A 262,265-nucleotide genomic window follows, 5' to 3' on the forward strand; every position below is an offset into this window, starting at 1 on the left:
AATAGAAGGACCCGCCACATCCTGGAGGGTGTCCAGGGGGTAGTATTCTCCTGAGACTCCATAGGGAGCTCACTACCCGACAGGTGCTGCCGCAACTAAGGACCCCCCAAGATACTAGACTAGAGAAAGACCACCCCCAAGCTGCCCAGCACATAGAGGGAGGGAACCCCAGTGAGGACTTACCACTAACCAGAGGCTGCAAGGAGTCAGCCATCTGCCGATGCTGTTGTGTACCGTACTCCACAGTGCCAAGGACCGCCCCCACAAACTCTGACCCTCTGTAGAAAGGACAGGGTCGCCATGGGCTACCAGAGAGTGGTCTCTCAGGACTGCCCCAGCCAGTTCACATAGCCTGTGCAGACATCTGGTTACAGGATAAATGGTGGCTGAGCATGGCATGCTTCCAATACACAGTAAATGTACTGTGGTGGGGCAGCAGTCAGTTAAAACCTTTTTAATGTATGCTGTGCGGATTGAAACATAAAACAACCATATAGTGGTAGTCTACCTTCATATAGGTTTTCATTGTAGTGCCTTTCATGGTAGTGCAAAGCACAGTGTGGAACGCAGTAGAGTCAATGTGCATCACCATCTTATTTTAGTTGATGTCATTACTAAGACAATATCTTGAAACTTGTCAGTGTGTGTGAAGACACGGCGGTGATTTTCTGTCGGTTAAGACTGTAGAGGCCTTTGTTTTTGTTGTGGCTTCTAAAGAGACTTAACCATGCATTCTTGTGTGCCACCTTCAAGCATTAAATTAATTACCTCCCCCGCCTCATTTCTTGTGACTGAAGATTACTACCTGCAGCACATTCCACATCATACACCGAGTCTGTTTTTTTAAGATAAAACAAAGGATATAGTGTCTGGCTCTTTTTACAAAGATGGAGAGCGCGGTCTGTGCACTGCCTAACAAAGAAACACAAAGCACGCTCTGTGCTAGCAGGGTGCAATCTAATCCATATTTAGTTGAAGCATGAGTGTTGGCAAAACCCACTTGGCCTTCTCAGTGCATCTGATCCATCTTGATTATATCCCATGATGCATTGCGCTCGGCTGCCTGTAACAATGGCCAGTGGATTTGCCAGCAGTCCTGCTGTTCTTCACATCAGTGCTGAATGGCAGGATTAGGAAGGGAATGTTTTCGGATGGTAGCCGGGACAGTAAGAGGATTTGATTGGGTCTCTTCAGGGATGAGGGTTATCTGCCGCTGTCTCTGCAAGACATGTGAGAAAGGAGGATTTCTCATCAGTTGCCAAATAAATCCTATTTAGACTCAGAAATATCTGTTCAGTGTTTCAAACCACTGAATTCTTTTAAATACTATGTCCCATTGAAACAAAAATCCTAAACTTACTGGGAAAAAAAGACATTTAGTACAGGTGCACTGGGGTTAAAGCAGCCATTTCTAGTCTTACATAGTAACATAGATAGTTTGAAAAAAGCCATCTAATTCAACCAATAAGAAAAACATAAATAGAAAACTTTCATATACAGTCAGGTCCATAAATATTGGGACGTCGACACAATTCTAACATTTTTGGCTCTATACACCACCACAGTGGATTTGAAATGAAACAAACAAGATGTGCTTTAACTGCAGACTGTCAGCTTTGATTTGAGGGTATTTACATCCAAATCAGGTGAACGGTGTAGGAATTACAACAGTTTGCATATGTGCCTCCCACTTGTTAAGGGACCAAAAGTAATGGGACAGAATAAAAATCATAAATCAAACTTTCACTTTTTAATACTTGGTTGCAAATCCTTTGCAGTCAATTACAGCCTGAAGTCTGGAATGCATAGACATCACCAGACGCTGGGTTTCATCCCTGGTGATGCTCTGCCAGGCCTCTACTGCAACTGTCTTCAGTTCCTGCTTGTTCTTGGGGCATTTTCCCTTCAGTTTTGTCTTCAGCAAGTGAAATGCATGCTCAATCCATTGTGGTGGTGTATAAAGCCAAAAATGTTAGAGTTGTGTCGATGTCCCAATATTTATGGACCTGACTGTACACAATCCTAATACAAAAGTTGATGGAGAGGAAGGCACAAAAACTTACAATAAGCATGATCCAATTTGCTCCAGCGGGAGACAAATATTTATCTTATTTTCTTCATCAATATTATTCAGCAGCTTGCCACCTAATACCTAAAACCTAATCAGTATACCTAAATCCTAAACGTTTTATTCAGATTTGGGTGGAGAATGGAACAGACAGCAATAATAAAGAGGGGTTTAATCTGTGTCCCTGCTGGAGAGATTTGTCCTTTCTCTTTGTCACAGGGACAGAAAGTGATGAGAAATCCAAAATATTACAGTTGTCACCAGAACAGCAGACCTTGTCTTCCTATTTGGATACCTGTTTCAGCAACAACTGTTTAATAGATTCACTTACACTTCCTGTTGTGGCTCTAGGACCTTTGGATCAGGAATAAAAGGGAAATTTTCCCAATGGACACACACCATGAAAAAGTATGGCCTAATTTAAAATAACATGCCGCGCTTCCATCTACAGTCTTACCATCATAGTCATTCTGTGATTAAAAACTTATAAACCTCTATGCATAGTCTGGCTGAAAAAAAAGACAAAAGTCCATCCAGTTCAACCATTAAAAAAATAAATAAATACAAAAAGTTATAATCCTGGTTCAGTAAAACCTACAGGTCTTGTCATTTCCACAGCCTATGACTTGACTGTGAAAAGAGAAGCTGGAAGCAATCAGATATTCACTGGATCAACTTATTCGGTTATATTTTGTGCATTTAGAGATGCTTCCTGCTCTTTTTTTTTTTAGACAATCTACTGTGCTGGACAGAATCTGTTCTTGAGGGAGTCTTTTCCACATTATCATAGCTCTTACTGTGAAGAAGCCCTTCCATATGTTACATTGTTACTCTGGCTGACAAAAGTCCATCCAGTTCAACCATAGAAATAAAAAAGTTATACTCCTAGATTGTAAGCTCCAAGGAGCAGGGCCCTCAAATCCCCCTTGTATTGAACTGTATTGTTGCTGCATTGTCTCCCTTTATATTGTAAAGCACTGAGCAAACTGCTGGTGCTATATAAATCCTGTATAATAATAATCCTATACCCAAAGTTGATCCAGAGGAAGGCAAAACAACCCAGCAAAGCATGATCCAATTTGCTCCTGCAGGTGAAAAATTCCTTCCTGATCCCCCGAGAGGCAATCGGATATTCCCTGGAGCAACTTTACCTATAAATGTTAGTATCCAGTTATATTCTGTGTATCCAAGAAACAATCCAGGCCTTTTTTAAAGCAATCCACTGAGCTGGCTAGAACCAACTCTTGAGGGAGTCTATTCCACATTTTCACAGCTCTCACTGTGAAGAAACCTTTCCATGTTTGGAGATTAAATTTATTTTCCTCCAAACGTAAAGAGTGCCCCCTTGTCCTCAGTGTAGAGTTATTCACCCTGAGGTCATCACAGAGTTCACTATATGAACCACTTATGTGTTTATACATATTGATCATATCCCCCCTTACACCGTGTCCCAAATTATTATGCAAATTATATTTTTCTCATTTACCTAAATAATTGATGTAAATAACAGTCAGCATAATTCTCATGTTATCAACTATTAAGAGTACAATTCAAATTTTATTGAACAAACCTCCTAATGATAACAGGATTTTTGTTAAACATAAAAAACTTACAATGCACTGTTCCAAATTATTACGCACAGTAAGTTTCAAAACACTTTATAGGTTGTAAAGAACTGAAAATTGTCATTTGTTGTGTTTGCAGCATATTTACTGAAATCAAAAGCTATTTCAATCAAACTTTTAACAACATTTTAACTTTTTAAACATTTTAACAGGTCACGTTACATTGTAACATAGGACCCCTTATTTGATAGCAGCTTCACAAGTCTTGCATCCATTGAACTTGTGAGGTTTTGAACAGTTTCTGCTTGAATTTGTTTCCAAGATGTCAGAATAGCCTCCCAGAGCTGCTGTTTGGATGTAAACTGCCTCCCACCCTCATAGATCTTTTGCTTGAGGATGCTCCAAAGGTTCTCAATAGGATTGAGGTCAGGGGAGGATGGAGGCCACACCATGACTTTCTCTCCTTTTATCCCCATAGCAGCCATTGATGCAGAGGTATTCTTTGCAGCATGAGATGGTGCATTGTCATGCATGAAGATGATTTTATTACGGAAAGCATAGTTCTTCCTTCTGTACCAGGGAAGAAAGTGGTCAGTCAGAAACTCCACATACTTTGCAGAGGTCATCTTTACACCTTCGGGGACCCTAAAGGGGCCGACCAGCTCTGTTCCCATGATTCTGGCCCAAAACATGACTCCATCACCGCCTTGCTGACATCGCAGCCTTGTTGGAACAGGGTGGCCGTCCACCAACCATCCACTACTCCATCCATCTGGACCATCCAGGGTTGCACGGCACTCATCAGTGAACAGGACTGTTTGAAAATTAGTCTTCGTGTATTTTTCTGCCCAATGCAGCCATTTCTGCTTGTGAGCATTGGTTAGTGGTGGCTGAATAGAAGGTTTATGCACAGTTGCAAGGCTCTGGAGGACTCTACACCTTGATGTCCGTGGGACTCCAGAGGCACCAGCAGCTTCAAATATCTGTTTGCTGCTATGTAATGGTATTTTAGCAGCTGCTCTCTTGATCCGATGCATGGATCTGGCAGAAATCTTCCTCAATGTGCCTTTATCTGCACGAACCCGTCTGTGCTCTGAATCAGCCACAAATCACGCTTAAGCTTTCGCGAAATATGTAATGTTTTCATACCTCGTCCAAGGCATTGAACTATTTCACTCTTTTCGGCAGCAGAGAGATCCTTTTTCTTCCCCATATTGCTTGAAAATGTTGTTCTGCTTAATAATGTGGAACACCCTCCTTTAGTAGCTTATCCTTAAATTGGGCTCACCTGCCAATCTAATTATCACAGGTGTCCGAGATTGTTTTCAGTGATCAAAAGAGCCCTGAGACACAATGCCATCCATGAGTTAAACTGAAAAACAAAATATTTAATCTTTGTGACACTTAAATAGAATTTGCATAATAATTTGGAACACGGTGTAATCTCCTCTTCTCAAGAGAGAATAAATTCAGTTCCTCTAATCTTTCCTCATAGCTGAGCTCCTCTTATCAGTTTGGTTGCCCTTCTCTGTACTTTCTTCAGTTCCCCAATGTTCTTTTTGTGAATTGGTGCCCAAAACTGAACTGCATATTCCAGATGAGGTTTTACTAATGATTTGTACAGGGGTAATATGATATCTCTCTCTCTGGAGTCTATACCTCTTTTAATACAAGAGAGGATTTTGCTCGCTTTAGAAACTGCAGCTTGGCATTGCATGACATTATTAAGCTTGTGATCTACCAGAACTCCCAGATCCTTCTCCACCATTGATTCCCTCAGTTGTTCCCCCCTAGTATGTATGATGCATGCATTTTCTTAGCCCCCAAGTGTATAACCTTACATTTATCAACATTAAACCTCATTTGCCACATAGTTGCCCAATTAAACAGTGCATTGAGGTCGGCTTGTAAATTGGAGACATCCTGTAAGGACGTTATTCTACTGCACAGCTTGGTGTCATCTGCAAAGACTGGAATGGTTATTGTCTTCAGCAAACTGTTTGTGGGCTTTCTTGTGCATCATCTTTAGAAGAGGCTTCCTTCTGAGACGACATCCATGCAGACCAATTTGACGCAGTGTGCGATGTATGGTCTGAGCACTGACAGGCTGACCCCCCCCCACCCCTTCAACCTCTGCAGCAATGCTGGCAGCACTCATATGTCTATTTCCCAAAGACAGCCACTGGATATGACGCTGAGCATGTGCACTCAACTTCTTTGGTCCACCATGGTGAGGCCTGTTCTGAGTGGAACGTGTCCTGCTAAACTGCTGTATGGTCTTGGCCACCGTGCGGCAGCTCAGTTTCAGGGTCCTGGCAATCTTCATATAGCCTAGGCCATCTTTATGTAGAGCAACAATTCTTTTTTTCAGATCCTCAGAGTTCTCTGCCATGAGGTGCCATGGTGAACTTCCAGTGACCAGTATGAGAGCGATAACACCAAATTTAACACATCTGCTCCCCATTCACACCAGAGACCTTGTAACACTAACGAGTCACATGACACCAGGGAGGGAAAATGTCTAACTGGGCCCAATTTGGACATTTTCACTTAGGGGTGTACTCACTTTTGTTGCCAGCGGTTTAGACATTAATGGCTTTGTGTTGAGTTGTTTTGAGGGGACAGCAAATTTACACTGTTATACAAGCTGTACACTCACTACTTTACATTGTAGCAAAGTGTCATTTCTTCAGTGCGGTCACATGAAAAGATATAATAAAATATTTACAAAAATGTGAGGGGCGTACTCACTTCTGTGAGATACTGTATATATATTTGCACACCTACCTATGTAGGTGTGTCGAAAAATTACTCAAAAACACGTCAAACTAAATGCAGCACTCAACCCATTGGGGACAAGGGACCCCAACTCATAAATACACCATGACTCCTTTTTACTTAACTCCCTAATCATATTGTCCCCTCTCCAATGTTTTTAGAGTTTACTATGTTTTAGTTATAAGTGAACACAGTGAGTGATCAGTCATTGTGTTCATTCAGGAAAGGAAGGGCTGGCAAATGTGACATATTTACTGAACTCTTCCCCCAATTTTCATCCAGAAGGATCATATTGTGTGCTTGAAGCTGCTGGTGGGAAGGAGAGGGGGAAGCCAGCAGCACTGCAGGGCTGGGGGCACACAGGGGGCATCAGGGTGAAATGTTTGGGAGGGTGAAGGGGGGAGGGGGCAGTTACTGTATGGCTTTCTGCAGCAGCTGAAAGCCAGCTGGAGAGAGAGAAAAAGAAGGCAGCTCTCATTTGCTGAAGAGAGCCATACCTATATGAAATGCACCCTATAAATTAGCCCCTATAAAATAAACTATAGTGACAAAATAATTTAATAGCAATCATGCTATGAGAGGGATCATGATGGTGTAAACAGTCAGCAATTGATTTTGCTATACACTCATCTTCATTTTGTCCCTTAACCTCCCTGGCGGTATTCCCGAGTGTAGCTTGGGGTTAATTATCAGTGCCAAAAGCGGTAACCCAGAGCTACACTCAGGATTACCCTGCAGCGTTGCTCTGGGATTCCCTCTTGCACTTACCTTGTCCTGCGCTCCCGCAATGTGTCCCCTGCAGCGTCCCCTGCCATCTCCTCCGGCTGATGCCGGCATCTGTCTTCCAGGTTCCCGTCCCTGCGAGTGTCGGGACGTACGGGGGACGGAACCGGCAGGAAATTAAAAAATTGTAAAAGTGACATTTCACTAATACACAAAAATCACATAGTAAAACATTACTGTACCAAAGCATTTCACATACATTTTGTTCCTACTGCTTTGTCCTGTGCCCTGCCGGCATTTTTACCGTTCTTTCTGCCTTGAAACTGAGAAACGTCCATGGCGTCCAAAAAGCGTCCCTTTATGTCAAAAGTGGTTTTAGACCAGCTAGAGAACAGCGATAGTAAATTAGAACTACTTGCAGAATTGAGTGATGATCTCCTAGATTGTAAGCTCGAAAGAGTAGGGCCCTCTAACCCCTCGTGTGCTGTTTGTTGTTGCTGTACTGTTTCATGTATTGTCTACTATTGTCCCCTCTATTGTACAGCGCTGAGCAAACCCTTTGGCGCTATATAAACTCGATGTAATAATAATAATAATGATTCATGGGGAAATTTGTCATCAGACACTGAAAATGATTTTGCGACTTTGCTCAGTGATGTGCGAACTTGGCGCTATATTTCAAATTTCAGTTTTTTTGGTTTGATTATATTATTGAATTAAATGTATTATTATTTTTTATGATTATTTATTATATTATAATTTATGATTTCGTGTTTCAAATTTTACCATACCCGGGACTCTTGTTTGGACCGATTTCAGTGAGTTATTCCTAAAAATTACGGGCCTACAATAAAAAAACTACATATTTCCATGCAAAAAAAATGTACCGCTTTCAGCACAGAAATATGGACATAATCATACCACTAGGGAGGTTAAGTGGATTTGATTAGGGCTTGCCTTTTCCCTTTTTTTTTTTTTTTTTAAAATAACAAAAGGCCAAAGCTAAAAATGTACCTTTACAGCTTATTGATACACTGCTTCATTCTAACTGGAATGAAATTACATTAAAAACAATTGTCTCATGCATATCTGCATGTTTTAGGTAATAGCAGAGGCATCCCTAGGGTTGGTGTCACCCGTTGCGGTAACACTTGGTGACACCCCCTCCGACGATCCCCACAGAATGGATCGGATCTGCGGATTGAGCATAATGGATCGGACTCCAATCCATTATTCTCAATCCGCAGATCCGATCCATCCTGCGGGGATCGTCGACTTTCTTTACAACTTACCTTTTCTTGCAGCGGGTCTGGTGTCACCCAGTATAGGTTGCATGCCGACAATCCCCGCAGGATGCGGGGATCACCGGCATGCAACCTATACGGGGTGACACCGGACCCGCTCTAAGAAAAGGTAAGTTGTAAAGAAAGCCGACGATCCCCGCAGGATGGATCGGATCCATCCTGTGGGGATCGTCGGTTTGCTTTACAACTTACCTTTTCGTGGGGCGGGTCTGGTGTCACCCCATGCGATCGGTGTCACCCGGTGCAGGCCGCACTCCTTTCATCTGCCTCGGGACACCACTGGGTAATAGCATAGTAAAGAGATAAATAATTGTCCTACAAAGATATTTAAAAATGGCTCTGATTTGATGGTACTCCTAGAAAGGATTCTAAATAACCGAATCATAGTGATGTTTCAAAGTAATTGTTTTTTGTAATTAATACTGCATAGCACACTTCTTCAATCTTTTACTTACTCAGCCAGCCTGTTTAAAGTGGAGCTAAACTTACCTTTCCTTCAACTGTACCCCTTCTGCTGGGTGCTGGTCTTCAGACATCTTTATTGGCTGGCGTGGGATGACATCACACAGGGACCATGCCGGTGAAGTATGATAAGCTGCATATGCGCAGTCTAGTTTACGCCACAGAAGACAGCGAGCAGGCAGGTAGGTGTATTTTATTGCATAAGAGACAGTCCCTTATACAATGAAGAGCATGTCTGCTTGCAGTTTTTCACACTGGGACTTTAAATGGAGAAAAGTAGTCACTCATTGTGTGCACCACACTGAACATGGACCAAGGAAAGCAAAGGAGAGAGCTGTCCAAGTAGATCAGAAAGAAGATTATAAACCAGCATGTCAAAGGTAAAGTCTAAAAGAACATCTCTAAGCAGCTTCATGTCCCCGTGACTAGTTCCCAACCTCCTTGGATGTGAACACAAGAGGAAAATGGACCAAGACTTAACAAAAGGGCAGCGTTTATGGTAGACAAAGAGTTAGGAAAAACTTCCAAAGAGATGTAAGAGTTGATTTACTAAAACTGGAGAGTGCAGCTGTGCATGGTAGCCAATCAGCTTCTAACTTCAGCTTGTTCAATTAAGCTTTCACACAAAAATAGGAAACTAAAAAAAACCTGGAAATAGATTGGTTTTTATGCAGAGCTGCACCAGATTTTGTACTCTTCAATTTCAGTAGATCAACCCCATAAGCTGAACTCTGAGGTCATGGTACATCAAAGTCTGAAAGCCCCATGTTTCTTTCTTTCCGTGACAGTGGGTTCTCAGGAAGAACACCTAGGCTGACTCCACCGCTGAAAGAAAAACGTAAAAAAGCCAGACTGGAATTTGCTAAAATGCATACTGACAAGCTGCAATGCTTCTAAAAGAATTTCCTTTGGATAAGTGAGACAAAACAGGAGCGTTCAGGCACGTCACATCAGCTGTATGGTCACAGATGAACAAATAAAACTTTAAAAGGAAAGAACATTATACATACTGTGAAACATGGAGGAGACTTAGTTATGTTTTGGGGCTGTGTTGTTGTTTTAGGTACATAGTATTGTGTATACATGTAGGGTAAAATGAAATATCAAGGAATTATGCAGCGAATTGTAATGCCCAGTGTCAGGAAGCTCTGTCTCAGTCACAGGTTATGGGTTCTCTAACAGGATAATGACCAAAAACACAATGAATAGCAAAGAACTATGGACTTGGACTATTCTAAAGTGATGCTTTTTGAGTCCTGATTTTAGGTCCTATTGAACATCTATGGAAAGCACTGAAACATGCAGTCTGGAGAAGGAGCCTTCAGACCTGAGACAGCTGGAACAGTCTGATTAATAATGCAGGCCATAGGCCGATTTTTCGTCCGAAAGATTAATCGGCCAATTTTCGCACTGTTAGTGGGTTAATTCATCGGCCGGTTTTCGGGTTTTTTGTACTTTTGGATTATCGGTCATATTCGAAAATTTGTGGAAAACGACCAATTTTTGCGGCAATGATGGCCAAATTGTACGAACGTTTTTACGAAAAAAATATGCGCATGAGCCGTGACCTGAAAAATGACATCATTTCCTCTTATATGGCAGGATTTTTATGACTTGGTCGGCCGATTTTTGTAATAATTGGTGGTTACGTCGGTTTAACGAACGACCGATGACGAAAAAATGCCCGGTTTTCGAGCCGTCTATGGCCTGCTTTAGAAGACTGAGCCAAACTACCTGTTGGCCGGTGCAGAATTCTAAATGAGAGGTACAAAAAAAAATAAATCACTTTTTTTTTTCGCAGAGATTTCCTCTAAAGGTTGTTTAACACAAATATTAGGTAAAAGGTTCCATCATTTGTCTATGCCAGTGGTCGGCAAGCCGCGGCTCGCGAGCCACATGCGGCTCTTTACACGCTTTAATGCGGCTCTTGTGTGCCGGGCGCCAGGGACTCTGCAGCGTGATCCAAAAAAAAAACAGCCAGGGCAGCGCGCTCAAATGCAATAATTGGCCAGTCTCGCTGCCACTCACATCCTGATAGCCAGTGATTGGCTGTCAGGATGTGTGTAGGCGGGGCAGCGTGACGAACGTGAGAGGAGCTAGGCTCCTCTCACAGTCCGCCCTGAAGACCGGAACGGCGTGGGAACACGGCGAGAGGAACGCACGGAGCAAAGGTAAGTGAATTGACACGGGGGACTTGGCTTACTACTTGCTACTTACTTACTACTACTACTACATGAGGGATGAATTACTATGGGGGATGAATTACTATAGGGGGGATGAATTACTATGGGGGATGAATTACTATAGGGGGGATGAATTACTATGGGGGATGAATTACTATATGGGGGATGAATTACTATGTGGGGGATGAATTACTATGGGGGATGAATTACTATATGGGGGATGAATTACTATGGGGGATGAATTACTATGGGGGATGAATTACTATATGGAGGATGAATTACTATATGGGGGATGAATTACTATGGGGGATGAATTACTATATGGGGGATGAATTACTATGGGGGATGAATTACTATAAAAACTTATTGAAACTAAAAACAGTGTACCATCCTATGTATTTTCAGTTTTAAAAATGTGGCTCTCAAAATAAATTTCAATCGTGGTTTTGGCGAGATTTGGCTCAGTTGAAAAAAAAGGTTGCCCACCACTGGTCTATGCCGTTTGTTTTATTATTTAAAATATTCTGTTGCACAAAAAAGTCTGTTTTTTAATAGATATGGAATAAACAATGATGGATGTCAATTACTGAAACTGTAAGTTTACCATAATTTCAGAGAAAATTGTAGGTTTTTACTTATTCCTGGAAGGGTACCAAGACGTTTGTCAACATCTGCATGTGTTAAAATGGCTCTTTCAGTGCAAGTCACGGTCCTCCACCTTGTGTAGTTCAGTTGCTCAGTGATACAATGTAACCTCTCCACTTCAAATGTTTTCTCATCCAGAGATCAAATGCTGTGTTTTGTATGTTGTTTATGTTCATTGTACTCCAGCAGATAATCTCATCAAGGGCTTGTAGTGCAGGCTAGAGATAACAAAGTTTAGAACATGACTATCCAGGCTACAAAACATAAACCAGACCTGTCTCAAGTGGTTTCTCATTGTTTAATGGAACAAAGAATAATGCAGATGTGTACCCATGGAATATTTGTGTGATATGAAGCTGCACACATTTATAATTACAAAAAATGCTTATCTGATTTTGCTAAATGCTATAAATTGTGACATTGAAAATGTATTTCTTTTTTTAGGCAGTGCAACTATTTTTTGTCAAATACCTTTGTGTATAGTGTGTCCTACTTTAATTGTTTTCATGTTCTTTAAAAATAACTTTATTGATGTGAATCATCATTGTCCTCCTTAAATGGACCCCAGGCGGGAAAAGGGGGCTGCTTCAGTTATGAAATCCATTTATCTAGAGCAATGGTCTCCAAACTGGGACCCGGGGGCCAGTTGTGGCCCTTTGCTTGCTTTTATTTGTCCACTTTATTCTATCCACTGACACCAACAATTGGTTATGTGTTCTCCTATTGACACAAACAATTGGGCATATGTCCTCCCAATGACATCGGTGAAGGGGCACAATTTCTCCAAATGACACCAATTAGGCACAATTCCTCCCACTGACACCAACAATTGGGCATATGTCCTCCTACTGCCATCAATGTACGGGCACTGTTCCTACCACTGATGCCAAGGACGGGGCATTGTTTACTTCCACTGACACCAGGACAATTTCTATTCCCACTGAAGCTTGAGAAATGCTTCTAGCATAAAATAGTGTCCATGGACACATAGGATAACACTATTAGCTTCTACAAGCAGAAAGCAAAGGCTCATAATAGCTTAAAAAAATGCTAGTGTGCATGGTGCCTTACAGCTTTGTGCACCATCAGTTTTCACCATTTCATAAAACGGCACAAATTTTAAATGTACAAATATTTATTAACTCAGTCCAGTTTTAGCTTTTATATTTAGTAGGACTTTAGCAGGAATTGTGTAAGTTTTGCTATGTTTGTGTTCGCAAATAAAGATTTTAGTGTATTTTTTAGCAAAATTAATGTTTTAGAAACATGTGTGCAGCTATTACAGGGCCTAAAAAAATCAGTAGCACCTTCTTATTTTACAGGTATTATCCTTTCAGAAAATATATGGTTTGGGGGGTCTTTTACAAACTCTGGAAGCTGTAAGTGATAACCTCAGATTTTTTAGAGAAAATTGTTTCTATTTAAAGTGTTGCGTACCTTCCGTATTTTTTCTTAAAAATAACAAACATGTCTATACTTAGCTGCTCTGTGCGGTGGTTTTGCACAGAGCAGCTTAGATCCTCTTCTTCTCGGGTCCCTTACCAGCACACCTGGCCCCTCCCTCCTGTCAGGAGCCTCCATAGCAAACAGCTTGCTATGGGGGCATCCGATCAGGTGTCCATTCACACACACAGTCACGGCTTGGCCCCACCCCTCACTCTCCTGATTGGCTCACTGGCTGTGATTGCTTCCTCAGCCAATCAGGAGTGAGAGTTCCCAGAGAACCGAGGCTCTCCTGGACATCACTGTATCAAGAGGGGGCTCAGGTAAGTGTTGTTAGGGAGGGCTGGGGGCTGCTGAAGACAGAAGGTTTTTTACCTTCAATGCATGAAGGTAAAAAACCTTGAGACTTTAGAACCACTTTAAAAGTGAAGCGCAGGGCCTGGCAGCGAAAAAGGGTTAAAAGCTAATTATACAGGTGAAACTCGAAAAATCTGAAAATCGTGCAAAAGTTCTTTTATTTCAGTAATGCAACTTAAAAGGTGAAACTAATATATGAGATAGACTCATTACATGCAAAGCAAGATAGTTCAAGCCGTGATTTATCATAATTGTGATGATTATGGCTTACAGCTCATGAAAACCCCAAATCCACAATCTCAGAAAATTAGAATATTGTGATAAGGTGCAATATTCTAGGCTCAAAGTGTCCCACTCTAATCAGCTAATTAAGCCATAACACCTGCAAAGGGTTCCTGAGCCTTTAAATGGTCTCTGTCTGGTTCAGTAGGAATCACAATCATGGGAAAGGCTGCTGACCTGACAGTTGTGCAGAAAACCATCACTGACACCCTCCAAAAGGAGGGAAAGCCTCAAAAGGTAATTGCAAAAGAAGTTGGATGTTTCCAAAGTGCTGTATCAAAGCACATTAATAGAAAGTTATGTGTAAGGGAAAAGTGTGGAAGAAAAAGGTGCACAAACAGCAGGGATGACCGCAGCCTGGAGAGGATTGTCAGGAAAAGGCCATTCAAAAGTGTTGGGGACTTTCACAAGGAGTGGACTGAGGCTGGAGTCAGTGCATCAAGAGCCACCACACACAGACGGATCCTGGACATGGGCTTCAAATGTCGTATTCCTCTTGTCACGCTGTTCCTGAACAACAAACAATGTCAGAAGCGTCTTACCTGGGCTAAAGAAAAACAGACCTGGTCTGTTGCTCAGTGGTCCAACGTCCTCTTTTCTGATGAGAGCAACTTTTGCATCTCATTTGGAAACCAAGGACCCAGAGTATGGAGGAAGAATGGAGAGGCACACACTGCAAGATGCTTGAAGTCCAGTGTGACGTTTCCACAGTCTGTTTTGATTTGGGGAGCCATGTCATCTGCTGGTGTTGGTCCACTGTGCTTCATTAAGTCCAGGGTCAATGCAGCCGTCTACCAGGAGATTTTGGAGCACTTCATGCTTCCTTCCGCAGACGAGCTTTATGGGGATGCTGACTTCATTTTCCAGCAGGACTTGGCACCTGCCCACACTGCTAAAAGCACCAAAACCTGGTCCAATGACCATGGGATTACTGTGCTTGATTGGCCAGCAAACTCGCCTGACCTGAACCCCATAGAGAATCTTTGGGGCATTGCCAAGAGAAAGATGAGAGACATGAGACCGAACAATGCAGAAGAGCTGAAGGCCACTATTGAAGCATCCTGGTCTTCCATAACACCTCAGCAGTGCCACAGGCTGATAGCTTCCATGCCACGCCGCATTGAGTAATTGGTGCAAAAGGGGCCCAAACCAAGTACTGAGTACATATGCATGCTTACACTTTTCAGAGGTCCGATATTGTTCTATGTACAATCCTTGTTTTATTGATTGCATATAATATTCTAATTTTCTGAGATTGTGGATTTGGGGTTTTCATGAGCTGTAAGCCATAATCATCACAATTATGACAAATCATGGCTTGAACTATCTTGCTTTGCATGTAATGAGTCTATCTCATATATTAGTTTAACCTTTTAAGTTGCATTATTGAAATAAAAGAACTTTTGCACGATATTCAAATTTTTCGAGTTTGACCTGTAAATTGGGGTGGTTTCTATTTTTGTGTAGCTTGCTTGTGGTCATGGACAAGGTAGCAGCTTTGCCCCAAGTTTCCTAACCCTTCAATTGACATTGATAGAGATGGCAATAGGCACAGAGAAGCAGCCTCATTTACACTGTGTGCACTGGCATGACCCCATCAAACATGAAGGAGTTGATTATAAATAGGTTATTCACTTTGGATGGGAAGTTGCCCCAGAGCTTAATGAATGTGATGAAGTTTTACCAAATCATGTGCAAGAAAAAAAAACCAAAAGAAAAAAAAATAGCATTTTGAACAGCCAGTTTGCCTTTAATAAATCAACTCATCTACAAATGCATTCTGCTTTGTTAAGGAATAGGCAGATCCACATCTTCGGCCGAGTGCAGTATTTCTTTACCTGAAGGCTGTGGTTGACCCCTGGAAATCCAGGAGGCCATAGGCTCTTGCCTAGGCTGCTTTGCTGATAATCCAAAGCTAATTCAGCTCCCCAATTGTTTTATGGAAATTTGCATTATCTGAAAGATCCAAGTGCACAGTAAAGATTGTCATAAACAGAAACTGAGCAATGCTGGTCTTTAGTTCAACTCCATTTACATTTTGGCTCTTACCACTAGAGTCCTGCTGCCCAGCACACAGCCCACCAGTGCTCCATGTGCAGCCCATTGTGTCTTGCACTGGGCCAGCCACTAGAGTGGTGGCAGAGCCTGACGTTTCAGGCACTAGCATTTCAAAAGCAGCATCATGCAGATGCCACGGTCGCATCCCAGCTGATTCTTGTATAGCCCTAGTCAAATGGTTGTCAGGAGGTCATGTGACTCTGTGATGTTAGTACTGAGGCTATTAGTCCTGCCCTGCTAAACAAAAGTGAACTGAAAAAAAGAAAAGGAAATATAAATATATAAATACAATAATGTGAGTTAATCTAAGTTAGTTTTTTATTTTGTTAATCTTTTCTATCTTTTAACAAGTATTGTTATTGAATTTAAAGCTGTACTCAGAGCACAGAGCCTTTGATTTAAATATATTACTGCTGTAAGCTTTATGGATCTTTCCACAACATGCATAAAAGTACATGTCAAGTACTATACTTGATGGCCTTTTCTATTTACCAAGTTCACCACTGCTGCTCTAGACCAGAGGTCTCCAAACTTTGTAAACAAAGGGCCAGTTTACTGTGCTTTAGACTTTAGGAGGGCCGGACTGTGGAAAATGTCCTGGCATTAATGGGAGCAAACTATGTCCCATCTTTGTTATAAGGGAAATTATTAGTGCCCCATCCTAGTGTGCCAGCATTGATGTCAGTGAAAGGAATAGAGCCCCATCATTGGTGTCAGTGGGAGGAATAGTGCCTCATGGTTGGTGTCAGCAAGAGGAATAGTGTCCTATCGATGGTGTCAGTAAGAGGAATAGTGCCCCATCATTGGTATCAGTGGGAGTATTAGTGCCCCATCATTGGTATCAGTGGGAGTAATAGTGCCCCATCATTGGTATCAGTGGGAGGAATAGTGCCCCATCATTGGTATCAGTGGGAGTAATAGTGCCCCATCATTGGTATCAGTGGGAGGAGTAGTGCCCCATCATTGGTATCAGTGGGAGGAGTAGTGCCCCATCATTGGTATCAGAGGGAGGAGTAGTGTCCCATCATTGGTATCAGTGGGAGGAATAGTGCCCCATCATTGGTATCAGTGGGAGGAATAGTGCCGCATTATTGGTGTCAGTGCAAACATTATTGACCCATTGCTGGTGTCAATGGGAGGAATCGTGCCTCAAGGGCAGGACAAAGTCAAACAAAGGGCCATAGTTTGTACACCACTGCTCTGGAGTGTTGGTTAAAGGCCCTAAACCAATGCTATTCTGACACATTTAACTTTTTCCAGCAGACTCACAGAGGCTTGTCAGTATTATCTGAGCATTGGCGTCATTATAAACGTCCTGACTGACAGCAGACTTATTCAGTTATAGAATGTTGTAGTGTGTCAGGGTACACAGATGATTCACATTAGTCCCTTTCCCTGCAGGTATCTACAAGTGGATATTATTATCACTGATATATTGGTATAAATGACCAGTTTTTGTTGACAGGGAATTAACCAAACAACATCTTTATTGATTGTGGGAAAGAGAACCCTTGGAAATCTCCCACATATTGGCATGGGTGAACATATAAAAATGGCTTATTACTGGTAATGGTACCTGGGATCACAGAACTGCACAGCAAGATTGGTAGCCACTTAGTCATCATTGGCGTATATTGTTCCATTAAAATCCTTAATGTTAATAATTAAAGCTTTTGAGTGATTACAACATGTCTTCCCACCATTTGTTATATTTGGATATACAGTAGCTGAAGTGCTTACAACAGTTGGGACCTGTGGTGTGGACCATGTAAAGAAGCACATCAATTACAGGGATAAAAAACTGTGCCAAATTGTAACCAAGAATTTCATTGGCTGGATTACTATGAGTGACAGATTGGAATATTCATTTCCAGTGCATAATTTAGCCCTGCTACTCCCAGTCTGCATAACAAACAGTCAGTAGTAAGAACACAAGGCGCCAAAGATGACAGCAGTCTGGGTCTTCCTGTAATTTTGGTTGGTTTGCACTCTTGTCCAAACCACACAAACCTCTTTCCAAAGTACTTTATAATTATATTCCCCTTCAGGAGGTTGGCCATTCTTCATAGAGAATATGACAACTTGATTAAGTGTAGAGAAGTGTTTTTTTTTTTTTTTTTGAAAATCACAGGATTGAGCTGGAGGATAGATCAACTAACACAAAGGACTCAACTTCTCTTTAAAGTGAAATCTCAGCCCAACTTTTTTTACATTTTTTAAAAAATTTTTTAAATTTAAATGGAAGGTCCTCTGTACTGTTGAAGAGAAAAAAATCTTAGATAGGATAGAGACTATGATAAAAATCTAAAAGAGGTTCTAACCCTCCCCACTCTACTACAAATGTGTTCTCATCATTGTGTTCCTATGGGAGAGCGTTAATCATAATTTCTATATTGTCAACCAGGTAAAGTAAAGGCGCCCCAGTGGGGAAAAATACAACAATAAGACACCTGGAATTCTGTTTTAAAGCCCAACTTTCACCATGACTATATTTTTCATTCTTGACATGATGTCCATAGCTCTTTTCATGTTGGGATGGCTCTTGCACAGTGAATTGTCCTCAATGATGCAATGAGCAGCACCTAACATAGTGGTTAAGGGCCCTTTCACATTAACATTCCGATCAAGTTCTCCTGTTTGTTTTTCAGGTGGACCTGATCAGAACCTCCATTCTCCTCTATGTCCATTTTCACCCACCTACATCCAATCTGATCTGCTCCGCTAAATACGTTCCTCTTCCGTCCAGTGGATTGGATGGCAGACGGGTGTAAAGGGACAGGTAGTCCGTTTACATCCAACCGCCCATAGAGAGTAGGCAGTGTTCATAAATGGAGCAGACACAGACCTATCATCCGCCCGCTCTGCTGGGATAAACCTGAGTACAAGATGTACTGCAGGGGTCAGTACCAGTGCTTTTTGGGTTTTTGTATTCCTCCTATGGAGCAAAAAACAAAACAAATAATCCCAATTTTTGGGATTTTGGCTGTAAGACATGCTAGCTTTTTTTTTTTGAGGAGATGACGAAGACAATTTAATTCAGACAAGATTAACAAATCTTTCTCACTTAAACTGAGAGACCAAGTGAACCTCAGCATGCATGGAATGGTGCAGTCAGTTTATAACTAGAGTTTCTATCGTGTCAGTTTCTGTAGATTTTGTCAGGCATAGGTGTCCATATTTGCTTCTCCTGAATTCTGTTTTATTACAGGTAAGTGGATACAAGAGAAAGGACTCAGAAAATGACGATCCATGTACCGTACATTTTCAGGTGCATCAAGTTGTGATTTTGTAGGTTTTTATTCAGTTAGTTAAAAAGAAACTGCAGGCCAACACACATGCAGAATTTATAAAAATCACTCTAGCTCAGGGGTCCACAAACTTTTTAAACAGGGGGCCAGTTCATGGACCTTCACACTGTTGGGGGGGGCGGACTACAGTTTGAAAAAAATATTGACAAATTCCTATGCACACCGCACATATCTTATTTGTAGTGCAAAACAACAGGAAAAAAACCCAACAATACTTAAAATGCACTGTACTCTGTAACACACTGGACACCAGAATGCATTGTACACTGTAATGCACCAGACACCGCAATGTACTGTACACTATAACACACTGAACACCGCAATGTACTGTACACTGACACAGTGGACAGCACAATGCCCTGTACTCTAACGTACTGGGCACCGCCGTGCACTGTACACTGTAATGCACTGGACACTAAAATGCACTGTACTCTAATGCACTTGGCACTGCCATGCACTGTACAACACAATGCACTGTACACTATAACGCACTTGGCACCGCCATGCACTGTACACTGTACTGTACTGGACACTGCAATGCACTGTACTCTGATACACTGAACACCGCCATGCGCTATATACTAACACACTGGACACCACAATGCATGGATAGTGTACAGTACATTGCAGTGTCCAGTGTAACACTGGATATCGCAATGTACTGTACCTGGTGCGCTCTCAACCTCTTCTGTTGCTCCTCTGGCTGCAGCAGGTGAAATCCAGGGCTTCCAGGCTGCCACTCACTGGGTCCTCGTGGCCAAGCATCAAGCGGGCAGCCTAGCTATTTGCCAGATGTTTTTATTTTTTCAGTGGGTCAGATAAATGTCTTTGGTGGGCCGTATCTGGCCTGCAAGCCATAGTTTGAGGACCCCTGCTCTAGCTCAACTCTCCGATGATACACAGATCATCCATAACATTATGACCACCACCTTATATTGAGTAGGTCCCCCAAAACAGCCCTTTCCCGTCAAGGCATCAAGGCTAGACCTCTGACCACTGAAGGTGGTATCTGGCACCATGCAGATTGTACTGAAAGTTGTGAGGTGGGGCCTACATAGATTAGACTTGTTTTTCCTGCACATCCCACAGATTCTCAATTGGACCAAGAACTGAAGAATTTGGAGGCCAAGTCAACACCACAAACTCATTGTTGTATTCCTCAAACCATTCTTGAACCATTTTTGCAGTGTGGCACGGCGCGTTAACATCTACGTACCTGCCATCAGGGAATATTGTTTCCATACAGGAGAGTGTACTCGTCCAGCAACAATGTTCAAGTAACATCCAGATGAATGGTAGGACCAAGGTTTCCCAGCAGAACATTGCCCAAAGCATAACACTGCTTCTGCTGGCTTGCCATCTTCTCATACTACATCCAGGTGCCATCTATTGCCCAGGTAAGTGATGAAGACACACCTGGCCAGCCACATGATGTAATAAGATCCGCAATTCATCAGACCAGGCTGCCTTCTTTCTTTGCTCTGTGGTTCAGTTCCTATGCTTATGTGCCCATTGAAGGAGCCATTGACAACAGAGATGGGTCAGCATGGTCAGCCTAACTAATCTGTAAGCTCCTTGAGGGCAGGGACTGATCTGAATGTGCAATATATATCTGTAAAACACTGCGTAAACTGAGGCCGCTAAATAAGTACCTGTAATAAATAATACACAGTCCCATACACAACCCACTGTGGTGTCTATTTTTTTTCTGCTTTCAACACACCAACTTCATGGACAACTTGTTTATTTGTTACCTATTATATCCCCCCCACGTTCAGATATCATTTTATTGAAATAATCAGTGTAATGCACTTAACCTGTCAGTGGTCATAAAGGTATGGTTAGTTGGTATAAATTAAAAAACCAGTGCTAAGTATGTGTATATATATATATATATATATATATTAATCTTGAATAAAACCAAATATGCAAACATAATACATTTTTGCGAAAAATAGCAAAGTTGTGCAAACTTATTTATGTAAAAACCTCAATGCAGTGCAATGCAAATTCCAAGGTTTCTTTTTCCTCTTCCGCCATTAAAATGTGTCCATTCCCTCCACTCAGGTCTCATATTACACTCAGCTCTCCTTTCTATGCTGTGCAGTGTGAGACTTCAGATCCCTGCCCCTTGCCTGCTACAGCTGAGAAATAGCCTTTGATCTGTGTGATTTAGAAGACTATAAAGAAGAGAATGCTACCGGTAAACGGGTACAACTTACGTGGGAGGATTTGTTTAATCTCTGTGTATCACTTGAAGCCAGTCACATCAGTGGGTATATGTAAGCGTTTACAACTATTAACTACTACATGTTCCCACCAAGCAAGAAAAGGTGAAGTAGGTATAGTTCACAGCTGAATTGCTGATTTCACTAAATGTCACACACCTAAAACATATGATCTAGCACTACACTTTAATGCTGTAGTATGGTAAATAATGAAAGGACTGTTCCGTAAAATGATGAGATTGATTTTATTTATGCATACAGTCCTGTGAAAAATTAAGTACACTTCCAGGAAAATGTAGATTTTTTTTTTAAAGTATTGGGAAAGGGTAAATGATGAGATTGATTTTATTTATGCATACAGTCCTGTCCAAAATTAAGTACACTTCCTGGAAAATGTAGATTTTTTTTTTAAAGTATTGGGAAAGGGTAAATATTAGCTTTTTATGTAGAAAATGCCTATAGATGAAGATGATACCTTAACTAATGACATCAAATCCACATGGTGTATTCAGTCTAATATTCTAGATAAACAAAAATGTAGATTTGTTACTTAGTAGTACACCTACTTTTAGGCCCCTTTCATAGGGGGCGGATCTGCTTTGCAGGGCAGGGGACCTGTCCGCTGATCCCCTGCTAAGCTGAGCAGATACATAGCACACATGAAAATAGCTCGCTCTGCTCTATGGCTGATCCATTTACCCCCAAATGCCTTGCAATCTGACCGTCTAGAAAGAAGTGAATGGATCCCTGTCTGTTATTTTAGTGAACCAGATCAGATTGGAGGTAGGTGGGTGTAAGCGGGCACAAGTCGTTTACACACACTGTTCTATATAAATACATGGACCATCCAATCAGGTCCACCAAAAAAAACTGACAGGAAGACATGATTCCTCCTCCCGCGTCCACCAGTTTAGCAGCCAGCTCCTCCCAGGGTCATAGTAAGACACAAGCAGAGACCCTCCATAGTGCAACCAGTAATTTTATTGGTAATAGGTATAAAAAGTAGATTTCCACTCACAAAACGATGAATCTTCCAGCCTCCTACCACATGCTATGGGTGTACTCACATGCATGGTGGACGCTGGAGGAGGAAGATATTTTCTAGAGAGTGATCCATACTGATAGGATCGTGTGATCCTGAAAGCGTGCTGGCCCCTTGGGGTCTAAGGAAGGAGGTGAGGGGGCATTTTGGCTGTTAAGGATTGTCACGTGTGAATCACCAACACTGCACATAATTTTGCATGAAGAGTAGAGTGTGAAGTTCATCATTAAGCACAGCATCATCAGTATTATTATTATTTACTTTGGACTTTTCTTGTATTTGAACTATTGTTCATTCCTTTGTGCACTTTTTTGTGTGGCACCGTTTATTATTAGTATATATGTTATTATAGTATATATTACTTTATTTTCACGTTTTTGCACGAGATATTCCCCATGAGGGAATACATGCATGACACTGTATATGTATTGAGTATCTTGGATTTATTTTGGGGATTGAGTATATATTGTATTACGGTTCTATTAGATACTAATTAGCTCTGCACTCATAATTTTTGCACTGTTTATTCACTTATTTTGGGTATAAGCTTAAGTGTCAGCAGCTTATGGTTATAGGGTAGGGGTCCTTGTGAGCGCAGGAGGTTTTTTGTAATTATCTAGATTTTAAATAACTGTCGTAGCCAAGGCAGCTCAAGAGAACAGTCCAATGTTAACAGATGTTTCCAAGAGCCCCAAAAGTTAATTGCGGATTCTGAATGAACCTCTTGCAACTGTTGGTGTCAAAGTGCATGCATCTATAACCAGAAACAAATTGCATAAATTTAACATGCATGGGGGTGTTCCAGGAAAAAGCCTTTGCCATCCAAAAAGAATATTGCAGCAAAATTTGAGTTTGCCATTGAACATACAGAATAAGACCAGGCATTCTGAAACAATGTGCTGTGAACTGATGAATCAAATACAGAAGTTGTTTGGTCACCGAAACCATAGATACAGTCAGGTCCATAAATAATGGGACATCAACACAATTCTAACATTTTTGGCTCTATACACCACCACAATGGATTTGAAATGAAACAAACAAGATGTGCTTTAACTGCAGACTGGCAGCTTTAATTTGAGGGTATTTACATGCAAATCAGGTGAACGGTGTAGGAATTACAACAGTTTGCATATGTGCCTCCCACTTGTTAAGGGACGAAAAGTAATGGGACAATTGGCTTCTCAGCTGTTCCATGGCCAGATGTGTGTTATTCCCTCATTATCCCAATTACAATGAGCAGATAAAAGGTCCAGAGTTCATTTCAAGTGTGCTATTTGCATTTGGAATCTGTTGCTGTCAACTCTCAAGATGAGATCCAAAGAGCTGTCACTATCAGTGAAGCAAGCCATCATTAGGCTGAAAAAACAAAACAAACCCATCAGAGAGATAGCAAAAACATTAGGCGTGGCCAAAACAACTGTTTGGAACATCCTTAAAAAGAAGGAACGCACCGGTGAGCTCAGCAACACCAAAAGACCCGGAAGACCACGGAAAACAACTGTGATGGATGAGCGAAGAATTCTTTCCCTGGTGAAGAAAACACCCTTCACAACAGTTGGCCAGATCAAGAACACTCTCCAGGAGGTAGGTGTATGTGTGTCAAAGTCAACAATCAAGAGAAGACTTCACCAGAGTGAATACAGAGGGTTCACCACAAGATGGAAACCATTGGTGAGCCTCAAAAACAGGAAGGCCAGATTAGAGTTTGCCAAACGACATCTAAAAAAGCCTTCACAGTTCTGGAACAACATCCTATGGACAGATGAGACCAAGATCAACTTGTACCAGAGTGATGGGAAGAGAAGAGTATGGAGAAGGAAAGGAACTGCTCATGATCCTAAGCATACCACCTCATCAGTGAAGCATGGTGGTGTTAGTGTCATGGCGTGGGCATGTATGGCTGCCAATGGAACTGCTTCTCTTGTATTTATTGATGATGTGACTGCTGACAAAAGCAGCAGGATGAATTCTGAAGTGTTTCGGGCAATATTATCTGCTCATATTCAGCCAAATACTTCAGAACTCATTGGACGAAGCTTCACAGTGCAGATGGACAATGACCCAAAGCATACTGCAAAAGCAACCAAAGAGTTTTTTAAGGGAAAGAAGTGGAATATTATGCAATGACCAAGTCCATCACCTGACCTGAATCCAATTGAGCATGCATTTCAGTTGCTGAAGACAAACCTGAAGGGAAAATGCCCCAAGAACAAGCAGGAACTGAAGACAGTTGCAGTAGAGGCCTGGCAGAGCATCACCAGGGATGAAACTCAACATCTGGTGATGTCTATGCATTCCACACTTCAGGCTGTAATTGACTGCAAAGGATTTGCAACCAAGTATTAAAAAGTGAAAGTTTGATTTATGATTATTATTCTGTCCCATTACTTTTGGTCTCTTAACAAGTGGGAGGCACATATGCAAACTGTTGTAATTCCTACACCGATAACCTGATTTGGATGTAAATACCCTCAAATTAAAGCTGACAGTTTGCAGTTAAAGCACATCTTGTTCGTTTCATTTCAAAGCCATTGTGGTGGTGTATAGAGCCAAAAATGTTAGAATTGTGTCCATGTTCCAATATTTATGGACCTGACTGTATGTTTGGTGCAAGGGGAAGACAACATTTTAGAAGAACCTCATAACAACTGTGAAGCATTGTAGTGGAAATGTTATTGGAGTTGCCCTGTTTCAGGACCTGCGCTGCTTACAGTCGAGTCCAGAATGAAGTCTATGTCATATTTGCTTTGTTGTGTCTTTGTACATATACCAAACCATTTATAAATAAAATCTGATAAAAACCCAATGAATTCTATATCATATCAAAGTGTGCTTAATGAGAATGTGAAGAAATCTTTCTGAAAGCTGATGTTGAACCAGAAATGTATCTTTCAGCACCATAATAATTTGAAGCACACTAAGCATATCCACCAAACAATGACTCAGAAAGAAGAAAGTTATGGACTGTCCTAGTCAAAGCTCTGATTTTAATCCCAATGACCTGTTGTGGGGGGAATTGAAATGGGCAGTTTGTATAAAGAAATCAACAAACCTCTTACAGGTTAAAAAAAAAAAAAATTTGACATCTCTGCAATGTTTGACTGCTCCTTCAAGCAGAGACTAGTGGGCGGGTTTTTAAAAAGTGAGGGGCAATACTAGCTTCTGAGGTCAAAGGTATACTTCCTTTTCCACAGCACACTATTACATCTATTAATATTTTTGCCAAATATGATTCTTTGGATTTTAATCACAGATCACCTTTATCTGTAGCTGCTGTTTGGAAAAAAAAAAACAAAAAAAAAAAATAGGTCTTCATTCAATTATGCCTATTTTCCCCTCCCTGTAATGAGCATTCTGGTCTACTGTTATCTAAACCAGCAAGCAGAAGAGGCAGTGGACCGGGCTGCAGTGAATTGACCCATTCATGGGCCGGGTGTGCACATGATACGATCAGATCCAGGATTCTTCACAGACAGCGCTATGACATGCTCTGTAATTTACTATGATGAGTGAAACCACCAGCGCTTCATCTCTACATTGCTGACAAGCTGCACGGAAGGGCAGACCATGGAAATAAACCAGCTCCTTACATAGTACAACCACCAAAACCCAGCAGGTCACACACAGTTCAGAAGATCTCTACAGTACAATTATATAGAGAAAATAGTCTGGATGAAGTATTTACTTCCACAAAGAAGCTATTTTTGCATAGTTATTACCACCTAGTAATGAATAAGATAATATCATGGCTCAGCAGTTAGTGTTGTTACCTTGTAGTAGTAAGGTTTTGGATTTGACTACTAGCTGGACACGATAGATGGATTTGCTTCAACACAATACTGGTTTACTGGCCTAAACAGGGCTTGAGTTCAGGTCATTGCCTACCTACCTATGCCACTTTACTATGCGCTGCTAAAACCACCAGTCTTTGGGACCAGGTTTCTTTATACTCTGCTCAAACAAATAAAGGAACACTTTTTAACTACTTGCCAAACGCAGATAGCTGAATGACGGCTACACTGCGGCCGGCCAGTTCATATGATGTCCTCCCAGAACGCGCTCTCCCGGCGACCTCCGTGATCGCTGTGTCCTACGGACACAGCTGATCACGTGATGCGGTAAAAGGCCAATCACAGTGGCCTTTTACCACGTGATCAGCCGTGTCCAAAGACACGCTGATCACCAGGAAATGCAATTGCTGGTTCTCAGCTGCACTTTCCTCATGCTGTCAAGAGTGTGAGGAAAGTACTGCCGAGAACCGGCAGTTGTCAGAGCAGGGATCGGCACTGATGATTAGTGCCCTGATGATCGGTGCCCAGTTGTGCCACCCACCAGTTCCACCCACCTGTGCCCAGCAGTGCACCCAGCAGTGCCACCCACCTGTGCCCAGAAGTGCCACCTACCTGTGCCCACCAGTGCCACCCACCTGTGCCCACCAGTGCAGCCCAGCAGTGCCACCAGTCAGTGCCCAGCGGTTGTGCCAGTCAGTGCCCAGCAGTTGCGCCAGTCAATGCCTAGTGGTGCCGCCAGTCAGTGCCCAGCAGTGATGCCAGTCAGTGCCACCTATCAGTGCTGCCTATCTGTGTCACCTCATTAGTGCTGCCTATCAGTGCCCATCAGTGCCGCCTAATCAACACACATCAGTGGAGAAAAATTACCTGTTTGAAAAATTTTATAATAGAAACAAAGAAACTTTTTTTTTTTCAAATTTTTTGCACTTTTTTTGTTTATAGCGCAAAAATTAAAGTGCCCAGAGGCGATTATATACCACCAAATGAAAGCTCTATTTGTGAGAAAAAAATGATAAAAATTTCATATGGGTACAATCTTGCATGACCGCGCAATTGTCAAAGTGCGCCAGCGCTGAAAGTTGAAAATTGTGAGCGATCCCATTGTCCAAGAGGGTCCAATAAGAGGTCTGGAGAATATCCTCGAACGGTATGAGTATCGTTTGAATACTATATCTACATCGGGTCCCAGATGGTCACCAGTACCTCATGCGTATAAATGATATACGTCCGGTGAGTGCAAGCACACCCTATATTACCTTTCACGGAAGTCACGAGCACCTGATTATCTGATGGAAGTTGAATAGGATAGATCGCTAATCTCCTATCTGAATCACTGACGCACTTTATGGACTTATGTCATTTGTATTTATGTGATATACTGCATTGTCACGATAATATATAAATTTTGTCTTTTTTAAGACATTATCACAGTCACACATCAGCGCACCAACTTGCACCTATTGTCACATTCACATAATTTTTTTTTTTTATGATTTTTGTTATATTCATCTAAGTGCTGCATTTTTATATGAAATATATACTAGAGATGGTTTGCACCTCAATGGAAGGGGGTCTGCTGTGCTGGGGGAGAGGTTTATGGGACGGTTGGAGGAGTACTTAAACTAGGATCGAGGGGGGAGAGAGAATTTCGATTATAACGGGGTAGACAGATCAGACAGGGGTCAGTCTTTATTGGTGGGTGGAATGGGGAAAGATGGGAGGAGGGCTATGGCAGATGATAAGAAGGTTCCCATGTTACAAACAACCATTGGAATCGGTACCATTTGTATGAAAATAAAAATATGCAAAATACGTATGCACAAGGTGTCAATGGATTAAAGTGTTTGATCACCAATGCCAGAAGTCTGCCAAGCAAAATAGTTGAGTTGGTGTATGACGAGAACTGTCATTTAATTGGTATTGCTGAATCTTGCCTTCATTCTTCACATGACTGGGCCTTTAATATTCCTTGCTATGTTCTCTTTCGGAGAGACAGGTTAAAAAGGTGGTGGTGTGTCTCTATGTGAGAGTGATTTCAGAGCGAGTGTAAAAGAGGACTTAGTTGATGGAGAGTGTGATGAGGATGAAGCATTATGGGTGGAACAGCACACGGGGATGCCTACTGCAAAAGTAATCATTGGAGTTTGTTATAGGCCTCCCAGTGTTAATGAGGAGGTGGAGACTCAGCTCCCTGGACAGATAGAAAGGGCTGCAAGGGCTGGGACAGTGATAATAATGGGAGATTTTAACTACCCGGAAATTGACTGGAGTAATGGCACTGCAGGAACAGTTAAAGGGCAAATATTTATAAACCTACTACAGACCAATCTTATGGTACAGTTCGAAGAAGCCTCAACTAGGAATGATGCTCTGCTGGACCTGGTAATTTCAAACCATGCAGAGCTTATTACAAATGTCTATATAAAAACAACTGGGTAGCAGTGACCATAGCACAATTCCATTTATTGTTAGCTATAAACATTAAACACATATAGGAAAAATAAAAATGCTCAACTTTAAGAGAGCTAGTTTTCTTCAAAAAGACTGTATGTGAACACACTGCAAAATATATTCCCTTGGGCAACAAGTTTAAAAGGCTAAAAATCGAACCTATGTGGCTTGCGGCAAAAGTTAAAAAAAGCTATAGATAATAAAAGAAAGAGCTTTTATTACATATAAAAATGAAGGAGCGCTATCATCATTTAAACATTTCAAAGAATATAACAGAATAATCAAAAAGGAAATAAAGGCCGCAAAAACTGAAAAAGTACAACAGATTGCAAAAGGGGTCAGGACAAACCCCCAAAAATTATTCAAATATATTAATAGTAAACAGGTTAGGCCGAGCAGGTAGGCCCTTTACAAAATAATCTAGAGTGGGTGACTGGGGACAAAGAAAAGGCAAATGTATTAAATACCTTCTTCAGCTCTGTGTATAGAAAGGAGCATGGGGGAGCTCTTGTCCATAATGTACATGGTATTGACACAGCTCCAGATGATCCACATTGGATATTGATATGATCCAGAATTATTTAGCCAGAATAAAGGTGAATAAAGCACCTGGACCGGATGGCATATACCCACAAGTCCTTAAAAATTGAGCGCTGTCATTTCAAAACCATTGCTTCTCATTTTTAGGGACTCTTTAATGACTGGCATAGTACCACTGGATTAGCGTAAGGCCAATGTGGTGCCTATATTTAAAAAGGGGTCAAAATCTTTACCAAGTAATTATAGATGTTAGTTTAACTTCTATAGTTGGGAAGATACTGGAGAGTTTAATAAAAGACCACATAGATGAGTTCTTGCTGGAAAAAAAAGTTTTAAACAACATACAGCATGGATTCATGTTAAACAAAAGTCAAACAAATCTGATTTTTTATGAGAAGGTAAGCAAAAGGTTGGACAGAGGGGTGGAGGTGGACGCGGTATACTTGGATTTTGCAAAAGCGTTTGACACAGTTCCCCACACATGGCTAATGTGTAAGGTAAAGTCTACAGGCTTGGAAAAATCTGTATGTAAATGGATAGAAAACTGGCTAAAAGATCGTATTCAGAAAGTATTGGTTAATGATTCATACTCTGAATGGTCTAGGGTTGTCAGTGGTGTACCCCAAAGTTCAGTGTTGGGACCCTTACTTTTTAATATATTTATAAACAATATAGGGTCTGGGATTAAAAATCCCATTTCAGTCTTTGCTGATGACACCAAGCTGTGCAGTGGAATAACATCCTTACAGGATGTCTCCAACTTACAAGCTGACCTCAATGCACTGTGTAATTGGGCAACTATGTGGCAAATGAGGTTTAATGTTGATAAACGTAAGGTTATGCACTTGGGGGCTAAGAATATGCATTCATCATACATACTAGGGGGAGTACAACTGGAGGAATCAATAGTGAAGGATCTGGGGGTTCTGGTAGATCACAAGCTTAATAATGGCATGCAATGCCAAGCTGCGGTCTCTAAAGTGAGCAAAATCCTCTCTTGTATTAAAAGAGGTATAGACTCCAGAGAGAGAGAGATAATTTTACCCCTGTACAAATCATTAGTAAGACCTCATCTGGAATATGCAGTTCAGTTTGGGCATCAATTCACAAAAAGAACATTGGGGAACTGGAGAAAGTACAGAGAAGGGCAACTAAACTGATAAGAGGCATGGAGGAGCTCAGCTATGAGGAAAAATTAGAGGAACTGAATTTATTCTCTCTTGAGAAGAGGACATTAAGGGAGAATATGAGCAACATGTATAAATACATCACCTTGAGGTCATCACAGAGGACAAGGGGCACTCTTTACTTGTGGAGAAAAGAAATTTAATCTCCAAATACGGAAAGGTTTCTTCACAGTAAGAGCTATGAAAATGTGGAATAGACTTCCTCAAGAGTTAGTTCTGGCCAGCTCAGTGGATTGATTTTAAAAAAAGGCCTGGATTCTTTCTTGGATACACAGAATATAACTGGATACTAACATTTAGAAGTAAATTTGATCCAGGGAATATCCGATTGCTTCTCGGGGATCAGGAAGGAATTTTTTCCCCCTGCAGGTACAAATTGGGTCATGCTTTGCTGGGTTTTTTTGCCTTCCTCTGAATTAACGGTCGGTGTAGGATTATATATATATATTATTTTTTTATGGTTGAACTGGATGGACTTTTTTCAGCCAGACTAACTATGTAACTACAGTATATATAAAAAGTCTACACACCCCTGTTAAAATGTCAGGTTTCTGTGATGTAAAAAATGAGATAAAGAAATTTCAGAACTTTTTCTACATTTAATGTGAACTATAAACTGTACAACTCAGTTGAACAACAAACTGAAATCTTTTAGGTGGAGGGAAGTAAAAATAAAAAACTAAAATAATATGGTTGCGTAAGTGTGCACACCCTTAAACTAATACTTTGTTGAATCACCTGATTTTATTCCAGGACTCAGTCTTTTTGGGTATCAGTATGGCACATCTTGACTTGGCAATATTTGCCCACTCTTCCTTGCAAAAACACTCCAAATCTGTCAGATTGCGAGGGCATCTCCTGTGCGCAGCCCTCTTCAGATCACCCTACAGATTTTCAAAGGGATTCAGGTCTGGGCTCTGGCTGGGCTACTCCAAAACTTGAATCTTCTTCTGATAAAGCCATTCCTTTGTTGGATTGAATGTTTGTTTTGGTTTGTTGTCATGCTGGAAGATGAAGTTCCTCTTCATGTCCAGCTTTCTAGCAGAAGCCTGAAGGTTTTGTGCCAATATTGACTGGTATTTGGAACTGTTCATAATTCCCTCTACCTTGACTAAGGCCCCAGTTCTAGCTGAAGAAAAACAGCCCCAAAGCATGATACTGCCACCACCATGCTTCACTGTGGGTATGGTGTTGTTTTGGTGGTGTGCAGTGTTGGTTTTGCATCAAACATATCTTTTGGAATTATGGCCAAAAGTTCAACCTTGGTTTCATCAGAACAGAACACATTTTCCCACATACTTTTGAGAGACTTGAGATGTGTTTTTGCAAAAATGTAGCCAGGCCTGGATGATTTTCTTCATAGGAAAAGACTTTCTTCCGTCTTGCCACTCTACCCCATAGCCCAGACATATGAAGAATATGGGAGACTTTTGTCACATACCACACAGCCAGTACTTGCCAGATATTCCTGCAGCTCCTTTAGTGTTGCTGTAGGCCTCTTGGCAGCCTCCCAGAACAGTTTTCTTCTCGTCTTTTCATCAATTCTGGAGGGACGTCCAGTGCTTGGCAATGTCACTGTTGCACCATATTTTCTCCACTTGATGACAACTTTCTTCACTGTGTTCCATGGTATATCTAATGCCTTGGAAATTCTTTTGTACCCTTCTCCTGACTGATACCTTTTAAAAATGAGATCCCTCTGATGCTTTGGAAGTTCTCTGTGGACCATGGTTTTTGCTGTAGGACACGATTAAGAAAATGTCAGGAAAGACCTACTAGAACAGCTGAACTTTATTTGGGGTTAATCAGAGACTTAAATGATGGCAGGTGTGTACTGACTCCCATTTAACATGATTTTGAATGCAATTGCTTAAGGGTGTGGACACTTATGTGCAACCACATTGTAGTTTTTTTATGTTTACTTCCCCCCTAAAATATTTCAGTTTGTTTTTCAATTGAATTGTACAGTTTATAGGTCACAATAAAGGTGGAAAGAGTTCTGAAATGATTTATCTTTGTCTCATATTTTTACATCACAGAAACCTGACATTTTAACAGGGCTGTGTAGACTTTTTATATGCACTGTATGTAACATGACCTCTGTTTTCAAATGCATAATGGGCTTAGGGATCTGGGGATGAAGACTACAGGGGGGCATTTCAGTAGAAGGCAGACAAACAGCAGTGCACTGATCTTCCCACTGAAAAGCTATGCAGGGGGCATGTGTAAAACAAGTCTGACCATTGGAATACAAAGCAAGCTGTACTCCCAAGTAGAATGCAAACAAGAAAACGGACAACACTGGGATGGATGTGCTTCCATGCCCTGGCATGGTCAGTGTGAAATAGGAAAGCAGGAGGATTGGCAGGATTACCAGGTACTTCAAACTCAGGAAGCAATACAAAAGAGAACAGTATACATTTCAATACACGTTCTTGATAGGTGTCTGTGTTAGCATGAATATGAAATGTTGGGGTAAAATGCACTTTAAGTCAGTTTGTGGAGAATCTCTCCCATTCTGTATGTCAGCTAAATAATCACATCTGGAGGACAATCTGCTGGGTGTCTGAAGTTGTATCCACCAGTCCCGAACTGCAGCAAACCTGTTTAGAGGGAAATATCTAGTCTACCATTGCTGAGTTTCTAAAAATGTTAACTGCTTGACTGTCAAGTAAAACATTAGTATTTTTTTTTCAGTCTATGACACTTTTTCCACAGTTGTTCTAAATCACATTTTTGTTAGCTGTTGAAGTGCTTCAAACCCAAGAACAAAAATGTATTACACTGCAGTTTACATGGCCTTGGATGCATTTTTTTTCTCTTTTTCCAGGCTAAAACATTTGCCGCAAGTACAGAAATACTTGTGGACCCTGATCAAACTCATGTTGTAACTTTCTGTGTACTGAAATTAAAAGTCAACCTCAATCAGCTATTTTCTATAACTAAACAACCCATCCTCCCTTTGTAATGCAGAAGGGGAAGGTGAAGACTAAAATTGGCCCAATTAGACAAGACTATTATGACGTGCCACGTTTATGCTGCCCATACGGAAGGCAGTTTTCTGCCAAGTGCAGCCACTTTTGATTATAAAAATGGTGGAATGAACCAATAACAGATTTTAAATGTACTTCTATAAAGGCAGGGCAGTAATAAGTTGACTGTATTCATTCTATAATATTTGTGAACAAAAGCCGGTAATGCTGCTAGGAAGTGGTCTGTATTGTCAGAACTACATTACTGTGGATCTGATAGTGAAAGCAGATATTGCAGGACAACTCAGGGATGTGTTTGCAGAATTCCCATGGTGTCACAGTTCTTTACCTTATGGAGTTACTCTCTTTGTTGGCCCAGAATGTTGTAGAATCTCATGCACTAGGGAGGTTTACAGCAGCATGACTGCTTTCATGATATGGCCCTTAATGTTAAATTTGATGAACTGGAAAGATGGATGCAAGTGATTTTTTTGCATAACACACTCATGTCTATTTTTCTTCTAGTTCAGCTTAGTGGGTTTACAATTATCTAGCTTGCTATACTTCAAGCCTCTCCTTGTCTAACCCACTACAATAATTTTGCGATATTGGTGAGTACTCATAAATGGACAGGATGTATCACTGTAAATATTGGTGCAGATCTCAACACAGTTGTCACCACTGTGTTCAGGAGACAAGTGTACAGTACTACCCAGGATCTATACAAGGAAACTGAAGGGACATAAAAACTAGGAAGAAGTGAAATAAAACAGTCATATTTTAACAAAAAATAAATTAATTCAATGTAACAATTACTGAAAAACTAAAAAACACAAGATTCCCTGGTAAAAGAAAGCACTTTTTTTAGTAATACTTACAAGAGTAATCACATTATAACTGTTGTCTCAGGAAGTCAAAATTTTGCATGTCAGCACAAGTTTATATGGGGTACTGGAAAACATTACCAGCAAGATATTTTTAAAATGAAGCTGACTGTTGCACTGCAAATTGTTACATGGCTTTATTCAGAGTCCATGAAAAAGGTTTCAAAGTCAGGATTCAGGTCTGAAACTAGGGCATCAACAAAGTCATCCACAGAGGGGCACTTCTGCAGCATGCCTGTGGGACAAACAGAAGCACAGTTAGCACAGTCCGAAATTCTAATCTGGACAGCACATCCAAAATTTTAGTCTATATTTCTATACAGTATACAAAAAAAGGAATAGAAGGGTTTTAAGCTGTTTTCATGAAGGATTCTCCCATGTCTCCTGTTAGTGTGCAGTATATAAAACCTGCACAGATCAGAGCGATTGGCCCTGATGAGCACATTATAATTCTCTGTCCTGACCAACTGCTCACAAAAAACAGGAGAGTCTAAGTCCATCCCACTGTGTTATTTAAACAGACTGTTACTTTTACTTTAAATGCTGGAGAATTCTGCCCCCAAAAATGAATAATGCATGAGAATGTATACATTTCCTCTCAGATTACTCAGACGTTTTGTACTTCAACACCAAATACGAAGCACACATTGCTCATTCAGTGGTGCATATGCCTTGGTAGATGACTCTTACCATCGTTCACTATGCCCCTACAACACGTCATTCCACCAGCAGTGTCCATAACTCTTAATGTACGTGTGGCCCTTTCCTCATTTTCTGTACAGGATTCTGTTGCAGCTATCATCTCAACAATGTATGCAGTAGTGTCTCTAGCAACCTCCCTCCTTCCCATATCCATGCCACATGCTCTAGCAGCCCCTCCACCCCATTTGCACTACATACTTCAGTGTTTCTGTATGTGTGACAGGCGCAATGGCTAGGATGGACATTCCAGTGCAAACATGGACAAATTCATGTATCTGTCACAAACAGAAAAATGAATTGGGTGCAAGCATCAACGCTTTTGGTGCTGCTCCCCGATTGAATTATAAAGGGTGTCTACGACACCTTTATGATATCTGCCAACTGAGTTTAAAATATTGTTTTGTAACTTTTCTCCTTGTGTTATCATTGTGAGATTTCCTTTTTCAAAATGACTCATACATTCACTTTTCCTCTTCTTAGCACCATGTTCTTATTACCAAATTAATGAATGTGCTGTATATACTGTATAAAGTATTAAACAAATGTCTAAATATATCTATTTAATATAATGATCAAATATGCATTTCTAGAATTTCATATCCTTTTTTATATATTTTAGTTATATCCAAAGGCATGTATTTCTGTTTGAGGAAATTTAAGTTTAAATTGCAAGCGTTATCAAATTGTAAGCAAGCAAGCTGAGCATTTTTTGAACACATATTTGAAAAATTGTTGTGCCCCAACTTTAAACAACAGAGGAGTCCCTGGACCCTCTGGTGACTTTTATTATTAAAAATATACATTTTTAACTAATTTGTCCTGGGAAGTTATGAAGAGCCCTGACCCTTTAATGTCCCCGGGATGAAGTGTTTAAAGTGATTTAAAGGTTGTAATTTTTTTTAAAAATAACAAACATGTCATACTTACCTGCTCTGTGCAATGGTTTTGCACAGAGTAGCCCCAATCCTATTCTTTTTGGGTGCCCCGCCAACGGTCCTGATTGCTTCCCCCTTAATGAGTGCACCCAATAGCAAGCCTCTTGCTATGGGGGCACTCAAGCAGGCATACTCCTGAGCCATGCTCCTGTGAATGCACCTTATCCATTCACACACAGAGTGTGGCTTGGCCCTGCCCCCCGCTCTCTCTTCATTAGCTTACTGGCTGTGACTGCAGCAGCAGGAGCCAGTCAGGAGAGAAACAGTCAGGAGAGCTGCTGCTCTCATGCACATCGCTGGATCGAGATATGGCTCAGGCAAGTATTGGGGGGGGGGGGGGGGGGGGCCTGAACCCAGAAGGGTTTTCACCTTAATGCATAGAGTGTACTAACCTACAAAAAAAACAAAAAACTCTGCCTTTAGAACCACTTTAAACATCTTTTTTTACAAGCTGAAGTTAGAAGCCAATTGGCTACCATGTACAGCTGAACCAGAATTTACACTCTCCAGTTTTAGTAAATCAACCCCATGTCCTCTGGCATTTAATCTTTCCCCAATACATTCTCTAGCAGTTCTGCCCGTACCATTTACATTATATTTTCTGCAACTTTTTGTTCATCGTTCTCAATAGCTCCTCTTGCTTTTCTCACCCAATTTTTCACAAAAGAGTCCATACACACAGATGCCCACCTTGACCTTTCTTCATGAAAATTTGTTGTCTCAGCATCCCCATGATTTGTACAGTATCTCAACCCTGAAACCCCAGCCTGCTCACTGCTTTTTTTGTTCTGATGTCTCGGTTATTATGCACTCCCCCATTCTCCACAATACAAACCATTCCGTTTGTGTTCAAACACTGCCCACCGACTGCTAGAATGGAGAGAAACTCCCAAGCAGATATTGAATGCCACCTGATATTTCATAAGTAAGCAGGTGCTATACTCTGTCAAGTCTTACCCTTACGCCTTTGTCTGAGGCCTGCCATGGCAGTTGCAACTTGACTCCCACATCTGGACAAAGGATATGAACAGCTGTTCTCCCAGGTGGAAAAAATAATTCATAAATCACCATTTCTGCCAATCAGCTCCTTATCTTCACACTCTCAGACCCTGACCATTTACTAGTCTGTAATATGTATCCTTTCCCAGTTGAACACAATCATTTGCCACTTGTTTCTTATTTATTCCTCAGCAACACTTGCTTAGCCTCCCACCATCCCCTATCCACGATCAACTTCCATTCAACTCCCAACCTCCTTCCCAAGGCCAAGCCAGAATCACCATCTTCTATGTCCCCCAGCCACAATCCTACTTTATTAATTCTTCAAAAAATTGCCCATGATCACATCATGCTGCACCTCTTTTATCCTCTGCCCATGATCAATTCCCATTGCCTTCTTTCTCTCCCCCACCACTGTCCATGACCATCTCCTCTCTGCCACCTGTCTCCCGCTTTCTCAGGTTCTTGATTAGCCAACGCTGAGCCTCTTCATTCTTCCACCATTTTCTTTTTTGCTCTCTTCCCCCAGTACAAGCTCAGCTCACACTCTACTTCCTCTTTCATTCCTTCCCAGTTCTTTCTCCCAAAGGTCCATGGTTAGTTTTTGCACCTCTCTGCCCACTGCTATGATCAACTTTGCATACCCTTACCCTGCTGACTCTGTTTTCTGGGTCCAGAACCATTCTTCATTCTGTCTTCCCTATCCCCCTCCAGCAATCCATATAAGCTGCTATTCTAGCTCCTCTTTCTTCCCTAATGGCTAGTTCACAGTAGGTGCAGTTCAGTGTGTTTTTGATCTGCATCAAAAACACATGCACAGTGTTTTCCATGTATTCCAATGGCCCTAGTTCACACCAGTGCAGTCATGCTTCTTTTTTTCCTATATGGAACACATCTGGAATGTAGCAGAACACATGGAAAAGCACCGAAACATACATGCACTGAATTGTGATGAAGAAAAAAAAGAATCAAAAACCGCATTAAAAAGCGTATGATCAAACGCATTTGGAATGCAGAAATTGTGGTGTGAACCAGCCCTCATAATCCATAATCAGCCCCTGCTCTTCTGACAGTGGTCTATGTTCAAGTCCCTCTTTACCCCCCATGATCAGTTTCCTCCCACACGACGGCAGATTTGACCAAACATTTTCTGCATGTGCAGTAATGCATGCTCGATGAGTAAGCACCTTTTGGTGTGAGTTAAGCCCAGAATCTGACTGTATTGTTGTATGCAGTGGCTTTGAAATACTGTATATAATTACACCTCTGATTCAGCAAGATGCTCCCATGATCTGTCTTTTTATTTGCAGTAATGCATACCTGTTTGTTCACTCAAAAGTCACTCAAAGGCCAAAAACTATTCAGGCTAAATGAACCGCTCATGGATGAACACACATTTGCTATGCCTTTTAAAAGCAAAATATTTGACGGTTTTATTAGGGAAACATCCACATGGCACTGGCTCAAAATATGTAAATGAAAGACCAGCACTGAAATAAATATATAGGTTGTCATCACTGATCCACTTATGAAAATGCTAGTTGCCTGACAAGTTTTGGTTCCAATACTTGAAATACTAACCTGAAAAAAAATATGCAAGGTGGGTCCAGGATAGGTTGGATTGAGGTCAAAACCCCTGATCTGCATCTTTGTTCTGTGTCAGTATCTTAAGCTGGCCATAGACCATTCGAATCTTGGCTGGTTCAGCAGGGACCGGTCAAATGACCCAAGTTGATCGATCAACTTGGGTACAACCAGCCTGTCAGGTTTACATTCCATTGTGGCTCACAGCTATTATAGCTGCTTGCAGTAGTCATTGTGGGGGTGCCGTCTCCGCCAGGAGACCACAATGGCTCTGTGGAAGGGATTCCCCATCAACACTGACCGTGGTTTCAGGAAAGAAAATCGCTCCGTCTATGGCTGGCTTCAGAAAGTACTAAAAACAATTGGCAAAATAATCAACTCAAAGTTTCATAAAGAATGGTCAGCAATCACAGCCTACATATGCTGAGTACAGGTACATACAGTATATGACAATCTGATGCGGTGACTTCCACCATAAAAGCACACCATGTACAGAACACCTAAAAAATTCTCATTACCTGCTTGCACGATTGGCTCATGGTTTTCTCAGAAATCTGTATAGATCTTGAGGTCAAATTTCAGGCACCTCCAGTGCAGTGCTTAGATTTGCTGCAGTAAGTCAGAGGTTTATAGACCAAGGGTTTCGCATATTTTCGTAGATGTCAAAATTCAGGTTTTCATTTTGTAACACTGGAACTAATTATTATAATGTAGTAGGCAGAACACTACATTCCAGTATGCCTCAGAATGTTACTGCAACCACCTATCTTGTGTACTACAGAATAGATGCTGGTAAGAATCTGCAATAAAAAATACGTGGCTGGCTGTCAGTGTTTTGTGGGAAATAATCACACGTTTAAGAACATACTCAGGCACTTCAAGAATGCATGTTTGTTTAGGGCAGTGTTTCTCAACTCCAGTCCTCATGGACCCCCAACAGGTCATGTTTTCAGGATTTCCCTCAGATGAAACAGCTGTGGTAATTACTAAGGCAGTGAAACTGATCAAATCACCTGTGCAAAATAATGGAAATCCTGAAAACATGACCTGTTGGGGTCCATGAGGACTGGAGTTGAGAAACACTGGTTTAGGGGAAGTTCCCTTTCTCCCTAGCCTGGGATCAAGGATGTCCTTCTCTCTTATCCACTGAAAAAAGCCTACATGCTTGACTGAACCAAATGTGCCTATATATGATTTTTTTTTCTTTACAGATGAATTGCGAACTGAAATCTAATGTTAATAGGCACCTTTAGAAAAACAGTTGTGTAGAGTCTGACAAGTCTATGGAAAGGCACAGAATTGCACAGAATACACACACATATAATGAAGCTCAGCATTAGCCAGCTCTGTACCCCATGCCAGAACCTGCTGTACTCCCCAGACTCCTCTGCTGCTTTGAAGTGGTTCTTTACTCAAGTGCTCCCCTTGCCAAAGCAAATATGACCCGGCTGTGGACTGACACACCTTGTGTACATCATGCAAAATAAAAATGCCTTCAACAATTCAGCTTGCCTCAGAATAATTCTAGGCAGTGCTTATTAGGAATACAAACCTTGCCCTACATCCTTGAATAAACACTGCTGGAGCCATTTGGCTTTTGTGAGCTCTCTTTATGGCAGGAACCTAGGGCTCCGACAGTTGAATCAGCAGCAAGCAGAGGAGCCGCAGGCAATCAGGAGCTGTTCAACGTATTGCTCCATCGCTGCTCAAATCGAAAATGAATGTCTTGTGCAAGTGTCAGCATGAAGATTCTATAGTTTAAAAATTAAACTACCAAGATGGAATAGAGTGGGATCACTATTGGAAGGAATGTCACAAGAATGTGTACTTCTCCTCTACATTCCAACAGAATAAAACTTGTTATAAGGCCATGTTATATTGTTTTCTATTTTACTACTTTATATAATAACTTCCACGTGGCGATCACTGTCAAACAGGAAGTCCTATTAGTTTATTAAAGCAGACCTAGACTGTTCTGGGGTCTCTATCTACACCTGTCCCCCTGAAGTTACAATGGGTGTAATCCATGGGCAGCACAGTGGCTTAGCGGTCAGCACTTCCACCTTGTAGCACTAGAATTGTCGGTTAAAATCCCAAAAATGGCACTGCCTGCATCACTCTTTGCCTGCATGGGTTTCCTCCGGGTACTCTGGTTTCCTCCCACACTCCAAAGACATGCTGGTAGATTAATTAGATCCTGTCTAAATTGGCCCGAGTATGTGTATGGATGTGAGTTAGGGGTCTTAGCTCCTTGAAGGCAGGGACTGATGAGAATATACAATATATATGTGTAAAGCGCTGTTGATGGCGCTATACAAGTACCTGTAATAAATAAACATACCAGTAATCAGAAGCAGGGATGGGTGGGGTAAGCCTATGATAATGTCAGTCTTGACAGGTACTCATGAAGCTAGATGAAGGGAGTAGGCCTATGGGCTCACAGGAAGTAATCTGTTCTATCTAAGCCCGGCACTACATTAATAATTTTTATTGTTCAACCAGCAGGGGGGAATCCTTCCTACTGAGTTATTGTATTCTGACAGTGAGGAGACTTCCCCGCCGTCAGAATACACTGTAGAGTGCTGCTGGCTATAGATGACTGCACTGATCAGGAAAAACCTAACAAGTTGGTTGCACAGAAGTCGATCAGCAGTTCAACTTCTGTATAACCACCCTGCCTATACATAGATTAAAATTTGACCAGCCCATGCTGAGCTGGTTGAATTTATCCATGTAGTCCCACCTTAAAATGGTTGTAAGCGCTCACATATACCCAGTGAAGTGACTGCTTCAGATGATACAGAGATGAAACAAATCCTCCTATATAAGTTGTACCTGTTTATCTGTGGCATCTTTTTCCTACATCCATTCAAAGTGCAGAATTTACACTGGATCTCCCAGCTCTGAAAAGCATGGAGGCAGAGAGCTGAAGTTACATCAGTAAGGATAGCTCTTAAAGCGGACTGGAGAGAAGGGACATCACCTCCCCCCCTTCACACAGCTCACAATGACAGAGCTGAGGCAGTCAATCACAGGCTGTGCCTTCTCTACACCATTTTTCTCTTGTTGTCAAGAACACTTGTCAGGATTGCCATCTCCAATGGGGAACCAAAACTGTAATTTGGGCAAAAATTAAATAGAATTAAAGACCACGGACTGCATTAAAAACCTGAAAGAGGTTCTAACTCCCACCTATTCTATTTAAAAATATGGGAACTGAAGTAGGGCTTTAGATACAAGCCTAAAATATGCATTTATATGCATAAATAACATTTTTACTTGCACCGATTGAAAAAACTGGAAATTGTATGGCACGTATGTGGCACAGTTTTTATATCTTTTAGATCTGTTGTATGTTATTTTTTTAATCACATCAGTTAACCACCTTAAGCCACTGATATAAATGACATAGCCTCTGCTGGCTTTATGAGACGTGTACATGGAGCAGATGTTCAGACAGACCAGTACAATGCTCAGCACCTGCTCAGACGCTGCCACAGGCGACATCAAAGGGAGCTGAAAAGGCACATGTGACTTACAGGTCACTATATGGGATCATTACAGGAAAATTCACTTCGTATACAAGAACCTTCCACGTATAGTTTGTTACAGAAGCATTTTATGGTAGCATTTTGAAAAAATTAATCTCTATATTAACATGCAAAAATTCAGTGAATAATGATGTACAAGTGTGTTTACTGCCTATCACCCAAGAAATGTTAATTAGCCGGTGACTACAGAATCGCTTGGTTCACAGCATAGTTTGGAAGCCAGGAGTCGCTGTAGAGGCCTCTCCCCAGCCCTGGGCCATTGTCAGACTCACCTTACCCACTTTGATGTTTCTGCCTCCTTAAAAGGAGAGCAATTTCATTTAAATGATGTCAATGACAATAAGTACTCCTTTCCTGACTTTTTGTAATGAGATGGTGATTTATGTGTTGGAGACATGTGAAAGAGCCTGAAAGTGTACTAAAAACACGTTGATTGTTCACTCTTAACATTTTCTACAGCGACCAAGAGCTGCAGGAGAAATTCATAGACAGCAATGCAGAACTTCAGCAAATCAGTACATACCATGAATTTACAGTAAAATGCAAGGTCTGCTAAATCCAGCTATACATGGATCGAAATTTGGCCAGTTCAGCAGGGACTGGCTGAATTTTGATCCGTGTGTGCACTGTAGCTGCACAAAACTATATCTGCTGATCGACTTCTGTACAACAGCCCTGATCGGCATAGTCTCCCAGCTGTCAGAATACAATAGTTCAAGTGGGGAGGATTCCCCCATCCACCGCAAATGTGTGAATGGGGAAATCAGGCCAGCTGGTTTAACGAAAAAATGGTACCATTTATGGGCTGCTTTTTATGGTCAGCCACTTCCCTCTTTAATAATCATCTAATGTTAGTAGTGATGATGTGCCTAAAGAAAAAATGTCTTCCACTCTATAGGCAAGGATGGCATCACATTCCTTCCGGCTGGAGCCTGGTGAGAACTGAGCTGATAAAATTTTGCGCAGACACTTTCTGGAGTGTCACCTGCTATGCATTCCCAGCAATCTTCCCAGGGGAATGGTGTTATGAGAGCCAGCAATGCAGAAGACAGAGGTAAGTCAAGTATAAATCAAACTTTTTTCTTTATATGTTTATGTTACAACTACAAACAGTAGGTGAAAAGGGAGAGAGGCCCTGGATATTAAAGGCAGACCTTGCATTATACTGCAAAGTCAGCTTTAAAGATACCCTTTTGCCAGACTATTTATTTCAACAAAAATCTTCCCATAGGATTATATGTAAATTTAAAGCTGAATTCCAGGAATTCAGCCACTTTGTAAAATGTGCATTACTATAAGTGAAGTCCAACAAAGTGCATGCTACCCCTGGTCGTATCTTTTTAAGTTACACTACTGTGCAAAAGTTATAAGCAGTTGTGAAAAAATGCTGTAAATGAAGAATGCTTTCAGAAATAGAAGTATTAATAGTTTATTTTCATTAATTAACAAAATGGAAATCAAACGAATAGAAGAGAAATCCAAATCAATATTTCCTGTGACCACCCTTTGCTTTACAATGGCATCAATTCTTCTAGGTACACTTGCACACAGGTTTGGAAGGAATTTGGCAGGTAGGTTGTTCCAAACATCCTGGAGAACTAACCACAGATCTTGATGTAGGCTGCCTCAAATCCTTCTGTCTCTTCATTGTATCCCAGACAGACTCCATGATGTTGAGATCAACTGTATGTTTTGGGTAATTGTCCTGTTGCAGAATAAATTTGGGGCCAATCACAAGCCTCCCTGATGATATGGCATGATGGGTATCTGCCTATATTTCTCAGCATTGAGGACACTAATGATCTTGAACAAATCTTAAAATTAAATTTGCAGACATGCAGCCCCAAATTTGCAAGGAACCTTTACTGTGCTTCACTGTTGCCTGAAGATACTCCTTATTGTACAGCTCTCCAGCCGTTCAACGAACAAACTGTTTCCTGCTACAGCCAAATATTTCAAATTTTGACTCATCAGTCCATCTGCTGCCATTTTTCTGCACCCCGGGTCCTATGTTTTCTTGCATAATTGAGTCGCTTAGCCACATTTCCACATCAGAGGTATGGCTTCTTGTTCACAATTCTTCCATGTAGACCACTCCTGGCCAGATTTCTCTGGACAGTAGAAGAGTGTACCTGGGTCCCTCTGGTTTCCATCAGTTCCGTGCTGAAGGTACTGCTGGACATCTTCCATTGTCGAAGGGAAGCATCACATGCCCTATTTCCTGCATTAAGTTTCCTTGGCCAATCACTGCATCTACGGTCGTCAACATTACCATTTTTCTGTGCTACTTCAAAAGAGCTTGAACACCACATCATGAAACCCCAGTCTTTTTTGAAACCTTTGCCTGGGAAAGACCTTGTTGATGCAGTATAACTACCTTGTGTCTTGTTGCTGTGCTCAGTCTTGCCATGGTGTATTACCTGTGATATCATGTCTTCCACAACCTCACCTTAGTAGTAGAATCTGGCTGTTCTTCACTCAGTTTTAGGCCTTCTACACAGCTGTTTCTCTTTCAACCTACATATGAAATTGATGATCATTAGCACCTGCTTGGTACAATTGACTAATCATACACCTGACTCTAATCCTACAAAATTCCTGTCATTTTGCAAGTGTACAAAGTGTGCAAGTGTTAAAATTGATCCTGGTTTGAAGCCAAAGGGTAATCACACCAATTACTGATTTTAGATATTTCTTCTGTTCACTCACTTTGAATTTTGTGAATTGACAAAAAATAAACAATTAAAATATATTTTTCTGAAAACATTCTTACTTTACAGCATTTCTTCACACCTGCCTAAAATGTTTGCACAGTACGGTATATTTTACAGTTTTATAGAGCTCTGGGGGGATAGCTATCACTACATGTATGGAGCTATGATCCTGGACCTTCTGTCTAGGCTTCTTCAGCTGCAGAGTCACATGCAGCCTCTGTGCTCACTCCTTTCCAGTCATAGAGAACTTTGTGTTTGTGAACTAATTCACAAAATACAAAGGCCTCTGTGAATGGGCAGCAGAGGGGAGGAGTGGGCAGATATGCAGTGTGTGAAAAGACAGCGTCTCATCTCAGAGCCCCAAAGTGTAGTGGTAGGTATCCTCCCGGAGCTCCATATAATTGTCAGATGTAAATAAAAGAGCATTCTGTGTTTGGCTGATACAGGAGCCAGATTGTGTGACAGGACCAGAGCGGTCTGAAAAGTATGTACATTTTTCTTATCTATGTTAGGTAACATAGGTGTTAGAATAGGGAGGGGACAATTTTAAGGCTAGTTAGGTATAAGCTGGAATCCCACTTAAAGGTTCAAGAAACCTTGAAAGAGGAGAGACATGCTGCTACAATGTCCTTTGTGAGAATACCATCTACCTGACTTCCCCTGGATTTAATATTTTCTAAAATACTGACACAAAGGCATGCACATTAGTCACAACGCACGCTCTGCATACTTGTCAAGGTTGAATCACTCAAAGCACTAAAGGCACAGAAGAGAATGACAGCCAGGGAACTAGCATTTTTAGAAGGCAAGGTCAGTTTTTTTTTCTTCTTAAAATAGTACATTTTCACAGTTTAAACATTTGATATGTTTTCTATTTTCTATTGTGAATAAAATGTGGGTTTATGAATTTGCAAATCATTGCATTGTTTTTATGTAGATTTTACACAGCATCCTAACTTTTTTTGGAATTGGGGATGCATATTACAAAAAAAGAACAAAAAACATGGGACCCTTGGATATCCAACTACTTTGGAGGAACTTTCAGCGATACACTATGGTCACTCTAACAATGACCAGTTGGACGTTCATTCTGTGCATGTGAGCCCACTCTGGCCCAACTCTAACCCTCTACCCCATCCAACACTCCTCTCTGTTCTTTATCTCTTTGCTTTCTTCTACTCTCCAAGATATTTTTTTTACAAAATCAAATTTCTGGATTTGCAGATGATACCCTTACAGACCATGTCTTATTATTGAGTGTCTTAATGATATATTAATGTTTATACCAGAAATGGGCAATAATTTCACCATTTTCTCTACCCCTTTAAGGGAGGTCAAGCCATATTAGTTACAGTCAGGTCCATAAATATTGGGACATCGACACAATTCTAACATTTTTGGCTCTATACACCACCACAATGGATTTGAAATGAAACGAACAAGATGTGCTTTAACTGCAGACTGTCAGCTTTAATTTGAGGGTATTTACATCCAAATCAGGTGAACGGTGTAGGAATTACAACAGTTTGCATATGTGCCTCCCACTTGTTAAGGAACCAAAAGTAATGGGACAGAATAATAATCATAAATCAAACTTTCACTTTTTAATACTTGGTTGCAAATCCTTTGCAGTCAATGACAGCCTGAAGTGTGGAACGCATAGACATCATCAGACGCTGGGTTTCATCCCTGGTGATGCTCTGCCAGGCCTCTACTGCAACTGTCTTCAGTTCCTGCTTGTTCTTGGGGCATTTTCCCTTCAGTTTTGTCTTCAGCAAGTGAAATGCATGCTCAATCGGATTCAGGTTAGGTGATTGACTTGGCCATTGCATAACATTCCACTTCTTTCTCTTAAAAAACTCTTTGGTTGCTTTTGCAGTATGCTTTGGGTCATTGTCCATCTGCACTGTGAAGCGGCGTCCAATGAGTTCTGAAGCATTTGGCTGAATATGAGCAGATAATATTGCCTGAAACACATCAGAATTCATCCTGCTGCTTTTGTCAGCAGTCACATCATCAATAAATACAAGAGAACCAAATCCATTGGCAGCCATACATACCCACGCCATGACACTACCACCACCATGCTTCACTGATAAGGTGGTATGCTTAGGATCATGAGCAGTTCCTTTCCTTCTAAATACTCTTCTCTTCCCATCACTCTGGTACAAGTTGATCTTGGTCTCATCTGTCCATAGGATGTTGTTCCAGAACTGTGAAGGCTTTTTTAGATGTCGTTTGGCAAACTCTAATCTGGCCTTCCTGTTTTTGAGGCTCACCAATGGTTTATATCTTGTGGTGAACCCTCTGTATTCACTCTGGTTAAGTCTTCTCTTGATTGTTGACTTTGACACACATACACCTACCTCCTGGAGAGTGTTCTTGATCTGACCAACTGTTGTGAAGGGTGTTTTCTTCATCAGGGAAAGAATTCTTCAGTCATCCACCACAGGTGTTTTCCATGGTCTTCCGATTCTTTTGGTGTTTCTGATCTCACCGGTGCGTTCCTTCTTTTTAAGAATGTTCCAAACAGTTGTTTTGGCCACGACTAATGTTTTTGCTATCTCTCTGATGGGTTTGTTTTGTTTTTTCAGCCTAATGATGGTTTGCTTCACTGATAGTGACAGCTCTTTGGATCTCATCTTGAGAGTTGACAGCAACAGATTCCAAATGCAAATAGCACACTTGAAATGAACTCTGGACCTTTTATCTGCTCATTGTAATTGGGATAGTGAGGGAATAACACACACCTGGCCATGGAACAGCTGAGAAGCCAATTGTCCCATTACTTTTGGTCCCCTAACAAGTGGGAGGCACATATGCAAACTGTTGTAATTCCTACACCGTTCACCTGATTTGGATGTAAATACCCTCAAATTAAAGCTGACAGTCTGCAGTTAAAGCACATTTTGTTCGTTTCATTTCAAATCCATTGTGGTGGTGTATAGAGCCAAAAATGTTAGAATTGTGTTGATGTCCCAATATTTATGGACCTGACTGTATATCGCAGATCCATTGAGTATACTCCATACTATTGCAGCTCTACTTAAAGAGATTGTATAGTCCTTAGAAAGTCTAATGCAGTAATTACCATTTGTCATGACCACCTATCGTACTTATAAATCTCACGTATGTCACTTGTCAAAATGTACATCCTGCAAGACTAAACAATTGTTAAGCATGAGTAACTAGACTCTATATTGCTTGTCCAATAAAAATGTATTGAAAAAGGGGACACCTGGGTCATGGTACCAGCTTATACAAAAGCAAAGATAAAGAAGCAGCATACTCAGTAACTGGTTAAATCAGCTGCTGAAAGTGCTTACAATCCCCCCCCCCCATAGTTTTATACCACTTTAAGAATAAATTATGGCTTAGAATTGTTCTTTCTATTCTGGTGTGCATGGCAATACCCAACTTGTGTTGTGCAATCACTGTTTACATATGCAATCTCCTAGATTGTAGGTTCCAAGGAGCAGGGCCCTCGAACCCCTCGTGTATTGAATCGTATTGTTACTGTACTTTCTCCCTTTATAATGTACAGCGCTGAGCAAACTGTTGGCGCTAAATAAATACTGTATAATAATATGCATCCTAGGTGAGCTTTTTTTATGTATGTCTGTGCACAAGGTCCTTTAAATTTTTCTTTTAATCAATTTTATAATTTTTTTAAAAACTATTTTTTTTTACTACACTGTGTTGCTATCACAAGAGGGCTTACAAGCCCCTATGTAAAAACATTTGCGGATGACAAGTCCTCTTTGTGAAGACATCAGGGGTCTATTAGACCGCTAATGTCTCCCCTGCACTTTTCCTAAAAATATCAAGTAGTGAAAGTACTCAATCTGTTGCTTTACCTGGCATAACCTGCTGTCATTTTACAGCTGTGAATCCAGAAGTGCTCAGGGTACTTCCAGGTTCACAGATCACAAATGTGATCACTCCACTAAACTCTCCACTGGGAATCCAGACAGTGTGTGTTGTGATCCTAGGCTCCCAGAAGGAGGGGGGAGAGCCTGGGACCCATTTAGATCGTACGCCCCTTGAGGGTTAGGGACTGATGTGAATGTACAATATATATGTAAAGTGCTCCGTAAATTGATGTCGCTATATAAGTACCTGAAATTAATTAATTAAATTTCCACCACCCAAAGAACTGATTATATTGCATTTCTATCCACTCTGATTACTTGTCACTCCTACAATAAAGCAAAGTGTACAGGGATACATTTAAAAACAACTACACAGCTGCTATTATTTAAACCCTTGCAAAGCCGTGACATGTGGAACACCCCATTGGCAGTGAAAGAGTTAGCATGTAAATGGGTGCTCTTAAACAAAGAATAAATATGCAGAATATATGAAGCCCAGATTTAGTTTTATTCAGACTCATGTATCATTAAAAAGTCAATGTGTTTCAGGGGTTCAAAGGGTCCCCCTTTCATCAGGGCTACAAATTACACATAAAAGATTGTTATCTGTATATTGTTTTGACAGGTGTGTATGAAAAATAGAATACAGAGTAGAAATACGCTGATATTTGTAAGCAATTTATGATTGAAAAATAAACATTTGAACCCCCTGAAATGTGTTTGCCTTTTTATTATGGATTGTGAATAAATGTAATCTGTACTTCACATGTTCTGCTTTAAGTGATTTCCTTTGTGCACACTTAGTCCTTAAGCGGACTTTAGGCCCCCACTCCTGGGAGAGCTGCTTAAGAGGTACTATTCCTTTTACACTGTTTACTGAATATACCCATAGCTATAGCACATCCAATGCCCCACACCCTCCTTCTACATATTGGGAAAAAAATGGCTAACATGTCATTGTATCATTTAGCTGTAGGAATCCATTACTTATCAGTCCCTTGACAATAGACAACAAGCCAAGAGCAGCTGGCAGGAGTTCTTCTTTAATCACACAACTCTGTGTGAGGGTTTCGAGTCCTTATAATTAACACAGCTGTGGAACACACCAAATATCTCACATAGGTCAACATATAGGAAAAACCGGTATAATCAATCACTTTATAGTGTATTCCATTTACACTTGTTTACACTGAACAGTTCAGCAACAACCAGAAGATGGGCTGAGGTCAGTTGCAGTAATCTCCACCAGCGCATAACTGGAATAGAGCCACATTCCCATTTGAAAATAAGGCTAAATATTTAAGACAAAAGGCTAAATATTTAGACGTGTCCCACCCACGCTCCAAACAGAAACCCTGCCAGGTCACTACAATGCTAAGCTCTTCATTTGTGCCATTATTCCCTTTGTCTCTCCCAAAGGCAGCTGATTAATTAAAATATCTATTGTTGAAAATAAGGAAGCTATGAAGAAAACATGAGGTTGAACATTATCAACACATGACCGCTTCAATCCCATCTTGTTACCCCAAGGTAGCATCACAATGCTTTAAATCACAAATTTTACTAATGTAGGCTATGCTCATTGGTAATCAAAATATTTCATGTGTACCAAATAAATCAAGTATGAGATGGTAAGAAATGTAGGTCTTCAAATATTCCATCTGGAAAACCAGAACAAACCAAGCCAAGTCTCCACCAAGGCCAAAATGTTATTCTAATGTCACTTGTATTTTAGATGTGTTGTTAATCACCTTGAAGAGGGGTTCTAGCTCTATGTCAGTCTCCTTGATCGTACCCACTTCTCCCCAGGTGGATGTCATTTGATGTCCTCAAGTTTAAGTAGTGATACTGGGATAATGCCTGCAGCTACTGGCATCATCCTGGTATCAGAAGTTTAAGCACTCAACGTTTTTTCCTGCAGTAGTGCTGCATAGCCACTCAATCAAGTCCACAGGTGGCGAAAAGGGGTCCCCACTTCTGCCTTTCCTAGACTCTCTCTTATCCCATCCCGGTGGCATCCTGTGCACTGCACAGAGAGAAAGGAACTGACATTGTTCCTCCTTCCCTGTGAGATCAGAAAACAAGAAGCAACAAGGATTTAGTCACTTCCTGGTTCAGTTTACTTGTTGACCAGCTGTTATTTGCTTGTACAGCTTCCTATCAAGCTGATCTTGGCTTGATCAGATGCTCTGGAGGCCAGAGGAGAGATCTGGGATCTAACAAATCCCAGAATTTTCCATAAAGAGGACCTTGCATGCTTATTGCCATCACAAAGGATGTTGTTCATCCCTTGTGATAGCAAAAAAGTTGATTAAAAAAAAACCAAAAAAAAACAGTATAGTTTAAAAAAAAAAAAAAATTTAAATTAAAGTGCCCCTGTCACCCTGTCTTCAGGCGCAAACATGAACACACAAGTCCTGCGCACATATGTAAATGGTGATTGCACCACACGTGAGGTATCGCTGCGAACATCAGACTGAGGGCAATAATTTTAGCTCCAGACATCCTGTGAAAATTAGATTTTTACATGTAAGAAGTGTCAAATTTGGCCTAGGAGTCAAGTGGTTAAAAAAAGGACCATGCCGAGATGCAAAACTATTCTCAAACTGGCTATAAACTGTTAAAATGTTGCCCAGTTCAAAGGAATCGGCTAAAAGTTAACCGTTTGGTAAGCCTGACAGCACTGTCCAGCTCAACAAACCTCAAATGAAGGTGGAAAATGATTGGTTGAACAGTGACTGCAGCCAAACAATTGCAGTCACTGGGTATTTTGGCAGTTGTGGATGCTAGTCGTCACACAAAACAATTGCCAGCAACGAAGATTCATCTATGCATGCTGTTTAACGCAGATGGGGAATCAAGTGATTTTTAACATTCAGCTCACTGGGCTGAGAAAGTGAAATCCAAATGTGTATGGCCAGCTTTACCTGTGATGGTAAAATAAATAAATAGTTTTATTCAATATAGGTTAATTTATTTACAGTGAAAGGAAATGACACCTATAAGCAGAATTAAAGCGTGACAGTATAGTGCCTCCCCAAACTAGTCATTACGCTTTTCAGGAGCTTTCACATACTGCTTACCAGCAGATCTCTGTTACAAGAACAAGTAGTTATACTGTATCTCTCAGCAGCAGTGGTTTTACATCTCTTTAGCCCTACAGTAGCCTTGTTTTTGGATGTACCATTTTTAAAAGAGAGGTACTGCCCCCCCATTTATACTTACCTAGGTGGATGCAGCATCTGTCCCCCGACGTCTAAGTGCGTGAACTCAGCGATCACATGACCACTGATCACTGAGTTCTCATAGCCACTCTGAGCAGAGAGCGGTGACTATCAGGCTGTGGAGGAGGAGGGAGCAGCTGGCTCAGGCTAAACCTCTTGCTGCTCCAGATTCTGGGGTAGATCCCCACTTTAAAGTCAGGAGCTTTCCCCAGCCTGGACCGGCTAAGTGACGTCAGTCGAATTCAGTCCACTGTCAGCTGAAAACGAGTCACAGGAGTGCAGAACGAACTGCACTTCTGTGATCCACAGGAGAAGTATAGCCGAAACAGCTTTGGCTGTACTTCTCCTTCATGGAAAATAATGATCCCTAAAGCTGTCAGCTTGTAGTAGGATATGAAGCCTGTTCCATATAGCATCCTGCTCTAGCAGGTTTCAGACAAAACAGCAGTCATTAGGCACCCAGCACTGAAACTCCCATTCTACTTCCATTGATTAGAGGAAATTGTTCTCACCTACTGTGTTGGAATTTGCAAAGTTGACCGCCTACTTATCCCTGCAGGTCACAATGTGAGAGAGGCCAGGTACACACAACCTATTATATAAGTTTACTGGTGATGTTTACCCTGGCTGACAATAACTTCCTCCCAGTGTCATCTTCTCAATGGTTTCTATGCACAAGTCTGTCTTCTTTAAGCTGACATCTTTGGTTTATGCCTCAAATGTGCCTTAGGGAATATAGCCCTTAATGCTTGTTGATCTTTGCCTTGCACTTGACACATTCAATCACATGTGTTTCAACAGAGCCCTTGAAACATTTACAGGAATTAGATTTATCAGTTCTCATGGCTCACAGATTTTCTGTGACACTTTGCATCCTTAGATTATACTCTTGTGCACCGTATTGTCTGATGTACATATAGCTGAGTGACAGTGCACTAGAAGGTTCACTTTTGACCTGCAAGCTATTGCAAGCACAAGCATATACCAAGCAGTGGGTAAGCTTGGGGTAGGCAATTGATGTCTCTCTGACTGATGAGGAACCACAACTCCCAGTATGTCCAGTCACAAAGCTCTTCAAACAAATCTTGCATTTCCTTGAACCAAATGAAGTGCTTTAAAGAGGATTTCTGGGAATCACCCATTCTTAAAGTAGTGTCAAACCCAAAACCAAAAATGTAATATGTTGCAGCTTACCAATCATTAGATGTGGTGGCTGCATTAGTCTTCATTTCTTTGACTTTTTTCCCTCCGTTTTCACCTGGTGATCTGGCCAGTAACACACCTCATGTATTAGTGAGACACTACTCTGGAGGAATGAGCAGAAGAGGCATACCAGACAGCAGTATTGTCTGGGGGGAATGGGAGTGTTAAATGCATTAACAGATTGGAATACAATAACAAATTGAAACCAAATGTCAGCTCACACTTTATAATAAGCTACAGCAAAGTTTTTTTTTCCTTTTGGGGTAAAGGTTTTACATAAATAAATAAAAGGTGATCGTTTTAATCACCCCTGTGAGTGGTAAATGGATTGTCTCACCAATGTAAGCTGATACATTCTGCTGAAGAGCTTGGCCTTCTGAAAAACAGCAGACTTGCTGGCTGAATTACTATATCAAAATAGAAGAAAGCAAGCCTAAAAAAAGGAAACTAATACAGCCATCAGATCGAAGGATTGGTAAGTTGTAATACAATATACACCCTCTGGCCACTTTATTAAGTATACCTTGCTAGTACCGAGTTGAACCCCCTTTTCCTTCAGAACTGCCTTAATTCTTCGTGGCATAGATTCAACAAGGTGTTGGAAATATTCCTCAGAGATTTTGGTCCATATTGACAAAATAGCATCACACAGTTGCTGCAGGCTTGTCGGCTGCACATCCATGATGTGAATCTGCCATTCCACTACATCCCAAAAGTGCTCTATTGGATTGAGATCTGGTGACAGTGGAGACCATTGGAGTACAGTGAACTCATTGTCATGTTCACGAAAACAGTTTGAGATTATTTGAGCTTTGTGATATTGTGCATTATCCTGCTGGAAGTAGCCATCCAAAGATAGGTATACTGTAGTCAAAGGGATGGACATTGTCAGCAACAATACTTTGAATAGAGCTACAAACATTCTGATAGGTAAAACATTTCACATATATTTCAACTGTGTTTATTTGCCTGACTGCAGTTCAGCGTTAAAGTGCATCTTCAATCTTTTTTATGTCCTCTTCTTTAGGTTTGTGTACCCACTGTGGGGATTCATCCTATTTGCCCTCGTGACTGAAAGTAAATGTGAGGAAAATTCCAAAATTTTAAGATTTCACTGGGACAGGAACAGCAGGGAAATAATTCAGTGAGGGCACTTGTTGTGGTGACAACTTTCTTAGAGGGCATCTCCTTCACTATGGAAAGATTTTCTCTTCTAAATTTGTTTACAGGATAAAAAGTAAAGGGAAACCTCCATCAGTACCACCTGATGGAGGTTTTAACCCTCACCTACTCTTTCTAAAATGAATAAAAAAAAGTTTACCTCTGGAAATACTTTAGATTGTCTGAAGGCTTGGGAATTACTTACACGGCTGTTAATTACAAGGAAGGGCAACTTATGGCTTTAGACTATCAGCTTAAGTCAGTGCAGCATTTGTTGTGTTTACCATTTGGAAACTAGGGTATTTTAAACTGTCAGTTAAGATTATGTCAGCACAGATGGATTATCGCTAGATGATTGTGGTTACGCCAATAAAAAGATCTCCAAAAATCATGGGTGTCACATCACATATTTGTATTTACTTTGGAACACGTCTTCTTAAGAATATATGTTATAAAAGCATGTGTTTCTTCTAGACTCAATATAAATGAAGATAAAAGATGGTTAGTGACATACAAACACCACAAACAGCAGGGACAGAGGCTGTGGATTCACAAGGCTGTATCTGTTGAAATAGGATAGTGAGGTCATGTGGCCTGATTATATAAAACAATTTCAAGTGTCACCATTTATTTTTAATAACTGGGTTAAATGCAGGTGCATTCTCTAGAATTATAACTTTTAACACTTGCACTTTGAAGCCTAATTCCAAATGGTAATAAAACCATTAAAACTACCCCCTCAAAAGAATAAAGGATCTAATTGTTATTTTTGTTAGAGAATTAAATAAAATGGAGAATTACATCCTATAATTTAAGGTCCACTGGTTTTTCATTTGGGAAAACCAGTCCCTCCCTGAAGCCTCTCTTTCTCAATGCTCTCCGACTGTACTTGTTGACACCCCTCTCGCTAGCATTACCATGTACAAGACAAGATTAGCAATCACTGCTGTTCCAGCACAGTATGTGATGACCTATGAAGGCTCGCTCAACATGGCAGCTCTGGAGAGAAAAGGAATGCAGTGGTATATAACACTCTATCTCTAGAAAAAATGAGCATTAGATCCTTTATCAGCTTTGGAAGGGGTGTGCAGGGGTAATATTTACTTCCTTCCTTGAGTTCAGCCTTTACAGATCGATAAAAGATGATGGTTAGAGGTTATTATCTATCAGGCATTAATTGCTCAAGGAACACCTGGAGCAACCCTAGCTAAGAAAGTCTACTCTAGATCTTCTGCTTCTTGGTACTAAACACCAATCTTCCTGCTACTAGCTGGAATGACTAATGAATCAGACTTGCGCCTTTCCCAAAGTTGAAAATGAATGGCTGAGCAGCTCAACTATTTTGTTTTGGGAGTGGGATGGGAGTCTCTGTCCCACTGCTAGAAAACAGTGCTGTATATTGTATGTAGCTGAGACTACATACAAGTAATAGATCACACTCAGCAAGAGCACCTGTTAGTGTGGCCAGCTTGGCACAAAATACACTATTTAAAGGGGCATTAAATGTGCAGTTAGGCTTTAAACTGGCCACACACACACACACATTTTTTCTGTTTGGCCTGCAAGCTCAACAGAAAAAAAACCCCAAAAAACACAGATTTCTCAATCTACACTACACCGCATGCTTGGACAAAATTTCCCATTGCCGCTCTTGTATTTTGACAGGCAGCCCCGCCAGCTAGTCAAATTTCTGCCCAGCTCTTTTGATTTCTCGTTTAAGGAATGTCATGTGGGAGGGAGCCCATTAGAGCCACGCACTGTGCGAATTTTGCACAGTTCATCAGGCCATGTATAGCCAGCTTTAGGTTTTATGTTGTGGAGAGCTAAGGGTAAGAGTGATTTAACAAAAGACACTGAAAACACTCAGTCCACACAAAAAAAAGCTGTTAAAAGCCCATGATACTGCAAGTACATTTTTGGCAGAGCAAAAGAAAAATTTCTGTACTTTCAGTCTTTAAAGGGATAAAACACATACAGCATATGTTATACTTTATTTGCCTTTACATATGACAGGGAGGAAAGCATGAGACTTTACTGGTAAAATGTGATTTTGTACTATTGGCACTTGAAGTTATTCAAGCATTTTGGAACAATTTTGGACTACACATCCTCTTATTTCTCGACATAGGAGCTGTGAGTATGGAGCCTGCCGGATGTGGATGTCTGCTTACTGAAGTTTGCCAACAAATGTAACTGACCCATGAATATATACTACATGTGTGTGAGAGTATTATATATATATATATATATATATATACATATATACATATATATACACACACACACCCACAATATATATATTCATGGGTCAGTTACAATAATACATTACATAATCTGTATAAAGAAAAAAAAAGGTATAAAATTAAAAAGGCAGCACTGGCCATTTACATCTTTGTGCAAAAATTATAGGTAACTGTATATAAAATATAAATAATTCAATTTTGCAATGCATCCAAAAATTGTTCAAATATCCACACCAAATTGAGAAACGTCCCCAATGACCAACATCTTGTGAGAAGAAAAATGACAAAAGTGTCCATATCTTCTTCAAACTGAACCAAATGTGCTCCACAGCGTGATCAGCTGAATTGCCAACTCACCAAACCAAAGCAGCCACAAAAGCATTTTAACCTCCCTGGCGGTATGATTATTTCAGATTTTTGGTGCTGAAAGTGGTACCATTATTTTGCGTGGAAATTTGGCGTTTTATATTGTAGGCCTGTAATTCTTAGGAATAAGAAATCTGTCCGAACAACAGTCTAGTAAACATCCCGGGTAGGATAAAACTTGAAACACGAAATCATAAATTATAATTTAATAAATAATCATAAAAAATAATAATATAATAATAATGAATGTAATTCAATAATATAATCAAACCAAAAACACTGAAATTTGAAATATAGTGCTAAGTTCGCACATCACTGAGCAAAGTCGCAAAATCATTTTCAGTGTCTTATAATGAATTTCCCCACAAATCATTATCACTCAATTCTGCAAGTGGTTCTAATTTACTATCGCTGTTCTCTAGCTGGTCTAAAACCGCTTTTGACCTAAAGGGACGCTTTTTGGACGCCATGGACTTTTCTCAGTTTCCAGGCAGAAATAACAGTAAAAATGCAGGCAGGGCACAGGACAAAGCCCTCGGGACAAAATGTATGTGAAATGGTTTGGTACAGTAATGTTTTACTATGTGATTTTAGTGATTTTTGTGAATGTCACTTTTTGTCATTTTCAAATTTCCTGCCGTTCTGTCCCCGTACGTCGTGACGCTCGCAGAGGACGGAACCCAGATGACAGATGCCGGCATCCGCTGGATTACATTGCCGGGGACACTGCAGGAGGGACATCGCGGGAGCGCAGGACAAGGTAAGTGACCGAGGGATCACCGTGAGCAGCGCCGCATGGTAAGCCCGAGTGTAGCTCGGGGTTACCGCTTGTGGTACTGAAACTTTACCCCGAGCCACACTCGGGAATACCGCCAGGGAGGTTAAATAAAATACTGCACTACATTATATTATCTTTGGGTCTTGGTATCCTATGGAGAAGAGAGAATTTCCTAGACACAGGACTTCATCCGTATGGCTTGTTGGCTGCTTTTGTGGCCACTTTGATTTGGTGAGTTGGCAATTCAGCTGATCACGCGTTGGAGCTCATTTGGTTAGTTTTGAAGAAAATATGGTCACTTTTGTCATTTTTCTTTTAACATATTGGTGAGTGGGAACTCTCTCAATTGGGTGTGTACATTTGAACAATTATTTTTGGATGTACTGCAATGTGGAATTATTTGTTTTAGATATAAAGTGACAGCCCTTATAGGAATGTGTGTGTTGGGAGTATTTCTCTGGACTATGTGCCCATATGAATGAAAGAAAATTCCAAGAAAAAGAATAAGTGTAGAACCTTTTACTTTAATGCTCAGACCAGAAAAATACAATGGGAACATTCCATTAAATGCCCCTTAAATGCGAGAGCTATGTAATAAGTAAGTGTATTCATACACAGAATAGTCTATGGGCGGATGTTTCATGCTGGGTGCCTATTGTAGCAACTTATGACTATTATAGGGAGCCTTGTTAAGAGTCTTTGCTTATTTATACCCTTTTATATATGATACAAAGTAAACGTTCTGTAACACCACAAGTACAGTATTTATCCACTCTGACAAATTCCCCTCAACAAAAGGGCTCTTTGTTACTATAAATGTACAGGAAACCTTTCTTCCAATGCAAGTAGAATGCTGTGATCACCCAAACAATGGAGATAACAAAAAATCAGCTGTACAGTTAAAGCCTAATCAGAACATTTTCATGTCTGTAGGTTATGTTTTTAAAGCCCTCCCCCCCCCCCCGGAGCATTCCAAACCCCTAATTATTTTTAAAAAGTTATATTGGTCTTCAGTCTGGTCACGTGATGTCATGGGGCCAACATAAGTGGGCTGGTCATGATTTAGCCCTATTCTGCAGCATTTTCCTGTAAAATGTGACTTGATAATGTACTCTCAGGGAGGAGGCCCTTGATGCCCTGAGCTCACAAGAAGTAGGCTGATTGATGTTTGGTGTCATTCAACCAGGTTGAGTACTGCTGCTTGATTGAAGATTGGTAAGTCTACAGAGAACAGTGCTAAAGAGAAGGTGTTTATTACAGCAAGAGCTGCTAGTTTAATTATCACAGGTTTACTTTATTTTGTTTTCAGCTGAAATAGTCCTTAGGAGGCTGTCTGAACCCCTACGAGCATGAGTCACAATGTGTATGTGTGTTTAGCTGATCAGCGTTAAGCATTTAAGTGGGAATATGTACTATTTAGCCAAAGAAAAAAAATACTCAAAGCAGGATCCCCAGTTTGCAATACAAGATCAGCCTTAATCACTCACCAGCATCTTGGATATCCTGGGCATTACCATAAAGGTGATTGTCATCCCTAGGTCCCAGTTCTGCTCAACTCCTGACATATCTGGCCTGGTTTTATGGAATGGAATCTTCCACCATGTTCTAAATTGTATATATGCTTTACAAGAAAGCAGCAATGACTAGGCATGCAAATGCTCTTTTCCAAAAAAGAGCTGACTTGTCATTACTGGTATATGTAACTTTTGTGGGGGGGGGGGGGTCCTCTTATGAATATACTGAGCATTTAATTAACTAGCAGTTGTTTTCTCATTACAATATGCACTTCTAACCCATTTCAAATTCTCATGTCTATTGCTGAATTCACCATAGTATACTATAGGTGAACACAATGTTACCTAAAACCTCTGTTGGGTGAGTGTTTGTAGCGACAACCCATTTACTGTGTAGTTGTAGGCAAATAAGTCAATGAAAAACATGGACAACACCCAAAATCAGCATGTTCAAAAGAACCATTTGATGTTGGGAGCGTCTAAGGAAGACCTTTCAGCACTGCCTATATCAACCAGTAAGATTCCGTCTTTAATATCCTGGCTGGCAGTGCATGCTGGGACTTGCTAAGGTTTAACAGCTGAAGAGCCTTCAAGTTGCCCATACAAACAAATGTCCAAATCCAAAGTTCCTAGGGAAAATCACAACAGGATGGAGCAGATGTCGGCAGAGATGTGCGGGAGAAGCAGCCAAAATAAAAGTGTCCTGGAATGTGAGTGTAAATTGATCAAAGGCTTCCTGCTCATCAGACTTGGCCTTACAAAAATATAGCTACACTAGTTCCTCAAGCTTCATCAAGACACTATGGTATAAATTCTCCACTAGAGAATCAATTTGCTCCAGGTCCTTAGTTAGAGACAGAATGACAGCATCTTAGAAGAACGAGTAGTCTGCTTGTTTACAAACCAGAAAACTGGAGCCCTACTGTACACATTAAAATAATTTCAAGTATTTACCAAACACATTTTCAATGTACAAGGCAGGCTGGATAAAAATCAATGATTTTTTAAAAAAAATCAAAAAAAAAAAAAAAAAAAAAATCGGATTTTTTTGATTTAACCATTAGCCGCCCGGCCAATGGCCGTTTGGCGACTTCGAAAGTGTTCCTGCATTCCGGGTGCACGCCATTTGGTGTGCTCCTGCACATGCGCAGTTTGCGCTAATGCAGAGCGGCGCAGCAGCGCGATCTGTCACCGGCCGTGCACCTCGGACACGGCCGATGACAGATCCGAGTACCGGCTCCCGTTGCTGGTACCATGTGACCTGCTGTGACCAATCACAGCAGGTCACATGACAGTTGTATACAATGGATGGCTTCATTCATGATGCCATCCATTGTATACTAGTGCCTAGCTGTGAATGGTCACAGCTAATCACATGCACATGTCATGTGATTAGCTGTGACCAAATCACAGCTAAGCAAAGCACAAAAAAAAAAAAAAAAAAAAGCTGAATGAATCGATTTCATTCAGGTAAATGCTTGCTTATAGCAAAGTAATTCTTTGCTATAAGCAAATTGTGTAAAAAAAAAAAAAAAAATACTGATCACTTCCCCAAAGTAGTACAATGTTACTATGTTAACATTGTACTACTTTGGTCATAGTAAAATATGAAAAAAAATCTTTAAAAAAATGTAATAAAAAATTAAATATAATAAAAAAATAAATTTTTTTTTTTTAAAAATATATATATTTTTTTTTTTCATACTGTCACCAGTCAGTGTCCCTGTTCACCGCCATGCCAGTTATATGATGACGCTGTACTGCACTGGTGACAATACGTAAAAAAAAAAATAGTGAAAATAATTTTTTTAATTTTCCAAAAAATTATGACAAAAAAATACAACTTCAAAAAACTCGCCATGCCTCTTATGAAGTACGTCGGACTGTCTACTCTGCAAAAAGGGATCATTTGGGGATATCTGTACTATTCTGACATTCTTGGACCTCAAGAAATTAGATTGGCTGTCAGTACTTCAGGATTGATCAATTTTCAGATCTATACCATAGTTTGTGAACTCTATAACTTTCCTACAAACTAAAAAATACATCCTAATTTGGGTTATTTTCACCAAAGACATGTAGCAGAATACATCTCAGCCTAAATTTATGAAGAACAATTATTTATTTGTAAACTTTTATAACAGAAACAAAGAAAAATGTGTTTTTTTTTCAAACTTTTTGGTCTTTTTTTGTTAATTTAGCAAAAAATAAAAACCCCAGTGGTGATTAAATACCACCAAAAGAAAGCTCTAGTTGTGTGAAGAAAATGATAAAATTTTAGTTTGGGTACAGTGTTGTATGACCGCGCAATTGTCATTCAAAGTGTGAGACCGCTGAAACCTGAAAAATGGCCTGGGCAGGAAGGTGTAAAATTGCACAGTGTTGAAACGGTTAAATCAGATTTTTTTTATTTAAATCGGATTTTTTTGATTTAAATCAGATTTTTTTGATTTAAATCAGATTTTTTTGATTTAAATCAGATTTTTTTGATTTAAATCAGATTTTTTTGATTTAAATCAGATTTTTTTTTTAAATAAAATGCTTTTTGAGGAAAATATATTACCATCCAAAGGTTATTCCATCATGAAATAAAGATTAGTTTTTTAATTATGTAGAATAAGGCCGTAGATGTTTAATTTTTTGGGTAAATAAATTCCATTAATCCATTCACAATGTCATGCTCTTCCAGAGGTTTTTGTAAGATTATTGGGCAGTTTCTCTGCCTACAAGATATTATCACAGATGCTTGGTTTACTTTTGCAGTTCTCAAAACTGAATTTGACTCAGCGGAGATCACATGCCTCTTCACAGCAAAAATGTTATAACATGAACAGAGTTAAGAAAAAGACCTTAATCCTAACTTCTACAAACCTATGAATACAGAATCAACCCCTTCAGTGCTAAGTTTCAAGAAGTTCAGTGAATAGAATAGAAACAATATTTTTCTGATTGTTTGGAGTGGAATAGATCTGCACAAGAAGAAAGTGAAACTAAGTGTGAGAAAGAAGGGGCTGACAGTCTAAGTTTCTTAAAATATATATATTTTGTTTAGCCAAATTAGTTAACAAACGTAGATGTTTGTTTAAACAAATAACATATGCTGTAATGTTGTTTCAGTTGAATAAATCTATTTAAATTGTTATTAAGGTAATGATTATTTTTCTCCTTCCTAAGTACAACAGAAAAGTTGTCCAAATATGAATGATTAACCTATTAAACTGGGGATAAAAAAACTAATATGAAAAGTTGTTATTCTAAAAATCTTCATCTACTTGCATATTAAAGTTATACCAGCAAGAATTAGTCTATGTAGAAAACTAGGATTTAAATCAAGCCTTACTGACTAGTGATTTAAATCGTGATTTAAATCAGTTTGATTTAAATCAAATCCACCCTGGTACAAGGGGCAAAGCATCATGTTAAATAGACCTACAGATCTGAGGCCAACAAGTCTATTACCTCGCTAATGCGAAATAGCTCTTGGCAGTCAGGGTGGCATTCACATGGTCTATGGAAGCCTTCAGGACCACTCAGCAGCTGGGTTAACCAAGGTGCAATACTCATAGATGTTCAGCTATGATTCAGATGACACAGTTTTGTTAAGTTTTCTTTTAGATTTTTAAAGGGAAAAATGGTTGGCCTCACAGGCTAGGCCACATACACACTGGCTGTTTGACACGTGTGTGCATTCCTGGCGTTTTTGGCCACCCAGATGCACAGGTGCAATCTCCAGTCCTGTTACAAGCAACCTGTCAACATCTATGACAGGATGAAATATTCGGTTCATGTTGTGCTATGAACCTGTGCCTTGGGGGTACCCGAAAATGCCAGGAATTGATGCATGTGGGCCAAACAGCCAATGTGCATGAAGCCTTATGCTTTATACCTTTGTGTACTAATGGAACTATGTCGAGCACTTGTAACAACTGTACTGGATAGTATATTTTATGGAGACAGTTTCTTGCATGGTTTTATTGATGCCAATTAAACAGGTATACGCTAACAAATATCTATACTAAAATTAAAATATATCTGAACTACTAAAGTGCATGTCCAGCCACAATCTTTTCTAGTGATTTGGGTAGAGCGAGCAAGGATTAAAACCTGGTTTAGTATTTTTTGCTATCTGGTGCTCTGTAAGAGTGATTTCACCTCCCTGTCCTGGGGACAACTGTTTTACTTGAAAAGAAGTGTGCCCCCAATTTGGGAGATTCATCCTATTTGTCCTGTTTACCATTAATATTGAAAGTGAAAGTAAAAGAAAACCCCAAGAGAAAAAGAAAGAAAACACCCCGGGATTCCATCACTTTGGAGAAATTTTCTCTCACTGTTTTGGTTACAGGACAGGAAGTAAAGGGAAATCTCCGCAACAGGACACAGATGGCAAAAAAAAAAGTGAAGGGGTTATATCCCCCCCCCTTTTTTTTTTGTAAGGCTATCTCCCCAACAGTACAAAAAATGGCCACTGCCCCAGTCTATAGCTGGCCTTCATGGCAAGGAGCACATGGAAGGGCGACACATGTCAAACAACAACAAAGAAAAATTCCCAGCTCTAACTAGCCAGCCAGCCTGCAAACAAACCGAATTAACCTAACAGTATGTGTTAAAAACAGGGGTTTAGTTAGCAGACATTTGCAAATACATGCGTAAGCTACAGAGCCTCGTCACGGCACCCCAGTATTCTGTAGTTCCTAACTCTACAAATTTTAAGAGCCCCCATAACAGAGACACATGTATTTAATGGAAAGATCAAGGGCAGGTGGAACTGACGGAGCCCACCCCTCAAAAAGGTACAGGAGCGCACTGGACACCCAGCATACAGCACAATGGCAACTAAGGTGTCCAGTACACCCCCTCGACCAACAAGCCTTTTTTGTTGTTTGACATGCGTTGCCCTTCCATGTGCTCCTTGCTGTGAAGGCCAACTATAGACTGGGGCAGTGATCATTTTTTGTTCTGTTGAATTGTTGGTCGAGGGGGCGCACTGGACACCTTAGCTGCTATTGTGCTACATGCTGGGTGTTCAGTGCACTCCTGTACCTTTAAGCAGGGATGGGCTCCCTCAGGTTCACCTGCCCTCAGTCTAGTCATTAAATACATGTGCCTCTAATATGGGGACTCTTAAAATTTGTAAAGTTAGGAACTACAGAATATTGGGGTGCCGAGACGAGGCTCTGTAGCTTACGTATGTATTTGCAAATGTGTGCTAACTAAACCCCTGATTTTAACGCATACTGGTAGACAGGTTAATTCAGTTTGTTTGCAGGCTGGCTAGCAAGTTACAGCTGAGAATTTTTTTTTTGTTATCTCTACAACACGTCAACTATGGCAAAAAATGTAAATCATAAAACTGGAATTTTCATTGTTTTTTTTATCAATTAAAAGTGTATACCTAAAATCAAACCTTTTTTTTATTCTGGGTAGACTTAAGGATTAGAAAGATCTGTTTTTATCCTTTCTTTTTTTTCATTATTAATATTGCTGTCTGTCTTTGTGAGAAGGATTCACTCCCACAATTAGCTCAGGTGGTCACCAAGACAGAAATCCAAAATGTTACAGTTGTCACTGAAACAGGATGTGAGTGGAAATCTTCCAAAATCGGACACCTGTTCTAGTGAAAGCTGTCCAAAATGGGATTTTTTTCACTTAAAGATTTCCGCTCACTTCCTGTTGTGATTCTAGAACAGGAAGTGAAGTATAATCTCTACAATGGCATAACCCCCCCCCCCCCCAAATAAATAAATAAAAAATGTATATATATATATATATATATATATATATATATATATATATATATATATATAAATAATATCATTTGTGCTCCCAAGTTATTTTGGTTTTCTTTTGTTTTTTTTACAGAAAGGGTTTATTTTTAGATATAATTTAAGATTGCTATCTTGTATAAATATATGCAATGACACAAGGATGTGCTCATAACATCTCCAGGCATAGAAAACACTAAGATGATGGTCCAGTTTCCCAGGTTCTGTACGTAGCTTCTTCTCTAATGAGAATCTACTGACAGGGCTTTGTTCACATAAAAAAGCCAACACTGCGAACATCTGAACTATTGATAACCATCACATCAGCAGCTGTTGTTTGCCAAACATACACCCTGGTCCAGTGAACAGACAATAAGACCAGAAGATCAAACGTCTCTTGTTTTCACTTTACCTTCTACCATGAGCATGGGCTCCTTTCCACCACCATGTGCCAGCATCTCCCTGCGATAGCGCTCTCCCATCACCCTGTGGACAAGACAGATCCTGTTACTGCCACCTGCATGCTCCATTCTCACAAGAAAATGCTGTGATAAGTCTCTTGTTTCCTGATCTGATACAGATTTAATGAAGTCTGCCTCCGTGACACAATGACAGCCTTCATTCTTGAGAGACCTCAGGAAGAGTTCCTGCCATGTCAGAAAAACTTGGTACTGAATGATGGTCACTGTACTGGGTCCCAAAATGTGCAGCTTCATTTACATACACCCAATAAAGGAACAAGCTAACATTTCTTCTGCTTTGTAGAGCTTTATACAGAATAATTCACAGAATTGAAGCTGGAGTTTAGGAATTTATTTAATCATTTTTATATCAGCATCAGGGATAGTGCTTACATGAATGGTGAGCGTCTTGTGTGCTGGTGACTGCTCTGTTCCTTAAAACCTTCTGTCCTCTGTCTCTTGGTTCCCCCTGCAGCTGTGATCTCCCAAGGCTGTGGGGGTTAATATGAGCAGCTTCAACTGTCACAGGCATTTGTCAAAACTGGCAAGTATGCCTGTCCTTTCCAACCCCTGCTCCATTCATAGAAACTGTACTATCAGTTCCCACAATGAATGGAGGAGGCAAACCTTTCATTCATTCTCCTGTATTCGATTACAGTGGGAACTGATAGCACAGTTTCTATGGAGTGGGCATAGTAAGACGAGTGCCTCTCAGAGGTGATGCAGCTTGTACCAACATCTGCAGCACTGGTAGATCACAGCTGTAGGGGTATCAGGAAGGGGGGGCAGAGAACAGAAGATTTCAAAGAACAGAGCAGCCATTAGCACATGGCAAACTCGGCTTTCATGTAAGCATCATCCCTGGTGCTGACTTAAAATAATGATTCAACTTCAGCTTTGAAACAATCCACTTAGGAATTTTGATACCTTTGTATTATTATCTACTTGTAACATCAAACACCCATTTATTTTCTCAGTTTCCATGTACTTCTTTCCCATTCCTCTTACTTTTACATGATTGCACATACATGAAATCTGTTGGCATAGAAAATACATCAATCAGCCATAACATTATGACCACCCACCTAGAATTGAATAGTTCCTCCTTTTGCCACAAAAACAGCCCTGACCAGTCGAGACATGGACTCCACTAGACCTCTGAAGGTATGCTATGGTATCAGGCACCAAGCCTTCAGTAGCAGAATACTGCTTCTGTCGGCTTGCCTTCTTCCCATACTGCATCCTGCTGCCATCTCTTTCTCAGGTAAGAAATGCACGCACACCCAGCCATCCACTTAATGTTAAAAAAATGTAATTAATCAGACCAGACCACTGACTTCCATTGCTCCATGGTTCAGTTCTGATGATCTTGTGCCCATTGTAGGCACTTTTGGTTGTGAACATGGGTCAGCATGGACAACCTGACTGGTCTGCGGCTACGTGGTCCCACACACAACAAAGTGCAATGCACTGTGTGTTGTGACACCTTTCTATCATCATCAACATTAACTTTCTACAGTAGCAGTTCTATTGGCTCAGACTACACAGGCCAGCCTTCACTCCCCATGTACATCAATGAGCCTTGGCTGCCCACGACCTTGTCATTGGTTCACTGGTTTTCCTTCTTTGGAACACTTTTGGTAGGTTCTGACCACTGCAGAATGGGAACATCCCATAAAGGGCAGTTTTGGAGTTTTTTCGACCCAGTCGTATAGTGATTACAATTAGGCCCTTGTCAAAGTCTTTATGCTTGCCCATTTTTTCAGCTTTAAACATATCAACTTCAGGGACAACATGTTCATCTGCTGTCTAATATCTCCCACCCACTTTCAGATGTCATTATTAATCAATGTTATTAACTTTACCTGTTATGGCTAGTCAGTGTAAATACAGATATCGTTTGAATAACAACTATAATTGAAGTTGTGCATAGTACAGCTCACAGCCACCTCAGGAGTCAAAAACATTCTTGCTTATCTATACAGTTCTCAGTTGTTGGCACTCTGCAGAAAGTACCGCTTCAAGTTGGCATTTAGTAAAGGAACTGGCTGCGAGTTCTCTGGCATGTAAAGATCTGTCCCACAATATACATCTAACTTCAACAGGGTAGTTGGTATAGGTGTTAGAATGGGGCTAGGAAAAGTTTTTGCTTAGTTAGTTCCATCCTGGAATTCCATTTTAAATATCAACTCCAGGCAAGTATAAAAAACACAAACTAATGCAGCTCTTTATTATTAAAAATTGACCGCATTCCCCCATCCACACATTTAAGGTAGACAGGGGAATCCTCCCTGCTGTGTCTTTGCATTCCGACAGCGGGAAGACTTTTCCACCATCAGCATACACTGATCAGCGCTGCAGGCTATAGTCTGCAGCACCGATCGAGCTGAAATTTTCCAACAGGCTGGTTGAACAGAAATCTATCAGATACCACAGTGTACATACATGGATCGAAACTGGGCCAGTCCCTGCTGAACTAGAGAAATTTTAATAAATGTATAGCCAGCTTAATACTGTAAGAGGGAGGGGCAGGAACTGACAGCCAATCAGGTGCCCTGCATCCAAATGTGCTGACAAAGATCATACCAATACCTCATCAATCTGCTGATGGTCTTTCACTGTTCAGTCAGCAGGTTGGGAGTGGATAGATAACACCATTATATTCCTCCACTGTAAATCTCAGGGATGAATGGACATTAGTACAAATCCTTTAGCAGGTTGGGTCTTTACTTAGCGATGTTTATGCTGTTACTCAGTTGTTTGAATGTAGTTGCATTTTGAGATATCTGGGCCTCTGATAAGTAAAGTACTTGAAAAAACCTGGCACGGTACCCAGCATGTTACTGAAATGACAGGTTATCCAGGATAACTGCAATGTGGTTACACAGGTGACCGATCCCCTAGATAACCTTCCCATCACAGAATGAAACAGTGTATATCCCTTACCGGTCAAATGGGTTTTTCATGAAGCACTGTCTCCACACCATGGATGCAACGGCCCGAGACATTAAATAGGAATAGTACTTGGCTCCATATCCAGCAAGATGACTAAATCTCAGATGCCAGGCCTGCCATAAGAAAAGCAGTAATTATATACATTATAAGAATGAACTACAGATAATCTAACAGGATCAAATATACTGTATAAAGACTGTGAAGAATCCCGTAAAAATGTTCCAACAATCACACTCATTTTGAAGCAAAACATATAATGACTGCATATTTTTCTTTCACTCTCACAACCTGCTTCCCTACTTATGGGCATCTAACAATACTTACTCAGTTCAGGCAGTGTACGATTTGCTTTTTTATGTTGCATTCCTGCATGCCACAGTGAATGTGTAACACCTACAGGTAGTTATTACATCTCAAAGAGATCACACTGCCTTGACAAAGCATTTACAGTATCTTTCTTTTGACCCAAAAGGTTGGCACTATGTTATTTAAGGTATCACATACTGGGACCAAAACAAGCATCAGCAAAAGCAGCAACATCGACTTTGTAAAATTTTGTGTTAAAGTGTTAACTGACAACCAGGTTGCTGCCATGCAAACCTGGGAAACAGATGCCTGAAGGTGAAAAGTCCAGGACCTTTTAGGCCACTTTCACAAGGGGCAGACCTGACAGCCAGCTGTCCTCTATGGGTGGTCGGATGGAAACGGACCACCTGTCTGTTTTCATCCAACTGCCTTCTGATCCGACAGACAGAAGAGGAACGGATCCCCATTCATCCCTTTTTGGCGGATCAGACCAGATGCATGTGGGTATAAACGGATACATGTATGTTTACACCGGCCACTCCCTAGAGAATAAAGGTTCTGATCGGGTCCGCCTAACAAATGGGCAGGCGGACCCGATTGAAACGTCCATGTGAAAGGGGCCCTAATAGCTTTAGAATAATAGGTTGCAATAGGAAAAGGAGGTGACTGACACCTCATGGTGTAAGCGTGAACAACAAAAGTCTGTCTAATCCATCATGAGATAGCAGTTGAGGTGGCTTCCTGACATTTGCATGGGCTCACCAACATTACAAAAAGTAAACCTGTTTTTAAAAATCAGACCATAGAGGAAAAGTACACTTACATAGCCAGAAGGACATCAATGAAGCACAATATGATTAAAATGAATTGGTTGGAACAATGGAAGAGAAGGCTGACATCATCATTAGGATGAAAAGTAGAGGTCATCTTAGTCAAAAAGGAAAGCCTCAGACAAAGTACCACCTTGTCCCTCCACAAAAGCAAAAAGAAAGGCTTGCCACCCTGAGGTGAAGGCAACCAAAAAGGCAATTTTTGTGAAAGAATTAAACTCCAGGAATGTGACAAAAACAACCATTGCAGTAGGATCCCCCCAATGCTCATTTAGTATAGGGATGCACAGATATGGAGAAATACCTTTCTTTGGGCTCTGGTAGGATCGCTCAATCCATGCAACTGGCTCCTTGCAGCCTCCTCTCTTAAGACACTTTGGTCACATGCCCACCCCCACCATGTGCAATGAAGGGTTAACAGCCTGCAAGTGAGGATTCCAACAGAAAAGAGCTCCAGGGAGAGAGGATGAGCGGTTGGAGATGGGTATTATGTCTGGTCAGCTACCCCTAGACTGACCCTTGAAGGAAGGGGGGGTGTTAAGGGGTACTGAGTTTATCTTTAATATCGGAAGTCCATGAATATTCTGAAAAACAGAAAGTACCAAATTCAGGTCCCACAGAGCCATCAGAGGACTGACCATAGGGTACACACGCAACACCCTTGAAAAAAGCAGAAGCTAGAGAATGAAAGCCTAATTGTCACTGAAAGTAGACCACTAAAAATAAAAAAAATCTGACCTTTTATAATGCTTAAATCAGTACTAACCTCTCAGTTTTAGTATACCACATTAAAATAAACAATCTCCAATAAACAATTTGGTAAAATTTATACTCCAGCACTTGCTGTTTAATCCTGCCGACTCCTGCTCTATAACTGTTGCTTCCCTGAAATTCTGATCTTCACAAGACAAGGTTAACAGCAGACAATGCAGTTTGGGGCCAGTTTGTTAGCTTGGAGAAGGTAGGAGCACCTTGCTATCCTAGGTTACAGGGCTGTGTGTTTCTATTGACACACACAGTGAAAGAAGACACAAATCCAGTCCCTGCAGGGACACTGCAAGACAAAGAAGCCATCCTGAAACTGAAAACCTGGAGCAGCGCTCATGACACCATCTTAAACTGGAACATTTAAAGGGACTCACGCTATGACATGTAAGGCTCCATTTTTTTTCTGCCCCTAGAAACAAATAGTATTATCCTATGTGTCCATGCACACTATTGTAGGTTAGAAGTGTTTTTCAAGCTTCAGCTTCTAGGAAAAAAAAAAAAAAAACACTTTTATTGCTTCTTTGGAAGAAGCAGAAAAAAAAAATGCTGAACACTCCTAAAACACTACTAAACTTTTTTCTAGACACAAAGAGCTCATAAGTGCAATTAGCCATTTAAAATTAGTCAATCATTTGAATTCAAATGCCTCCACTACCCTGGAACCTGATAGCTATGCCAACTTCTCCCAGCAAGAGTCAGTCTGACTCTGCTCTACGTGTAGTGTTCGTGGACTTCTGCAAGAGCTCTTGAGGAAAAAGTCAATGGATGCAATGGATAGAGTGGAGAGCAGGGGCGGACTGACCATTTGGAAACTCGGCACTGCTCGAGGGCCCGGGGTCAGTAGGGGGCCCCATGAGATGCCCCTGGTACCTTTTTCATAGGCTTTTTTGAGTTTGGGCAAGGACACAGGGGCCCCATGATCCCCTATTGCCCGGGGGCCCCATGAGTTGTCAGTCCACCCCTGGTGGAGAGAACAGACCAAAAAGAGTAAACAGAGTTAAAGTAGTGCCAAACAAGTATCCAAAAGTTCAATATCTTTTAATGATTAAATCAGTTAATGAGAGGAAGGTATAAAAATATCAGGGCCCCACAGAAGTACGTAGGAAATGCTGATGTGCTGTAAAGATGGGGACATGCAGGTAACGAATCTCTGATGTCCACAGAAGCCAGAAAGTTTCCCTGGTGTGAAGGAAGGTGATGGAAGACTTGGTGAATTCCAAGCAGAATTCATGGGCTAAAACAGAAGTGTCCAACCTGCAGCCATGAATGTGCTCTACACTTAGCGAACACATGGGGCTGAAGGAAAAATTCACCAATTCAACAAAATCCCAAAGTAAAATCTCCCACTCCTCAAATATATATGATTCATGTCATCAGTTTTTGGCAGCAACTATATTTGTGAGCAACTATTTTCAAGGAAGGGCACATGTAGGGCAAAATTAGAATCAAAATATCTGATGAGCACCTTGAGAATTCATTAAGAATTGCTACTACAGTGCATCCATCGAACCAGATACTGATTTGTTAGTTTATCAAAAACAGTGTCCAATATAGCACTAGTTTTATGTTGCCTTCTTTTACTTAAAAAAAAGAAAAAAAAAAGAAAGAAAAAGTGAAGTTTTACTGCTCTGACAGGTACATTATCTATATCAGTGATCATTAAAGTGTGATCTGCCTGACTTTTTCTGCTCATCAGCTATCCTTGTTAGTAAAGTATAACTGAGCATAAACAAATTGCCACGCTAAACCATCATTGTTGTCAAAATAAATACATAAATAAAGAAAACAGGAACATATAATCAAGTCCCAATAAAGAAATCGTGAAAAAAAAGTCCCAATATTCTGTTATTGTGTAATCACACTCTATTGTGCAGAAGATGCTGGACTTTCTTCACTAGTTCTCCCAACTTTGTACCTTCATCAACGGATCTCCCAACACACAGGTTCTTTTCTCGGGGGACTGTCCTGGATCCAGTCGTAGCCAATGAGATCAGAACAAGTGCCTGATCTGGGATGATTGGAGAATGCACATATCGGAGACATACAAGAAGGGGATAATCTGAAGGGATCCTTTACGCTCATTATGATTGTCCAGCATATTTTCCCTGCTTGAGAGTTATGCTGGATATACATCTTTAAGCAATTCATGCATTTGTGACTCTTATTACTTTAAGAATCCACATATTCCGGTAAGAGTCCTACTATTACTTGGTGGTGCACTTGGTTTATTTGAAGACACGCGGTGTTTGATTACACAATAACAGAATATTTGGACTTTATTCATGATTTCTTTATTGGGACTTGATTATATGTTGCCATTTTCATTATTTATGTATTTATTTTGACATCAGTGATGGTGTAATGTGGCAATTTATTTATGCTTATTTGTACACAATTGATCTGATTGTTTTTCCAGCAGCTTTATTATATTTCATTTTTCACTTTTTTGTGCAACTTTTTTGCCACTTTGGTAAAGCATAACTAAAGGCAAAACATTTCCTTTTTTTAGTTTTGTATAGAGTGGAGAGAGATTAGATCCCATATCAGTTTTTACTGCAATCCGTGCTCCCGTTAAGGAGATTCATCCTATTTGTTCCATTTACCATTATCATTGAAAGTGAAAGTAAAAGAAAATCCCAAATTTTGGGTTGTCCCCAGAAAAGTAACAGAGGGGAATACTTCCAATGGGGACATTAGTTCTGGTGACCTGGGGGTCCCCAAGGAATTCCCTTAATTTGCAAGGATTTCCTACCACTTCCTGTTTGGCTATGAGACAGGAAATCAAGGGAATTCTCTGCAATGGGACACATGGCGAAACTAAAAAAATCTGACAGGGGTTATAACCCTCCCTTGCTCTATCAAAAATGAAAAAAAGTTCTGCCTACAGTTCTACTTTAATGTATTTTATGTATGGCCCAAGACAACTCTTCCATTGCGGCTCTGGAAAGTCAAAAGGAAGGACACTCCTGGGCTAGAATGAAGATATTCAGAGCTCTGAGATCATAGATTTGGTGAACGCCCCCCTTGGGTTTGGGAACTGTGAACAGGATGGAGTAAAATCCTTGAAAACGTTCTCTAACAGGAACTGGACCTTGGTACCAAAGAACTGTGAATGCTTGATGGACATTTGCTAAAATGTGCAGTGACACAGGAAGGTTGGAGGCAAGAAACCTCGGAAGCGTTGAAACTCCAGTTTGTAGCCTTAGGCTAATATGTACTTGGGGGAGCAAACTGCTTGTCAGGGTTTTCCTAAACTCCATACAGGAAGGAGTTGAAAAAGCATTTGAAATGGGAAAGTCTTGGCAGTCTTAGGAGCATTATAGGACCCAAGACCGGAAAAAGCACTGGTAGTAGTAACGGACTGATCTTTTAGTTTTAGAGTGGTGCACACCAAAACGATAAGAATCAAAATGGTCTCTTAATCTGGGAATAATAGAAGTAGAACGGTTCAGGGACAACTCAGCAGTCAAAGGCTAAAGTGACTGTGAATCAGTGATTCAGCGGCTGATGGCTTAGAAGCCTCCAAGGCCACAGGTGAATCAAAAACTGAATCACAAAACAAGTCCTGCATGACTGGAGTTAAAAAGCTCAGTCAAAAAAAGCCCATACCTGCTTAGCATGTAAATTAAGGGAAGACAAGGAAGCAAAGACTGTTCATACCACAAAAGGTGATCTGCATTACAATCCTGATAAAATTACTCATATATTCAATCACGGATACATCCATCTTTATAATCTTAAAGAGCCAGCTTATAGTTAACCTACACTGCCTAAAAATCCATGCATATCTTTCTTCATGCTCAGAAAAATGCTGCCAACTAGAATTCTCCAATCACATTATTTATATTATAAAACCTTCCAACATAAATTTGCCCACATATATGTGAAATCTTTACAATAACTTCCTTTAGGGTCAACCCATATTCTTCATTTGATACATACAAAAAGGGAAGGATCATTCTAACTGCACCAACTTCAGTTCCATAGCCCTACAGAACTACAACCTTAAACTACTTCGCAAAAGCCTTACAAAATAGATTACTCCAGGTTTTACTGGCCCTAATCCACAAACACTAAGTGGGATTCCTGCCTTTTCACCAGTTACGAGAGAACACTTGCAGAACTATAGACCTTACTTATATTCTCCAAAATCAGAAGACTGTGTAGGCACTGAAAAGGCATTGACTGGCTTAGCTGGCTCTCTTATTTCCACACCACAGCATACTGATATTATAGTACCTCTCTCCTAAGGGCCGTTCAAGCCCTGTATGCCATACCCACCACTTCTGTGAAACTCCCACATGCCACTTCCTGTGCATTTCCACTTAAGGAACAAGTTTACCTTTTTGCTCCTAATTTTATTTGCGTTATGCATTGAGCCCTTTGCCACCACGCTCCACAATTATTTGGACATCAAAGGGATTTCCATCCACAATCACTACTTTAAACTAACTCCCATCAGGGTTGAAAAACTAACTCTCACCCAACCCCTGACTACCATCCCTACCGGAATACTCAGGAGAGATTAGACAACTCCTACGTAGTTAGACGATGCACCATATTTCCTGGATAGGCAGAAACACATCTGTTCAAATGACTACCTTACCTAAACTGTTCTCCTAGAAGCCTTTCCTGCTGGCAGCAGCGTTTTGGCAGAAAAAAAAAAAAACACTTGACGCTTGCAAAAGTGTGTAACGTGTTTAGGTGGGTCAAGCACTGGGGTGTTAATTCATTTCACTGAAATGAATTAATGCTTGAGCACTAAATGCGCCAAGCTCTTAGGCGTGTTTACAGGCATCAAGTATTTTTAATGCCGAAACACCGCTGCTCCTGGACACACTGGCAATAGGTTTTTTTTTATACCTCTAAAAGCCTTTGAGTTTGATTTACTAAAACTGGAGAGTGCAAAATCTGGGGCAGCTGTGTATAGTAACTAATCAGCTTCCAGTTTTGTTTTGTCAAAGCTTAACTAAATAAGCTGAAGTTAGCACATTGGCTGCCATGCACCAGATTTTGCACTCTCCTATTCTAGTAAATCAACCCCTATGTGTACATGAACACATAGGCTAACATACAGGGCTGTTTGGAGGCAGAAAAAAAACACCAGATGCCTCTAGGAGCTACTGAAAAAACTTCCAGTGTGCATGAGGCCTTACAAATTCCTTAACCTTTTCACGCCAAAGGAAAACTGGCCCAAAATAGTAAAAAAAAAAAAAGAAAAACCCTTTTTTTTAAATTTAGCTGTATATTTCTTGCTGCTACCATAACCAACCACCAAAGAACCCAAAATAATTTCTCCTGCTCCTGACGATCGCAATGCTGGCACAGAACCTTGATCTACGTATTTTTGCTTTTTTTTAATTTTAATTTTATTTATTTTTTTACACACACTTTTTTTTCTGTCTGAAAGGACAGAGAGACATACATTGTATCTGATCACAGCGATCAGGTGACCCGGAATTGGGAGTTCCGGGTCCTGATCCTTAGAATGGGACTCGGGGCTCTCAGTGACACCCCAGTCTTTGTGCTGGGAGTGTGCAGTGTGGTGTGCTCCCAGCAGAATGACAGGTACGCAAATTAGCAGCCCCACAGAAAAAATCCCAGTTCCTTGCCTCTAATTTGCGTGCGGTCTGTGTCAAGGGGTTAAACCACAAAGAAAGGGGAAGCTAAAATTCTCGGATTTCCTCAAATATTCGTACCCATCCCACCTGTGACCAGCAATGCCATACTTTTTCAATAAATGGTCAGAGATCACATGTCTGATGAAGTGCAGCTCCGAAACATTGCACTTTTTTGTAATGTGATCTTTCTTCAGTAAAAAATGTTTGGACTTATTTGAAGATCCGTGGTTAGCTGGCAAATATTTACACAGAGTAAGGCAATGTAAGAGGCAAGACCTTAGGTACTAATGAAAACTGGACAACTGGTAGCAGGTTATGGCTGGATGGCAGGAGGTGACCAAAGTTTTTAAATGACTCTTTGTAAGCAGGAGCAATATGGGGAAATGCTTCCCCGACACTGTATTTCAGTGCACAACAGTCTATCCAAGGGATGACGTCCCACAGCGTTAACCCATTACACAGAGGAAGCTGGCTTGAAGCCGGTGTATTTTAAAGGAGTCCTATGACCTATGTAATCGAGGTAGATCCTAGTGCTCAGCCCAACTGGTCTATTCACAAAGTAAGTCTTCAGAGACAGGCAAGCGCCTAAAGCCAATACTGTAGCTCTGGGCCTGGAAATCATTCCATCACCAAGTTCTACCAGTATGGAGTCTAGAAAATACCCAACGAGGAACCCAGTACCTGAAGGTCACTGTCAGGCTATTCTCACAATGTCAAAATCAGCAGGGCCTGGACAAGGCACTCCAAAATCAAGGCTGTGCTGAGGTTGGCTGCAATCAAGGAGACAAGCTCTAGCAAGGATTCAGAGAAGAGTTATGATTGAAAAAAAAAAAAAATAGGTTAGTCTTTTTACACAGCGGAGCTGAAGAAAAGACATTCATCCTCCTAGAACACTAGCACAAAAACCGAGGCATGCGGGAAATGGGATGGCCTACAGTTTTTGTTTGCCAGTGTATAGTCATTCTTTATAACCCGAAGGTTAAAGTATTCCTGTGTCCCTCAATGAAGGAGAAAGAAATACATTTAATTACAGCACATTCAAAGTTAAAAATCCTTTACAAGTAAAAAAAAAATAGACCTTTTAAAATCCTACGATTGTTCGCTAATTTACTAAATTATAGCATTTAGGACAGTGGTGTGAAAAACAAACACAAAAGAGTCATTTTCTGTAATATTCTAGATCATAAGCGCTCATGACATCCACACAAACTAGGACATGAGTTTTCCAAGGTAGAGAGAAAAAATGCACAACAAAGGCTAAAACATGTACACTTAAGAAATTGGTCTTGGCTGGAGGTTACATTACAGGTAAGACTGGATTGATGGAGTAAACTCTACACTATTACCTGTAACAGCAGAGTTGGAACCACCTCAGGAAATCTTCCTCAGACATTCCATCTATTTAATAAGTGCAGTTGTAGAGAATGGCCCAGAGGCTTCTGATAATGTGCCATCTGCAGGTCCTGTCACTGCCTGCCTTCAGTGCTCACAAGCTTAAAGCTAACCAGAATATGCAAGATGGCTCCTTTGACTCATCCTGACATCAATCTAGGATGATTACCTTGTCAAAAGAAATGCCACAGTTTTGCTTGTGAGAGTTTCACGTTAATTAAAAGTACGAGGAAAAAACTTTTTTTGTTATTATCAGAAACCTGAAAGAAGTCTTTGTTCGGTTTTGTTTATATCTACAATATCTTAGAAGGCACAGCAAAAACAGATTGGCGCCAGTAGATTTCTGCACAACTTATAAATATGCTGTGGTCGTCTAAAAAAAAAAAAGACCGTATATGCAATGGGGTGGATTTACTAAAACTGGAGAGAGCAAAATCCGGAGCAGCTCTGTATAGAACCAATCAGGTTCCAGGATTTTTTCAAAGTTTAATTGGACAAGCTGAAGTTAGAAGCTGATTGGCTACCATACACAGCTGTACCAGATTTTGTACTCTCCAGTGTTGGTAAATCAACCCCAATGTATTTACGATATAAAATAAAAAATGTGTCCTGGTGCATCCCATGATGTGCCTCCATCCCTACTCAAACATATCTAGAAACACATTAATTTGCCCTGCGACGTGGAGAAATAAGGTGCAACACACAAAGCCAATAAATAATATACCAATTTATTGTTAAATAAATACAATTATAACATAAAAAACAGGTACCATGCTGTCAAGCGGATTTGTAATCCATAATATATTTCATATCAGTTTTCAATATTCCAAAGATCAATACATGATTAAATTAAAAAATGCATCCTAGAATTGACGCGTTTCGTGAATCTGTTCACTTCATCAGGAGTAGATGCACATATAAATATATAAAAAGTAGAACATTATCATGTTTGAACTACATGATATGATTGATGATAGATACTAACATTCAAAAACCAAAGGCTACCCATGAGGGATCCACGAATTACAAATCAGCTAAAATTAATTACACATGATCATATTTCCAAAGGCGACTGCCAGAGATGTCTGACCCGGGAGCTGTTTACTATGTGCTGCTGCGCTATTAGCTGTAATCTAAGGTAAGGCATCATGATCGTAAATCATGCAAAAGCACAAGTCCGTTTTTGCATATATAGTATGGTTTGTGGGTAAAATAAAAATGTGCTGGATGCAAGAAGGGTACGGTAAATGAAGATAATACCAGAAATCCTACAGCTTCACCCATCAGTGTTGATTGATCTTGATTTAATACATAACATCAAGACAAACGCTTTTTTTTCTGACTGAAAGATCAATGCAGTTGCCAGCTCAATCTACCTGCAGTGATTTTTAGCAAATCTCACTTTTCCTGCTATATTTATCACATTTTTTGTCAGACGAGGTGTCAAAATGCTTTGGGAAGTATGAAATTGATCCTGATTAGGTGGGCAAAATGGATGACACAACAAAGCCAGGAACTCAGGTGAGAGGAGTTCACCACCAGTCTTAGCAAGGATAAAAAAGTCATTGGTAGACCCAGCTCACTATGCAATTACAGTACACCTAGAGGAGGAGGCTAAAAGCTTTGGCAGTGTCCATTCACCTGAAGGTATAAGCCTATAACCCAGGGTCTATGAATACTCAGCCTGTGTCCTGTACTGCATAAATTAAGATAATTAGTTTTGGGGTAGAGATTTTTTTTGGGGGTCAACAACGATGGACAGTATTAACCTTTGGCTTCTTATACCTTATCTTTTAGTGGCAACGTTTTCTACAACAGTTAGCATTTCCCTACTAAGCCATAGCAATGGTGTCTTGCAGCTGAATTCCACAATTCCCATTTCACAGTATTGAATATACTCTGCAGACATGGTGCACCACCACTTGGCTTTGTAATGACTGCAGATGCTGGACATACTGGGCATGTCACAACTATAAACTCCAATGAACCGCCATGCAAGCAGCCATCAAGAAGGTTGACCATTAAAGTAAACCTTTAAGCTACAGAAAAAAAAATCTGAGTATTAAGAAAAATTACACTACAAGAAGCATATATGCTTTCAGGAAAATTACCCATATGTTTCATGACCAAAAAGTATCCTTTAGCCACTTGCCAACCATGCTATAGCCGAATGACTGTGTCCAATGACATAGCAGAACATTGGTAAATGCAGTTGCCGGTTATCGGCTGCACCTTGTCAGAAGAGGGATCGGCACTGATGATCAGTGCCCAGCAGTGCCACCTATCAGTGCTGCCCCACCTGTGCCTAGTAGTGCCGCCCACAAGTGCCCAGCAGTGCCACCCCCCTGTGCCCAGCAGTGCCTAGTGCCACCCACCTGTTCCCAGCAGTGCCACCCACCAGTGCCACCCATCAGTGCTGCCCAGCAGTGACGCCAGTCAGTGCCCAGCAGTGCTGTCAGTCAATGCGACCCATCAGTACCGCCTATCAATGTCCATCATTGTTGCATATCAGTGCAGCCTCTCCGTGCTGCCTCATCAGTGCAACCTACAGTGCTGCCTATCAGTGCCCATCAGTGCTGCTTATCAGTACAGCCTCATCCATGAACATCAGTGAAGGAAAACAACTGTTTGCAAAATGTTATAACGGAAACAAAGAAAAACTTTTTTTCTTCAAAATTTTTGCTCTTTTTTTTGTTTATAGCGCAAAAAATAAAAAAAACACCCAACGGCAATTAAATACCACCAAAGGAAAGCTATATTTGTGTGAAAAAAATTATAAAAATGTCATGGGCACAATGTTGCATGACCGCACAATTGTCATTCAAAGTACAACAGCACTGAAAGCTGAAATTTGGCCTGGGTAGGCAAGTGGTTAAACATTAAAAGGGTCTTGTATCATGTAAAGTTCATATGAAATAGCACAACTGTTGCCTGTACTGTATTTGTATATTCATTTCTATGCCACGTTATTTGTGTATGGATAATACAAGAATTCAAAATGTTCTGAAACAGAGAACTGATACAACTTTTGGCTGTAGAAGCCTCTGTCAGCTCCCCTCCAAGCCTTCATGTGATGAATTTCACTTCCCATCTACAGCATAATTATTTTCATTACATGTCCGTAGGCTGTTTCTATAAGCAGGTAGAATTAATCTGGCACACTCCATTTCTATCTAGCCTGGATAATTATTTTATTCAGCCTTAAACAGAAATGCTTTACTAGTGCTAAAAACACACAGCGGCCATAAATGGTAACTAAAGTGTGTCCAGTTGTTGTCCAGGATTAATGTGGAAGTGCACATTGGTGCAGTGGCAAACAGTAGGGTCGTGTTTACTTGTGCAGTATTTGAGAAGTATGAAGTAATGTAAAAATGAGGTAATGAGCATCTTGCCATGAAGCACAGGCTGGTGCAGTAGTGGTGAGCAGGGTCATGTGGATTGCAGTGAGCAGGTCATACACAACAGGACGGTGATAGCAAGCAGGCAACAAAAATGGGATTAATAACTCCACTGCTCTGCTCTCCCAACCTATACAGCCACTAGTATGTTTTGCAAACCTATGTACATGCAAATTGTTTTACATTGTAATATCTACCCAGAATTTGTAATTTACAGTGTATTACTCATACTGTGGGATGTGAACCAGTGCTGATATATGCACATACACTGCGCATACTCTGGCTGGTACACAGCAGGACTAAACATCTAAATTACTGTACTTTTCGCTCCATAAGATGCACTTTTTTCCCCACAAAAAAGGGGGGAAAAAATGTCAGTGCGTCTTATGGAGCGAATATAGAGCGGCCGGTATTCCCACCGCCGCATCAGAATACCGGGCCGGCCGCTCGTGTCTTCTCTGCAGCAGGACCTTACCTGTTCCTCGATCCAGCGCTGAGAAGCCTTCCCGCGTCGGCATCTTTAGTGCGGGCCCTCGGCTTTGACAGCCGAGTGCGCATGCGCGAGAAGCGCTGCGCTTTGTGAATAGTACAGCGTCTTCTGGGACACGACAGGTCCCAGAAGACGCCGGACCAATCACAAAGCACAGCGCATGTGCAGTGGGCACCCAGTTGTCAGCCGGGTGCCCACACTAAAGGGCGGACAAGTCAGCGGAAGTGGGAGCGGGCACCTGTCAAATTCAGGTACCTGCTCCCCCTCCCTCCCCAAAGGTCCGCATTCTCTTAGTCATCCCCTGTACTGTCTGAAGTCTCTGGTCATCCCCTGTACTGTCTGCAGTCTCTGGTCATTTCCTGCACCGTGTCCGCAGTCACTGGTCATCCCCGGTACTGTCTGCAGTCTCTGGTCATCCCCTGCACTGTCTGCAGTCTCTGGTCATCCCCTGCACTGTCTGCAGTCTCTTGGTCATCCCCTGTACTGTCCGCAGTCTCTTGGTCATCCCCTGTACTGTCCGCAGTCTCTTGGTCATCCCCTGTACTGTCCGCAGTCTCTGGTCATCCCCTGTACTGTCCGCAGTCTCTGGTCATCCCCTGTACTGTCCGCAGTCTCTGGTCATCCCCTGTACTGTCCGCAGTCTCTGGTCATCCCCTGTACTATGTCTGCAGTCTCTTGGTCATTCCCTATACTGTCCGCAGTCTCTTGGTCATCTCCTGCACTGTGTCCGCAGTCTCTGGTCATCTCCTGTACTGTGTCCGCAGTCTCTGGTCATCTCCTGTACTGTGTCCGCAGTCTCTGGTCATCTCCTGTACTGTGTCCGCAGTCTCTGGTCATCTCCTGTACTGTGTCCGCAGTCTCTGGTCATCTCCTGTACTATGTCTGCAGTCTCTGGTCATTTCCTGTACTGTGTCTGTAGTCCATTGGTTCAGAATATTTTTTTTCTTGTTTTCTGCCTCTAAAACCTAGGTGAGTCTTATGGTCAGGTGCGTCTTATGGAGCGCAAAATATGGTAAATACCAACTGGCACAGGAATGAGAATATTCTGTGTATGTTGCATTCAGGAGCACATTAAAAGGAGAACTTTACCTTTGTGGACGCGTTTTTAGGGTGGAACATGTGACGTGTGACGATCGCAGCGTCAGACCCCAGCCCTTCTCACCAAAGGACTAGCCAATCTAAAACCGCGCTGTCACGTGCGTAACAATGCCACGCATAAAGATTTTCCAGCTAATGGACCACAATCTATGTACTTGCAGCTTGGGAGCGATTGTTACTGGGTGAGGTTAATTACGCAATTAACCCTTCACACTGCCGCCACCTCCTTTTTGTACAGAGAAAGAGGAAACTCGGCAATATCAGCAATAACACTATGATGTTGAATAATCGTCTGTATACCACTGTCACTGCAGGCAGAGTATACAGAGATTTAAACACACACAGAGCGCTCTTCAGAGACAGGGGTTCTTAGTTTGCATTAAAGAGCTTTAGAAACAGTTCAACACTTTCAGAATGTAAGATTTATTACCAAAAGGTTAAAAGGGTGCAATAAGAATATTTACAGAAAAAGATGTAGCCAATATATATATATATATATATATATATATATATAAATATAAATATACTAAGAGCAATAACACAGCAAAGAGATAACAGAAAGAAGTTTAGAGGGATAAAGTACTTGCCGTCAGCCTTGGTTTAAGCAGCTTTCAAGTGTCAGAGCAAAAGGGCCTTATCTCCCAAAGTTAGTTACGATGTTAAAAGGGAGCTTCTTCAACCTCAACTCAACTCAGCTTAGCTTCAAGCATAACATCCTTTTTCTAGGAACTCAGCAGGGTGTCTCCTTATAGCAGAGAACCAATCGCCTCATTTGGGGAGGGGGTTTGTAGGCAAGGAGCTCAGGCTATGACCAAATCCCTCACAAATTATACTATGGTAAATAACATTTCCTAGGTACATGTAACATTCTATCCACGTGTAGATTAATACGCAGAATCATCTGCTAAACGTCTAGATATGAAATATGACATACCTGCTGGGACGGTTAAGGAGATATCATTTTCTGCTCTCCTGTAACTGTCAGCTAGGGGGTGTAATATATCAGACAATTTGTATTAAAGTGACCGATCTGAATATATGCCTGGTTTTTATGTATGTTTTTCATAGTCCAAGATATGAAATCATAGGGGAGAATGGATCCTGAATGTGATGTCTGGCTTACGGTTTATCTGGAATGTCTTTGAAGCTCAGTGAGGACTTGGTTTATGGCTTTACAATCCCTTTCCAAGCAAGAGTCTCGCAGACATACGGGGGGCCAGGCTAAATTGGGCCAGGCTAATTGGGGTTTATAGCCATGAGCTCTCCCGCTGGGCCTTGATGCCTTTTTGAACTCAGCATCCAGGGACCATGCGTCACTCAACAGAGAAGGAGGGGGGATGAGGGAAGCTGATTTGGGAGTAGAAAATGATAGAGGATGGAGGCCTTTGCCAAAATGGAGGTTCGCATCCATCTCAATTGCTACAACATGTTCCTGCTCCGCAGCCGCCCGGTGCTCCGAGCCCTCTGTGTGACAGCAGTACGGGGAGAAGTTCCCTGTACCAGCTGTCACTTTTTGAAACGGGCACGGTTGTGCGGGGCTCCGCCCACACGGCTGTAACATTCATTCATTCACAGAGTTCAGTGAATAAATCAACTACAAGTGCCAACATCCTTTGCAGATGTCAGCTTGTAGTTCTCAATGAACTACCAGAGTGCTTTTGAGTGCTCTGGTAGTTCATTGATTCTTCCTGTTACTGTGAAAGTAAATGTACATCTTTTTACCTGCAAAAAATGTGCATTTATGTATTTATTTTTAAAGGTGAACTTATCTTTTAATTTAAACCAGAGGACCATAAGAAAAGCCTATTTGACCCATTACAACAGTGCTGCCTTATGAGATGTGTACATGATAGAGGGCTGTAGGATTAGTATCCCAGAACAATTTGGGCATTTCAACACATTCACTTTCCTACCGTTAGCAGTCAGCTTCTGAGGCCAGGATGAAAAGATGTCACCCTGCTGCCCAGCTATCAAGAATCTCATATAACCTTTAATATGTTCAGTTAAAAAGTTATTTTCAATCAGTTTAAACCTACAAATTTCATTGGAATAATATCTGGTGATTCGTGTGATTTTGTAAACCAGTAATGCCATAAATCCACCATGTAATGGAGAGGAACAAAGAGACACATTTGAAGTCAAGTCTGAGTAACAATGGCTCCCACAATAGATACAGCAAAGGAGTGAGCGTAGCCAGACAGCAAGTGTGCTGTTTGCAGCAGGATTACCATATATAAAAAGGTAAAAAAGCCTTAACAAAAAAAAAGAAAAAAAAAACTATTGAAGCCAATATATTCAGGACTGGTAAGCGCCAATATATTCAGTTTTTCTTAATTGGTTAGCTGTGCTTTAAATTTAGTGATAAAATGGGTGGCCTTTAAGCTACAAAACTTCATTTTTATGGAGGGGGAGGAATATATTAACTATTACACATTACATTACACACTATTATTGCTACACCATATGGTTCATTGCTGCTGTAACATCATTCCTTTCATCCAGAGATTCCATTTTATATGCCTCATAAATGAATAAAATTAGACTTGAAATACGGGTTACATCATGTAACAAAGCTTCAATATATGCAGAAAAAATAAATACCCAGAAGCAGCCAGAAAGGTGACACCCTATTCCATTACACTATGAAGGAGAGGATAGTACAGTCGGGTTTATGTGACAGCAATGAAACATCCCATGTTTTCCTGACAGTGTAATTACATGAGAAAATAGTGGCATGTCAATCAATATAATACTAGGCTGGGACCCAACACACTTTTTCATAAATGGGAATTAAGCGTGAAAGTAATGATAATTCCTGTAATAGTGAAGGCTGAATTTTATAGAGCCAACCACAAAAGTAGATTACGTCTGCTTAAATCACAGTTATCCACTTTACGTAAAGTGTTACAAAACCCACAACAGTAAAATCAGTCTGTATATGCAGTAAAGCATGCTTGTTATACTCACTGTGGAACCTAAGGGGTTAATCCTCTGCATTGTATAAAAACACTGTTTGATCCTGACTTCTCTGATCCTCCTCTTCTTTTAGTGCCCCCCCCCCTTTATCTCCTGATAAAACATATCGTGTGGAGTCACTCTGAATTGCTATATTGTGTATTGCTAGAGAGGTTTGTTTGTTTTTTATCTTGGGAGAGTGTATGTGATCAGCACAGGGCCAATCAGTACTGTCCAGACAGAGCTCAGGGGTAACTCTTTTTACAAGCTTTAACCAGTGCCTGGCTGGACACTGATAGAAGTCACAAGACTGGTCTAAATGCTGAGGAGAAAAAATATTTAGCAGTTTATATTTACTAAATTAATTGCACTTCCATGTTCTATGTACTGTGAGAGACCAGACAGAGTGAATGCAGGGTCCTGGGTCTAGTAACACTTTAAAAGAAAGCCCTTCATCTCTGGTGCAGTCAGTTGTCTGGGTGCCTTCCTCAGATAAGACAGGCTCTTCATTGATAACACCGAACCTCTTACACCTAGTTGTCCAGCTGTTTGAATGGGCATGTCGTGATGACGTCACTGCTGTGCATGCACATGGGAGTCATGAAAGTGGCACAGCGCTCTAAATGGATGGCACACTCAAGAGTGTGTCAATTCAGAGTGCATGTGCCAGTGTTGTCACTGGCTGCTAAAAATGCCCATTTAGGAGTTATTCACTGTATTCACACCTTATTATAGGCTTATCTATAGGTACAACTGAAAAAGCCGACTTTACTACTACTTTAAAGTGATTCTAAACTCTTATTTTTCTTAAAAGAAAAAATACCAAACATGTTATACTTGATCACACAGCAGCCTTGATCCTGCTCTTCTTGGGTTCCCTGCAGGCTCTCCTGGCCCTTCCATCGCTAGATCAAGATGGGGCATAGGTGAGTATTAGGGGGGGCTGGGGGGGGATGCTGCACAGAGAAGGTTTTGCACCTTCATGCATGAAGGTAAAAAACCTTGAGCCTTTAGAACCACTTTAAAGGATTAAGTATCCTTTTACACAAAACTCAGGCTTAATCTCTTTTCTTTTTAATGTTCTCCTGGAAAAAAAAAATCTCTTGCTGCAAAATTCACCTCCAGTCCAGAGCTAACACACCTCTTCTTCACCATATGATGTCCTCAGTCCCTCCAGGCTGCAGGATGCGCCTAACATCCTAACACAGTGCTCTGTATTCACACTAATGTAGAGAGTGCCACTGATGTTATCAGTCAACAATAACAGTAAAATGGGAAAGAAACTCCCACGCTGCCACTAGAACCCTAACCACACTAAACTGAAACCCTCAACAGAAAAAGCAGCTAGCACCCAACTATATAACAAAATAGTAAGAGGAGGGGGCTGCGCTAACTAAATGGAATCTAATTAAATAAGTGAAAAAAATGGACCCATGTGCAGATTTTCACCATACGGGTTCATATATATATATATATATATATATATATATATATATATATATATATATATATATATATATATATATATATATATATATATATATATTTTTTACTATTTCACTTATATTCCATTGACTCAATTTTTTTGTTTATGTTTAACTATTGTACAACCATAGCCCATCACTTTATCCATCACCTTCAGTTGAGGACGTGTTCTCTGTTTTTATGTTGTTTTATATATGACAGTGCACCTGTGTTGTTTGTGCGGTTTATGCTGTGGTTTCACATTTATTATTGATTTTTTGGGTATCCACCTTTTTTTCCCTCTCTCATTTTTTTCACTTATTTAGTTAGATTCCATTTGATTAGTGCAGCACCCCCTCCCATCAGGTCAATACTGCTCTCTGCATTATCCACAGAAGTTTGAAAGGGAAGAGGACCCAGTGGGGGATATTTACTAAAACCGGAGCATGCTAAATTTGGTGTAGCTGTCCACAGAAACCAATCAGAGTCCATGTTTTATTGTCAAAGCTTAACTGAACAAGATGTAGTTAGATGCCAATTGGCTCCCATGATCAGCTGCACCAGATTCTGAGTGCTCCAATTTTAGTAAATTTCGCCCAGGCATGTCATGTGACTGGCCAGAAGATATCAGAGGAAAAGATGAAATACTATGGGAGGACCTCAAGCATGGGGATGGGACTACTAAAGGGGGAGCACAAAGCCTGAGTTTTAATTCATTTAAAGGATAAGTTCACCTTTGGGAACATGTGATATGTTTCACCCATTTTTAGGGTGGGACAAATAACATGTTCCCACTGCAGCAGCCACTCCCTGACCCACTGTCTCTAGTGACAGCGATCTGGGGATCTTCTTCCCAAACTCTCTGTCACAATGTAAAAAAAGAAAAAGTGTCCATGAATGGCAGAATTCTGTGAATGGGAAGTACTGACAGCCTGTGTGGCTCGTCAGCTTGCAGCTCTCAATTAACCGCCACAGTGCTGTTGAGAGCTCTAGGTAGTTCATGGTTTCTTCCTGTCAGTGTGTAACTGCATACCCGTATGAGGTACAAGCAGACAGCTTACACTGCCATTCAGGAGTCTTGCACTGCACCCAAGATCTGCGGATCATGGGTGCAATGCTTTGCAGGCTCCAAGTAAAATAAATTAATCATTTTTTTTCTTACCTGCAAAAATATGTGCATTTATTATTATTTTTTTTTTTTGCAAAGGTGACCTTTAACTGTAGGTTATTCATTTATACAACTGCAGTCAAAACTTATGGCAGTTTAGACTAGAATGGCTAAGGGTTAAAACCTCTGTCAGGTTTATTTTGCTTCCCCATCGGATGAATTTTCCTTTCAATTATTGCGGTGTTGCTGGGACAGAAAATGGGAACACAAACAGCAATTAAGGAACTTTTTATTTGTAGAGTGGGGAAGGGTTGGAACCTCTTTCAGGTTTTTATTACCAGTTTCCCCGATTGGAGAATGCTCCTCACATCCAGTTGTGTCACCAGAGCAGAAAGTAAGCAGAAAGTGGTGATAAATCTCTCTACTGGTAATAGAGGCAACAATAGAAATCTGACAATTCAAAGTCTTCTTCCTCTATCCAATACAGGAAAGAACTTCAGATATTCTCTTTTCATCTGTCCCCCGCTGGCTTTAAGGGTGAGAACTCAGCGATCACATGACTGCTGATCGCCGAGTTCTCACCGCTGCCCAGAACACAGAGTGGTGACTGTCACTGCCGTCTGCTCTGCCACCCCCCCATACGCTCAGTATAGTGCTGGGCTGTGGTGGGGGAGGGAGCGGCTGGCTCGGGCTCTCAGCGGATCGCCGAGAGGCTGAGTAAGGTGCCGCTTCAGACTCCTAGGGTGGATCTCTACTTTAAAGTCAGGATCTTTACCCAGTCTGGACTGGCTGAGTGGCATCACCCAACAGCAGGCTTCAGCCCGCTGTCAGCTGAAAACAGGTCACAGAACTGCAAAATGAATGGCACTCCTGTGATCCACAGGAGAAGTACAACCAAAAGAGCTTGGGCTGTACTTCTCCCTTAAGTTTCAGCTTTTAAACTGGTTACAGAGTTCAGCAGATTCTGGGGGAAAAAAAAAAGTACAAACGCCAGAGCCCTACTGCCAAATAATTTGTCTGCAGCTAGAAATGTGTTTGATTTGGAAGACAAAAATAAACCAGCTGAGAGACTGTTTTCATTTTGCTTGCGGAGTATAACAAAAGATTAAAAGGTCCAGTTTGCAACACTTCACTGTTTGTGCAAAACTGTCATCGATACATATAGGATGGCAGGAAACGTAAATATTTAGAACCTATTTACTCAGGGGGAAGAGGATCGGAATTTAACATCCAATTAACCACTTACGTGGTTCCAGACATAAGCCAGGTGGTTGGGCCGTTATTTGTGGCTCACTGCTATTGTGACTTTCTCAAGGGACCTACCAAACCCAAGCAGTAAATCAGGCTTGTTACAAAGAGATCAACATATCATAACAAATAGAAAGTGACTGCGGAGAACAGCAATCCAGTAGGATAATGTATTTTGGAACAGTGTACTTCAGAAAAATAAATATATTAGCTTCCATGTACAATACAGTGTATGCACAGATTATGTAGTTTAAAGTGGACCTATACTGAACAATCCACACCCCAAACCGTGACAATCCTCCCATTTAAAACTGAAGTCTAGGCAGATGTAACAAGCACATATTAATGCGGCTCTGTAATCATTAATACAACATTAAAGCGGAGCTCCAGTCTCCTGTTAAAAAAAATAAAAGTCAGCAGTTACAAGAACTGGAGGAGGGAGGAGAAGTTCTGCTTCCAATCGTCTAGGCAGTCTTAGTGGAAGTGGGTACTAGTCAAAATCGGGTACCCGCTCCCCAAAGGTTACAATCCTTAACGGGTAACGGGAAAAGTCCTTAAAGTGAAACTTCACCTTTTGGGTGGAGCCCCATTTTTAATGCAAGCACTGTAAATACCTAGCTTTTACCAGGTATCAGCCTCTTGAAGTCCTTGTATAGAAGGGCTTGAGTGTGAATGGACAAAGCAGTACAACAAACCAATCAGTTCATGTGAAATCAGGGAGCATGCTGATAGAATAGGGCAAAGCAACGAGAGATGAGCTCAGTGATACTTTCACTGTCCAATCACCGGCAGAGACACATGGAAAAGAGCCTGGGATCCACAGAAGTGGGTTGAAGGATGCAGGCCATAAGACTGAGGGCATCTTGTGGTAGAAAAGAAGTACTGCTGGGAAAAGCTGTGACTTTAAATTGCATATTGCAATAAAAGTTATTTTTTTAATTCTAATTCTTTCAATAGGGTAATCATTTCTATTCTTGGCTGGAGGTTTGCTTTAAAGTGGTAGCAAAGTGAAAATCTCAAAAACCGTTGACAGGCAGGGTTTTTATTATAGAAGAGACTATAGAAGTCTCATCTGTCATAAATGTCCCCAACCCCAAACCTGTCAGCGGGTGACGTGATCTGAGCGCATGGGAGTGACGTCATCTTGGCCCTGTCATTCTAGTGGCCGAGGATACGAAACCCAGAAGGAAGACTGGGTGAAGATGGAAGCAGCAGGAGACCAGGGAGAGCAGTGTCAGCGCAACGTTGGAGGGCTCTATTTGTAGGTAAGTTTGTCATAATGTACCTATATGCTGTGCATACTAGTACATTATGATTTAAACCTGCCGGAGGACCCATTTTTACCTTTATTATACAAACATTACTACCGCTTTAAATGAACAATTTGTAAAATTACTGCTAAAATACCTTGCGTTGAAATCACTGTCCCAGGCCCAGGCCCAGGCGCCCCCCCGCCCCCCCCCCATGCTGCCGGTTTTGTGACACATTGTAAAAGCATTCATGTGATAAAAATTCAGATAAAGCTGCAGCTTGGTCACACGACTAGCTAACATGGGCAAATCTGGGTGACATCTCTATTCAAAACTATTTATGTTTGCAATCTCTTGTGTCCCTGCTCAACTTCCAACTAGTTACTGGATTATGATGGAGCATCAACACATGGATAAGAGTCTTCCTATTTTCCAACCCTTTGTAAGCTGCGTAAACATCTCCTCAACTTCCAAAATGAGCCCGGATGACAAAATATAAAAGAACCCAAGTTCAGTTAACGCATGTCACGAACCTAAGAAATTAAAAAACAAAAAAAAAAAACAAATATGCAGAAAACACAGCCACTGCATTCTACATGTCAAAACAAAGTGTAAATGCAGCTTGAATCATATGCAATATCGACTTTTACTATAATGTTCAAGTCCCACCTGCAACTGTATATCTTTCTTGGCAACCCATCACATTAGAATACTAATAGGAAATAGTGAAAAATGAGAGTGGTTGGGGCTGCTATCCATGTGTGTGTTTACCAGCGCATTCCCACGTAGAGCCACTGATTTCTATTGGGAGCTGTATGCAACACCTATGGCTCCCCATGTGGGGAAATACAATGGACTACATTATTTCATGCCATGCTTTGTTTTATAATTGCAAAGAAAAAAGTGGCTCTGGTCAGACATTCTGGCCTGTGCTCTCACAAGAGTCTATTTAACGTTCCTAATTCTTATTTTAGACCTACAAGTCAGTTAGTGCCAGTTTTAGAGATGAGGACAGTGGGAATAGCTGAATACTTCAGCTAAAAGAAACTGGGCAGGGCTGACACCACTTAGTCCACAAAATTTAAAAAAACTCCTAATTGCCCAACTTTCAGCAGGTTTACCCATGCTGTCTGACAGTTATGGGTGGTCCAAGCAAATGCAAGTACCTCTAGCCCACAAGGGACAACAAATTGCCCCGTTATGAGCTGCAAACACATGGTAATGAACTCCCCAATGATTTAACCTTCAACTGTACCTCAGTGATGTCTGAGCTGATTATTGAAGCAGGAAAATTGCTTCACCTACAAACAAACAATCACCAGCCAAAATCCAGTTCCATAAATAAAACGAAGATGGCTGGTCATTTAGTGACTATATCAGTCAGTGAATGCAACTATCATACATCCACTACTATAGATCCTGCCTGGACTACTCTCTGCCACACAGTGCAGCGTAGAATAATAAATGCAAGGAAACACCACAAGACAGAACTTTGGCCAAGGTAACAGCTGCCACTCAGGGCTGAATGCAGTGACTCAGGGCATCCAATCAGATTTCTTTCTTTAGTAATCTCAGTTCTATGTTAATGGTAGCTATTATCTGTTAAACCGATAAGACTGTAGGTACCAGAGCAGACACCTGATGTGAAGTAGGTGATGTAATACTGAAGGAAGAGAGAAAGAAACTGTAGGTACCAGAGCAGACACCTGATGTGAAGGAGGTGATATAATACTGAAGGAAGAGAGAAAGGAACTGTAGGTACCAGAGCAGATACCTGATGTGAAGGAGGTGATGTAATACTGAAGGAAGAGAGAAAGGTACAATAGGAAAACTTGCAAAACAATTTACTCACTGTATGAGGTATATATGGTAATCCATAAAACTTCTCCTGTGTTTCCCTTAAAATGTCTGTTGTAGAGCTTTTGAGGGGGTGCTCTCCATGATATACTTGATCCAACATGGAATAGAAAACCTAGAGAAGAAAATGTACTTAAAAAAAAATGTTTCTCATATTTTGGTCAATTTTTCACCAACTTCACGAACATGGTGTTAACATTACTGTATTACAACTTTGCTTAAAGAGGATCTATACTGTAGAAGCAAGTTGAGGGTAAAATATTAATCACTGGAATTGCTTGTAGGCTTCCTGCAACTGAGGTTTTTTTCCCCATTACTGACATATATCACACTCTGTCTATCAAAGGGTGTGAAAATCTTGAAGGGGTAGAAGAGTAAGGCTTTGCTTCATCATGTCAAATCTGTCTCCATGATAACTGGTGGAGCAACACCCAGATTGCAGAAGTGTAATTGGAGCAATGATCTACAAAATTAATAAAGTGGGAGCAGGGAGATCCTTCCACTGCAAGTCTCTCCAGGTACAGCCTTCTCTCCAGCAAGGAGAAGAGTAAACAGCATAGTAGATCTGACCAAATCTAGCTCCAAATCTCATAGTAACAGAAAAAAAAATTATAACAAAAAGAAAAAAAAATACATGTTCATGAGGGCAGCCTTTGCTCATTATACATACATGCTTTTTTACTGATTGTTTAAAGAAGCATTTCTATGGTTCATTCTGATCTGACAATATAGTTTAAAGCAAGCCATACACATGGAGCTGAAGGAGAGAAAAATATAAATTTCCCATCCATGAATAGACTGAGAAATCTTCCCTGCCAGCTATGATGAATATTGGAAAAGGCGAACGGTGACTGCATCTGATCGATTGCTATCACTGTTCAGCCAACAATTTTGCATCTGGCTCCTTCTATTTTTTTTACCAACATTCAACACTCACAGCTGATTTGGCCCAAGCTCAAGCTGTGCATGGCCAGCTTAAGTTTAAATACCTTAATAGCCTATTAAGCAAGTCTGTCCTGAGGTAAGAATAGTGCTTGCCATTGCTTATACTTATCTGTAAATGCAAGTAGGCTGGCTGTCAAAGTGACCCTTTGGATCTGGCTTTCAATGTGATAGTCTAATGTATTCTGAGTCACTAACCCCTAAGGCTATGTTGACACTAGCCTCCTACATTTGGCTTACTTAAAACACTGAGAAACAATCTAGGGAGTATAAACAAAACTTTATGGTTCCTAAATTGAGTTCTCATGTTTTTACACGGGTTTCCATACTTTCAGATGCATTCAGATTATCCAAGCTGTCTCCAGAAACATACCAAAACTGGATAGTGCAACATCTGATGCAGCTCTATATAGAAACCAAGCTTGCAGGTTTTATTGTCAAAGCTTAATTGAGCAAGCTGAAGTTAAAAGCTGATTGGCTACCATGCACAGCTGTACCAGGTTCGGAGTGCTCCAGTTTTAGTAAATCTCCCTCAAAGGAATTCTACTTTCTGAAGGCAGCTAAACTGAAAGCACCTCAACACTACTAAATTGTGAATTATACCTTTTAAAATCATTACATGAATAGATATGTGTTTAGAAATGTACTATGAGCAGATATAAATGAAAGCGTTTCATTGCCATTGTGAATGAGGCCTAACAAGTAAGCAGATCAGAAGTTTTAACTTCACTGGCTACATGCTTGCTCTGACTGACTCAGCAAGTACAGAATCTTGTGACAGCCAGCTAGCCTGAAGGTTTCTGCAGCACACATTCCCATCAATATCCATAGGTCTAAACATGTACAGGAAGCTTAATGAGTTTGTGGGTAAAGGCTGAAAGAATAAGATACCTTAGGGCAATCACATCATGCTAGCATATTTAACCTCTGAAGTCTGCAGCCTCCTTAAGGTCACAATATATCTTTAGCGCTTTGTAGCGCATTTCATTTTTTTTGTTACAGGATGGATAGGTAACTGCAGTTCCCCTCTGGTCATCTTTAACTACATTGTGAAATATTCACTGGTCACAAAAGGTTAAATGAAAGGATTATCCATACCTGAAGCTGCATGTCCGAAGCTGCACCAACCTTTTTAGATTCGCATAGACGAGATACCATTGGTTTGGATAACGGCTACAATAACAAAATAAAAAAACAATTAGGACTACTTTAAATAAAGGCAAACTTGCAAATCCAAGAATGTACAAGATACATCTTCAGGGACAGCCAGACAACTGCCACTAAGCCATTTAAACTGAACATACTGTGGTTTATCTATGGGGACTGGGAGAGGTCATAACTCATATTACCTACAAAGTACTCTGCTGGTGAAATCTGGTATTACAGTGAGTAGCTCCAAAGACTTTGTTAAATGGTTTATAGGAGAAATGGACCCCAGAGCGAGCACCTGTGAGTTGCAGATTGCAGAGGTCTTCATTTTTTGTAAGTACTCAACTAACATAACTAAATGGCTAGACAGAAACTTGCTAATGTAAACAGCCGCATTTATCATAAAACACTAACGGCCCTATGTCTGTGCAATGAGTTATGGGAGACACACTACCAAAATATGTTAAACATTTTAAGTATTTACTTTTTTTTTTTTCTTCCCTGCCAACTCTGGACCATGAAAGTTAAAGCATACAGCAGGAGATTATTATTATAATACAGGATTTATATAGCGCCAACAGTTTGCTCAGCGCTTTACAATATAAAGGAGACCGTACAATTATAATACATTTCAGTAAAGAAGGAATGTGAGGGCCCCGCTCGTGGAGCTTACAATCTAAAGGAAGGGGGAGGTGATACAAAAGATGATAGCTGCGAGGGATGATCCGGTGGAGGCGATTCCAGTACAGTTCTTAGGTGAAGGTGGGGTAGGCTTCCCTGAAGAAGTGAGTTTTCAAAGATCGCCTAAAGGCAGACAGGGTGGGGGCCGACCGGACATACTGTGGTAGGGAGTTCCAGGGGATGGAGAGGCTCTGGAGAAGTCCTGGAGGTGAGCGTGGGAGGAGGTGATGAGGGAGCTAGAGAGGAAGATGTCTTGGGAGGAGCTGAGTGGGCGATTTGGCCGATATCTGTGGATGAGGTCTGTGATGTAGCTAAGGGCAGTGTTGTGGATGGCTTTGTAAGCTGTGGTTAGTATTTTGAATTTTATACATTGGGTTAGTGGAAGCCAGTGAAAGGATTGGCAGAGAGGGGCAGCAGTCGCTGATCGGTTGGTAAGGTGTATGAGTCTAGCAGCAGCATTCATAATAGACTGAAGGGGGGATAGCCTGTGTAACGGTAGACCAGTGAGGAGGGAGTTGCAGTAATCAAGGCGGGATATAACCAAGGCGTGGATAAGTTGTTTTGTGGTGTCATTGGTCAGAAAGGCGCGGATTTTGGAGATGTTCCAGAGGTTGAGGTGGCAGGATTTAGCCAGTGAGTGGATGTGGGGCCCAAAGGAGAGATCAGAGTCTAGGATTACGCCTAGCACCCTGGCAGGAGGGGAAGGACCAATAGTTGTACTGTTGATCTTAATGGTAAAGTCATGATTTGGGGATCGGGGTGGAGGAAATATTACAAGCTCAGTTTTTGAAAGACTGAGTTTAAGGTAGTGATGTGACATCCATGCTGATATGTCGCTCAGTAGATTTGTGATACGTGAGGAGATTGAGGGGGTGAGCTGGGGAGTGGAGAGATAGATCTGGGTGTCATCAGCATAGAGGCAGTATTGGAAGCCATGGGAGCTTATCAGTTGGCCCAGGGAGAAGGTGTAGAGAACGAAAAGGAGGGGCCCAAGGACAGAACCTTGGGGCACCCCAACAGAAAGAGGAAGAGGAGGAGTTGTATGTGACACTGAAAGTGCGCTGGGAAATGTAAGAGAACCAGGAGAGAGCAGAGTCACGGAGGCCCATGGAGTGGAGTTTACGGAGGAGGAGCGGGTGGTCGACTGTGACAAAGGCAGTGGAAAGGTCAAGGAGTATGAGTATGGAGTAATGGCCGTTGGTTTTAGCAATTAGTAGGTCGTTAGTGAGTTTTAGTAGGGCAGTTTCTGTGAAATGTTGTGGGCGGAAGCCAGACTGTCAGGGATCAAGAAGGTTGTTGTCGGTGAGGTAGCAGTTCATACGGTTGTGAACAAGGCGCTCGAGAAGCTTGGAGGCAAACGGGAGCAGGGAGATGGGCCTTAAGTTATTCAAACAGGTGGGGTCCAGCGAGGGTTTTTTGAGAATGGGGGTAACTAGTGCATGTTTGAGAGGGGAGGGGAGGGAAAGGTGCCCATGGAGAGTGAGAGGTTGAAGATGTGGGTTAGAGAGTTTAGGACAGAGCAGGAAGGAGGCTGCAATAGTCGTGAGGGGACAGGCGGTGAAGTGGGCCTTGGAAAGGAGTTCGGTAACTTCCTTGGTGGTAACAGGGTCGAACGAGGAGAGTGTTGAGTTTGGTGTTGGGCTTGGTATGTTGGTTAGAGGAGGAAGCTTGACACTGGAGATCTCATCATGAATTGTGTCGATCTTCTTCTTGAAGTGACTGGCAATCTCCTGTGCAGTAAGTAAGATGGTGGGTGGAGGCAGGGGGGGGTGGAGTAAGGAGTTAAGGGTAGAGAAGAGTTGACGAGGATTGGATGAGGCTGGAGTTGTATTTGAGAAGAGCGGATTTGTAGAGGGTAAAGTCTTTCAGGGATTTAGTTTTACGCCATGCTTGCTCAAGAGTGCGGCTGCGTCTCTTGAGACTTCTGGTGTCATCTGTTTGCCAGGGTTGTGACAGGCGAGGCCTGGTTCTGTGTGTAGAAAGAGGGGCAAGGGCGTCCAGGGAGGATGATAAATAGTTGTTGTAGGCAGCTGTGGCCAGCTCTGGGCAGGACAGGGGTGCAATTTCATCATAGAGGCGCTCAGTAGCGGAGTGAAGAAGGTCAGGGCTGTGGTGGTGGAGGTTTCTACAGGTAACGGTTTGCTGGTTGGAGGCATGGGAGGTAGGAGGCAGGGAGAGTGTGAAGCTGATAAAGTTGTGATCAGAGAGACGAAAAGGGGTGTTAGAGAGATTACATGGAGTGCATAGGTGGGAGTATACAAGGTCAAGGGTGTTGCCATTGGAGTGGGTGGTGGATTGTGACCATTGTGTTAGGTTAAAAGAGGAAGTTAGGTTTAGTAGTTGAGAGGTGGCAGGGGTGTGAACATTGACTGGGATGTTAAAGTCACCGAGGATGATGGCAGGCACCTCAGAGGAGAGACAGTACGGTAGCCATGCTGAAAAGTCATCAAGAAAGCGTGAAACTGGGTCCGCGGGCCGGTAGATGACTGCGATCCTCAGACAAACAGGAGAAAAGAGATGAATACAGTGCACTTCAAAAGAGTGGAGGGACAGAGACGGAGGGGCAGGAAGAACCTGGAATGTGCTTTCTGGGGAAAGAAGTCACCCGACTCTGCCCCCTTTTCGTCCACTGGGTCTGGGTGAGTGAGTCCAGAGGAGGCCACCATGAGAGAGTGCAGCTGAAGAGACAGAGTCAGAATCCTGGAGCCAGGTTTCAGTAATAGCAAGTAGGTTGAGGGAGTGGGAGAGGAAGAGGTCATTGATAGTAGAGAGTTTGTTAGAGGCTGAACGGGCATTCCAGAGGGCACATAGGAGGGAGGGGTTGGTGCGTGGAAGCAGGGGAATTGAGATGAGAGAGTGAGGGTTGCGGCTGCGGCCAGAGAGGGGAGGCTGCTGCTTCTGTGGGTTGGAGTTTGATGGTGGAGGGCCAGGGTTTGGGCCAATGTCTCCAGAAGTTAGTAGCAAAAGATGGTGAGGGAGGTGAGGTGGGAGCGAGATTTATATGAGGGCAAATGCTGCTGTGATTTTGTAGTGGTGACATTATGTGGACCAAGAGAGAGCAGGAGATAAGTGCAGTGATATTGAGAGGGCAGGAGTGAGGTTGATATGTACAGGTTGTGTGGTGGGGAGGAGGGGTAAACAAGAGAGTTTGAGAAGAGGGCATTATAGCAACAAAGAGTTAGCAAGAGCATGCTGGAGAGAGGAGAAATAACAAAGGAAACAATGGGAAGAGGTAAGAGGGAAGAGCACATGCAATCTACTTGAGGCAGATCTTGAGATACTTGAGATGGCAGATCTATTGCATGTGGCCACCTAGGCTTACTCAGCAGACTTTACAATGAGAAGAGAAGTATGGCCAAAACTTTCTTGGTCATACTTCACTTGTGGATCACAGAATTGCACTCCTGTGACCCAGAATCTGCAGATAGTGGTCTAAAACTCGCAGTTGGCTGTCATCACAGAGTTGCTCCAAACTCTGTATGGATCATGACAATAATGTTGCGGATCCACCTAAGTGCCTGACCCTCAGCTGGCTTAGCCTCTCGGCACACCACCCCCTCCCCAGCTCGGCATTCCAGTGTGTGCTGGAGGGGAAGAGCAAAGAGTGGTGACTGAAATCACTGCTCTCTGGTCAGAACGGATCCCAAGAACAGAGCAATCAGCAGCCATGTGATGGTTGGGGACAGTTGCAGCAGGGAGGTGAGTAAGAGTGTTCAATTTTTTTGTATTCCCATACTTCTCCTTTAAATAGTACAATTCATACTTTGCCAATACTACACAATTTTATAATGGGACCATGAAGTGTGAAAGGGGTTAAAAATGAAAAGACATTGAAAACTATATGTGAAAACCACAATTTTCTTTTCCAGTCAATATTCCCAGTCTATTATTACCTGTCCAGTCTGGCAATGTCGTGCAAACTGGTTTACCACCCGATAATCACTAGCAAAATATTCCATCAGTATAGAAGGTACTTCAGCAAAATCTGTAGCACATCTGGTTCCTAAAAAACAGGTAGGGTACAAAAAGTGTTAGTAATTCACAAAGAAGCACTTCTTATGCTGTACACAAGCAAACAGCTGATTTTTAAAAAGTTGCCGATAATGATAGTTGACTTCAATGCAAAATTGCATCCCATCGACATCAATGCAAAATCACCCCCCCCCCCCACTGACTTCAATGTAAAAATCGCATCTATTTAAGTTTTTAACATTTTATACACATTTCATTTTCTGTGTGTTACTTTCAATAAAAGTTATTGTACATTACTGGATTGTTTTTTTTTAAATCAAGTACATACTGAATTTTTGGTTTCAGTCCAGAATTTTCATTTCATTGCACCACCAAGTGACAACTTAAGAGGTAAACCAGTTCCATCACTGGCTGTTAAATTGTATCTAAACCCAAAACCAAAATTTAGTATATTGCATGCTTAGTAGCCAGGGGCAGCACAGCAAGGGGTAGCAACTATCTTCTTGGCTAAAGTATTGATCGTGGCTTAAGTATTGAGCATTGCACTTTGGCTCTGCATCATCTGAATAACTATTCTCTATCCCATCACAGGTAAATGTCTGCGAGCAATATCCATCTGTACTATCACCCATGCCATGTATAAATGCTAATTCACCCTGCACGGCTATATGGTAAATGTCTGCGAGCAATATCCATCTGTACTATCACCCATGCCATGTATGAATGCCAATTCACCCTGCACTGCTATATGGTAATCTATACTGCTTTTAAAATCCACCTCTAACGGAAGCTGATTCATAACTATCAGTGTTCTTATTGGTAATCCTTATTGCTTACAAAATCTCTAACTCTGTCCATATTACTGTGGTGATTATTTTGCTCTTATTATCTAATGCAAATTTATGAGCTGATCCTAACCTTTACAACTCTGCCCTCCTGCTCTCTTGTTGTCTCTTGTAGTCCTCCTTTGGTGTGAGATGTTTACCCTGCTAGCCATGTGTCTCTGCTATGAATTCGTAATTGATAAATTGGCAATACCCCCACCCAACTCAGTATAAATGTAGGCCTTCCTTAGGGAAGGCACAGCCAGAGGCAGCATTGTCAACTATCATCTTGGCTAAAGCATTGATTGTGGCTTAAGTATTGAGCAGTGCACTTCGGCTCTGCACTTCAGCGTATGCACAAAGCGAGAAACCACAGCAGACAACTTCAAATACTAATCAGAGTACAGGTGACCCGTTTCCCCATCCAGCTCTTATCCAGTCTGCTTCTTCATCTTACCACTCTAACACGCACTCCCTACTCCTCCTTCTCACAGTTGTATCCTCTCTTCAAACTCTCTCTCCTTCACCCCTCTTCTCCATTCCACAGCTTATATATATCATCCTCACTCCTGACTTCACCTTATCAAACTCCTGCTAATTCTGAACCCGCATACCAAAAAAACCTCTAGGACACTGGGACCTGTCCCTCCATATAGGTCATACTCCCATATTACCTCTCTCACCCTTCTGCTTCTCCTAACATTTGGAGATATTTCCCCAAATCCAGGACCGCCATGTTTTTCTTTTGACCAGTACACCTGGCACACCCTATCCTCTAACAGTGGCCGCAATCCACACAATCTGGTTACGATTCCTCTTCTTCCTAGAACCAGCCTCCCCTTTTCCTGTGCCCTTTGGAATGCCTGCTCTGTCTGTAACAAACTCAACTCTGCCCAAAATCTTTTTATCACAAACTCCTTTAACCTACTTGCAATTATGGAAACCTTGCTTCATGAATCTGACTTTCCCTCTCCTGCTGCCCTCTCCGATGGTGGTCTCCTCTGGACTCACTCTCCCAGGCCTAGTGGACGGAAGGTAGGTGAAACTGCTCTCCTAAAACTGACAAACAACTTGCTAACCGCTAAAACTAATGGTCACTATTCCTTACTCTTGGACCTCTCCGCTGCCTATGACACTGTTGACCACCCCCTCCTCAAAAAAAAACCTCTATTTACTTGGTCTCCGTGACTATACTCTCCATTTGTTTGAATCTTACCTATCTCACTGCACCTTCAGTGTCACTTATAACTCTACCTCCTCCTCTCACTGTCGGGGTCCCCCAAGGTTCTGTCCTTGGAACTCTCTTATTGTTGATCTACACCTATTCCTTGGGTCAGCTGATAGCTTCCCATGGTTTCCAATACCATTTCTATGCTGATGACACACAAATCTGTCTCTCTACTCCTCAACTCGCCCCATCAGTTTCCTCACGTATCACCGATTTACTAACAGACATATCAGACTGGATGTCACACCACTTCCTAAAACTCAATCTATCCAAAACGGAGCTCATAATATTTCCTCCCCCACATGCCTTTTCCCCTGATTTCTCGGTCAGGATCAATAGCACCACTATCAACCCATCCCCGCATGCCAGAGTGCTAGGGGTAACCATGGATTCTGAACTATCCTTTCAGGCCCACATCCAATCCCTGTCCAAATCATGCCTCCTCAACATCTCCAGAATACGCCCCTTTTTAACCAATGATACCACAATGCTCCTAATTCACTCCCTGGTTATCTCTCGCCTTTACTACTACAATTCCCTCATTGGCTTACCTTTACATAGGCTATCCCCCCTCCACTCCATCATGAATACTGCTGCCAGGCTCATCCACCTTACCAATCGTTCAGTGCCTGCTACCCCTCTCTGCCAATCCCTCCCACTGGCTTCCACTCGCCCAACGAATAAAATTCAAAATACTAACAACTTACAAAGCCATACACAACTTTGCCCCAGCTACATCACTAACCTGGTCTCAAAGTATCTATTAAACAGCTCTCTTCGATCCTCCCAAGACCTTCTGCTCTCTAGTTCCCATGTCACCTCCTCCCATGCCCGCCTCCAGGACTTCTCCCAAGCTTCTCCCATCCTATGGAACGCCCTACCCCAATCTGTCCAACTGTCTCCAAATCTAGCCACCTTAAGACAATCCCTGAAAACTGTTCTCTTTAAAGAATCCTATCCTGCTTCTAACTAGTAAACTGCCTTTTATTTCCTCCATCAGTTCATCCCCTCACAGCTATTACCTTTTGTATCACTCAACCATTCCTCCTAGATTTATAAATATAATGTGAAAATGATATAGGTATAATGTAAAACCAAAACCACCCTTGCTCCTACACCAATTCCAAATTGGAAAAAAAACTTTCAACCCCCTGAAAGCTTAAACTCAAATCAATAGATCCAAACAGGAATCTACCCTCTTTCAATAAATCTACTATATATGTGACAACAAAATATTCCCCATATACTTTCTACAAAATCATAAATCCAGTGTCTCTGTGATTTAAATCCAATAATATAAAGTCCAGTGTCTCAATAACGAAAAAATATATAAAATTAAAAAATAAAGATAAAAATAAAAATAAAATAAAAAGAAATGAAAAAATGTCTATTTCTTGCAGTGTTGATTGTTGTGAAGAACCTCAAAGAAAAAGAAACTCACAATAGTGCATTACCATAATACCACAAAAAAAAAAAAAAAAAAAAAAAAAAAAAAAAAAAAATAATATATAATAAAATTTATGAATATATATATATATATATATATAAAACACATGCACACACAAATGTGTATCAAACAATTGTGCAACCTTTAAGTGAAAAATTATATATTTAACACTTGTGAGAACCTTCCAAAAGAGAAAGGTAATAAAACACTTGTGCTCATAAATAATAAAATCATGAAGTGATCTACTAAGTGAGATTCCTCCCCACACGTGACACTTCTAGTGAGTAAGGCCAATATACCCTTACCAACAGTAGATGAAACTCACGCCTTTTGTATATATATATAACTGGAAATCCTCCAAAGAAGCTTTATCCTCCTCTCCTCCTTCGCTTCCTGTTAGGATGATCTTACTATGCCTTCCACATCCATAGGTTTATAAAATATAACGTACCTCCATGTATGTTTCAAGTTTTAATGAATCCACTTGTATAAGGAGTTGAAAACATAGGCATATAAATAGTATAATCAATTTTGGACAAGCCCCACTGAGTGGGGATTACCAGGCAGTTCCCACAGTTCCCATGCAGTCCACTCTCAAGTGTCCAGTGATTCCTCAACAAAGATGGCCGCTGCGACACTTCCAGTTCCTGCTCCTTGCGTATGACGTCACTTCCTCTTGACGCGTTTCGTCACATCCGGGACTTAGTCATAAGCTTATGACTAAGTCCCGGATGTGACGAAACGCGTCAAGAGGAAGTGACGTCATACGCAAGGAGCAGGAACCGGAAGTGTCGCAGCGGCCATCTTTGTTGAGGAATCACTGGACACTTGAGAGTGGACTGCATGGGAACTGTGGGAACTGCCTGGTAATCCCCACTCAGTGGGGCTTGTCCAAAATTGATTATACTATTTATATGCCTATGTTTTCAACTCCTTATACAAGTGGATTCATTAAAACTTGAAACATACATGGAGGTACGTTATATTTTATAAACCTATGGATGTGGAAGGCATAGTAAGATCATCCTAACAGGAAGCGAAGGAGGAGAGGAGGATAAAGCTTCTTTGGAGGATTTCCAGTTATATATATATACAAAAGGCGTGAGTTTCATCTACTGTTGGTAAGGGTATATTGGCCTTACTCACTAGAAGTGTCACGTGTGGGGAGGAATCTCACTTAGTAGATCACTTCATGATTTTATTATTTATGAGCACAAGTGTTTTATTACCTTTCTCTTTTGGAAGGTTCTCACAAGTGTTAAATATATAATTTTTCACTTAAAGGTTGCACAATTGTTTGATACACATTTGTGTGTGCATGTGTTTTATATATATATATATATATATATTCATAAATTTTATTATATATTTTTTTTTTTTTTTTTTTTTTTTTTTTTTGTGGTATTATGGTAATGCACTATTGTGAGTTTCTTTTTCTTTGAGGTTCTTCACAACAATCAACACTGCAAGAAATAGACATTTTTTCATTTCTTTTTATTTTATTTTTATTTTTATCTTTATTTATTTTTTAATTTTATATATTTTTTCGTTATTGAGACACTGGACTTTATATTATTGGATTTAAATCACAGAGACACTGGATTTATGATTTTGTAGAAAGTATATGGGGAATATTTTGTTGTCACATATATAGTAGATTTATTGAAAGAGGGTAGATTCCTGTTTGGATCTATTGATTTGATTCCTCCTAGATTGTAAGCTCTAATGAGCAGGGCCCTCGGTTTCCACTTGTACCAAATTGTATTGTAACTGTAACGTTTACCTTCATTTTGTAAAGCGCTATATAAATCCTGTATAATAATAATAAATAATACTAGTTCCTTATTGCGGCGGCTGCATTAGTTTTCTTTTTTAAAGCTTCTTTCACTTTATTTTCAGGTAATTCTGAAAATAACACATTTCCCATCCCTGGGTGGCTATGTCACTGTATTTATGGAGGGAGTCATGGTTGTCCCCTCCAGGCTTCTCTAGTGATATGGACTACAAACATATCCATATCTATTCATCTACCACCATGACCCAAACACAAATTTCATCTTTGAATGGCAAATTTAACTAAAGGGCAAATCAGAGCAGCTTATACAAAGAACCAGCATGATGTGTAGGGAAGAGCTTGGCAAAGAATGATGCAGCACATTCGTATTCAGCACAGTATTTCTCGGCATGAAGCTTTGGGTTAGTCAAAGAAGAGAAACAGAATGGCTGCCATGCCTGGCCCTTCTAAAAATACTAGTTTCCTGGCTTTAACACATTTTTGTCAAACTTTGACCAAGCATGTTATAAATGAGTGCCAACGTTACTTGCATCTTTAATCACTCAAGTCAGTAACTTAATAACAACTCAAGCCAAAGTTTCATCATGATAGCCAGGAAAATAACATTCTCAAAAGGCGAGCTTAGTAATAGCAGTCTACATAACCCTCTTATGGCAAGTGTATTTGAAATAGCATCAAGGATTAGGTTGAATTTTAAACTGGCACCAAGGGCTCTTGCACACAGGCCACTGGAGCCCATTCAGCATAATTGCCTGGTGTGTTTTCTCCACTCAGGCAGCCCTGATGCAGCAGTCTGTCATTAACATGAACAGCTGTGCATTGCTGTATTTGTGCATACAGCAGTGTTATTGTAAATAGTAGAGTATGAGCATTTGCAAAAAAAATATCTACCTTTTGCAAACACTCAAATGCTGTTTTCGTGTTTACAATAACACTGCAGTACAGCAACGCACAGCCATTCACGTTAAGGACAGGTTACATGCTGCATCTGGGCTGCCTTGGGGACATATGTTGGGCAGCATGCTGAATGGGCACAGGCAGCTCATGTGCAAGACCTCTTAAAACACATGTAACCCCTAACTTCTCTTATCTGATTGCTTTAATCCACCATTGAAAACATTTTGGTATTTCTGTTCTGTAAGTGCAAACAATACCTGTTTATTCTGCCAGACATCCTGTGAAGCTGCTAATTTCCTGCACACCCTGCTTGTGCTGCACTGATATAAGTTAGCACTGTTCCAAAGTATCTCTGAGGACACTTTAGCTACACTTTAACGGGTAACTGAAATTAAAATTTAACCCCCTTATCAGTAACCCTACTTTTATTTTAGTGATCCATAACACTAAACTAAACTCACCAGCAGTACACTTGTCCTGTCTCGATACACTGGTGCTGAAACCCAATGACCTGAGAATGCTGGGCCTGTAGATAAACATTTTCCCTGAAACTGGTGTAGGAAGGAAGATATTTTGAGGAGTAGACATGAAGTATGCAACTAAAGCAGTAGAGAACAATACAGGCCAAGCAGCAAGTACTGCTGATGAATGCAAGTCAGCAGTAGAAAAAGTCGGACCTGCAACCTGGAAGAGCAAGTATTCCTTCACTACACTTAGAAGTAGATCTAAAGTTTTTATTTTGGACTGTAAATTTTTTGGGCTCCCTGTAAGGGAGGGTAATAAACTATCAGTTTTTTTGTCATCTGTGTCCTATTGGGGATATTTCCTTTCATTTCCTGTCACATGAAGAAGCAAGAGGAAATCCCCCAAAGTGAGGGCATCCCTGGCTGTTACCAGAACTAGTGTCCTCATTGGAAGATATCCCTTTTGTTCTGTGAACAACCCAAAATTCAAAATTTGGGATTTTTTTTTTTTAATTTATTTACTAACAGTGAGAACAGTGAACATAACAAATAGAGAAGGTAAACCTCCCTAACGAACCACAGACGGCAATAGAGACCTGACAGTTATACTTTAATTGTCCATTTCAGGAAAGGTTACAATATGCTATTTAAAAGGCATCTACAGAAAAACAATCCTTTGCTTTCATGTAAAAAAAAAAAAAAAAAAAAAAAAAAAAAAAAGAACGCATGCAAAAGCAAAATTACATCCAATTACATTAGAAAAAGCTACATTTCATATGTAAAAGGACACTTGTTGGATACTAGAAACATTTATAAAAGATCCATTTCTCAGAATCTGAGAAAAAGAATAATTACCATCATAGAGCGTTATTTTTCAGTAATAGGTGGAAATCTTCTATTTGCACAGCTGCAGGAAGGTAGGCTTATTAACACAGCTGATCACACCCTTCACAAACATCAGCAGGACACTCCAAAAGTGGCCCAGCATTAAACACTGAGCTAGCTACAGTGCTAAATGGCAATCTTTACTGGTGACAAGCCGACTGTTCACAAGCTGAATATTCCTTATACACATCAGACATTATTGTATCCATGGGATAAGGCTGCTGTTACTTTTTACACATATCCTGACAGTCAGCAGGAAGGACCATCCAACAACAGTCTAAAAAGATGCACTGTATGTTGTGACAACTTTCTGCCCCAGTTGAGTCACTTCAGTGGTGGTTGCAGCTTAGGCACATTCTGCCAGATTCACAAAAATCATTTGACACTTATATGCTTGGAAGTGGAGCTTTGTTATGTTCGTTTAAATTAAAGAACCTGTGCTGTAAAACTAAATACAAGAAGCCACATTCCCCTTCCCTTTCCTAAAGCCCAATGCCAGTGAGGGATAACACGCTGCACTGGACTAGTGGAGAAAACAGCATCAACAAGGGACCTGGTTTGGGGCTGGGGGGTGACTCAAATAAGTTTTCCTTGCCTGATGAAGACAGTTATACTTATCAGCTGGCAGGGATGTGAAGTTGGGCTGTAATATAATTTACTATATATTCATAAGAACAAAGAAAATATTGTTTTCCCTACTTGAAATGGGTTCATAATAAAACTGTTCAAGCAGCAGTATCGGGAGTATAAACATTAAAGCATACCTAAAGCCAAAAACAAAAATGTATTATATTGCAGCTTACCAATCTTTAGATGTGGTGGCTGCATTTGTTTTTTTTTCACCTTTTTTGGGCACAACTAAAATTTGTGTGTGTGGTTGCAGCATACCCCAGTACCCCCTATAACTGGGCTGTGTTGGTCTATCACATAAAATCCCAATAAAATACATTAAGATTTTTGGTTGTAACATGACAAAATGTGGAAAATTTCAAGGGGTATGAATACTTTTTCATGGCACTGTATAGTGCTGCATAATATGTCAGCACTGTATGCATAAAAGATACAAAATACACATTAGGATAATTTATTTTTCATACATGTCGATAAATATTCACATCGAAGTGTAATAGCACAAAAAGGAAAAATGATGAGCCCTTGTCTACAACCCCCATACCTAAGATCAGTGTAGTGTTCTTGCCATGAAAGAATTTCTCAAGAGTTTACAGGAATACAACTATTAGCACTTTTACCCAGTTCATGACAATATGTTAGCAATTGGGAGTAAAATTATGCTGCAAAGGAGGCACCAGGAGAAAGGGGAGCTAATGAGTGATAGCTCTGAGAAAAAAAAACCCTCTGCTTCTCCTAACTGCAGTTCAGCTGTGAGAGACATAATGTAGCTTTGGGAGAAGCAGAGATGAAAACCAACCTAGGGAATCTCCCCACTGCAGTGCCTGAGAAATCTGAGGCCAGCAGGCGAATAAAGCCCAACTGAAAAATCCATTTTAGGTAGCAATGGTCCTTAGTTTTTGGGAACTTGCTTGAGGTAAAACATTTTCTCTCATACTGGATAATATTGTAGTTTTTTTTATTTTGGAAGGACCCAAATGAGTCAGTCAGGAAGCATTTGAGCAGTTTACCATCATCCTTACTTATGCATGCATCCCCAATCTACCTCCCCTATAGTCCTCACCAGTGACATGCTGGTAGCGTGTTCTGCCCAGCATCGAATGCATGGCATGTCCCATCTCATGGAAGAGGTTCTCCATCATACCAGGAGTTAGCAGTGTTGGTAAATTCTTGGTGGACTGTGGGAAATTAAGCATGAGAACCACTACAGGCAGCTGATATTCACCATCTTCTTTAAGCCGGCCTCCTCTAATTGTGAAATGACAGTCCTAATGTACATAACAAAAACACTTTGTAAAAGGACACAAATTAACATGGACTACATTTGTACAAGATTTGGCTTACAAAAAGAGAAATGCACACTCCTCATCCGCTGCTCCTTGTGTCCATTCACACATGGAGCCGCAGCTTGCGCCCCCCCTTCTCAATGGCTTACAGCTCCCGCTGCAGTCTCAGCCAATGAGGAGAGGGAGTCCCTGGATAGCCGAGACTCCAGTGCACATCGTCGGATTGAGAGGGGGGCTTAGGTGAGTATTGGGGGGGGGGGGGGGCCTGCTGCAGAGAGAAGGTTTTTTACCTTAAAAGTTTTTTACCATAAAATGCATGAAGGTAAAAAAACCTTGAGCATTTAGAACCACTTTAATGATTTCTGCAAGCAAAATCTAAGTTATTTCAACAGTTTAATATTCTGGAGTCATCTGGAAGAGGATCTGAGATTAAAGTGTTACTAAACCCAGGACCCTGCATTCACTATATCTGGTTTCCCACAGTACACACAACATGGAAATGCAATTATTTAAGTAAATATAAACTGCTAAATACCTTTTCCCATCAGCAGTTAAAGCTTGTAGGAGGAGTTTTCTTTCTGCTCTAGGAGGATGTGAAACCCCTGATCATTGCCTGGACAGTGCTGATTGGCTCTGTGCTGATCACATGCCCCCCCAAGAAAAAAAAAACCGCTCTGGCAATATACACCAAACTCAGCATGTGACCATGGGTTCAGTCTGCATCAGGTGGTCATTTCAACAAAAGGAGGGGCAGAGAAGTCAGGATCAGACAGCCTTTTTACACAATGCAGAGGATTAACCCCTTAGGTTCCACAATGAGTATAACAAGCATGCTTTACTGCATATACAGACTGATCTTACTGTTGTGGGCTTAGTAACACTTTAATTAAGACCTTGAGCAGTATCATCTTATCTTCTGAAATACTAAACACATGGCTTCGCTATCAAATGTGTTGATGATGGATTTTCCAGTTTGCCTGTAGAATTAGACAGGGAAAGTGTGACTCATAACAAAGAGACCTGCACCACTGCTGTTTTTCTGGGTAATACAGCTAATAGCATGCACCTTGGTGCAAAACTAGACAACTATAAAATTTTTACAAAAAGAAAACAATTTTAGTGCAAAGCATTTTACTTACAAGTCAAATAATAAAAAAAACTAGAAAAGCTACAATTCCTGGGGAAATTGTGTGCAGTGTTCTTGCCTCCACCAGTAGTCTACAACTGGAGTGGGCGGAGTAACTGTTGTGTGGATGGAGTGGCTGGAGTAACTGTGAAAAGGTTGGACTGGGCAGAGCAACTCTATGGAGTGGGCAGAGTAACTGTGTGGAGTGTTTGGAGTGAGTAAAGGTAGTAAACGTTACAATAACCAGTTGATTGATCAAATTTAAAAAGTGCAGATGGCAAGCTTGATAGAGTGAGAAATGCATTTCAACTTTTATTTTTCAGCTCACACTTTAGCTTTTGTCACTCTGCTGCCTGCTCACACACCTGGGTTCCTATGGCAACTCACTCTACAGCAAGGGTAGAGAAGAGCGGTTAAAAACAAACTGCTCCAACTTGCTCACTTCACTGGTGGTTGCCATCTTCAAACGGTTGTAGTTTAAAAATTATAAATCCTACACTGAAGAGCTTTATATTGTGAGAATCACCCAAACCTATCTTTTGATGCATAGTATGTCTCTGAAATATTAAAAATGAAGGCACAGTCACAGTTTAGAAATTGCCCTTCAAATTTGAAGTGGCTAGAGTGGAGTTTCAATGAATGTCAATGGACGGCGTGAGTTGCAAACAAATGGTCATATTGTGAAAACTATCAGGACTATGACTTAGCCGTGGACATTTTTAGTGGCAGCAGGGATAGCTGAGCGTTTTGATATAAGATTTGTGTAGTTGGGCTTGAAAATGAGGGAGTGATGGCAGTTTAGAAATCATGTCCTGATTTTTCAGCTCACACTCTAGCTTTTGTCAGCTCCCACTCTAGTTTTGAACATTCCGCCATTCATTCCTATGGGACCAATTTCACCACAAAAACGCTGATATTTCATGAACCATTCGGCAAAACGTTCCACAAAGTAATAGCACACCAATCGGGAACAATCCGCACGTTTCAGTATATTACTGTCTATGTAGTGTAAAAACTGTGGGAGGAGTTAGGGTGGTAAATTTGGCTATAATAATAAGAATATATATGTGAGATAACAGTAAGTGGTCTTGCCATGCAAGAACACTTAAATAAAGCTCAGTCCATTTAAAAGTGATGATTCAGTTAAAGGTAGAGCCTGGAAGAATAACTCATCCACTGGCTTCTGATATCTATTGGCAACACAATTGGAGGAACTCATGCCAGAGGTTCTGTCCACCTTGAACACCTTCCACTTCTTTATTTGCCTTCACCATGGTATAAATGTTCAAAAACCCAAGAGGGAGAGCTGGACCCCCTTGTCATGTCTGCAGCTGACATGCAGACCTGGAAACTCACGTGCAACATCTCATCACTACAGCCCCTGAGAGATACAGGAAACCTTTTGGTGTTTTAATAGTATGGCATGTCTCACAAACGTAAATGAGAGTTCTGTATGGATTGACCCTATAAGCTATAGAACAATTACCTGTGGAGGTTTTTCTGGCCGCTGAAAAAAGTCGCAATAAATATAACCAAGTAAGCCTTCATTTTCATGTACAACCGCCTAGCAAAAAAAGAAAAAAAAAATGCTTTTAAGAAAGTTGGATAGATGATTCCGTGTTTGAGCCATCCATGCTAAACCATTGGTCATCAATCCATAAAACAATGATACACGGGTTTCAGTCCACTGTTCCACTGTGATGGAGGCAATGAACTGTAAGTGTACTGGAAGTATCTTTTGCATTAGAAATGCAATCCTATACCTGAGCATTTTTTAGTGGAGTTCATACTGGGGCCTTTTGCCCACTTCACCGTACCATGACTGCTCATATGGTCTTAGACAATGGCACAGACTACATTTTACAAACAAAACTATTATTTCCTGGCTGCTGTACAAAAAAAAAAAAAAAAAAAAAGACATTTTTGATGTCATTAATTATATTTATTCTTTGTGCTATCCAGACCTAGCAGACAGTTTGGCAAAATAATTATTTTAGACTTTCTAAATTGTTTAAAGGGGGAACTGCTTTTGTAGCCCATAGCTAACAAGATTCTGCGAATACAAGATGAAGAGGGGCAGCTGTTCCTACTATTCCATTTATAGCTCTTACTGACCAAAAAGGTTGACAGACTTGAATATTCATACAATCAGCTTGTTTATGGCTAAACTTGTGAGCATTTATACCCATAGATCTTCCTGGTAAGATAAAAATCCCCTGCCCTAGATTTTTTCAAGGCAGTCACTTGGTCAGATTGGATTCCCACCCCCACAAGACTGGTGGAGCTCTGGGATTACTATAAAGTGTTCCCTCTTTCCTTTCCTCAAATACAAGTAAACCCAATACATTTCAAAACAAGAACATTATTAATGTATTGACAGAAAAAGCAATTTTATCCATTTATATGTAGGTAAAATGTATGTAAAACTAAACATTTTCTATTATGCTTTAATAAAACAAATTGAGTTTTGTTTTACATCTACTACAGTTACTGCAAAGGAGAATAAATGAATGCCAAATTCATGAGCAAGATGGGTCGAATAAATGCACCTACAGGCTTTTTTTATTTAAACCACTTCCTGACCGGACACTTTTACCCCCTCCTGTCCAGGGCAATTTTCAGCTTTCAGCGCTATCACACTTTGAATGACAATTGCGCGGTCATGCAACACTGTACCCATGTGAATTTCTTACCATTTTTTGAGACAGATAATGCTTTATTTTGGTAGTATTTATTCATCGTTGGGATTTTTATTTTTTTTTGCTATGTAAATGAAAATGTCCAAACATTTTGAAAAAAAGTGTTTTTCTTATAAAATTTTGCAAATAAATAATCTTTCATCATAAATCTTGGCCAAAATGTATTCCGTTATATTTTTAGTAAAAAAAAAAAAAAAAAAGCCAAATTAGTTTATAACCAAAAATTATAATTTTTAAACATTTTTTTTTACATTTTTATTTTATTTTTTTATATTATTATGTATGGGTTTTTTTTTTTTACATACTGTCACCCTAGCAGTACAGTGTCACCATGGTGACACTGTACTACTTGTGAGGGGGGTGATGAAGATTTTTTTTTTTTTTTTTTTACAGTGATTGCTTTACACCCATATAGGATGTAAAAGCAATCATTTCTCTTTCTCTCTGTCTGCATTCTTGCAGCCATTGAGAAATACTGAGTGAGCTGTGATTGGTCACAGCTTGTCAAATGGTACAAGGCTGTTGTGAATAGCCTTGTACCATGTGACCTCTGTGATCATTCACAAATTTCACACGTAGTAAGCAATGATGTCACAAGTTACATCTTGGTTACTACTTTGCATGCGATTACTGATTGGCCAATCAGTGATCACATGATCGGGACCTCGTACAGAGGTCCCGTCCGACGATCGGTGTTTCACTGTGTCTGGAGGACACAGCGGGCACCGGATCGCGGTGCTGTGCGCTCCCAGGGAGCGCGCACAGCTAGAAATGGCGGGTGCCGTTTTTTAATGGCAACCCGTCCCTGGAGTGCCACCGTCCTGCCGTTTATAAACAGCAGGCGGACGGCAAGTGGTTAAACAGAAAAAAGGGTTTTAAGTCTTGAGACCTTTTGATTTTAATTTTTTTTAAGTTTATGTTTTAAAAACGGAAGGTCAGAGGACTATAGGCTTTCTAAAGTGCATAGTTAAAACTGTTTGCCTTCAGACACACTTTTTGATTATAGGGAGCCCACTGAATAGGTAGACAGAGAGGGTGAGAATAGTTGTTGCTCTGTTCTTTCAGTTGTGCTTACATTTCAGCTTTAGCTATTGAGCTCTGTAAATTGGAGAAGCGGATAGGAGTTAGTAAAATATAAAAAGAAGATGAAAAGACCCACCTGCTGACTGGATAAATTCAAAATAATTATATGCAATATTACGTATTTACTATACAAAAAAAAAGTTTTTTTTAATCTTCACCATAACACAGAAGGCAAAAAGTAAAAAACACTATATATATATATATATATATATATATATTCCCTATTAGTGTCAATCAGTACTTATAAACAATAACCAAGAACACAAACCATAAAAACAATGAGTAAAGTGAATGGAGATACTGAAGTACTTTCAATGAATTAGTTCATAAATTTACAAATATCACATGATCCCACACCGTAACTACAATTCCATGGTGAATGTGAATTTTCATGCTCATAACCGTGCCACTCTGTGCTCACAGAACTCTCACCTCCAACGCATGTAAAAACTGTGTGTTAATATGGTATCTCCACACATCCAGACCTCACGATGTCTCCTTTATCCATTCCTCCTCCCATATAATGGATACTATTAAGATGGTATTACAAATCCTCCATCTCAGTGGATACCAGTCAGCTCCAACGCATGTAACACTTGCATGTATTTAACCACTTGCCCACCGCAGATAGCCGAATGATAGCTTCACTGCGGCCGGACAGTTCTGGGAGGGCATCATATGATGTCCACCCAGAACACGCTCTCCTGCGCACCCCCTGGTGATATCTGTGATCGCTGTGTCCTACGGACAAAGCTGACCACGTGAAATGGTAAAAGGCCAATCACAGCGGATACTATTAAGATATTATAAATCCTCCGTCTCAGTGGATATCAGTCAGTTTCAACGCATGTAACACTTGCATGTATTTAATAGGACATCTCCATTAATTCAGACCTCACAATATCTTATTTAGTTACTAAGGGATCATTCCCTGATGAAGTCACATGACGGTGATGTAACGCGTAGGGCGTGGGCTGAGGCAGTTTGAGCAAGTAAGAGGATCCATAGTTGTTTTAAAGCGCTTGTCATTTTAATATACAATGTAAGTGTGATTGTAATAAAAATTGTTTTTTTATTGACCTACTACACTATATGAGGCATTCTTTCATTTGGATGAGGTATTGGCATCCGATGGAGCAGATGATTTCTATTACCTCCATTATATGGGAGGAGGAGTGGATAGCCCTCTAGTGAGTAAATAAGATATTGCAAGGTCCGGATTTATGGAGAAGTCCTATTAACCACTTGCCTAGCGGGCACTTATACCCCCTTCCTGCCCAGGCCATTTTTCAGCTTTCAGCGCTGTCGCACTTTGAATGACAATTGCGCGGTCATGCAACATTGTACACATATGACATTTTTATCATTTTTTTTTTCACACAAATAGAGCTTTCTTTTGGTGGTATTTACTCACGCTGGGTGTTTTATTTTTTTGAGGTTTAAACAAAAAAAAGAGCAAAAAATTTGGAAAAAAAATGTTTTTCTTTGTTTCTATTATAAAATTTTGCAAACAGGTAATTTTTCTCCTTCACTGATGTGTGTTGATGAGGCTACACTGAAAGGCAGCACTGATGATGGGCACTGATAGTCTGCACTGCTGGGCACTGGCTGGCGGCACTGCTGGGTGACACTGATGGGCACTGGTGGGTGGCACTGCTGGGCACCGATCAGGGCACTGATCATCAGTGCCCGATGATTGGTGCCGATCCCTCCTCTGACAACTGCCAGTTCTCGGCAGTACTTTCCTCATGCTGTGACAGCATGAGGAAAGTGCAACCTATAACCGGCAATTGCATCTCTCGATGATCAGTGTGTCATTGGACACGGCTGATCACGTGGTAAAAGACCGCTGTGATTGGCCTTTTACCACATCACGTGATCAGCTGTGTCCATAGGACTCAGCGATCACGGAGATTGCCGGGGGACGCGCAGGAGAGCGCGTTCTGGGAGGACGTCATATGATGCCCTCCCAGAACTGGCCGGCCGCAGTGAAGCCATAATTCAGCTATTTGTGGTCGGCAAGTGGTTAAATACATGCAAGTGTTACATGCGTTGGAGCTGACTGGTATCCACTGAGACGGAGGATTTATAATACCATCTTAATAGTATCCATTATATGGGAGGAGGAATGGATAAAGAAGATATCGTGAGGTCTGGATGTGTGGAGATGCAATATTAACACGCAGTTTTTACATGCGTTGGAGGTGAGAGTTCTGTGAGCATAGAGTGGCATGGTTATGAGCATGAAAACTCATGGTGTGGGATTGTGTGATGATTGGAAATTTATGAACTCATTCATTGAAAGCACTTTAGTATCTTCATTCACATTATTCATAATTTTTATGGTTTATGTTCTTGCTTATTCATTCACTTTATGATTATGAGCTTCGTGTATTCAGGTGTACTGTTTATTAGTACTGATTGATGTTCTTTAGCAGCGCTACATCACCTTTTCAATTCATTTATTTAGTTGATATTGTGGGAACACAATTGATGTCAGCAGCAGCACTTATTCGTTTGTTTATTCATATTGTATAGTAGGCACAGAAGTTCACTTCACTTATCTATTCCCTATTAGCACCCATGAGTAACGCCCCTTCACTGTTAGCATTTCAAAAGGCTTAGTGAAAATAAAAAAAAAAATGTATGTATGGTGCCAGCTGTACTTTTACAGGTGCAACTCAGGTACTGGAATATTGCTGGAATGCAGAAGATTTAACCAAAATTCTACAATTGACAAAGACAATAAAATGTTACCAGCTTCCTGATATCTTCGGACCACACTTCTCCCTTCTTTGGCTGCTCCGAATACAGAGAGATGCCAAGGAGTTGGTTAAAAAGAGAATTTAATCCTTCCATGCAGGCACCAAGAGAGAAGAATGGTGAATATAAGCTTGGCTCTATATTATACCTTAGAAAGACACAAAGTTTTACGATCAATGAAACAGACTTTGAAACTATAAATCAATGGGACAAAAAGCAACATGCGCAAAATTCTAATGTATCTAAATGCAAGAATATCTGCTCTGAACCAGGTGCAGAAATAAATTGTAATTTCTGCAACAGATTACATTTTCCTGTACTGAGAAGAGAAGAAAAATGCAACAGATAAGCAACCCAAGGATACATCTGCTTTTCTTAGACCCGTTTGGTTTCCATATTGTGTAGATATTAATGGCAAAACATCCAGTTTGGCAAGAAAGGAAATGCAGACCAATAGAACCCAGAATTTGGACAAAGCAGGACTGGAAAGACTATTTAAGGAGTTTAGTAAGTAAAATCAATCACCTAACAAACTAAAACTCCAAGTCTGTTTAATTGAAGTCTACACCATCTACATTTATCGGAGTTTTATAGAAGTCACTGTAACCAAATACAGCAAACTTTTACAATGTCCTAAGCAGGTCACGAGGATTTCTTAACTTTATGGTAGACAGGGGAGCAAATTGACATTCACTAAATTAAATATTTACATTAAAGCAACTTTTTACTTAGCAGAATCATTGCCACAGTTGTTCCTTACTCACTGGTAAAATGTGGTGACGTTCATTTTATACATTTACATTAAAGGCACCATAGAAATTTATTTTTTTTATGATCATAAAATACAGTGGGAACCATCAAAGGACTCCAAGAAATAGAATTCACAGTAAGTACAAAAATCCCATTTATTGTCTTGTCTCACAGGGTGCCATAGGTAGGTATCATACCCAAATTATCCTGGATTAGTGCCATGAAGCCGATGGCATCATTCGCTTTGATGGGAACATATGACATTGATTCAGGACAGGTGCGATGCAGGCCTGCCCCCAGCATTCAGAAGAGGACAGAAGTCTGGCGCCTCCAGACATGCTCCACCTCTTGCCCTCTACCGCACTGCTGAAGCCAAAAAGTAGGGCTCTGATGTAATGAGAGGACCGTTTGATTGGGGGGGCAGCTCTGACATATAGCGGGACTCTGATGTAATTCGAGGGTCCTCTGATGTGAACAGGGGCTTCTGAAGTTAATTTCATTGAGACAGTTGTGTGCATCGTCCTAGACTTTAGCATTGCTAATTAACATTTACTACTTTACAATGCAGACCGGGTTGCCTTGGGATTTTGCCTACTTTAACCACTTCCAGTCCGGACACTTTTACCCCCTTCCTGACCAGGGCAATTTTCAGCTTTCAGCGCTATCACACTTTGAATGACAATTGCGCAGTCATGCAAAACTGTACCCATATGAATTTTTTACAAATTTTTTTTAGACAGATAAAACTTTATTTTGGTGGTATTTATTCACCGCTGGGATTTTTATTTTTTTTGCCATGTAAATGAAAATGTCCAAAAATTTTAAAAAAGTGTTTTTCTTATAAAATTTTGCAAATAAATAATATTTCATCATAAATCTTGGCCAAAATTTATTCCATTATATTTTTAGTAAAAAAAATAAAAATAAGCCAAATTAGTTTATAACCAAAAATTATAATTTTTAAAAAATTTTTTTACATTTTGATATTTTTTTTATATTTTTTTTTTTACATACTGTCACCCTAGCAGTACAGTGTCACCATGGTGACACTGTACTACTTTTGGGGGGTGATGAAGATTTTTTTTTTTTTACACTGATTGCTTTTACACCCATATAGGATGTAAAAGCAAATCATTTCTCTTTCTCTCTGTCTGCATTCTTGCAGCCATTGAGAACTACTGAGTGAGCTGTGATTCGTCACAGCTTGTCACATGGTACAAGGCTGTTGTGAATAGCCTTGTACCATGTGACCTGTCAGAAGTGACAGCTTACTACTTTGCATGTGATCACTGATTGGCCAATCAGTGATCACATGATCGGGACCTCGTACAGAGGTTCCGTCTGACGATCGGTGTTTCACTGTGTCCGGAGGACACAGCGGGACACCGGATCGCGGGGGAGCGTGCACAAACAGGGTGCGGGGAGGTCGTTTATAAATGCCCACCTGACCCTGCAGTGCCACCGTCCGGCCGTTTATATACAAAGACCGGTCGGGAACTGGTTAAAGGGAGCTGCAACTAAAAAAAAAAAAAGGTTGCGAAACACAGGGTTAAGCTTTACCGCACCACTTAGAGGAGTCTGGGTATGGCTTCTAAAGCCCAGCTGTGGACGGGATGATCCTGATAGGTGAATATAGAGACCTGCTTAGCAGCAATGTAGCAGGAATCTTGATTGAAGGAAAAACAGTAGCTAGTAAAATAGGTTAGAGTTTTCTTTTCCTGATGCATGCTGGAAGGAGGACGAGTTATACAGGGCTGTTCCATAATTTGTTTGCCATTGTCTAATCCTCCTGTAGGGATTCTTGTGTCCCTCAGTGGACACAAGAAAGAAACATATTTCTTTTGCATCTCACATGCATGTCATTATCTCACCATATGAAGGCTAGTTTTCAGCTTCCCAGTACCAGTTGTAAGAGTATCAACATTGACTGTCATAATAATTACAGCTAGTCTGTTGCCCAGGCTTCTGGTTGGCAGGAGACAGCCTCAAGATGTTTGACATCTGTGCTACTTCTCTCTATGCTTGTTCTTTTCAGCTACTGCCAGGAAAATAGATATCTCTCCCTTATACTGTGAGCTCAGAATTCCATCATTACAAAGGGTCAAACAGACTTAAAAGAAAACCTAATGTATTCAGACTATAAAGATTCTTTTTAACAGATACTATAAGTACACATTATTCAAATAATACAACATATACTGTACATAGCACAAACCTAATTCTACCACAATTTAAAGTCCAATAATGGTAAGCCAAAAATCACACAGAAAAATCAGCACAAGGGACATAACTTAAAATCATGAACGGACGAGAGACACCGCACACCAATAGCTCAACAGGTGGAGAGGAATGTGAATGGCCTTAGCCCGAAACTTCTCCTAAGCCATGCCCCTCTGATGCATGTAGTACAGTTTTTATGAATAAAGAAGCTGGGATAAAAAGGGAGGGCGTAGTCAGGCTCTCTTGATGAGAGCCTCTTACAGCCCGTTGGTTGCCCACACCAGAAGATTATGGCAGCGGGGGGCGTGTGTATGTGTGGTTTGGAGCAAGAGTTTCACTAGCAGAAGAGGAATTAGCATCAGGGACCAATCCTACTGACTGTAAGTTATGTCCCTTGTGCTTATGTTTCTATTTTTGATTTTAGCTGCACTTAGGCTTTCATATTGACCCATGTGTAAAATATCACACAATGTTTGCTTAGCTAACACACTCAGTTCAACCTGTGTGTTCCCCTGGAACACGGTCTTCCTTTATATTTTCTAAAAACAGCCAAAAAAAAAAAAAAAGACCACAGTTCTGTCTACATGATTATTATTGATGATTACTGGCATGCCATGGGAACAAAAAATCAGACCAATGAAGCAGTAATCAAAGCATTTGAAAGTACATACATATTTTCCTATCCTATTTACAAAATTTGAAATTATATAAAGATATAAAAGCTACGTTTTCCCATTGCAAATGCTTCAGCGAATGCCACCCTGCCAGGAGAAAAATATTTCTGTGAACAATTATGAGATTTATCACAAATGTGATAAGATATGATATAGATGAGATTTGATGAACTCAAGGGTAATAGTTGTAAAAGCAAAGAAAATTATAGCAAATACATAAGATTTACAAAACAAAGGTTCCCAAACCACACCACAATATGTTAAAGTAGATGTAAAACTAATCACAAAATTCTCATAACCTTTAAAGTGTATTAGTTTGTTTTTTTATGTTTTTCACAAACATAATCAAAATGCTTTTAATGGTATATTTAACAGACTAAAGGGGAGCAAAAAGTGGAAGTTCATGGTTAGAGTTTAAAATGGCACTGTAATTAAAATGACAATGTTTGCAACTTCCATTGAAACAATACCTGGTAATCCCAGTGATTCAGATACTTCCTGTTGAAAAAATGACAATGCTCTATCCCTGTCTTCTAATAGCTCACCCTGTCACATGTTCTTTCATTGGAGATTAGAAGTGGTTGGACCAATGTTCACTGCCCAAGCATTTTCTGCCAACAGAAAATCTGCCCTGAACAATGACATGAAGCTGCTGCTGGAATACATGCACGTAGACAGGAAACAGCTGCAAAAAGTTGGAGGCGATCAGCACCACAGATGAAAAAAAAATGATTAGCAAAAGGTAATAAACACAATTTTATTCAAAAAACAAAAACACACAGCAATTGTGTCTCATATACTGTGCCTATAAATAAAATGGTATCCAACTAGGACAATGCAATGGACAACATTCCCTATGCCTTCCTTCCAGAGACGCAGCATATGTCCAGTAAAAGAAGCCATATATACAGCGGGTAAAATAAGTATTGAACACATCACCATTTTTCTCAGTAAATATAGATATAAAGCGTCTAGAATGGCCCAGCCAAATCACCTAACCTGAATCCAATAGAAAATGACTGGAAAGAGCTAAAGGTCAGAGTTCATAGAAGCCCACGGAACCTTTAAGATCTGAAGTCTGTTTGTGTGGAAGAATGGGCCAAAAATACACCTGAGCAATGCATGTGACTAGTTTCTCCATACAGGAGGCATCTTGAAGCTGTCATTACCAAAGGATTTTGTACCATGTATTAAATAAATGGCAGCGTGTTCAAGACTTTTTCCCTGTGTCATTCCATTTTAGGACACAAACCTAAAGTGTTACTAAACCCAGGACCCTGCATTCACTATATCTGGTCTCCCACAGTACACGGAAGTGCAATTATTTTAGTAAATATAAACTGCTAAAATACTTTTTCCCCATCAGCAGTTAGAGTAGTCTTGTGACTTCTAGCAGTGTTCAGCAGAGCACATGTTAAAACCTGTAGGAGGAGTTTACATTCTCCTCTAGGAAGATGCAGAACCCCTGACCTCTGTCTGGACAGTGCTGATTGGCCCTGTTCTGATCACATGCACTCTCCCAAGAAAACAAAAAAATCTCTCTAGCAATACACACCAAACATGTGCAGAATGTCTCCACATGATACGTCTTATCAGGAGATAAGAGCGGGACACTGGAAGAAGGGGAGGATCAGAGAAATCAGGATCAAACAGCCTTTTTACACAATGTAGAGGATTAACTCCTTAGGTTCCACAGTCAGTATAACAAGCATGCTTTACTGCATGTACAGACTGATTGTCTGAATGAGTACACTCCAACAGTCATAAAACCTTTTCTTTCCTTTCAGAATTAACATTTTCTATGGAACACTGCACTATAAAATACTCCCACAAATGTGGGCCATTGATTGCAAACAAAACATTTTCACACACAAAAAAGTACTTTTCCTTGCAAATTCATTCAAGACCATGTTGCAAAAATGAATACACCCCAATGAAAAAGTTTTAAAAGCAAAGCTAAAGTATAGACAACAAAATTCTAATTAACAATTCAACTACAAGTGAGTCTAGTTATTCATTACACAGGTGTCCAGCAGACCGTTGATTATAAAAGGGCATTACTTAAAGAAAACCGCTTCCCATTTCATGCTGACAGCAAAGGCACCACATGAAAATGTCACAATGCCTGAAAAAATAATTTCTTTACAAGGTGACGGTTACATGAAGATCAGCAAAGCTTTACTGGTCAGAATACTGTAGCAAAAGTGATAGAAAAATTTAACAAAGATGGAACTGGAACCATCTCACAGAGATGTCCAGGCTGTCCACGGAAATTAATGCCTCGACAGGAGTGTCTTCTGAGGGTTGAAGAAAATCGGCATGCAAGTTCACTGCAGTTAGCTAAAGACGTAGAAAGCCAAACTGGGGTGATTCTTCCCCGTGACACAATACGGCGTACACTTCAGAGGAATGCCGTGCATGTGTTTCGTCCACGAAGGAAGCCTCTCCTAAAGCCCATACACAAAATAGCCTGCCTAGAATTTGCCAGGGCCCAGGCTGAAAAAAGAAGACTACTGGGACTCTGTACTCTGGACTAATGAGACCAAGATAAATGTTTTTAAAACTGATAGCTTCAAATCTGTATGGTGTCACAATGGTGAGGAGTACAATGAAAAATGAATGGTGCCTACAGTGAAATATGGTGGTGGCCGTGCCCTTCTGTGGGGATGCATGAGTGTTGCTGGTGTTGCTGCATTTCATTGATGGTATCATGAATTCACAGATGTAGTGCTCTATATTGAAAGAGAAGATGCTACCATCACTATGTGCCCTTGGTTGTCGTGCATTTGTTCAACGTGACAATGATCCAAAACACAGAGCATCACACTCCATCCAGCATCCAGGCTCTAAAAGAGGTCAATACTGAAGAAAGTAAAGATATGTTGCAATATGTCACCAACTTGATCATTCCATGCCTAGAAGACTTGGTACTGTCCTTACAAATCATGGAGGTCATACAAAATACTAGATGTAGTAGTTTTAGTTGTGAGGTTTTATTCACTTTTGCATCAATTAATTTGAGTAAAGCTGAAGATTTTGTAATCTAATTTTTATTATTAACCTTACTTTCATGTAATGCACTAAACAAATGTATAAAACTCAAGTTTTGGAAAAATTTTGGACATTGTTCTTGTGTTCATTGAGATATTGATTAAAATCTTACATATATATATATATATATATATATACACACACACACACACACACACAAACTATATTGCCAAAAGTATTGGGACACCCCTCCAAACCATTGGATTCACATGTTCCAATCTCCTCCATGGCCACGGGTGTATAAAATCAAGCACCCAGGCATGCAAACTGCTTCTACAAACATTTGTGAAAGAATGTGTCGCTCTAAGAAGTTTGGTGAATTCAAGCTTAGTATTAGTACCATGATAGAGGTTGCCAGGCCATCCATGAAATTTTCTTGCTACTAAATATTCCACGGTCAACTGTTAACAGTATTATAACAAAGTGGAAGCAACTGGGAACAGCAGAAACTCAGCCACGAAGTGGTAGGCCACGTAAAATGACAGAGCGAGGTCAGGGCATGCTGATGTGCACATTGCGCAGAAGTCGCCAACTGTCTGCAGAGTCAATAGCTAAAGACCTCCAAACTTCATATGGCTTTCAGATTAACACAACAGTGTGTAGAGAGCTTCATGGAATGGGTTTCCATGGCAGAGAAGTTGCATCCAAGTCTTACATCACCAAGTGCAATGCAAAGCACACTTCCACTGGACTCTAGAGCAGTGGAGATGTGTTCTCTGGAGTGACCAATCACGCTTCTCTGTCTGGAAATCCAATGGAAGTGTCTGGGTTTGGCAGTTGCCAGGAGAATGGTACTTGCCTGACTGCATTGTGCCAAGTGTAAAGTTTGGTGGAGGGGGGATTATGGTGTGGGGTTGTTTTTCAGGGGTTGGGCTTGGCTCCTTAGTTCCAGTGAAGGGAACTCTTAAGGCGTCAGCAAGACATTTTGAGCAATTTAATGCTCCCAACTTTGTGGGAACAGTTTGGGGATGGCCCCTTCCTATTCCAACATGACTGTGCACCAGTGCACAAAGCAAGGTCCATAAAGACATGGATGAGTGAGTCTGGGGTGGAGGAACTGGACTGGCCTCCAGAGAATCCTGACTGCAACCTGATGGAACACCTTTGGGATGAATTAGAGCAGAGACTGTGAGCCAGGCCTTCTCGTCCAACATCATTACCTGACCTCACAAATGCGCTTCTGGAAGAATGGTCAAAAAATCCCTATAAAACACACTCCTAAACCTTGTGGACAGCCTTCCCAGAAGAGTTGAAGCTGTTATAACTAATATGTGTGTAAAGGCAGGCATCCCAATACTTTTGGCAATATAGTGTGTGTGTATACACACACACTCACAGCTCAAAAGATTAAAGGAACACTTTTTAATCAGAGTATAGCATCAAGTCAATTAAACTCCTGGGATATTGATCTGGTCAGTTAAGTAGCAGAGGGGTTGTTAATCAGTTTCAGCTGCTTTTGTTAATGAAGTTAACAACAGATGCACTAGATGGGCAACAATGAGACGACACCCATTTGGATAGGGTCAGTGTGACTACTGGTAGCACGAGGCGATACCTGGACCCTACAGAGGTTGCACAGGCAGTCCAACTCCTGCAGGATGGCACATCAATACATGCCATTGCCAGAAGGTTTGCTGTTTCTCCCAGCACAGTCTCACGAGCATGGAGGAGATTCCAGGAGACAGGCAGTTACTCTAAAAGAGCAGGACAGGGCCGTAGAAAGACCTTAACCACTTCAATACTGGGCACTTTTACCCCCTTCCTGCCCAAGGACAATTTTCAGGTTTTAGCACTCTCACACTTTGAATGACAATTGCGCGGTCATGCAACACTGTACCCAAACTAAAATGTTATCATTTTGTTCACACAACTAGCACTTTCTTTTGGTGGTATTTAATCACCACTGGGGTTTTTTTTTTTGCTAAATTAACAAAAAAAGACCAAACATTTTGAAAAAACCCACGGTTTTCTTTGTTTCTGTTATAAAAGTTTACAAATAAATAATGGTTCTTCATAAATTTAGGCCAAGATGTATTCTGCTACATTTCTTTGGTGAAAATAACCCAAATCAGTATTTATTATTTAGTCTGTAGGAAAGTTATAAAGTTCACAAACTATGGGATATATCTGAAAATTGATCAATTCTGAAGTACTGACAGCCAATCTAATTTTTTGAGGCCCAAAACCGTCAGTACAGATATCCTCCAAATGACCCCTTTTTGCAAGTAGACAGTCCAACGTTTTTCATAAGAGGCATGGCAAGTTTTTTGAAGTTGTAATTTTTTTGTCATAATTTTTCGGAAAATGAAGAAAATTAAAAAAATAATTTTCACAATTTTTTTTTACATACTGTCACCAGTGCAGTACAGCGTCAGCATATAACTGGTGTGGCGGCGATCAGGGACACTGGTGACAGTACGAAAAAAAAGTAATTTTTTTTCACTTTTTTTTATCTTTTATTACATTTCTTCTGTTTTTTTAAGATTTTTTTTCATATTGCACTATGACCAAAGTAGTATAATGTTATCAAAGTAACATTTGTATTACTTTGGGGAAGTGATCAGTTTTTTGTTTTTTTGTATTTACACAATTTGATTGCTTATAGCAAAGCATTTCTTTAGTATAAGCAAGCATTTCACTGAATGAAATCAATTCATTCAGGTTTTTTTTTGTGATTAGCTGTGATTGGCCATGGCTAATCACATGACACAGATGGGCTGTGATTGGCCCAGCCTGTCCATGTGATTGCTGTGACCATTCACAGCTAGACACAGTTGTATACAATGGATGGTATGAAAGGAAGCCATCCATTGTGTACAACTGTCATCTGACCTGCTGTGATTGGTCACAGCAGGTCACATAGTACTGGCAACGGGGCCAGTACACAGATCTGTCCGAGGTACACGGTCGGTGACAGATCTCGCCACAGCGTGGCCCTGCGGGCAAGCGCAAAGTGCAATCAGGGATGGATGTCATATGACATCCTCCCGGAGAGACAAAGTGTTCGCCTGGCCGTCAATTGATCATAGCTAGGACCGGTATCTGCACTTTTGTGCAAGGAGGAACAGGATGAGCACTGCCAGAGCCCTACAAAATGATCTCCAGCAGGCCACTGGTGTGAATGTCTCTGACCAAACAATCAGAAACAGATTGCATGATGGTGGCCTGAGGGCCCGACATCCACTAGTGGGCCCTGTGCTCAGTGCCTGGCACCATAGAGCTCGATTGGCATTTGCCATTGAACACCAGAATTGGCAGGTCCAACACTGGAGCCCTGTGCATTTAGCAGATGAGAGCAGGTTCACCCTGAGCACATGTGACAGACGTGATAGGGTCTGGAGAAGCTGTGGAGACTGTTACGCTGCCTGTAACATCGTTCAGCATGACCGTTTTGGTGGTGGGTCAGTGAAGGTCTGCGGAGGCATATCCATAAAAGGACGCACAGACCTCTACAGGATAAACACCCTGACTGCCATTAGGTATAGGGAAGAAATCCTGGTGCACGACAATGCCTGGCCTTGTCAAGATGTGGTGTGTATGCAGGCAGTTCCTGGAGGATGAAGGAATTGAATGACCCCCCACGCTAGCCTGCCCTAAATCCAATAGAACACCTCTGGGATATTATGCTTCGGTCCATCCGACAATGTCAGGTTGCACCTCAGACTGTCCAGAAGCTCAGTGATGCCCTGGTCCAGTTCTGGGAGGAAATACCCCAGGACACCATCTGTCATTTCATTAGGAGCATGCCCTGACTTTGTCAGGCATGCATACAAGAAAGAGGTGGGGGGCCATACAAACTACTGAGTACCATTTTGAGTTGCTGCAATAAAATTTCAGCAAAATGGACTAGCCTGCTGCAACATTTTTTCATTTAGATTTTTGGGGTGTCTTTGAATTCAGTCCTCTGTAGGTTGATAATTTTCATTGCCATCAAACGATGGGACATCCTTCTCAGTCCATATCAGTATAGATATCCAGCATGATATTTTTTCCCCGATGAGATCTGATGGGGTTTAAAAGCAATCCTTTAATTTATTTTGAACAGTGTACACACACACACACACACACACACAAGGAAACCACGACTTTTAACTTTAGAGGTATAAAAAGGGAAGGTAGCGTGGCGGTACTACACGCAGTAGTAAGTGGCAAGCGTGTCCTATTACTGATAGGCGGCAAACATGTTGCAGGCCAGTCCAGAGACAGTTAATCAAGATGGCAGACAACGGTGTTAGTGCATGCATGGAACAGCATGTGGTGATGAAGTTTCTTGTGAACGAAGGCGTAAAACCCGTGGATATCTATAGAAGACTTCAAGAGCAGTACAGTGATGAGATGCTCAGCTGCAGTAAAGCATTTGAATTGTGTAAAGGTTTTAAAGATGGCTGTATGTCTGTTAGCGATGATCCTGGCCGTGGTGGTTCCCAGCCCACAGTAGTCATTACTGTGAACATTCTGTGTGTGGAACGCCTGATCCCGCATAATCTACGAATAACCAGTTGCGAAATTGCACAAGAGACAAATCTTTCTGTGGGAACACAATGATAAAGTGAAGCACGTTGTCCTAGGACGGTTCAGGCGTACTCACAAATCTTTCAAGGCATTAGGTAAACACTGGGATAAATTCCACCACATCTCAAAGGTGCTCTATTGGATTGGTGACTGTGGAGGCCATTGGAGTAAAGTGAACTCATTGTCATGTTCAATAAACCAGTTGAGATGATTTGAGCTTTGTGACATGGTGAAATATCCTGCTGGAAGTAGTCATCAGAAGATGGATATACTGTAGTCATAATGGGAAGAACATGGTCAGTAACAATACTCAGGTAGGCCTTGGCTGTGAGGGGAGCGGTGTCAGACCCCAGCCCTTCTCACCAACTTGTGACCGAAGGACTAGCCAATCTACAATCGCGCTGCCACTTGCGTAACAATGCCACTCTCAGCTGCACCCTGCACAAAGATTTTCCAGCTCACTGGACCCCAATCTAGGTGCCAACAGCCTGACAGCGATTGTTACTGGGTCAGGTTAATTACACAATTAACCCTTCACACTGCCACCACCTTTTTACAGAGAAGGAGGAAACTCACAAATCTTAGCAGTAACACTATGATGCTTGAATAAGCGTCTGTATACACACTGTCACCACAGACAGATGTATCCAGAGGTTTTAGTTTGCATTAAAGAGCTTTAGAAACAGTTCAACACTTTTCAGAAAATAGGATTTATTACTAAAAAGGTCAAAATAGTGCAATAAAAATATTTACAGAAAAGATATATATATATATATATATATATATATATATATATATATATATATTTTGTGACAGTATGAACGGCGAGGTGAAAGATGGACGCTATGTGTCACCTCGCATGCGATCATACTTTGAAGTGTAAGGTGGAGTCCACTCCGGGTTTTCGGGGCCACAATGGCAGAGGTGGTTCCAGACCTGATTTTGTGCTCCACTGATGACCACCAACAGGTGGTATAAATAAGGCAGGGCTGGAGCAAAGAGTCGCTCGTGGTCTGGGACTCAGAGAGCCATTCCTGAGAGAGCTGTGCATGAAAGTGATTGTTATCCAAACAAGAGAAAAAGTTTGCTTATTGTTTTGTTTTGGTTGGTGACAGGGAGAAGCCCTTCACCAGTGAGAGAGGAAAAAGTTCCATGTTTAGTTAGTGCCTGGATGGCAAGGGTTTATTTTGCTGTTTTGTTTGTTTTTGATATTTTGCAAACCTTTTAAATAAAACGGACAACCAGTCAAATTTTGAAGAAAGCCTGCTGTGCGCTCTACCTTTTTCCCAGGGAAGGCGATCCCCCACTTGAGCTAACCCCACAAATATATATATATATATATATATATATATATATATATATATATATAAATAGAGAGCGCAATAACACAACAGAGAGATAAAAGAAAAGTTTAAGAAGGTAGAATACTTGCAGAAGTCCTGGTTTAAGCAGAGTTCAAGTGTCCTAAACAAAAGGATACCTTTTCTCCCGAAGTTGGTTCCTGATGTTAAAAGGGAGAATCTCTTCATCTCTCTCTCCAGGCATGACAGCTTTTCTAGTGTCCACTGAAGCCAATGGCCAATTGCCTCATTTGGGGAGGGGGGTTAGGCGGAGACCCAGGCTGTGACCCAAATCCCTCCCAAGTTTATACCATTGTCAATAACCTTCGATAGGTGCATGCAGCAGCCTAGCCACTGGCAGATTAATATGCAGAATGATATTCTGAACGTCCAGACACCGAATATGACATATCCGGCTGTGATGTATAACAAAATATCGCTTTCTACTCTCTGGTAGATGTTAGCTAGGGGTGTAAGGTATCAGATGACTCGCATTAAACTGATCTATCTGAATATATGCTTGTTTTATTGTACCTTGTTCCTGCCTGGATTTATGAAATTGTATGAAAAAGTGGTTTCAAGTGTTATGTATGTTTTACTGCCACTCTGGAATGCTTTCATGTCCAGTGACTGACGGATTTATAGCTTTACGACCAGGTCAAGGCAAGGGTCTGACAAACATCATGGAACCAGCTAATTGGGTTTACAACCATGAAGCGTATCCAGCTGTGCACGATGCTCTTATGACCCCAGCATACACACTCACCACATGCCATTCAAAAAAAAGGGAGGGGAAAGACTGATTTGGAGTGAGAATGACATTTGCAAAGTATGATCCAAATTATGGTTGTCATTGTCCATTTCTGTGCGCACAATTATCACAATGGCATTTAAATGATGCTCAATTGGTACTAAGGGGCCCAAAGTGTGTCAATAAAATATTCCCCCACACCAGTACACAGAATGGATCCATGCTTTCATGCTGTTTATGCCAAATTCTGATCCTACCATCTGAATGTTGCAGCTGAAATTGAGACTCATCAGACCAGGCAAAGTATTTCTAATCCTTTATTGTCCAATTTTGGAGGGCCCGTGCAAATTGTAACCTCTGCTTCCTGTTCTTAGCTGACAGAAGTGGCACCCAGTGTGATCATCTGCTGCTGTAGCCCATCTGCTTTAAGGTTTGAGGTGTTGTGAGTTCAGAGATGGTATTCTGCATACCTTGGTTGTAAAGAGTGGTTATTGAGTTACTGTTGCCTTTCCATTATCTCGAACCAGTCTGCCCATTCTCCTCTGACATCAACAAGGTATTTTTGTCCACATAACTGTCGCTCACTGGATATTTTCCCTTTTTCAGGACATTCTCTGTAGACCCTAGAGATGGTTGTGTGTGAAAATACCAGTAGATCAGCAGTTTTTTATTACTCAGACCAGCCCGTCTGGCGCCAACAACAATGCCATGTTCAAAGTCACTTAAATCCCCTTTCCTCCCCATTCTGATGCTCATTTTGAACCTCAGCAAGTTGTCTTCACCACACCTAGCTGCCGAAATGCATTGAGTTGCTGCCATGTGATTGACTGATTAGCAAATTGAACAGGTGTACCTAATAAAGTGGCAGTTGACTATGTGTGTGTGTATACATACATACACACACATAATAACCATTTACATTTTAGTTAAAAAAAATTACCTAAATTTTTAAAGCATCAACACACTAAAAGGCTTAAGATTACGGGATCTAGATGCAGCCTTTGGCCCAGTCCGGCTGCTGATTGAAGAGCCCCACAGGAAAAAAGAAAAAGGCAGGGAGCTAGGTCCTAGCTCCTTAGGAAAAAAACAGCCATGAAACACAAGCTTCTCCAAAATGGACACCAGGTCATTCTACAGAAAATGGCCACCAAACCTCGCCCAAGCAAGATGACTGTTGCAACACAAGCAGACTCCACCAAAAAAACCACCACAGCTGCACAAAATATGGCTGACTACCCCCCCCACCCCCAAGTAAATGGCAGGCACCGCAGGGAAAATCAGGGGAACCATGCACCCATCTGATCCAGCAGGTAACATACTCATGACAGAACCACCTTCCACAGAGGTGGGGCCAGGGAAGCATTATAACATGAATGCCAGGTACCCGGTCATATGTACCTCTGAGAGATGTTTTACTCAATGGCCACCCCGATCCTGGATGGGGCTGTTGCAGCTGATCCAGGGCGTAGCTAAAGGTCTGCATGCACCTGCTGGCCAGGCTGGTATGACTACTGGATCTTGATTATCCAGCCTGTCGTCCAGCCCGGCTGTTGACTGAAGATCCCAAGGGGAAAAAAAAAAGGCTATAGAGCCACAGGTCCCAGCAGCAAACTAGGTCCTAACTCGTTACACTAGGAGGAAAAACTGAGCTGCCTATAGCAGAGAAGGGATTTACTACCAACTTGGACTGCCCATAGACAGTGCTGTGTTCTTTTTTTTCTGCCTAGTGTCTTACTCCTGAAGATGGTACTATAACCCTAAGGTCAAGACTATGGAAGAGGTGTATCCATCAATGAATGCTAAGGAAAGTGGGCACTCAGAGCTTTTTCTGTTTGTATCCAGATTCAACCAAATTAAAAATCATGCCCAACAACCAACTCCGCGTTTCAGTGCAGTATGAACTCTCCATATGGAGTTGAAGAAACGTCCTACATTCACCCGCAATGGTCGAAAAAAGATGATGCGAAGTAGAGGTGGAGAAGAGATGGTTGCAGGGGACAGAGTAATGTCCGACAGCACTGGTAGGGTAAATCTGCGCCAAGCCTGTTGTTACAATTAACTATTTAAAATTTCAAACAAAAACTTCCAAATGTGTTTCGAGGGCAACAAAACTCCCTTGTTATCAGGGCTTAGAATGGACCCAGAAGGCACTTTAATCAAATGGATTGAATTAAGATTTGTGAAAAACTGCTTTTGGAGAGTAGCTGAGTAAATTACTACAATTCCAACCCTAAAGTAGAGATTACCTCTGGTTATAGTGCATTCTCATCCCATTCTAAACCCTGATGAAGAAAGGGTCTTCTTGTCCCTGAAACACATTGGCTGTTTTTGTTTGATCGAATCATGAATAATTAGAAGAAACTTTGGACTTTCATTTTTTGCTTTGGCATTTCTACCCATTTAGGGAGGCCTGTTTGAGGGCTGTCTTACCAGAACCAATAAGTTTACTTGCAAACCTTCTTGCATTTTGAACTATTTGAACAAGCACCTTGTAAAATGTGAAACTACCACCAATTTCCTGTATCGTCATGTCAAAAATATAACAGCAATGAAAAACAGCATATAAAAAAAAAAAAAAGTGGTTCAGATGAAACCAACGCCAGGGAAAAAACTAAATATGGAGCATTGAATTGGTGACCCTGAATTGGGGGCAAAAAAACCTGACATCAAAAATTAGAGATATACGCTAAAATCCATATCACAAAATCTCTATCCAAGCATACCTAAACAATATATATCCAATCAAGTAGTCCGCTATGCTAGATACTGCAGCTGTTGGTAAATCTAAAGAAGACTGCGCAGATTGTAGTCCTCGATGTTCATAGCAACCTGCGTATCTACTTTTCAATACTGCACCAGCAACATGGATACAGAAAAACTGGTAAAGCTATGGTGAGCAAGGCCAGCTCTCCAGCAGCCCAATATTAACCACCTCCCGTTCAGCAGTTGTATAAAAACGGCTGGACGGTGGCACTGCAAGGTCGGGTGGCCGTTTATAAATGGCCTCCCCGCACCCTGCTTGTGCGCGCTCCCTGGGAGCGTGCAGCACCGCGATCCGGACACAGGGAAACACCGATCGTTGGACGAGACCTCTGTACAAGGCCACTTGTGACATCATTGCTTACTACGTGCGAAATCTGTGAATGATCACAGAGGTCACATGGAACAAGGCTATTCACAACAGCCTTGTACCATGTGACAAGCTGTGACCAATCACAGCTCACTCAGTAGTTCTCAATGGCTGCAAGAATGCAGACAGAGAGAGCGAAATGATTGCTTTTACATCCTATATGGGTGTAAAAGCAATCAGTGTAAAAAAAAAAAATTTTGGACAGGATTTATGATGAAATATTATTTATTTGCAAAATTTTATAAGAAAAACACTTTCAAAATTTTTGAACATTTTCATTTACATAGCAAAAAAAATAAAAATCCCAGCGGTGAATAAATACCACCAAAATAAAGTTTTATCTGTCTCAAAAAAATGGTAAAAAATTCATATGGGTACAGTATTGCATGACCGCGCAATTGTCATTCAAAGTGTGATAGCGCTGAAAGCTGAAAATTGCCCTGGACAGGAAGGGTGTAAAAGTGTCCGGACAGGAAGTGGTTAAGAGGCATTATTTCTCTACTTCCTACAGAAATGAAACTGCATTAGTCAGAGATGTATATTGTATTTACTGCCTCCCATACACTAATTTTCACGGCTCTTAGCAGATGGCAGTCAGTGTTCCCGAGGCCAAGCAATTACTGTAACTTTTCTGTTACACTGATTGTGCCGGCTTTGCCTGTCTGCCTCCAGAGTTTGTCGAACATGCAGTTACAGGATTAGAGGCTTCAAGCTAGAATAGTTACTGAAAATGACATGCGAGAATCAGCGGGGTTGTATAACTTGCATATGAATCATTTTCTATAGGTCCCTCTTTCCGCCTCAGGTTTCATATTAAGACGATGGAGGTGGGGACGGTGGAGAAAAGCATCTACAAAAATTATGAAACAGGCTTAGTATGTTTAAATGTAGATTATTCTACTTATTTCTTAGCAGTTACTTCTTGGTTCAGTTTTCCTTCACTATCTCTTCTTATTTCCTTTAATTTTTGTGTGCCTTTTTTTCCTTTTTTAGGATACATTAACAAAACCAATACCTGCTGAAAACCAGACAGCATGTGCAATATTCTTTTACTTTCCTGAAGCATTGAAGCTTTAAAAACTACTTGTTGGTAAATGAGCAAACTACATATTTTTGGTACAGCAAACCAAACTAGATGTTTTCTCAATTGCTCGTGTGGCCTATTTATCTTTTGCCAACTTTTGCCTATCCATTTGGACCATTTAATGCCATTCCCATCCTTGTCCCCTGCCATCCATACTCCATCCTATTCACCTCTTGTTCTTTGCTTCTACATACAACATCAACTTGGTCTGCTCTTGTTCCCAGCCTCCAGTATTCCATTCTATTCTGCTCTTGTTCTCTGCCTCCTACACTATGGGGTTGATGTACTAAAACTGAAGAGTGCAAAATCTGGTGCAGCTCTGCATGGTGGCCAAACTGCTTCCAAGGCTGCTTTCACACTGGTTCGCCTCAAAAACGCTTGAAAAATGACTAGTGTTTTTCAAGCGTAACATCCTGGACATGTGACTTACTTTTTAGCTCAAATTGGGCAGATCTGCACGTTTTTGGCAGGTTTTTATTCCCAAAACCTAGCAACAAATAATGCAATAGATGATATTGGGCACAATTAATTTTTGTAAAAAAAGGTTTGAACACACTAAAAATTGCTACTAAAATACCGCCTAAGTTATTTTATCAAGTCATGCGGTATTTTAGTAGTGAAAACCATGCGTTAATGTTGCAGCTGTCAGCGGGGTTCCCCACTGACAGCTCAATGTAAAGGAATTAAAAAATAATTTAAAAAACGGCATGGGGACCATCCATACCAAGCTTTTTGAGTCTGGTATGGATTTTGAGGGGAACCCCCACGCAAAAAAGAAAAAATGGCGTGGAATCCCCCCAAAAATCCATATCAGACCCTTATCCGAGCATGCAGCCCAGCATGTCAGGAAAGGGGGGTGGGGGTACGAAGACGAGCGAGCCCCCCCCCCCTGAACCATGCCAGGCCACATACCTTCAACATGGGGGGTGCTTTGGGACAGGGGAGGAGCTCCCCTCCCCCAAAGCACCTTGTCCCCATGTTGATGGGGACAAGGGCTTCTTTCTCACAACCCTGGGTTGTGGTTCTGGGGGCTTATCTGAATCTGGAAACCCCCCTTTAGTAAGAGGGCCCCCAGATCCCGCACACTCCCCCATGTGAATGAGTATGGGGTACATGGTACCACTACTCATTCACAAAATAAAACTGTAGTGTGAAAAAAGACAGTCTTTGACAAGACCTTTATTAAAAGAAGGAAAATAAAAGAATGTCCCCCGAAGTAGATCCAATGTCAATCACGATCCCAACCCCAGCTGAAAAAAAAACCAAAGGCTCCTCTCCCAACGCTGGCTCCCGCCGTCTGACTGCTCTGCTGGCCGGTGACATCACCCGCATGCCCCTGCCCCTGTGACATCATCGACCAGGGCATGCTGGGTCAATGAGGTCACACAGGGGTGGGGTAACATACGTGATGGCCCCACCCTTTACATATTTAAGAACTGTCAAGCCAGCAAAGCAGTCAAAACCGGGAGAAGAGCCCTTTTTGTCCTCTTTACGGGTGCCGGTCGCGGGCATCGTGATTGGCATTGGATCTACTTCAGGGGCATTCTTTTTTTTCTTCTTTTAACAAAAGGAATTGTTAAAGACTGTCTCTTTTCACACTACAGTTTTTTTTTGGAATGTGTAGCAGTACCATGTACCCCATACTCATTCACATGGGGGGGGGCAAGATCTGGGGGCCTCCTTGCTAAAGAGGGCTACCAGATTCCGATAAGCCCCCTGCCCGCGCAGACCCCCACAATCACAGCCCAGGATTGTCCCTATCAACATGGGGACAAGGTGCTTGGGAGGGGGGGGGAGCCCACCTGCCACAAAGCATGGAGGGGGGTTCAGGATGGAGGGGGAACTCGCTAGTCCCCCCCTTTCCTGATATGCCGGGCTGCAGGCTCGGATAAGGGTCTGATATGGATTTTTGGGAGATCCCATGCCATTTTTTTTTTTAAATTTTGGCATGGGGGTTCCCCTCAAAAACCTAACCAGACCCAGAGGGCTTGGTATGGATGGAGGAGGGGACCCCACATCATTTGTTGTATTATTTTGTAATTGACAGGCTTTTTTTTTTTTTACATTCAGCTGTCAGTGGGGAACTTCGGGGCGTTGTGTTTTTGAAGCATTTTTGGAGCGTTTTTGAGGCGGTTACCATTTATTTCAATGGAAAGAGGCACTTTTGAGGCGTTTATTTATTTATTACAGATACTTATATACCGCTGTCAATTTACACAGTGCTTTACATACAGTGGGGATCGAAAGTTTGGGCACCCCAGCTAAAAATTTATATTAATGTGCATAAAGAAGCCAAGGAAAGATGGAAAGATCTCCAAAAGGCATCACATTACAGATTAGACATTCTTATAATATGTCAACAAAAGTTAGATTTTATTTCCATCATTTACACTTTCAATATAACAGAAAACAAAAAAATGGTGTCTGCAAAAGTTTGGGCACCCTGTAGAATTTATAGCATGCACTGCCCCCTTTGCCAAGCTGAGACCTGCCAGTGTCATGGATTGTTCTCAATCATCATCTGGGAAGACCAGGTGATGTCAATCTCAAAGGTTTTAAATGCCCAGACTCATCTGACCTTGCCTCAACAATCAGCACCATGGGTTCTTCTAAGCAGTTGTCTAGAAAACTGAAACTGAAAATAGTTGACGCTCACAAAGCTGGAGAAGGCTATAAGAAGATAGCAAAGCGTTTTCAGATGTCAATATCCTCTGTTCGGAATGTAATTAAGAAATGGCAGTCATCAGGAACAATGGAAGTTAAAGCAAGATCTGGAAGACCAAAAAAATATCAGACAGAACAGCTCGCAGGATTGTGAGAAAAACAATTCAGAACCCACGTTTGACTGCACGATCCCTCCAGAAAGATCTGGCAGACACTGGAGTTGTGGTACACTATTCCACTATAAAGAGATACTTGTACAAATATGGTCTTCATGGAAGAGTCATCAGAAGAAAACCTCTTCTACGTCCTCACCACAAAAATCATCGTTTGAACTTTGCAAATGAACATATAGACAAGCCTTATGCATTTTGGAAACAAGTTCTGTGGACCGATGAGGTTAAAATTGAACTTTTTGGCAATGAGCAAAGGTACGTTTGGAGAAGAAGGGGCACAGAATTTAATGAAAAGAACCTCTGTCCAACTGTTAAGCATGGGGTTGGATCAATCATGCTTTGGGGTTGTGTTGCAGCCAGTGGCACAGGGAACATCTCACGAGTAGAAGGAAAAATGGATTCAATAAAATTTCAGCAAATTTTGGATGGTAACTTGATGCCATCTGTGAAAAAGCTGAAGTTAAAGAGAGGATGGCTTCTACAAATGGATAATGATCCTAAACACACCTCGAAATCCACGGGGGATTACATCAAGAGGCGTAAACTGAAGGTTTTGCCATGGCCTTCACAATCTCCTGACCTCAACATAATTGAAAATCTATGGATAGACCTTAAAAGAGCAGTGCGTGACAGACAGCCCAGAAATCTCAAAGAACTGGAAGACTTTTGTAAGGAAGAATGGGCAAAGATACCTCAAACAAGAATTGAAAGACTCTTGGTTGGCTACAAAAAGCTTTTACAAGCTGTGATACTTGCCAAAGGGGGCAGTACAAGATATTAACTCTGCAGGGTGCCCAAACTTTTGCAGACGCCATTTTTTTGTTTTCTGTTAATTTGAAAGTGTAAATGATGGAAATAAAATCTAACTTTTGTTGACATATTATAAGAATGTCCAATCTGTAATTTGATGCCTTTTGGAGATTTTTCCATCTTTCCTTGGCTTCTTTATGCACATTATTACAAATTTTTAGCTGGGGTGCCCAAACTTTCGATCCCCACTGTATATATTGTACATTCACATCAGTCCCTAACCCTCAAGGGGTGTACAATCTAAAATCCCTAACTTACATTCATACATACACATACTAGGGCTAATTTAGACAGGATCCAATTAACCTAACGGCATGTTTTTGGAGTGTGGGAGGAAACCGGAGTACCCGGAGGAAACCCACACAGGCACAAGGAGAACATGCAAACTCCCAAAACTTGCCTCAAAGATGCTGCAAGCAGGAGTTCTTACAGTGTGAAAGCAGCCTAACTTCAGTTTTTTTAATTAGTCTGACAAAAAAACCTGGAAGCCGATTCCTAGATTGTAAGCTCGAAAGAACAGGGCCCTCGAACCCCTCGTGTAGTGTATTGTTACTGTCCTGTCTCATGTTATGTCCCCCTTGCTACTGTACAGCGCTGAGCATACCCTTTGGCGCTATATAAATACTGTATAATAATAATTGATTTCTATGCACAACAGCACCAATTTTTGCACTCTCCAGTTTTAGTAAATCAACCCCTATATGCCACTTCCCACTTGTTCTGAATACGAATTCACTTTTTTGGTATCTGCTTCCTATTCTTTTATCTTACCCCTCTGTTCTTGCCTCCTACTACCCACAACATTGCTTTCTGGTTCTAACATACTCTTGTCACTAATAATTTTATTCCAACCCATCTCGTTCTCTCCTCTCCTATATTCTGTCCCAATTCACCCTTGCTCGCTGCATCCTAAACTGTCCCACTTCCGTAATGGTCTCTGGCTTCAACACTCTGCATTTTCTCTCTTTTTTTGTGCATCCTACACTCTCCCTCAATCAATCTTGTTCTCTGCCTTCTACACTTCCAAACTTCCTTTTGGTTCTCTAAATACTATAATTTAACCCATTTCCCTCTTGCTTTCTTGATTCCTGTGTTCTGTCTCTTTCCATCTTATCTCTACAATTCCTGAATTCTGTGAGTAATCCCCTGTTCTTATTACTACATTTTGTCCCATTTCACTGTTCTCAGATTTATGCATTTTGTCCAGTTGCCTATCATTTTCCAATTCCACCTTGTTCTCCAACTTCTGCATACTGTCCCAATCTCCTTGTTCCATGATTCCTTAACTGCATCTTCTCCCCTTGTTCTCCAGTTCCTACATTCCAAATCCCCTCATTTTCAGATTACTGCATTTTGTCCCATTGCCCTCTTGATCTCGGATTCCTGCATTCTGTCCATGTTCCTCCTGTGACGAATGCGGTGCCCGACCTTATCCTTCTCACTAACTCTTTACAAAGGACCAAACAATATCACACCGCGCAGTCAGCTGCGTAACAATGCCACTCTCAGTTGCACCCTCAACAAAGATTTTCCAGCTCATAGGACCACAATCTATGTGCCAGCAGCCTGAAAGTGATTGTCACTGGGTAAATTAAGCAATTAACCCTTTAAACTGCCACCACCTTTTTACAGAGGAGGAAACTCACAAATCTTAGCAATAACTTTAGGATTTTAGCATAAACATCTGCAACACACACTGTCACCACAGACAGGTATATTCAGAGGATTATTATCAGTAGCACTCTTCAAGAGACAGGGATTCTGTAGTTTGCATTAAAAGCCTTAGAGATAGTTTTAACACTTTTCAAAATATGGTTTATTAATGAAAAGGTCAAATGGGGCAAAAAATAAAATATTTACAGAAAATGATATTACAAAGACAAACAGAACAATAACGCAACAGAAAAAAAAGAGAACAGAACAGAACAGAGAAATAAGAAGGAGGTGAAAATGGAGAATACTTGCAAAGTCCTTGGTTTTAGCAGAGTCCAACTGTCCAAGCAAAAACGTTGCCTTGGCTCTCTTGGGTGTTCCTTGGTTGATTTTAAATGAGAGCTTGCTTACTAGGTCCTGTCATTCCCTTTTCTGTGATATCAAAGGAGTGCCGAGAACAACTGACCATTCATCCGGTTTAAGGGATGGGTGCTGGGAGGCCACCACGTTTATGACCAAGTCCCAACTAGTGTTTTACACTAATATTAGTAACTTCTAATACGTGCAGGTGGTATTCTAGAAACTGACAGAATATTATTCAGAATTAGGTTTCCTATCCAGGGATACCAAACACAGCGCACTTTTGTCACCCAAGAGGGAGGAGACTGCTTTCTCTCCTTGCGTACGTGCTAGGGTGGTTATGTATGACCTTGATTTATTCGGTATGATATTCCCCATTCAAATATTTAGCTAATATTAATGTGTCCTGTTCCTGTTGAATTTTATGAATTGTATGTGGAATTGTTAGGTTGTGGAATAGATGCTCTATGGCACGCTCTGCATTTCAAGAGCTTTAATGGCCTTACAGGTCATGTGTGACAGGCTTGACTGAGTAATTAGTGTCTTATGATAGGTCAGTGGGAAGAGTTTTTCTTGGTTCCTGGAAACAGACATCCTGCCAAGACTAATAAGCTGTTTACAGCTCTGACCAAGCCTTGACGCTGCTTCTATTTCTGTTAGTTAAGAGGCTCTTTTGAAGTTCGTTAAAACTTACAGCTACAAATTCCACAGTTTGGAATGGCTGAAACCTTAGCAAGATGGCTTTTGCCTACAGCTTTCATGTCCCTATTGCGCACAATCGTTAAACCTCCTGTTCTCCATTTCCTGCATTCTAGCCCTTACCCATCTTGTTCTCCGATTTCTGCATTCTGTTCCATTCTCCTCTTGTTCTCAGATTTCTGCATTCTGTCCCCTCCCATATTGTTCTCCAATTCCTACATTTTGTACAATTCCCCACTTGGTCTCTGATTCCTACTTTTGCCTCATTCCCCTCTTGGTCACCTACTCTTGCATATTACCTAATTCCTTTCAAGTTTCCTCTCTTCTTCACCAATTCCTTTATTCTGTTCCAGTTCTTTGATTACTGCATTTAGCCCCATTTCCCTCTAGTTCTCAGATTAAATTATTTTTTATTTTATTTTTTAATATTTAATTTATATATATTTTTTTTTACAAACTTTTTTTTTCTCTCTATGCCAGGAGTTAGAGAGATACAATGTATCTCTCTCCTCCATTCATAAAGAGAGAAAAAAACAAGGGGGCCGGGCTGCACAGTGACTGATCACTGTGATAACTAATCGGAGGCTATCACAGCGATCATGTGACCCGGAATTGGGAGTCATGGGTCCCGATCGTTAGAACGGGACCCGGGGCTCTAAGTGACATTGCGGTCTTTGTGCTGGGAGTGCAGCACGGAAAAAAGCCCAGTTCCGTGAGGCCACATATTTGTGTGACGTCGGCGTAAAGGGGTTAAACATTTGACTCTTGTCATTTACTGGATATAGCACATAATTATTATTTAGCACTATGGTGCCTAGTAAAAATTTCCAATCACATTTTTAGACTGGTGTAAGCACTGACAAATTCTGCAGAAACAATTCAACTATGTACCTGCTATGTGTTCAATGGTTATCCTGTTGACATATCTTTAAAACATAAAAATAAAAAGGCCCAGAATATGACAGCATACTTATGTTTCATAAATGTTGATCAATACACTACTGTTCTGCTGCTTTTCAGATAAACAAATTTTTTTTATAGATTCTCTATATTAAATATGTAAAGTGGCATTCTTCTCTAAGTGGAGTTAGATATTTACTGACAACTTGAAAAACCTTCCATGAAATAGAATTCAGCTTGCTTTATGCATTCCAAATTGTGGAATTATTTCTTTGACACTGTTCGGAGACAGCTGGGATGCAGGTTAGAAAAAGTTGAAAGGTATTTTATTTTTGCTTGCTAACATCTCATTTCCCTTCTGTGTTCTTGCAATATGTTAGCGCCATCTGCTGTCAGACATTCGGTACAAGAATAATGTAGGACAATAGTATATCACATTCTACAACAAGCTTCAGTAGGGATGTGCATTCATCCCTGGTGAAATCACAAACAAAAGTTACATGAGTCAGTATGGTTTTTACTATACAGGAATCTGCATTTGGGTAACCACTGCAGTAATACCACCCAGGTTGAAAACACAGCAAAATCAGGAGCTACTTACAAATGATGACACTATAACAATTAAGTTATACCAGCCTTCAGGAAATAACAGATTTCATTTCCTATTGCATAGAGTTGAGCGTTAAAGTGAAACCAAAGTAGAAATCACTGGGTCATAAAACTGATAAGAAAATACCTTAGACTAGAATGCAGAGGTCTCCCCATTTGCCCAACCAAGAACTGCAGTCTATGAAAAACTAAGTAACCTCCCAGTTATAATAATACTCCGAATGATTATATCATATAGCAGACAGACACTCTCCCTTAGCACTCAGGAAGGTGGCAGCAACTGGAATGTTTGAGTCACTTAACAATACAGGTATAAATATGTTAAAATCTTCACATAGTACCATATAATTGATCTGGAAGGAACTGTGTTGCATTGAGATAAACAACCACTAAAACTTACCTCTCAGCACGCAAAACACCTGCATAATAAGGTGGGTCCCAAGGCATCAATTCCTTAAAAAAATAAAGTATGTACATCAATCAGAAGGATACAATGGCAAAATTCTACAACCCATCGTATAGAAATCCTAGAAATCTTTTAGATTGGCAGTATGAAAATTAAAAGGAAAAAAGAAAGACCATTACACTTGCAATATTTTTAGAATACATTTCATTGCTATTTATTAAATAAAAAAAATAGGACTTAGGTATTTTATTTCTACCTTTCTGTTGCTATATGTAAAAGCTGAACTCGGCTTTAACCACTTGCCCTCCAGAAGATTTACCCCCCTTCCTGACCAGGCCATTTTTGCGATATGGCACTGCGTTACTTTAACGGAAAATTGCGCAGACATGCAACGCTGCACCCAACTGAAATTAACATCTTTTATCCCCCCCACAAATAGAGCTTTCTTTTGGTGGTATTTGATCGCCTCTGTGATTTTTATTTTTTGAACTATAAACAAAAAAAAAACCCCCGACAAAAAAAAACAAAAACAAAAAAAACAAACAATATTTTTAACTTTTTGCTATTAACCGCTTCCCAGCCGAAAGATGGCTACAGCACAGTTGTCCAGTTCTGCCCCCAGCGGAGCGCACCCGGAGGGGTCGGTGATCGCTGTGCCCGATGAACACAGCTGATTACGTGATCAGGTAAAAGGCCAATCACAGCAGCCTTTTACCACACAATCAGCTGTGTCCAATGACACAGCAGATCACAAAGTAAATACAGTTGCCGGTTATCGACAGCACTTTCCTCACGTTGTCACAGTGTGAGGAAAGTACTGCTGATAACCGGCAAATGTGACAGAGGAATTCTACACTGATTATCAGTTCTGCCCAGCAGTGCCCATCATTGCTGCATATCAGTGCAACATCAGTGACTCCTCATCAATGCCCACCAGTGCTGCCTCATCAGTGCTACCTATCAGTGCAGCCTCATCAATGCACATCACTGAAGGAGAAAAATTACCCGTTTGCAAAATTTTATAATAGAAATAAAGAAAATGTTTGTTTTTTTCCAAATTTTTTGCTTTTTTTTTTTTTGTTTATAGCGCAAAAAATAAAAACCCCAGTGATGATTAAATACCACCAAAATAAAGTTCTATTTGTGTGAAAAAAAATTATAATAATTTCATATGGGTACAGTCTTGCATGACCGCGCAATTGTCATTCAAAGTGAAACAACACTGAAAGCTGAAAATTGGCCTGGGCAGGAAGGGGGTGAAAGTGCCCGGTAGGCAAATAGATAAACATGTCCAGTATAAAAATTTAAACAGTCAAATTTCGTCAAATTTAGGCCAAAATGTATTCTGCTACATGTAAAAAAAAATCCCAATAAGAGTAAATGACTTGGTTTATTTGAAAGTTATAGCGTCTAAAAATGGCAGTATATATACTGGAATTTTTTTTTTTAACTAGTAATGGCGGTGATCAGCGACTTATAGTGGGACTGTGGCGGGCATTCTGACACTGGGGGGAACTGACTTGGTGTCACTGACACCAATACAGTGATCAGGAATAATAAAAAGCACTGACACTGTACTAATGACACTGCGCAAGAAGGGGTTAACATCTGGAGCGATCAAAGGGTTAACTGTGTGCTGTTTTACTGTGTGCGTGCTGTATACTGTAAGCACACTGCTTTGTATGGCTCTACTACGCAGAGCCATACAAAGCACTGTGCAGGAGCTGACAGGAGAGAGATCTGTATTATTTACATACAGGTCTCTACTCTGTCAGTGATATTCGACAATTGCTGGGTGCCGGCAGGGAATGACTGGTCGGAACCCTGTGATAGACAGCAAAGTCCGCGAATGGCGGTGAAAAATCACATATATATATATATATATATATATATATATATATATATATATACACATACACACACATGATTTTCGCAGCCATGCCTCCCTGTAGCAGTATTTCTGCTATAGCGCGGCAGGGAAGCGGTTAACTGTGTAACTTGCTCCAGAAACATGACAGCTGAAATCTGCAGGGAGTAGGTAAGGGTATCTCCTTCACTTTGTATTTGTTTTTAATAATCACTTGCACTCCTGAGAATTTAACCCCCTTCCTGACCAGGCCATTTTTTGCATTACAGCGCTGTGTTACTTTAACTTACAATTGCGCAGTCATGCAATGCTGCACGCAAATCAAATTTACACCATTTTTTCCCCAAGAATTGAGCTTTCTTTCGGTGGTATTTGATCACCTGTGCGTTTTTTATTTTTTGCTCTATGAAAAAAAAAAGACCAACAATTTTGAGGGAAAAAAAAAAACAATATTTTTGACTTTTTGCTATTAAACATGTCCAGTAAAAAATAAAAAAAAATCTAATTTCGTCAGAAATGTATGCAAAAATGTATTCTACGACATATTTTTGCTAAAATAAATCCCAATACGTGTAAATTAATTGGTTTACATGAAAGTTATAGTGTTTACAAATGGCAGTATAAATACTGTGATTTTTTTTTTTTTCACTTTTACAAGTAATGGCAGAGATCAGCGACTTATAGTGGGACTGCAGCGGACATTCTGACACTGGGGGGAACTGACTTGGTGTCACTGACATCCCCAGTGACACCAATACAGTGATCTGTGCTAGCAAAAAAAAAAAAAGCACTGACGCTGTACTAATGGCACTGGGCAGGAAGGGGTTAACATGAGGGGCGATCAAAGGGTTAAATGTGTGCAGGGAGTGTTTTACTAGGGGGGCGGTGTGTGTCTGTTTCACTGTAATCACACTGCTGTGCACAGCCATCCAGAGCAGTGTGCCCGAGTTGATAGGGAGGAGGACTGTTAGTAAACAAAACAGTCCTCCTCCCCATCGGTGATCGTTGGTAATCACCGGGCGCCGGTGAGTAATTACTAGCCGGGGTCCGGTGATTGCAGCCGCGAATGGTGGCACGGGTAGGGCGCGCACTCGTCCCCTACTTGGAAATGCAAAATCACGTATATATACACGTATATATACACCCGTGCCGCCCTGTAGCAGTATTTCTGCTATAGGGCAGACTGGAAGCGATTAATGAAGGTGAAATGTTCGTAGAACAGCTAGATCTGCTTTGCCACAGGAACAACATGGAAACAATGTGAAATATTTCCATTATTAAAAGCACAGTAACTGCGTTATGTATAAAGGGAGTTCCCTGGAACAACGGCAACCAATTACAACTTTCTTTCTTTCTTACCGGGTTTGTGGGATTCAGCTTTAGTTTCATCTCTGCCATCATTTCAAAGTCTTTCAAGGTACTGAAAACATACACTAAAATTAGCAGTGTGCCAAGATGTATAAACAATGGGCATGCTAAAAACTAAAGTCATCAAACATCAAAGCAATAATCCTTTGTTTACTTCTTTTATACTGCGATAAATACTTTGAACAAAATAGCATTGTTGCTTGGATGTTAGTTCCCGTTGTGCTTTTGGTTTACTGGGTTATACTTTTAATGAGGGATTATGTACAAATTAAAAATTTCTCCCCTTTTGTGTAGTCTCTCTTTAGATGCATTAGATCCCTGCCATGGTCCAAAAACATACAGACAGGTAATCAACTTTCAGCCTAAACAGGTAGGCGTGTCTGAATAACTCTGACAATAGACTGTAAATTCCTCTAGCATGGTTCAATTTTTTTTTTCTATTATTAATATATCTTTAATTGATTTTATAAAACACATTTCAAATATTACAATCATACATTTTCAGTTTACATTTTTTTTTTTTACAAAAACCCTTCCCCCTCCACCCTCAACCCATCACCTCCCCAAGTCCCCCTGATCCTCTATTAACCTCTATCATCCATCCACCACCTCTTACCCCACCTCTCAGAAATACTCAATAAAAACGGAGAAACCTTCAGTCTTTCCCCCTCACATTTCTATCAATTCTGAATAACTCTTAGTTGTTTTATAACTTAGCCATTTTTCCCATGTTTTTCTAAATTTTTAAAATTTTATCCTCTCCAATATGGTACAGTTCCTCCATCCTGTATATGTATTCCACTCTGTCAATCCAATCTTTCATTTTAGGAATTTCTCTTCTCTGCCAAAATTTAGGAATCAATCCTTTAGCTGCATGTAATAAATGAAATATCATATTCTTATATTACTTCACTGTGAAATCCATATTGTGAAATACACAGGCCCAATGATTGCTTGGTATTATAATTCCCGTTATCTCCTGAATTTGTTGTATTATTCCTTGCCAAAACTCTTGCATTTTAGGGCACTTCCACCATATATGTGTACTTCCTTCTTTGCCACATCCCCTCCAACATAAAGGTGAACTCTGTGGTCATTGCTTATGTGCCACACTAGGTGTACAGTACCATCTTACTAAGCATTTGTAGTTCATTTCTACCATATTCATATCTACAGCACCATGTGTCAACTTGAATATTTTCTTTTTATCTTGCTCCTCCAATTTTATTCCAAGCGCTTTATCCCACTTCCCCAGGAACGGTGGAGAAACGAATCCCAATACTCTAGTAAGGATCTTGTAAATACAAGAAGTATGTTTAAGTATTATTTCTCGACTAAAAAGACGTTCTAATGGATACATGTTCTCCACCACTCTTAGTGGCTGCGTGAGAGCTACTACAAAACGTCTCAGTTGATGATACCACCACTCGTCTAACCTAACAAATAAATCCTTCTTATTTTTTAAACCTAAAAAAGAACATAATTCCACATTTTCAGTGATATTTTTCAAACGTGCATTTTTATCTTTTATCCATTTACCTGCACTGTTTTCTTTCCCCGGAGCAAAAAAAATCTGTTCCCTCCAAGGGTCTTAACAGTGAGTTATACTCCCACCCCATTTGCTTATGAATTCTATCCCACTCTCTTAGAACATTCCGTGTTAAAGTGCTAGTATTTTCCAAAAAAAATCCGATACTGTTGTGGAGGCCAGATTATATTGTGTAACTTTGACCCACTTAGTGTATTTTCCATTTTTACCCATGTTTTCCCTTGTGTATTATGTATCCAGTCCGATATTCATGAAATCAACACAGAACGGTAGTATCTCCTAAAACCCGTCACGCCTAAAACCCCATTAACTTTATCCCTACATAGTACTCCATAGCTAACCCTTGGTTTTTTTATTCACCCATATGTATTTACTTATCTTTTTTATGATCCTAAAAAAGGACCCGGTAAGTATATTGGAAGCATATGGGACCTATACAGGATCTTCGGAACTATAACCATCTTTATTATATTTATACGACCCACCCAGGAGAGTGACCCTATAGAGGTTTTCTTCAAATCTTCCTTTAGTTCATTGATATAATTTACTTGATATAAATTTTTTAGAGAAGTGGTAAGCTTTACTCCTAAGCAACTTAATTCTCTCTCTTTCCATACAAAGGAGAAAGCTTTCTGTACAATCTGTTTCTCGGTCTTCGAAATTGTAATGTTTAATATTTCTGATTTTGAGGGATTAATTTTCAATAATTTTTCAAGATCTTCAGTAGGTTAGGTAATGTTACTCTGGGGTTCACAATATAAAATAACATATCAACTGCATAGGCCACAACTCTCTGCTCTACATTTTCTATCGAGATTCCTTTTACATCTGTGCTTTTTCGAACAGTCGCCAATAGTGGTTGCAGAGAAATAACAAAAAGCAGTGGAAAGAGTGGACATCCCTGCCATTGTACATTCTAAAGAATTGTGACAATGAACCATTGACCTTCACCGCTGCTGATGAAAAACTATACAATTTTTATTATCCACTGTATCATCCTAGGTCCAATTTCTAGTACATCCAACGTGTCAATCATAAATCCCCAATTCACCCTATCAAAAGCTTTTTCAGCATCAATCGACACATCCAACGCCGAACCTATCTCTCTCATACTCTCTTGCAGCAGAAGCAATGATCTTAACCGGTGTCTCTTCCCTCCCTCCCTGGTACAAATCCCACCTGATCTATATGTATCCAATCCTACATCTTATTTGCCAAAACCTTTGCATATAAGTTTTGTGTCTATATTTAAGAGTGATATTGGTCTATAACTAGCACATTGGGATGGATCTTTCCCCTCTTTCGGTATAAGTGAAAAATATGCCTGCAGCGACTCTTCCCTCATTTCCATCCTCTCTCCCAATGCATTCATATACAGGCACATTTTGGGCACAAGCTGCTCTTGGAACATCCTAGAATATCATAGCGTATAACCATCTGGTCCCGGGCTCTTTCCTGCAGCTGTACTTCTCAGTGCTACATTAATTTCTTCCAGCAAAATTGGTTTTTCCAGAGCTAGCAACCTCTCCTCCTCTAACCTAGGCAATCCGACCTCTTTTACATATAATTGCCTCTTTTCCTTTCTCTTTCTCCCTCTAGTTCTTTCATGGTTTTATATCATATAGTTGCTGTAATATTTTTGAAATGTTTTAGCAATATCAGTGGTTGAATATACCATTTCTCCATTCTCATCTTTAATTTTCTCTATATAGTTCCTTGATTTCTTTTCTCTTACCCTTCACATTAAATGTTTTCCTGGTCTATTCCCCCACTGATATCTTTCTTTAACCACCCTATTACAAGACTCTTCTTGTTTCCGGTTCCATAATATCCTTCTATTCCTCTCTTTTCAAAATTATCTTCTGTTGTATCTCTGGATCTATTTTCTTTTTGTGTGATTGTTCTAAATCATATAATTCCTTAGTTAACAGTTTTCTTTTCTTTTCCCTTTCTCTCTGTTTTTAGGCCCCCATCGAGATCAAAATGCCCCTAACATACACCTTATATGCTTCCCATACTGGCGCCACCAGTATCTCTTCAGTCTCGTTGAGCATAAAATATTGCGCTCCTTCCTTAGCCTTATCTCAGTCTCCTGATCCTGTATAAGTGTTTCATTTAATTTCCATATATTACTTATGTTTCCCTCCTTTCCCCACTTTAATCTCATTGTGAGAGGTGAGTTATGTGATGACATTACTTCAATATTAGAATTTACCAAAGACTCCAGATGCCTATGTTCTATCATTATAATCCAGCCTTGAGTACACCACATGTGCCAGAGAGAAGAAGGTGTAGCCCTGATCTCTTGGATGTTTAATTTGTCATGTGTCCATCAATTGACACTGATAATTGCCTCTTTTTAATCGATTTTAGACTACTACCTCTGTCTCTCCAAGCCCGTGAGGATGTATCCATCCATGGGTGCATACAGAAATTAAGAGTCCTGCCACAATCAACTGACCCTTCTTAAAATCCATGAGGTTTTTCAATACACCCTCCAAATAAACAATCGGGTTCTTATTAGGGCAGTAGATGTTCACGAATGTACATTCTACTCCTTGTAGTTTCCCTCTTAGTAATAGGAACCGACCACCTGGATCTACCACCCCATCTTCCAAAGTAAAGCTGACATTTTTTGCTATCCGAATTGCCACCCCTTTTGCACGTTTAATAGGAGAGTCCGCGTAAAACCATATAGGATAATGTTCGGAAAATAACTTAACATTTGTGTCCTGAGATAAATGTGTCTCCTGTAGGAAGACCACATCCGTCAAATGTTGATGAATTTCCCTAAGAATCTTATACCTTTTAGCCGGGGTATTTAACCCTTTCACATTGTATGTCATAAAATGACACTTATTCATTCCTTCTCTATTTGTCTGTTATCCATCTATATGAAAAAACTCAGCCAACTCAAATTGGAATAAGATGAAAATTTTCCTCAGGGTGACCTTTACCTTCCCTCCTTCCACCCCTCCCTACTCCCTTCCCCCCATGTTCTAGCCCGGGAATCAGTTGTAGCTAATTTCCACCTTCGATTCCTCTTCAGGGTAGGACTCGGACCACCTACACCTAGCTGGACCAGTATTTCCTGAGTTTACAATGACCCGTGTCATATTAAGCCTCTCGACGTCCTTCTTTTAAATCCTTTCCTTTCTTCTTCATTTTCTTTTCCCTCCCCTCTCCCAACTCTGTCTGAGCTTTATACCCTATATAGGAGGAGAGGAAAAAAAAAAACACTCAAAAGAGCACTAAACCATCACCTCTCTATCCATTTCTCTATTTAGTAATCCATTGCCACCTGTTTTTCCTTAATTCTATACTCTCCTTAGTCCCTTCAGACCATCCTGGAACATCTACTATCTTCAAGTCCAGTTTTTCACAAAAGGGCTTTAGATCTTCTGGGAACCTTAGCTTTGCCAACTGTTCATCTTTCCATCCGCTCAAACATGCTGGGAATCCCCAGCTATACCGGACGTTCCCCTTGCGCATCAAGTCCAGTAGTAGTTTCAAAACTCTCCTTTTAGTTAGAGTCTCTGCTGCTATGTCTACAAAGATTTGCAAGCACACTCCTCCATATTTTACTTCTGGAACTCTTCCCAATGTTAGCTTTGTCTTCATAGTGATGAAAATGCACAATTACATCTCTAGGAACTTCTGGGGCTACTCCCAGGGGTCGTTTAATCCTATGAACTCTATCGATCTTCAATTATTCTCTCATTGGCCTACCCATTATAGAGTTAAGTATTTTCCTCATTTCTGCCACTAGATCTTCTCCTGAAGTTACTTCAAATCCACAAGTTGTTTCTTCTATCCTTATTTTCTTGATCTTCTAGTCTATATGTCAGTTTCCTTTGCTCCATATGCATGTCTTCTACCTGCGTTTCAACTTCGTAATTACTTGCGCTTGTATCTCTAATTTTTCCTCCATCTCTTCCAAATGAGATAGTGCTTGTCCCAAATCCTTATGTAATACGGTCATTTCACATTTAGGGCGTGTTATAATTTCGCAAACATTTCTGCCATTTCTGTTTTCGTAGGTATTTGTAAACTTGATCTTTGTTCTTCTATATCTCCATGATCTGTTCTACTTTCCATATTATTTAGCTCTTTAATCTGATCCAGGTTTGATGATCCTAATGATATTCTAGTTTAATCTCCGCGATTATTTCCCAGGTCATGACTCCCCTCTACTCCCTGCTGTCTCTCAAGGGTATGACCTTCTAGACTTTTTCCTGAGGAGGCATATATTTTCTTATTGTACTCGATTGGGGGGTTTTTGTCTCTCCTCCTTAAACAGATCTGCTCTTCATATTATTACAGTGCTATTACCAGTCCTCCCGCTCCTCACTTTATCACTACGATTCCAGTCCCCTTGGCAAATTGCAGATTAATTCCAAAAGTCCTGGCAAGTGCTCACTTCCTTCCTCCTCTCATACAAGGCACAGTATATCAGAAAGAGAAAGTTTCAGAAAGAATTCCACCTCTCACTCCTTTTCTTCCATACCCATTGGGTAACCCCTCACTTTTTTCTTATTCCTTTTTCTTTTCTTTTACTGTCCCCAGGACCCCCTTAGAGCCTCCTATATCGCCTTAACATCCACCCAAGCAAAAAAAAACCTTGCCGCTCCTTGCAGTAACTCACCCCCACCATCTGTGTCCCACTTAAGGGAGACCACAGCACTTGCTCGTCCTTTCTGCTATGTGTGGATGTAGGGTCACCTTCTGTGGATAGCGAGGCTGTGGATATCCTGTACCGTTTCGGCTGTAGTAACTGGTGTGCTCCACCTCCGCCACTGGGGCTACGTCCACCACTCTCCCGAGCCTCACGCCGGTCTCCTTTTCCGCACACAGTGGCTCCTAAGGTGCTCTCCTTCTGTCACGTGGGCGCTCCCTGGGTCCCAGCCTTGTCCGCTCTGCCCAACAAGCGGGGCTCCAGCTCATCTAGCGGGGTGACTGTCACCCCCCCCCCCTCGGTCTGCCACCCATCACATAGAAGGCCCAGTCAGACAGACAGGTAAGAGGGAGTTTTCAGATGTTGCTCTCCAGCTACAGGCATCAGGAGCTCCTGCTCCTAGTGTTTGACCAACACCACGTTCCGGCCCCTGCCCCTCCAAGCCCCGTATGATTCAATCTTTTGCATAAAATACAAAACAGATCAATGAAACGTTTTGAATTGCCTTCCCGTAAGGAATAGTGTCATCTATACTGTTTTCTAGACCATATTCTTTATCAAACCGCATCATGTGCAGGATTTTTAGCAGATTGTGAATGAACCGCATGCAGGTAAGTACCAACTCCAGCAACAGTCTTTACAGAAATTCACTGATCAGTAAATGCTTGCATTTTCATTTTGACTAAAACAAAACTTACCGCTGGCGTAATTTGCTGGATAATTTGTCAAGGAATAACATTACGGTCTCTGTCAAGAATACAAGAAAAAAATTTTAGCACAACATTTTTGCCCTTTATCACTGTTAACCAAAATTGGTTAAAAGGTAAAGTGGACCTGAAGTGAAAAAGTATGGCTAGTTACATGGTAGGAAACACAGAAAACTGATGGCAGGAAACAACCAAAGTGGTCCATCAAGCTTGCCCCTCCTTTTTTGATTTTTTTCTTTTAAACCTTTTAGTCTGAGTATAGATCTATGTTTGTCCCACGTATGTTTGAATTCAGTTACTGTTGATTGTCTAACACTTGCCATGATCGCTGCTTGCATCTCACTGCAAGTAACTAATTTTATCACAAACTGGAATAGATATCACATTAAAGTTGAACCCCAGGCAAACAGATAATTACAGAGCTGAAATACTTAGGCTATTTTCACACTGATCAGTTTTTCTTCAGATTTTAAATTTTAAAAAAAAAAGCAGAAGAAAAACACATGTCCATTAAATGCTATAGAACTCATCACACTGGTCAGTTGTGGGTTTGTTGCATTTTTCAAAGTCCTGCTTACTGCTTTTTTGGTCCATGCGTTTTGGTGCGTTTTTTGAGTCACGTCCTATTTTCACACATGCAAAACCCACCAGAAATGCAGTAAAAACACAATTGCATTTTTACTGCATTTTTTCACAATGGTGCAGTGTGAAAGTAGCCTCACACACATTCCACCTGTCAAAGAATCTGAAATTTTGTTCAGCTAGCCTGCTCACAACTGAGCTTGAACAACAAAGAAGCTGTACAATTTATGGGGTGATCACTCTGTTCCCTCCTCCAGTCAGAAAGATAGACTTTGGACTCATGCACATACATTCAAATCGAAAATGCAGCATTTTACAATGAAAAAAAAAATGCAACATAAACAGGTCAAAGGCATCTTTGAATGGTAATCAACACTACACCATTAAAGTAGAACTATAGGCAAAACCTTTAAACCCCCCCATTTTGGATAGAGCAAGAGAGGATTATAACCCTTTTTTTTGCCATCCATAGCCAAACAGGAAGTGAGAGGAAATTCCTGCAAAATAAAGGGAAATCCTTGGAGCCCTCCAGGTCACTAGATTTAGTGTCCCCATTGGAAGATTTTCTTCTATTACTTTTTTGGGGACAATCAAATATTTTGTATTTTTCTTTTACTTTCAATTTCAATGATAACAGTAAAAAGGACAAATAAAGAGAGTGAATCTCCCTAACGGGGATACAGACAGCAATAAAAACTGACAAGTATTCTAAACCCTTTCTACGCTATTCAAAACTAAAAAAAACGTTGCCTTTAGTTATACTGTAAAATCAATATGAATTTTCTGCCATACAGTTAATGTATGCTTAAAATGCAGGAAAACAAAGGTCTATATACAGTACACAAGCCCCTAAACTGGCAGAACTATGTAATGCAAAGCAGGCCAATTAACTCACCTTCACTGTCCTACTCTGTCTTGTTGTGTAGAGGAGTACAGAAAGCTCATATAAATACAGATTAAAATACGCATTTCTAGCTGTATTTAAATACTGAATTTAAGGAGCAAAAGTGCCCAGACTGTGAACATTACCATTTGCATATACGCAACAAGCCGCAAAAGAGCTTAAACACATGCCCACACTGACCTCTCTAGCAGCTTGCACTATGTTGTAATTTAATCTCCAAAATCTTTAAAGATCACAACAATGACTCAAATCTAATCTTCTACCCCTGTTGTGAATTTTTAAAATTAATAACTTCATAAGGTCTATAACAATAGATGTGAATAATAACTTGTTTTAAGTGATTTTACTGATGTTTACAAAATCTGAAAAATTGGTATAATCCAGAGATATTCTTTAGAGACTTGAAGGTGTTCACAAACCTACCCCAAACAAAGTGTGGTATGTTTCTGTGGATTTTTTTCTAACTTGGTTTTGGCTTAAGAGAGTTTAAAGGGTCAGTTCAGTTACAGACCAAGTTACCCCAATAGGGTTTTAGATTTTTAGATCTTAAGGGTTCCAGTGGCACAAATTCCCAGCCATTGTTTCTGGTTCTTTGCCCTTTAGAGACACTAGTAAGGCTACTTTCACACTGATCTGCGGCAAAAACACCACATTTGCGATACATTTTTTAAAAGGACACATGACTCAAAAAAATGCACCAAAAACGTGAGTTTTTTAAGCATTTTCCATTTCCACTGATTTCTATGGAGAAGTGCGTTTTTGGTGAGGTTTTTTTTAAACCCACCAAACCTGCACGAAGCAGGACTTTGAAAAGAAAAGAAAAAGCGTGCACAGTTCCACAGGAATAAATGGTCACACGTTTTTCTTCGACTATTTTGAATGCAAAAGCAGAAGAAAAAAAAAACATCAGTGTAAAAGCAGCCTTAAAAAAAAAAAAAAAAAAAATTAAGCCTGGCCTAATGGGGAATGCCTAAAAGGGAACTTCGGATCTTTTTTTTTTTTTTTTTGGCAGTTTCCAATCATTCGAAGGTGGCAGGATAACCGTATCGTATATGAAGATGAACGATGTATGATGAAGGAAAACGCATTTTTGTTTGTGCATGATTGAATGATTAAAGTGAACACAGACAGCATTACTGTACTCACTAAACTAAGTGTGCATTAACTTTCCAAAGTGAACATGCTCTATTCTTTGAGTAAATCAACCTCAGTGTGTTTAACCTCAGCAGCATTTACTAAAAAAAATAAATCCAAAATTTTTCTGGACTTACTCTTTAATTCCAATTTTATCATAGGTTTCATTTTCCTTTTACTTGATGTATGCAATTATTCCTATTTAAATATACAAATAATTTAAGAGTATGTAAACCCAATATTTCATATTCCTGATATGTGCCTGCTGTACCATGAAAAAGTATCCTGTTCTCTTTGTATTGCTTCCTTTGTGCGAAACCTCTGGTGTTGCTGCCTATACCACTGCTTTCCTAATAAAAACTGACCACACTAGGCAGGAGAGCACAGCATGGTCAGTTCTGCAGCTGAGCTGGGAACTAAGCCCATTCTCCTGACACCCCTCCAATGTTTCTCCTCCCGTGGCACTTATCCAGCTGAGAACAGAGGGAATGTAATCACTTACAAAAAGTGAGGGAGGGGGTGTTTAAAATAAAAATGAAAGGCAAAACATTTGGGTATAGATATGAAAATAAATTATAAACTGAAAGGGTTGTTTTTTCAAGGTGAGGGTTTACAAATCACTTTAAACCTAAACAGTAAAGAACTGTCAACAGGTACGAGACCTGCTCAGCTCAGCAACATTTATGGTACTGTTGTTTTTGCATGTGTAGAACAGACCAACACATGCGTGTTCCATCACATCTGCGTAGGTGTAAATGGAGTCCTAAAGAGGACTGTGAACAGACAGGTAAGATTATTTTTTGTAAAAGAGACATTTTATGTCTATTCTGCAATCAAATGCCTGACTATGTGCATTTTTTAAAATTAGAATTTGGTTTCACTATAAAATCTTTTGTTTTTCAGTCAGAAACTTTTTACATAAATCAAGAATAGAAAACACAGATTAAATCTGGTTTTAGAACTTAAGCAATCAAAAATCAGATGCCCATAGTTTAGCTCATAACAGTCAAAGTTTGACTGGGGATTGGTTGCTTAAAAGTAACCATTAATAATATGTACAAATTGAAATAATAATGAGCTCCTGGTGTTAATTTTGAGGTTAGCAGACCACTTTACCTGGAGTTTTAGCTATGGTCCCCAACAATGCTCTGTGCACAAATGTTGGGAATCCAACAAGCTGGGCCAAATCATTCCTACTACTGAGCAATTCCTCCAAACATGTCAATTGCCTGGCATTTGGGTAAAGGAAAATCTTGTAGGCTGCTTCCCGTAGCTAAAAAAAAAGAACAAAGAAAAAAAAAAAATGTTAACCAATACTACCAACTTTTCTAAACTCCAGCAACATGTTATAAAGAAGTGATGCGAAATAATAAGTTCAAAACACACAACTGAAGCTGGGTATACACGCCAAGTTTTTTTTCGTTCAACCGAGTCGAGTGAAAAACAAAAAAACTAATGGATTCCCCTATTCACACAAGTGAATCTTCCCCACTGTACTACTGTATTCTGACAGTGAGAACTCCTCCGCTGTCAGAATACACTGATCAGTGCTGCAGCTAATTGGCAGAATGCAGTGGCTGAGCGAATGAAAGTTTTCCGACAGCCCCATTTAACACAAGTTGATCTACCAATCATCTTCTCTCAAACAGGGAGGGCCCCACACAGATCAAAATTTGGCCAGCCCCCGCTGAACCAGTCGAATTTCAATCCATGTGTACCAACCTTTAGTAACCAACATGAATTGGTGAAAATGACAAGAGTGCCGTTTGCTTCCAGATTGCTTAACAACCATCCAAACTATGGTAGGCGTCAGCAAACACTTATGGTATAGAAACACACGCTGCTTCCCAGGAAGTTACAAACAAAACTTCATTGCTCCACAACACTTCCAGACATTTCACCCGGCTCCTCTTCCTGACATGTTTCATCCCTACTCGGGCTAAATCGCAGAGCTACAGTGCGATAGGAGTCTAGTGCTAAACAAAACCAATCAATCATACCCATATCCCTAAATTAACTAAACCCGAAAGCAAAGAAATATAGGACTTTTCAAGAAATGAATTCATGAAAAAATATACAGTATGAAGGAAAAAGGACAGAGCAGGGGACAGGGCCCAAGCCAAGCTCTTTTTGTGAATGGACAATGTCCATTCACAGAAATGCGGCTCGGGAGCAAGCATGTTCGAGTTCCTCCATATTAAGAGGCTTGCAATTGGGGGCACTCAGCCAGGGCAAGGAGCCAGGACCGCCAGCAGGGGTCCAAAAAGAAGAGGATCGGTAAAATCTATACGGTATAACAGGTTTTTATTTTCAATTACAACCTTTAGAACCACTTTCATGTGGTTAGTCAATAAAGATTTTTGATTTTATGTATTGTACCGTGTGTCGGCTTAATTCCATTATGGATTACTTTGCTTACGTGCAGGAACACTTTTGCCAGAGCACTGGTCTTCAGCCACAAGAAGCTGAATCAGCAGTTGAGCATGGGTTTTGTATATTCACATTGCCTAGTTAATATTTAAAAAAACAACAACAAAGGTCTATCCAGCAGTAAACTTCTTCAATATAGAATATCATTAAACATACAAAAGATTACATTAGGCTAGAGCAGTGGCCTCCAAACTGGGGCCCTTTGCTTGCCTTTATCTGGCTCTTGGGGCACTATTTCACCAACTGACCCTACTGACAACAAGGGACTATTCCTCCCATTAAAAACACAATAATAGGGCATTGATGCTGGGGCATTTTTTACTTCCCCTGGACAAAGTTCAGCCTCCTGAAGCCTGAAGGACAGTAAACTGTTCCTTTGCTAAGAAGGTTTGGAGTCCCCAGGGCTAGAAGATGCCGTAACCTGAAATTAAAAGGTATGGTGTTTTTTTTTTCTTTTAAACAAACATGTTATACTTACCTGCTCTGTGAAATGGTTTTTCCCTCCTACCTAGTGCAGCATGCTATGGGGGCACCCGGCTCAGCCCCGACCCCTACACATTGGCTCACTGGCTGTCATTGCTGTCTCAGCCAATGAGGAGTGAGAGACCGAGGAGAGCCAAAGCTTTTGTGCACATCGCTGGATTGGGATGGAACTCAGGTAAGCTTTAGGGGGGCTGGGGACACTGCTGCACACAGAAGGTTTTTTTACCTTCAAGCATAGAATTCATGAAGGTAAAAAACTATGAGCCTTTACAACTAGTGGTGCACCGAAATTAAAATTCTGGTGCCGAAACCGATACCAAAAATTCAGAATGCATGTGGCCGAAGACCGAACAGAAATGTCTGCGTATGTGGGCGTGGGGAGGCTCCAATTTTTGTTCCCCTACATTCATATGTGTATATATATATATATATATATATATATTTTTTTTTTTTTTTTAACCTCCCTAGCAGTCTGATTATGTCCATATTTCTGTGCTCAAAGCGGTACATTTTTTTTGCATGGAAATATGTAGTTTTTTTATTGTAGGCCTGTAATTTTTAGGAATAACTCACTGAAATCTGTCTGAACAAGAGTCTAGTAAACATTCCGGGTATGTTAAAATTTGAAACACAAAATCATAAATTATAATTTAATAATCATAAAAAATAATAATATAATAATAAATTTAATTCAATAATATAATCAAATCAAAAGAACTGAAATTTGAAATATAGCGCCAAGTTCGCACATCACTGAGCAAAGTCGCAAATTCGTTTTCAGTGTCTGATGACGAATTTCCCCACAAATCATCACTCAATTCTGTAAGTAGTTCTAATTTACTATCGCTGTTCTCTAGCTGGTCTAAAACTGCTTTTGACCTAAAGGGACGCTTTTTGGACGCCATGGACTTTTCTCAGTTTCCAGGCAGAAATAACAGTAAACATGCAGGCAGGGCACAGGACAAAGCACTAGGGACAAAATGCATGTGAAATGGTTTGATACAGTAATGTTTTACTGTGTGATTTTAGTGAATTTAGTGAATGTCACTTTCAAAATTTTAAAATTTCCCGCCAATTCCGTCCCCGTACGTCCTGACATTGCAGGTAACGGAACCTGGAAGACAGATGCCGGCATCGGCCGGAGGACATTGCCAGGGATGCTACAGGGGGGACATCGTGGGAGCGCAGGACAAGATAAGTGAAGAAGAGATCACGGAGCAGCGCTGCAGGGTATTCCCGAGTGTAGCTCGGGGTTACCGCTTGTGGTACTGAAACTTTACCCCGAGCTACACTCAGGAATATCTCCAGGGAGGTTAACTTATGATTTTGCTATCACATAGGGGATCAATAATCTCAAACCACGCAGAGCTTATTACAAATGTTCATAAAAAAGAACATTTGGGTAGCAGTGACCATAACATGATTTAATTTATTGTTAACTGTAAACAGCAAGCACATACGGGAAAAATAAAAATGCTCAGTTTTAAGAGAGCTAATTTTCCTAGGCTGAGAGCTGCTCTCCAAGACTTAGACTGAGAGGGAATATTGGCATCAATGAGCACAACACAGAAATGGGAGTTCTTCAAAACAAATGTATAGGAACACACTGCAAAATATATTCCCATGGGCAACAAGTTTAAAAGGCTAAAAATCAAACCTATGGGGCTTACGGCCAAAGTTAAAGTTATAGATAATAATAAAAGAGCTTTTATTACATATAAAAACGAAGGAACGCTATCATCCTAGAAATATTACAAAGAATATAACAGAATATGCAAAAAGGAAATAAAGGCCACAAAATTGGAAAATGAACGACAGATTGCAAAAGATAGCAGGACCAACAAAAATTCTTCAAATATATTAATAGTAAAAAGATCCAGTCCGAGCATGTAGGCCCTTTACAAAATAAGCTAGAGTGGGTGACTGGGGACAAAGAGAAGGCAAATTTTAAATACCTTCTTCAGCTCTGTGTATACAAAAGGAGCATGGGGGAGCTTTTGTCCATAATGGGCATGGTATTGACACAGCTCCAGATGATCCACACTGGCGCACAATTGATATGATCCAAAAATATTTAGACAAAATAAAAAGTGAATAAAGCACCTGGACCGGATGGCATAAATCCACGGGTCCTTAAATAATTGAGCTCTGTCATTTCAAAGCCACAGTTTTTAATTTTTAGGGACTCCTTGTTGAGTGGCATAGTACCACTGGATTGGTGTAAGGCCAATGTGGTGCCAATATTTAAAAAGGGGTCAAAATCTTTACCAACTAATTATAGACCTGTTAGTTTAACTTCTATATTTGGGAAGATACTGGAGAGTTTAATAAAAGACCACATAGATGAGTTCTTGCTGGAAAATATATTTTAAGCAAAAGACAGCATGGATTCATGAAAGACAGAAGTTGTCAAACAAATCTGATTTCTTTTTATGAGGGGGTGAGCAAAACCTTGGACAGAGTGGTGGCGGTGGACGTGGTTTACTTGGATTTGCAAAAGGGTTTGACACAGTTCTCCACACATGGCTAATGTGTAAGGTAAAGTCTACAGGCTTGGAAAAATCAGTATGTAAATGGAAGAAAAACTAAAAGATCGTATTCAGAGAGTAGTGGTAAATGATTCATACTCTGAATGGTCTAGAGTTGTCAATGGTGTACCCCAAGGTTCAGTGTTGGGACCCTAACTTTTTAATATATTTATAAACAATATAGGGTCTGGGATTATAAATCCCATTTCAGTCTTTGCAGATGACACCAAGATGTGCAGTGGAATAACGTCCTTACAGGATTCTCCAACTTACAAGCCGACCTCAATGCGCTGTGTAATTGGGCAACTATGTGGCAAATGAGGTTTAATGTTGATAAATGTAAGGTTATGCACTTGGGGGCTAAGAATATGCATGCATCATACATACTGGGGGGGGGGGGTACAACTGGGGGAAACAATGGTGGAGACGGATCTGGGAGTTCTAGTAGATCACAAGCTTAATAATGGCATGCAATGCAAAGCTGCAGTTTCTAAAGTGAGCAAAATCCTCTCTTGTATTAAAAGAGGTATAGACTCCAGAGAGAGAGATATCATATTACCCTGTACAAATCATTAGTAAGACCTCATCTGGAATATGCAGTTCAGTTTTGGGCACCAATCCACAAAAAGAACATTGGGGAACTGGAGAAAGTGCAGAGAAGGGCAACCAAAATAAGAGGCATGGAGGAGCTCAACTATGAGGACAGATTAGAGGAACTGAATTTATTGATTAAGGGGGGATATGATCAACATGTATAAATACATCAGTGGTTCATATAGTGACCTCAGTGTAGAGTTATTCATCCTGAGGTCATCACAGAGGACAAGGGGGCACTCTTTACGTCTGGAGGAAAAGAAAATTAATCTGCAAACACGGAAAGGTTTCTTCACAGTGAGAGCTGTGAAAATGTGGAATAGACTCCCTCAAGAGTTGGGTCTGGCCAGCTCAGTGGACTGCTTTAAAAAAGACCTGGATTCTTTCTTGGATACACAGAATATAACTGGATACTAACATTTATAGGTAAAGTTGATCCAGTAAATATCTGATTGCCTCTTGGGGGATAAGGTAGGAATTTTTTTCCCCTGCAGGAGCAAATTGAATCATACTTTGCTGGAGTTTGTATGCTTTCCTCTGGATCAACTGTGGGTATAGGATTACAACTTTTTTTTTTTTTTTTTTTTTTAATGGTTGAACTGGATGGACTTTTGTCATTTTTCAGCCAGACTAACTATGTAACTATGTCAGCCTTTCTCAACCGGGGTGCCGCCAGAGGTCTTCAGGGGTGCTGTGGGGAGAATGGGTGTCACTTGGGCCCAAGCTCCCGATCCCCAGCCGCACTGTACGTCGGCACTGGAAGCCGTCACACCACTGAGCAAAGTGAAAGCAAAGGGAAGGGGAGTGTCTTCTGTGCTCTCTGCTTCCCCCTAGAGTGCAGTACCCGGCTGTGTGATGGACACTAAGGTACTGTAACTTTTCATAATGCTGTAAACATGTGCCTGTGTGTGTGTATGTGTACATGTATGTGTGTGTATACATGTGTATGTACGTCTACGTACGTGTTTGTTTTTATATGTGTATAACTGTATTTTACTTTTAATCTCGACCCCCTATTCCTGTCCTTTCAGAACTGCTTTTTTTTAGGACTTGTTCGTAATAGCAGCAAGGACTGATGCTCTTCTGAAAAGAAATCCATGCTCAGATTGCTTTTCAGAGGCATCTGACAGGTAGTAAAGAGGCAATATGTTGCCTCCTCACCACCTGGTTTAACCGCGTAAAGAGCAGCATCAATCACCACACCACAACTGCGTGCAATGCGCACACAGTTGCAGGGTGATTGTAGTTCAACCCCATTACCCTGGAGGTATACTTCCAGCTGCAGCAACAGCATGTGTATACCTCCAGCTGCTGTTTCTGCAGCTAAAGAGGAAGCAGTTGGGGGTGGTAAAAGCAGCTCCATTGTGTGGTTTTACCGCCCTCCAACCTAACAGGTGAACAGGCCATTGGTTCACATCTGTGTGGCTGTGTGCAGGGCAGCTCATTCATTTCAATGGGCTGCTTTACCCGCAGAAATGCAGGGAAAGTCATCCCTGATCCTTGTTTTAAAATTGCACCACACCAAAAACACCTCACATTTGCCAATGTATGGGGGTACCCCTAAAGAGCAAAGCATTTGTCTGCGTGTCAGGAATGAGTGCGATTTTGCACGGGTTTCCGTGACACACGTAAGTAACGCAAACCAAGCCTTGCACAGGGGTGTCTCGTAACTGAAAATACTTTTCAAGGGCGCCCCAATTGGAAAAAGGTTGAGAAACACTGAACTATGTAATATAGCATACAGCCTTACCCTAACCTTCAGCTCAGGCTGAAGCACTAGAACGGTCTATATTGTGCTTGACTTCCAGGCAATTATTAGAGATGATATCCACAAACAGCAGATCTAAACAGTTGCTGCAATTGTGATCTCTTTCTTAAAGACCGTAGAAGTGACTAAAGGTTTAGAGATTTTATTCTAAACCTTTGCAAAAAGTATTTACTGTCCACTTACCAGATCATTGGGAGAATCTGCATGCAAGCCACCGATTTGCAGGTGCTTCCCATCCCTGGCAAAGTGAGAGCGAATGTGATCAGGTATAGCATTTATCTCAATTCTATTAGGCAAGGTGGATCCGAATAGGAAGTCACTGCTTAGGTCTGCAATGACAACATTTAGGTTGACAGCCTTCTGACGCTGTAAAGAAAAAAACAATGATATGTTATAATGTAACAAAAGCCAGGAAAACGGACCTAGCAACAGATAACTGTATATTTGTTTATGCCACGTACTGAGCATGTGTAACACGTCCTAGTGCTTTAAATCAGAATGGAAACAATCAGAAACATGAAAAATGTGTGTGTGCTATTTACAATTGCCACATTATTTGTAATTCTGTTTAGCCAGTTTTACGCACACCTCTGCCACACTGCATAGTCAGAAAGAGGACTGTTCTGGATGAACTACAAGACTTCCCAATTTATCTCTCAGCCTGCTTAAAGGACAATTCTGCAGCGTCATCACCAGCAGGCAAGAAACTTTACTATCCGTTATCCATTCCAGGCAAACACTGTCTCCTGATTGCCCCCAACAATGTCATGCCTCAATCCATGCTAATTTGTCACCTCACCGCTCGAACAGGATGTCTCCAACTTGCAAGCCGACCTCAATGCACTGTTTAATTGGGCAACTATGTGGCAAATGAGGTTTAATGTTGATAAATGTAAGGTTATGCACTTGGGGCTAAGAATATGCATGCATCATACATAGTAGGGGGGCACAAATGGGGGAATCAATGGTGGAGAAGGATCTGGGAGTTCTGGTAGATCACAAGCTTAATAATGGCATGCAATGCCAAGCTGTGGTTTCTAAAGTGAGCAAAATCCTCTCTTGTATTAAAAGAGGTATAGACTCCAGAGAGAGATATCATATTACCCCTGTACAAATCATTAGTAAGACCTCATCTGGAATATGCAGTTCAGTTTTGGGCACCAATTCACAAAAAGAACATTAGGGAACTGGAGAAAGTACAGAGAAGGGCAACCAAACTGATAAGAGGCATGGAGGAGCTCAGCTATGAGAAGATATTAAGGGGGGATATGATCAACATGTATAAATACATCAGTGGTTCATATAGTGAACTCAGTGTAGAGCTATTCACCCTGAGGTCATCACAGAGGACAAGGGGGCACTCTTTATCTCTGGAGGAAAAGAAATTTAATCTCCAAATACGGAAAGGTTTCTTCACAGTGAGAGCTGTGAAAATGTGGAATAGTCTCCCTCAAGAGTTGATTCTGGCCAGCTCAGTGGATTGTTTAAAAAAAAAGCCTGGATTATTTCTTGGATACACAGAATATAACTGGTTACTAACATTTAAAAGTAAAGTTGATCCAGGGAATATCCGATTGCCTCTCGGGGGATCAGGAAGGAATTTTTTTCTCCTGCAGGAGCAAATTTGCTCATGCTTTCATGTTTTGTTTGCCTTCCTCTGGATTAACTGTGGGTATAGGATTATAACTTGTTTTTTTTTTTTTATGGTTAAACTGGATGGACTTTTGTCTTTTTTCAGCCAGACTAACTATGTAACAGAACAGTGCTTCCAGGTATGTCGGAGCTTACCCTCACTCATGTGACAGAGCTTGTTCCTGAATGGACAATCCCCATGGTCTCTTTAAAGCTGAAAGTACCAGAGTCATCCCCGTTTATACAAGGCGACAGAGGTGTGTGAATCACAAAACCGCATATTCAGATTTGGAAATTATTTTTGGCAGGTTAAAATGTTTGTGCTCCCTACCCACGCCACCATGGGCGGCACACGCGCTCCCTACCCATGCCGCCATTGGCAGGTAAGCATGTCAATCACTGGGTCCCGGCTGGAGATTCCCCACCAGCACCCGGCATTCACCATGCAAAGCGGACAGGGGAGAGACACGTGTGTAAACAACAGGTCTCTTTCCTGCCAGCAAGGACATGCTGTTTTGTATTTCTCAGCACAGCAGAGAAATACAAAACAGTATGCCTCCCCAGCAAAACACAGCACAGTAACACACACACGCACACAGTTAACCTTTTGATCGCCCAAAAGTTAACCCCTTTCTGCCCAGTGTTATTAGTACAGTGTCAGTGCTTTTTATTAGCAGTAATCACTGTATTAGTGTCACTGGGGATGTCAGTGGCAGTTAGTCAGTTCCCACCCAGTGTCAGAAAGCCTGCCGCAGTCCAGCTAGAAGTTGCTGATCACTGCCATTACTAGTGTCAAAAAAATATGAATATATATATACACCATTTGTAGATGCTATAACTTTCACATAAACCAATTTACACGTGTTGTGATTTGTTTTAGTAAAGACATGTAGCAGATTACATTTTGGCCTAAATTTGTGAAAAAATTAGATTTTTAAAATTTCTTTAAATTTTTTTGGATATGTTTTATAGCAGAAAGTCAAAAAATAGTTTTTTCTTTCGAAAATTGTGTACAGAGTTGCATGACTGCGGAAGTAAAGCAGTGCCACATCGCAAAAAATGGCCTGGTCAAAAAAAGGGGTAAATCCTCTGGAGGACAAGTGGTTAAAGCCTTTATTCCAAAAGGAAAAAAATGCTGCTGTAACTGCATAAAAAGTGTTAGCTGGAGTTTGGGAAGTTGTTAGTCATTTATGTAAAGTGCATCTAAAACTGCCCTTTCCCAAAATTGACAAAGCTGCTGTTTAAAAGGCATCTCTGTTGCTCCTCCATCCAGAGTGGAGACTGCTTACTCATCAGACAACCTTGTAAAAGTAAAGAAAAAAAAAAAGGAAACTGATGCAGCCACCACATTTAAGGATTTGTAAGCTGCAATATATTACATTTTAGTTTCTGGGTAAATACTGCTTGAACTGGTCCTTTAAAAAAGGTACAAATGCATAGATCTACTGCTCTTCTTTAACTACTAGCCTACAGGGCACTTATACCCCCTTCCTGCCCAGGCCAATTTCCAACTTTCAGCGCTGTTGCACTTTGAATGAAAATTGCGCGTTCATGCAACACTGTACCCATATGAAATTTGTATCATTTTTTTGAGACAGATAGAGCTTTATTTTGGTGGTATTTAATCACCTCTGGGTTTTTATTTTTTCTTAAACAAACCAAAAACCACTGAAAATTTTTTTAAAAAAAGTTTTAGTTTCTGTTATAAAATTTTGTAAATAAGTGATTTTTCTCCTTCACGGATGTGCGCTAATGAGGCTGCAGTGATGGGCACTGATAGGCTGCACTGATGGACACCGATAGGTGGCACTGATGAAGAGGCACTGGTAGGTGGCACTGATGGGCATTGACAGGCATCACTGATGGGCACTGAAAGGCAGCACTCATATATGGCACTGATAGGCAGCACTGACGGCCACTGATAGGCGGCACTGATGCACACTGATAGGCGGCACTGACTGGCATTGATAGGTGGCACTGACTGGCATTGATGGGTGACACTGAAAGGCAGCTCAGATGGGCACTGATATGTATCATTGATGTGCACTGGTAGGCACTGATGTGGCACTGGCAAGTGGCATGGCTAAGCACTGACAGCTGGCACTGACAGGTGGCACTGCTGGGGCTACACAGATCATCAGGGCACAAATGATCATAAGTGCCCATGTCCCCTCTGAGGGATGCCGATTACCGGCTCTCCTCTCGAGCTGTCAGCGTGCTGTCAGAGTGCTGCACACTCCCGGAGGACGTCATATGATGTCCTCCCAGAATGAGAGAACCGCCTTGCACCCGTCATTGTACTATATGGAGGGCGGGAGGCGGTTAAAAAGTAACAATCTACAGATGGAACACAAAGGCTGCATAACACTTAATTTGTTATATGGTAAATTTGCTCAGCTATATTTGGTAATTGGATTGTGTATAACAAAAGGTCTTCGGTAATGTAGAAAGCACAGTTTACCTTCTCTCGATCTAAATGGATTCCACTGATCTCGAAATCAAATAGGAACAATTCAGCCACTCGCCTTTAAAAATCAAAAGACAACATGAGTAAATACAGTACAGAACTTTCACCTTCTTTACTTCAACAGAAAGATATTTTACTTACTACAAAATTCATTACTGTACTATATATATGTGCAACTTCTCATTTTGATGCATAAGAAAATACGAGACATTTGACATTTGCCTTAAAAGGTGAGATAATATACCTGGTCTCAGGATCCAAGGAATCCATAACTGCTTTGTTTTCTAGAAGTTCTCTTAAACTTTGATATAACTCCACATTGGTGTTCAACCTTCAAAAAAAATAAAAGCAACATCTGAAATAAATATTTTTTAAGACTAGGTATGGGTTATTTTGCACAGCTCCAGCTTGGAGCAACATAAGTATGCATGTGTCATACCTGGCTGATCCCTGCAGATGCTGGAAATCACAGTAGCAAGCACTAGTAATAAGCTTGGATAAGTTCACCCTTGGATTCAAAAACACCTGCGTGAGCCCGCCGGGATAATTGTCCACTGTACAGGCCAATCATCAGCAGCTAGGGCATTCCCTGCCCCACAGCTGCACATATACACACCCCTTGTACAGTATATGAGTGACTACGGGGTGGGCACTACCCTAGCCACAGATGATTGGCTTGTACAGGCAAGAGCTTTCTAGCGGGCTTGCACATATGGGTTCAGATCCAAGTCTGAACACAATCGAGCTTATCAAGCATCGTTCCTACAGTGATCGCCGCTAGCTTGCACGTACCATGCTGAACAGCTGCCCTGCTGCATAGTTAACATAGGAGGTCGCTGGCTTGGCAAAGACATCATTTAAACCACTTGCTGACCACCCTATAGCAGTTTTACTGCTACAGGGCAGCCGCTTTGTGCAGAATCATGTATAATATACAGTTAGGTCCATATATATTTGGACACAGACACAATTTTCATACTTTTGGCTCTGTATGCCACCATAATAAATTAAAATGAAACATTCCAAATTAATTTGAAGTTCAGACTTTAAACTTTAATTCAAGGGCTTGAACATAACATCAAGTACAAATTTTAGGAACTGCAACCATTTTTATACACAGTTTCTCTATTTTCAGGGGCTCAAATGTAATTGGACAAATGAATATAATCATAAATAAAATGTTAATTTTTAATATTTTGTTGAGAATCCTTTACTGGTAATGACTGCCTGAAGTCTGGAACCCATGGACATATATGTAGTTCCGGGAGCAGGGCTAACCTGTCAAGTGGAAGCATTCAGGCAGCAGCGCTGCCGCCCGATTGCTTCCACACAGCCCACAGTGTCAGCCTCTCCCCCCACTATATGTCCCAGGCTTCGCTTGCCCATCTGCGGGCCCAAGACTGGTTTGGTGGGTGCCGGGGCATGTGGTATAGGGGAGGGAAGAGGAGAGCGGACACATTTGCTCCCCTCCCCTTCTTCTCCTGATCTGGAAGTGATGTGAAGTCACTTCCGGGTCCCCGTTTGACAGATTCCTGGTCATTGAGGCTGGGAAAGAATGTAATGCGGTGTAATGTGTTACATTACATTCAGTGTAGTACAGGGGAGACATGCAGGGTCTTTTAGACCCTGCATGTCTCAAAAAAAGAGAACCTGTCACCAAAAATCATCACATAGGGGACCTTTTTGTCCCGTATGTGATCAAAAAAAAAAAAAAAAAAGTAAATTTTTTTTTTTTTTTTTTTTAATGTAATGGAAGTTACACCCAAGCATATAACACCCCCAAATGTTTCAAGGCCCCCCACCCCCACATATGAATGCATGCACAAACGTAAAAGCACATACTCTGGTGCCTACACATGAAAACATGGATTGCAATACACGTTACATATCGCCGCACATACCAGAATGAGAGTAATAATTCTAGCACCAGACCTACTCCATGCACTATACTGATGATAAGAGGCTATAAAAGTGTCGCCTATAGCAAATATAGGGTACTAAAGTTTGTTGCCGTTTCACGAGTGCACGCAAATTTAAGATTTTACATGTTGGATATCTATTTACTGGCTGCAACCTAATCTTTTATATTTTACAAAAAAAAAAATTGGATAGTTTATTGCTTTTTGTGCCCTAAAATTAACTTAAGTGTATTTTTACTGAAAGTTTGTGTTTCCTAGACCTTTGTGATAATTTAATGTGACATAAAAAATTGGAACTACCACTATTTTATTCTCTAAGATCTCTGCTTTCAGAAAATATATAATGTTTGGGGGGGGGGGGGGGTCTGTGTCATCTTCACGCCTAAAACTATTTTTTTAAACGTGTGCAAAAAAAACGTAAAAACAGCTCTGGCAGAGAAATGGATAAAGGATAAGTCCGACACTCCACTTTCCTGACGAGCAGCCAATCTGTGCTCACAACACTGCACGGTCTCTCGGAAGGGGAGGAGGAGATAATGTTAAAAATATTAAATGTCGCCATAAAGCCCCTTTTGTTTTTAAAAGCCCCAGACATTATTTAAAGCAGATTTACATACAGTTTTGGTTAAAATTTGTTTTTTTTATGAGGACAAGTAGATTGTCATGATGGACAAGTAGATTAGGACAGAAATTTAGTCCCTGGACAAGTAGTATTTTCCAAAATTTCCACACTCCTGTGTATACTTGTTTGTATTAGTTTTAATTAATTATCTAACCACTTAAGTTTGATCCCCTTTGGATCTTTTCTATAATTATATCAAGGACATATCCTATTTTCTAAATTTATATATGGTCTTCCATTCATACCATACTATAAGGTTAGGTACTTGTCAGATTGGATATTTATACGATTTGGTTAATTTCCTAATGGCATTCACAATTGGTGAAGAAATTGAGCAGGAGATTAGAGTGGCATTTAGCCAGGATATTAGTGAACAAGATCCTCCAGAGGGTGATACTATCAAGATCCTTTTTAGGGAACATAGAAAATGAATAGTTAAATCATTGAATAGAAAGTGGGATATCCTCTCCTTGGAGTCCTAAATCAACCATAAGATTATCCCAGGGGACTTAAAAGGGAGAGAGTGATACCAGCCACCCATTTGCAAACAAACAGGTTTTTAGAGAAGTGGAAACACTTGTGAATTGATCATGGGTTGGAATTAATGCGCCTGATAGTGGATAAGGAAAATTTACAACTGGTTGATCTCCAGACCCAGATTGATGAAAAGTAAAATAAAATTGGAACCACACAAAAGATAAACCTGATTTTGTAAAGTTCAATGATTTACCATATTTTCCGGCGTATAAGACGACTTTTCAACCCCTGAAAATCTTCTGAAAAGTCGGGGGTCGTCTTATACGCCGGTGCGAGCCGGTGTCAGGGCGGCACTTTTTCGAGGGGCGGCGCGGCGCCGCCCCCTCCTCCTCCAATGGACACTAAGTACAGGGGTGGGCAGAGGGGCTGCTGTACCTTACCTGGCTCCAGTCCCACGACGATCCGGTCCAGGAAGCGCGGCTGCTCCTTCTTTCAGTTCGGCCGCTCGATGGTCACGCGGCCGCTCGGCTCCGCCTCCTCACCGGTGATTGGGCGCCAGCACTGGAAAGGCACACAGGCGATCAATCACCGGCGAGGAGGCGGAGCCGAGCGGCCCCGCGAAAATCGAGCGGCCGAACTAGAAGAAGGAGTAGCCGCTCCTCTCCCCCACTGACACTAACGATGGGGCACTATTCCTCCTCCACACTGACACAAACGATGAGGCACTGTTCCTCCCCCACTGACACCAACGATGAGGCACTGTTCTCCCCACTGATACCAATGATGGGGCACTATTCCTCCTCCCCACTGATACCAATGATGGGGCACTATTCCTCCCACTGATACCAACGATGGGGCACTATTCCTCCCACTGATACCAACGATGGGGCACTATTCTCCCCACTGATACCAACGATGGGGCACTATTCTCCCCACTGATACCAACGATGGGGCACTATTCTCCCCACTGATACCAATGATGGGGCACTATTCCTCCCCACTGACACCAACGATGGGGCACTATTCCTCCTCCCCACTGACACCAATGATGGGGCGCAATTCCTCCCACTGACACCAATGATGGGGCGCAATTCCTCCCACTGACACCAATGATGGGGCGCAATTCCTGCCACTGACACCAATGATGGGGCGCAATTCCTGCCACTGACACCAATGATGGGGCGCAATTCCTGCCACTGACACCAATGATGGGGCGCAATTCCTGCCACTGATACCAATAATGGGGCGCTATTCCTCCCACTAACACCAATGATGGGGCGCTATTCCTCCCACTGACACCAATGATGGGGTGCTATTCCTCCGACTGATACCAATGATGGGGCGCTATTCCTCCCACTGATACCAATGATGGGCCACTATTCCTCCCACTAACACCAATGATGGGACACTATTCTTCCCACTGACACTAATGATTGGACACTATTCCTCCCACTGACACCAATGATGGGGCACTATTCCTCCCACTGACTAATGATGGGGCACTATTCCTCCCACTGACTAATGATGGGGCACTATTCCTCACACACTGACACTAATGATAGGGCACCATCATTGGTGTCAGTGGGAGGAATAGTGTCCCATCATTGGTATCAGTGGATGAAATAGTGCCCCATCATTGGTGTCAGTGGGAGGAGTAGTGCCTCATCATTGGTGTCAGTGGGAGGAATAGCACCCCATCATTGGAATACCATACTGAAATAGCATACCATACTGAAATCAAATCTGATGTTTTTTCATTTTTATTTGGTGTGCGTTGGAAGAGGGGTAGTCTTATACGGCGAGTATAGCTCAAACCCTATATTTTAACAGGAAAAGTAGGGGGTCGTCTTATACGCCCAGTCGTCTTATACGCCGGAAAATACGGTACTTAAAAAGGAAATAGAGAAGGTACAAAGAAATCTTAAGGCTACCAAACAATCTAAATTTAAAAGAGATTTAGAAGATTGGGCGAAAGCGGAGATTTTTTATCTCACCCTGAAAAGGTAGATGTAGATCTAGGAGGAGGAAACGAAGCTCGCGATAAAGATCTACAGAAGGCTTTACCTCCTCTGAAAGTGAGAGAGAGGAGCAACGTTTGGTTGGTTTTTTAGATGAGGCACCCGCAATTGCAGAGGACTCAACATTACCCAAGTAAATCTTGAAATTATCATGGAACTACTGGAGATGGCACTTTATCAAAACGTTTTTCAATCTGGTGGTGTATACTACCAGCAGATTTGAGGCACCTCTATGGGTGCCCCATGGGCATCTGCCTATACTTGTCTCCATCTTGGGTGGTGGGAGGAGGAAGCAGTGTACACTGAGGAACTTGGTAACAATTCCCATAATATTAAAATTGACCTATACAGTTGATGCCCGTGAGATTTTTCATTCCTTGATTTGTCTATCAGGATTGAAAATGTGGGACTTAAGACCAAAACTTTTAGGAAAAAAAAACTGCAGCAAATACACTCCTTCATGCTTCTAGTTACCACCCCAGCTCCTTGATCAGGGGAATACCTGTAGGTCAATTTATGCGAATTCGTAGGAACTGTTTAGAGGACGAGGACTATAGGAGAGAAGCTGGAGACCTCTACAATAGATTTAAAGAAGAGGGCTAGTACCCGGGAGAGACATGAGTTAGTATGACCTAAGGAGGTTCACAAGAGCAATGCTGTATCCAATGATGACCCAGTGAGAATTATTACTCAATTTGGGACCCAGTGGAATGAGGTACAAGAGATCCTTGATAGGCATTGGCACATACGGACACGTTCACAGAATCGACATGCTATTGTCGGCCCTAGACCATTTATAGTTGCTAAGAGGGCCAAAAATTTAAAATTATATGCTTGTACAATTTGAATTTATACGAACAGGTAGAACCTGGTTGACTGACCTTCCGGAGTTGAGGGGAATGTTCTCATGTGGACATTGCAATATCTGTAAATATGTGGAAAGAACGGAGATTTTCACTAATTCTGAGGGGAAAAAACTTTACCAGATAAGACAATTTATAAACTGTGCCACCACTAGAGTACTTTACATCATTGAATGCCTTTGCAAAAAATATTATGTGGGCAAAACTAAACGTCAACTCCGTATCAGGGTGGGTGAACATCTTAAAAGCATAAGGCTGAGGGAGGAAGGGGGGGGGGGGCGCTCGTGAGCAGCGTCCGCATATGGCCACACTGTAAGCTTGCTCATCTGCCGACCCTCGGGGGGTGGGGTCGATCACTTTCCCTCTAGCCTCCCTCTGATTGCTGCCGTCCACCACCCCGATGGGCCTCCAGCGCTCGGCAGGCTGCGCTGGAACTTGCGGCCTACCCGCCAGCGGACGCATCTGAAGTCCTGGCCTCAATTTGAGGTCTGCTGTCGCCGCTACTCGCGGGTGAACTGGGTCCCACCAGCGAAGAGGACCTGGCATCAGAGGCATCCCTGCAGTCACCAACTCCGACTCTGAGGGATGCTGAGCTCCTGTGCCGCTTCAAGTCCATGCCGCAGTTGTAATTATCCTCCGCTACTTCCAAGCCGGCAGACCGTCTCTCACCAGAAATTAGGGAGTTGGGCAATCAGACAAACGATCTCAAAGATGAAATGGATGCTGCGGCCACGGTCATTGAAAGCCACGAACAGGATCTATGTAACCTCAAGGAAGAATTGGCACGCGCACTTCTCTGGCTTGAGGATTTCGAGAACCGTTCCCGCTGCGGCAATTTGCGCTTAAGGGGTATTCCGGAAACCATTATGGATCTCACCTCAACCGCTACTGCCCTGTTTCAGGAGCTAACGCCCACCATTCCCATTGACCGGCTCGAATCTGACCGCATACACCCTGCATTGGGCGCCAGACAGGAGACCCCTGGTGGGAGAAAGTTGGTAGCACAAGCCTATCCATTCGAATGTGGAAATAAGCACCCAGCATGGAAAATACCATTTAGTCCTGATGGGACAAAAGCGTTATTAGCCACTTAGTTTGGCTAACTAGTAAGGTGAGCGTACACCTATTCTTGAGCACTGGGAGTGTTGCACGGCACATTAACTGGCACTGGCAAGATTTGAAGCACAAAGTGGACTTTATAATAATTTATGATTATATAGATTTTCATATTTATATGTTTTGTTGCACAAGATATTGCACTGTTTGAAGCACATGGTTTTTTCATGTTTATATCATTTTGAGTTATATGCTTATGATTGATTTAATATATATTGTGGAGTGCGACACATTTTAGATATAATTTAGATTTTTCACGCAAATATACACCTATTTTTTTTTTTTACCATAGACAAGTCATAGGATATATTTATGCTGAAATTTATGAAGAACTTTTTTTTTATTGGATGTTTTATGTGTTCACAGACAGTGTTTTTAGAAGTAAACCTGAGCCCATGCAGTGATGTCCATCACAGAATCATGCCTGTTTTTAATGCAGTGTTGTCTGAGGGCCTGAAGATCACGGGCATCCAATATTGTGCTTCGCCCTTGGACCTTGAACACCAACTTCTACAGATTCTCTGAATCTTTTGATATTACGTACTGTAGATGATATATTTAAAGTTTTTGCAATTTTATGTTGAAAAAACATTATTCTGAAATTGTTGTAGATGCAGCTTTACACAGATTGGTGAACCTCTTCCCATCTTTACTTCGGAGACACTGACTCTCTAAGATGCTCTTTTTATACCCAATCAGGTTACGGATTTGTTGGAAATTAACCTAATTAGTTGCAAAATGTTCTTCCAGCTCATCCTTGTTAGTACCACCGTACTTTGCCAGCTTTTTGTTACCCTGTCCAAACTTTTTGAAATGTGATGCTGCCATCAATTTCAAAATTACCTTTTTTTCTACAATTGTACATTTTCTCATTTTAAACATTTGATATGTTTTCTATTATGTATAAAATATGGGTTTACGAGATTTGCAAATCATTGCATTCTGTTTTATGCAGCGTTTACACAGTGTCCCAACTCTTTTGGGGAGAATTGAGGTTGTACATACAGGTAACTGGTACCTGGAAACTTCTACAGAGCAACTTAGGTCTTCCAATTTTAAACGCCTTCTGAAAATGTAATTGCCTGAATGCTTCCATATTTAATACTTTGAGTCACTTAAAAAATGTGAACACCGGATTTGCATACTTGATCCAGGTTATTACTTCAGTATTGAAGTCACTGGATCAGTAAAATAGCCAAGAAAAGGGTCCGCAACGGCTGTCTCCACATTTCCTCAGTACAGATTCTTTTTAGCATTAAATTTTTTTCCATATTCTTTAGTAACAATGTGTTTTACAATTGTTTGAAAATATATCATTCTGTTACAGAACACAATGTTTCCAATGAATGATAGAGACAATATAGCAAAATAGATAGTAAAATTAGAGGCTTTGCAATGGCACATATATTACAAGTTCTGTTAGTAAGGCGGGCCACCACTTGTGCATTTTTGAGAGAGCTGAATATGGTGTACACCTAGTGCTGTGGATGAAAAAAAAAAATATAGGAAAAAAAAATGGGAGGCAAGCTTGGGGGGTTAAAGCGTGGAGGTCAAGGGAGTGGAGAAACGAAAGAGATGTTTCTTAACAGTCAGAGAGGGAGAAGATGGTCTGTTTCTTAAGTAGGGTACACACTATAAGAAAATCGAAGTAGACTACTCCTGTACAAAATCCTCACAAACCAGATACAAGGCTAATATGGGATTCGTGGAGCAAATATCTAGATGCTTCCACTCTCCGTAGAGATGTAGTAGGGGAAGCCATTGCAAATGAAAGTCGCTGCAGCCTTAGGCATTTTAAATGACATTGTGACATTAAATGGCATTATAAAATCTGAAGACTACCAAAGAATTCTGGAGTGCAATGTGGGGCCCAGTGTCCGAAAGCTGGGCCTCGTCAGGTCATGGGCAGGGATGTTGCATTCCTATCGCCCGACGCCCGGAACAGGCAGTTATTTTTCACATTTAGCGCTGCTGCAGGCAAGCAGCAGGGTTTAGAGACGCCCTCCCGTGGGCTGTCCCTATCGACCAGCCGGTGCTTCTGCCGACTGATAATAGAGGCGGCAGTGGTGGATAGATCAGTACCTTCTCCCCAGCAGAGATCAGGCGGCTCCTTAGTGTTCTACTCCTCCCCAACCCAGAGGTGGAGCCTGCTGCCAGGCTCACACTGATTGGGTAGAACTCCAGGATTGGGTGTGGCAGGCCTCGGAGTTGATCACTCCTTGCCATAGGTGTGCCGATTTGAGAGAAAGCTGCAGGACTAGTATGTATGTGTGCTGTGTAGCGGCTGAGTGATCAGGAAGCACATGCTAACCCTTTCATTGCTAGAAGATAGTGAGTGGATATGGTTAACCCTTTTATTGCCAACAGATGAGATCCCAGTTGGAAGTGCGTGATAAGTGTTTCAGATAAGTGTTGGAAGCATATGATTAACCATTTCATTGCTAGCAGATCCCTGGTGGAAATAGCCATTTGCATTAGGGATCGGTTAGCATTTAAATGGTTAGTCATATGCTTCCGACATATCTGAAAGGGTTAATCATGCACTTCCAACTGGGATCTCATCTGTCAGCAATAAAAAGGTTAACCACGTCCAGTCACTAGGAATCTTCTAGCAATTAAACTTTCATTGCTAGAAGATACCTGGTGACTGTACATGATTAACCAAGTGGTGGAACTACCAGGGTCTCAAAAGTCGCACTTGCGACCAGGTCCTAGTAATTCACTACCATATGAGGGCCCCAAGACAACAGGAAAGCGGCCTGCTGCGGGACTATAATAAATGGCTTTGGGATCAGTGGGAAGGATCACGGAACCGATGAAAAGGTCCCCAAGGGTCCTTCTTGGTTTTTTTGCAATGGGGCTCTGAAGGTTCTAGCTACACCTCTAAGGGGCAGACAAAAACTGCAATCAGTCTGCCCACCTCTATGACATAGGAAGCAGGAAGAGATGATCATACATCACTTCCAGTTTCCCCGGTGCCACTTTTATAAATAGAAAGCTTTTGAGCACACTGATCGTGAAGTGATCAAATGCTTTTAAGTGCAGAAGAGGGATCTGGGTCTTGTTGACCCCAGATCTCTCAATAAAGAATACCTGTCACTGCCTATTGCTGTCACAAGGGATGTTTACATTTCTACAGCGCATTTGTTTTTTTTGGGGTTTATTATTACAATGTTCAGTCCAGCAGGGCCTGGGCATAATACTGTAAAAGCCAGGCTTATAACTGTGCCAGAGAGCTGCACTTGATGAGACAAGCTCCAGAAGCAACATAGAGATGAGCCTGCTAGCAAAAACAGGTTAGTCTTTAACCACTTGCCCTCCTGAGGATTTACTGCCCTTCCTGACCAGGCCATTTTGTGTGTTAGGGCGCTGCATTACTTTAACTGACAATTGCGCGGTCATGCAACGCTGCACCCAAATGAAATTTACATCCTTTTTTCCCATGAATACAGCGGTCTTTTGGTGGTATTTGATCGCTGGTGCATTTTTTATTTTTTGCAGTATAAAAAAAAAAATTACCAACAATTTTGAAAAAAAAAAAAACAACTATAGTTTTGATTTTTTTTCCCTATTAAACATGTCCAGTAAAAATTTTTTAAAAAAATCTAATGTCATAAATTTAGGCCAAAATGTATTCTGCTATGTCTTTGCTTAAAAAAAATCCCAATAAGTGTAAATTATTCGGTTTGCATGAAAGTTATAGTGTTTACAAATGGTGGTATATATACACACACAGGGATTTTTTTTAAAATTTTTACTAGTAATGGCAGCAATCAGCAACTTATAGCGGGACTGCAGCGGGCATTTTGACACCGAGGGGAACTGACTTTGTGTCACCGACACCAATACAGTAATCAATGATAATAAAAAGCACTGACACTGTACTAATGGCACTGGGCAGAAAGGGGTTAACATGTGGGGTGATCAAAGGGTTAACTGTGTGCTGTTTTACAGTGTGTGGCTGTGTTTGTGCTTCACTGTAAGCACATTGCTTTGCATGGCTGTGTTATGCACAGCCATGTGAAGTAGTGCGCAGGAGCGGACAGGGGAGAAAACTGTTGTTTACAAACAGCTCTCCCCCCCCGGAGATCGGAGATGCTGAGTAATCACTGGCCGGGACCCTGTGATTGACAGCCGCGATTGGCGGTGCGGGTAGGGCGCACGCCCCCTACCCGGAAATGCAAGATCACGTATATATACACATGTGATTTTGCAAACCTGTGCGCCCCGTTGCAGTACTTCTGCTATCGGGCGGACGGGAAGCGGTTAAGACAGCAGAGATGAAGAAAAGACATCCATTCACCTAGGTTACAAGCACAAAACTGAGGCATGCTGGTAGCAGGATGGACTATCCTGGGTTGATATATAGTTTTTTTTAACCAGTGTGCAATCCTCCTGTAGGCATCAATATAGCTCAAAGGCTTCAGACTTTCTGTGCCAGTCAACTGACAAATAAAATAGCTTTTTTTTTTTACCAACGTTTTACATTTTAAAAGTGTTTTAGAGCCATTTTACTTTCAATCCTCCCTACGGCAGGATACAGTAATAACACAGGAGTATATGGAAAGAACCACAGAGTACAGCAGAGGGGATCAGAAGTCAGTTTTAAAGCTTTTATTATGACCTCCATTAGATAGTCTTAGGCTGGAGCTCAAAAGAGCTTAAAGGGCTTCAATACAGCCGCTTGAAGCTAAATAAATGCTTTCCAAATACTTGCTGAATCTGATGCTCTTTAACCACTTGCCTACCGAGCACATATACCCCCTTCCTTACCAGGCCAATTTTCAGCTTTCAGCGCTGTCGCACTTTGAATGACAATTGCGCAGTCATACAACACTGTACTCATATGAATTTTTTATAATTTTTTTCCCTCACAAATATAGCTTTCTTTTGGTGGTATTTACTCGGGCTGGGTGTTTTATTTTTTGTTTAAACAAAAAAAAGAGCAAAAAATTTGAAAAACAGAAGTTTTTCTGTGTTTCTATTATAAAATTTTGCAAACAGGTATTTACTTGCCGGTATTTACTTGCCGATGGGTGTTTTACTTTTTGCACTATAAACAAAAAAAAGAGCAAAACATTTTTTTGGTTTCTATTATAAAATTTAGCAAACAGGTAATTTTTCTCCTTCACTGATGTGCGCTGATGAGGCGGCACTGATTGGCGCCACTGCTTGGCACTGACTCGCGGCACTGCTGGGCACAGGTGGGTGGCACTGCTGGGCACCAATCATCAAGGCACTGATCATCAGTGCCCTGATGATCGGTGCAGATCCCTGTTTTGACAACTGCCAGTTCTCGGCAGTACTTTCCTCACGCTTTGACAGCGCGAGGAAAGTGCAGCCGAGAACTGGCAATTGCATTTCCCGATGATCAGCGTGTCATTGGACACAGCTGATCATGTGGCAAAAGGCCGCTGTGATTGGCCTTTTACCACATCACGTGATCAGCTGTGCCTGTAGGACACAGCGATCACGGAGATCGCCAGGTGCGCACCCCCAGGGGCGTGCAGGAGAGCGTGTTCTGGGAGGACGTCATATGACGCCCTCCCAGAACTGGCCGGCCGCACTGCAGCCGTCATTCGGCTATCTGCGGTCGGCAACTAGTTAAAGTGCAACGTCAGTCAGAAAATTAAGTCCTACTAGATTACCTCATGCTGGACCCTTTTGCAGGTATAGCAATGTAAAACATAAAAAAATAAGTGCTTATACTTTTAAAATCCAGTAATACAAGGAGATGACCAGAGACTGCGGACACAGTACAGGAGATGACCAGAGACTGCGGACACAGTACAGGAGATGACCAGAGACCGCGGACACAGTACAGGAGATGACCAGAGACCGCGGACACAGTACAGGAGATGACCAGAGACCGCGGACACAGTACAGGAGATGACCAGAGACCGCGGACAATGTACAGGAGATGACCAGAGACTGCGGACACAGTACAGGAGATGACCAGAGACTGCGGACACAGTACAGGAGATGACCAGAGACTGCGGACACAGTACAGGAGATGACCAGAGACTACGGACACAGTACAGGAGATGACCAGAGACTGCGGACATACTACAGGAGATGACCAGAGACTGCGGACACAGTACAGGAGATGACCAGAGACTGCGGACACAGTACAGGAGATGATCAGAGACTGCGGACACAGTACAGGAGATGACCAGAGGCTGCGGACACAGTACAGGAGATGACCAGAGACTGCGGACATAGTACAGGGAAAATACCAGGGACACAGTACAGATGACCAGAGACTGCAGACAATGCAGGGAATGACCAGAGACTGCAGACAGTGCAGGGAATGACCAGAGACTGCAGACAGTGCAGGGAATGACCAGAGACTGCAGACAGTGCAGGGGATGACCAGAGACTGCAGACAGTGCAGGGGATGACCAGAGACTGCAGACAGTGCAGGGGATGACCAGAGACTGCAGACAGTGCAGGGGATGACCAGAGACTGCAGACAGTGCAGGGGATGACCAGAGACTGCAGACAGTGCAGGGGATGACCAGAGACTGCAGACAGTGCAGGGGATGACCAGAGACTGCAGACAGTGCAGGGGATGACCAGAGACTGCAGACAGTGCAGGGGATGACCAGAGACTGCTGACCTTTGGGGAGGGAGGGGGAGCGGGTACCTGAATTTGACAGGTACCCGCTCCCACTTCCCCGGTGTTGTCTTTCCCTCTTCTTCCCACGCCAGCTTCTGTGACAGCCGGGTGCCCACTGCGCATGCGCGAGAAGCGCTGCGCTTCGTGAATGGCCGGCGCCTTCTGGGACCTGTCATGTGTCCCAGAAAACACCGGATCATTCACAAAGCGCAGCACATGCGCAGTGGGCACCCGGCTGTCACAGAAGCCAGCGCGGGAAGACTGTGCAGCGCTGGAGCGAGGAACAGGTAAGGCCCTGCAGGCGAGAACAGCTGAGCGGCTGGCCCGATATTCTGACATGGTGGCGGCAGAAATACCGGACCGGCCGCTTTATATTCGCTCCATAAGACGCACTGACATTTTCCCCCCTTTTTTTGGGGGAAAAAAGTGCGTCTTATGGAGCGAAAAATACGGTATGTTCCTTGCTAAAGAATATTATTTTTTATCAAGTTGTCTTGGGTAAAGTTCCACTTTAAACTAAACTTTACGAGTGAAGAATAATAAATGTACATGTGTTAAAGATGTCAATGGTATACTGCAAACTTAATCTTATATTCACAGCAGTTAAAGACATTTTAAGCAACTTCCAACAAATGAGAACAGCACTGAAAGCTGCAGCAATTGGTTAGAATGGAGACTACTACCACCAGCTTCCGCTCAAAGTAGTAGTTAAAATGCATAGCACTCTTCTATTCAAACTTAAGAGCAAAATGTGGCAGAGATATTGGTGACATACTTTTCCACCATGGTACTTATGTTCCTGCAGGCTTCCTCAGCTGCATCTTTGAAAGAGGAGTCAGGGTGAGCGACCTTGACAAAGTCAGCCTGTGGAGATCAAAACATCTTATTAGTCACAAAAAAAACTAAACAAATAGTGAACAGATCTACTAAAATGGAGAACGCAATAGCTAACCATCTTCATTAGTATGCAATGAACACAGAGCAGCAGTGTACAATAACTGCATCACTTTCATTTCACTAATACAGTAAAGCACCTTTCCATTCTTTACAAAATGCAGTGGCAAAAACTGATACACTGAACTGCACATGACAACCTATAGCCAATTAAAATTGTTATTATGCAAAGTTATGCTGTGTGCACAATTATTATGCAAGTTGTATTTTTGAGGATTCATTTCAATACTGAACAACTGCTCTTGGTCAATCCAAAATGTTAATAAACCAAAAACCTGAATATTTAAGAAAGTAAAAGTCAGGTTTTGGCTTTCTTAGGAGAATATCTATGTGTGCACAATCATTGGGCAACTATTTGAGTGAAAAATTATTATGCAACTAAATGAAAAGTGAGAAGAACAAACAACTCAAAATTTACAAATAAACAATTCTGACAGAAAAAAAAAAAAAAAAAAAAAAAAAAAATCAGTGACCAATATAGCCACCCATCTTTTCAATAACAGTCATAAACCTTCCATTCATGGAGTCTGTCAGGTTCTTGATCTGTTGACGATCAATTTGTTGTGCTACAGCAACCACAGCCTCCCTGACACTGTTCAGAGAGGTGTATGGTTTTCCTTCACTGTAAATCTCCGGTTTAAGAAGGGCCCACAAGTTCTCAATAGGGTTTCGGTCAGGTGAGGAAGGGGGCCATGTCATTATTTTTTCATCTTTAAAGGCCTTTATTGGCTAGCCATGCAGTGGAGTACTTCAATGCATGATATTTAGCATTGTCCTGCATACATATCATGGTCTTCTTGAAAGATGCAGACTTTCCTGTACCACTGCTTGAAGAAAGGTATCTTCTAAAGACTGGCAGTAGGTTTGGGCGTTGATTTCGAGTCCATCTTCAACCCAAAATGGTCCAGCTAGCTTGTCTTTAATAATACCAGCCATACCAGTACTCCACCTTGCTGGATCCCGAGTCGAAATAGAGCTCTGTACCCGTTACCGATCCAGCCATGGGCCCATCCATCTGGCCCGTCAAGAGTCACTCATCTCATCAGTCCATAAAACCATTGAAAAATCCTTCCTTACCCTGGCCATGTCTCTGACAACTAAACATGTTGTACTACTGAGCACTCCAGGTAGGTTACAGTTCTGGAATATGACAGCAATGGAGGACAATGGGTTCCTGATAGCTTCACGTTTGATTCCTCTCAAATCTTTGCCAGTTAATTTGCTTTTTTTCTCAACACATTTCTTGCGACCCTGTTGACTATTTGCAACAAAACGTTTGATGGTTCTGTGATAATGTCCCAATTTCTTAGAGATTTCAGGAGTGCTGCATCCCTCTGAAAGTCTTTACAATTTTTGACTTTTCAGAGTCAGTTAAATCTCTTTTTGGCCCATTTTGCCTGAGGAAAAGAAGATGCCTACTAATTATGCACACCTTAATATAGGGTGTTGATCTCCTTAGGCCACACCCTCCCTCATTACACAAATACAGGTGAAACTCAAAAAATTAGAATATGGTGCAAAAGTTTATTTATTTCAGTAATGCAACTTAAAAAGGTGAAACTAATATATGAGATAGTTCAAGCCGTGATTTGTCATAATTGTGATGATTATGGCTTACAGCTCATGAAAACCCCAAATCCACAATCTCAGAAAATTAGAAGATTGTGAAAAGGTGCAATATTCTAGGCTCAAAGTGTCCCACTCTAATCAGCTAATTAATCCATAACACCTGCAAAGGGTTCCTGAGCCTTTATATAGTCTCTCAGTCTGGTTCAGTAGGAATCACAATCATGGGAAAGACTGCTGACCTGACATTTGTGCAGAAAACCATCATTGACACCGTCCATAGGGAGGGAAAGCCTCAAAAGGTAATTGCAAAAGAAGTTGGATGTTCCCAAAGTGCTGTATCAAAGCACATTAATAGAAAGTTATGTGGAAGGGAAAAGTGTGGAAGAAAAACGTGCACAAGCAGCAGGGATGACCGCAACCTGGAGAGGATTGTCAGGAAAAGGCCATTCAAAAGTGTTGGGGGCTTTCACAAGGAGTGGACTGAGGCCGGAGCCAGTGCATCAAGAGCCACCACACACAGATGGATCCTGGACATGGGCTTCAAATGTCGTATTCCTCTTGTCAAGCCGCTCCTGAAAAACAATGTCAGAAGCGTCTTACCTGGGCTAAAGAACAACAGACCTGTTCTGTTGCTCATTGGTCCAAAGTCCTCTTTTCTGATGAGAGCAACTTTTGCATCTCATTTGGAAACCAAGGACCCAGAGTATGGAGGAAGAATGGAGAGGCACACACTGCAAGATGCTTGAAGTCCAGTGTGAAGTTTCCACAGTCTGTGTTGATTTGGGGAGCCATGTCATCTGCTGGTGTTGGTCCACTGTGCTTCATAAAGTCCAGGGTCAACGCAGCCATCTACCAGGAGATTTTGGAGCACTTCATGCTTCCTTCCGCAGACGAGCTTTATGGGGATGCCGACTTCATTTTCCAGCAGAACTTGGCACCTGCCCACACTGCCAAAAAGCAGCAAAACCTGCTTCAATGACTGTGGGATCACTGTGCTTGTTTGGCCAGAAAACTCGCCTGACCTGAACCCCATAGAGAATCTATGGGGCATTGCCAAGAGAAAGATGAGAGACATGAGACCGAACAATGCAGAAGAGCTGAAGGCCGCTATTGAAGCATCCTGGTCTTCCATAACACCTCAGCAGTACCACAGGCTGATAGCTTCCATGCCACGCCACACTGAGGCGGTAATTGCTGCAAAAGGGTCCCAAACTAAGTACTGAGTACATATGCATGCTTATACTTTTCAGAGGTCCGATATTGTTCTATGTTCAATCATTGTTTTATTGATGCTTGTAATATTCTAATTTCTGAGATTGTGGATTTGGGGTTTTCATGAGCTGTAAACCATAATCATCACAATTATGACAAATCACGGCTTGAACTATCTTGCTTTGCATGTGATGAGTCTATCTCATATATTAGTTTCACCTTTTAAGTTGCATTACTGAAATAAATGAACTTTTCCACAATATTCTAATTTTTCTAGTTTCACCTGTACATATCAACTGATATAAATCAAATAAGCATTCAAGTTTACACAGTTTGGAGATGGACAGTATGCATAAAAATGATGATTTGGTCAAAATACTCACTTGCCCAATAATTGTGCACACAGTGGGGTTGATTTACTAAAACTGCATGGTGCAAAATCTGGTGCAGCTCTGCATATAAACCAATCAGCTTCCAGGTTTTAGTCTAGGTTCACACCCAAGCATTCTCTACAGCGTTTTGCAGAAATGCAATACAGTCCATTTAACATGATTTCCTATGGGACACGTTCATATCTCCACGTTTTCACCCGGTGCATTTTTTGGAAAGGGTCAGGGACTTTTTTTGAACGCAAAACGTTACATTTTTGGTTCTATAGACTTAAATGGAAATGCTGCAGAAAAGCATGTAGTGCATTTTTGCCACGTTTTTAATGCGTTTTACATTTTAAATCTGCTTAGCAACAAGAAAAAAAACAAAACAAAAAACACATCAAAAACATGGCAAAACCGTAACGCAAAATGCAATGCAGAAACGGCTCAAATGCAAACTGCATAGGTATTATTATTATTATTATACAGTATTTATAAAGCGCCAATAGTTCGCTCAACGCTGTACATTACAAAGGGGGACAGAACATGTGACAGAACAATACCAATACAATGCAAAACATGAGGGGATCGAGGGCCCTGCTCTTTCGAGCTTACAATCTAGGAGGGAGGGGATGGTGGCACAGGAGGAGATAGCTGTGGGGGATGGAGTGGTAGAAAGAGTGGAGGAGGTCGGCAAGTTAGCAGGGGGTGGGGTATGAACCTAGCCTTACTGTGAAAGCTTAATTGAACAAGCTGAAGTTAAAAGCTGATTACCATGCACAGCTACACCAGATTCTAATTGCTCCAGTTTTAGTGAATCTCCCCCTAGTGTATTATTTATACACTATATTGTCAAAAGAATTGGGACGCCTGCCTTTACACGTACATGAAGTTTAATGGCGACCCAGTCTTAGTAAGCAGGGTTCAAAATTGAGTTGGCCCACCCTTTACAGCTATAACAGCTTCAACTCTTCTGGGAAGGCCGTCCACGAGGTATAGGAGTGTGTCTATGGGAATGTCTGACCATTCTTCCAGAAGTGCATTTGTGAGGTCAGGCACTGATGTTGGACGAGAAGGCCTGGCTCACAGTCTCTGCTCTTATTCATCCCAAAGGTGTTCTATCGGGTTGAGGTCAGGACTCTGTGTAGGCCAGTCAAGTTCCTCCACCACAAACTCACTCATCCATGTCTTTATGGACCTTGCTTTGTGCACTGGTGTGCAGCCATGTTGGAACAGGAAGGGGCCATCCCCAAACTGTTCCCACAAAGCTAAGAGCATGAAATTGTACAAAATGTCTTGGTATGTTTACGCCTTAAGAGTTTCCTTCTTTGGAACTAAGGGGCCAAGCCCAATCCCTGAAAACCAATCCCACACTATAATCCCCCCTCCACAAAACTCTATACTTGGCACAATGCAGTCAGGCAAGTACCATTCTGCTGGCAACCGCAAGACCCAGACACTTCCATCGGATTGCCAGACAGAGAAGCATGATTCATCACTCCAGAGAACACGTCTCCACTGCTCTGGATTCCAGTGGCAGCATGCTTTACACTACTGCATCCAAAGCTTTGCATTGCATTTGATGATGTAAGGCTTGGATGCAGCTGCTCGGCCATGGAAACCCATTTCACGAAGCTCTCTACGCACTGTTGGTGTACTAATCGGAAGGCCGCATGAAGTTTGGAGGTCTTTAGCTATTGACTGTACAGACAGTTGGCGATTTTGGCGCTTCAGCGTGCGCTGACCCCGCTCTGTCATTTTACGTGGCCTACCACTTCATGGCTGAGTTGCTGTTGTTCCCAGTTGCTTACACTTTGTTATAATACCACTAACAGTTGAAAATTGGAATATTTAGTTGCAAGGAAATTTTACAGATGGACTTATTGCACAGATGGCAACCTATCACAGTACCACGCCTGAATTCACTGAGCTCCTGAAAGTAACCCATTTTTTCACAAATGTTTGTAGAAGCAGTCTGTATACCTAGGTGCTTGATTTTATACACCTGTGGCCATGGAGGTGATTAGAACATCTGAATCCAATGATTTCGAGGGGTGTCCCAATACTTTTGGCAATATAGTGTATAGGAATCTATGGATGATTGAACCTATATTGTATTTATTTCCTGTACATGTGGAGCATTGACATATTCCACAAAGCTTTACAGAGAATACTGAACCATTCACATTTACACATATAATGCAATAAGACAGCTTGACTAAAATCCACTTGAAGTGTATGTGTAGTCCTTATGTTGTGGGATCAAAAGGGATGTGATTCAGTAGTTGAGCAAAAGACAACTAGGCAGGGCTGACAACTCCATCTACATAAATGGTGTGTGGTTAGCCCACAACAGGACTCGGGAGCCAAGTGCATTTGTTACAGGTCAGCAGGCATTTTTTCTTGCAGGGTCGTTAAAGGGATAACACATAGAGAAACATGCATGTATTGCAGAGATGTACTGCATATTTTTTTCTCTGAATTACTCTGTGTTTTAAATGGATTATCCCTAATGCATCCTGGGAAACCAATGTTAAGGGCTCGTGCACACTGGATGTTTCTCTCTCTCTCTCCTAGATGTGTTTCCTCTTAGCAGCTGCATTTTGGCATAAAAACACTTGACACTTGTAAAAGTGTTTAACGCGTTTAGCCATGGTCAAGCGTTTGGGTGTTAATTCATTTAATTGGCCAGAGTATTGAATTTTTCTGGCCACTGAAATAAATTATTGCTCAAGCACTAAATGCACCTAGCGTTTACATATGTCCAGCATTTTATCTGACAAAATGCCGCTGCTCCTGGACGCACTGGCAGTGGGTTTTTCTTTCTGCCTCAACGCCTATGCATGCATGGCTAAACATGCAGGAGGGTTTAGAGGCAGGAAAATATAACGCCACACGCCCCTAGAAGCAATTGAAAACACATCCACTGTGCATGAGGCCTAACAAGGAAAAACACAGATTCTACATAACTAAAGTCAAAACAAAACTTAATATTAGTCTTGAGTCCCTTAGGGCTCTTACCATAATGTTCAAGTATATTTGCACATTAGCCTTCCAAAGTGCTAAAATCCAGTGATGCAAAGCCTTTGTCACTCTCACTGTTATCTTCTCCAAGTCTTGAACCTCCAGCCATCTTGACTGGCTAGCCAGGGAAGATATAAATCCCATACATACACGATGGGTTAATTCTTTCCGCTGCCACATATAGCATGCAGAGCTTGTATACTGAGCCAAGCATGTGCAGCCCACCATACAACTGGAAGAAAAATGCTAACAGGCAGAGAAATAGCTTTTATTACAGAAGAGACATACGGGGGTTTATTTACTAAAGCTGGAGAGTGCAAAATCAGACTCACTTCTGCATAGAAACCAATCAGCTTTCAGGTTTCATTGCCAAAGCTTCACTGAACAAGCTGAGGTTAGAAGCCGATTGATTTCTATGCAGAAGGGAGTCTGATTCTCGACTCTCCAGCATTAGTAAATAAACCCCACAGAGTCTTCACTGCCATAAAACCTTCCTGCTAGCAATTTTTCTTATAAAAGATAGAGATGAGCGAATTATTCAAAAATTCGGTTCGGCTGATTCGCCGAATTCGCCGAATAAATTTGCTTCGAGCCGAATATATTCGCTGCGAATTTAACTTATAAAAAGGGTGTTTCTAGGCTTCAGAGAGCCTTTATATTAGTGCAGAACACTGTACCTTTAATTTAAATGCCCTTGGAGTCTGCTGGGGAAGAGAAATAATACTGTCAGTCAGTATGACATGCAGATGAGTGCCGTCGATCTTAGAATCACCGCACACTTCACTCATTTGGGCAGTCACGGGGCCAAAACCAGAGTGTGGAGTCACAGTGTGGCGGTGGAGGCAGCAGCAATGGGAGGCCATACAGCACCCTATGACAAAATGGAACCCACCAGCAGTGTGAGGAGACCTGAAAGTGGCACATGGCAGAGTGTGGCGATGGAGACAGCAGCAATGGGAGGCCGTACAGGGACCCATGACACACTCTGGACCTGGCAGCAGCATGAGGAGGCGGTACAGGGGCCCATGACAGATTACGGGCCTGGCAGCAGCATGAGGAGTCGGTACGGGGGCCCATGGCAGATTACGGGCCTGGCAGCAGCATGAGCAGGCGGTACAGGGGCCCATGGCAGAGTGGCGGAGCGTAAGCAGCTAAAATTGAAGGCCATACAGAGGCCTATGTTAAAAAGTCCCCCCAGCAACAGCGTGGGGAGACGACTATCAAGAGTCCAACGGCAGAGTGGCGGAGCAGAAGCAGCTTCAATTGAAGGCCATACACAGGCCTAGGTTTAAAAGTCCCTCACAGTTAATTCCAATAACGAACTCTACTCCTCCGTGCAATCTACTTACGAGACCCTGGGCAGGTCTGGGTCCAATTTGTGGTAGAGACTGGTTTTGTTCAGCCATGCTTGAGCGAGTAATAACAGGTCTGTGCTGCCCTTTGGTGTCTGGCTTAATGCGCACAACACTGAACGTCCCAGCGTTTGTCAACGATTTGCCGTTAAGTGATGCAAACCCGCTGAACCACGTTCATGAGGAGCCGGTACAGGGGGCCATGAATCAGTATGGACCTGGCAGCAGCGTGAGTGTCAGGGCTCCCAGGTGTGACCAGAGATGTGTGACTGACGCAGGGAAACGCAGACTTCAGATATGTGATAAACAATATAATTTATTAACACTAACAATACAACCATAAACGCAGTGCAATACTAAAACATAATACAGTGCAAACAAACCAAACCAACCACCCACAGATAACAGTACAAACAAGCAAGCGTCGTCAGGCAGGCCGGGTCAATATCAATAGGGCAGGTAGGTACAGGGGGAGCAGGCAGAGAATGGTCGGGGTCACAGGCCAGGTTCAGCAGGTAGCAAGCAGCGTAGTACAGAGGGTCAGGCAGAGGGATGGTCGGGGTCACAAGCCAGGGATCAGAACAGGGTCAGCAGAGAATCAGACAGGAACAGAGAGCAGGAACAGGATACAGGATGCAGGACAGATACAGGGCCCAGGACAAACACAACACCAAGGCAGAGTCTGCAAGTCTGGCCATCCCTTAAATACACCAGTATCATCAGTTCCAGGTGTTAGCTGGCTGAAAGGTTGAGTCTCTGATTGCTGGGAGCACCCGCTGGCCAGCCCTGGTACTGCAGATCAAAAGGCAGGTGAGTCCCACCATTGCTGGCCAGTCCATTCCTGACAGTACCCCCCCCTCAAGGAGCGGCCTCAGGACGCTCCAAACAGTCCTAGCTGGGTAAAATGTTCCACCGCCCGGGTCTGGTAACTGGCGGGATATCAAAGACTGGCACACCGGGCAGGACTCCGGGCAGCGGCACACCGGGCTGGACTCCAGGCAGAGGCACACCGGGCAGAGGCACACCGGGCAGAGGCACATCGGGCAGAGGCACATCGGGCAGGACTCCGGGCAGAGGCACATCGGGCAGAGGCACATCGGGCAGAGGCACATCGGGCAGAGGCACATCGGACAGGACTCCGGGCAGAGGCACATCTGGTAGGACTCCGGGCAGAGGCACATCGGATTACCAGGCGAAGCAGCAGGCAGTGGGCCACCAGGCGGAGCAGCAGGCACCGGGCCCCCAGGCGGGGCGACAGGCACCGGGCCCCCAGGCGGGGCGACAGGCACCGGGCCCCCAGGCGGGGCGACAGGCACCGGGCCCCCAGGCGGGGCGACAGGCACCGGGCCCCCAGGCGGGGCGACAGGCACCGGGCCCCCAGGCGGGGCGACCGGCGCCGGGCCCCCAGGCGGGGCGACAGGCATCGGGCCCCCAGGCGGGGCGGCGGGCGCCGGACCCCCAGGCGGAGCGACAGGTCTCGGGCCCTCAGGCGGAGCGGCGGGCGCCGGACCCCCAGGCGGAGCGACAGGTCTCGGGCCCTCAGGCGGAGCGGCGGGCGCCGGACCCCCAGGCGGAGCGACAGGTCTCGGGCCCTCAGGCGGAGCGACAGGTCTCGGGCCCCCAGGCGGAGCGGCGGGCGCCGGACCCCCAGATGGAGCGACGGGTCTCGGGCCCTCAGGCGGAGCGGCGGGCGCCGGACCCCCAGGCGGAGCGACAGGTCTCGGGCCCTCAGGCGGAGCGACAGGTCTCGGTCCCCCAGGCGGAGCGGCGGGCGCCGGACCCCCAGATGGAGCGACGGGTCTCGGGCCCTCAGGCGGAGCGGCGGGCGCCGAGTCACCAGGCACGACAATGGGCTCCGAGTCAACTGGCATGACCGCTGGCACTGGGTCAGACATTGGATCGTCTGGCTGGACAGCGGGCATCGGGTCACCAGTTATGACAGCGGGCACTGGGTCACCAGGCATTAGGTCATTTGGCTCGACAGCGGGCACCGCGTCATCTGGCAAGGCAGTGGGCTCCGAGTCAACTGGTATGACCGCGGGCACTGGGTCAGACATTGGATCGTCTGACTGGACAGCGGGCATCGGGTCACCAGGCATCAGGTCATTTGGCTCGACAGCGGGCACCGCGTCATCTGGCAAGGCAGTGGGCTCCGAGTCAACAGGCACGACAGTGGGCACCGGGTCATCAGGTACCGGATTGTCTGGCTTGACAGCGGGCACCGGGTCACCAGGCATTGGATCGTCTGGCTCGACAGCGGGCATCAGGTCACCAGGTATGACAGCGGGCACTGGGTCACCAGGCATCAGGTCATTTGGCTCGCCAGCGGGCACCGCGTCATCTGGCAAGGCAGTGGGCACCGAGTCACCAGGTACGACAGCGGGCTCTGAGTCAATTGGCACGACAGCGGGCACCGGATCAGGTACCGGATCATCTGGATCAACAGCGGGGATCGAGTCAACTGGCCTAATAGGATCGTCAGGCTGGATCAGTTCATCATGCTGGGTAGAGGCATCAGGCTGAATGCCGGCGTCCGGCCGAGTAGAGGCTTCAGGCCGAGTAGAGGCTTCAGGCCGAGTAGAGGCTTCAGGCTGAAGAGAGGCATCAGGCCGAGTAGAGGCTTCAGGCCGAGTAGAGGCTTCAGGCCGAGTAGAGGCTTCAGGCCGAGTAGAGGCTTCAGGCCGAGTCACGGAAGGCAGGTTCACCGGTTTGGATACTGGCAGGATGGTATTGGTTGGAAAGAATTTTCGTTTTTTTCTGGTTTTAACTACTGGAGCACTGCAAGTAAACGCAGGTCTGCAAACGAATGGAGCAGCTGGAGACAGAGAAGAACTGGAGGATGGAACAGAAGGGGGAGCAGTTGCTACAGAGGGCTTTTTTACAGGGTTAAAGGCAGGATAGGTGCAGCGAGTGGGAACAGGGTACTGACATGCGGTAGATAGCCAAGTATACTGGGCTGTAACTGGACGAGCTGTTGGGAATACAGGAGTAGAGTTAGAAGCAGGACTGGGTCTTTGTAAGCTGACTGAGGCTGGGTGCAACAAGTCTGTCCATGTCTGCAGTATGGGTTGAACAAAGCTGAGCTTACACAAAGCCTGTCTGGTCAATGACTGCACTGCGTTTATACAATCTCTTAGTGTCTGTGGTGAACATGTGGAATAACGCTCCAGAAAGTAACCCACATCATCCTCTAATAACCACACCAGGGACTCTACCTGGTCTGCACTAAATGGTGGCAAAAATTCATCCCTGCATTCGGGGGAACCAGATGAAACCAACTCAACACAAACCTGAATCAATGGCTGCACCATAGAGAAATCTGTGCCCTGATCTACTAGAACATGAGCGAGCCGTATACATTCTAGCAGTTCATCCCGGGGATACTCCTTCAGAGTCTGATAAGCATACTCTCTGTCATCAAACACTAGCAGAGATAAATACTCAACCTCATCCAGATCCATCCTTCCCATCAACAAGCCAAGATGGCTTCCCTGTGCAGCCACTTCTGGTCAGGATTGGCCTTGGTGTAATGTCAGGGCTCCCAGGTGTGACCAGAGATGTGTGACTGACGCAGGGAAACGCAGACTTCAGATATGTGATAAACAATATAATTTATTAACACTAACAATACAACCATAAACGCAGTGCAATACTAAAACATAATACAGTGCAAACAAACCAAACCAACCACCCACAGATAACAGTACAAACAAGCAAGCGTCGTCAGGCAGGCCGGGTCAATATCAATAGGGCAGGTAGGTACAGGGGGAGCAAGCGGAGAATGGTCGGGGTCACAGGCCAGGTTCAGCAGGTAGCAAGCAGCGTAGTACAGAGGGTCAGGCAGAGGGATGGTCGGGGTCACAAGCCAGGGATCAGAACAGGGTCAGCAGAGAATCAGACAGGAACAGAGAGCAGGAACAGGATACAGGATGCAGGACAGATACAGGGCCCAGGACAAACACAACACCAAGGCAGAGTCTGCAAGTCTGGCCATCCCTTAAATACACCAGTATCATCAGTTCCAGGTGTTAGCTGGCTGAAAGGTTGAGTCTCTGATTGCTGGGAGCACCCGCTGGCCAGCCCTGGTACTGCAGATCAAAAGGCAGGTGAGTCCCACCATTGCTGGCCAGTCCATTCCTGACAGTGAGCAGACGACAGAGGCACATGGCGCAGGGTGGCGGTGTAGGCAGCATTATTCTGAAGCCATACACAGGCCTAGGTTAAAAAGCGGAAGCCGTCAGCAGCGTGAGCAGACGACAGAGACACATGGCGCAGGGTGGCGGTGGATGCAGCAGTATTCGGAAGCCAAACACAGGCCTCGGTTAAAAAGCGGAAGCCGTCAGCAGCGTGAGCAGACGACAGAGGCACATGGCGCAGGGTGGCGGTGGAGGCAGCAGTATTCGGAAGCCATACACAGGCCTAGGTTTAAAACTGGAACCCAGCAGCGTGAGCAGACGACAAAGATGCACATGGCAGAGGATGGATCTGGCAGCAGTATGAGAAGGCGGTACAGGGGCCCGTGGCACAGTGTGGTGATGGGGGCTACAGCAACTGGATGCCAGAAAGTGGCCGATAGGGCTATATACTGCATGGAATTATAAAGTTGTAAAGACAGTGGCCTATAAGGCTATACACACTATAACAATCATGACTTGATTGACCATTGGCCTATAAGGCTATACACAGCATGAATATCATGACTTATTCTGAGAGTGGTTTGGAAGGCTATATACAAAAAGTAATTCATGAGCTGTCCGGACAGCGGACAATAAGTACATATATACAAATCAATTCATCAGCTGTCCAGCCAGTGGCCTCAAAGGCGACACATATAGAAAGCAATTCATGAGCTGTTCAGACAGCGGCCTCTAAGGCGACAGATATACAAAGCAATTCCCGAGGTGTTCAGGGAGCGGCCTGAACGGCTAGGTTATTACTAAATATATTTTTGTGGCCAAACATCGGCCTATAAATAGATGTCTACACAGTGACAAAAAATTATGTCGCCAGACAGCGGCCCCTAAGGCGACAGATATACAAAGCAATTCCCGAGGTGTTCAGTGAGCGGCTTGAACGGCTAGGTTATTACTAAATATATCTTTCTGGCCAAACATCGGCCTATAAATAGATGTCTACACAGTGACAAAAAAGTAGGTCGCCTTACAGCGGCGTATCCTACAAATTTACATTATAAGAAATGGTTTAGACCAAAAAAAAAAAAAAAAGCCCTTTGATGCGATGCTATACCTTAGTAGATTGTGGAAAGTCGACAAGTCAAGCGTAACTGTGTACATTACAGAAAATCTTAACAAGACAACCAAACATGTGGCCAAACCGTGACCGATACAACAAGTAAACAATGTAAGAAACAGGAGGGGGCCAAACCGTGGCCAATAAATAAACAGTCCACCTCATTGATGAGATGGACAACACATGTCAAATAAATATTTTAAAAAATTGCTATTCCATCAGTCTGGAACTGGTCGACTATAAATAATTAAAAAGTTTAAATTCATGTGACAGTCGTCCAGCGACGTATAAATAATTTAAAAACCCCAATTCATGAGGGGCCCGACCTGCAGAGTATAAGTCATTAAAAATGTGCAAAACATGAGTCGGCCGACCAGCAGCCTCTCAATAAAATATATATACAAATGTACGGATCAGGTGGAGGTCTTCCATTTGTCCCTAATAACATGTTTGGGGCATGATTCATGGCGGATTTAGTCAGTTGTGTCAGGAACTGGTGGTTTGAAATCCAGACTAATCCACGCCTGATTCATTTTCACAAACGTGAGTCTCTCCACACTTTGGGTGGACAGTCGTGTCCTCCGGAGTTACAATACCTCCTGCCGCACTAAACACGCGCTCCGATACCACGCTACTGGCCGGGCATGACAGCCTTTCAAGGGCAAATTCAGCTAGTTGGGGCCAAAGGTGAAGTTTCGTTGCCCAGTAGTCAAGGGGATTGTCTACCTCGGTTGGCAAGGTGCTGTCCAAGTAGGCCCAAGCCTGTTGTTTGAGGTCCTGCTCCAGGTCCACCTGATGCTGCTGCTGCTGCGGCTGGTTAGTAGTTTCCTCACTGCGCTGGTAAAGAAAGCTACTCATCATCGACTGCAGACTGAGGCAGCCGCTGCTGGTGGAGCTGCCACTGCTCCTACCACCCCACCCCTCCCCTGCTGCCATGGCAGCGGAACGCGAGCGCACAGGGCCCACAGTGTCTGAGGATGGACGTTGGCGCAGAAAGGCAGAGACCAACTGACTACATAGGTGGTTTTTATAGTACTTTATTTTGGCCTCCCTCTCAGCAGGTGTGAAAAAGGCCACCATTTTTGAACGGTAGCGAGGGTCCAACAAGGTGGACAGCCAAAAGTTATCCCTCTGTCTGATGGTTATTATTCGGCTGTCGCTACGCAAGCAACCGAGCATGCTATGGGCCATTTGTGCCAAGGAATGCGAGGGACTCCCTGCCTCCATCTCCACAGCATACTGCCACGGTGCGTCTGGGTCCTCTGTCTCCTCTTCCTCCTCCTCTACCAGATGCTCCTGCTCCTCCACTCCTGTCCGCTGAGTGGAAAAACCACCCATTTCACTCAATAATTCCTGAGCACCAATGTCCTCCTCTACCTCCTCCTCTTCTTCCTGTCCTGCCCCCACAGGGGTCATGTGGCGTTGAGATCTGTGCGCCACGTCTACCGCACCCTGACCAGCCATTGTTAACAGCATTTGTTCCAGGACGTGCAACAGAGGAATGACGTCGTTCATCCCATAGTCCTGCCGACTCACGAATAGCGTGGCCTCCTCAAAGGGCCTGAGCAAGCGGCAGGTGTCACGCATGAGCTGCCAATGGCTGACATCTAAGTTACACAGGGGAGTACCTTTATCCGCTTGTAACATCAGGAAATCGGTGATGGCCTTTCGCTGTTCGTAAAGGCGGTCTAACATATGTAGGGTTGAATTCCACCTTGTTGCAACGTCGCAGATCAGGCGATGCTGTGGAATTCCGTTCTGCCGCTGCAGCTCAAGGAGGGTGTGCTTTGCGGTGTAGGAATGGCTGAAATGCATGCAAAGTTTACGTGACATTTTAAGGATGTCTTGCAGTGGGATGGTGGATTTTAGGAACCGCTTGACAACCAGATTGAACATGTGAGCCATGCATGGCGCATGGCACAACCTTCCTTGACGCAGAGCAGACACCATGTTCTTTCCGTTGTCGGTCAACATGGTTCCGATTTTCAGTTTGCGCGGAGACAGCCATCTGTCGATTTCTCTGTTCACTACACTCAGAAGTTCCTCCCCTGTGTGACTACGTTCGCCAAGGCATACCAGGTGCAGCACAGCGTGACACCGTTGCGCCCTGCACATGTGATATGCCGGTCGGGTAATGGGACTTGGCACGGGGGTGGCGGCTGAGGACACGGCGGAAGAAGAGGTGGTAGAGGCGGACATCTTTGCTGGACCAAGGACGTGCAAACGTGGAGGCAAAAGCGGCGTGACCTGTCCAAGTTGCTGGTGCGGCTGTGCCGGCACCACGTTCACCCAGTGGGCCGTAAATGACATGTACTGTCCCTGACCGTAGTTACAGCTCCACACGTCGGCGCTGCCGTGCACTTTGGCAGAGACCGACATGCTCAAAGACTGGCCCACCATCTCTTCTACATGTGAATGCAGGGCTGGCACTGCCTTTTTGGCGAAGAAATGCCGGCTTGGCACTCTCCACCGCGGCTCGGCACAAGCCATCATTTCTCGGAAAGGTGCTGAGTCCACCACTTGGAAAGGGAGGGACTGCAGCACCAGCAACTTGGACAGGAGGACGTTCAGCTTCTGCACCGTCGGGTGCGTGCTCGCAAACTGTTGTCTCTTGGAAACGGATTCCAAGAAAGACTGCTGACGGAATCCGTGAAGAGGAGTAGCAGGAGAAGGAGCATCTGAACGAGCGGAAGATGCCAACGAGCGACAACTCCCCTCAGCAGAGGTGTTGGAGCCTTGACTGGCTGATAGAGGGCGATTGACGTCGGGTGACGGAGCAAGTAACGGAGCGGGTGATGGAGCGGGGGCTGGGGCAGGCAGAACCGCCGTATCTTTATCACGGTTTTCCCAGGCCACCGAATGGCGACGCTGCATATGCTGACGCAACGCTGTAGTCCCAACATTGGCCCCCTGGCCACGCTTGACTTTCTGGCCACATAGTCGACATACGGGTACGTTTACTTCCTCGGGCGGCTTGACGAAAAATTGCCACACCGCCGAGTAGGAAACTTTGCCCCCGCTACTCCTCACTGGCTGACTGCTACTTCCTCCGTGCACACCGGCACCACTACTGGCCATGGTGGTAGGCTGCAGTGGAGCTGGTGCTCTACTCCGTGGCCATTTGGCTCCACTGACACTGCTGCGACCCTGCTGCCTCCTGGGCAACCCACCGACTCTTTTGCTCGCTGGCAAGCTCGCACCCTCTTCTCCTGATGATGCGGAAGCAATAGCCTGATGACGATGAGGCTGCCAAGTGCGATCAGCCTCATCATCATCAATTAGGGTCTCCGCGTCACTACTAGCCCCCTCGGCTGCGTGTGGGTCAGGAGACAGACCTGTCTCTAGACCGGCTACCGAGCCACTCTCCTCGCCAGTACTTCTTCGCCTGGCTGCTGAAGAGGCGGATGTCTCCCCCCGTTCCTGACCACCCTCTGTTAGCTCTTCCTCACTGTACAGTGGGGCTGAGCCCACAGCATGCGATACTTCGCTTGGTGAGGGAACACCAAAGGACAGGGGCAGGTCAAGGACACGTAATTTCAGTGGGCTTGCTCCCGGGCCATGCCAACTAACGGTTGTGTCTGACGTACCCACCGACCGTTGGCTGTAGGTGTCAGAGGTGACCTGGGAAGAGGAAGACGACCGAGTCAAGAAATCGATGACGGCAGGGTTGTCGGTGGAGACACGACCGCTGGATGACACCGGGAGCACTGGCCTCTGGCTGCGACTAGTGCTGCCTCGACCCCTTCCTCTGCTGCCACGTCTGCTCGCTCCTGAAACATTGCCTCCTCTGCCACTCCTCTGCGTGTTGTCTGACATACTCTTTAATTCAATAAGCACCCCAAAAATAAAACCGGATTTAACTCTTTGAACGTACAATAGTGGTTGTGAAGCAGAAAGTCAGTTTATTTAGCACAATCGGTCAATTGCAGCTTGCCGTTGGCTGTAAACTGTACGTTTATGTCACTGGAATGCACTAATCACCCAAAAAATATTACCGCCACCCGGCGTGTATATGGATTTAACTCTTTGAACGTACAATAGTGGTTGTGAAGCAGAAAGTCAGTTTATTTAGCACAATCGGTCAATTGCAGCTTGCCGTTGGCTGGAAACTGTACGTTTATGTCACTGGAATGCACTAATCACCCAAAAAATATTACCGCCACCCGGCGTGTAAATGGATTTAACTCTTTGAACGTACAATAGTGGTTGTGAAGCAGAAAGTCAGTTTATTTTGCACAATCAGCAAACTGCAGCACCAACTGTGCGACAGCCACCAAAAAAAAAAAAAGGGTGTATGTCACTTTAAATTTTCGATTCTTTGATAGCTGTGGCCCTAAGTAACGATTCTGTGTCCCTGAGTAACGATTCTGTGTCCCTGAGTAACGATTCTGTGGCCCTAAAGTCTCTGTGGCCCTAACTCTGTCCCTTAATACACACAGGTCTGTCTCTCTTGAATGACCGGAGGCTAATGGAGAATTCTAAGATGGCCGCGATTTATAGCTCCACCATTACACAGTGCTGGCTGGCTGCTGATTGGCTAATGCGATCACATGTCATGAATGCATTATGGGTCAGCGCGCCTTGTCTGCGCGCCTTCCCAGAGATCCCCGCCCCATCTTCTCTGTCCATTTTCTCCATCGCCACACATGTCGCCGCCATTTTTGGGAAAATTCGATTCGTGCATCTGAAGTTTGCTAATCTTCGGATTCGTCGCGAATAGAATTTTTCCAAATCTTCGGAACGAATTCCACTTCGTCATGTTCGATTTGCTCATCTCTAATAAAAGACTTTAGTTCTATTTTAATTGCTTTCGTACCCTATGTGAATTAAGCACACTTGTACAAAGAGGCTTTATCTACTGGGTTGATCAATTCTGTCTCATTGGGATGTTTAACTTCACTTTTATTTCAGTAGGGTATACAAATCATTATGTCAAAATCTATCAACTTATTGCATCCCCCGTCCGCTGTACATATAACACAGACATGGAATGCGTGCTTTTATTCTCACCAGATCAGCAACTTTACACAGCTCATCACTTAGCTGGTCAAACAGCTTCACAGTCTCAGCACTTGGAGGAGCAGCGCACACTTTCTCCACAAGAGACTCTGACTTTCTCAGGGCATTATCTTGAACTATCTGGAATCCTTCTGGAGAACTTAATTCGGGAACTCCAAACAGGCCCTGTGGTAGACAAAATACAAATAAAATAAAACACTGTTAAAGCTGGCTTTGCATAACGATCACAGCTACAAATTTTATAAATAACATCCATAATAGATGCTAGTGTCAGACTTGCTTCTTGGTGCATTCTGAACACAGAAGGTAGGCTGCTCAACACGGGCACCATTCAGAGAATGCTTTGCATGTTCTGAATGAATGCAAATCATTATCTGATTGGATATGGTGGAGAGCCTGCCATCACCACCTCTCGACCTCGTCCAATCAGAGAATGATGAGCAATTCCAAAAATGCAATGCAATCTATCATTGGCACCCATTCCAAGCAGCTGGCCTCCTGTGCTCAGGATACAGCAGGATAGCAGCTCAGCATGGGACCCAGAAGCAAGTGGAGACCACTGAACTAGTGTTTACTACAGTGATTGCTAGCTTCCAAGGGTATTGGCCAGGTATAGTATATACAGTATGTCACAGAAGTGAGTACACCCCTCACATTTTTATAAATATTTCATTATGCCTTTTCATGTGATACCACTGAAGAAATGACACTTTGCTACAATGTAAAGTAGTGAGTGTACAGCTTGTATAACAGTGTAAATTTGATGTCCCCTCAAAATAACTCAACACACAGCTATTAATGTCTAAACCACTGGCAACAAACGTGAATACACCCCTAAGTGAAAATGTCCAAATTGGGACCAATTAGCCATTTTCCCTCCCCAGTGTCATGTGACTCGTTAGTGTTCCAAGGTCTCAGGTGTGAATGGGGAGCAGGTGTGTTAAATTTGGTGTTATCGTTCTCAATCTCTCATACTGCTCACTGGAAATTCAACATGGCACCTTGTAACATAAGGCCGGGCACAAACACCAAAAGCAAATCACATACAATACACGAGTTCGGTTAACCAGCCTTATAACATTGTTTCTAAGCATGTGAGAGACACACTACCAAGTGTAAAGCTGCCCTGGCACATCATGCCGCATTCACTCAGCACCCCAAGAAATAACAGAATCCAACTGCATTGTTCTTGCACTGTAAAAACCTCCTCCACTTTTATTATCACACAACACACAGGAGGTATATATCTTATGGTCATCACAATCTGCATAATAGCACACACTAAATAGTAATGTGAGTATCACAGCATGAAATAAACACATCTTTTTCACAGCACAGAATTAATACCTTACCAAAACTATGGGAAGACGAGAAGAAGAAGACCTTCATCAAGACCATAGTGCTCAGGAGACCGTGGAGAAGCCAAGGTCAAGATCGAGACCGATGAGTCCATGCAGCCTTGGCAAGAATCCCAGCGTCAGTGTGTCCCCTTTCGCATGGGAGGGCTTCAGGCCTCTCTTAAATACCTTGGTTCGGCACAATCTGGTAACTATCCTAAAATGGGCGGGCGCCTGGCTCATTCCAGGAAGTGCCAGCAGAAACGAAAAGTCCAATGAGGTAACAAGAGTCACACCCAGTCACTTTGATGGACAAACAACTTCTTATCTTATACCCCCAATCCTAATGTAACAAACCAGTAAACATTTCTAACTACACAAACAACGTCTTATCTTTTCTTAAGTTTTATCTACTTTAAGCAGTTCTGTCTTGTGACTCTAAGTTTCCCTTAGCCTAGAAAATGACATCAATGTCATTCCTCGTGCTTCTGGCATATGGGCAGCAATGCTTTGTTGTAAAAATGCCCCAAAAAACAAAGGGCCTAAGGCCAACACATTTCATAGGCATTACACACCTCATGGCAAAGAACTCTCTGAGGATCTTTAAAAAAAAGAATTGTTGCTCTACATAAAGATGGCCTAGGCTATATGAAGATTGCCAAGACCCTGAAACTGAGCTGCAGCATGGTGGCCAGGACCATACAGCAGTTTAATAGGACAGGTTCCACTCAGAATAGGCCACGCCATGGTCAACCAAAAAAGTTGAGTGCATGTGCTCAGCGTCATATCCCAAAGGTTGTCTTTGGGAAATAGATGTATGAGTACTACCAGCATTGCTGCAGAGGTTGAAGGGGTGGGGGGGGGGTCAGCCTGTCAGTGCTCAGACCATACGCCACATACTGCATCAAATTGGTCTGCATGGCTGTCATCCCAGAAGGAAGCCTCTTCTAAAGATGATGCACAAGAAAGCACGTAAACAGTTTGCTGAAGACAAGCAGACTAAGGACATGGATTACAGGAACCATGTCCTGTTGTCTGAGGAGACCAAGATAAACTTATTTGGTTCAGATGGTAGCATGTGTGGCTGCAACTAGGTGAGGAGTACAAAGACAAGTGTGTCTTGCCTACAGTTAAGCATGGTGGTGGGAGTGTCATGGTCTGCATGAGAGCTGCCGGCACTGGGGAGCTACAGTTCATTGAGGGAACCACAAATGCCAACATATACTGTTACATACTGAAGCAGAGCATAATCCCCTTCCTTCGGAGACTGGGCTGCAGGGCAGTATTTCAACATAATGACCCCAAACACACCTCCAAGACAACCACTGCCTTGCTAAAGAAGCTGAGGGTAAAGGTGATGGACTGGCCAAGCATGTCTCCAGACCTAAACCCTATTGAGCATCTGTGGGACATCCTCAAATGGAAGGTGGAGGAGTGCAAGGTCTCTAACATCCATCAGCTCCATGATGTTGTCATGGAGGAGTGGAAGAGGACTCCAGTTGCAACCTGTGAAGCTCTGGTGAACTCCATGCCCAAGAGGGTTAAGTCAGTGCTGGAAAATAATGGTGGCCACACAATTATTGACACTTTGGGCCCAATTTGGACATTTTCACTTAGAGGTGTACTCACTTTTGTTGCCAGCGGTTTAGACATTAATGGCTGAGTGTTGAGTTATTTTGAGGGGACAGCAAATTTACACTGTTATACAAGCTGTACACTCACTACTTTACATTGTAGCAAAGTGTCATTTCTTCAGTGTTCTCACATAAAAAGATATAATAAAATATTTACACAAATGTTAGGGGTGTACTCACTTCTGTGAGATACTGTACATAGTTATGTTGGTTCAAGGTGGAACAATGAAACTATATATAAAATATCCATACCTGGAATTCATCTTTAAGCCCTGCAGCATTGGAAGATTGCAACTGTGGGGGTATGCAGACGGTATAAAGACTTCATATTTCAAATATGACAGCCGGCACCAACACAAGAGACACTTCTCATTAAATGTAAATCCTGTATAATAAATGTAATTACTGTTCCTGTGCTGATTTTTTTTTTTTTTTAAATCTACCTAAACATAGGCTTCAAGTGTTAATATGTATATGTCACTTTAGGTATGTGTGTGGTCACTGCAATATTTTCACTTTTATTCAGACCCGCATAACACAGGCCACGCAATATTTCCTGTGCTGTGACAGGAGAGCTACAGCTATCATACACTGAAGCAGCATTCTTTGCCTGCTCCTCTTGCCCAGTCACAGGAAGCTTTGTTTATATGAACCCATTCACAGAATACAAGGCCTTCCATGAATGGACAAGGGGAGAGAGGGGCAGTATACAACACTGCAGCCATCAGAGCTGCTCTCCCTGTAATTCCTCTGAATGAAAGTAAAAATATGACAGTAATGTCACATATGCTTAAAGTAACATACACATCCTAACAATTTATATTTACACTACAGATTTAAAAAAATAAAAAACCTCGGGTGCTTTGCTTAAAATACTCTAAATTATTCTTTAATCACAAGCATTGCTAAGTAGGGCCAGGAGGCCTGATTCTGGAGGGTCTGTTTATAAAAAAATAAGCATAGCTATTCACCTAGTGAAACTGGCATGTTCAGTGTGAATGGAACAAAAATGGAATGGTCTCAGACTATTCCCTCTACAGGTTGAATGTTTCCCCCTCATGAAAAAATTAGTGGTTCAGAAAACTACAAAATGGAGCAGATAATCATAGTAGTCAAGTATTAAAGGATATGTTCACTGTTTCATGTTCTACATGGAAAGTGTCCATTGCAAATTGACGCATTAGATGAATTATCTCTCTAGTACATCAGCTCGTATGCCCCTACCATTAACTGGATTCAGCTTTCAGATTTATGTAGGCATTTAGTGAATTGGAGAAGCTACCAATTTCTATGAATAGTCAGGTTTTGTGATTGCTTATAACTTACAATGTATATATTTTTTTTTTATGCAGGGCCCATTCACACCATTGTGCTGTGGTCACTCACATCATGGGTGTTTCACTCACCCATGGGAATATAATATAAATGCAGCAAATAGGTTCACAGGTCCACTGTGGTGTGTTAAACAGACTATTAAAATGAACACCACATGTGTGAGCACACTGCAACACACTGCCCGAGTATGAACGGATCCTTAAAGCAGAACTTAAGTCTGCATGGAGGTGAATGTGCAGTTGGGTGATATGCAGGTCAGCAGCAGGGGATATGAGTCAGTATTGGAGGGTGCATAGAAGTGGGTCAACACTAGAGGGAACACTGCCACGTAGGTAAGCTCTGGGGTTTCAGGTCAGGGCCAGAGGACTTGGGTCAGTGCTGGGAGATATGAGGAAACAGATCACTACTAGGAAACAGGGCCATGGGTTACAGCAGAGGGGTGCTGGGAGAGACAGGTCAGCCAAGGGCACATGGGAAAGTGATTCAGTACCAAGAGACAAGGGTCAGTGTCAGCAGATGTGCAAAGGCAGGTCAGTGCAAGAAGGTATGGCAAGGTGGGTTAGAGCAGGGGGAGAAATCAGCACTGAGAGATGTGGATTAGTGCTGGGTGATGAGGGTCAGTGTCGAAACAAGGGTCAGAGCAGGCAGACATAGGTCAGCGCTGGGAGACAAAGTAGGTTGTGGGAGACGTGAGTCAAGAGAAGAGTCAGTGCTGGGAGATTTGGAGATGAAGGTCAAAGCAGGGGGTCAAAGGCAAGCACCAGAAGATGAGGGTCATCATAGGAAAACATGGGTCGGCAGAAGAGAGCCAGGGGTCAGGAGAAGAGAGTCGATGCCAGTAGACAACAGGAGAAAGACGGAGAGAGTGTTGGGCCAACAGACATGGGTCAAGGGGGACAGTGTTGGTGCCAACAGACATGGGTCGAGAGAGAGATCGTTTCGGTGCCAACAGACATGGGTCGAGAGAGAGATCGTTTCGGTGCCAACAGACACGGGTCGAGGGGGGGGGGGGGACAGCGTTGGTGCCAACAGACATGGGTCAAGGGGGGGACAGCGTCGGTGCCAACAGACATGGGTCGAGAGAAAGAGTCTGTGCCAACAGATATGGGTCTGGAGAGGGAGAGTCTATGCCAGTTGACGGGTCAGGAGAGAAAGTCAGTGCTGGAAGATGAGGGGCAGTGCCAGGAGATTTGGCGATGAGGGTCAGAACAGATGTGGGATGAGTTGCAGGGCTAGGAGATGAAGGCATGTTTGGTGCTGGCAGACATGGGTCAAGAGAAGATAGTCAGTACTGTAAGATTTGGGGACAAGGGTCAGAACAGGGGGCGGGTCAGCACCAGGAGACATGGTTCAGAGCAGGAGGAATAACAGGTCAGTGTTGGGAGATTTGGAGATGAGGGTCAGAGCAGGGGTTCACAGGTCAGTGTCGGGAGATTTGGAGATGAGGGTCAGAGCATGGGGGGTCACAGGTCAGTGTCGGGAGATTTGGAGATGAGGGTCAGAGCATGGGGGGTCACAGGTCAGTGTCGGGAGATTTGGAGATGAGGGTCAGAGCAGGGGGTCACAGGTCAGTGTCGGGAGATTTGGAGATGAGGGTCAGAGCATGGGGGGTCACAGGTCAGTGTCGGGAGATTTGGAGATGAGGGTCAGAGCATGGGGGGTCACAGGTCAGTGTTGGGAGATTTGGAGATGAGGGTCAGAGCAGGGGGTCACAGGTCAGTGTCGGGAGATTTGGAGATGAGGGTCAGAGCAGGGGGTCACAGGTCAGTGTCGGGAGATTTGGAGATGAGGGTCAGAGCAGGGGGGGGTCACAGGTCGGTGTCGGGAGACAAGGGTTTAGGTTGGTTATGGTCAAGGCAGGAGGTCAGCACCAGGAAATGAGGGTAAATGTGGGTAGATAAGAGTCGGAGTGGGGGAGGGATCACAGGCTGCGTCACGAGAAAGGGGGCGGAGCAGGAAGTCACAGGTCAGCACCGGGCACAGCTCGCACCCCACGAGGCCGCCTCTCACCGTCGTCTTCCCGAACACATCTAGCCTCCACTGTTGTTTCACATTGAAAGCAGCACCGACAGGAGCCCAGCCGGTACTGACACAGCGATGCCCTGATCCCCCCCGGACCTTCCGGGACAGGCTATAGAAGAGGGGCCGCAGAGCAAGCATGCTGCTGGCTGACACCCGGCACTGAGTGACCCCACCAGAGGGGAGGAGGAACCGCGGTCATGTGGCCGGGGTGAACACTGACGTCATGGCACCATGTGATCTCCGGAGAGAACGCGGGAATGACGAATGTGTGGACAGGGCGGACACGTGGGATGTCGGGTGGTGCAGGCAGTAGACAGGCCGTGTGGTAATAGCGGTGGTGCTAGGAGATGTGTCACCTGCAGGACGAGCACCTATCACCAGTACACTTACCTCCCGACCATAGAGGAGAACACACCCGACTTCATGTACCATGAGGAATACATGCACAGCATGACTGATCACATGACCTGTTTGTTTTCTCTTTCACTGATCGATCATTATCAGGGTTCGTTCCTATAATGTAAGGGTTGGATAGAATGTTTAACCACTCGCTGTCCAGGACAATTCTGAGTTTCTCACATACATGTTAAAATCAGTGTTTTCTTTTTTAGCTACTTAGAAGTATATATTTTGTGAAAGCAGAGGCCCTGAAGATTAAAATGGTGACTGCAGTTATTTATCAAATGCATTTTTTTTTCCAGAAAAAATACACTAGAAGACATTTTGGTGCACCCAAACACAGTATAATACCCATTTTTATGGTAGATTATAAAATGTGTTGAGTAAATAGATATCAAACACGTCAAGATTTAACCACTTGCCCTCCAGAGGATTTACCCCCCCCCCCATCCCTTCTGACCAGGCCATGTTTTGCGTTATGGCGCTGTGTTACTTTAACTGCCAATTGCGCAGTCATGCAACACTGCACCCAGATGAAATGTACATCCTTTTTTTTCCCACAAATTGAGTTTTCTTTCGATGGTATTTGATCGCCCGTGTGTTTTTTATTTTTTGCGCTATAAGCAAAAAAAGACCGTCAATTTTGAGAAAAAAACAATATTTTGGACTTTTTGCTATTAAATATGTCCAGTAAAAAAAACAAATTTCATCATAAATTTAAGTCAAAATGTATTCTGCGACATGTCTTAGCAAAAAAAAAAAATCCCAATACGTGTAAATAAATTGGTTTACATGAAAGTTACAGCGTCTACAAATGATGGTATATATACTGGGATTTTCTTTTTTTCCCTACTAATAATGGCATCGATCAGTGACTTTTAGCGGGACTGCGGCGGGCATTCTGACACTGGGGGGAACTAACTTAGTGACACCACTACAGTGATCAGTGCTAAAAAAAAAAAAAGCACGGACCCTGTATTAATGGCACTGGGCAGGAAGGGGTTAATGTGAGAGGCGATCAAAGGGTTAATGTCAGGGCTCCAGGGTGTGACCAGAGGTATGTGAACTGACACAGGGAAACGCAGGCTTCAGATATGTTATAAACAATATAATTTATTAACACTAACAATACATAAACGCAGTGCAATACTAAAACATAACACAGTGCAAACGAACCAAACCAAACCACCCACAGATAACAGTACATACAATGCAAGCGTCGTCAGGGAGGCCGGGTCAATAACAATCGGGCAGGTAGGAACAGGAGGAGCAGGCAGAGAGTAGTCAGGTCACGAGCCGGGTACAGCAACTAATGGGCAGGTAGGTACAGGGGGTCAGGCAGAGAATAGTCAGGGTCACAAGCCAGGGATCAAACAGGAGAAGTCAGCAGAGGTCCGGATCAGGCAGGGTCAGCAACGAATCAGTCAGACAGGAACAGGAATGCATGTAACAAGATACAGGGGCCCAGGAAAAACACACACCAAGGCCCAGACTGCAGGTCTGGCCATCCCTTAAATACACCTGCATAATCAGCTTCAGGTGTTTGGCTGGCTGCAGGGTTGAGTCTCTGATTGCTGAGAGCACCCGCTGGCCAGCCCTGGTACTGCAGCCCACAAGGCAGGTGAGTCCCACCATTACTGGCAAGTCCATTCCTGACAGTTAACTGTGTAGGGAGTGTTTTACTAGGGGGTGGTGGTTGTGTGCTTTACTGAAAGGACACTGATGGGGATGGCTGTGCCGGAGCTGACAGGGAGGAAGACTGCAAAAAAAAAAACAGTCTTCCCATCGTCGGTGATTGTCGGTAATCACCGGGTGCTGGCAGGTAATCACCGGCTGGGACCTGGTAATTGACATCCGCAGCCGCAAATGGTGGCGCGGGTAGGGTGGCACATGCCCCCTACCCGGAAATGCAAAATCAGGTGTCAGTATATCTGCTACCCGGTGGCGGGTAAGCGGTTAAAATTGCACGCACCTGTGAAATGGCGACAAACTACGACGATACCTTAAATTGTTCAAAGGTGATGCCTAAAGCAGAACTCCAGGCAAAAACTTCTTTACATAGTTTTATTGCTTCTTTCCTACCTTCCTAGAATATGAAGTCCGTCTTCTAGTTGACTTTGTAGTTTCTGAGAAACAGCATGTGGATTTTGTAAATCCTGGGATTAATCCCCTGTGTCTTCCTACTTGTAAGACCAATGTCGGCTATGCCTTGCATTCCCCCAGCCACTGCTCTTGGCACATCCCTCCTGTAGTTCTCATGTCAGGGAGCGGTGATGCGATTCCTGCTGGCTGTAGTGGGTGGACCAATCTGAGACTCCCGGTCTGAACTGCCCACAGAGGCAGTATGTTCCTCCTCCTATCTAATAGTAACAGCTGTCAGCAAGCCTGAAGCTGAAAGCGTTTAAAGCAGTAGTCTGAAAACAATGTAGCCTGATAACAATGCCCTCCGGCAGAGCGCTGTCACGGTTTCCCCAAGTTTTTGGCCATGGCTCTCTCAAAGGACGACACGCCGTCCATTGAGAGCGCATGCGCTGGTGACAGTAAATAAACGGTGCGTGTTTAGGAGATATTTACAGTACCTACAGGTAATTATTATTAAAGGTTTGCCTATAGGTAAAAGATACAAAATTGGGTGTACTTCCACTTTACCTCCATACGTGCCTGACAACAACATGGGCGAGCTGGGGTCAAGAATTTCATTGGGGATTCAGAAGGCACATTGACAGCTCAGCAGGGAAACACACTTCAGTCATCACTATCAACTGTGGGACACAGAGAGAGAGAAGGGAATATAATGGCCTCTCTGTATAAGTAGAGGAGAACAGAGATGGAGCTGAGCTGCTACACAGATGGAACCCCATAGCTGCCAGGGAGGGAGCTGAGCCTGTGGCAAACAGTTAACCCCTCACTTTCCAGACACCTTTACATTGTACTACTAAAAGCACCCAATGATTAACAGTGTGGCTATTAAGGGGTTAACTGTTAGCCACAGGCTCAGCATCCTCCCTGGCAGCAATAAGGCGATGGAACGTGTGCAGAGAGAGTACAGTGGGGGAACGCTCCTGATCATGTTACCCCACTGAAGGGAAATTTCCGGTTTCTGTGACCCCCACTGGAGGGAGACTTCCTCTCACTTCCTGTCCCTGTGACATCACTGGAGGAAGGCTTCCTGTTTCTCTGACACCACTGGAGGAAGTTTTCCCCTCACTTCTTAACCATGTGACCCCGCTGAAAGGAGACTTCCTGTTTCTGTGACACCACTAGAGGGAGACTTCCCCTCACTTCCTGGCCCTGTGACCCCACAGGAGGGAGACCTCCTATTTCTGTGACCCCACTGGTGGGAAACTTCCCCTCACTTCCTGACCCTGTAACCCCACTGGAGGGACACTTTCCCTCACTTCCGGTCCCTGTGACACCACTAGAGGGAGAAATTCCCTCACTTCCTGTCCCTGTGACCCAACTGGAGAGAGACTTCCTGTTTCTGTGACCCCGCTGGATGGAGACTCCCTGTTTCTGTGACATCACTGGAGGGAGTCTTCCCAAAAAATAATTCCCTGTGACTCCACTTGAGGAAGACTTCCTGTTTCTGTGACCCCACTGGAGGGAGACATCCTGTTTATGAGACCACAGTAGAGGGAGACTTCCTGTTTCTCTGACCCCACTGGAGGGAGACTTCCTGTTTCTCTGACCCCACTGAAGGGAGACTTCTTGTTTCTGTGACCCCGATGGAAGGAGACTTCCTGTTTCTGTAACCCCCCCCCCCCCCCCCTGGAAGGAGACTGTTCCTGTTTCTGTGACACCGCTGGAGGGAGACCCCCTCATTTCCTGTCCCTGTGACCCAACTGGAGGGAGACTTCCTGTCTCTGATACATCACTGGAGAGAGTCTTCCCAAAAATTCCTTTCCCTGTGACCCCATTTGAGGAAGACTTCCTGTTTCTGTGACCCTACTAGAGTTAGACATCCTGTTTCTGTGACTGCACTGAAGAGATGCTTCCTGTTTCTGTGACCACATTGGAGGGAGAATTCCTAGTTCTGTGACCCAACTGGAAGGAGACTTCTTAGTTCTGTGACCCCACTGGAGGGAGACTTCTTGTTTCTGTGACCCCCACTGGAGGGAGACTTCCTGTTTCTGTGACATTAATGGAGGGAGACTTTCCCTCACTTCCTGACTCTGTGAACCAACTGGTGGGAGACTCCCTGTTTCTGTGACATCAGTAGAATGAGACATCCTGTTTCTGTGACTCCACTGGAGGCAGACTTCCTAGTTCTGTGACCCCACTGGAGGGAGACTTCCTGTTTCTGTGACATCACTGGAAGTAGTCTTCCCAACAATTCCTTTCCCTGTGACCCCACTGGAGGGAGACATCCTGTTTCTGTGACCGCACTGGAGGGAGAATTTCTAGTTCTGTGACCCCACCGGAGGGAGACTTCCTAGTTCTGTGACCCCACTGGAGGGAGATTCCTGTTTCTGTGACACCATTGGAGGGAGACTTCCTGTTTCTTTGACATTAATGGAGGGAGACTTCCCCTCAATTCCTGTCCCTGTGACTCCACTGGAGGGAGACTTCCTGTTTCTGTGACCCCCCCCCCCCACAGGAGGGAGACTTTCCCTCATTTCCTGTCCCTGTGACACCACTAGAGGGACACTTCCTGTTTCTGTGACCCTACTGGAGGGAGACTTCCCTTCACTTCCTGTCCCTGTGAGCCCACTGGAGGGAGACTTCCTGTTTCTGTGACATCTTTGTAGGGAGACATTCTGTTTCTGTGACCGCACTGGAGGGAGACATCCTGGTTCTGTGACCCCTTTGGAGTTAGACTTCCTGTTACTGTGACATTAATGGAGGGAGACTTCCCTCGCTTCTTGATCCTGTACATGTGACCCAGCTGAAGGGAGACTTCCTTTTTCCGTGACATCATGGGAGGGAGTCTTTCCAAAAATTCCTTTCTCTGTGACCTCACTTGAGGAAGACTTCCTGTTTCTGTGACCACACTGGAGGGAGACTTTGTTTCTGTGGCCCCGCTGGAGGGAGATTTCCTGTTTCTGTGACCCCCCATTGGAGGGAGACTTCCTGTTTCTGTGAAATTAATGGAGGGAGATCTCCCCTCACTTTCTGACTCTGTGACCCTACTGGAGGGAGACTTCCTATTTAGGTGACCCCACTGGAGGAAGACTTCCCCTCACTTCTGTCCCTGTGACCCCACTGGAGGGAGACTTCCTGTTTGTTACATCACTGGAGGGAGTCTTCCAAAAAATTCCTTTCCCTGTGACCCCACTTGAGGAAGACTTCCTGTTTCTTTGACCCCACTGGAGGGAGACATTCTGTTTCTAGGACCAGACTGGAGGGAGACTTCCCAGTTCTGTGACCCCCACTGGAGGGAGACTTCCCAGTTCTGTTACCCCACTGGAGGGAGACTTCCTAATTCTGTTACCCCACTGGAGGGAGACTTCCTAGTTCTGTTACCCCACTGGAGGGAGACATCCTGTTTTTCTGATCCCACTGAAGGGAGATGTCCCCTCAATTCCTGGTCCTGTGACCCAACTGAAGGGAGACTTCCTGTTTCTGTGACATCACTGGAGGGAGTCTTCCCAAATATTAATTTCCCTGTGACCGCTTGAGGAAGACTTCCTGTTTCTGTGACCCCACTGGAGGGAGACATTCTGTTTCTGTGATTACACTGAAAGGAGACTTCCTGTTTCTGTGACATTAATGGGGGGAACTTCCCCTCACTTTCTGACCCTATGGCCTCACTGGAGGAAGACTTCCCCTCAATTTCTGTCCCTGTGACCCAGCTGGAGGGAGGCTTCCTTTTTCTGTGACATCAGTGGAAGGAGACATCCTATTTATGTGACTGCACTGGAGGGAGACTTCCTAGTTCTGTGACCCCATTGGAGGGAGACTTGCTGTTTCTGTGACCCCACTGGATGGAGACTTCCTGTTTTTGTGACATTAATGGAGGGAGACTTACCCTCGCTTCCTGTCCCTGTGACCCCAACTGGAAGAAGACTTCCTGTTTCTCTGACCCCACTGGAGGGAGACATCTCCTTAATTCCTATCCCTGTGACCCCACTGGAGGGAGACTTCCTATTTCTGTGACCTCACTGGAGAGAGTTTTCCAACAATTCCTTTCCTTGTGATCTCACTTGAGTAGGACTTCCTGTTTCGGTGACCCCCCCCCCCCCCTCTGGAGGGAGACATCTTGTTTCTGTGACCACACTGGGGAGAGACTTCCTAGTTCTGTGACCCCACTGGAGGGAGACTTCCTGTTCCTGTGACCCCACTGGAGGAAGACTTCCTGTTTCTCTGAGCCCACTGGAGGGAGACATCCCCTTAATTCCTGTCCCTGTGACCCCACAGGAGGGAGACTTCCTGTTTCTGTGACATCACTGGAGGGAGTCTTCCCAACAATTCCTTTCCCTGTGACCTCTCTTGAGGAAGACTTCCTGTTTCTGTGATCCCCACTGGAGGGAGACATCCTGTTTCTGTGACCACACTGGGGGGAGACTTCCTAGTTCTGTGACCCCACTGGAGGGAGACTTCCTGTTTCTGTGACCCCACTGGAGGAAGACTTCCTGTTTCTTTGACATTAATGGAGGGAGACTTCCCCTCACTTCCTGTCCCTGTGACCCCACTGGAGGGATACTTCCTGTTTCTGTGACCCCACTGGAGGGAGACTTTTTTGTTCAGTTTTTAATCCACAGGGATTATGTGTACTGTTACTTCACTTTCACTTGAACATTGAATTTAGTTTTTTATCATATGTTTTTGTCATATCTCCTAATTAGGTACTTCATTTTGTATGATTGGCGCTGCACTTTTACTTTTATGCACATTTAATGAAAGTAGACTACGCAGAATGAAGTAAACATTTTACACATGCATGCTGTACATTTATAAGATTGTCACCTAACTGTCCTGCCCTATGTGCTGAGCAGCGTGGCTGGAGAACGAGGGGGGTGATTTATGTTGAAGTGGGCAAGTACACATGTGAAGGCCTAGTGTACCCGCCCACTTTCAGTGCAATGCCCAGAGGTTGATGGGAACTGTAGTAGAAAGAGAGGAAGGATATGATGTAATCCCTGCTGTTACCCCTCCTTGGCGGAGCAGATGCTGTTATCTTTTGAATTAAAAATAAAGACTTCCGGAAAATTCAGTTAAACTTGTCACTTCAAGGGTAAGAAATTTCACAACTGTATTACCTGTTTAGTGTTTTGTGTAGGGGGGAGTACTAATGGGTGATTGTTCTTGCCTATCCTGGAGTTCTTCTTTATGATTTGTTTTACCCTCAGGCATGAAGGGGTAGAATTACCTGTCTTCCCAGTGCTGTACCCTCTCTACCAGGTGTAGCATGGAAGTTTTAGTTTGCTTCACCTGCCAGCAGTTCATAGCCAGTTAGGGGAAGCGAGGAATGTATTTCTCCCCTCTTTACACACTGCCATTTAGTGCCAGTTCAGCACAGCTCATACATATAAGTATTGCACTAAAAATGACATTTTTGTTGCAGGGGATGCTGAAAATATGACTTGTATCTTAGTACATGAAGTCAATAGCCCCTGGTTATCAGTACAGACGTCTGGGAAAATCGGTGAGCCGATCACACAAGCAGGAAATCACATTTGGGGGGTTTTGGTTCTGTGTACAAAACACCTCCAGGTAGCCATATCGCATTGCATTTTACAGAAAATTACAGCGCTGCAGACTGAAAAGGAAAGGTCACTTTTAATAACATTTAATTACAATATGATTTATGCTGCAATTGTATACACTGTATTTTTTTTTTTCATTTTGCTACCCTTTAAAGCCTAAGTTTAACCAAAAAAAGAAAATCAGCACAAGGGCCACAACATATAGTCACTAGGATGTGTCCCTTGTGCTGATGTGTCTTCTTTTAGTTGAAATCCTCCACCCTTTCCATGCCCGCCTGTTGTGGGGAGTAAAACAACTAAGGGGTTGTCACAGGCTCTTATCAAGGAAGACCGACTATACCCACCCTTTCTGCCTAGCTCAGGGGTGGGCAAACTTTTTGACTTGAGGGCCGCAATGGGTTCATATATTGGACCCGGGGGCCGGACCAAGAGTAGATGAATGATGTGTATGTGTCCCCCATAGTAAGTATAGTAATATTCCCCCATAGTAAGCATAGTAATTCATCCCCCATAGTAATTCATCCCCCATAGTAATTCATCCCCCATAGTAATTCATCCCCTATAGTAATTCATTCCCCATATAGTAATTCATCCCCCCATATAGTAATTCATCCCCCCATATAGTAATTCATCCCCCACATAGTAATTCATCCCCCACATAGTAATTCAGCCCCCACATAGTAATTCAGCCCCCACATAGTAATTCATCCCCCACATAGCAATTCATCCCCCCACATAGCAATTCATCCCCCCACATAGCAATTCATCCCCCATATTAAATCCCCAAGTCCCCCCTGTGTCAATTCACTTACCTTTGCTCCGCGCGTTCCTCTTGTTCCCGCGCCGTTCGGTGTAGCATGAAAATCTGTCTCCTATGAGGATCTGTCCCCCTCGACGTATCTGCGCATGTGCCAGTTTCAGGCATTAGCAGCCGATCGGCGATCTCCGGCACATGCGCAGATACGTCGAGGGGGGACAGATCCTCATAGGAAACAGGGCGGACTGTGAGAGGAGCCTAGCGGGAGCCTAGCTCCGCGGGCCGGATTAAAAGGTCCGCCGGGCCGTAGTTTGCCCATTGCTGGCCTAGCTGCTCAGGTATTAGGATTTGTATCTTATATTTGTATTTATGAATGAAACAGGATCTAAAAATAGAGGGGTGGAGCAATCATCAACTCCATTATTAGATCCTGTTTCATGCATATAGTGCCTTGAAAAAGGATTCATATCCTTTGAAATTTTCCACATTTTGTCATGTTACAGCCAGAAATGTCTTTGTATTTTATTGGGATTTTATGTGATAGACCGGCACAAAGTGGCACACAATTGTGAAGTGGAAGGAAAATGAATACTTTTTAAAGCACTGTAGAAGTCGTAGTACGGTTACTATGAATGGAGACGCTGTGCAGAAGGGGCAAGCATAGTCAGTCAGGTTTTCTGGATAAGAGCCTGTGACAGCCCTTATTTGTATTAACTCCCCCAACACCAGAGAATTACAGCAGCAAAGGGTGCAGAGGAAGATGTTAACTAACAGAAGAATCGGCACAAGAGACACCTCCTACTGACTGCAAGTTATGTCCCTTGTTCTGGTTTTTCAGGGTTTTTTTTTATTTGGGGCTTTAACCCATAAATAACAAGTGTGAAGGGGTCCTCAAACTGAAGTGGTATTTTAAGGAAAATCATTCAACTTTATTGGATTTTCTTTCTGTGGCAGTGAAATTCTTGTAAAAAGTTATTAATAGTCAAATAATAAATCCTGAAAATGTAGAGTCATCATCGCTATCAGTATAAAGACCATTTCTGTCATTATAGACCTCCAGCCATGCCTCGTCTCCTTTCTTCATGTTAAGAATAGAGGCTCCGGAAGCTTGGTGAGTGTTTGAACTATACTCGTGATACATATATTGTATAATCTTACTATTATGTTTCAGTACAAGATGTACATGTTTATTATACACTGTAATGTGGTAGGTTAGGTAATATACACCGTTGACTGGAGAGGTTAATTTCCCAGTTTCTATATTGTAGACATTATACTCATTGTAAAATACTTTCTCAAATTTAATAGGCTTGCCAGCACTTGGATTGGATGCTTTTAGTCCCACATGAAAAGCATAGCTGTTTCTGGTGGAGGATGATCCAGTGTCACCTTTGGGTCCTGGAGCACCAGGGAGGCCTGGCATACCATTCAGTCCTGGGGGACCTATTTTTCCTGGGAGACCATATGGACCTTGTTCTCCTTGTTTACCTGGTAGAACATGAATAGACAAAAAGAATTATCTTTTTTACAGAATGATTCTGTCCAAAGAAACATTTGTGTGGATCTCCAATAAAGGAAAATGGCTCTGGACAACTTTCTTTGTACAATCTAAACAACTATATACTGTTACAAAGATTATTTGTGAGATGGCCTTGGTCAGTGCACTCAAAAGTGATATTTAGGCAGGTGGACAGTGAAAGACAGTGAAATCTCCCTGCCAATACTCTGTTACTGTACAGATCCTACAGCCAACAGTGAAAGAGGCTCTTGACTGTTGGATGGATGGTGTGGGTTCAGTTTCTTCCTGGTACTTATGTTCTCCTTAATTGCTTCAATACTGGATACTTTTATCCCCTTTCTGCCCAGGCCAGTTTTCCGCTTTCAGCACTGCTGCACTTTGAATGACAATTGCATGGTCATGCAACACTTCCCATATGAAATTTTTATCATTTTTTTCACAATAGGCCTTTTTTTCTGTGGTATTTAATCACCGCTGTTTTTTTAAATTTTTTGCTAAATAAACTAAAAATGACCGACATTTTTTATTAAAAAAATCCCCACATTTTTCTTTGTTTCTGTAATAACATTTTGCAAATAATCGTTCTTCATAAATTTAGGCCAAAAAGTATGCTGCTACATTTCTCTGGTGAAAATAACCCAAATCAGTGTATATTATTTAGTCTTTAGGAAAGTTATAGAGTCCACACACTATGGTTAATATATCTGAAAATTAGTCCTGATGTACTGACAACTAATCTCATTTCTTGAGGCCCTAAAATGCCAGGACAGTACAAATACCCTCCAAATTAACCCTTTTTGGAAAGTAGACAGTCCGAGGTATTAGGTATGAGGCATGGCGAGATTTTTAAAGTTGAAATTTTTTGTCTCAATTTTTTAGAAAACAATGAAATAAAAAGAAGTTTTAAATTTTCAAACATTTTTTACATTCTGTCACCAGTGTAGTACAGCATCATCATATAATTGCTGTAGTGGTGATCAAAGACACTGACTGTTGTGTAAAGAAAAAAATAATAATTTTTGTTAAATTTTTTTTTTTTTTTTTTTTTTTACAATTTTCTTTGGTGGACACGGCGGGTGACAGATCGTGCTGGAGCGTGGCCTTTGGGGTATGTGTGAGATGCGATGTTGGGAGGATGTCATTTGACATCCTCCCACAATAATAGGGCTCCCGTCTGGCCATCATATTAGTTAGCCTATGGGGATAGGTCAGGATGTGGAGTATTTGAACATGGAAATAAGGAAAGCTCACTCTCAAAGGCAGCAAGCCCTGGACATGGCTCCTGTTTCCAGACTGCAGCCCTCCACCGATCAGGGCTTTAAGGCAGAGTGGATAGACGGAAGCCTCTTCTCAGTGCAAGGAGAAGCTTCCACATAGCCACTCTGCCATAAAGTCCAGATTGGTGGAGGGCTGCAGTGATGGTTGTCCTTGTGCCATCTCCACACAGGATCTCTGGAGCTCAGTCAGAGTGACAATTGGGTTCTTGGTCACCTCTCTAACCCTAGGTTCATACCTAAGCATTTTCTGCAGCATTTTGCAGAAACGCACTACAGTCCCTTTAACATGATTTCCTATGGGACACGTTCACATCTCCACGTTTTCACCAGGGTGCGTTTTTTGGAAAGGGTCAGGGACTTTTTTGAACGCAAAACATTGCGTTTTTGGTGCTACAGACTTCAATGGAAATGCTGCAGAAAAGCATGTAGTGCGTTTTTGCCACATTTTTGATGCCTTTTGCATCTACCTAGCAACAAGAAAAAAAAAACAGAAAAATGCCTAAAAAACACACACCGCAAAACGCACTGCAGAAACAGATCAAATGCAAACTGCATAGACATGAACCTAGTCTTACTAAGGCCCTTCTCCCCTAACTGCTCAGCTTGGCTGCCCGACCAGCTGCTGGAAGAGCCTTGGTTGTGCCAGACTTCCTTCATTTGAGAATTTTGGAGGCCACTCTGCTCTTGGGAACCTTCAGTGCATCAGAAATGTTTGTAGCCTTCTCTAGATCTGTGCTTTGCAATAATCCTGCAGGCAGTTTCTTTGACCTCATGGCTTTTGCTCTGATACAGTATGCATTGTCAGCTGTGAGGCCTTATACAGAGAGGTTTGTGCCTTTCCAAATTATGTCCAATCAATACCACTGGTGGACTCTAATCAGAGTGTAGAAACATCTCAGCAACAATCAAGAGAAATGGGAGGCACCTGAGTTAAATTTCAGCTGTTGTTGCAAAAGGTCTGAATACCTATGCTAATATAATATTTCAGTTTTTTATTGTTAATAAATTCACAGATATTTCTAAAATTCTGTTTTCACTTTGTCATTATGGGGTACTGAGTGTAGATTAATGAAAAAAAATATATATTTAAACAACTTTAGTATCAGGCTGCAACATAACAAAACTGAAAAAAAGTAAAGGGGGTCTGAATACTATCTGAATACACTGTAGCTCAGCTTTCATTTTCAAATTCCATACTGATCTTTATAATAACCCTGATATACATATTCAGAACTACCTCACAGATAGTGGTATATCTAAAATTTCCATTTCTGCTCTCCACACACTTCATTCAGCTATTGACAGGAAGAGATTATAACTATTAAAGGATAAGTTAACTTTTTAGAAAAAAATAATAAATGCACATTTTTTTGCAGGTATTATTTTTGTCTACAGGAGCCAGGAAAGCATTGCACCTGTGATCAGTAGATCGCTGATGCCACGCAGGTCTCCTGCAGACCTGTCAGAATATCTGCTTGCCGTACAGGATGTACGAGCAAGCAGTTATGAGGATGAAGTTCATTCATTCACGGACGTCCGTAAATGAATGACGCGTCCTTGTGGGGTAGCTCCGCAGTGTCATGCTGTTTTCAAATTTGACAGTACGGGAAGACTTCCCCGTATTATCTGTCAGAGGCAACAAGGGCTGTGGGAGGCGGCTGCTGCTATGGGAGCATGCTACATGTTCCACCCTAAAAATGGGTGGAACATGTAACATGTTCCCAAAGGTGAACTTATCCTTTAAAATGTTTCCCACTTACAAAGCTCCAGGACCCTATGGCTTTCCTTTAAATATTATAAAACATTTCCCCAAACCTTCTCCCACATATGGTAAAATTGTTTAATGGCTTCCTTCACAAAGCCCCTCTTCCAAGGAACTTGCAATCTTCATGCATTGCAATAATCTTTAAACCAGATAAGGATCATACTATGGGGTTGATTTACTAAATCTGGAAAGTGCAAAGTTTGGTGCAGCTCTGCATGGAAACCAATCAGCTTCCAGGTTTTTCGTCAAAGCTTAATTGAACAAGCTGCATTTAGAAGCTGATTGGCTAGTATGCACACCTGCACCAGATTTTGCACTCTCCAGTTTTACCCTCCGTTCACATCAAGCCCGACTTTGAAATTGTACGACTTACAGTGAAGTCGTACGATTTTAAAGTCGGGGGACCCGCCGATTTCAGGTGCGATTTTCAAGACATCTGATACAGATGTCTATGCAAATAGCACCAATACTACTTTTGAAATTGGTGTGGCTCCGACCAAGTCGGAACCGCACCGATATGACCGCTCCAATTGCGGACAATAGGATGCGATTTGGCATGCAATTTGTAAGTCGCAGGGCATGCAAATCAGATGCCAAGTCGCATCCAGTGTGGACCAGGGCTTAGTAAATCAAGACGAGAAGCGCACCAACCTTGCGCATTACCTCAGTAACCAAAATGTATTAATTGTAAAAAATATACTCACACACAGCGAATGAAATCAGGCATGTAAGTCCTCACAGGGACTTGAAGATAGCGTGAGTCCCATCAAGGGAATGGGTGTTCAGTATAGCTGATGCGTTTCGAAGGGGGTCCCTTCTTCATCAGAGCTAACTGAACTGTGAGTGCTCTCTCCTATATATACTCCTGGACTGAACATAGGCCCTCCCCTCTGGGTTGGGCAGTCTCAGGTTAGTAGGAGGGGCCAAGGTATCGTCAACAGACAATAGCTATTTGTAATGCCATCAGAGAGAAATAATATATAAAAAAACATAAAATATATAATATATAAAACCACATTTTGCATAAACCACTTAGTATGCATGCAATATATCAACTGAGAGATAACAGCAATGGAAATGATGATGATAGATAATACATGATGTAAAATAATAAATAGTAAATAGTTAATAATATTACATAATTCATTAGTGAACGATGTATCAAATTTTTTAAAATGTTCCAATTTTTGGACAGAATGTGTTTGATGTCCCAGGCTTTGTTGCTAAATCTAGTACAAAAGCGTACTTCGTTCTTGTTGTAAGTGCCAGTAGTGGTCTTAGAGTTAGGGCCAGTTTCCGTATCAATAGAGTCTGTGGGATTGCAATCATAAAGGGCTCGATATTTATTAAAAGCTGTTTCAATGTGATGTACATCATACCCTTTGTCCTCAAATTTCTTTTTAAGGATCAGACTTTGTTCTATATAGTCTTTTTCCATAGTACATGTGCGTTGTAACCTACAAAACTGTCCAAAGGGAACATTATGGATCCATTGGGGATGGTGGTTGCTCTTGGCATGTAAGTATGAGTTACCCGCTGTAGGTTTGAAATGTGTTTTTGAGCATATCTGGCCATTGATATCATGTCTTAGTTCTAGGTCTAGAAACACCAGATTGTCATCGTCAATCACATGAGTGAATGAGATATCATACGGATTGTTTCCACAGTGTTTCAGGAACCCATCCAGCTGAGAATCTGTACCATTCCAGATGATGATAATATCATCTATATACCTTCCGTATAGGATAAGGTTTGAACTGTAGGGATTATTAGTCCAGATATAGTTGTTTTCCCAGTATCCCATAAAGATATTTGCGTAGCTAGGAGCAAATCTTGCGCCCATGGCGGTGCCCTGGATCTGGCGATAGTGTTTGTCCAGAAAAGAAAAATGATTATGTTCTAGGGCAAATTCGATGCAGTTGTATAGAAATTGGATTTGTGTGTGATGGAGTGGTGAATCTTATGTGTGTGTGTGTATATATATATATATATATATATATATATATATGTATATATATATATGCTTGTGTCACTGTATGGTCACCTATAAGACATCTATTGACTAATAATTTATTGTTATTTTTACATTATATGCTATATACTCATCCAGCATCATGACAAGCTCTTTGGATGAATTGTCCATTTGATACATCGTTCACTAGTGAATCATGTAATATTATTAACTATTTACTATTTATTATTTTACATCATGTATTATCTATCATCATCATTTCCATTGCTGTTATCTCTCAGTTGATATATTGCATGCATACTAAGTGGTTTATGCAAAATGTGGTTTTATATATTATATATTTTATGTTTTTTTATATATTATTTCTCTCTGATGGCATTACAAATAGCTATTGTCTGTTGACGATACCTTGGCCCCTCCTACTAACCTGAGACTGCCCAACCCAGAGGGGAGGGCCTATGTTCAGTCCAGGAGTATATATAGGAGAGAGCACTCACAGTTCAGTTAGCTCTGATGAAGAAGGGACCCCCTTCGAAACGCGTCAGTATACTGAACACCCATTCCCTTGATGGGACTCACGCTATCTTCAAGTCCCTGTGAGGACTTACATGCCTGATTTCATTCGCTGTTTGTGAGTATATTTTTTACAATTAATACATTTTGGTTACTGAGGTAATGCGCAAGGTTGGTGCGCTTCTCGTTTTCATTTCATTCTGCAGTATTGATCAGGCTTCCCCAGCCTTGTTTTGGAGCCGCACAGCCCTTTATGCATTGGTGGACGATTTCTCCAGGCCTGGTTTCATCTATTCGCCACCTGTCTGAGTCCTAGAGCGCAGGAGAATTCGTCTTTGATTTCCTTAGTAAATCAAGCCCTATGTGTTCAAAATATGGGCACACTGCTTTACTCAACTCGTATTTGAAAATATTTACAAAATAATTGTCCATTAGATTGAATACAATCCGTCCCTCCATAATTCACAAGGACCAGGTAAGTTTAATGCCATTTCATCAAGCAGGAGACAGTACTAGAAAGATTAAGCTAATCAAGAGAATAGGGAAACTTTTATACTCAGTTTAGATGCAGAAAAAGCCTTTGATATATTGAGTTGGTCTTGTTTATTTGTTATGCTTGAACATGTTGGAATCAAAAGCCCTTTTCTTTGTGCTATTAGGAGCTTATACACTTCCCCTACTGCTCAATAAAGCCCCAAATGCAACTTCCAGGTCCTTTTCATTGTCCAACAGCACAAGAGAGGGTTGCCCATTATCACCTGTCGGAGATCGCCGCGGCGCTGGTCCCGGCGCAGGCGCAGTGCGCCGCCCTGTGCAGGGACACGGGCACTAGGTCCTGGCCGTCCGCGGCGTTCGAGCCCCGCGCATGCGCAGTAGAGGCCGCGGGCACGCGCTTGGCACCAATGACAGCGCAGGGAGGGATATTTAAATGGCCCTGAGCTGTCATTCAGTGCCTTCTGGTCTTTCCTTGTATCCTGTATCTGCGAACCTGTGCTAAGTGAGTTATTGACCCGGATTGTACCTGACCTTGTTGCCTTCTCCTGCCCAGACCCTTGCTTTGCCTGACCTCTCTCCTGAATGCCCCCGTTTAGATCTGACCTTCCGTTTCTGACCTGGCGTGTGACCCGACTACTCTCTGCCCGCTGCTTTGTACCGCTCCGTCCCCTCAGTTACCGACCCGGCCTGTTTGACCTTGCACTTGCTCAGCCATCCATCTATCCCAACGGGATCACCCGACCTCCTCATATCAGGCTCTTCCCTGTGGGAGCCCCTGGCGAATACTGCTACCACTGACAGGTGTACTCAGTAGCCACGACCTGGTCTCAGGGTACTTCAAGTCCATCCCCACCATCAGGGGCCCTGGTGAACACGTACCCTGGGGCTTAGATTCCGTGTGCTGGGGACGTCTGACCAGTGGAGTGCTAGTGGTGCCGCCAAGCGGTCCCTTAGATCACCACTCTTCTTTGCCTTGTGCATTGAACCCCTTGCAGCTCACATTAGGCTTTATCCCAATTTTCATGAAATCCCGGTTAAAAATAGAGAATTTAAGATCTTACTTTGTGCAGATGATGCATTTCTTACCTTGACTCTCACTCATTACGCTTCCTAATCTTCACAAAGCTTTGGACCTCTTTATAGCTCCCTATCAAGTTATAAGGTTAACTAACTAACCCACCAGGGATAGCACGGCCACCATCCCACCAGGGATCCCCTGCCCTCCACCCCACCTGGGACTACCAGCCACCTCCCACTGCGTTTCGGACACTGCTTCGCCATCCCTGACCAGCACCCCCTCACCCACCCCAACCCTTCCTGCACCCCGCTCACCCCAACATGCCGCCCGCGCTCCTCCTCCTTGTCCTCCTCTCCTCCATCCCTAAAACAGCCTTCCTCTACCCACCCACCCCCGCTAAGCAGCTCTATATCGCCCCCTCACTTCTCCCCTCTCCCCACTATGGCACCCACCACCTCCTCCTGCTACTCCACTTCCCCGCTGACCCACTTGCCACCACTTTCAGACCCAAGCGCTCCTACACCTCCCGCTCCCACGCCACCTTCCTCACCCTCCTCCTTCTCATTTCAGCTGGGGACATCTCCCCAAACCCTGGCCCCTCACCACCTCACACCCCCCCTAGAGCCCCCCCTGCTCACGCCAGCCGACGCGACCCCCTCAACCTCATACATGTACCCCTCCTCCCCATATCTATCCCCCCTCTCTCGGTTGCACTCCTGAATGCCCGTTCGGTTTGCAATAAGCTTACCGCCATCCATGACCTCTTCATCTCCCGCTCCCTCAACCTCCTAGCCATCACCGAAACCTGGGTACAGGCCACTGACTCCACTTCCCCTGCGGCACTCACCCATGGAGGTCTCATCTGGACCCATTCACCAAGACTGAGCGATCGCAGAGGTGGTGGTGTCGGCTTGCTCCTGTCACCGCTTAGCACCTTCCAGGTCCTCCCTAACCCACCCTCTCTTTCCTTCCCCTCCTTTGAGGCGCACTGCATCCGACTCTTCTCACCCACCCCCCTAAGGATCGCAGTGATCTACAGGCCTCCCGGATCCATAGCCCGCTTCCTGGATGACTTCGCCGCCTGGCTCCCCTTCTTCCTCTCCTCTGAGCTACCGACCATCATCCTCGGGGACTTCAACATCCCCATCAACGACAACACCCCGGCTACTTCCCAATTCCTCCACCTAACCTCCTCTTTCGCGCTCACACAGCACACTCAATCCTCCACCCACCTCGGAGGGAACACCCTGGACCTTGTCTTTTCCCACCTCTGTACCCTCAACCAGTTCTCGCACACCCCCTTCCCTCTCTCCGACCACCACCTCATCACCTTCTCCATCTCCCCTTCCCCCAACTCCCCCCCTCAAAAACGCCAAACCATCACCAGCCGCAACCTCCGCAACCTTAACCCGGCCCCCCTCCACTCTGCCGCCGACCGCCTACACGACAGCATCCTCCCACTGTCATGTCCTGACATAGCCACCACCTTGTACAATGACTCACTGTCAGCTGCCCTAGACTCTCTGGCACCCCTAACCACACGCATCATCAAACCCAGACCGCTTCAACCGTGGCAGACCGACAGCACTAAACGCCTCAAACGTCGCAGTCGCGCACTGGAGAGACTGTGGCGCAAAACCAGGTCCCCTCATACTTTCTCCCTCTACAAATCTGCATTTCTTATCTACACCTCCTCCCTCCACGCCGCCAAGCAGGCCTACTTTGTTAACCTAATAAACACCCTCTCCTCCTGCCCCCGCCGACTCTTCTCCGCCTTCAACTCCCTGCTCTCCCCCCCCCTCCTCCACTCAGTACCTCTCTCACCGCCCACGAGATTGCCACCCATTTCCACAACAAGATTGACGCTATCCGTAAGGACATCGTCAACTTGCAATCTACCTCCCCACCTAGCCTCCTCGCCCCCGTCACCCCTTCATCTCCCCCCTCCTCTGCCCTCACAACCGCACTGCCCCCCTCCTCTCCCAATGCCCCGCCCACCATAACCCCCCTCGCACTGCACTCCCTCAGCCCTGTCACTACTGAGGAAGTCGCCAAAGTCCTCTCAAAAGCCCGCCTCACCACCTGCCCCCTGGACCCTATCCCCTCTCAACTCCTCCGGTCACCCCCCTCTTCCCTCATCCGCTCCCTCACCCACATCTTCAATCTCTCCCTCTCTACTGGCGTATTCCCCTCCCCCCTAAAGCACGCGCATATCACCCCCATCCTCAAAAAGCCCTCCCTGGATCCCGCGGACCCCAACAACCTCAGACCCATCTCCCTGCTGCCACTCACCTCCAAGCTCCTTGAACGCTTAGTCTACGATCGCCTAAGCTCCCACCTTACAGACAATAACCTCCTTGACCCTCTACAGTCCGGCTTCCGTCCCCTACACTCCACTGAAACTGCCCTCCTCAAAATCACTAACGACCTACTCAACGCCAAAGCCAAGGGCGACTACTCTGTCCTCCTTCTCCTGGACCTCTCTGCAGCCTTCGACACAGTTGACCACCCCCTCCTCCTTAATAAACTACTCTCCCTTGGCATCGGAGATACTGCTCTCTCTTGGTTCTCATCCTACCTATCCCGACGCTCCTTCAGTGTCACCTACAATGGTGCCACCTCCCCCTCCCTCCCCCTCTCTGTTGGGGTCCCCCAAGGCTCTGTCCTTGGACCCCTTCTCTTCTCCATCTACACCTCCTCCCTGGGCAAACTCATACAATCTCACGGCTTCAACTATCACCTCTATGCTGACGACACCCAAATCTATCTCTCCACCCCTCACCTCACCCCCACTATCTCCGCCCGCATCACTCACCTCCTAAACGACATCTCAGACTGGATGTCGCTACACTTCCTCAAGCTCAACCTCTCCAAAACCGAGCTTCTCGTCTTTCCCCCTGCCAACACCCCCCCCCATCCTATCCATCATCACCAACAACTCCACTATCACTTCCGCCCCGCAAGCCAAAGTCCTTGGCGTCATTCTTGACGCGAACCTCTCCCTCCAACCGCATGTCAAATCACTCACAAACACATGCAGGCTCCATCTTCGCAACATTGCCAAGATACGCTCCTTCCTCACCCCAGACACCACCAAACTTCTAGTACACTCCCTCATCATCTCACACCTTGACTACTGCAACTCTCTCCTCACTGGCCTACCCAAGTGCAGGCTCTCCCCGCTCCAGACCATCCTGAACTCAGCTGCCAGACTCATCCACCTCACCACCCGCTCCACCTCTGCCACCCCCCTCTGCCTCTCCCTCCACTGGCTCCCGATTGCCCAACGCATCAAATTTAAACTCCTAACCCTGACCTACAAAGCCGTTCACAACACTGCCCCTGACTACCTCACCAACCTTATCACCAAGTACCACCCTACCCGTACCCTTCGCTCCTCACAGGACCTCCTTCTATCCTGCTCCCTGGTCTCCTCCTCCCATGCACGACTGCAGGACTTCTCCAGGTCCTCCCCCATCCTCTGGAACTCACTGCCCCAATCCATCAGACTGTCGCCTTCCCTATTCACATTCAGGCGCTCCCTCAAAACCCATCTCTTCAGGGAAGCCTACCCCACCCTCACCTAACGGCCATCCTCCCTCATTCCTCCCACCACTTCATCCCCCTCAGCCACTTCCTACTGTACCTTTTACCCCCTCCCTCCTAGATTGTAAGCTCGTAAGAGTAGGGCCCTCTTACCCCTCGTACATTGTTTGTTGTTGTTGTACTGTGCCATGTATTGTCCCCCCTATTGTACAGCGCTGAGCAAACCCTTTGGCGCTATATAAACTCGTAGTAATAATAATAATAATAATAATAAGGTTAACCATTCAAAAACTGAGGGCTTTCCAGTAAATGTTTGCCCCCCAGACTTGTTAGTCTCTTACTAAATATTTTACACATAGTTGGCAGACCACTGAGATAACATATTTAGGAATGAAAATTACTCCTGCTTATGATTCATTATATAAAGAGAATTTTCTGCCTATTTTCCTTGACATCGCTACTTCAGTGGAAAAAAACATCTGCCTCCTAGGTTGTATAGCTACCATCAAAATGGCTATTCTACCAAAAATACTATACCACCTTAAGACTCTATTGATTCCTGTTACTTTAAAGGAATGCAAACGGACTTCTTGACCTTCACTTGGAATTATAAACGGTATGCCTCGTGCAGTCAGGACCATCCTTCCCAAGTTTATTTAAATATTATCAAGCAACCCACACAACCCATGTTGCGGTATCTCATTAAATTATAAATCCAAAAGTGATATGATTATAGATTCAATGATTATGTAGCAACCTTCTCAAAATCTCAAACATAATCATCTCTAATCGGTGTGAATCACAATATCCATCAGTCACAAAGTTAGTGATAAACAAAGTCCATCAATGTGTAAGAAGCAACATTTTGGGGGGGGGGGGCGTGGCTTGAGGGGGGCGTGGCTTGAAGGGGGGCGTGGCTTGAGGGGGGCGTGGCTTGCCGCCGACGAGCATGGCCGCTTGAATCCGGAGCTCCCGCCGGCCAGATCGATCCACCACGCCGCACAGAGGAGTCGGGTGAGACAGTGCCCCTTCACTATGGGGAAACCCGACAGGGTGTCCTCCGGCGCGCGGTCCCGGTCCCCGAGGGGCCCTAGCACCACTGGGAGGCACATAAAGGAGCTGTTCAGCTCCCACCAGCAGAGAGCAGGGCCGCAGCCTTCTCCCTCTCTCTCTCAGTCCCCCTCTCCCCCTCCCTCTGCAGCCGAGGACACAGGCTGCTCTCCCTGCACTGAGACACACGCTGGCCAGGACACAGTGCCACATCATGATATCTCCTCTGCCACACAGTCCCTCTCATTAAGGGACTTGCAAGCTGTGGCTGCTGACATTAAGGTCACACTAACCACTACACTAACCACTGCCCTTAACGACCTGCGCGAGGATATCCGCGCTATGGGGTCCAGAGTGGATCAAGTAGAGATGGCCGCTAGACAAAATAAGACTGCCATAGTATATTTACAGCGACAGTCAGAGTCGCACACCTCGACTATCCGGGATTTTTACAAGCATATTGAGGATTTAGACAACCGTGGCCGTAGACACAATATCAGAATCCGTGGCATGCCGGAATCCGTGGAAGCCACTGACATTCCTAAGGCAGTAACTACCATCTTTAATGACCTCTTAGGCCGCCCGCCAGCCACCCCAATTGACATTGAGCGTGTACATAGGGCCATCCGGCCTAGGGGGGGTGACACAGACCCACCCAGGGATGTGGTATGCTGCATTGTCAGCTTCCCGCTCAAGGAGGATGTTCTCAGATGTGCTAGGGACAGAAGACAGCTAATGTACAAAGGGGCGGAAATACAATTGTACCAGGACCTATCCAGCATGACCTTACGCCAAAGACGAGCCTTACGTCCATTACTAGACGCGCTTCGCTCCCGAAATCTGTCCTATAGGTGGAGATTTCCCTTCTGCCTTTCAGTACAGGATGGTGGTCACACCTTTAACTTGAGAAACCCCGAAGATCTACCGTCTTTCTGTTCCTCCTTGAACATCCCACCGATAGCCCTGCCAGAATGGTGCGGACTCTTGGGACTGCAGCCGGTCCTGGATGCAGGATCTACAGAAAACGCAATGGATTGGCAAGGACATTCCCATCGGAGACGTCGGACAGTCCCGTCGACTCCTCCAAGACACCCCACAGGGGGCACTGCTGCGGCCCCTAGCCCTACGGCTTCGCCTGCGCATAGAAAGTCACGGCACGAGACTTAATCCTACCTAATCCTCATCTACTCCTGCCACTCAAGCGCATTTTCTCACAGGTGCCTGCAGTTTTACTGTTATCCTCATGTTTCTATACCATTTCTTCACGAGTCCCGGCGATTCTTCGATCTCTCACGCACTGATTAGTGGACCTTCATTACTTCCATTTCAATATCTGACATCCTAAAGGGAACGCAATGCCCCAGAGGTCTGCTCCGCAACTAACGAATGGTGGACTTCTGTGAGCCCCCTATTGATCATCTCTACGCCATGGTCAGAAGAGATCTATACATGATACGAATGGCTCCTCCTCCTGGACAGATGACCTATTCTTCAGCTCTCTCCTCTCTTTCGACATTCAGCATCCCGGTTTCAGTCAACAGACCTCGCGCTGACTTGCCCTCTGAGCTAGACCCACACGTACTCCGATCTCATGTGGACCTCTGAGTCGTCTGTATTCCTTTGTCCCTGCCCTTTTTGTTTCCCCAGAGCCTCCTCTTGCTATACTGGAAGAAGATCTATTTCTCCGTGGAAGTATCCAGATGACCTCTGCTTCTCTGCTGCCCGTCCCGTCACACTCTGCTTAATCGGTGTCCTCAAAGAAGACCCTGACAGACTTAGTACAGTATATGATTCAATTGGGGGTGTGTTGGGGGCATGGGAGGGAGGGGGGGCTGGTTGCGGGGAGGAGGGTGGGACTTATAGGGGTTTCCACAGATGTTGGTTTTTTTTTTTTTTTTTTTTTTTTTTGTGTTGTTTTTTGTTTTTTTTTCTTTTGTTTTTTTGTCTTCGCGAGCGAACATCACCTCTCCTCGCCTCCTACTAAGCTGTCCCATCTGGACGTGCCTCTGCTTACTGGCCGGTCCCCGTCTCTTGATCCGGAAGAGGGTACGATTCAGGGGTTGCCCGCACTGTCAATGCTTCCACGGGACCTGCTTCCCCCATACCACTGCGACTTCCCCCGATTTCCCTAGTGCGTGAGAGGTGATGCTCGTTCTTGTTGTCACCGTAGAGGCTGTAGATGGTTTATCCTTGCTTTGATTTTTGACACTTAGCCTTTCTACTCTATGGGACATGATTGGCGTTGACCCTGGGGTAGCCCAGACATTTTTGCGCGATGCTTGGGACTCAACACTGTTTTTTCTGTTTTTGCATTGCTTCAACTGTTATTGCATATGTTGTCCTGTTGATATTATGTTTTATGTAAGGGGATGCTTGTATTACTCATTTGGCCTCCTACAATTCCGCATATTGCCTTTTCCCCCTTGTTTGCCTGCCAAATGTCTCACAATTACCTGTTGGCTCACAAATGGTTATGGCCTCTAAACCCTGATATGTGCCCTGCTACTTTACAGTGAGGGCTGGGACCCTGCGCTGCATATCGTACCTCAGGCTTCTTCTGCAATATGGGTCTTTGTAGACTCCTCCTTCTTCAAATCCCACTCCTTTAAACAAATTTTTACACATTTCATGGTGGTTTCCGACCGGCGGTGGTTCTACTCTCGTTTCGTCGTCTACCTCGTTCCCAACACAGTAGGCTCTGCGAGCTATTACTGAATATTTTTACGGCTATCTTCACTATCTCGATTTTCCCCTTTTTTCTCTTTACTTGCCTCATACTGTTCGTCTCCTTCTCTTATACGTACTCCTCCTCTTTTCTCTTTCTCTCTTTCTGTCTATTTCCTTTCAGGTGTTTTGTCCTCTCTCACGTGGAATAGCAGGTCTCTTCCTCTAGCCGTTTACTCTTACTATCTTTTCGCCCCCCCCCTTTTTTTTTTTTTTTTTTTTTTTTTTTTCCCTTTTTTGTTTTTGTTTGTTTGTTTTTTTTTTTTTTTTTTTGTTTTCTCTCTCTCTCTCTTTCCCTTCAACCCTGCCCCCCCGGGGCGCTGCATCTTTGGACACTCGAAACACTGATTGGTAAACATGCCGTCCCTCACCTCTGTTTCGAGACCAAGGTCCCTGAAAATCCTCTCACTCAACACCAGGGGTCTGAACACACCCGAAAAGCGCTCCATGTTGCTCTCCTATCTGCATAAACAAAAGGCGGATGTTGTCTTCCTTCAAGAGACGCACTTTCGTCAGGACTCTATTCCCAAGCTTTTTAATTTTCACTTTCCCATAGTCCACCATGCCACTAACCCTCTGGCCAAGTCGAAAGGGGTAGCTATTTTACTCGCTAGACATCTTCCCTTTACTATGTCAGACTCCCTTGCTGATCCTGAAGGCAGATACTTATTCATAAAGGGTTCATTCGCCAATAGACCCGTCACATTTGCTAATGTATACGCCCCTAATACCAAGCAGGTCTCTTTCACACGCTCAATAACTACCACCCTATCTGCTTTCCATACAGGTGTTCTGATCTTAGGGGGCGATTTGAATGTCCCACTATATCCTCTGCTAGACTCCTCCTCCGGAAGCTCCTTTTTACCGTTTAAGGCCCTCAAACAAATAAACATACAATTACAACACTTACAACTGCACGATTCATGGAGAACTCTCTACCCCACGGTAAAAGATTACACATTTTATTCCGCACCACATAATAAGTACTCCAGGATAGACTATCTTTTTCTGTCGCAATCAGATCTCCCGCTACTCCATGCCGCTTCTATAGAACCGATGGTTCTTTCCGACCACCATCCCATTACCATGACTTTACGGTTCCCAGATACCTACACACGCTCGAAATATTGGCGCCTAGACGCCTCCCTTCTTGCTGACACTGCTATCGAACAAGAGATCCGCACCAATCTGGTTGAATACTTTTCCTTCAATTGCTCCCCTGATACCTCCCCACTCACGCAGTGGGAGGCTCATAAGTGTGTCATTCGGGGCGTCCTCATAGCAGCTGCTTCGAAGCGTAAAAAAGATAGACAAGAGCGTTTGAGACGCCTCACAGATAAGATCCATTCATTAGAGAGGGCACATAAGCGTTCTCTGGCTGCGTCGACCCTATCCGAACTTACGTGTACACGTTCACAGCTTCTTACAGAATTGGGGAAGGTGGTTAAGAAACGGTTCATTCTCTCTCAAAAACTATACTATGAATTTGCTAACAAGAGCGGAAAGTTCCTAGCTAGAGCTCTCCGCGAAAAACGATCCAATATGACGGTACATAAAATTAGAGGTCCCGATGGCACCATGGCCACATCTAATCCTGATATTGCTGCCCATTTTGAACATTTTTATAGATCCTTATATAACCTTCCTCCTGAACGCCCACCGCCGCTTACTGTCGAATCCAGGGCCTCTTTGATTTCTGAATTTCTCCAGCTCCACGGTCCGTCGGCTCTCTCGGAAGACTTGGTCAACTCTCTGGAAGCGGATCTGACCCTGAATGAGCTGCAGTGTGCTTTGAAACAGACAAAACCTGGTAAGAGTCCGGGTCCCGACGGCTTCTCCGCAGCCTATTATAAATCCTTCTTGGATATCTTAGGTACCCCCCTTCTTTTGGCGTTTAATACTTTCTCCAAATCCCCCCTGCCTCAACATCGTCTTTTGGAAGCCCACATAACGGTTATCCCCAAGGGTGATAAAGATAACACGCAGGTATCCAACTACAGACCCATCTCCCTGCTGAATGTAGACATTAAGTTATTTGCGAAGATCTTGGCTAATAGACTTCTCCCCCTGCTTCCCTCCTTGATCAATTTAGATCAGGTTGGATTCATACCGGGAAGGGAAGCAAGGGACAATACCATTAAGGCCCTTAACCTTCACCATTGGTTGTGCAAATCTAACACTTCTGGTTTTTTCCTTTCCCTGGATGCAGAGAAGGCCTTTGATAGAATTGCATGGGACTATCTGCAAGCGTCTCTGGTGTCACTGGGTTTGGGTGAGAAGATGCTCAACTTCATCATGACCCTGTACACAGGCCCCACCGCTCGAGTCCGGGTCAATGGACATCTGTCCGACTCGTTTAACTTAGGAAACGGAACACGTCAGGGTTGCCCCCTTTCCCCACTCTTGTTTGTCCTATCCCTTGAGCCCCTATTGCGCAAAATCCGCTCGAACTCTGACATCAAAGGGATCAGGGTATTGGACAAGGAATACAAGCTCGCTGCTTACGCAGACGACATCCTTCTCTTTCTTGCTGATCCACACACCACTTTGCCTAATCTGTTAAAGGAATTTTCCCTCTTTCGATTCTTGTCAAACTTTAAAATCAACTTCTCCAAATCTTTTGCCCTTAACATATCCCTGCCTCCAGAACTCGTCTCTTTCTGTGAAGCTCATTTCCCGTTTCGTTGGGAAAAGGATTCCCTTCCATATCTCGGCGTCCGACTTACCCGCAACCTCGATGACCTCTATGCAAAAAACTTCCTTCCCGCTCTACGTTCTCTCCAAGAGGACCTCCACAAATGGCATCGTCCTTGTTTCTCTTGGTTTGGAAGGGCAGCTATAATCAAAATGAACATACTCCCACGCCTTCTCTATCTTTTTCAAACGCTGCCAATCCACATACCTGCTGCTTTTTTTACATCTTGTAAAAAATTCTGCACACAATTCCTGTGGAATCATAAGCGTCCACGTATTGCTTTTTCTCAACTGACTCTCCCCAAACTTAGAGGTGGAATTGGGCTCCCTGACCTTCACCGGTACTACTGGGCATGCCACCTTACACGCATAGTGGACTGGCATGTTCATTCTACCTCTAAAGACTGGGTCTGCCTAGAAAATGCCTTCTCACCCTCACCCCTGACATCGATTCCATGGTTACTGCCAAAGCATACACCTCAAGAGCTCCTCACCCACCCTTTAGTGGGGCCCAGCTTAAATATTCTCCGCCTGAACTGTAAAACGGTATCTATCTCTGAGTCACCGAATTCCTTAACCTCCATTCGTCTCAATCCTGACTTCCCCCCAGGCATGCACAAGTCATTCCTATCTGAGCATTGGCCACATGACCAGATCTTAGTTAAACACTTTATCCGCGGTGGAAAAGTAATATCGTTCCGCGAACTGCTTGATAGCATAGATAGTCGAGATTTTCCTTTTTGGGCCTTTCTGCAGATAAGACATTTCCTGCTCTCACACAAACTGTTCCATAACTGGACTCGTCCCCTCACTCCTTTTGAATCCCTATGCTCTAGAGCTGAACCGCGCAAACATTTGATTTCGGCGATTTACCCTCTCCTTGTTGAGAGTAGGAATTATAACTCTTTACCCTCCTGCCGTGCTTGGAACAGAGACTTGGGAAACAGCTTTTTGGACGCCGATTGGGACCTAATATTTATGCATACTCATAAATGCTCCCTCAATGTCTCGACGCAGGAAAATGGATATAAAATTGCTTCGAGATGGTACCGAACTCCGTCGAGAATCTCTCGTTTTAATCCTTCCGTCCCCAACAGCTGTTGGAGATGTGGAACCTCGGATGGATCCTTTCTCCACATTTGGTGGTCTTGTCCCAATATCCAACCATTTTGGCAGGAGGTCCACCGGCTTGTAGTGTCTGTGACCACCTTGTCCCTAGCTTTCTCTCCAGAGCAGTTTCTTCTCCATCACTCCTCTCTGCCCAGGGGACAATACCTCAAATCTTTAGCAATGCATATGGTCAACGCAGCCAGACTCTGTCTTCCCACTCTTTGGGGCTCCACCCGCCCTCCCTCCATACGCGATTGGCTGATCCGTGTGGGTAAAATTGCGGAAATGGAAGAACTGATTGCGACCGCACTCGATTCCCCCACTAAATTCTCCCATGTTTGGGCCTGCTGGAATCACTTTAAAACTACTTCTACGTACCGGTCCTTTATGAACCGTCCAACCAACACGCCTGATTGATTACTAATCTCCATTGTATGTTACTCCACACTCTAGATCATACGGTAGGCGACTTCCCCACTTTCAGGGCTCCATCTCCACCTACCGGCCCCGGTTAATAGACTTTTGCTCAAATCCACCCATAAAAGACCCTTGGTGTTGACGACAATACAAACCCAGCTCCCCCCCCCTTCCCCCCCCCCCCGTTTTGTTTTTTTTTGTTTTTTTTGTTGGTTTTTTTTTTTTTTTTTATCTTCTATCTTTTCTTGTTCTCCTTTTCTTTCTTCTTTCCTTCTTGTTACTCGCCCAGTTAACCACTGGGTTCTTCTTTAGAGAACATTAGGCATGCCATTGTCATATTTACCTTGCTTATATTAGCGACCCTCACGACAATCTAAGCTTACTTACAGGTACCATCACTCCAGTAAAACACTAGCTTCATCCTCAACGGTTGTGCTGCATCTACCCTGCCTCCTTCTGCGGCGCTATAATGATAATTACATACTAAGAAGGTCCGATGCGATAACATTCCCATGCGCACTACTAGACTGCCTGAGTATTACAGACTTACCCCGTCGTGGATTGGCACATCCATGCTCCTTATGTGGTTCTTTGTAAGAATATTCCTACTTTCTCTTGACATGCACTGCCAAATGTTGTATATGACCATCATTTGCTTTTCTTTTGTATTATTATGCACTTTTTCAATAAACGTTTTTTTTGGAAAAAAAAAAAAAGAAGCAACATTTTTCAGAGTATTCTCCATGCAAAACAGTCCACCCAATGCTCCTCCACCTATATTATCGCTTTTGGATTTGTAATTTAAAGAGACAGAACAACATGGTTTTGCTTATATATGTTTATTATTGTGTATGTAAAGTATGTTAGCTGGAGCACTTTAGCTGGAGCAACCCTGCATGCGTATGATCATGTACTGAAGTGGAAAATTTGTGGATGGCAGCTGTCCATCCCGAATGTTTACTATGGACCATCTGTGTTGACGCCGAACCATATAAACAGCTACACACTGTCCTTCTTAGTGGTCTCTGGCGCAATGCAAAATATCAATACCCTTTGACATTAAAGCCATCACCAATAATAGCTTTTCGATTCAGTCCCAAAATACATCTAGTACACCAGTATACATCTAATGTGGGCCGCCGGACCTCCTGATCCAGCGGCGTAGCGTCAAAGCGTGCAGGGGCTCCTCCTGGATGCGTTTTGTGTAAACACACATCTGCAGTAGGGGTGATGCCATCGATGGCATCACCCCGCTTTGACGCTACGCCGCCGGATAAGGAGGTCCGGCGGCCCACATTAGATGTATACTGGTCAGTGTTTTTGGGTGCTTTTACTGCTCATAGCAGTTTCATACTATATACAGTCATTCATGTATGTATTTCTGCTCAGATTTTAATGTAATAAATTTATAGTTTTAAATACTACACTATGAGCACCTTTATTCTCCATATCTGGCACTGAGCCTCCATGTCTCAGCCCCAGTGATTTAGGTATTGCTGCAGACTTGATGAAGTAAATACTTGGAGATCAGATCGGTATTCTTTCTTTCACCACTGAGGGTCCATCAGAGTATTTCATTTCCGGGCTGTCTTTATTCAAGATCCTAGGATGCATGTGATACAGATATGCGTTTATTACTGGGTTTCTGGTGAGTAGGCAATCTATTCATATTATCACAACGGGAGACCGGATTGCACCTACAACATCTGATATTTCACTGTGGACTGAGGAATCCGTATATTTATATTACAGTGGACTTATTTTAATATTAGTATTATTTGACTATATTGATATTATTTTACTGTATTTTTTCTTTGCCATTTAATTTGATGTAGCGCTGCACTCTTTGTACTTTTGAGTTTATTAGAAAGGTTTTGTGGTTCCTTTTAGTGCATTGGTCGCTTGTCGGATTGCGCTGACTAACTTATATATTTTTTGGTCCAAAAGCCTGGGGACTGGCTAAGTCCAGTTCTCATTAACATACACTGTTCCTAAACCTTTAACTTTTCTTGAAGCTGACTGTAGATGGATCAAATTTTGATCCATCTATGTTCATTCCTGTTCATGAGAAGTCAATCTAATGATCAGCTTCTCACAAATGGGCTTGTTGGAAAATGTTTGTACATTCACTGTCACCTTTAGTATTAGTGAGAGATAACACATTAGGTTTGGATTTTGAATATGGATATCTTTTCCCAGGCCACCATTAGAAGTTTCCTTGGCCAGTGGCTGATGGAGGGTGCATGTCATGGAGCTGCTGCTTTGGGTCTGCCTGCCTGAGGAGGCCTGGATATGATTAGTGGTGATGATAGCTAAAAAGTTCTAACACAGGAGTGTTGGTCTCAACTTAAAGGCTTTTTTTCCTGGGATATGACAAGTGAAGTGACTGAGTCCTGCTGAAATCCTGAGCTTCTGCAACCCTAACCCTCTTTCCCATCAACTGTGAGTAATTAATCCTTTTTCTGTGTTTCACCTGAAAGTGATTGGCACCCACCTGTCCCACTATGCCTAAGTGATCTACCCCGGAGGTAAATGTCAGGCCACTCTGTCTTCGGGTATGTGCTACATCATTTGGACATTGTCATAGGAACGAATGCATTTGGTAAATCAATAAAGCTGTGGCTTTGCCCTTCCAACTATAACAGTATACTGTTTCAATGGGTGTGGGCAAGGTACAATTATCAGTACAATTTGGGTATTACTGTATGTCTTTGTTTCTCAATAGTCATATCCGTCTAGTGAGGAAGACTTAGAACCCCTGTTAGGATTATAGTATTGCCTTTGTTCCCATGAGAAAAATTAACCCTCACTTACTGTTCAGATGGTGGCTTTAAGACAGAACAGGAGGAAAACAAAAACCTCCTTTATGAGGCTACAAGCAGCTTTAAGCCTATCACAGAAGAAAAGTAACAAAATGTCAAACTCTTCCCTATTCTACCTAATCAGGGCAAAGCCATAGGTTTGCATAAACCCCTCTTTGCCTCCGTTTAGCCCCAGATGGCGATTGAAATACTTAGTACGTCTGGGTATGAAGACACATTAGGTTGACATAATGTTACAGTTCTGGGTACTGTTACAGGGAAGTCCTTAGTCTTGTGTAAAGCTTAGTACACGTGGGCCAAATGTTGGGTGGCATCGGCCGATTCAATAAAAAATGGCCAACATTCGGCCCGTGTGTATGGGAGCCTGTCTAAAAGAAGCATGATCGAAAAAGATTTGCCAATTGGCTCCCAATCAGCACTCTCGGCCAATGGCTGAGATAGCTGACCAAAGTGTTCTGGTGGGGGCTTCCCCCATTAGAACACCATAGCACAGTAGGAGAGATCGCTGTATTAACATCAGTTTGTACAGTGACTCCTCCTGACCTGTCAGTTTTTTTTTCATTCAGCCCACTGGGTTGAACAAAAAAATAATCAGTAGTGCGCACTAGGCTTTAGCTATAACAACTTGTGGCTTAGACTGTGCTTTGTTTTCACTCCTGATGGGATAATGGAGCAGCACGGAATGAGAGGAAGGTGAGTATATATTTTTGTAGAGGTGTTCACTAAAGTGATACATGGGCAAAGCACCACATTCACTTGAATATAAACACCGCGGTAATAATTCTTCTGCTAGTAGAAAATATGCGCTAATATCCTTATTGCCATCGCTAAGCCCCAATATCATGGATTGACTTTTTTTCGACTATTGTATACCCCAAGGAAACACCTCTGTCTTGTTTATACATATTACAGAATAAGAATACCATGAAGCATGGGACATAGGGAGAATCTTGTTCCATCTACTAGGGCTGCACTTGAAAAAATAAGTCTTACATCATGGCCTTTATTATCCTATGGTCCTATTTACCTGGGTCACCTTTTGATCCTGGCTCTCCATCTTTCCCATCTCTGCCAGGAGATCCATACTGGCCATTTGTACCTGGTGTCCCTGGAATACCTGGAACACCTACACAACATTCATTATTTTTTGTGGTTTGACAATCTCCTGGTACTTTATCCATCAACACCACAATGGCCACAATCAGGAACATAAGCCTTCCCATCTGAAAACAAGATATGTTGTTATATAAGGCGCTAGTCACACACAAAAAAATAAATATTCAGGCAAAAGTCTAAATACACAGTTGTTTTATATATAAAGTATATGTAAAATAAATTATGTCAAAGGAATTGTAATTTTTTTTCCTGTTTGCAGTTTATGTATAGCTAAAACATTTTGCTTAGTGTTGGATAGAGTAGGGAAGGAATTTATTTATTTTTTTCTGTGAGATTTCCCTTCATTTGGGTGGCCACAGCACCACCATAGAGTTGGCATTTGGTGTTCCTCTGACAGCAGCAGTGCAGAGTGAGAGGAAGCCTTCCCTGCTGCGTTTATATCACAGAGCCTAAAGGAGAACTTCCGCTTACCCTGAACTGTTGCTGCATCTGGTCTGGTGAGTAAGTTTAGGGGGGAATCCTTTCCTGAAGGTCTGTACTGGGGAAAGGGGGGCGCTAGGGTCTATACTGGAGGGTGTCCGTACTGTACTGGGGGTGGTGGGGGAAATTTCTGTATTGAGGGTTCTGTGCTGCTGGCAGAGGGTTGGTCTGTACTTAGGGGTCTGTATTGGGGGATGTGTGTATTGAGGGCTTTGTATTGGTATGCTTTGTGGGGGGTTGGTCTGTACCAAGGGTCTAGTGCTGGGGAGGGGATTCTGTACTGAAGAGTGTGTACTAGAGAAGTCTGTACTGAGGGGGTGGGCTGGGAGGGTGGATTTATGGATGTTAGAGATTATCTGTACTGTGGGGAATATGGGGTTGGAGGGGGTCAATGTGTGCTGTGTATAGAGGGAGTGGGCTCAGGATTTATTTACCTACGCTCTTATAAGCCCCTCCAACTGTTAGCACAGTTTGCCCACTCCCACAATTTGGTACAGCACGCTGTGTATGCTGCTTTATTACTTCAGTACATTTTGGTGTCGTTGGGGGGGTGTTTAAAAAATTATCACTCCACCAGATACCCAGGTATGCCACTGTTTACCTATATTTCTGTTTCAGTGATAGCTCAAAAGTTTGGAATTTCTATTACTTTTAGTCCCAGTTACAATGGGACAGATAGTGAATCTACCCAGTGGGGGCTCAAACAACAATAAAAGCCTGACAGGGATTTTAACGTTTACCCACTCTCTCCAAGACTTGAAAATAAATGCCCTATACATTGCCTTTAATATTAGAAGCTTTAAGATCACCTCTCCCTTACCACCTAGCTCAAAGGATAATGAATCAGAATCTCCACTTCTAACCAACTAGCAGGCATATATCAGTAAAACTAAATTAGGGTACAGTGGAGTAAATCACAAGAGTGGATGAACAAAATCACAATTCCTTTGGAAGGAAAATACTGTATATTTTTCAGCTGTGTGTTTCAGAAACATTTTTAACAAGCTGTGGTTGCAATTAACCCAACCTATGTTGGATCTAATTTGTATAAATTTGAATAATATCCTGTATGTACAGTACATGCAGGACCGGATTAAGAGCATCATGTGCTTAGTGCTTAGGATTTTGGTGGGCCTTTTTATCAAAATGCATAAATGAAAACACAAACAATGCTTGTTTAAACAAATATAATTGGGGGGGAGGGTAAGAGAGAGGGGTTGAGAGGCAAGAGATGGGGGGGATGAGAGAGAAGGGGAGTGAGAATGAGGGGGGGATAAAAGTGGTGGGGGGTAAAGGAGAGAGAGCGGGGTGAGAGAGAGTGGGTAAAAGAGAGGAGTAATAGAGAGAGCGAGAGGGGGAATGAAAGAGAGGGAATGAAAGGGTGGTGAGAGAGAGGGGAATGAGATGAAATTGGGGGAGGCAGAGCAGAATGATAAGGGACAAGCATGGCCATGACCTAATTTCTCCCTACAGCTCCCTATCCTGCTTCTCTCGCTGTAGCTGACAAACTCCTCTCACCACCTCTAGAAGTAGAGCACTGCCCCAAAGGACTCTCTAAATCAGGAAGCCACAAGGAATCTCCGCCCGTATTCATTTCTAGAGGCAATGCTCTGGTTCTAGATGTGGTGGGTAGGGTTTGTCAGTTATATTACCCCTAGGGGTACAACAAACCTTAATGCCTAAGCAGAATTTTGCAATGTTGACATGTGTTAGTAAAACCGTACATATCATCACAACTACTTTGTACATCCAGGTGAATTATACCTTGTTTTTTCATGACAAATTGGGCTTTCATTTGGTGGAAAATGGTAATGGCTATCACCTGATTTTTTTTTTTTGGAAAACTGGCCCAAAATAGTAAAAAAAAATCTTTTTTTTTAATTTAGCTGTGTGTTTCTTGTTACTACCATAACATATCACCAAAAAAACAACCCAAAATAAATTTTCCAGCTCTAGACGATCGTAGTGATACCATATATGTGAATGTTATATGTTGTTTGTACCCGTAGTACAGCCCAGAAACAATAGTACGCATTTTGTTTTGTTTTTTTATCTAAAACACACTGACACTGTGACCAATTTAAAAAAAAAAAAAAAACTTCTGATCTTTGACTCTGAATTTTGTCCTTGACCTTTGACCCTGACCTTGACCCAACCACTAACCCTGGCACTGAACTAAATGAAACCTTGTTCTAGGTATTTTTTCTTTAATATTTATGTATTTATCTTTTTTTTAACAAACATTTTTTTTTCTCTATGCAAGGAGTTAGATACAATGTATCTCTCTCCTCCATTCACAGAGAAAATTAAAAAAAAAGGGGCGGGCTATACAGTGACTGATCACTGTGGTAGCCAATCAGAGGCTATCACAGCGATCATGTGACCTGGAATTGGGAGTGGCGCGCTTCCAGCAGAAAGACAGGTACACAAATATGTGGCCCCACGGAAAATAGCCCAGCTCTGTGAGGCCACATATTTGTGTGATGGCGCGAAGGGGTTAAGGTAGGGGCCTGTAGCTGCAGCTCTAATAGCCCATTCATTAATCTGTCCCTGAGAACATGGTACAGCCATGTTTGCTCATTACATGCTCAATCTCTGCTTCCTGCTTTACTGGGCTACATAATGACCATACGTTTCTTCTTTATCAAGTCCATGAGTCAGCCAACTTATTGAAAACAATGTACTATTACCTGTCTGGCAATTGTTAGGCTGTGATACAATATGATTGTGCTACTTACACCTCCTATGGGCCTAATCTACAAATTCCTACATTTCATACAGTAAGAAAATATGGAAGAATGAGAGTCACAGCAAAATGAATTGAAATCATATTTATAGTCAAAGCATTTTTATATGCTTTGGGTAATGTAAGGAAGGATTAGAGCCTCTGTTTTGTTGTTATTGCAGTATGTGTCCCACTGAATAGATTCGCTTCTCTTTTTTTCCTGGTGACTCTGTTGGAAAATCCAACATTTTACAGTTGTCACCAGAAAATAAAAGGTGGGAGGAAATCTTCCAATAATGACACTAGTTTTAGTAACAACTGTCTAAAAAGGGAATTTTACCTCCCTTTAAGAGATTTATTTCACTTACTGCGGTGTTTCCAGGACAAGTGAAGGGGAATCTCTATAATGGGACACCGTACAGGGGTCTTAAACAATCCCTACCATCCAAAAGGAAAAAGATATTACCTATATAAAAAAAGAATATTCTACAAGATAAAAATAAAATATCACAAAAGGACTCATTACATATGAACAGGTACTTACGGCTGCCTTATCCTCAGCGGAGGTTGTACTCTGAATCAGCAATCAATGATGAGAATTATTATATTCCCTGTTGCTTAATGAGTGTTAAGACTTGTCTAATGATAATAGTAATTACTAGTAAACTCTGGTAATTTGGAATCACAGTTAATCATTGTAATGTGTTTTTAAATGAAATGCACTTACAGGTGCTCAGCACACTTTCTAAAAGGGACACATTCATACAACAAAACGTATAATTGGTAAAAGTTTTCAGATTACTAATGTTTAAAATGTTAGTTGTATCATGGTCATTACAGAAGGTGCATGAGTTATTTTAGGGCTTTTGTTGATTGCCATTGTTCTCCGGTGTTTGATATGCATGTAAAATGCATGCCAAAAGCAGGTCAGCAGAATCCCATGACTTCTATTGAGCAGTGCACATGGCAGTTCACAGGCTGCATATGACCTGCTTTGCATTGCGCTGAATTTTATTTGGGTACAACATTAAGGTGCATTTGTACTGCAGGCAAAGCAGGTCAAGCACAACCTTTTACTTGTCAAACAATTCATTCTCCATCAACTGCTGCATATGTTGGAATGAAAAACACAGTGTTAGACTCCGTTCACACCAATGCGTTTTTTAGTGCTTTACAGTCCATTTAACATGGTTTCCAATGGAACATGTTCACAGCTGCGCTTTTGGAAAGGGTCAGGGACTTTTTTAAAAGCAAAAAGCAGCATTTTTCTACAATAAAGTTCAATGGAGAAGCTGCTGAAATGCATGGTAGTGCATTTTTGCTGTGTTTTTGCCACAATTGCTATTTTTATTCTGCCCGGCAACAACAAAAATTCCACTTTAACAAAAAAAAAAGAGCTGAACAAAATGCGGTAAAAAGTTGAAAAATACGCAACAAAAATGCGTGTAGAAAACGCAAAACAAACTGCAAAAAGCACTGGAGAAAGCATCAAACCCAAAATGCATTGTTTGCGAACCAAGCCTTAGGCTACATCACTCATTGACATGAACCCTAACAGTGTTAGTTATTTTATCACATTACAAGTTTTCGGCAAAATGTTCAGTTTACATATGCAAATGTCACACAGTTGTGTAATCATTATTTCTTCCTATTGAATAATCATACATATATAGTGTGTGTGTGTATAAAATATAGCATTTATATTCTCCCTGCATGCAAGAAAACAGATTCTAGAATAGCCTTGCTGCAGTGCAATGGATACACTGAGGAACAAAAATAACCCTAAGGCTAGGTTCACACCTATGCAGTTTGTATTTGGTCCGTTTCTGCAGTGCTTTTTGAATTTTTGTGCATGTGTTTTTGACGCAGTTGTAATGCGTTTTGTGTTTTTTTTCCTTGTTGCTAGGCACATTTTAAACTCATCAGTAACATGGCAAAACGCAGCAAAAAAGCACTACATGCTTTTCTGCAGCATTTCCATTAAAGTCTATAGAACCAAAAACGCAACGTTTTGTGTTTATAAAAGTCCCTGACCCTTTCCAAAAGATGCACCAGGTGAAAATGTGGAGATGTGAACCTGTCCCATAGGAAATCTTGTTAAATGGGCTGTAGTGCTTTTCTGCAAAAATTCAAAACGCTGCGGAAAATGCTTAGGTGTGAACCTAGGGTAAGGGTCAGTTCACACTTGCATTGCATCTTCTGTGTGACTCAGCCCTGCTCAGTTTTCAGCCCATTCAAATCGCAATGAATTACATAAAAAAGGTAGTGCACGCAGTCCTTTTTAAAAACGCACTGCACTGAATCACTTGGTACTGTGCTTGCCTTTAGGATGTCGTTAGAAATCTATTGACACCTGCAGCAGATCACACACCCAGTGCATTTTGAACGTGGTGTGTGAAACATTAACCGAACGCAGGTTTTCTGTACCACATTCCGGTATGAACAAGCCCTAAAGAGAAACGTTATCCTACCTAGGTTTAAAGGCATTGTATACTGTCAAATTTTTTTTGGTTCTTTTAACTAGGTATTAGTGTAGTTATATTCTATGTGCTCACATGTTATGGCTGAAGTTTGTAGTGTCAAGACTGATTCCCCTTGTCCATATATTCATTCACCTAGTTTGTCCCTATTCACAAAAGAGACAGGATAACTTCCACTTTTGTCCCTATTCATCAAAGAGACAGGATAACTAATCCATGTAGTCCTATCCTCCTTGTGTCACATAAGAAATGTAGGAGTGCTAATGTGATGCAAAAAAAAATCTTCCAGCTGAGCTCTCTGTGTGTCTGTAGATCACATGTGTCATTACATGTGGCCCTCACACCTCTCCTGCAGCTGCTCCCCCGACCCCGCACTCGCACCCACTTTGTCTGAGCAATCAGCAGCATAGATCAGCACAGAATTCCTACTTGAACAGGGGTGTACAGGGCTAGGTAACATCACCTTATCAACTTCACATGCAACATATTGCACATTAGATCAGAGCACAATAATTTGTTTTGCCATAGTTCTACCTGTCTCAACTGGGACCAAAAAGTTTAACAAAGTTAAAGTGTTACTAAACCCAGGACCCTGCATTCACTATATCCGGTCTCCCACAGTACACACAACATGGAAATGCAATTATTTTAGTAAATATAAACTGCTAAATACCTTTTCTCTTTAGCAGTTAGAGCAATCTTGTGACTTCTATCAGTGTCCAGCCCAACACTTGCTAAAGCTTGTAAGAGGAGTTTTCTTTCTGCTCTAGGAGGAAGCAGAACCCCTGACCTCTGTCTGGACAGTGCTGATTGGCCCTGTGCTAATCACATGCACTCTCCCAAGAAAAAAAAACTCTAGCAATACACACCAAACTGAGCATGTTCAGAGTGTCTCCACACGATATGTCTTATCAAGAGATAAGAGAGGGACACTAGAAGAAGGGGAGGATCAGAGAAGTCAGGATCAAAAAGCATTTTTACATGATGCATAGGTTTAACCCCTTAGGCTCCACAGTGACGACTTTTTAACCCATGAAAATCTTCTCAAAAGTCGGGGGTCATCTTATACGCCGGTATACGGCATGCTGACACTTGGTGTCAGGGCGTCACTTTTTAGGGGGGCGTCGCGGTGCCACCCCCCCTTCCAACGTAAGGGACACTAAGTACAGGGGCGGGCAGGGGGCTGCTGTTTCTTACCTGGCTCCGGTCCCAGTCCCATGGCGATCCAGTCCAGGAAGCTTGGCTGCTCCTTCATTCAGTTCGGCCACTCGATGTTCACGCAGCCGCTCTGCTCCGCCTCCTCACCGGTGATTGGGCGCCAGAACTGTAGCTCAGGAAAGGTACACAGGTGGCCAATCACCGGCGAGGAGGCGGAGCCGAGCGGCCCCACGAAAATCGAGTGAGGGAGCGGCCGGTAAGTGTGCCGTGCAGAGGTGCTGCTGCAACCACGTATGCTGGCTGCAGCAGCACCATGCTGGAACGGGTCAGCAAGTGTCATTGGTGTCAGTGGGAGGAATAGTGCCCCATCATTGGTGTCACTGATACTAATGATGGGGCATTATTCTTCCCACTGACACCAACGATGGGGCACTATTCCTCCCCCCACTGACACCAACAATGGGGCACTATTACTCCTCCCCACTGACACCAACGATGGGGCACTATTCCACCCCCCACTGACACCAATGATGGAACACTATTCCTTCCCCCACTGACACCAATGTTGGGACACTATTCCTCCCACTGACACCAATGACGGGGCACGATTCCTGCCACTGACACCAAAGATGGGCCACTATTCCCCCACTGATACCAATGATGGGCCACTATTCCTCCCACTGATACCAATGATAGGGCACTATTCCTCCCACTGATACCAATGATGGGGCACTATTCCTCCCACTGACACCAATGATGGGGCACTATTCTTCCCAATGACGCCAATGATGGGGCACTATTCCTGCCACTGACACCAATAATGGGGCGCTATTCCTCCCACTGACACCAATGATGGGGTGCTATTCCTCCCACTGACACTAATGATGGGACACTATTCCTCACACACTGACACTAATGATGGGGCACCATTATTGGTGTCAGTGGGAGGATTAGTGCCCCATCATTGGTGTCAGAGCGAGGAATCGTGCCCCATCATTGGTGTCAGTGGGAGGAATAGCACCCCATCATTGGAATACCATACTGAAATACCATACCATATTGAAATCAAATCTGATGTTTTTTAATTTTTTATTGGTGTGCATTGGAAGAGGGGTAGTCTTATACGGCGAGTAAGGCCCAAACCCTATATTTTAACAGGAAAAGTAGGGGGTCGTCTTATACGCCCATTCGTCTTATACGCCGGAAAATATGGTATATCAAGCATGCTTTACTGCATATACAGACTGATATTACTTTTGTGGGTTTAGTAACACCTTAATATAGTACACAGTGTTTGGTAATATTTGTCTGATGATTTAAAAAAATAACTTTGTTACCAAAACTAATTTTTCAATAAATTGTACAATAGTTGTACTTGAATATGTGTTTTCCATTATTTTTCCTAGCCTTCCACTTTCAGAGCTAGTTATTATTTACGATATTACTAAAACCAGTAATAATTGAATGCAGAGGCAATTATTTAATATGATAAAGAGTATAAATTCTTCCAGATACAATTGGCCTTTTGAGGGCAACCATAATGCTGATGTGTCCCGCAATGAAATTGAGTTTGACACCCCTACTGAAGATGCTGTGTAAGATCTAATTACTCAGAAGTTCTCACTGAATCAGTGCTAGACTTAGAGACCTAGAGATTGTGAGATATGTAGTTTGTTCATAGAAAATGTTCTCATACTAAAGATAGAGGTCATGCATTAACCTGTGCAGTGCCATGCCTCGTGCCTCATGTATGTAACACAAACAGAAACCTCTGACACTGGAATGTGAAGATCTTCTTAAAGCGGAGTTCCACTCACCCTGTCAAAAAATAAACATCAGCAGCGACAAAAACTGTAGCTGCTGACTTTAAAAAAAACAGCCACTTACCTGTCCCGTGGTGTGTCCCCCGCAGCCCGTTTCACCGGCCATCCTGCATCTTCAGTGTAGGCACCCAGCTATGATAGCTTGCGGCTTCACAACCGAGTACCCACTGCGCATGCGCGAGTAGCTCTGCACTTCATGAATGGTCCTGAAGTCTTCTGGGACCTGTCATGTGTCCCAAAAGACTACAGGGAGGGAGGACACCTTCCACTTCCGATCGCCTAGGTGATCGGACCAGAAGTGGGAGCGGGTACCTGTCAAATTTGGGTACTCATTCCCCCCTCGCCCCCCAAAGGTGCCAATCCTTAATGGGGAGCGGGGGAGCAGTCCTTAAAGCGGAACTTCCCCTTTTGGGTAGAGCTCCGCTTTAAGTATAGGCTGCGTGTATAAGGCAACAAATCACACCATGAAACTATATGATCATATGATCAATACACAAACCACACCTGCCCATACTCCCCCCCCCCCCCCCCCCCTTTAAAAGATGCTGTCATACTGGTAGGTTAATTGGATCCTGTCTAAATTGGCCCTAGTATGTGTATGTATGACTGTAAGTTAGGGACTTTAGATTGTACTCCCCTTGAGGGTTAGGGACTGATGTGAATGTATAATATATATATGTAAAGCGCTGCGTAAATTGACGGCGCTATATAAGTACCTGAAATAAATAATCTGCATCACAACACAATAGAATATCAACAGCAGGTAATCAAAACAAGTGCAGGTGGAACTAAAACACAATTAACAGAGAATCTTGCAGGAAGTTGCCCATGATTGGGCCGCATGGGACTGCGGATGGCTAGGCTCTCACCAGAGTCACTTGGTAAAGAATTATCTTTGGGTAGTGACTCAGGGGCCACAAGTGGTAAGGGGTCGCTGATGTCCTCTGGCTGCTCTTCAGCTGGGCCCCTGGTGGGATTGTCCCCCGGACCAGTACAGTCTGTGGCACTAGTCGGGGTGGCCAGTTTGCATTGTTCTCAGCTCCAAAGCCTTCAAGCTCAGGGTCACTGGGGACTGGACATCCAAGCTCAAGAGGTGGCAAGAACGAGTGCCTCTTGTACCAGTGGGAGGTCGGCAAGGTCAAAATCTTTTTGGTCCTCAATAGCCTCACTGGAACACTCGCCACCCAGTACAAGGCCTCAACATATTGCTATGCAACCGCTTTTTGACAGGGTCTGGCTCCTCAGAGGCCAGGTCATAGACAGGGGTAGGAGGGAATGGTTGCACCACCACCCAGTATGGGGTACATTCCCACAAGGCTCTTGCTTACTACTCCTGGTGTGTTTTGTATTCTTCACTAGCACCCTGTCTAGATGTTTGACATGGTCCTCAAATTTCTTGAAGAAGATAATGATATTGTCGAGTTAGATCAGTACAGTCTCAAAGCTGAAATCTCCCAGACATCTCTCCATCAGACGTTGGAAAGTACTGGGGGGTATTGCTGAGGCCAAAAGGCATTCAGTTGAATTCAAACAGTCCCAAGGCCGTGATGAAGGTGTTTTTTTTTCTCGGTCCTGGTCCCAGGCCAGGACCTGCCAGTAACCACTGGCCAGGTCTAGGGTGGAGAAGAACTTTGCTTGTCCCAATGCTATCAGGAACTCCTCTACTCAAGACAAAGGGTATGCATTTGTATGGGTGCAGGCATTGAGTTTCCGAGTCCACACAGAACTGCAACCAACCATCTTTCTTGTGTACTAGGACAACAGGGACGGCCCAAAGACTGCAATTTCCCCCCATAACTCTCCCCTAACAACATGCTATGTAGAAAGTCTTTGACCTCTTGACATAGATCTGGAGGAATGTGGGGGTACTGCTCTCGGATGGGTGGTGTGTCTTCGGTGTGACTTAGGTAATGGCCTCAGTGACCCGTAATCTTATGGACTAGTGGCAAGCACCAGGTGATGTTTCTCCAGTAGTTAGTGGAGTAGTCTCTGCTGGGGTAGGGGAAAATCTTTGAACAGGATTTCCATTTGTTCGAGCAGTGCCTTGCATTGGGGTTCGTCACAGGCTATAATTGCCTGTAGGTGAGCAAACACAGCCTCCACCCCCGGTTGAGCCTCAGAAATGCAGTGGTAAGGGATTATATATAAGTCAGCAAGGATGGCGTGCTTGGGTAGTGTGATGAGTGTATCTCCCTTGTTGATGAGCAGCACTAAGACTAGTCCCTGGTGGACCTTAGATAAGGTTCCACCCACCAGCAACTACCCCAGCATAGTTGCATTCCTGTGGGGTTCAGCCTTGACAGTGGCTCCCTGTAGTTTCCAGTGGACTCCGATGAAGAGGGACCACATTACCTCTTGTAGTGGTGCTAGCAATAAATTCTATTTTTGTGGTGTGTGCACCATCACTACCTCTTCCGATTGTTTCTTTGCTGCTTTCCATTGGGCCTCAAAGGCCTGGAGTACTCTGAGCCTCACTGCTCGCAAGCCTGAGCTATGGGCTCACCTGTCTCAGCATTCACACTTAACTAGCAGGTGAGGTAGGTCTATGTCTCAGTATATTCATTCCTAGCACAACAGGCACTGCCGGGTTTATGGGACCACTGATCATTACCACTCCCACCTGTTCCATCACCTGGTCTTCAATTTGGATCTTCAGTCAGGTGCTGCCTTCTACCAGGATAGGTAGGTTGTCAGCTGCTTGGAGGGAAAGCCAGCAAGGGTCTAGCTGTTCTCTTGCACCAAATCTTTGTACACAGTAGTCATACTCCATAACAGTGACCTTTGACCCTGATTCAGTCAAGCATAGGACTTCCTGTGCATTGACCAGGGTGGACACCACTGGAATGGAAGCAGCCATGGCTTCCGGCCTACTAAGACTTTGACGAGCCAGTCCGGGGGTTGTCCCCACTAGTTTAATGTTGGCCTGGAGAAATTTTTGGATCCAGACTACCCATTTCCTGTAAATATGTCCATACTGGCCGCACCACCAGCATTTGTGATCTTGCTTGAAGTCCCTAGCTTGAGGAGAGTCCTTTTTGGAAGAGGCTCATTCTTGCTTTAAAGTGGCTATATCTTGAGCCAATTCCTTCCATGCAGATTGCAGTGCTGAAAGTGGTTATACAATATCTGCCTCTTCTTGCTCTCCAGTAACCACATCCACGGTAGCTTGTTGCTACATGAGCCCTGTAACACATTGCATGTCTGCCTTGAACATTTTGGTGTTTCAGCTTCCCTTGTTGCATTATCCTTAAAAAAAAAAGCCAGTAAGTGTTTTAACCCCTCATTATGACCACAGAGGTATGTAGGCCTGGAAATTCAAGTGCAAAGATCTAATACTGGTCACAGTAGTTTTAATGCATTTTCTGGTACCAAAAGAGCTTTATGAAAATAGTACGTATACAGAATTGGCTCTATGAAGTAGAATCATAAAGTATGACACAAGTGTATCAAATGGAACAGATACAGTATATAAGATGTATGGTTAAGGTGTGGACCCATCCACGGGCTGGTTAGAACAAGGTGGCAATAGGATAAACATGGAAAAAATCATAAACCACGCTCTGACAACATTGTATAGACCAAGGATTACATTTAATGCATCTTCAAGTGGTTTGAAATACCTGACTCTTAAAGCTGAACTTCGGCACAACTTTTTTTTAAATATATTCCTTAAACGTTAGGACATGGATGTGTTAAAGTGACTTGTGTCTTTTTCAACCTGACTAACTATGTATCTATAAAAATCTACTTTGTGTGCATCAGATTCCTTTGCAATCCCTGCTCAGTCTGACTGCAGAACTTGAGGATATTGTATAGGGTATACAGTGCAAAGTTACGGTCCAATGTACTCAAGTGCAAAGTGATAATTGTTTTGTGCCCCTTTCTCTCCAGAATGAGGCAATAATTTCACATTCATCTGGTTTCAGCAAAAGTGGGTCATAACCTGTTCCTGGGGCCAAGGAGTGGGTTATCACCATCCCAGAACAAACATTCAGCAGACTCTCCCTAGAGTTGGCCACATCTTTATTAAGCAGATTATAATCTTATTAACTAAAGAAACATTACACAGATGCAGCCTACATCCAAGTGTAAATGTAATAAATATATATACATGTATGTATCACGTCAGTACTCAATTTCTGTCGTAAGCGCACTAATAACGGCTACAATCACCTCAAGCAAAATGGAAGATACTGCATATAGCTGCATAAAGAAGCAGTTAATCAGCCTAATCATAAAGGAAACACAGATCAACAGTGATATCTTCTTTCTCTCAAGATGCAAAAAGAGGAATCTCATACCAAAAGGCCTCCAGATTAAAAATCCTTGCGTAACTACAATCAACTCTCATTATGCAGAAGGACTTTGCAGACGCACCAGCGAGAGATTAAGGAATAACCTCATTCACAAACTGTATGGAAAAAGGGTAACAATCAGGATACAAAAGCAGTCATTGTTTGAAACCCTAACATCATTGGACCCTACCAACATTAACCAAATCAAGAATGAATTGTAAACTCTACAAAGACAAAAACAAAAACTTACAATGAATGGGAAGCAAAAAAAACTTCAGAAGCTACACCAAGAGCAGACCTTTTGGATATAATCTGAACATGAAAGCAACCCAATATCTATACTTCCTACTATCAGTGACCTGGAATCCAATCCGGAATCCCAAGGTATCCCTTGTGTAAGTGCTGACCTGACTGAAAATGTGGATATAATAGAGGAACTTGGAATCATCAACTTGTCAAATCATAAACTTTCTGAACCAGAATTAACCATCCTCTCCAAAGGCCTTACATTCTGCCCAACCACCAAATTGGATCATTTACAAGTATTGTCAGATATGGAGGATTTCTTCAGGAGACTAAGGCTCAAAGAATATTTCCACAGTAATGAAAAGAATCCTAAGACAATGGAGTGCTACACAAAGAAAAAGAACAGCTGCTTCACACCCCCACAAGGAAGCAACCCCAAACTGGACACCTAGATTGATAGCTTCAGACTGCGAGCTACATGCCTGATATCCACCCGGCAAGAAAAAATTCTGTACAATTGTTCACCACTAGAGCGAAGGGCAATACACTTTTTGCGCAATAATCAGGCCATCACCATCAAACCAGCGGATAAAGGGGGAGCAGTTGTTGTGATGGATACAAACAAATACATACAAGAAGGCCTGAGGCAGCTGGAAAATGCCATCTACTATAAGAAACTGGATTATGATGCGACCCAGGACTTTACAAAGCAATTAAAAGGCCTCATTAAAACACTTCCAGCCCACCTACATTCAGAACTTATAATTGTGATTCCTGATCATCCAGAAATCAGGGACTTCTACATGCTACCCAAAGTCCACAAGCCAGGAAATCCAGGCAGACCCATCACAACAGGTATGAATACACTCACCAAACAAATCTCTGGCTTTGTAGAAAAAAATTTAAAACGTTAGTCTAGAATACTGCTAGTTTCCTGAAGACACAACTGACTTTCTGAACAAGATCAACAACATACAGCAATTACCATCTAATACACTTCTAGTGACTATGGATGTAGTATCCCTGTATAGTAATATCCCTCACAAGGATGGATTAGCTGCATGTCACAGATCCTTATCCTCACCAGACCATAAATACACTGCTGACTGCTGAGAATATTACACAGCTCATTGAATTCATACTTACACACAAATACTTTGCCTTCAATAAAGACATCTATCTTCAATGTATGGGTACTGCGATGGGAAGTAAAATGGCACCCCAATATGCCAATTTATTTATGGCTGACCTGGAGGAAAAATTCCTGAACAGCATGGAACAAAAACCATACAGATACTATGGCTGCATTGATGATATTTTCATCATATGGACAGAAGGTAAAGAAAACCTAAAACAATTTTACTCATTGATCAACTCTTTTCATCCATCAATCGAACTAAAAATGGAATACTCAAACACACGTCAACTTCCTAGACACCACGGTATATATCAGGGATGATACGCTTCACACCTCAATATACAGGAAACCCACTGACAGATGCAACTACCTCCACAGTTCTAGCTTCCACCCCCAACACACAAAACGTGCCATCATACACAGTCAGGCCATTAGATACCACCGAATATGTTCTGACCCAAGAGACAGAGATACACATCTTGGGACACTAGCAGACTCCTTCCATAAGAAAGGTTACAAGGACAAAACTATCAACACCAGCATAAACACAGCTTTGAGAACCCGAAGAGAAAATCTACTTCAGTACAAAGAGAAAAACACAAACAACCGTGTACCTCTAGTAACCACATACAACCCAGCACTAGAAGGAATAAGAAAAATAATCAAAGATTTACAACCCATCATAACAGAGGATGGAACTCTGAAAGAAATATTCCAGTAACCCCCAATACTAGCTTTCAGACAACCCCCCAACCTCAGAAATAAACTAATCAGTAGGAAACTTCCTTCTGATTATGAGGTCACAAATAATAGAAGCAAACCCTGCAATAAAAAACGCTGCAAACTGTGCAACCAAATCAATCTATCAAAAAGTGTCAGACACTCAAAAGGGATCTTCAATATCTCCGGATCATACAGCTGCTCCTCCAGTAATGTTGTGTACCTTATCCAGAGCAGAAAGTGTAGCAAAGGATCTTATGTTGGCGAAACAGGACAGAAGTCTCAAACAAGGATGAATTTGCACAGACATACCATCGGGGAACATAAAGAAAATGACTTTTTTGCATACCTGTGGGACACCGTTTCACACAACCACACCATATTATGGAAGACCTCAATGTTTTAGTTCTTAAAGGAAATTTCAAATCCATTCAAGAAAGAAAAACTTTTGAACTAAGAATGATAATTCTATTTGACACAAGAGATAACGGCCTTAATTTGGACATGGGATTCCTCAATCATTATCCAACATCTTTATGACTTCCTCTGTGAGTGCTGTTCTCCTCCCCCCTAGTCTTTGCTTTTGCTTTGCTGTGTGTTATCTCTAGGCTAACCCTAGGCTTGTGTTTCTTTCTGTTTTTTTTTTTCTCATCCCCCACATCTCTTCTAACATTCTGCTAAAACGTTGTAATAGTACTGCTTGGACCTTGAAGAAGTGGACATACCCCGAAAGCTTGTCCTCAAAATTGTATGTTAGTGCATATAAAAAAAGTATCATGTCAGTACTCAATTGTTTCTGATGTGTTTATGAAATTTGTGTTTTTCCAGTTTACTAGATATGGTAAATGTAGTTAATGGGATTTGCAGATAAACCCTGCTTAATAATTATTATACCGGATTATTTATCTAATGAAAAGGGCAAGTCAGCTTCCTGGGCAAAGTGTCCTGTGCACAAAATTTTAAACTAAATAATTAACAAGATGACATACTTAAAACCTCAGTTTAAAGCTGAACTTCAGGCAAACAACTAAATACACTTTTGAAGTAAACAAATGTGAACTACATTATCCACCAAATTATTTGGAATTTTAATTAGCCATTTTAGCAATGTTGCCATCAGGGGCGGACTGACAACTCATGGGGCTCCTGGGCAATAGGGGATCATGGGGCCCCTGTGTCCTTGCCCAAATAAAAAAGCCTATGGAAAAGTTACCAGGGGCATCTCATGGGGCCCCCTACTGACCCCGGGCCCTAGGGCAGTGCCCGAGTTTCCAAATGGTCAGTCCGCCCCTGGTTGCCATACAACAGAGCCAGGTACCACACTCTCTATATGAAGCAATACCGTGATGTCATCTACATGCCTTCTGATTCCGTAATGATGGAGTGGTAAAGAACTAATAAATCATCAGTCCTGTAGGAGCTTTACTGGGGCTGGGGGTCTGTATTGGGGGAGGAGCTGTACTAAGGGAGCAGATCTGTACTTGGGGCTGTACTAAAGTGGGCAGATCAGTACTGAGTGGAGCTGTATTACAGGATTGGGGGGGGGACTGTACTGGGAGGAGGGTGATCTGTACTGGGTGAGCTGTACTAAGGAGTAGAGGATCTGTACTAGGGGAGGAAGGTCTGACTCGGGGGATCTGTACTGGTGGGTTATACTAAGAGAGAAGATCTGTATTGGGGGGTGCTGGACTAAAGAAGGGGATCTTTACTGGGGAAAGTTGTATTAGGTGAGAGCTGTACTGAAGGGGAAGGCAGTGAAAGGGGGAGAGGAATCTCTACTGGGGGAGCTGTACTAAAGGGGGGGATCTGTACTTTTGGGAGCTGTACTGGGGAACAGGATTACTGTACAGCTGTAGAAGGGTAGCAGGGGTTCCAAAGGTTAGTGTATTGAGGTGTCTCCACCCTTCTTGTAGATTTCTGCAGGCAGCCTATAGTAAATGGTGCTTGCTGTGTCCTTTTCTACAGCTCTTCACTCTGCACAGACTATGTACAGCACAGTAATGACATCACTGCTACTTCTACAAGGTCATAACTTGGTATGCAAAGGCATTTGGTGTACAAAAAGTAGATTTATATCCTTTGTGACCATTGAGGAATGTATCTAAATGAAGGTTGTTATTCCAATGATATAGAAATATTTCTTTTATTTTAGGGAAAAAACAAAAAATCTTCAACCATCAGAGAAATTTTCAAGCATGATACTAGGAACAGACACATAGTGGGTTAAAACTGGTTGGTCATTGCTGGTTTAAATATGCAAGAGAATGCCCTCCAGCCTATTACAGTCTTGTTTAGACGGGGATTAGATGTTCCTGCTGGGGTATTTTTCTGTGTATTTATGTATTATTTATAGATTGATGGCTATTAGTTGTTATTCCTTACCACATTCAAAAACATCCTAGGTTTGATCCTGGAAAAAGTGTAATGAAAGAGAAAGGGGAAATAAACCTGTTTTCCCTGAGACAGACCTAGAGACTTGTAAGCCCTTTTCCTATTGTGCCATCTAGGAAGTACACTATATTGCCAAACGTATTGGGATACCCTTCCAAATCATTGGATTCAGGTGTTCCAATCACCTCCATGGCTGCAGGTGTATAAAATCAAGCACCTAGGCATACAGACTGCTTCTACAAACATTTGTGAAAGAATGGGTCACTCTCAGGAGCTAAGTGAATTCAAACGTGGCACCATGATACAAGTCCATCCGTGAAATTTCCTTGCTACTAAATATTCCACGGTCAACTGTTAGTGGTATTGCAACAAAATAGAAGCAACTGGGAACAACAGCAACTCAGCCACAGAGTTGAGGCCACGTAAAATGACAGATCGGTGCACAGAAGACACCAACTGTCTGCAATCAATAGCTAAAGACCTCCAAATTTTGTGTGGCCTTCAGATTAGCTCAATAACAGTGCATAGAGAACTTCATGGAATGGGTTTCCATGGCCGAACAGCTGCATTCAAAGCCTTAGATCACCAAGTGCAATGCAAAGTGTCGGATGCACTGGTGTAAAACATGCCGCCACTGAACTCTAGAGCAGTGGAGATGTGTTCTCTGGAGTGACGAATCACGCTTCTCTGTCTGGCAATCCGATGGATGTGTCTAGATTTGACGATTGCCAGGAGAATGGTACTTTCCTTACTGCATTGTGCCAAGAGTAAAGTTTGGAGGGAGGATTATGGTGTACAGTTGTTTTTCAGGGGATGGGCTTGGTAACTTAGTTCCAGTGAAGGAAACTCTTAAGGCGTAAGCATACCAAGACATTTTGGACAATTTCATGCTCCTAACTTTGTGGGAACAGTTTGAAGATGGCTCCTTTCTGTTCCAACATGACTGCACACCAGTGCACAAAGCAAGGTCCATAAAGACATGGATGAGAGAGTTTGGGGTGGAGGGACTTGACTGGCCTGCACAGAGTCCTGACTCCAACTTTATAGAACACCTTTGGGATGAATTAGAGCGGAAAGTGCAAGCTAGGCCTTCGAGTCCGACATCAGTGCCTCACCTCACAAATGCGCTTCTGGAAGAATGGTCAAACATTCCCATAGACACACTCCTAAACCTTGAGGACAGCCTTCCCAGAAGAGTTGAAGCTGTTATAGCTGCCAAGGGTGGGCAACTCAATACTGAACCCTACAGACTAAGACTGGGTTGCCATTAAAGTTCATACACGTGTAAAGGCAGGTGTCCCAATACTTTTGGTAATATAGTGTATGTTGGAGGCCCTATTTCACAGTGAGGCATATCACAAAGCACAAGTGAATGAGGCCGAGGTCTCATTCAGAGTGCGCTCTAAAGGCCACCATACAAACTTGAGCGGGCTGGATATGGCAGTATAACCTTATTGTCCTTAAAGTGGAAGAAAGGCTTTTTTTTTTTTCCCCAGAGACAGGGTTCAGGAACTCACCCTCCCTAGCCAACTCCTTGCCCCCAACACTTCCTCAGGGAAGAGAAGTAAAGCAGCGCCAAATAATCTGTTTATTGCACTAGGTGTCTGTTTGCACCACGATTCCCCCTCCCCTTTACAGTCACAATTCTCACCTCTTTGCCAATCTCTCCACCCACAGCTGACACCTCTGAGCTCCAACCTCCCCACATCCATCTCTCTGCAAAACCATCTGGCCCCCTATCCTCCCTTCCCTCCATTGCACACACACCTTCACAAAGGCTTCACAGGTGGTGCAGTCAACACTGCAGTTAGGTGTGCGCAAGCTATTTTTTCTTTCTAACACAGTGCAGTCTTCACTTCCACCCATGTACCACAGAGCCAAGGAGAAGTTTCAGAGTACTTTACTCGGCTCACTATCCCAAAGTAACAGAGGAATTGAAAAATATGTGTGCACTTGTAGCATCAGGACCCTGGGCACCCTCCAACATGTGCCCTGCCCTGCACATGTCCTGTGTGCCCCAGGATAGCACACAGAAGCTGGCAGAGGAAGTGAGTTGTGTAAAAACTTTCTCTACCACCTTCTATGGTTAGTGACAGGCTGGAGGGAACAGGGCTGCAAGAGGTGGCGGAACAGAGTTCCGCCATGTTCCAGCTGAAAAAAAGCCCTGACTATAATTATTCTTAAAAATGTTCCCTCCCCATCCTCTTACCTATCGTTATACCTACCCTGTATAAAGAAAAGATCTGCAAGATCTCTTACCTCTTTTTAATCCGGTGCCATGATCCTGCCACTCTAATTTCCCTGTGTCTGTGAGAGGCTGCTGCAGGGGAGAGAACGGAGCACCAACAGCAACTGGGCCATGGGAGCCTATGGGTGGCATCATGACTCTGGGAATCTGCAGCCGTTGTTGAGTGTTCACTTACACAAGGTTGCTGGAGCTGCAGGATCAGATCATGTGCAATCAAAAACAACCTTGTTAGGAGAATGTTACCTAATATCTTTGAGCATCATAAAATGTATGTATAGCCCCAATTTTTTTCTTTCCATAGACTAAAACAGAGGTAAAAGCCCCCTTTGTTTATCATTTGCTGTTTGTGTAACATTCTTAAAGATTCCCATCATTTCCTGTCCCAGAGATACAATAGGAAGTAGGAGGATATATTTACTAAGTGAAGGTAATTCGCTTCTAGACGTTTGTCACTGGAACAGGTGTTTCCATTTGAAACATTTTCCTCAGCAGAGACACAACAACAATAAAATATGACAGGGGTTTTAATCCTTACAATATTGTGAAATGATGCAGCACCTGCGAATATAACAAAAACATATAAAAAACAAATAAGTAAACAGGCTTCAATGTGTCAAACATGATGTCTTTCTTAAATCAACGTCCATATGTACAGCAGGTAAAATAAGTATTGAACAAGTCACCATTTTTCTAGGTAAATACAGTTAAGTCCATATAAATTTGGACACAGGCTCAATTTTAGTTTTTTTCAGGTATTTACCAAAACATTTTCAAGCTATAGTTACATAATGGATATGGGCTGAAAGTGCACACTCTCAGGTTTAATATGAGGATATGTACATCCTAATTGGAGGAAGGGTTTAGGAATTACAGCTCTTAAGAGTAGCCATCACCCCACCACAACAGTGGTAGATGATCGCAGGATCCTCTCTATGGTAAAGAAAAACCCATTCACAACATTCGGACAAGTGAAAGACACTCTCCAGGAGGTGACGTATCATTGTCAAAGTTTACAATCAATAGAAGACTTCACGAGAGCAAATACAGAGGGTTCACCACAAGGTGCAAACCATTCATAAGCTTGAAGAATAGAAAAGCCAGATTAGACTTTGCCAAAAAAAATCTAAAAAAGCCAGACCAGTTCTGGAAAAGCATTCATTGGATGGATGAAACTAAGATTAATCTGTACCAGAATGATGGGAAGAAAAAAAATGTTGAGAAGGCTTGGAACAGCTCATGATTCAAAGCACACAACATCATCTGTAAAACATGGTGGAGGCAGTGTGATGGCATGGGCATGTATGGCTTCCAGTGGCACTGGGTGATTGATTTTATTGATGATGTGACAGAAGCAGCCGGATGAATTCTGCAGTGTTTAGAGATATACTGTCAGTCCAGATTCAACCAAATGCAGCAAAGTTGATTGGACACACTACAAAAGCAACCCAAGAGCTTTTAAATGAAAAAAGCTGAATATTCTGCAATGGCTAGGTCAATCATCTGATCTCAAATCAACTGAGCATGCATTTCACTTGCTGAAGGCAAAACTAAAGGCAGAAAGACCCACAAACAGCTCAAGACAGCTGCAGTTAGAGCCTGACAAAAGCATCAGAAAGGAGGAAACCCAGTCTTTGGTAATGTCCATGGGTTCCAGACTTCAGACAGTCATTCTCAGTAAAGGATTCTCAACAAAATATTAAAAATGAATATTTTATTTATGATTATATTAATTTGTCTAATTACAATTGAGCCCCTGAAAATGGAGGGACTGTGTGTAAAAATGGTTGCAGTTCCTAAACTTTATAATCCAATAAGCAAAAATAAGTGACTACCCAAACATATTATAACCTATGTAAAAAAATATCAAATATAGTATAAATAAAGTCCCATACACCTAAAGTCCAAAAAAAGTCCAAAATCTTTAAAAGTGATCTCTTAATTTATCTTTATCCCCGGATTGGATTGGTGACACGTTCCAAATAATCTTCCGGTACCTCAAAAAAACAAAAAACTCAACATAGTGTGTTACCCTAAACAAAATATGTATATTATGTGCCACACGTGTAACATGCAAAAAGAACACTAAAAGTGTCACAGCAATCGTGAAATCCTCAGGGTATGATTAAAGTAAACCACTTCACTGCACACAATAGATGGAGTGCATAATTACCCCCTTTCAAGATAAAGTCAGCATAGAGTCCATATTTAAAGATGAAACTGTCTCCACACATGGATCAGATAACGTCTCCTGCCTTTTCCACAGACCTCATAAATAGACCAGGGATCAGCGTATATATAAAAATAAAACAAATTTTATTGTAGCAACTTACACTTTAGGTTAGACGAGTACAGCTTCCATACACTAGGAACGTCCCATATGTAGAGCCCACTCCTTCGTGGTGGCTGTTAACAGCCTCTTAGTCTTACTGCCGAGAGAGCCAGGTAACCATAGGAGTCTTAGGGGTAGGAACTACCGCGTGTTCCCGAATCCAAGATGGCCGTCCCGGCACTTCCGGAAAGCGTCAATGCGTCACAACGTCACGTGCCCCGGACGCGTTTCGTCACATCCGGACTTTTTCCCTGTTGAAAAAGTCCGGATGTGACGAAACGCGTCCGGGGCACGTGACGTTGTGACGCATTGACGCTTTCCGGAAGTGCCGGGACGGCCATCTTGGATTCGGGAACACGCGGTAGTTCCTACCCCTAAGACTCCTATGGTTACCTGGCTCTCTCGGCAGTAAGACTAAGAGGCTGTTAACAGCCACCACGAAGGAGTGGGCTCTACATATGGGACGTTCCTAGTGTATGGAAGCTGTACTCGTCTAACCTAAAGTGTAAGTTGCTACAATAAAATTTGTTTTATTTTTATATATACGCTGATCCCTGGTCTATTTATGAGGTCTGTGGAAAAGGCAGGAGACGTTATCTGATCCATGTGTGGAGACAGTTTCATCTTTAAATATGGACTCTATGCTGACTTTATCTTGAAAGGGGGTAATTATGCACTCCATCTATTGTGTGCAGTGAAGTGGTTTACTTTAATCATACCCTGAGGATTTCACGATTGCTGTGACACTTTTAGTGTTCTTTTTGCATGTTACACGTGTGGCACATAATATACATATTTTGTTTAGGGTAACACACTATGTTGAGTTTTTTGTTTTTTTGAGGTACCGGAAGATTATTTGGAACGTGTCACCAATCCAATCCGGGGATAAAGATAAATTAAGAGATCACTTTTAAAGATTTTGGACTTTTTTTGGACTTTAGGTGTATGGGACTTTATTTATACTATATTTGATATTTTTTTACATAGGTTATAATATGTTTGGGTAGTCACTTATTTTTGCTTATTGGATTATTTTGTTTGTACTTCAGGGGAAGGACTGTTAAGCAATTTCAGGGTTGGTAGAGGAAGAAAGTGCTATTTTTGACTAGTTCCTAAACTTTGTACTTGATATTTATGTTCAACCCCTTGAATTAAAGCTGAAAGTCTGCACTTCAAATTAATTTGGATTGTTTCATTTTAATTTATTCTGGTGGAATACAGAGCCAAAAGTATGAAAATTGTGCCTGTGTCCAAATATATATGGATGTAACTGTATATAGCTAAAGGTGCTATTGACATGAAATTTTCACAACTTCGGTAACAAACCATGCAATCCATGCATACAAAGAAATCAAAACAAATAAGTTCAGAAATTAGGTTATGTGTAATAAAATGGAATGACACGGAAAAAATATTGAATACATGAAGAAAAGGAGGTGCAAAAAGCCATGGAAAGCCAAGACACCAGCTGAAATCTATCAATAATTAGAAAGCAATCCTGCCCCTTGTCAGTTCAAATTAATATCAGCTGGTTCAGTCTCAACTGACGGCCTATAAAAAGGTGTCTCATTACCAAGGTGTCACACAAGAAATATCTCATGAAGGGTAAAAGCAAAGAGCTCTCTTGAGACCTTTGCAACCTAATTGTTGCAAAACATACTGATGACATTGGTTACAGAAGGATTTCTAAACTTCTGCATGTTCCAGTGAGCACTATTGGGGCCATAACCTGGACGTGGAAAGAACATCCTTTCACCATAAACCAGTCACGACCAGGTGCTCCTCGCAAGATTTCTGACAGAGGAGTGAAAAGAATCAGAAGAGTTGTCTAAGAGTCAAGGATCACTTGTGGAGAGCTTCAGAAAGACCTGGACTTAGCAGGTACAATAGTTTCAAAGAAAACAATAAGTAATACACTCAACTGTCTTGGCCTGTATGCATGCTTACCGTGAAAGACTCCATTGCTGAAGAAGAAGCATGTTGAAGCTCATTTAAAATTTCCTGTACGACATTTAGACAAGCCTGTGAAATACTGGGAGAATATAGTCTGGTCAGATGAGACCAAAATTGAACTCTTTGGATGCAATAATATACATCATGTTTGTAGGTCAAATGGCACTGCACATCACCCCAAAAACACCATACCAACAGTGAAGTTTGGAGGTGGGAACTTCATAGTGTGGGGCTGTTTTTCAGCATACGATACTGGCAAACTTCATATCATTGAAGGAAGAATGAATGGAGAAATGTA

At 42.5% G+C, this 262,265-nt stretch overlaps 2 protein-coding genes across 2 annotated transcripts; both read right to left on the reverse strand.

Moving 5' to 3' along the window:
• Nucleotides 1-34,236: 34,236 nt before the first annotated feature.
• Nucleotides 34,237-205,333, reverse strand: MIPEP (mitochondrial intermediate peptidase). The gene is made up of 19 exons (XM_089685808.1): nt 205,130-205,333; nt 198,805-198,978; nt 180,838-180,926; nt 166,673-166,759; nt 166,423-166,486; nt 162,513-162,695; nt 155,643-155,799; nt 151,898-151,946; nt 144,967-145,027; nt 141,735-141,787; nt 115,949-116,102; nt 110,896-110,973; nt 108,061-108,265; nt 98,749-98,858; nt 94,124-94,198; nt 92,079-92,198; nt 68,290-68,411; nt 65,295-65,368; nt 34,237-34,509 (listed from the first exon to the last, which is right to left on the reverse strand). Exons 1-19 carry the CDS (start codon nt 205,277-205,279, stop codon nt 34,412-34,414), a joined length of 2,103 nt encoding a protein of 700 aa, XP_089541934.1. The 5' UTR covers nt 205,280-205,333; the 3' UTR covers nt 34,237-34,411.
• Nucleotides 205,334-214,845: 9,512 nt separating this feature from the next.
• On the reverse strand, nt 214,846-238,088 carry LOC149455844 (adiponectin-like). The gene is made up of 2 exons (XM_089685809.1): nt 237,893-238,088; nt 214,846-215,431 (listed from the first exon to the last, which is right to left on the reverse strand). The coding sequence occupies exons 1-2, from the start codon at nt 238,086-238,088 to the stop codon at nt 214,926-214,928; spliced, it is 702 nt and encodes a 233-aa protein (XP_089541935.1). The 3' UTR covers nt 214,846-214,925.
• Between the last annotated feature and the right edge of the window lie 24,177 nt (nt 238,089-262,265).

The sequence above is a fragment of the Staurois parvus genome, unplaced genomic scaffold, assembly GCF_062004578.1.
Source record: "Staurois parvus isolate SC_StPar_1 unplaced genomic scaffold, SC_StPar_1.0 ptg000387l, whole genome shotgun sequence".
NCBI lineage: Eukaryota > Metazoa > Chordata > Amphibia > Anura > Ranidae > Staurois > Staurois parvus.

Coding starts and splice junctions, on each gene's coding strand:
- LOC149455844 (XM_089685809.1), bottom strand. CDS start 238,088: ATGGGAAGGCTTATGTTCCTGATTGTGGCCATTGTGGTGTTGATGGAT. Junction 215,432..237,892: donor AGGATCAAAAGGTGACCCAG/GTAAATAGGACC, acceptor ATGTTCTACCAG/GTAAACAAGGAGAACAAGGT.
- MIPEP (XM_089685808.1), bottom strand. CDS start 205,279: ATGCTTGCTCTGCGGCCCCTCTTCTATAGCCTGTCCCGGAAGGTCCGG. Junction 110,974..115,948: donor CCGAAGATATCAGGAAGCTG/GTAACATTTTAT, acceptor TTTTTTTGCTAG/GCGGTTGTACATGAAAATGA. Junction 108,266..110,895: donor GGCCAGAAAAACCTCCACAG/GTAATTGTTCTA, acceptor TATGTACATTAG/GACTGTCATTTCACAATTAG.